The sequence below is a fragment of the Pristiophorus japonicus genome, chromosome 8 (assembly GCF_044704955.1).
Source record: "Pristiophorus japonicus isolate sPriJap1 chromosome 8, sPriJap1.hap1, whole genome shotgun sequence".
Taxonomy (NCBI): Eukaryota; Metazoa; Chordata; class Chondrichthyes; family Pristiophoridae; genus Pristiophorus; species Pristiophorus japonicus.
In genome coordinates, this window is record NC_091984.1 from 64,562,400 (window position 1) to 64,780,887 (window position 218,488).

The following is a 218,488-nucleotide window of genomic DNA, read 5'->3' on the forward strand; positions in this document are numbered from 1 at the left end:
ATATACTTGCTTTGGAGGCAGTTCAGAGAAGATTCACTAGGTTGATTCCGGGAATGAGGAGGTTGACTTATGAGGAAAGGTTGAGTAGGTTGGGCCTCTACTCATTGGAGTTCGGAAGAATGAGAGGTGATCTTATTGAAAAGTATAAGATGATGAGGGGGCTTGACAAGGTGGATGCAGAGAGGATGCTTCCATTGATAGGGGAGACTAGAGCTAGAGGGCATGATCTTAGAATAAGGGGCCGCCCATTTAAAACAGAGGTGAGGAGGAATTTCTTCTCTCAGAGGGCTGTAAATCTGTGGAATTTGCTGCCTCGGAGAGCTGTGGAAGCTGGGACATTGAATAAATTTAAGACAGAAATGGACAGTTTCTTGAGTGATAAGGGGATAAGGGGTTATGGGGAGCGGGCGGGGAAGTTCATGATCAGATCAGCCATGATCTTATTGAATGGCAGAGGAGACTCGAGGGACCATATGGCCTATTCCTGTTCCTATCTCTTATGTTCTTATTGTTACATCTCAAATAAAGCAATGTGACTGAGTACTGTAAACTTGAGTAAGTGTGACTTTAGTCTCTTTATTCTGACTCGAGAATGCTGGCACAGCACGGGAAGCCTGCTTATATGCAGTGCTCCCAAGGGATGCTGGGATTGCTTGGGACTCCAACAGGTGCACCCTCTGGTGGCAGTAAAATGCTGGTTACAAGGGGTTGCATACATAACATCACCCCCCCGCCAAAGTCAATAGTAGACTTACTTACAGGGTGAGACGATCTGGAGCTTTCCGCTTCCTAGTCGATCGTCTCGGTACTAACACAGGTGCAGGTGAGTTGATTGGGCCTTCGCTGGCCTGCTGCGCAGCTGGTCTTGCTGGGCTGCTGGGGATGATGAGTTCGACTTCGTGATCAGGTCAACCGTGATGTCGGTTGCTACCTGTGTGTGTATCAGAGGGTCGAAGTTGGTGGTGTCCTCTTCAGGTTGCTCGTGGCTGTCTGTGAATCGCTGTTTGGTTTGGTCCAAATGCTTTCTGCAAGTTAGTCCATTTTCAAGTTTGACCTCAAATCCCCTACTCCCTTCTTTGGCTACGACAGTGCCAGCAAGCCATTTGGGACCGTATCCATAATGGAGTACAAATACAGGGTCATTGACTTCAATATCGCGTGACAAATTTGCGCGATCATGGTACATGCTTTGTTCATGCCTCCTGCCCTTGACGTGATCACGGAGATCAAGGTGGACAAGAGAGAGCCTTGTTTTGAGCGCCCTTTTCATGAGCAGCTCGGCTGGGGGAACCCCGGTGAGCGAGTGGGGTCTTGTTTGGTAGCTGAGCAGGACTTGGGACAGGTGGGTCTGCAGGGAGCCTTCCGACACATGTTTCAAGCTTTGCTTGATGGTTTGGACTGCCCGTTCTGCCTGACCTTTAGATGCGGGCTTGAACGGGGCAGATGTGATGTGCTTGATCCCATTGCAGATCATGAATTCATTGAATTCAATGCTGGTGAAACACAGCCCATTGTCGCTGACAAGGACATCAGGCAGGCCGTGCGTAGCAAACATGGCTCGTAGGCTTTCGATGGTGGCAGTGGACATGCTTACAGACATTATTACACACTCAATCCATTTTGAATAAGCATCCTCAACAACCAAAAACATTTTGCCTAGAAACGGGCCAGCGAAGTCAACGTGGATCCTAGACCACGGTTTGGAGGGCCATGACCACAAACTTAGCGCTGCCTCCCTGGGTGCGTTGCTCAGTTGAGAGCAAGTGTTGCATTGGCGCACGCAGGACTCCAAATCTGAGTCGATGCCGGGCCACCACACATGGGATCTGGCTATAGCTTTCATCATTACTATGGGTACTGTGTAGGTCGCGTATGAATCTCTTAGACAAAACCACGCGATTATCCCACAAAAGACAGTCCACCTGTATGGACATTTCGTCTTTGCGCCGCTGGAACAGTTTGATCTCTTCATGCATCTCTGCTGGGACGCTGGACCAGCTCCCATGGAGGACACAGTTTTTTTTATAAGGGATAGTACAGGATCCTGGCTGGTCCAAGTCCTGATCTGGCAGGCCATAACAGGTGACTTTCCGTTTTCAAATGCATTTATCACCAAGAGCAAGTCTGCAGGCCGTGCCATTTTCACCCCGGTGGTGGGCAATGGTAGCTGACTGAGAACATCAGCGGTGTTCTCTGTGCCTGGCCTGTGGAGAATTACATAGTTATATGCAGACAGCGTGAGTGCCCATCTTTGGATGCGAGCAGAGGCATTGGTATTAATACCTTTGCTCTCTGAGAATAGCGATATGAGCGGCTTATGGTCAGTTTCTAACTCGAATTTAAGCCCAAACAGATACTGGTGCATTTTGTTCACCCCGTAAATGCATGCCAGAGCTTCTCTTTCAATCAGGCTGTAGGCCCTTTCGGCCTTGGACAAACTCCTGGGCGCATAAGCAACCGGTTGCAATGTTCCCAATTTGTTTGCTTCTTGTAACACACACCCGACCCCGTACGAAGACGCATCGCAAGCTAGCACGAAATGTTTCCATGGTTCATACAGAACAAGCAGTTTGTTGGAACATAACAGATTTCTGGCCTTGTCAAAAGCAGTCTGTTGTGATTTCCCCCATATCCAGTCATCTCCCTTGCGTAACAACACATGTAGAGGTTCTAGCAAGGTGCTTAACCCGGGTAAGAAATTACTAAAATAATTGAGGAGTCCCAGGAATGACCGCAGCTCTGTCACGTTCTGTGGTCTCGGCGTGTTCTTGATGGCTTCCGTTTTGGCGTAGGTGGGTCTGATACCATCTGCCGCGATTCTTCTCCCTAAGAACTCGACCTCTAGTGCCAGGAAAACACACTTTGAGCGTTTCAACCAGAGTCCCACACAATCTAGCCAACTTAGAACCTCTTCCAGGTTCTGCAAGTGTTCGATGGTGTCCCACCTGTGATCAATATGTCATCCTGGAAAACCATGGTGCGTGGAACCGACTTTAGTAGACTTTCCATGTTCCTTTGAAAAATATACGTGGCTGATTGAATCCCAAACGGGCGTCTATTGTAGACGAACAGACCTTTGTGCATGTTGATGCAGGTGAGGCCTTTTGAAGATTCTGCCAGCTCCTGCGCCATGTAGGCCGAGGTCAGGTCCAACTTGGTGAATGTCTTCCCTCCTGCCAGTGTCGCAAATAGGTCGTCTGCCTTGGGTAGCGGGTACTGGTACTGCAGCGAAAAGCAGTTAATCGTTACTTTATAGTCCCCACAAATTCTGACCGTGCCATCGCCCTTGAGAACCGGAACAATCGGACTGGCCCACTCACTCATTGAACTCAACCGGCGTGATGATGCCCTCGTTGCAGCCTGTCCAGCTCGATCTCCACTTTCTCTCGCATCATGTATAGCACCGCACGTGCCTTGTGGTGGATGGGTCATGTACCAGGAACCAACTGGATCCGCACCTTCGCCTCAGAGAAATTTCCGATGCCTGGCTCAAACAAAGACGGAAACTTGCTCAAAAGCTGGGCACATGAGTCGTCATCGACGGATGAAAGCGCTCGGATGTCGTCCCAGTTCCAGCAGATTTTTCCCAGCCAGCTTCTGCCGAACAGTGTGGGGCCATCTCCTGTTACAATCCATAGTGGTAGTTCATGCACCGCTCCATCATAGGAAACTTTTACTGCTGCACTGCCAATTACAGGGATCAGCTCTTTAGTGTAAGTTCTCAGCTTGGTATGAATAGGGCTCAGCTTGGGCCTTTGTACCTTGTTGCACCACAGCCTCTCAAATGCCTTTTTGCTCATGATAGACTGACTCACACCCGTATCCAATTCCATGGATACTGGAATTCTGTTCAGTTCAACTTTTAACATGATTGGTGGTGAAGGTGTGTACCCGGTTTACTTCTGCGTCCTCTGTTTGAGTCTCTAGTTCAGTTTGATCCGCCATGGATCGGGGTTCCTCTGCAACGTGGTGGTTTGCAGGGTTTGCAGCTCGTCTGCACATTCACTGGAGGTGTCCCATTGTTCCACAGCCTTTGCACTCATAGTGTTTGAAGCAGCATTGACGGGCTCGATGATCACCTCCGCAGCACCAACAAGGTGTTAATTGCCTCGCATTCACACTTGATGGTGGACTCTGAGTCATCTGAGGTCATGCAGCTGCAGGCGTGTACGTTCTGCCATATGCATTCCTGCCTGAAAACGACGTTACTTTGTGTACAGTACTTACCGATGCATCTTTATGCTGCAAAATTTGTTTGGTGTTATCGCTGGTGGATATAAATGCCTGGGCGATCGTTATGGCTTTTCTCAGGTTCAGTGTTTCAACAGTCAATAGTTTGCGAAGGATAACCTCATGGCCAACGCCAAGCACACTAAAGTCTCTTAGCATTTGCTCCAGGAATCCACCGAATTTGCAATGTCCTGCAAGGCGCCTTAGTTCGGCGATGTAGTTTGCCACTTCCTGGCCTTCAGTCCGTTGACATGTATAAAATCAATACCTTGTCATCAGAACGCTCTCCTTCAGATTTAGGTGCTCCCGGACCAGCATACACAGTTCTTCATATGATTTGGTTGTTGGTTTCACCAGAACAAGAAGATTCTTCATGAGACCATAGGTTGTTGCCCCGCAGACCGTGAGGAGGATCGCCCTTCATTTGGCAGCGTTCTCATTCCCTTCCAGCTCGTTGGCCACGAAGTATTGGTCGAGTCGCTCCACGAAGGATTCGCAATCGTCACCTTCTGAGAATTTTTCCAGGATACCAACAGTTCTCTGCATTTTTGTGTGATGGTTTGTTATCTATTACTCATCGCCAGTTGTTACATCTCAAATAAAGCAATGTGACTGAGTACTGTAGACTTGAGTAAGTGTGACCTTAGTCTCTTTGTTCTGACTCCAGAGTGCTGGCACAGCATGGGAGGCCTGCTTATATGCAGTGCTCCCAAGGGATGCTGGGATCCCTTGGGACTCCAACAGATGCGCCCTCTGGTGGCGGTAGAATGCTGGTGACAAGGTGTTGCATACATAACACTTATGTTTACAAGAATTTTAGCAAGGCTTTTGACACGGTCCCACATGGCAGACTGGTCAGAAAAGTAATGGAAAGTGACAAGTTGGATCCAAAATTGGCTCAGTGACAGGAAGCAAAGGGTAATGGTTGACGGGTGTTTTTGTAACTGGAAGGCTGTTTCCAGTGGGGTTCCGTAGGGCTCAGTACTAGGTCCCTTGTTTTTGTGGTATATATCAATGATTTAGACCTCAGGGGGCATGATTAAGAAGTTTGCAGATTAAACAAAAATTGGTTGTGTGGTTTATAGTAAGGAAGAAAGCTGTAGACTACAGGAAGATAGCAATGGACTGGTCAAGTGGGTAGAAAAATGTCAAATGTAATTCTATCTAGAAAAGTGTGAGGTAATGCATTTGCAGAGGGCGAACAAGACAAGGGAATATACAATAAATGATAGGATACTGAGAAATGTAGAAGAACAGAGGGATCTTGAAGTGCATGTCCACAGATTCCTGAAGGTAGCAGGACAAGTAGTTAAGATGGTTAAGAAGGCATACAGAACACTTTCTTTTATTAGCCGTGGCATAGAATATAAGAGCAGGGAAATTATGCTTGAACTGTATAAAATACTAGTTAGGCCACGGCTAGAGTATTGCGTGCAGTTCTGGTCATCACATTACAGGAAAGATGTGATTGCACTGGAGCGGAAACAAAGGAGATTTACAAGGATATTGCCAGGACTATGAGGAAAGATTGGATAGGCTGGGGTTGTATTCTTTAGAACAGAGGAGGCTGAGGGGGACTTAATAGAGGTGTTTAAAATAAGGAGCAGCCTGGAGAGAGTGGATAGGAAGGACCTATTTCCCTTAGCAGAGTGGTCAGTAACCAGGGGGCATAGATTTAAAGTAATTGGTAGAAGAATTAGAGGGAAGTTGAGGAGAACTTTTTTCACCCAGAGGGTGGTGGAGATCTGGAACTCACTGCCTGAAAGGGTGGTAGAGGCAGAAACCCTCATCACACATACGCACTTGAAGTGCCATAACCAAGAACTAGAAAGTGGCTGGATAGTTCCTTTCAGCTGGTACAAACACGATGGGCCGAATGGTCTCCTTCTGTGCCGTGGTTTTCTATGATTCTATGAAAACCCCAGTTACATCTAATCCAACAAGGTCTAACTTTTATTTGGGTATTTGATAGTGATATTACTGCAGAAAAGCCAAAGTTTTCATCAATTTCATTGATTACATTGATTGTGGGGCCACAACGCAGTCTGCGCAGACCCCGGCCTGCGAGCACCATCGGAGCAGGCCGGGAGCGGAAGGAACAACGTGGCAGCATACTACTCCAGTGAGCAGCACGTGCTGGAGCAGGAGAGCAACGGCAGTGAAAAGGGGTGCCACAAGGTCCAGGTTGGTGATTGGAGCGTGTGCAGGTACTGCAGGAGCAGTGAGGTCGGGGCGAAGGAGCGGCGAGAAATCATAGGGGGACTTGATCGGAGCCCAGAAGAGGCGTGAGATTGGGGCCCAGAAGAGGTGAGGGCCCAGGGGCAGCACGGGCCAGCCCAACTGCGATATGTGTGCACACTAGGTCTGTGCAGCAGAGCTGGTCTCCAGTTGTCTTGGTTAATCCTTGCTACTGGACCAAGACCTAGCTCTGTCAAGCCCATGTGGTGGCTGGTGTGCAATGCTCACTGCACGTTAAAAAAATCTAAGCACAGGCATTGTCCACCCTTCAAGATTTAGTTCGGACGTGGAATTTTAGGTCCATCATTGAAACACCTGTGGACTTTTTGACGTGGAAGCAAGTCATCCTCGATTCGAGGGACTACCTATGAGATGAGCTGAGTGTCGTAGCAGTGAATGACTGACTGCAACTTCAGGATTTCCGATTTAGGATGCGCATGTGCTAAATCCTGAAGTTGCGATCAATTTCAAAGGGGTAATAACAACGAATGCTGTTCGTTTGCTTTTATTACCCACCGCAAATTCTGGGCCAATCATTATATGGTTCTTTAAACACAATCAGGAACCAATTGTGACTCATAACATCTGCTTTTATTTTACTATTTTAAAAATGTATACAAAAACATTCCAAAGTAAATTATTTCTGACTTAAAATTTTGAATCACAGTCCAATTCAAAATGCACCAAATAGTGTAAAAAAAATCTAAATTTTGGGGGTGGAGGGTGTAGACCATTCTCCCCAAGGAATTAGATTTTGCACTATCAAACCTCACTTTTTTCTCCAAAAATTGTACTCTTGTGTACTTTTTTTGGTTTTCTCTTGCAATACAACTAGCTAGGTATAGCTGTAATTTAAATCATTGTCAGCTCATCCCCGGTTATACTACTCCCTTTCAGATTTCACACATGTAGCCAATGGGTTTCAATTTTCACACAATAAAACAAACTGAGTTGCAGAATGTGATCTCAAAACATGAATAAAAATCTTGTTATCCATTGTAATAAAAAAATAATTTCACTTATTTAAGTTAACTTATTTAACTTAACTCATCTTGAAGCAGTTGCCTTGGTCATAGGACTTTATTCATGTTTTAACGACCTGAAACATTAACTCTGTTTCTCTCTCCACAGATGCCGCCTGACCTGCTGAGTATTTCCAGCATTTTCTGTTTTATTTCACATTTCCAGCATAAGCAGTATTTTGCTTTTAGCTGTTATTCATGGCTGTTTTTCAAGTTACAAGTTGTTTATAAATTGTCAGCTTATTTGCTGTGTTAGCTATTTTGAGTTTGGTAGGTTGGCATTTATATTCAGGATAGGAAAGAAAGAACTAGGATTTATATAGCACCTTCCACATCCTCAGGACGTCACAAAGGGTCTCACTGCTTTTGACGTTTAATTTCTGTTGATATGCAGACAAATGTGGCAGCAAGGTCCCATAAACAGCCGAGATAAATAACTAGTTAACCTCGTTTAGTGGTATTGGGTGAGAGGCTACCAGATGAACTTGCCTGTGTGGTATATTTACAGAGCACAAGCACACATATCTTCCAACTTGGCAGGCAGCTCTCTCTCGGAAGCCTCCGGAATCTGCCTGGTTCTGTTTATTATTAACTCTGCAGTTGCAGTGCACAATATGTCCACATCCACAGAGTGAAGCGACAAACATTGCAAGCTTACAGACATTACACTTCTCCCTCCTTAATGAAGAAATTATTATAACATCATACATAACTTTCATGTTTATACATAACACAGGATATAAACTTATTTTTTTCCATATTTACCAATTTAATTTTACCACTCGTTTTCTGTTTCGAAGAGGATACCTTTGCTCTCGAACAGAACCTTCCAAACATGGTGTTGAATCTAAACTCATTCGAGGTTCATCCTGAGGAACGTTTTCCTCCATGGAATTTCCTTGATTTTCATTTGAACTCACTCTAACTTCAGGCTTTTTGTTTTCCTGACTCGGACTCAGACTTTCATTCTGATTCTCTCCTGGATTTGTTTCCAGTACATTGGATTTAGGATTTGCTACAGGTGTATCAAAACTATCTGATGAGTCAGAAATAATTGAATCATTCCCACCTTCAACTCCTTCCATGTCTGTAGGTAAAATATGATCAATATGAACAAACCTAACCTGTCCATTATCAAACATCTTTACCAAATATGTGCGAGGACCACATATCTTTACCACTCTTCCGAGTAACCACTTTAACCATTTATGGTGATGGCTCTTCACTCTCACCTTCTGGTTTAATTTCACACTTCTCTCTTTTACTCTAACCCTATCATGATTCTCTTTCTGTCTTAATTGTGTCTCTTCTATGGACTGCCAAATTTGGTTTTAACAACGAAAATCTGGTTCATGGCTGTCATTTGAGAAACAACTCTGCTGGTGTTCTACCTGTAGTTGTAGGAGGAGTATTTCAATATGTAATCAGAAAATTAGCCAATTTGTGATTCAATGACATCTGTCGTTTCCTTGGATTTGGATCTAACATTTGTTTTATGAGGGCATGTTTTACAATTTGTACAGTGCGCTCTGCTGCACCATTCGAAGAAGGATGGCATGGTGGAACCTTGGTATGTTTCACACCATTTTTGCTCGTGAATTGTGCAAATTCTTCTGAACAAAATTGTGGTCCATTATCCGAAACAATCTCTTCAGGGAGGTCAAATGAAGAAAATAATTTTCGCAAAATGTCCAATGTTTTACTTGTTGTTATTTTCCACATTGGAAACACCTCAACCCACTTCGAATGGCTATCAATCACAATGAACAATTGTTGTCCTTCTAACTCAGCAAAATCAATATGTAGCCTTTGCCACACCCTGGGAGGCCATTTCCATGGTGGTGGTTGCTTGCTTACCGATTGACATGTCGTACACTGACTCACGATGTACTCTATATCTTTATCAAGACCTGGCCACCATAAATAACTGCGTGCAAAACTCTTGGTCAAGCACATTCCCAGGTGCTGGTCATGGAGGTCTCCTAATAAATTGGACCTGAATTTATTTGGTATAACCACTCTTGCACCCCACATGATACAATCTTTATCGACTGATAATTCATTCCTATGAATGAAGAATGGATGTGTATTTTTTCTGTTATATGGTTTGGCCATCCATTTGCAATATACTCATACACCTTTGACATCACTGGGTCATGTTTGGTTGCTCTCTTCAGCTGTGACTGGTAAATCATCAGTGTATGAAAAATAAAACACCTCTTCCCTATTGGGTGTAACTTCTAATGGGGAAGGCAATCTAGACATTGCACCAGCATTACTGTGATCAGCTGATCATTTGTATTCAATATCATATGTATATGCTGACAAAAACAAAGCCCATCTCTGCATTCGAGCTGCAGCTTATGTTGGAACTGGGGACTTTGGATGGAGGATTGCTGTTAAGGGCTTATGGTCCGTAATGATGGTAAACTTACGACCATACAAGTATTTGTGAAACTTCTTGACCCCAAAAATTAATGCCAAAGCTTCCCTTTCAATTTGCGCATAATTACTCTCACTGGCACTGAGAGTGCGAGAAGCAAAAGCAATTGGTCTCTCCTCCCCACTACGTGATACATGAGAGATCACTGCCCCAACTCTATATGGCAAGGCATCACATGCTAGCTTAATCTCCTTAGATATGTCATAGTGAACTAACATGGTGCTCTCTACCAATTTGCTTTTACACTCCTGGAATGCTGTATCGCATTATTTTGACCACTTCCAATGGACCTGTTTTTTCAATAGTTCATTCAGTGGATATAATATTGTAGCCAAATTTGGTAGGTACTTCCCATAATAGTTCAAAAGACCCAAGAATGAATGAAGGTCCTGGGAGTGGGTGCATTTCTGATTGCATCCAATTTTTCCATGGTTGGATGTAAACCATCTTTGTCTACTCTGTACCCTAAGTACTCTACTGAGTTTTTAAATAACTCACACTTAGAAGCAGACACTCGTACTCTGTGCTTCTCTAGCCGTTTGAGGACTTCATTCAATATGTTATTATGAATTTGCCTATTTGGTGCTGAAATTAGTAGGTCATCCAAATTATATACTACCCCTTCAATACCTTGCAAAATCTGGTTCATCACCCCTTGGAACATGACAGGGGCGGAAGACACTCCAAACGGTAGCCTATTAAATTGATATAGGCCTAGATGAGTATTTATAGTCAAACATGACTTGGACTCTCATCTAGTTCAAGCTGTAAGTAGGCATTTGTAAGATCCAGTTTTGAGAAGATCTGACCACCTGTCAGCGTTGTGAACAAATCTTCTATATTCGGCAATGTATTGGGGACATTATCCTCTAGAACCTGGTTTACGGTTACTTTATAATCACCACACAAGCTTACCTTACCATCGGACGTAGGTACAACAACAATGGGTGTAGCCCAATTACATCGATCTATCTTACAAATAATGTTCTCAGTCTCTAGTCTTTTGAGTTCTTGCTCAACTTTCTCCTTGAGTGCATATAGTACAGAACGTGGCTTGTAGTAAACCGATCTAGCGTCCTTCTGTATCCTGGCACTCGCCTTGAAGCCTTGGATCGGACTGCCCATTTTGCAGAACACCTTCGGATACTTCTTGATAACCTCATCCGTTGATGAAAATTTCGCTTCCACACAGAAAATCTCACTCCAATCCAGCTTCAGTGAGTTCAACCAATTTCTTCCTAGTAAGGCAGACTTGTCTCCTTTCCCTACTATTAGAGGCAAGTTCTGAAATTGATCTTTATATTTCACCGGTACAGTGATACGACCTATCACAGAAATTTTCTCTCCCGAGTAGCCTCGCAGCTCTATCTTGGATTTCTCCAGTTGGAAATCACGCAATTTGTCGAGGTACAGCGACTCCGGTACTACACTCACGGATGCACCCGTGTCAATTTCCATTGATATCTTGAATCCCACAACATCTATGTGGATTTTGATGCTTTCCGAATCGCTGTCCGTTAACCTTGTGCTCCTGATGACATGTAACTCTAACACATCTCCTCGTCCTGTTGTTGTTCTTCCATGCTATGTAGTCTCTTGGGATTTCTACTCATAGCTTTGGACGCTGGACTCATAGCTTTAAAAACTGGTTTGCCCTTCAGTCGGCATGCCTTCGCAAGATGCCCAGTCTTTCTGCAGAAGAAACACTCTGCCTTCACGTATGGACAACTTTGAGCAATGTGTTGTCCCAGGCATCTATAGCACGACTTCAACGCTCTGTTAAAATTTCCAGTTTCTGAGACTTTGGGCCCCCACCGTCTTTTACTTTGAACCTTCAGGTGATTTACCTTGGTTGACTGATGATGACCGTAATTATTATTTAATTGTTGGGAATATTGTTTGGCCATGTCCATCGACCTCGCTGTCTGACAAGCAATCTCAAAAGTCAAGTCATCCGTTGTCAATAACTTCCTTCTGATTGCATCATTTTTCACTCCACAAACAAAACGATCCTGTAATGCTCGGTTTTGAAAGTTTCCAAAATTACAGTGCATCAAAGCTTTTTTAATGCTACGATGTAATCACTGATATTTTAATCAGCCTTTTGATTCCGAATCCCAAAACGATAGCTTTCAGCAATTTCTAATGGTTTGGGGTTATAGTGCTGCTCCAGCTTCGTTAAAATCTCTTTAAGTGTTGTGTCCTTTGGCTCGTCAGGCACAAGCAGATTTACAAGGGTTTTGTAAAATGCCTGACCCGCCTCCGATAAGAAGATCGCTTTCTTCCGTTCCAACACAGCCCGGTTCTGGACTGCATTGTCTGGAACTTCGATTATGTTATTTGCAGTGAAATACATTTCTAGTCGATCCACATACGCTTTAAAACGTTCCCAGTCGTGTCTATATTCCCCCAAATGTCCGATTACACTTGCCATTTTAATCTCTAGTTGTTCACACCATGTGCTGTATTTTACCTCGAATTTTGTAGCTTTTTTCCAAAGACAGAAACTTCCAAAGTCTCTCTGTCAGCTGGCTGAATCCTTCCCCAACAAAACTTAAGCTTTAATTTATCCGAAAAATCCTATCTCGCCACCAAATGTGATATCTTCACAGAACATAGCACACACAGCTTCCAACATGGCAGGTAGCTCTCTCTCGGAAGCCTCCGGAATCTGCCTGGTTCTGTTTATTATTAACTCTGCAGTTGCAGTACACAATACGTCCATAGCCACAGAGTGGAGCTACAAACATTACAAGCTTACAGACATTACACCTGCTCTTCTTCAAGTACTGACATGGGCTTTCTTACATCTGCCTGAACAAGCTGATGGAGCTTTGGTGCAACAACTCACCCAGAAGCCGGCACCTCCAACAAAGTAGCACACCCTCAGTACTGCACTGAAGTGTCAACCTAGATATCATCAAATTCTGGAGTGGGACTTGAACCGACAATCTTCTGACTCAGAGACCAGAGTGCTGCCATAATCAAGCTGGCACAGAAGAAAACAGGAGCAGGAGAAATAAAACCGCTTTTCTACAAGCAGTTGTCAGCAAATTGCACTGGGATAAACTCCTACAGGAAGTTAATTCTATCTGGAAAGCCAGTGCCAGGTTTTATTTGTGATCCTAAAGTTCACGAACTTTTTTCAGTGCATGATGGGCTAAAGTGAAGGAAACAGCATGGCGGGGCAGTATACACTCACTCAGGTAAAAGCAGGGCGTTCTCACTTCAATTATTAGGGCTGTTGCAGCGTTTCGGACGATTTGTTTATGAAAAAATAAACGGGCGCTGAAGAAATGCGGCTCCGGCCTTGGAGAGGGATTGCATTTTAGTCTGTAAAATTGGCATTGCATTGGGCCTGTGCGGCAGCAACAGCCGGAGAAAAGGAAACCAACCTGTGGGCGTAGTTAGTGGGAAGTTTGGGGACTTTGTTGCGGTTTTAGCCTGGGTATTGCCGAGCCTACACACCGCGGCCTCCTGGGCTCCAGCGCTCGGCCCTCTGCAGAGGCAGGGCCACAGCTGCGGACGGGCTTGGAGAGGAGGTTACTTCATTGCAACCGACGGCGAAGCGAGCAGGATTTAAATTGTATCAGGAACATGTTACACTGATGCAACTTCTTGTGACACTTTAACTTGTAAATAAATCTCCCCAATTTAGCTAGAACGGCATGTGTTCGCATATAATTTAATCCCTTTTAAGTTTACTACTTCTGACCCGGGTGATTCTGAATAAATCTGATCTCCAATTACCGTGATTTTTTTCTCGCTGTTTTCTCATTAGAGTTTCCTGCCCACCCTTATTTCCACACAAGTAGTACATTACATAGTGTAATGCTTCTGACCTTATTTTAAGTGTTTTATGGTGAACAGTGCTTTGGGAACAGATTACCTGAAATGTTATCCTCGTCAGATGATGCTTTACACAGGAGCATTATATCATGTAATGTATCGTAGAAATATACAGCATGGAAGAAGGCCATTTCAGCTCATCGTGTCTGTGCCAGCCAACCAAGAGCTATCCAGCCTAATCCCACTTTCCAGCGCTTAGTCCTTGGCCTTGTAGGTTACGGTCCTTTAAGTGCACATCCAAGTATTTTCTAAATGTGGTGAGGATTTCTGCCTCTTACCACCCTTTCAGGCAGTGAGTTCCAGACCCCCACTACTCTCTGGGTGAAGAAATTCCCCTCATATCTCCTCCAAAACTCCCCCCAATTACTTTAAATCTATGTCCCCTGGTTGTTGAACCCTTTGCCAAGAGAAACAGGTCCTTCCTATCTACTCTTTCCAGGCCCCTCATAATTTTATACACCTCAATTGGGTCTCCCCTCAGCCTTCTCCGTTCCAAAGAAAACAGACCCAGCATCTCCAATCTTTCCTCATAGCCAAAATTCTCCAGTCCAGGCAACATTCTTGTAAATCTCCTCTGCACTGGAAGGGGTGCAATCACATCTTTCCTGTAATGTGGTGACCAGAACTGCACACACTACTCCAGCTGTGGCCTAACTGATGTTTTATACAGTTTAAGCATAACCTCCTTGCTCTTGTATTCCATATGCTGCCTTAACCAGCTTTTCTGCCTGGCCTGCTACCTTCAGGGATCTGTAGATATGCACTCCAAGGTCCCTTTGTTCCTCTACACTTTTCAGTGTCATACCATTTAATGCCTTGTTAGACCTCCCCAAATGCATTACCTCACACTTATACGGATTGAATTCCATTTGCCACTGTCTGCCACCTGATTAGTACATTGATATCTTCCTGCAATCCACATTTTTTTTTCTTCATTATCAACCACATAGCCTATTTTAGTGTCATCTGCAAACTTCTTAATCATATCCCAAACATTCAAGTCCATGTCCTTGAGATATATATACCACAAAAAGCACTGAGCCCTGCGGAACCCCACTGGATACAGCCTTCTAGTCATCAATCATTACCCTTTGCTTTCTGCCTCTGAGCCAATTTTGGATCCAACTTGTCACTTTGCCCTGGATCTCATTCGCTTTTACTTTCGTAACCAGTCTGCCATGTGGGACCTTATCAAAAGCTTTGCTAAAATCCATATACACGCACTGCCCTCATCAACCCTCCTGGCTACCTCCTCAAAAAATTCAATCAAGTTATTCAGACACGACCTTCCCTTAACAAATCCATGCTGACTATCCTTGATTAATCCATGTCTTTCCAAATGAAGATTTATCATGTCCCTCAGGATTTTTTCCAATCATTTTCCCACCACTGAGGTTAGGGTGACTGTCCTGTAATTACTTGGTCTATCCCTTTTTAAACAAAAGTGCAACATTGGTATGCTGTTGTAAAAACAGAAAATGCTGGAAATCTCAGTGGGTCAGATAGTATCTGTGGAGAGGAGCATTAACATTTCAGGTCTGTAACCCTTCATCAGAACTGGAAAAGTTTGAAATGTAACAGATTCTTAAGGAAGTGCAGGGGCACTGAAAGGGGGAGGGGAGGAAAGAACAAAAGGGAAGGTCTGTGATAGGGTGGAAGGCAGGAGAGATTTGAGAGTCAAAAGGGATGATGGACCAAATTGAGCTGGTAATGGCACAAGCTGAGAAACAAAAGATGAGTCTAGATGGGGTGTGAATGGCAGAATAATTGTCAGCTGCCATGGGACACAGAGAAAAAAATAAAAAGGGAGGGGGGTATGTAACAAAAAAAGGGAGGAAAGGGAACAAAATATGGGCTGAAATTGTTGAACTAGATGTTGAGTCCAGAAGGCTGTAAAGTGCCTAAACGAAAGATGAGTTGCTGTTCCTCAAGCTTGCGTTGAACTTCATTGGAACAGTGTAGGAGGCTGAGGATGGAGAAGTCAAAGTGGGAGTGAAGCAGAGAATTAAAGTGACAGACGACTGGAAGCTCGGGGTCATGCTTACAGACTGAACGAAGGTGTTCTGCAAATCTGTGTTTGGTCTCCCCAATGTAAAGGAGACAACATCGGGATACAGTATACTAAGTTGAAAGAAGTACAAATAAATTGCTGTTTCACCTGGAAGGAGTGTTTGGGGCCCTGGACAATAGGAAGGGAGGAGGTAAAAGGGCAGGTGTTGCATCTCCTGCACTTGCACGGGAAGGTGCCGTGGGAAGGATAGAGGGTGCTCGAGGTGATTGTGGAATGGACCTGGGTGTCGTGGAGGGAACGGTCCCTTCGGAATGCTGAGAGGGGAAGATGTGATTGGTGGTGGGGTCACGCTGGAGGTGGCGGAAATGGCAGAGGATGATCTGTTGAACGTGGACGCTGGTGGGGTGAAAGCTGAGGACAAGGGGAACCCTGTCGTGGTTCTGAGAGGGAGGAGAAGGGGTGAGAGCAGAAGTGCGGGAAATATAACGGACACGGTCGAGGGCCATGTTAACCATGGCGGAGGGGAAGCCTTGGTTGAGGAAAAAGGAAGACATATCAGAGAAAAAAAGAAAGACTTGGATTTATATAGCACCTGTCACGACCATCGGACATCTCAAAGTGCTTCACAGCTAATGAAGTACTTTGGAGTGTAGTCACTGTTGTAACTAGTCACTAGTGTAGGCATTAGTGCCGAAGGTGGCATCGTCCGTGCAGATGCGACGGAGAAACTGGGAGAATGGAATGGAGTCCTTACAGGATGTGGGGTGGGAGGAAGTGTAGTCCAGGTAGCTGTGGGAGTCAGTGGGCTTGTAGTGAATGTTTGTCAATAGTCTAGCCCCAGAAATGGAGACACAGAAGTCGAGGAAGGGAAAGGAAGAGTCAACCATGTGAAGGTGAGGGAAGGGTGGAAATTGGATGCAAAGTAAATGAGAGCAGGAAACGTCATCAATACAGTCATCAATGTACCGGAAAAAGAGGTGAGGGAGGGTACCCGAGTAGGACAAGAACAAAGAATGTTCCACACATCCCATGAAAAGGCAGGCATAGCTTGGACCCATGCGGGTTCCCATAGCAACACCTTTAATTTGGAGGAAGTGAGTGGAGTTAAAGGAGAAGTTGTTCAATGTGAGAACAGGTCCAGCCAAGCGGAGGAGGGTGGTGGTGGATGGGGACTGGTTGGGCCTCTGCTCGAGGAAGAAGCGGAGCACCTTTGGGCCATCCTGGTGAGGGATGGATGTGTTGAGGGATTGGATGTCGATAGTGAAAAGGAGATGGTTGGAGCCTGGAAACTTTTAAGTGGCGGAGGGCATTGGACAAGGGGAGAAAAAATATGTTGAGATAGGAAGAAATAAGTTCCGTGGGGCAAGAACAGGCTGAAACGATGGGTCTACCAGGGCAGTCCTGTTTGTGGATCTTGGAAAGGAGGTAAAAGTGGGCTGTGTGGGGTTGGGGAACTATGAGGTTGGTGGCTGCAGAGGGAAGATATCCAGAGGAGATGAGGTTAGTGATGATCTGGGAAATGATGGCTTGATGTTCGGTAGTGGTTCATGGTCTAGGGGGAGGTGTCAATGTTGGCGATCAGCCTCTGCAAGGCAGAGATCGGTTCGGCAAACAACAATAGCGCCATCCTTGTCGGCAGGTTTAATAACAATGTTGCAGTTGGATCTGTTGTGTTCCTTTAGGGTCACCAAAGTTTAAATGCTGTTAAGTGAACATAGGGTGAAGTCATAATGTAATACCTGTTCAGGCTGCTGGTCAGAACCTTGGCTTTCTTTTTGTTTAAAAAATGGTAAAGACATTCAGGAATTGCAAATATTCTGGTTCCGGTGTCTTTTAATGTATTTTCTTTTTTTAGTCATATAAAATTACTGTCTTTTTTTCTTTGCACTTGTTATAACGTATTGATTCTGGGAGACCAGACCAGCTCCTGAATCCTGCATATGCCACACAAGCGTTCTGGGTGTGAGTTTGCAAGATTGTAAATTATGTGAGAAGTTAAGAGGATTTTGTGAAAATTGAAACAGTTTACGCAGTCATGAAATAGAGTTTGTTACAGCCTCAATTGGTCAAGCAGTTACTGTTGTATTTTGTTCTGTCCACATTTTTGGGCTTTTTACTGTTTAGTTTGTATCTTCTGTCACTATCACCACCATTGACACTTTTTCCCCTTTTGAGTCTGCATTCTGCTTATTCCAGTGTTTTGCTACATTAGAGCAAGTAGTGGTCCTAATGTTACAGGAAGAGCATCATTATGTTTTCTAGACTGATCCACCGCTTTTAAAACTCAACCGTTATTATTAAATATCACATTATACTAACAAAATTCACCTGAGACCATTACGTCTGATTGTAAGTACCCATCTGCTGTCAGTACTTAGTGTTAGGTACAAAATTATAAAATTGTGATGTAGTAGGATTGTAATGTGAAAGAGTAGGCAAGCTGTGTTCTATTATATAATGTGCTTTTGCTGTTTTTTGTGATTTTGCTCATCTAAACCTCTATAATGTGCATCTGTTGAGTTTACACCAACAATTCATTCTTATAGGCAACATTTGCTGTCCAGATCCTTGCTGTATAGTTTGTTGTTATGTAACCTTGACTCAACTTTCAGCAAACTGCAATCTACTGCCTTAAATGCAGATTGACTGCCGGTATCAGTAAGCAAGGCGACTGAGACAGCGTCACAAAAGCGAGACGTGTTTCCCTATAGTCATTATTGTAAAATCATCTGTTAACTCATCCCTCAATATTTTATCCACAGGTATTAAGAAATGAGTTAATCCTAACTGATTTAGTGATTCTCAACAGAAAATAGCCAAATATTGTGGAATGATTCTATTACAGATGGTCATAGATTCCACTAGTTGATCTTGTGATTTTGTGCGTGGGATAAATATTTCTATCTCTATCTCTGCTTTCCCACTCTTATTGACACAATGATGTGCAGAAGTGTCATCATCTTGAGCACGCACTGTAATGTCAGAAAACAATGCAGATTTACATGAAAGTGGTTCGGTCCCTTGGCCCCACCTTCCAGCCTCCACATTCAGCAGACCATCTGCCATTTCGACCACCTCCAACACGATCTCAATCTCATCTCCCTGCCACTCTCGGCAATCTGAAGGGATAGATCTCACTGTGACACCATGCTTCACTCTTCCACCTGTTCTTCTGGTCTGGCACCTTCCTATGCAAGCACAGAAGATGCTGGCAAGGTGATCTGAACTCTTTGCATCAACCTATCTTTTTCTTCGATCAGACTCTTGGGCTGCTGTTGCTTGCTCCACTTTGTCAGTTTTTCAGACTTCACATTCTACTCAACCTATCCCCCTTTAGCTCGCGGCACACACTGTTTTATGTATGTCTTTTATTTCTTTGATTTTTCTCATTGTCTCTCCTATGTGCATCACTTTTGCCCTTTAATCATTTCCCGATCCCCACTTTAGCACTTTACAGCTCATTCTATGGCTTCTTCTGTGTGTGTGGTTGGGTGTTTATTTTTGCTCCTCCCCCCCCCACCCCCTTTCATGGTTTGCTGTTCCTTTTTAAATGTAATTCATCTAATGTCTTTTAGTTCTAAGGAAGGGTTTATATCTGAAACGTCAACTAATATGTGGTCTCTTGACATATGCTACCAGATCTGCTAAGTCTCTCTGGCGTTTTCTGTTTTTGTTTCTAAGTTAATTGGGCCTTGTCCATATATAAAAATGACCTGTTTAATTTAACTTTGTAGCAGCTCCTGAGAATTTTCATACACAGATAAAGGTTTGCAATCAGCCATTTCGAAATGGGAATAAACACCATAAAAAGTATGAAACAAATTTACCATCAGCGAGGAATTCTTAGATCATCCGTGTTGTACGTTCTATGTAATTGACACAGTATGGGTTTATATTCACGTTAACTTTTCAATCTGGAGCTGAAGTACAAAAGTAGAAGATGGTTGTCACTTTGGTTAAATTGTAATAAATACAGATATATTTGGATAAGGTTACAGAGATAGGGAGCGGCGAGGTCATGGAAGGATGAGAATTTTAAAATTGAGGCATTGGTGGATCAGGAGCCAGTGTTGGTCAGCGAGCACAGGGGTGATGGATGAATGGGCCGAGACAGGTTAGGAAGCAGGCAGTGAGTTTTGGATGAGCTCAAGTTTATAGAGGATGGAAGATTAGGGGCCGGCCAGGAGAGCATTGGAATTGTAGATTTTGGAGGCAAAAAAGCAGGGTTTAGGCTTTCAGCAGCAGATAAGGTGAGCCAAGAACGGAATCGGCAATGCTACAGAGGTGGAAATTGGTGGCTTTTGTAATGGAGAGGATATGGGGTCAGAAGATCAGCTCAGGGTCAAATAGGCCATTGAGGTTGCAAACAGTCTGGCTCAGCCTGAGACAGTGGCCAGGGAGGGGGATGGAATCAGTGACTGAGCAATGGCATTTGTGTTGGGGACCGAAGGCAATGGCTTCAGTCTTTCAAATGTTTAATTTGAGGAAATTGCAGTTCATCCAGAACTGGATGTAGGACAAACAGTCTGATAACACAAGGCTGTGCAGGAGTCAAAAGAGATGGTGGTGAGGTAGAGCTTGGGTGTTGTCAGCATGCATGTGGAACCTGTTACATCTTTGGATACTGTTGCCAAGTCACAGCAGGTAGTTGAGAAATAGGAGCGGCCAAGGATAGATCGTTGGAAGGTAATGGTGTGGGAGCGGAAAGAGAAGCCATTGCAGAAGAGTCTCTGGTTAGGACTAAATAGGGAAGAGTGGGACAAGGTGCAAGCAGTTCCACTTAGCTGGACAATGGAGGAGAGGCGTTGGAGGAGGATGATGTGTTCAAAGGCTACAGACAGTTCGAAGAGGGATAGTGTACCATGGTCACAATCACATAGGTTGTCATTTTGAGTGCTGTGGCAGGGGAAGATACCTGATTGGAGAGGTTCCAATTTCAAACATGTAGTTAGGAAAGATGGGCATGAATTTGGGAGGTGATAACATTGGACTTTGTAGAGGAAAGGGGGGTAGTTTGCAAGGACAGAGTGGTCAAGAGTGGGTTTTTTGAGGAGCGGGGTGATGATAGGGAGGGGGACAGTAGCAGAGGAGAGGGAACCATTAACAATATTTTCTAACATGGGTGCTAGGTAGGGAAGTTGTGTGGTCAGCAGTTTAGTGGAAATTGGGTTGGGGGAGCAGGAGGTAGGTCTCATGGACAAAATGAGCTCTGAGAGGACATGAGGGGTGAGAAATTGAAAATGCACGTTCAGGGCTTGAGAAGGGCATAAATACAAGTTGATATTGTTGAATAAGGTTGATTGACCTCATCATATTTATTCTTCAAAAAGGAGGCCACTCAGCCCATTGTGTCCGTGTTGGCTGAAAAAGAGCCATCCAGCCTAATCCCACAAGTAGTTGAGGCGACTAGCATAGATTCATGGGACTTGAAGAGTCAATAAGAAGCAGTTCCAACAGAGTGATGGGCAAGCAGTGTTCTGGGTGGAGAGCAGGGATGGATCTGGCCCATCTCATCGTGCGAATCAGTAGTCTCAGCAATCAGTGTGAAGTCAGAGTATTACTTGCAACTGCTGGATGAAAACCCAGTAACTGCCTAAGATGTGCTGCGTCTGATAAATTCATGCCAAAATTCCAAACATTGGTGAAAGAGAAAGTCTGCAAAGTTTTGCATTGAATGATGGCAGATGTTTAAGTAAATATGCACGTGAAGTACATTTACCTGTATTGTATGTAAAGCATTTTCCACTAAAATTAGTTTATGTAGCTAAAACAGTGTCACTGCAACCATGCCTTTGGCTAGTCAACGTTTTTCTATTTTCAGCACTGCTGTAAGCGGTACAGTTAACAGTCATAAACCTTTCAGTTGCACATATCTATTCACTTTACCCTTTCATCTGTTTCATAATGCCTCTACTGCACCTTTCATATGTCTATAAAAAAAATAAAGTTGTATAACATAGCAAATGCAGTCTAATCCTTCTCTTAATTCAAAGTTGTTTAATTCAAAAATCTGATGATTCGCTTTTGTTCGTACTGTACCTGTACTAAATTTTTACTTTCCTGTTATTTATGCTGTTTAGTTCAAATTGCTGGATAATTAATTTTTTAACACACATATCTTTGAATTATCAGGCGTAGACTGTAACTGGTTGTCAACCTTCAGGAGAAATTCAGTTCTGGTGATTGCACTATTATTTAAACTGTTCAAACTATTAAGAAGTGTACTGTCAGCATGTGTTATCCTGTGTGGAATTGATCCAGTATGCTTTCAGTGCATTGGACTTTAAAACGCTGCAATGTTTCCTGAATAGTGTTCAGGAATTTCCCAACATTAAATATTTTGAGGTCAGAGATTTTCTGGTTTTATTTAAAGATTCAGAAAGAATTGACTACAGTTTAGCTATGATTGGGATACTTTTCAGTTAATAGATCTGGTGCTGCGCTGTTTCTGAGCAATTCAAATGATGTGTGGAGTTCAGTGAAGGAAATGCATGCCTAACATTGTCTGAAGGAGGCTAAGATTCTTGAATTAAAAATTGAATTTATGTTGGCTGAATTTGTGCTTGCATTAAACCACAATTTTCCATGCTGCTGTTTTTCTGCTATTGTTTGGCCAGCCTCATTCTTGAGACAGAGAATGAGTGAAGGAGCTGAAGTGGGGCAGAGAGGGGCATGGACAGAGAGAGGTGGGGGGGTGGCGGGGGGGTGGTGGTGAAGGTGGGGAGAGAAGAATATAAAAGCCAAGAGTTAATGATGAGCTTGTGTAAAATCTTAATTGGATCTCAGAAAACTGCAGCTTTGGGCTCCACATTATAGGAAGGTTATTGAGACTTCAGGGTGTTACAACACAGATTTATTAGGATGTTGAAATAAAAACAGGAAATGCTGGAAATACTCCATGTCAGGCAGCATCTATGGGGAGAGAAACCGAGTTAATGTTTCAGGTCGATGACCTTTTGTCAGAACAGTTCTGACGAAAGGTCGTTGACTTGGAAGGTTAATTCTGTTTCTCTTTCTACAGAAGCTGCCTGACCTGCTGAGTATTTCTAGCATTTCCTCTTTTTATTTCAAATTTCCAGCATCCACAGTATTGCTTTAAAAAAAATTAGGATCCTGCCTGATATGTGAGAATATAAGCACAGAGAAAGACTTGAACAATTGAGGCATTTCGTTAAAACAACGCAGATCATGACATAATGAGAAAAGTATTTAAAGTTATGAAGAGATGGGACAGAGTTGTGGTTGAGGCAGAAATTATGTCAACATTCAAGATTTGATTGGATAGGTGGATGAAGGAAAAGGAGTTGAAGGGATATGGGAACAGGGTGGGTAAATGTGATTAGGACTATTTGTTCGCATGGAATGTAAACCTCTCCACTTTTATCCTTTATTGAGGATGACATCATGGATACAGTTCCACGGGCCACCCCAGCACCATGTCCAAGTGGCTGTTCTTCTTCTGAGAGCTCCAACAATGAAGTGTTGACAGGCTATTAAATGGGTGTCACAGCTCAGACTGATACCACAATATGTTTATCCATTGAGTGTCGAAGACATAAGAAAAAAGAAGGCCCATGTATGGGCTCAGTTAGCTGCTCTCAGCCAGGGTGTTTGGTAGATGAAATACAATTAGCTTCAATACCTCTGGGTTAGGGAAGGGGGAAATTGGCTAGGGTGCCCTGCTCCTGATCAGTAATGATCCCAAGTTGAAACTGTGTGGAGGACTTCACTGTGATGGTCTCTAGAGTTGTGTTTGCAGGCACTCACGGTCAAGACTTGCATATAAATAATGACCACGAATGGAGAGTACCTGGTCCCTGCAAAACCTTATCCCGAAAGGCGGAGAAGACTGGCTAGAAAAGGGAAAGAAAAGAATGTGCCTCTTGCTTTTGTCTGCCTTTCTTTATAATGATGATGTGGCTTGTGAGCAACTCATTAAAATACCATAATCAAAATGAGTACCATGTGTCTTTTGAGCGTGTGCTTGATAATTTGAGTGGATATAAAAGCACATTCAAACTTAGCTTTTGCTTCAAAATAAATCAGCCAGACTGCAGTGATAGCTTTTCAGAGAGGTCAATCTAGTGCAAGGTAAATTAAAGCTAAATACAAGAGGGTATTAAAAGGAGTTCTGTAATAACATTTCTTTAAAATTGGCATGTAGAACAATGGCCCTGAAATTGCGGTCGGCCGCGTAGCTAAAGAGTACACCACCAACATCCAAATAAAATCCGCACTTGGCTCCTGTGAAGCCCCGAGTGCAAAATTGCTTTCAAAAGCTGCAGAGTTGGATGCAGCACAGTGGCCTATGGATCCCAGGAGCGCACTGTTGTGCATATGTGAACCTGGGACCACGTGGGGCAGTGCGCTATTTTCACCTCCTGACTCATAGCCAATCAGGAAACAGAGGAGATTGCTGAGTTGCCCACAACTCATTTTAAATAATTTAGCAGCCAGAAATGCTATTTTATTAAGTTACGATCATTGCAATAGTATTTAATACACAAACCAAGATTTCAACATTAATATAATTCGATCAAACACTGAAAAGTCTTGAGATACTTTTTACTAAAGGTGTCCATAAAACCATAAAACTCGATTTTAGGATGCTTTTTTATGAGCTGCAGCATAAACCTAACTCATTAATACAATGTTCTCATTTCTTTCCCCCCCCCAACGCTGTACAACAGGCTCCTGCGCCCGTTTGCACTAGCTGTATACATTTTCAGGGTAATTAATGTGCAGTAGGTAGGCAATTAGCCAACTTTTCGCTAACACATTGATTTGAATGGGTAAGTGAAACGTGCAGCCAAGCCGATGCAGAGTCGGAACTTGACAGTTTGCAAGTTCAGGACTTAGCTCACGCGCAAGCGGCAATCCCAAACTTACGGCCAATTTCAAAGGCAGAGGAACTTAACACAATCATAATCACTGAGGAGGTGGTACTCAGTAAGATAATGGGACTAAAGGCAGATAAATCCCCTGGACCTGATGGTTTGCATCCTAGGGTCTTGAGAAATAGCAACAGGGATAGTGGATACACTGGTTGTAATTTACCAAAATTCCCTGAATTCTGGAGAGTTCCCAGCAGATTGGAAAACAGCAAATGTAATGCCCCTATTTAAAAAAAGGAGGCAGACAAAAAGCAGGAAACTATAGACCAGTTAGTCTAACATGTGCGGTTGGGAAAATGTTGAAGTCCATTATTAAAGAAGCAATAGCAGGACATTTGGAAAAGCATAATTCGGTTAGGCAGAGTCAGTCAGCATGGATTTATGAAGGGGAGTCAAATTTGCTGAAATTCTTTGAGGATGTAACGAAGAGGGTGGATAAAGGGGAACGAGTGGATGTATGTATTTGGACTTCCAGAAGGCATTTGACAAGGTGCCACATAAAAAGTGACTGCACAAAATAAAAGTTCACGGGGTTGGGGGTAATATATTAGCATGAATAGAGGATTGGCTCACGAACAGAAAACAGAGTCGGGATAAATGTTTCATTCTCGGGTTTGCAATCGGTAACTAGTGGGGTGCCGCAGGGATCAGTGCTGGGATCCCAACTATTTCCAATCTATATTAACGACTTGGAATAAGTTTGCTGACGATACAATGTGTGAGGACAGAAAACATCTACAAAAGGACACATACAGGCTAAGTAAATGGGCAAAAATTTGGCAGATGGAATATAATGTTGGAAAGTGTGAGGTCATGCACTTTGGCAGAAAAAAAATCAAGGAGCAAGTTATTATTTAAATGGAGAAAGATTGCAAAGTGCTGCAGTACAGCGGGACCTGGGGGTACTTGTGCATGAAATACAAAAGGTTAGTATGCAGGTACAGCAAGTGATCAGGAAGGCCAATGGAATCTTGGCCTTTATTGCAAAGGGGATGGAGTATAAAAGCAGGGAAGTCTTGCTACAGTTATACACGGTGTTGGTGAGGCCACACCTGGAATACTGTGTGCAGTTTTGGTTTCCATATTTACGAAATGATATACTTGCTTTGGAGGCAGTTCAGAGAAGGTTCACTAGGTTGATTCCAGAGATGAGGGGGTTGACTTATGAGGAAAGATTGAGTAGGTTGGGCCTCTACTCATTGGACTTCAGAAGAATGAGAAGTGATCTTATCGAAATGTATAAGGTTATGAGGGGGCTTGACAAGATGGATGAAGAGAGAATGTTTCCACTGATGGGGGAGACTAGAACTAGGGGCATAATCTTAGAATAAGGGGCCGCCCATTTAAAACTGAGATGAGAAATTTATTTTCTCAGAGGGTTGTAAATCTGTGGAATTCACTGCCTCAGAGAGTTGTGGAAGCTGGGACATTGAATAAATTTAAGACAGAAATAGACAGTTTCTTAAACGATAAAGGAATAAGGGGCTATTGGGAGCGGGCAGGAAAGTGGACCCGAGCCCATGATCGGATCAGCCAAGGTCGTATTAAATGGTGGAGCAGGCTCGACGGGCCGTATGGCCTACTTCTCCTCCAATTTCTTATGTTCTTATGTACTCTGAGAGTGCGCCCTCATACCGAGCGCGAATTCAGGGCCGTTATATTTTAAAACTTGTAATCTTTAGTATGTAATTAGTGGAAGAATTAAGTATGGTAATTATGTTACAGAAGCCAGGTGTTAATTTTTCCTATCCCCATCCCTGAACAGCCTGATTGTGAGGTTACAACTCCTGAAAGCATTCTTTTGCTGGATTGCCACTTTATGCAGCCTGAATTTTGGTGCTAGTTTATTATGGGAATATTTCCACTTCTGCCCCTCAAATGGCCTGAATGTCCGGTTTCAGCTCCTGAAATTATTCCCTTTCACTGTCCTGTAAGCAGCCTGGTCGGTTGTTTTATTCATCAACCAGTGACTGTGTATGTATGTGTGTGCGGTGGTGGGGGGTAGTTATATTACTTTGCAGTTGAGTTGATTCCAAGGTGACATACCTGGCAGTGGAAGATTGGTAATTAATCAATCTGCCTTGGTAGTCTTAGTAATCTGATAACTTGAGTCAGAGAAGTCTGCAGTACCCTTAAGGTCCTGTTTATGATTGGACAGCCAGATTCATAGTGCAGGTCACCAACAAGGTTGAAAAGGAAATACAGTCTGAAGTTGCTTGTAGTTTGAAATCATCAAAAGTAGAAAGGTTGGATATGTTTGAAGGAACATATTGTGAGAGACAGCAAAGTTGTTATGTTTTTGCGGTCTGCGATGCAACATTGCTCTATAAACCATTGTTTCCTGTCCGGTTTTATGCAAATCTTCATATTTAGACAAAAATATTCTTGTACAGTTATTTGAGAAGCATTTTTCCATCTTTCTTCACTCCACTAATGTTACCTCTCACCAACTCATCAGGAAAAGGGTACATTGTTTTTGACTTCCATGTGGAGGTTGTTGAGCTGAGGAGGGTGTAGAATGCAATGCTACTTTGTTCAGTGTTAAAAACCAAGTCAAATGCAGACCTGGTTCGATCTCTGGCTCACCCCTTTCTGTAGGGACAGTGAATGAAGAAGAGTGATGCTATTAGAGAAGAGGAAAAATTTAAACGGACTAAAATAATGGGCATTAATTTGCGGTCAGCAGCAAAGCAAAGGTGTTCGCTGCTGGCCTCCAATAAGTTTCCCACTAAGATCTTGCGATCTCCGTGACAAGAAAGTCAGCGTTTCCGACGCGTAACTGAAATCAACGCAAGTTAATGGGGAATCCCTAACGCACGCTGCTATGACATCAACCAGCTGTAAGCAGCCAATCACAGTGCAGAATTCTCACAGACAGAGAACCAGGAAGTGAGTAAGCTCCTTTGATTCTAACTTTTTTTTAAATGTTAGAGAGAGCAAAACAAAGATTGGGGCTCACATATGGAGTAAAGGTAAACCTGAAATAAAGATGAACAAACTTCTAAAAATATTTTAATTTCTATATAAATTTAACACTGCACAAAATTAAGATCAGTTTTTCAGGGTCATAACCGTTGTTTAGTAGTCTATACGCTATTAAAACCCCAGTCACACCTAATCCAGAAGGGTCTAACTTTTAATGGGGAATTTAACAGCGGTATTACCGAGGGAGAGCCGAAGGCTTTTAGTTTCCATGATTTGACAGATATCACTGATTGCCGGGGGGGTGCACAGCGCAGCAAGTGTCAGAGCAGCGAATGACTGACCGCAACTTCAGGATTTCCGCGATAGGATGCACACGCGCTACATCCTGAAGTTACGGTCAGTTTCAAAGTGGTAATAACAGCAAATGCTATTGGTAAGCTGTTATTACCACTGCAAATTCCGGGCCAATAAATCTGCCCCTATTCGTCAAATTTGTACAGGGTGTGCACTTTTCATGGTGTTTTGAATTTCTTTGTTGATGGAAGAGATTGCAGAAATAACTACAATGTGTGGGGGAGATTTTTGGAAGCTTTGCTCTCAAGTTTTTATTTATAAAGTTGAGGCTCTATTGACCAGAAAATCTGGCAACTTGGAATGGAATTTGCAACCCAGTGGATCAGGACTAAATGTACTGAGAATGCAGTGTTTTGAAATTAGAAACTGTATTAACTACTGTAACTTTAAAATATTTGGAATGTTTTTCTTCTCATCTCTTTTAGGTTCTGTCTTGTCTTCCCCCCCGCCACCCCCCTCCATAATAGCGCAAAAAAGACTTGTGTTTATATAGCACCTTTCACAACCTCTGAATCTCACAGATGCTTTACAACCAGTGAGGTATTTTTTGAAGTGTAGAAACGCAGCAGCCAGTTTGTTATCAGCAAGCTCCCACAAACAGTAGTGTGATAAATAACCAGGTCATCTGTTTTTAGGTGTTGGTTGAGGAATACATGTTAGCCAGGACACTGGAAGAACTCCTTTGCTCTTCTTTGAATAGTGCCCTGGGATCTGTTACATCCATCTACCAGATGGGTCCTTGGTGTAACTTCTCATTGAAATGCAGCATTTCCAACAGTGCAACACTCCCTCAATACTGCACTCGAGTGTCAATCTGGATTTTGGCTCAAGTCTCTGGAGCGGGGCTTGAACCCAGAACCTTCTAACTTGAAGCAAGAGTGCTACCACTGAGCCACAGCTGACAAGTTGCCCTGGGGCAGGTCGAGCCTATTTTCTTCTTTATGTTTAATCATTTCCGACAGGGAACCTCCTTGTTTTCATTTGACATCTCCTCCTGTTGCTCCTACTTGTTGGTCCCCATGATGAGTTCATAGAAATCAGGGGATAGCTTGATGGAGTCTGTATCAGAAATCAGTTATACTGCCAAATGATTAATGGAAAAGGTTTGGATAATTCACTGCAATAATTGTAACAACTCCCAAGTACAATGCACATTGTTCAGAACAATTCACAAACCTAAATCTATTTAAAAAAAGTTGTGAATGGATGTATTCCTTTTTATTCTCGATGTTGCTGTACTTGTTAACCTGAGCATCTGAGTGTAGTATTGATAAATGATGTATTGTATTAACAGTACCAGCAGACACTAAATCAAAAAATGCTGGAAATACTCAGCAGGTCAGGTAGCATCTGTGGAAAGAGAAACAGAATTAGCGCTTCAAATCGGCAACCTTTTGTCAGTTAGAGAAATAACAAGTTTTAAGCAAGTGGGGGAGAGGAGTAAAGAACAAAAGGGAAGGTAGGAGAGATTAAAAGACAAATGGGGTGATGGTGCAAAGCAAAAGGAGATAGTAATGGGACAAGTAAAGGAACAAAAGATGGATCTGGGGAGAGGGGGAGGTGGGGGAAATGGGAATAGCAGAATCACCAACTGCTGACATCCGAAAAAATGGGGGCAGAGGTTATGATCTGAAATTGTTGAACTCAATGTTGAGTCCGGAAGGCTGTAAAGTGCCTAATTGAAAGATGAGGTGCTGTTCCTCGAACTTATTTTGAGTTTCATTGAAATAGTGTAAGACAGAGCGAGAGTGGAGTGGAGAATTAAAGTGACAGGTGACCGGAAGCTTGGGGTCACGCTTGTGGACTGAACGGAGATGTTCTGCACAGCGGCCACCCAATCTGCGTTTGGTCTCCCCAATGTAGAGGAGACCGTATCATGAGCAGTGAATACAGTATACTAAATTGCAAGAAGTACAAACAAATCACTGTTTCACCTGGAAGGAATATTTGGGGCTCTGGACAATGGGAAGGAGGGAACTAAAAGGAGAGGTGTTACATCTCCTGCGCTTGCACGGGAAGGTGCCGTGGGAAGGGGAGGGTGTGTTGGGGGTGATTGAGGAATGAACCAGGGTGTCGCGGAGGGAATGGTCCCTTCGGAATACTGAAATGGGATGGGAGGAAAAGATGCTTTAGGTGGTGGGATTACGTTGAAGGTGGTGGAAATCGCAGAGGATAATCTGTTGAATGTGGAGGCTGGTGAATGAAAGGTGAGGACAAGGGGAACACTATTTTGGTTCTGGGAGGAAGGGGTGAGAACAGAAGTGCAGGAAAGGGAACAGACACAGTCGAGGACCCTGTCAACCACGGTGGAGGGGAAATCTTGGTTGAGGAAATAGGAAGACATATCGGAAGCACTGGTGTGGAAGGTGGCATCGTCAGAACAAATGTGGCGGAGAAATTGGGAGAATGGAATACAGTCCTTGCAGGAAGCAGGGTGGGAGGAAGTGTAGTCAAGGTAGCTGTGGGAGTCAGTGAGCTTATCATAGAATCATAGAAATTTACGGCACAGAAGGAGGCCATTCGACCCACTGTGCCTGTGACAGCTGAAAGATGTCACAGTTTTCGTCTCCTTAATTTAGGAAGGATATACTTGCATTGGAGGCAGTTCAGAGAACATTCACTAGGTTGATTCCTGAGATACACGGGTTGTCTTATGAAGAAAGGTTGAGCAGATTGGCCCTATACTCATGGGCGTTTAGAAGAATGAGAGGTGTTCTTATTGAAATGTATAAGATTATGAGGGGGCTTGATAGGGTAGATGCAAAGAGGATGTTTCCCCTTGTGAGGCAATCTAGAACTAGAGGGCATTGTTTCAAAATAAGGGGTCATCCATTTAAAACAGAGATGAGAAGGATTTTTTTTCTCTGAGGTAGTGACTCTTTGGAATATAAACAAAACAGGAAAAGAGAGTATAGGAAAAAATAAAGTAAGGGAGGACATTGTTGGCAAGGGAATAAATAGTTATAGAACAGGAGTCTAAAAAGATGATTAAACATAAAGCGAGAGGAAATCCTTTTAAAAATGAGTTAAACTATCTATACAGCAATGTACACAGTGTCCATAATAAAACAGGGAACTGGAGACAATCATGTGTTGCGAGGAATCAGAAATAGTAGGGATTATTGAGACATGGCTAAAGAAAAATCAGGACTTGGAATTAAACATTGCAGGGTATAACATTTAGAAAAGATAGAGAGGGAAAAAGGGGAGGTCGAGTAGCTATACTTATTAGGGATAACATAATGGCAGTAGAAAAAAGTGACGTAGCTATCAGCAAGACAAAAATAGAATTCATAGGGATAGAGATAAAAGATAATAAAGGATTAATCATCAGGTGTAGTCTGCAGAAGGGAGGTGGAGGAAGAAATATGTAGACATATTAGGGAAATGAGTAAAAAAACATAAAATAATAATCATGGAGGATTTCAAGTACCCTGATATTAATTGGACAGAAGAGGTAGGTAAAGGGAATAAGGGAATTGAGTTCCTACAATGTGTACAGGATTCCTTTCTAAACCAATATGTAAAAAGCCCAACAAGGGAGGATTCGCTATTGGATCTAGTAATGAGGAATGAACCAGAGCAGATAAGAGAAGTAAAAGTAAGAACATCTAGACAATAGTGACCAAAATATAATACGCTTTAAGATGATAATTGAGAAAGACATAAGTATGACGAAAACAAGGGTAATAGATTGGAGCAAAGCTGATTTTGGGCTGTGAATAGAACTTGGGAATAAAATGGGCAACAATATTGGCAAAAAAAATGTAGAATGGGAAACATTTAGAACATTGTTTGACACAGTGCAGGAACAATATATTCCGCAAAAAGGAAAGAACAAACTAAACACTAATGAGACTTCATGGCTGAATAAAGCCATAAGGGAACAATTGAGGTAAGGAAAGAGGCATACATTAAGTACATAGACAGCAGGGGAGTGCATGATAAGGGAGAATACGAAAAGATTAGGAGAGAAGTAAAAAAAACAATTGTGAAGGAAAAAAGGAACGACAAAATTAAAATATCAAGGAAGATAAAACAAAATAGTAAAATATTTTACAGGCACATCAATAAAAAAAGGAAGGTTGGGATGGGAATAGGACCATTAAGGGATAGACAGGATAATACCACAGGTAAGGATAGAGAGGTGGCAGAAATATTATTAAATCATTTTGCTTCAGCACTTACCAGGTAGATAGAACAGGTGGACATAACATTGGATGATGAGATTAGTAATGAGATAAGTACATTAAAAATAAAGAGGGGATGTATTAAATACACAAGTAATACTTAGAGGTTAAAACTCCTCGTCCGAATGGATTGCATCTACATATTTTAAAAGAATCTAGGGAAAAGATAGCAGAGGCTTTACTATACATATTTAATAATTCGTTAGAAAAAGGTGTAGTGCCAGAGGACTGGCGGATAGCTAATGTAATGCATATATTTAAGAAGGGGGATAGAACATGTCCAGAGAATTATAGACCAGTCAGCTTAACATCGGTGGTAGGAATAATAATGGAATCCCTACTAAAGGAGAAAATGGAAGAACATCTAGAAGCCAAAAATATAATAATGAATAACCAGCATGGATTTCAAAAGGGAAAGTCATGCTTAACCAACCTCATTGAATTTTTAAAAGCAGTAACAGAGAAAGTAGACAATGGTAATACAGTAGATGTAATTTATTTAGTTTTTCAAAAGGCCTTCGATAAGGTACCCCATAATAGACTGATGAACAAGGTCAGAGAATGTGGAGTCAGGGGACAAGTAGCAGAATGGATAGCTAGCTGGCTTCAAGACAAAGCAGAGAGTAGGGGTAACAGGTAGCTATTCACAGTGGCAGAAGGTGGGATAGTGGTGTTCCACAAGAATCAGTGCTGGGACCACTGTTGTTCACAATTTATATTAACAATTTAGACACTGGAATCAAAAACACAATTTCTAAATTTGCGGATAACACCAAATTGGTCGATAGTCAATACTGAGGAGGACTGGAGGACATTAATAAACTTGCAGAACGGGCATGTAATTTGCAAGTGAAGTTCAACACAGATAAATGTGAGGTATTACATTTTGGAAGAAGAATAGGGAGGTCACTTATTACTTGGAAGGTGCGAGTCTAGGTGGGGTAGAGGAACAAAGGGATCTTGGAGTACAAATACACTAATCACCATCAGTTGCGACACAGGTTAGCAAGGCCATAAAAAAGCAAACCAAGCACTCTGGTTTATTTCTAGAGGTATAGAATTGAAAAGTAGGGAAGTTATGCTTAACCTGTATCAAACCCTGGTTAGACCACACTTAAGAGTACTGCATACAGTTCTAGCCACCATATTAGAAAAAGGATATAGAAGCACTGGAGAGAGTGCAGAGAAGATTTACAAGGATGATACCAGAAATGCGAGGGTATACATATCAGGAAAGGATGAACAGGCTGGGTCTCTTTCCTCTTGAAAAAAAGAAGGTTGAGGGGTGACCTAATAGGGGCCTTTAAAATTATGAAAGGTTTTGATAGAGAGGATACAGAGAGAATGTTTCCACTTGTGGGGAAGAGCATAACTAGAGGCCATCAATGTAAGATAGTCACCAAGAAATCCAATAGGGAATTCAGAAGAAACTTCTTTACCCAAAGAGTGGTGAGAATGTGGAACTCGCTACCACAAGGAGTGGTTGAAGTGAATAGTATAGATGCATTTAAGGGGAGGCTAGACAAGCATATGAGGGAGAAGGAAATAGAGGGTTATGCTGATAGATTTAGATGAGGAAAGACGAGTGGAGGCTCGTGGAGCATAAACGCCGGCATGGACTGGTTGGACCAAATGGTCTGTTTCTGTGTCACATATCCTATGTAAACTGTGACCCTATGTTCTAGATTCCCCAGCCAGGGAAACATCTTCTCAGCATTAACCCTGTCAAGCCCCTATAAAATGTATATGTTTCAATTAGATCACCTCTCATTCTTCTAAATTGTAAGGAATATAGGCCTAATCTACTCAATCTCTCCTCATAGGGCATTCCCCTCATCCCAGGAACCAGTCTAATGAACCTTTGTTGCACTCCCTCTAAGGCTAGTATTTCTTGCTTTAGGTAAGGAGACCAGAACTGTACACAATACCCCAGGTGTGGCCTCACCAATGTCCTGTATATTTTCAGAAAGACGACTTTACTCTTATACTCTAATCCCTTTGTAACAAAAGCTAATTTACCATTTGCGTTGTTAATTGCTTGCTGTACAGGCCCTGCATGTTAACTTTCTGTGATTCATGAACAAGGACACCCAGGTCCCTCTAAATGCAAATATTTCCCAGTCTCTCGCCATTCAAAAAATACTCAGCTTTTTTGTTTTTTGTAGCGTAGCCACTGTTGTAATGTAGGAAATTCTGCAGCCAATTTGCACAAAGCAAGATCCCACAAACAATGAAATAAATGAACAGATTATTTGTTTTAGATGTTGGCCGAGGGATAAATATTGACCAAGACACCGAGAACTCCCCTGTTCTTTGAATAGTGCCATGAGATCTTTTACGATACCGGAGAGTAAAATGTCTCATCTAAAAGACAGCACTTCCAACAGTGCAGCACTCCCTCAGTACTTCCCTGAAGTGCCAATCTAGATTATGTGCTTAAATTTTGATTGGGGCTTGAATAGATGGCTGTCTGACTCAAAGGCAAGAGTGCTACCTCTGAGCCAAAGCTGACACCTGAAATGGGGAAAAGTACACAGATGACTTGATGAGGCAAAGGAATGCCAATGTGAACGGGGTTTGGAGAGGAGAGTGTCTCTATGAAAAAGTTGGGTGGAGTGCATTGTCACTTGAACTGTGTTTAAAACGGTTAGAATGCCTTTGTGAACTGGGACAGTGGGGTGGGGTTGGATATGAGAGAATGACTCTTGAGGTAACTTTTAGTAAGTGACAGTCTGGTTGGCTTGTTGAAAAGCCAAATGTCACTGTTTTGCCTTTGAATTTAAAACCTATTAATTGCAAAGCATATTAATGTTTAAAATTAACCAGAATGTATGTAAAACATTTTTTTCCCCCAGGAGAGCATGCCCTTGGACTTCCTAAAAATTTACCAATTTTGTACCTTCAACTTTTAAATTTCTCCTTCAGGCTTTCATGCTCTCGTGCTTAGCATTCCTCCAGTATAAGCGTGGAATATTCTGTGAACCGACCAATTTAAGCTACAGCATCTCTGAAACTACTTGTTTTTCACATGTTGGGGCCTTTCTTGATGTCAGTTGTTTGGGTTCCGTGCCAGGTGTTTCTCAGCTTTTGTTAGTTTTCTAGGTTGGCATGTACCCTGTATGACACATTAAAGTCATTAAATGATGTATAAATTGAACAGTTATATAATCCTCTGCTGTTTTCCAAAACTGAAAAGAAAAAAAAAAATCCACAGAGACAATCAAAGCTGCATCCTGTGTAAGTGACTTCACTTCCAAAGGGGCAGGCATTCCCATGACAAAACCAGTTTCAAAAATGCTTGAAATTCTGTGACCTCAAAAATTTCAAATTGAAATGTTTATTGATTGCATGCAGAACTCTTAATCAAGTCCATGGGGAAACAGCGGGGGAGTAAGACTAATTGGATTGCTCTTTCAAAGAACTGGCACGATGGACCAAATGACCTCCTTTTGTGCTATATGATTTTATGATTGAGAGTAGTTTGAGTTAGCACAGGATTCGCACCTAGTAATGACTAACTTAAGGCTAAATATTGCAGATGCTGGCAATCAGAAATAAAAGCATAAAATGCTGGGATCACTCAGCAGGTCAGGCAGCATCTGTGGAGAGAGGGTTAACACTTCACTTCTTGTGACCTTTAGTCAGAACCATTTCTGACTCAAGGGTTCCATTTCTGGCCTGGGGAATCTTGGCTGGACAGATGGTTTTACCGTACATTTGGCCTTGGCACCCCTACATCAGAGTTACAGGTTCCGATGCGTATTCATTGGCCTCTGCTTGAAGTTTGTACATGCACCCACTGTTGTCCATTTATAAGAGCTTTGATGGATCTCTGTTGGTTGAAAAACCTGCTAACACTAGGGCACTTGAGCAAATGGCACTAATCTAGCATTAGTTGCCACTTTCAGGATGGGAGGGATAGAAACATAGAAACATAGAAAATAGGTGCAGAAGTAGGCCATTCAGCACTTTGAGCCTACACCACCATTCAATAAGATCATGGCTGATCATTCACCTCAGTACCCCGTTCCTGCTTTCTCTCCATACCCCTTGATCCCTTTAGCCGTCAGGGCCATATCTAATGCCCTCTTGAATATATCTAACGAACTTGCATCAACAACTCTCTGCGGTAAAGAATTCCAGAGGTTAACAACTCTCTGAGTGAAGAAGTTTCTCCTCATCTTGGTCCTAAATGGCTTACCCTTTATCCTTAGACTGTGACCCCTGGTTCTAGACTTCCCCAACATCGGGAACATTCTTCCTGCATCTAACCTGTCCAGTCCCGTCCTGTCAGAATTTGATATGTTTCTATGAGATCCCCTTTCATTCTTCTGAACTCCAGTGAATACAGGCCTAGTCGATCTAGTCTCCTCATATGTCAGTCCTGCCATTCCAGGAATCAGTCTGGTGAACCTTCGCTGCACTCCCTCAATAGCAAGAACGTCCTTCCTCAGATTAGGAGACCAAAACTGAACACAATATTCCAGGTGAGGCCTCACCAAGGCCCTGTACAACTGCATTAAGACCTCCCTGCTCCTATACTCAAATCCCCTAGCTATGAAGGCCAACATACCATTTGCCTTCTTCACCTGCTGTACCTGCATGCCAACTTTCAATGACTGATGTACCATGACACCCAGGTCTGTTGCACCTTCCCTTTTCCTAATCTGCCGCCATTCAGATAATATTCTGCCTTCCTGTTTTTGCCACCAAAGTGGATAACCTCACATTTATCTACATTATACATGCATTTGCCCATGAGGCGGGAACAATTGGACTGGAGGTTTCAACGAAAAGGCAAATCTGTTGAATTCTTTGTCTTTTGGTATTAAGTTTGTGCTATTGATATACGTAAGGTTAGGTAAGTTCAGTGGTTTCCCCCTACCGATTGGCATGTCTCAATTATGTTCATAGAGTGCATAAGGGACGGGTTCCTGAGCAGTATGTAACGGAGCCAACCGGGGGCAGGCTATCTTAGATCTGGTCCTGTGTAATGAGACAGGATTAATAAACAATCTCCTAGTAAAGGATGCCTTTGGAATGAGTGATCATAGCATGGTTGAATTTCAAATTCAGATGGAGGGCGAGAAAGTTGGATCTCAAACCAGCGTACTAAGCTTAAATAAAGGAGATTACAAAGGTATGAGGGGCAGAGTTGGCTAAAGTGGACTGGGAAAATAGTAGGACGGTTGATGAACAGTGGCGTACATTTAAGGAGATATTTCATAACTTTCACGAAAAATATATTCCAGTGAGGAGGAAAGGGTGTAAAAGAAAAGATAGCCATCCGTGACTAACTAAAGAAATAAAGGATGGTATCCAATTTAAAAACAAGGGCATACAAAGTGACCAAAACTACTGGGAGGACAGAAGACTGGGAAACTTTTAAAAGAATGACTAAAAAAATGATCAAGAAAGGGAAGAGAGACTATGAAAGTAAACTAGCACGGAATATAAAAACAGATAGCAAGAGTTTCTATAGGTATATAAAAAGGAAAAGAATAGCTAAAGTAAATGTTGGTCCCTTAGAGGACGAAACCGGGGAATTAGTGATGGCAGAAACTCTGAACAAATATTTTTTATCGGTCTTTACGGTAGACAACACTAACAATATCCCAACAGTGGATAGTCAAGGGGCTATGGGGGGGGAGGAACTTAACACAATCATAATCACTAAGGAGGTGATACTCAGTAAGATAATAGGACTAAAGGCAGATAAATCCCCTGGACCTGATGGCTTGCATCCTAGGGTCTTAAGAGCAGTAGCGGCAGGGATATTGGATGCATTGGTTGTAATTTACCAAAATTTCCTGGATTCTGGGGAGGTCCCAGCAGATTGGAAAACTGCAAATGTAACGCCCCTATTTAAAAAAGGAGGTAGACAAAAAGCAGGAATTTATAGACCAGTTATCCTAACATCTGTGGTTGGGAAAATGTTGGAGTCCATTATTAAAGAAGCAGTAGCAGGACATTTGGAAAAGCATAATTCAGTCAGGCAGAGTCAGCATGGATTTATGAAGGGGAAGTCATGTTTGACAAATTTGCTGGAATTCGTTGAGGATGTAACAAACAGGGTGGATAAAGGGGAACCAGTGGATGTGGTGTATTTGGACTTCCAGAAGGCATTTGACAAGGTGCCACATAAAAGGTTACTGCACAAGATAAAAGTTCACGGGTTGGGGGTAATATATTAGCATGGATAGAGGATTGGCTAACTAACAGAAAGCAGAGAGTAGGGATAAATGGTTCATTCTCGGGTTGGCAATCTGTATCTAGTGGGGTGCCACAGGGATCAATGCTGGGACCCCCAACTATTTACAATCTATATTAACGACTTGGAAGAAGGGACCGAGTGTAATGTAGCCAAGTTTGCTGACGATACAAAGATGGGAGGAAAAGCAATGTGTGAGGAGGAGACAAAAAAACCTGCAAAAGGACATAGACAGGCTAAGTGAGTGGGCATAAATTTGGCAGATGGAGTATAATGTTGGAAAGTGTGAGGTTATGCACTTTGGCAGAAAAAAATCGAAGAGCAAGTTATTATTTAAATGGAGAAAAATTGCAAAGTGCTGCAGTACGGGGGACCTGGGGGTCCTGGTGCATGAAACACAAAAGGTTAGTATGTAGGTACAGCAAGTGATCAGGAAGGCCAATGGAATCTTGGCCTTTATTGCAAAGGGGATGGAATATAAAAGCATGGAAGTCTTGCTACAGTTATACAGGGTGTTGGTGAGGCCACACTTGGAATACTGCGTATAGGTTTGTTTTCCATATTTAAGAAAGGATATACTTGCATTGGAGGCTGTTCAGAGAAGGTTCACTAGGTTGATTCTGGAGACGAGGGGGTTGACTTATGAGGAAAGGTTGAGTAGGTTGGGCCGCTACTCATTGGAATTCAGAAGAATGAGAGGTGATCTTATCGAAACGTATAAGATTATGAGGGGCCTTGACAAGGTGGATGCAGAGAGGATGTTTCCACTGATAGGGGAGACTAGAACTGGGGGGCATAATCTTAGCATAAGGGTCTGCCCATTTAAAACTGAGATGAGAAGGAATTTCTTTTCTCAGAGGATTGTAAATCCTCTGAGGAATTCACTGCCTCAGAGAGCTGTGGAAGCTGGGTCATTGAATAAATTTAAGACAGAGATAGACAGTTTCTTAACCGATAAGGGAATAAGGGGTTATGGGAGCGGGCAGGGAAGTGGACCTGAGTCCATGATCGGATTAGCCATGATCGTATTAAATGGTGGAGCAGGCTCGACAGGCCGTATGGCCTACTCTTGCTCCTATTTCTTATGTTATGTTTAATTATGGAAGATCAGATCTTTCAGGACTCAAGAATGTTAACCTTTGGCAGTAACAGCCTCCAGTATTTCTGAAAATGTTAGCGTCGATTATCATATGCTCTGTTTTTATCGTTTGTAACAAGATCGGAATACTTATTGCTTTTTTTTCTTTACAGCTTTCAAGTGGAAACCCTTTATATGAAAAATATTACCGCCAGGTAAATTGAGCTTTACTTTGGGTTCTGTGCATGTGCCAATAACCCTTTCAGATCTTTGAACAAATTCAACTGCATCGCCTTTTTTAACAAATAATGTTACAATAAACTTTTGAAAACTTTAAGATGAAAAAAATCTTTGACTCTAATGTGTAAATTGAACCATAAATTTAGTAATGGGTTTCAAACTTATTGTCGCATTGTTTGCTTAATGTAATATTGTTTGCTTAAAAACTACATTCTGCATAGTTAGATTGGTTCGGAGATCTACAGTCTTGCCCTTTTTATGTTTATTTTTCTCTCAATTTTCTCTTCTTATCTGAAGGTACTAATTCAAACTGTAGTACATTTTCACAGTTGCTGTTTCTTTTGGTACCTTGCCCAAATGGCTATAATCATACACGAGTCTAGACCATGAATAGCAGCAGACTCTTCAACCATGGAGAACATCACAGCGGCGCCTAGCCCTGTTCTCGCTACATATCCACGCATGTGCACTTTCTAGCAGAGATCAATGGATCGAAGTCATGAGTGGAAAATCTGGCTGACTACCTTTTACCTTCTGCTAAGGAATACTAAGGTCAATTGAAGTGCCTGTGCTGCACAGCATAGATTCACCAGGTGATGGCAGTGATTGGGAACTAGTTATGAGGGGAGAGACATGAAATACTGAGAACTTTTTCATTGGAGTAGAGAAGGCTAAGAGGAGATTTAAGAATGATTTTTAAAATTATGAATGGATGTGATCGAGTGAAACGGGAAAGACTGCTTCGTCTGGTTGGAGAGTTGGTAAGGAGAGGGCCATCGAACTGGAAACTGTCAGTTTTTATTGCCCATCCCTAATTGCCCTTGAGAAGATGATGGTGAGCTGCCTTCTTGAACCGCTGCAGTCCTTGTGGTGAAGGTAACTCGCTCAGTGCTGTTAGGGAGGGAGTTCCAGGATTTTGACCCAGCGACAATGAAGGAATGGTGATATACTTCCAGGCCAGGATGCAGGATGGCATGTGACTTGGAGGGGAAGTTGGAAGTGGTGGTGGTGTTCCCATGCATCTCTGCCCTTGTCCATCTAGGTGGTAGAGGTCGCAGTTTTGGGAGGTGCTGCCGAAGAAGCCGTGGCGAGTTGCTGCAGTGCATCTTGTAGATGGTACACACTGCAGCCGCGGTACACCGATGATGGAGGGAGTGAATGTTTAAGGTTGTGGATCAGGTGCCAATTCCCATTGACTTCAGTTTTACTAGGGCTCTGGGATGCCATACTTGGTCAAATGCTGCCTTGATGTCAAGGGCAGTCACTCTCACTTCAACTCTAGAATTCAGCTCTTTTGTCCATGTTTGGACCAAGACTGTAATAAGGTCTGGAGCCGAGTGGTCCTGGCGGAACCAAAACTGAGCATCGGTGAGCAGGGTATTGGTCAGTAAGTGCCGCTTGATAGCACTGTTAACGACACCTTCCATCACTTTGCTGACAATTGAGAGCAGGCTGATGGGGCAGTTGTAGCTGTACTGGAACAGCTTGGCTAGCGAGTTCTGGAGCACAAGTCTTCAGCACGACAGCCGGGATGTTGTCAGGGCCCATAGCCTTTGCTGTATCCAGTGTGCTCAGCCGTTTCTTGATATCACGTGACTCAAATTGGCTGAAGACTTGGATCTGTGATGGTGGGGACCTCAGGAGGAGGCCAATATGGATCATCCACATGGCACGTCTGGCTGAAGATAGTTACAAACGATTCAGCCTTGTCTTTTGCACTCACGTGCTGGGCTCCGCCATCATTGAGAATGGGGATATTCATGGAGCCGCCTCCTCCTCCTCCTCCTGTTAGTTGTTTAATGGTCCACCACCATTCACGATTGGATGTGGCAAGACTACAGAGCTTTAATCTGATCCGTTGATTGTGGGGATCACTAACCCTTGTCTTTAGCATGCTGCGTCTGCTTTTTAGCATGCATTTAGTCCTGTGTTGCAGCTTCACCAGGTTGGCACCTAATTTTTAGGTATGCCTGTTGCTGCTCTAGGCATGCTCTTCTACACTCCTCATTGAACCAGGGTTGGTCCCCTGGCTTGGTGGTAATGGTAGAATGAAGGATATGCTGGGTCATCAGGGTACAGATTGTGGTGGAATACAAATCTGCTGCTGCTGATGGCCCACAGCACCTCATGGATGGCCAGTTTTAAGCTGCTAGATCTGTTGTGAATCTATCCCATTTAGCACAGTGATAGTGCCACACAACACGATGGAGAGTGGCCTCAGTGTGAAGACGGGACTTCGTCTCCACAATGACTGTGTGGTGGTCAATGCTGTCATGGACAGATGCATCTGTGACTGGTAGATTGGTGAGGACGAGGTCAAGTAGGTTTTTCCTTTATGTTGGTTCTCTCAGCACCTGCCGCGGTCCCAGACTGGCAGCTGTGTCCTACAGGACTTGGCCAGCTCAATCTGTAGTGGTGCAACGAGCCACACTTGGTGATGAACATTGAAGTCCCTCACCCAGAGTACATTCTGTGCCCTTGCTACTCTCAGAGTTTCTTCCAAGTGGTGTTCAGTATGGAGGAGTACTGATTCATCAGCTGATGTAGGGCAGTAGGTGGTAATCAGCAGGAGGTTTCCTTGCCTATGCTTGACCTGAAGCCATGAGACTTCATGGGGTCCAGAGTCAATGTTGAAGACTCCCAGAGCCACTCCCTCCCTCCCATATGGGACAGGACATACTTAGGGATGATGATAATAGAGGAGTCTGGGACATTGGTTGAAATGTATGATTCTGTGAGTATGACTATGTCAGGCTTTTGCTTAACTAATCTGTGGGACAGCTCTCCCAATTTTGGCATAAGTCCCCAGATGTTGGTGAGGAGGACTTTGCAAGGTTGACTGGGCTCGGTGTGCTGTTGTTGTGTCCGTAACTGGTGTCGAGATCAATGCCAGGTGTTCCAGCTGTTTTTTTTAATTATTTCTCGTAGCGATTTTTCTTACAACTGAGTGGCTTGGTCATCATCATAATAGGCAATCCCTTGAAATCGAGGAAGACTTGCTTCCACTCTAAAAGTTCTCAGGTGACTGCACAGTCCAATACCGGAATTACAGTCTCTGTCACAGGTGGGACAGACAGTGGTTGAAGGAAAGGTGGGGGTGGGGAGTCTGGTTTGCCGCTCGCTCCCTCTGCTCTCTGCATTTTGTTTCTGCATGCTCTCGACGATGAGACTCGAGATGCTCAATGCCCTCCCAGATGCTCCTCCTCCATTTAGGGCTGTCTTGGGTCAGGGATTCCCAGGTGCCGGTGGGGATGTTGCACTTTATCAAGGAGGCTTTGAGGGTGTCCTTGAAACGTTTCCTCTGCCCACCTGGAGCTTGCTTGCTGTGTAGGAGTTCCAAGCAGAGCATTTGCTTTGGGGGTGTCGGGCATGTGGACGATGTGACCCGCTCAGCGGAGCTGGTCGAGTGTGGTCAGTGCTTCGATGCTGGGGATGTTGGTCTGATCGAGAACACTGATGTTGGTGCGCCTATCCTCCCAGTGGATTTGCAGGATCTTGCGGAGGCAGCGCTGGTGGTACTTCTCCAGCGCTGTGAGGTGTCTACTGTATATGGTCCACGTCTCTGAGCCATTATAGGAGGGCGGGTATCACTACTACCCTGTAGACCATAAGCTGAGTGCCAGATTGGAGGGCCTGGTCTTCAAACACACTTTTCCTCAAGCGACCGAAGGCTGCGCTGGCACACTGGAGGCGGTGTTGGACCTCATCGTCAATGTCTGCCCTTGCTCATAATCGGCTCCCGAGGCATGGAAAATGGTCCACGTTGTCCAAAGCCGCGCTGTGGATTTTGCTGACTTGGGGGGTGGGGCGGGGGGCAGAGCTGTGAGGTGGGGGTCAGGTTGGTGGTGGCTTGCTAGGCCATTTCAGAGGTCTGGAGTCACATATGAAATGCTTTGAGAGTAGTTGAGGCTAATTCGTATATCAGGTGCTCCTTTTATTGAATAGCCCATGGTGAAACTCTGCTATCCATTTTTGATGAATGATCTATCTCTCTGAGCTGAAAAGCTAGATCCACTTTGTCCTATGTGTTCTTCGCAATGGAAACTCCCCACAAGAAGGTTATATTGATTTGAGAAATGATCAATCTTAAATGCCTGTAATTGAGACATGGGAGGGAGAACAAGAGATAAAAAGTAATCAGGTAAGCAACTTCAAGGTAAAGCTCCTTTTTAAAAAAAAAACCTTCCAGATTTTTAATATGCTGGTGATTACAATTGTACATCCCTTTCTGGCATAAAAATAAAAAAGGGAAGGTGGCTCAACCGTGGCTATCAAGGGAAATCAAGGATAGTATTAAAGCCAAGGAAGTGGCACACAAATTGGCCAGGAATAGCAGCGAACCCGGGGACTGTGAGAAATTTAGAACTCAGCAGAGGAGGACAAAGGTTTTGATTAGGGCAGGGAAAGTAGAGTACGAGAGGAAGTTTGCAGGGAACATTAAAATGAACTGCAAAAGCTTCTATAGATATGTAAAGAGAAAAAGGTTAGTAAAGACAAATGTAGGTCCCCTGCAGTCAGAATCAGGGGAAGTCATAACTGGGAACAAAGAAATGGCAGACCAATTGAACAAGTACTTTGGTTTGGTATTCACTAAGGAGGACACAAACAACCGTCCGGATATAAAAGGGGTCAGAGGGTCTGGTAAGAAGGAGGAACTGAGGGAAATCCTTATTAGTCGGGAAATTGTGTTGGGGAAATTGATGGGATTGAAGGCCGATAAATCCCCAGGGCCTGATGGTCTGCATCCCAGAATACTTAAGGAGGTGGCCTTGGAAATAGCAGATGCATTGACAGTCATTTTCCAACATTCCATAGACTCTGGATAAGTTCCTATGGAGTGGAGGGTAGCCAATGTAACCTCACTTTTTAAGAAAGGAGGGAGAGAGAAAGCAGGGAATTTTCGACCGGTCAGCCTGACCTCAGTAGTGGGTAAAATGATGGAATCAATTATTAAGGATGTCATTGCAGCGCATTTGGAAAGAGGTGACATGATAGGTCCAAGTCAGCATGGATTTGTGAAAGGGAAATCATGCTGGACAAATCTTCTGGAATTTTTTGAGGATGTTTCCAGTAGAGTGGACAAGGGAGAACCAGTTGATGTGGTATATTTGGACTTTCAGAAGGCTTTCGACAAGGTCCCACACAAGAAATTAATGTGCAAAGTTAAAGCACATGGGATTGGGGGTAGTGTGCTGACGTGGATTGAGAACTGGTTGTCAGACAGGAAGCAAAGAGTAGGAGTAAATGGGTACTTTTCAGAATGGCAGGCAGTGATTATTGGGGTACCGCAAGGTTCTGTGCTGGGGCTCCAGCTGTTTACATTGTACATTAATGATTAGACGAGGGGATTAAATGTAGTATCTCCAAATTTGCGGATGACACTAAGTTGAGTGGCCGTGTGAGCTGCGAAGAGGATGCTATGAGGCTGCAGAGTGACTTGGATAGGTGAGTGGGCAAATGCATGGCAGATGAAGTACAATGTGGATAAATGTGAGATTATCCACTTTGGTGGTAAAAACAGAGAGACAGACTATTATCTGAATGGTGACGGATTAGGAAAAGGGGAGGCGCAATGAGACCTGGGTATCATGGTACATCAGTCATTGAGGGTTGGCATGCAGGTACAGCAGGCAGTTAAGAAAGCAAATGGCATGTTGGCCTTCATAGCGAGGGGATTTGAGTACAGGGGCAGGGAGGTGTTGCTACAGTTGTACAGGGCCTTGGTGAGGCCACACCTGGAGTATTGTGTACAGTTTTGGTCTCCTAACTTGAGGAAGGACATTCTTGCTATTGAGGGAGTGCAGCGAAGGTTCACCAGACTGATTCCCGGGACTGACGTATCAAGAAAGACTGGATCAACTGGGCTTGTATTCACTGGAGTTCAAAAGAATGCGAGGGGATCTCATAGAAACGTTTAAAATTCTGACGGGGTTAGACAGGTTAGATGCAGGAAGAATGTTCCCAATGTTGGGGAAGTCCAGAACCAGAGATCACAGTCTAAGGATAAGGGGTAAGCCATTTAGGACCGAGATGCGGAGGAACTTCTTCACCCAGAGAGTGGTGAACCTGTGGAATTCTCTACCACAGAAAGTTGTTGAGGCCAATTCACTAAATATATTCAAAAAGGAGTTAGATGAGGTCCTTACTACTAGGGGGATCAAGGGGTATGGCAAGAAAGCAGGAATGGGGTACTGAAGTTGAATGTTCAGCCATGAACTCATTGAATGGCGGTGCAGGCTAGAAGGGCCGAATGGCCTACTCCACCTATTTTCTATGTTTCTATGTTATGTATTTGAGATCCTTGATCATTATTCTGGTGACCTGCCTATTGCTAGTTGTGAATTTGACATTCTCTTAATTAAGTAACCATACTTCTGAACTTGCAATATGTATTTGATTATCTGCTGCACTCTGAATTTGAAGACTCCTTTCCTTCTGAATGGATAGATAGACACATTGAAGGAAAACACAGTCACCTTTGAACTTGTTTGCTTTACCCTTACCGTCTGTTGTTTTGACTGTTCATGTCACTTGATATCCAGGCTTGATGCCCTTCATATCTAATTTTAACCATACAGAAATTGCACACTTGAATTCTCCCATGCTTACTCAACCTCCACATGCAAATTAGTAAGTTATCTTCAGATTTTTATTTGGGGGGGGAGGTGGAGGGAGGAGCTGTTAGATATTGTTCTTTGATGAATTGTTAGAACATATTTCTGTCGTATATCACCACACTTTCCCTCTGCTATTTCCACCATTATTGTAGAACTAATGGTAATTTCGCCATTGATTTCTTCTTTTGCAATTGAATACTTGGATTGTATCTGAAGAAATTGGAGTATGTAGGGACTTTACACAGTTTTTAATTTAGTTTTATTAATTTGTCATCTCTAGAATATGTTGATTCTTTGCTGGGAAATGGTTCCATTATTCTTGTGTGAGCCTTGATGCTGAGTATCAACAGGCTATTTGACTGCAGGGTGCTTGATCTTGTCATCACGCAAAGCTCCCATGCACACTTCAGCAGTGTTCAGCAACCAGAATACTGAACAATTTTCTGCTCCTTATCCTAGGGGCACTGAGGCTAATTGTAGCAACCTTCGTATTGCTCTGGCTGATAAATACCAGAGCTGAGATATGGCCCAGTTTCTCATCAGATAAGTTTTAAATCTAGTTAAAATACAAAGGTAGACAATGTGGAGTAAAACTCTTCTGTTCTGTTTGTACAGCTTTACCAATTAGGTTTCACTTCTCATTTGTGCGCTAAAGTTTGGGGTTACGTCCCACCTAACCAGGATTCCTGTGCACTCTTAAGACTTTGTTTATATTACATACGTAAGTGATCAGATATTTAGGGTTTGTGTTTTTTTAGGTTAACCTGATAACACCCGTTTGTAAATCATTTGAAAAAAAATGAAATCAGCAACTAAATTTCTGCATGCAAGTATTGATTATGATATTCTTATCATAAACTTTAAATTTTGTTGTGAAGTATGTTTTAAAGAGTGTCTTGAAGAAGGCAGAGAGGTTTAGGCAGAGAGTTCCCGAGCTTGGGGCCTAAGCAACAGAAGGCGTGACCACCAATGGTTGAGCGATTATAATCAGCGATGCTCAGGAGGCCAGAATTAGAGGAGCGCAGACATCTCGGCGGGGTGTGGGGGAGGAGGGGGGTGGTTTGGAGGAGATTACAGAGATAGGGAGGGGTGAGCGAGGCCATGGAGAGGTTTGAAAATAAGGATGAGAATTTTGAAATCGAGGCGTTGCTTAACTGGAAGCCAGTGTAAAGAAAGTCAAAGCGCTTTACAGCCAATAAAGTACTTTTGGAGTATAGTCACTGTTGTAATGTGGGAAACGCAGCAGCCAACTTGCGCACAGCAAGCTTTCACAAATAGCAATGTGATAAGGACCAGATAATCTGTTTTTTTGTTATGTTGATTGAGGGATAACTCCCCTGCTCTTCTTTGAAATAGTGCCATGGGATCTTTTACATCCACTTGAGAGAGCAGATGGGGCCTTGGTTTAATGTCTCATCTGAAAGACGGCACATCTGACCGTGCAACACTCCCTCAGTACTGCACTGGAGTGTCAGCCTAGATTTTTTTTGTACTCCAGTCCCTGGAGTAGGACTTGAACTCACAACCTTCTGACTCGGAGGCGAGAGTGTTACCCACTGAGCTGACACTGGAGAAAGGAAGAGAAAGCGGGGGAGCAGGAAAAAAGCGAGAGAGAGAAAAAAAACGAATCCGTCTGAACAGAAAATTAAAACCCCAAACTAAGTCTGGTATGGGGATGGTGAGGAATCTGTGGATTGGATTATACATTCCGTGATCTACTCCCTCCACTATACAGAACCTTAGAACACAGGCCCAGGCCAAACAATGTCTCAAGTACTTCTTCATCCTGTAACATATACTCGATCAATGGGTCTAACCATTATATAGTTTGATGAGGATTTCAAACCTGTAGATTATATTTATGTTTCAAATGCTCCCCTTTGCCTCACTCTGCGAACCCTCTGGCCTACCCTCGGCTAAAAATTAAATTTCAAACCAGTTAGTCTCCCGAGCCACAGTCAGCAGAGCTGTAAAGTAGGGTACAGAGCAAACCAGACACTTAGTGACCGGCATCGCTAGAAATACAGAGAATGGGAGAGCAGTGTGGCTTACTCAACGAGACAGCGATCAGCAGAGCTTGTAGAATAGGTCTAATAAATAAATGTAGGTCAGCGAGCACAGGGGTGATGGGTGATGTTGATGATGGGTGAGCAGGACTTTGTATGAGTTAAGCCACAGGCAGCAGAGTTTTGGATCACTTCTAGTTTATGTAGGGTAGAATTTGGGAGGCCAGCCAGTAGTACGTTGAAATAGTCAAGTCTAGAGGTATCAAAGGCATGGATGAGGGTTTCAGCAGCAGATGAGCTGAGGCAAGGGCGGACACGGTCGATGTTACGGAGGTGGAAATAGGCAGTCTTAGTTATGCTGCGGATATGTGGCCGAAAGCTCATTTGACACCAAGGTTGCGAACAGTCTGGTTCAGCCTCACACAGGAGTTGGGGAGAGGGATGGAGTCAGTGGCTAGGGAACGTAGTTTGTGGCGTGGACCAAAAACAATGGCTTTAGTCTTCCCAATATTCAAATGGAGAAATTTTCTGCTCATCCAGTACTGGATGTCGGACAAGCAGTCTAACAATTTAGAGACCGCAGAGGAGCCGAGAGAAGTGGCAGTGAGATAGAGCTGGGTATCATCATCATTCATGTGGAAAATGACGTTGTGTTTCTGGATGATATTGCCAAGGGGCAACGTGTAGATGAGAAATAGGGGGCCAAGGATCGATCCTTGGGGAACACCAGGGGTAATGATGTGGGGGTGGGAAGAGAAGCTGTTGCAGGTGATTCTCTGGCTACGATTAGATAGATAAGAATGGAACCAGGTGAGTGCAGTCCCACCCAGCTGGATGACAGTGGAGAAGGATAGAGTGGTCAACCATGTCAAAGGCTATAGACAAGTCAAGAATGACGAGGAGGGAATAGTTTGCCTTTGTTACAAACACAAAGGATGTAATTTGTGACTTTAATGAGAGCCGTTTCGGTATTGTGGCAGGCGCGGAAATCGGATAAGAGGAATTCAAACATGGATTTGCGGGAAAGATGCGCAGGGATTTGGGAGGCGACAACACATTCAAGGACTTTGGAGAGGAAAGGGAGGTTAGACTTGGGGCGGTAGTTTGCAAGGACGGAGGGATCGAGGATTGGTTTTTTGAGAGGGGTGATGACAGCAGATTTGAGGGAGGGGGGGACAATACCTGAGGAGAGCGAACTGTTAACAATGTCAGCTAACATGGGAGCCAGAAAAGGAAGTTAGATGGTCAGCAGTTTGGTGGGAATAGGGTCAAGGGAGCAAGTCTCATGGACAGGATGAGCTCGGAAAGGTCATGAGGGGAGATCGAAGAGAAACTCGAGAAAGATGTGAGGTCAGAGTTAGGGCAGCGGGCTTCTTTAGAGGAAGTTTGGTCCGTTGGGCTAGGGGAAGGAAGGGATGAGGCAGAGGTAGCTGCACGGATGGTCTGAATCTTAGAGACATGGAAGTCCATGAACTCCTCACACGTATTGTCGGAGGTGAGGTTGGAGACTGGGGAGAAGGGTTTAAAAAGACGGTTAGCAGTGACAAATAGAAGCTGGGGTTTATTTTTACATTCCAGAAACGGGTCAACAGTTTCTTTTTTTATTTTACCTGTACTGTAATCCTCCAATTATTATAAAGAAAATAATTAATCTTTTGGAACTACTTGTCACACTGAGCACTGACATTTTAATTTTAACTGGATCTTGTTCGTCCTTCTCAAATTCTTGGTTCTTTTTGAAGACTCTGGATCAGTTCCTATGGAGTGGAGGGTAGCCAATGTAACCCCACTTTTTTTAAAAAAAGGAGGGAGAGAGAAAACACGGAATTATCGACCGGTCAGCCTGACGTCGGTAGTGGGTAAAATGATTGAATCAATTATTAAGGATGTCATAGCAGCGCATTTGGAAAGAGGTGACATGATAGTTCCAAGTCAGCATGGATTTGTGAAAGGGAAATCATGCTTGACAAATCTTCTGGAATTTTTTGAGGATGTTTCCAGTAGAGTGGACAAGAGAGAACCAGTTGATGTGGTGTATTTGGACTTTCAGAAGGCTTCCGACAAGGTCCCACACATGGGATTGGGGGTAGTGTGCTGACGTGGATTGAGAACTGGTTGGTAGACAGGAAGCAAAGAGTAGGAGTAAATGGGTACTTTTCAGAATGGCAGGCAGTGACTAGTGGGGTACCGCAAGGTTCTGTGCTGGGGCTCCAGCTGTTTACATTGTACATTAATGATTTAGACGAGGAGATTAAATGTAGCATCTCCAAATTTGCGGAAGACACTAAGTTGGGTGGCAGTGTGAGCTGCAAGGAGGATGCTATGAGGCTGCAGAGTGACTTGGATAGGTTAGGTGAGTGGGCAAATGCATGGCAGATGAAGTATAATGTGGATAAATGTGAGGTTATCCACTTTGGTGGTAAAAACAGAGAGACAGACTATTATCTGAATGGTGACAGATTAGGAAAAGGGGAGGCGCAACGAGACCTGGGTGTCATGGTACATCAGTCATTGAGGGTTGGCATGCAGGTACAGCAGGCGGTTAAGAAAGCAAATGGCATGTTGGCCTTCATAGCGAGGGGATTTGAGTACAGGGGCAGGGAGGTGTTACTACAGTTGTACAGGGCCTTGGTGAGGCCACACCTGGAGTATTGTGTACAGTTTTGGTCTCCTAACTTGAGGAAGGACATTCTTGCTATTGAGGGAGTGCAGCGAAGGTTCACCAGACTGATTCCCGGGTGGCGGGACTGACATATCAAAAAAGACTTGATCAACTGGGCTTGTATTCACTGGAGTTCAGAAGAATGAGAGGGGATCTCATAGAAACGTTTAAAATTCTGATGGGTTTAGACAGGTTAGATGCAGGAAGAATGTTTCCAATGTTGGGGAAGTCCAGAACCAGGGCACACAGTCTAAGGATAAGGGGTAAGCCATTTAGGACCGAGATGAGGAGAAACTTCTTCACCCAGAGAGTGGTGAACCTGTGGAATTCTCTACCACAGAAAGTTGTTGAGGCCAATTCACTAAATATATTCAAAAAGGAGTTAGATGTAGCCCTTACTACTCGGGGGATCAAGGGGTATGGCGAGAAAGCAGGAATGGGGTACTGAAGTTGCATGTTCAGCCATGAACTCATTGAATGGCGGTGCATGCTCGAAGGGCCGAATGGCCTACTCCTGCACCTATTTTCTATGTTTGTAGAACAAGGTCATGCTTGTAATCGCCCAGTGACCATTTGTCAACTGTCAGGAAAGAATTGTTTCTTGTACATAAAAATGTTTTCGATTGCCACCAAATTTAAATGATTGTCTTTCAATTTCATTCTAAAGTTAGCTACTTGGAAATGGATGGTGCATTCAACTGTGCACTTGTAAGCCTTCTGTATATGAACAACAACTTCTTGACTCTTGGTTCACTTATTTGGCTAATAAAGGCTCCTTGTTGGCTCACCAACCTTGTATTGTTACTCAGTCATTCAGACCCAGAGAATCCAGGTTAAGTTACTGGCCTGTTCTGAGATAATGGATGTCAGTCAGAACACCTGGATGAACACCACAATGGGCCTGACCTAGGGAGAGGAAACAAATTCAGTTAAGGTTCCCAATCTTAATCACTGTCAATGACTTCTCTTGGAAAGTGTATGTACATACAGACATTGGGGGAGTGCAGAGGATTAGGCTTGGATGTGAGAACTCTCCAGTCAAATATCCTTGGAATATACACACTCTAGGTTTGCTAATAAAGAATGGCTGCTTGGGTGTAATATTGGAGTGCTGATGCATTGAACTGTACCATTTATCTGGCATCAAAATAATTTAAAATAGTATTTGCAAGCACTAAAATGATGCAGACTAATTTCTGCAGCCCCCGCCCAAGAAAAATGCTTAAAGCATATTTATGATGGAGCCATAATTTGATAATGTTTGTTTTTAGTTTACACTGACCTCTAATTCTTGACACTATTTTGATTGTTTATTGGATGATCTCCACAATACTTTCTCCCTTTTCTGCTCCGGTTTCGAGTTGCTACTTTGCATTGAGCTTTTTTTGTGTTTCTGTTCTAACATCTCATTTAAATTTCATTCAATTTGGTGAGAGATTAGTTAGGAGTCTCCATTATGGACTCAAAACTGCACAGACAGACAAGGACTTTGTCATAAATCCTCACAGACCTTCCTAAACATGGGTAACCTCTGGGTAAGAAGTTGACACTTATCTGTACACATTGTAGTTTAGGTAGTCTCAAATGTTCAGAAACAAGAAAGTCCTTTTTGTTATCTCTCGTTTTTCTTTTAAATTCATTTTGAATGATGTGTTTCAGTTGGCATTTATTTTACAGGCGCAGCTGGCTAATAGTAGCGTTCGTTATTAGTAAACTGTTGGCTTCCTATGATGGTGCAGTCTCTTTCGCTAAAATTTGCAGATAAATGAGTCCATATATAATTTGGTATGATCAAAAGGCCCTTTTTCTTTCCCTTCCCTTCTAGTTTTTATGTTCTCCTTCCCTTCTTAGCCTCTAGCACCGCTATATGGGTCAATAGATAACTTACTCCAAGGCCTTAGCCAATGCTATTCTGTCACGTGGATGAGAGTGGGCTGGGGTGACTCACCTTTATGAATTTTATTTTTCAGTACTTTTTATCTTTCAGTTTATTGACTGGAGACGAGTGCCCAAACTTATTGTGGTACTTCTCCCCAAAGCCCTGGCCAAGGTGATTAGTTAGTACACCAATGTGCCCTGCCACCAGATGGTCTCCACGGGAAATTTTGTTTTAAAAATACTTGTGGAATAGATCAGATCAATTCCATACTCAAGACTTCCAATAACGTCTTGTTTTTCATTTATACAGATTGATGCAGCGAATGGTGGCAGAGTTGGAGCAGCTGAAGCTGCCTCATTTTTAAAAAGATCTGGCCTGTCTGACCTCGTGCTTGGAAAGGTACTGCTTTCTTTTCGTTATCATGTGTGTACTTTCTGCTTCCTGTGCTGAACTTATCTCATTGATGCATGAATTTCATAGTCTATATGTTATGTCCTATAATATAGACATATAGACTATGTCTATATTAAATTATTCATTATGGTAAATAGTTGTACTTCAGGTTGAACCTCCCTTATCCGGCACCCTCGGGACCTGGCATATTCTGAATGAGGGATTTTGCCGGATGAGGGGAGGTCACATGTTGGGTGGACTGCGCCTTTAAACGCTGTTGCTGGGCTGGGGTGCTGCTGCGGTCAATGTGTGTGTGCGCCGATTGGCTGGAATGACAGTCAGTCAGCCAGTCAATGTGCAGGGGCCCCGAAGAGCCGGCGGTCCCCGAAGTCTCGGCCCGACCCTCCGGAGGGAGCGCTGAGGGGAGGAGCGGCTGGCCCAAGGACTGTGGCTGCAGGAGTTCCAGCAGGGCGACTAGGAAGATTGAGGAGAAGGATTATATTGGTGAGTAGGATTTTGACCGGCCGCGTTCTGCGAATGCGCCACCTGGCGGCCGGGAATGGTTCCAGACGAGGGGTGGTGCCGGATAAGGGAGTCCCGGATAAGAGAGGTTCAACCTGTACTGCAATATTAACACTTTAAAAAATTCTGTTTGCCCCTTTCTCCTCCAAATCTCTCTCTTGTTCCCTCTTTGTCACTGCCCTATTTTAAATCAGACTAATTTTATTCTCTTCTACCTGCTGTACCTCCATTCAACCTATTGTAACCGCTTTTGAGTAATCTTTAAAGTTGACAATTTGTTTTTCTTGTTGTTTTCCACTTAACGTGTTGCTTTTAATATGTTGTGAACTTGAACACTAAACCCCACTGCTCTTTCACAGCTTTACCCCATTCAAAGTATAATTATTGCCTCAGATCTTCCTCTATTCTCTCCAGTTTTACAGTTTGATGCTGTACCTTTCAAAAGAATAAAAATTTGGGTTTGACTCGCTAAGTGGACTGCATAAATATTGTATGGAACCACGGACATTCATGTGAATTTTCCTTTCAAATTGCACTACCGATCCATTATACATTTTTAATCTGCCAATGTAACTGTCCTTTCATAATCCTCTGCTGGGTCATGTGTGGAGCAACCTGAAGGTATCCCCACCCTTTCGCTGTATTATTCTGGTTGTAGATTTATATGGATGACTAATGTAGATCTTGGCGTCAAATTCTTATCTCATAATACTCCTGTGAGGACGTTCCACTATGTTAAAGGCGCTATATAAATACAAGTTGTTGTTGTTGTAAAGGCAATAAGAATAGCATGGTCCAGAGTCTGTATAGATTTAGGACACTTCTGATAATATGTCTTGGTAAAATTCAGTGACTGAACTTTGCCTTATTTTTCTGAACTTTGCTGTAGTTTTCCAAAGGTTGCAGAATGCTGTTATAGTACTACTTCTGAATACTAATCAGTACACTGTCATAACAGTTAAAAGATCCGAATAAGATGCTCAATGTTTTTAATTTGTCAAATGCGCTTATTTCAGATATGGGATTTAGCTGATGCGGATGCAAAGGGCTTTTTAAACAAACAGGTATTTTTTTTAAAATGTTAAATTCAGAAAAATTGTAACAGCTGCTGGATTTACTTACTATTTTGTATTTTTAGAACTGTTATAAATTCATTGCTGTTCATTTTCATTTTACTTTAGGAATTTTTTGTTGCCTTGAGGCTTGTAGGGTGTGCACAAAATGGACTTGAGGTCTCTCTGAACAGTTTAAACCTTGCAGCCCCAGCACCAAAATTCGTAAGTAAATTAGCTTCTTATTCTTTACAATTTATAATGGCTAAATTTTGCCATTTTGGCTCCTGTTCAGTAATTCAGTCCGGAATTTACATGTTTTCAGTAAATCCTCTGAATGGGGGAGTCTAATATAGTAGATATGAGTCCTTCATTTAAACTCAGCCCAGACTAATGTAATGAAAATGTTCTTTTTTTTTGTGTGTGTGTGTGTCTCTCTCTCTCTCTCCCTCCCCCCCACTTCTTTCTCTCTCGTTCTCTTTCTCCCATCCCACTCTCCTCACCTCTCTCTATCTCAAATCTCTCTTTCCTCATCGATCTCTCTCTTTCCATCTTTCTCAACTCTCTTCCTCATCTCTCCGTCCGTTCGTCTCTCTCACCCTGCTGTCATTGGGTGCCCTTTCCCCACCATCTCTCTTGCTCTCCCTCTCTTCCCCGTCCTCACCCTCCACCCCCCCCACCTCCCACCCCCCCCCCGTCATGTCTCTCTTGCCCTACTGTCATTGGGTGCCCTCTCCCCCACCATCTCTCTCGCTCTCCCTCTCTCTCTTTTCCCCCATCTCTTTCACTCCCTCCTGTGCCCCAAACAAGGTGTCATAACCAAAACTTCAGAAAAATCGCAGTTTCAAAACATAATCAAAAGTGTTTCTCGTAACTTATTTTTGAAATGTAGATAACAGTGCCATGCAATTTTGCTTTTGGTTATGGCACCACCTCTCCTTGCGCAACTTATTTATTTCCATCTTCCTGCACTCCCACTCTCTCCCTTCTCTTTCTTTTCCATTTGTTGCTCTCTTTTTTTTTTTGCCCTCTTTCCTTTCCTACATAAAATTTGTTTTGTCTGTGTCAATCCTGTTCCCAGTGGAAGAAGGTCCACAGCAAAAAAAATTGGCCACTATTCGTCACAAAATATTCCTGAATCAATAAGAGGCATTATGGATGACTGGGATGTGGAAGTGAAAGTGTCTGTTGCGTTTTGTATACTAATGTCCAAACATCTTTTTGGCACTGTAGCAAGAACTTAAATCTGCATTTAGCTTACAATTGCTCAATGTTAGCATTTGGTGCCAAGAGGGAAAAAATCTGTCATTCCGTAGGCACTGATATCTCTAATCCAATCAAAAGTGCACAAATGGGAATGATACGGAAATTGTAGGAAATCCCTCAAGACCATTTCCTTGGGAGATTTAATTTTCCCTTCCTCCTCCCGTTTCAAGCATATGCCAAGTATTGTTTAATACTCAGCAGATACTTTCAGGATTGGAGCTGAAACTGCTGTGACCAATCTTTGCATTGTGACAAGGGAGATCCCAGTCTGTACAGTGGCTGTCACCATCCTAGCACAGAATCGTCAAAATTAATGTTGAGAGTTCATGGAAGAGGCATGTAAAAGATTATGATGATTAAGCCAAAAAATATTCAGAACTGGGAGGCGCTCTGTGGTTAAGCATTTTTCATCATACTGATGTGCATCGCTGGCTGCTGCATTACCAGGTTTCTTTGTAGCAACACTCTAGATGATTCCAATATTTTTATTAGATGGCTTCTTTTTAATTTGGTACTAGTCTCTGAGGGTGAATGTCAGACATATGAAAACACTTTTGTTTGTTTATTTTTGAATTATATATATTTTTTTCATTTGAAATACATGCTCTTTTTTCAAACCATGATGATTTTTGCTCCCTCTCCAAACTTTTAAACTAAGTGTGCATTAAGGAACTAAAGCTAGAGAGTCGTGGGATTAGTTTATTTTTGTAGAACGAAATAAGGAAATCAATTATTTGACTCTTGTTCTACTAAGATCACTGCAATTCTTATTTATGAATCTTGTCACTTTTCTTCTTAGAATGATAGAAACAGTCCATTGCTGGCTGGTGGAGCAGCACCTGTTGATGTTCCCTGGGCTGTGAAGGTACAGCATTTTAAATGTTGAGTTACAACTTGGGCTCCTTTTGAGATTTTAAACTACCCAATAAAAGATCTGTGATTGAAAGTGGGGTTTGGTTTGACAAATGATCTTTTAATAAACATTTTTTAATGTAAACGCTGTATGCATTAAGTATATATTACTTAAAAGACGACTCATTGATTAGGTTTTTAAATTATTTTTTCAGGAAGTCCATCAAAATTCCATTCTTAATAGCTAGAAACTTGTAAACCAGCCAGTAAACTTTTGAACATTTTCCAGTTAAATTGTTTTCTTTTAAAGGCCTTCAATCATAACATTGGAAATAATTTTAGTTGAAAATCTATACATGTGTAAATTAACATTTGCAAGAAGAATTCCTGGTTTAAAGTCATTGACACATCTGTTTTAATATATGAATTGCAGTTGGAAGAAAAGGCGAAGTATGATATAATTTTTGACAGCCTTCACCCTGTGAATGGTTTTCTGTCTGGTGATAAAGTGAAACCCGTGCTTCTCAACTCTAAGCTACCTGTGGATGTCCTGGGAAGGGTAAGAATAAAATTATACTGAAAAATGTACACTATATTATACTCAAAAGGGAATTCAGAATGTATGCTATTTGTCTGCTATGATATTCGGCCTACTGAGTCTGCGCCGGCCCATTCAAAGAGCAATCCAATTAGTCCTTCCCCGCTCTTCCCTCATATCCCTGTAATTTGTTTCTCCAAGTATTTATTCAATTCCCTTTTGCAGGCTACTATTGAATCTGTATCCACCACCCGATTGTGCAGTGCATTGTGTAAAAATGTTTTTCCTCATGTTGCCTCTGGTTCTTTTGCCAATCGCCTTAAATCTATGTCCTCTGGTTATCGACCTTTCGGCCATTGGAAACAGTTTCTCTTTATTTACTCTACGTAAATTCATGATTTTAAATGCCTCACTCAAATCGCCTCTTAACCTTCCCTGCTCTAAGGAGAGCAACCCCAGCTTCTCTAGTTTATCCAACAAAATTGTAAGCCCTCATCATTGGAATCATTCTAGTAAACCTCTTCTGTGCCCTCTCCAAAGCCTTCACATCCTTCCTAAAATGTGGTGCCCAGAATTGGAAAAAATACTCCAACTGTGGCTGAACTTAGTGTATTATATAGGTTTAGCATTACCATCAAGCCAGGGGACCAACCCTGGTTCAACGAAGAGTGTAGAAGAGCATGCCAGGAGCAGCACCAGGTGTACCTAAAAATGAGGTGCCAACCTGGGGAAGCTGCAACACAGGACTACATGCATGCTAAAAAGCAGAAGCTGCATGCTATAGACAAGGCTAAGCATTCCCACAATCAATGGATCAGATTAAAGCTCGGTAGGCCTGCTACATCCAGTCGTGAATGGTGGTGGACCATTAACCAACTAACGGAAGGTGGAGGCTCCATGAACATCCCCATCCTCAGTGATGGCAGAACTCAGCATGTGAGTGCAAAAGACAAGGCTGAAGCATTTACAGTCATCTTCATACCAGAAGTGCCGAATGGATGATCCATATCGGCCTCCTCCTGAGGTCCCACCTTCACAGAAGCCAGTCTTCAGCCAATTTGATTCATGTGATATCAAGAAACGGCTGAGTGCACCGGATACAGCAAAGGCTATGGGTCCCGACAACATCCCAGCTGTTGTACTGAAGATGTGCTCCGGAACTAGCCGCACCTCTTACCAAGCTGTTCCAGTACTGCTACAACATTGGCATCTATCCGACAATGTGGAAAACTGCCCAGGTATGTCCTCTCCACAAAAAGCAGGACAAATCCAATACCACCATACCAGGCCACACCACCCCATCAGTCTACTCTTAATCATCAGCAAAGTGATGGAAGGTGTCGTCAACAGTGCTATCAAGCGGCACTTACCAATAACCTGTTCACTGATGCCCAGTTTGGGTTCCATCAGGGCCTCTCGGCACCAGACCTCATTACAGCCTTGGTCCAAACATGGACAAAGGGACTGCATTCCAGAGGTGAGGTGAGAATGACTGCCCTTGACGTCGAGGCAGCATTTGACCAAGTGTGACATCAAGGAGCCCTAGTAAAACTGAAGTCAATGGGAATCGGGAAAACTCTCCACTGGCTGGAGTCATACCTAACACAAAGGAAGATGGTTGTGGTTATTGAAGGTCAATCATCACAGCTGCAGGAGTTCCTCAGGGCAGTGTCCTAGTTCCAACCATCTTCAGCTGCTTCATCAAAGATGTTCCCTCAATCATAAGGTCAGAAGTGGGGATGTTCACTGATGACTGCACAGAGTTCAGTGCCATTCGCAACTGCTTAGATAACGGAGCAGTCCGTGCCCACATGCAGCAATACCTGGACAACATTTAGGCTTGGGCTGATAAGTGACAAGTAATATTCGCGCCGGAATAGTTTCTCACTCTCAATTCTGTCCAGACCCCTCATGATTTTGAACACCCCTATCAAATCACCTCTCAACCTTCTCGGCTCTAAGGAGAACAACCCCAGCTTCTGCAGTCTACACTCATAACTGAAGTCCCTCATCCCTGAAACCATTCTTGTAAGTCTTTTCTGCACCCTCTCGAAGGCCTTCACATCCTTCCTAAAGTGTGGTGCCCAGAATTGGACACTATGCTCCAGTTGAGGCAGAACCAGTGTTTTATAAAATGCTTTCAACCTGCCCTGCCTCCTTCAACGATTTGTGCACATATACCCCCAGGCCTCTCTTTAGAATTGTACGATTTCTCTCCTTATTCTTCCTACCAAAATGGATCACTTCACATTTTTCTGCATTAAATTTCACCTGCCATGTGTCCGCCCATTCCACCAGCCTGTCTATGTCTTTGTGAAGTCGATCACTATCCTCCTCACTGTTCACTATACTTCCAAGTTTTGTGTCATCTGCAAGTTTTGAAATTGTGACCTGTACACCCAAGTCTAAGTCATTAATATATATCAAGAAAAGCAGTGGTCCTAGTACCGATGCCTGGGGAACATCACTGTGTACCTTTCTCCAGTTTGAAAAACAACCGTGCACCACTACTGTTTCCTGTCACTTAACCAATTTCATATTCATGCTGCCACTGTCCCTTTTATTCCATGGGCTTCAACTTTGCTGGCAAGCCTATTATATGGCACTTTATCAAATGCCTTTTAGAAGTCCATGTACACCACGTCAACCGTATTGCCCTCATCAACCCTCTCTGTTATCTCAATAAAAAAACTCAGTCAAGTTAGTTAAATACGATTTGCCTCTAACAAATCTGTGCTGGCTTTCCTTAATTAATCTACACTTTGTCCAAGTGACTGCTAATTTTGTCCCTATTATCGTTTCCAAAAATTTACCCGCTACAGAGGTTAAATTGCAGTTGCTGGGTTTATCCTTGTACCCTTTTTTGAACAAGGGTGTAACATTGGCAATTCTCCAGTCCTCTGGCACCAGCCCTGTATCCAAGGAGGATTGGAAGATTATGACCAGTACCTCTGCCATTTCCACCTTTATTTCCCTCAGCAGCCTAGGATGCATCCCATTAGTCCTGGTAACTTATCTACTTTAAATACAGCCAGTCTTTTTAGTACCTCCTCCTTATCCATTTTTATCCCATCCAGTATCTAAACTACCTCCTCTTTCACTATGACTTTGTCAGCATCATCTTCCTTGATAAAGACAGATGCAAAGTACTCATTTAGTACCTCAGCCGTGCCCTCTGCCTCCATGCGTAGGTCTCCATTCTGGTTCCTAATCTGCCCCATCCTTCCTCTTACTACCCGTTTCCTATTTATATCCCGATAGAAGACTTTTGGATTCCCTTTTATGTTAGCTGCCCATCTGTACTTGTGCTCTCTCTTTGACCCGCTTACTTCCTTTTTCTCTTCCACTCTGAATTTTTTATATTCAACCTGGTTCTCACTTGTATTCTCAACCTGACATCTGTCTTACTTTTTCTGCTTCATCTTACTCTCTCTCTCGTCATCCAGGGATCTCTGGCTTTGATTGCCCGACCTTTCCCCTTCGTGGGAATGTATCTCGACTGTACCCGAACCATCTTCTCTTTAAAGGCAGCCCATTGTTCAATTACAGTTTTGCCTGCCAATCTTTGATTCCAATTTAAAAACAGAGAATGCTGGAAATCTCAGCAAGTCAGGCATAGAAACATAGAAATATAGAAAATAGGTGCAGGAGTAGGCCATTCAGCCCTTCGAGCCTGCACTGCCATTCAATGAGTTCATGGCTGATCATGCAACCTCAGTACCCCATTCCTGCTTTCTCGCCATATCCCTTGATCCCCCTAGTAGTAAGGACTATATCTAACTCCTTTTTGAATATATTTAGTGAATTGGCCTCAACAACTTTCTGTGGTAGAGAATTCCACAGGTTCACCACTCTCTGGGTGAAGAAGTTTCTCCTCATCTCAGTCCTAAATGGCTTACCCCTTATCCTTAGACTGTGACCCCTGGTTCTGGACCTCCCCAACATTGGGAACATTCTTCCTGCATCTAATCTGTCTTAAACCCATCAGAATTTTAAACGTTTCTATGAGATCCCCTCTCATTCTTCTGAACTCCAGTGAATACAAGCCCAGTTGATCCAGTCTTTCTTGATATGTCAGTCCCGCCATCCCGGGAATCAATCTGGTGAACCTTTGCTGCACTCCCTCAATAGCAAGAATGTCCTTCCTCAAGTTAGGAGACCAAAATTGTACACAATACTCCAGGTGTGGCCTCACCAAGGCCCTGTACAACTGTAGCAATACCTCCCTGCCACTGTACTCGAATCCCCTCGCTATGAAGGCCAACATGCCTTTTGCTTTCTTAACCGCCTGCTGTACCTGCATGCCAACCTTCAATGACTGATGTACCATGACACCCAGGTCTCGTTGCACCTCCCCTTTTCCTAATCTGTCACCATTCAGATAATAGTCTGTCTCTCTGTTTTTACCACCAAAGTGGATAACCTCACATTTATCCACATTATACTTCATCTGCCATGCATTTGCCCACTCACCTAACCTATCCAAGTCACTCTGCAGCCTCAAAGCATCCTCCTTGCAGCTCACACTGCCACCCAACTTAGTGTCATCTGCAAATTTGGAGATGCTACATTTAATCCCCTCTTCCAAATCATTAATGTACAATGTAAACAGCTGGGGCCCCAGCACAGAACCTTGCGGTACCCCACTAGTCACTGCCTGCCATTCTGAAAAGTACCCATTTACTCCTACTCTTTGCTTCCTGTCTGACAACCAGTTCTCAATCCATGTCACCACACTACCCCCAATCCCATGTGCTTTAACTTTGCACATTAATCTCTTGTGTGGGACCTTGTCGAAAGCCTTCTGAAAGTCCAAATATACCACATCAACTGGTTCTCCCTTGTCCACTCTACTGGAAACATCCTCAAAAAATTCCAGAAGATTTATCAAGCATGATTTCCCTTTCACAAATCCATGCTGACTTGGACCTGTCATGTCACCTCTTTCCAAATGCACTGCTATGACATCCTTAATAATTGATTCTATCATTTTACCCACTACTGATGTCAGGCTGACCGGTCTATAATTCACTGTTTTCTCTCCCTCCTTTTTTAAAAAGTGAGGCCACCCTCCACTCGATAGAAACTGATCCAGAGTCTATGGAATGTTGGAAAATGACTCAATGCATCCGCTATTTCCAAGGCCACCTCCTTAAGTACTCTGGGATGCAGTCCATCAGGCCCTGGGGATTTATCGGCCTTCAATCCCATCAATTTCCCCAACACAATTTCCCGACTAATAAGGATTTCCCTCAGTTCCTCCTTCTTACTAGACCCTCTGACCCCTTTTATATCCGGAAGGTTGTTTGTGTCCTCCTTAGTGAATACCGAACCAAAATACTTGTTCAATTGGTCTGCCATTTCTTTGTTCCCCATTATGACTTCCCCTGATTCTGACTGCAGGAGACCTACGTTTGTCTTTACTAATCTTTTTCTCTTTACATATCTATAGAAACTTTTGCAGTCCATCTTAATGTTCCCTGCAAGCTTCCTCTCGTACTCTATTTTCCCTGCCCTAATCAAACCCTTTGTCCTCCTCTGCTGAGTTCTAAATTTCTCCCAGTCCCCAGGTTCACTGCTATTTCTGGCCAATTTGTATGCCACTTCCTTGGCTTTAATACTATCCCTGATTTCCCTTGATAGCCACGGTTGAGCCATCTTCCCTTTTTTATTTTTACACCAGACAGGGATGTACAATTGTTGTAGTTCATCCATGCGGTCTCTAAATGTCTGCCATTGTCCATCCACTGTCAACCCCTTAAGTATCATTCGCCAATCTATCCTAGCCAATTCACGCCTCATACCTTCAAAGTTACCCTTCTTTAAGTTCTGGACCATGGTCTCTGAATTAACTGTTTCATTCTCCATCCTAATGTAGAATTCCACCATATTATGGTCACTCTGCCCCAAGAGGCCTCGCACAATGAGATTACTAATTAATCCTCTCTCATTACACAGCACCCAGTCTAAGATGGCCTCCCCCCTAGTTGGTTCCTCGACATATTGGTCGAGAAAACCATCCCTTATGCACTCCAGGAAATTCTCCTCCACCGTATTGCTTCTAGTTTGGTTAGCCCAATCTATATGCATATTAAAGTCACCCATGATAACTGCTACACCTTTATTGCATGCACCCCTAATTTCCTGTTTGATGCCATCCCCAACATCACTGCTACTGTTTGGAGGTCTGTACACAACTCCCACTAACGTTTTTTGCCCTTTTGTGTTCTGCAGCTCTACCCATATAGATTCGACATCATCCAAGCTAATGTCCTTCCTAACTATTGCATTAATCTCCTCTTTAACCAGCAATGCTACCCCACCTGCTTTTCCTTTTATTCTATCCTTCCTGAATGTTGAATACCCCTGGATGTTGAGTTCCCAGCCCTGATCATCCTGGAACCACGTCTCCGTAATCCCAATCACATCATATCCGTTAACATCTATTTGCACAGTTAATTCATCCACCTTATTACGGATACTCCTTGCATTAAGACACAAAGCCTTCAGGCTTGTTTTTTTAACACCCTTTGTCCTTTTAGAATTATGTGGAGCATAATTCAGGCAGCATCTGTGGAGAGGAAAACAGAGTTAACGTTTCGGGTCGATGACCCTTCATCAGAACTGCCGAATGTTCGAAAAGAGCACATTCTTAAGCACTGAAAGGGAGAGGGGAAGAAAGAACAAACGGGAAGGTCTCTCATAGGGTGGAAGGCAGGAGAGATTAGCGAGACAAAAGGCATGATGGGCTGAATTAAAATGGTAATGATAGACGTTAGAAAAAAGTTAATCTGGCTAGGGTGTGAATGGCGTAGTAATGACCAGCTGCCATTATAGACGAAGAGAAGAAAGAAGGAAAAAAAACCATAAGATGGGGGGAGGGAAAGGGAGCTAAAGATGGCCAGAGGTTATGCTCTGAAATTGTTGAACTCGATGTTTAGTCCAAAAAGATGAGATGCTGTTTCTCGAGCTTGCCTTAAGCTTCATTGGAACAGTGGAGGAGTCCAGGATGGAGATTTTAGAGTGGGAGTGGAGTGGAGTGGAGAATTAAAATGACAGGCGACTGGAAGTTCAGGGTCACACTTACGTACTCAATGGAGTTGTTCAGCAAAGCGGTCACCCAATCTACGCTTGGTCTCCCCAATGTAGAGGAGACCACATCGTAAGCAGCGAATACAGTATACTAAATTGAAAGAAGTACAAGTAAATTGCTGTTCCACCTAGAAGGTGTATTTGGGGCCCTGGACGGTGGAAAGGGAGGAGGTAAAAGCGCAGGTGTTGCATCTCCTGCGCTTGCACGGGAAGGGGAGAGGGTGCTGGGGGTGACTGCGGAATGGACCAGGGTGTCGCGGAGGGAGTGGTCCTTTCAGAACTCTGAGAGGGGAGGGGAGGGGAGGGGAGGGATAGATATGATTGGTAGTGGGATCACGTTGGAGGTGGCGGAAATTGCGGGGGATGATCCGTTGAACATGGAGGCTGGTGGGGTAAAAGGTGAGGACAAGGAGAAGCCTGTCATGGTTCTGAGAGGGAGGAGAAGGGGTGAGAGTAGAGGTGCGGGAAATAGAATGGACACGGTCGAGGGCCATGTTAACCAGAGCAGAGAGGAATCCTCGGTTGAGGAAAAAGGAAGACGTGTCAGAGGCACTAGTGTGGAAGGTGGCATCGTCAGAGTAGATGCGACAGAGATGGAGAAACTGGGAGAGTGGAATGGAACCCTTTATAGAATGCGGGGTGGGAGGAAGTATAGTCCAGGTAGCTGTGGGAGTCAGTGGGTTTATAGTGGCTACTGGTCCTCCCCAGTCTATCCCCAGAAATGGAGACCGAGAAGTCAAGGAAAGGAAGGGAACAGGTGGCGATGGACCATGTGAAGGTGAAGGAAGGGTGGAAATTGGATACAAAGTGAATGAAATTTTCAAGTTCAGGGCAAGAGCAGGAAACGGCACCGATACAGTCATCAATGTACCAGAAAAAGAGGTGGAGGAGGGGACCCGAGTAGTACTGGAACAAAGAATGTTTCACATATCCCATGAAAAGGCAGGCATAGCTAGGACCCATGCGGGTTCCCATAGCAACACCTTTAATTTGGAGAAAGTGAGTGGAATTAAAGGAGAAGTTGTTCAATGTGAGAACAAGTTCAGCCAGGCAGAGGGGAGTGGTGGTGGATGGGGACTGGTTGGGCCTCTGCTCGAGCAAGAAGCGGAGCGCCCTCAGGCCATCCTGCTGAGGGATGGACCATGAACCCACTACCGAACATCAAGCCATCATTTCCCAGATCGTCACTGACCTCATCTCCTCTGGAGATCTACCCTCCACAGCTACCAACCTCACAGTTCCCCAACCCCGCAGAGCCTTCTTTTACCTCCTTCCCAAGATCCACAAACAGCCTGTTCTTGCCCCACAGAACTTATTTCTTCCTATCTCAACTCCATTTTTTCTCCCCTTGCCCACTCTCTTCCCACCTACATCCGTGACTCCTCCGACTCCCTCCATCACTTTAACAGTTTCCAGTTTCCTGGCCCCAACCATCTCCTTTTTACCATGGACGTCCAATCCCTCTACAGCGATCAGCCTCTGCAAGGTAGAGGTCGGTTCGCTAAACAACAATAGCGCCACTCTTGTCAGCAGGTTTAATGACAAGGTTGGGGTTGGATCTGAGCGAGTGGAGTGCTGCAAGTTCAGAGGGAGGTAGGCTGGAGTGAGTGAGGGGAGCAGAGAATTTGAGACGGCAGTTTGCAATGAAAAGATCGAGAAAGGGCAAGAGGTCAGAGGGAGGGGTCCAGATAGAGCGAGAATTCTGAAAGCGTGAGAAAAGGTCAGCTGTGCGGGGGGGAAGACTCCTGGCTGAAGAAGTGGGCACGGAGACGAAGGTCATTACTATGCCATTCACACCCTATCCAGATTAACCTTTTTCTAACCTCTATCATTACCATTTCAAATCGGCCCATCATCCCTTTTGTTTCTCTAATCTCTCCTGCTTTCCACCCCATGAGAGACCTTCCCTTTTGTTCTTTCTTCCCCTCCCCCTTTCAGTGCTTAAGAATGTGCTTTTTTTGAACATTCGGCAGTTCTGACGAAGTTTCATCGACCCGAAACATTAACTCTCTTTTTCTTTCCACAGATGCTGCCTGACCCGCTGAGATTTCCAGCATTCTCTGTTTTTATTTCAGATTCCAGCATCCGCAGTATTTTACTTTTGATCCCAATTTACCCAGGCCAGATCCGTTTTCAACCAATTGAAATTGTCTTCCTCCAATTAAGTATTTTTAACCTAGATTGCTCCCTGTTCTTTTCCATAGCTACTCTAAATCTTATGATACTGTGATCACTATTCCCTATTGACACTTGATCTACTTGACCCACCTCATTCCCCAGAACCAGATCCAGCAATGCCTGCTTTCTTGTTGGGTCGGAAACCTACTGATCAAGAAAGTTTTCCTGAACACACTTCAGAAATTCTTCCTCTCTCTGCCCTTTACACTATTACTATCCCAGTCTATATTAGGATCATTGAAGTCACCCATTATTAACCTTTATAGTTCTTGAACCTCTGTAACTTCCCTGCAAGATTGCTCCTCTATATCCTTTCTACTAGTTCGCGACCAATAGAATACACCTAGTAGTGTAATGGCGCCTCCATTGTTTCTCAACTCTAACCAAATAGTTCTGTCCTTGATCCCTCCAGGGCATCCTCTCTCTCTCTCTCTCTCTCTCTCTCTCTCTCTCTCTCTCTCCAGCACTGTAACATTCTCCTTAATCAAACTGCCACCCCACCTTCTTTCTTTCCTTTCCTATCTTTCCTGTACACCTTATATCCAGGAATATTTAGTACCCAATCCTTCCCTTTTTTGAGCCAGGTCTCCGTTATCGGCATGACATCATATCCCCATGTGTCTATTTGCGCCTGCAGCTCACCAACCTTATTTACCACACTTTGTGCTTTCACACACATGCACTGTAAACTTGTCTTAGACCTTCATGTATTCTCTTAGTCTGACCCCACGTAATACTGTATTATTTCTTACTCTAGTACTTTCTGTCTCTCCCAATCCTTTGTGCACCTTGTTTTTTTTTTCTAATATTACATCCTGGTGTGCCCATCCCCCTGCCAAATTAGTTTAAACCTTCCCCAACAGCACTAGCAAACTTCCTCCCACCCCTGTGAGGGCATTGGTCCCAGCTCTGGTGAGATGCAACCTGTCCAGTCTATACAGGTCCCACCTCCCCCAGAACTGGTCTCAATGTTCCAGGAATCTAGAGCCCTCCATCCTGCACCATCTCTCCAACGATGCTTTCATCTGCTCAATCCTCCTATTTCTATACTTACTAGCTCATGGCACCGAGAGTAATCCGGAGATTACTACCTTTTTGAGGTCTTGCTTTTTAATCTCTTTCCTAGCTCCCTAAAATCTAACTGCAGGACCTCATCCCTCTTTCTACCTATGCCGTTGACGCAGATATGGATCACGACCTCCCCCCTCAGAATATTCTGCAGCCGCTCAGTGACATCCTATGCCCTGGCACCAGGGAAGCAACATACCATCCTAGAATCACGTCTGCGGCCGCAGAAACACCTGTCTGTTACCCTAACTATCGAAGCTCCTATCATTATTGCTTTCCCGATCTTCCTCCCCACCCCACCCCCATCCCACCCCTGGTACAGCTAAGCCACTTGTGGTGCCATGGACTTGGCTTTGGCTGTACTCCCCAGAGGAACCATCAGTACTAAATACGAATTGGAGAGAGAGATGCACTTTGGGGACTCCTGCACTACCTGCCTGGTCTTCCTTGTCTGTCTGACGGTCACCCATTCTCTCTTTGGCTGCACACTGTTATGCTGCGGGGTGACCACCTCCTGAAATGTGCCATCCACGTAGCTCTCAACCTCATGGATGCACCGCAGTGACACCAGCTGCTGCTCAAGCTCCGAAACCTGGAGCTTGAGCTCCTCCAGCTGACGACAGTTCCTACACGTGTGGTTGTCCAGGACACGGAAAGCGTCCTGGAGTTCGCGCATGACACAAGATGTGCATTCAACGGAACCGAGGTGCCTGCCACTTAATAGACTATTAAGTAACCTGACATAAGTAAACTTAAGACTTAAAAAAAACTATCAACTACCTTGTGCTGACGTCACTTACCTCCCTCCAGGCTCTTGGGCCTACCTTTATCTATGGCTGCTCCTCCCTCTCTCCCGCAGTTCCGCTCTCGTGTCTGTTAACTTAGAGACCTTTGGTTCTGTGGCTCCACTTCTCCTTTTCAGTCAGATGTCTCATATGCCTTGCTCCTCTCCACTGAATTCTTACGCTCACAAAATTCCACCACTCTGTTTGCATTCTCCAAGCTCTGTGCTCAAGCTCATTCAGTAATACTTGCAAGCATTAGGGGCCAGATTTTGCTGTACGAGTAACGGTGAGGCTAACAAGACTCTATTAAAGAGTAAATCGGACAGCAACTTCCGGCGACTGCACATGCACAGTAAACACGGAAATCAGGAAGTTGAAGTCTGATTTGCCCTGCCCTTCCAGTCTGATTTGCCCTGCACTATAACAGGGTCTCACGAGGGACTCGGCATTGAAATACATGGAACAGCTGTACTTGCGTGATATATACCCACTAAACTTGCCAGAAACAGTGACGGCTTGTCCAGTGTAAGTACATTTTTAATGGTGTCATAAGTTTTAATTATTGCCAAACAGCCTCTCTAGCACTGAAAATTACTTTAACAAGTGTGGAGTCTCATTCCTTCAGATTTTAATTATTGTTGGAGATTTTAAAAAAGATATAAACAAAATGTAATTTACTTTTTTAACTTTTTCTTTGTTTCTTTAATCTCTTTATCCTTTCTTTATTTTGCTTTCTGTACCTGATTTGGTATAACCACAACTTGTATTTATATAGCAGCTTTAACGTAGTAAAACGTCACATGGTGCTTCACAGGAGCATTATAAAACAACATTTAACACCAAGCCATATAAGGAGATATTGGGGCAGAATTAGACACTGAATTACTTATTCTAACTGACACTTCCTGGTTCAGACTCTGCGCTGCTTAGTAATAATTTTTCAATCTGATTGGTTAAGGAGACACACAGTTGCTTTCCCTGTTCACACAGGTCCCAGATCCCCTGTAGGGGGCACTGTGCTGAAATGGCTTTCTAATTACAGCAAGTTCCAGTATAAATTCCCACATAAAGTCTGTGGGCAAGTGTAATAAACGACTGGCACCATTTGTTTCCCGCTGAGAGCAAATTCTAGCCCGAGATGATTTGAGTTAGAAAGAATGTTCAGTATTGAACAGGTTAAATCCTTAACTTTACTTTTATTAACTTTTAGGTCTGGGACCTCAGTGATACTGATCGTGATGGATTATTAGACCGTGATGAATTTGCTGTTGTAAGTTGCAAATTAATTGTACAGATATCTCTCTTGATGCTAAAGGCTGCCTGATGATTTTTTTACATTTCCTACATGCATGTATAATATGTGATACGCAAGCTGGATTGTACAACAAGGCAGTAGTGAGTTTTAAAATGTCCTCTGATATCTTGTTGAAATAGCCAATATTCTTGGATCAGCCTTCATATGCAGTGCGGTCAAGGATATTTTACTGCAGGAAGCGTCAAAGCCAAGGCCAATTGTACCCCCCTGAACCATACCTCAGCTGAGACTAGCTAATGCAGCACAAAGCGGAATTGTACCTGGACCACCGTAGTCTGTATGACTCAGTTATTCGCTGTTTTGAATCACTAAATCATGTGAGAAATTAGGAATTCTAATATCAAACAGCGAGTGTGACACTTGCCAATTTATAGTGCTCCTTGATCCTGAGTTGTATTACATCCTTGAAGTTTAATCCAGCGTATGTGTTTTATGGCTAAAATTTATGGTCTGGTTCTGACGTGTTTTAAATTTTATTTCTAGTGTCGGGTCATTGTGCACAGGAGGTGACAGCTCCTCGCAAGTGAACCACATAATTTGAAATGCAGTGTTACCAAGTTTTAGTTGACGAATGTTACAGGGGACTAGGAAACTTGATTACAGTTTTAGAATGAGGTTTGAAGACACCTGCATATATTATAATTAATCACATTACTCCTAGGTTGGAACACGTTAAATGCAGAAGCATGTCTTAAGGGTTCAGATGCCTGAAATTATGACCGTGAAACTTGGAACAGTACATCAGTATCGCCTGAGAACCTCAAGGTGTTTTAGTGCGTGAAAACTCAGCAGCCCCGATTTTGCGGTCAGCGCCGTTCATTAAACTTACAATTGCCCAGAGACTTTCTGTTGGCTTTTGCACTGGAACTTGCAGTTATTAGAAAGCAAAAACAGCATAGCGCTCCCCTACAGGGGATCTGGGACTGTGTGAACAGGGCAAGCAACGATGTGTCTCCCTAACTAATTACATTGAAGATTCCTTACTGAGACAAACAGTCTAAACCACAAAGTGTAAGTCAGAATATTTAATGCAATGCCAAATCATGTACAGAAAACACAATCGAGAGGGAAAGAGAGATGGGATTAAGAGAGAGCTAAAAGGGACAGAAAGAAAATCTCCAACAATAATTAAAATCGAAAGGAATGAGCCTCCATAATTTTCAGTGCCAGAGAGGATGTTTGGCAGTAATTAAGACTTACCATGCCATTAAAAATTCACTTACACTTGAATGGACAAGCTCTAACTTTTTCTGGCGTGTTTAGTGGGTATCTAGTGGGTAAGTACTGCAACGTCGTACCCTTCACGTATGTGAATGCTGAGTCTCTTGGCGAGATGCTGTTTTCGGGAAGCTTCTGGAGGAGCAGGGCAACTCGGACAGCAACTTCCTGGTTTCCGTGTTTAACTGCACATGTGCGGTCGCTGGAAGTTGCTGTCTGATATACCGCTTAATAACTGAGCGTTGATAGCCTCACCATTATTTCTACCGCAAAATCTGGGCCAACATTAATTTGCGTTCATTATTATAGAGAAAATAATGCATTCCCATTGCTTACCATTTTAACAAAATGAACATAACATAAGATTTGGAGCAGGAGTAGGCCATATGGCCCCTCGAGCCTGCTCCGCCATTCAATAAGATCATGGCTGATTACCGATAAATAGAAATAAATAAATGAAATAAATATAAATAGAGCTGGAGCGCGGACCCTGGAACATTGTAGGCCGCCCTGACCTGTGTGAGAACACCACCGCAGGTCGGGGCTATAAATAGAGCTGGAGCGCCAGGCCCTGGAACATTGTAGGCCGCCCTGACCTGTGTGAGAACACCACCGCAGGTTGGGGCTATAAATAGAGCTGGAGCGTCAGGCCCTGGAACATTGTAGGCCGCCCTGACCTGTGTGTGAACACCACCGCAGGTTGGGGCTATAAATAGAGCTGGAGCGTCAGGCCCTGGAACATTGTAGGCCGCCCTGACCTGTGTGAGAACACCACCGCAGGTCGGGGCTATAAATAAAGTTGGAGCGCCGGACCCTGGAACATTGTGGCGGAGGTGCGGCGAATGAGAGTGTGGGGCCCAGAAGAACCGAGGGTCCAGGGCAGTACGGACTTGCCCACACTGTGATATGTGTGCGCACTAGGTCTGTGCAGCAGAGCTGGTCTCCAGACATCCTGGTTAATCCTTGCCACTGGATAAAGGCCTAGAATGTACAGTGGTCACCACACATTTTTTTAAAAAAAATCCACGCACAGGCATCTTCCACCCCCTCAACTGGAGTTCAGGACTGGAACATCGGGTCCTTCATTGAAACATCTGTGAACTCTTTTGGAAGCAAGTCATCCTTGTTCGAGGGGACAGCCTATGATGATGATGATGATGGCTGATTATCGACCTCAACTCCAGTTTCCCGCCCGATCTCCATAGCCCTTGATTTCTCTAGAATCCAAAAATCTATCTATCTCAGCTTTGAATATTCTCAACGACTCCGCATCCACAGCCCTTTGGGGTAGAGATCCCAACGATTCACAACCAGTCAGAGTGAAGAAATTCCTCCTCATCTCAGTTTTAAATGGCTGACCCCTTATCCTAAGACTGCCCCCTAGTTCTAGACTCTCCAGCCAGGGGAAACAACCTCTTAGCATCTACCCTGTCAATCCCCCTCAGTATCTTATATGTTTCAATGAGATCATCTCCCATTCTTCTGAACTCCAAAGAGTATAGACTCAATCTCTCCTCTCATCCCAGAAATCAATCTAGTGAACCATTGTTGCAATGCTTCTAAGGCAAGTATATCCTTCTTTAGATAGGAGACCAAAACTGCGCAGTGCTCAAGATGTGGTCTCACCAAAGTCCTGTACAATTGTTGCAAGACTTCCTTACCCCAACCCCCTTGCAATAAAGGCCAACATGCCATTTACCTTCCTAATTGGTTGCTGTAGCTGTGTGCTAACTCTCTGTCTTTCCTGTACAAGGACACCTAAATCTCTCTCAACACCAACATTTCATAGATTCTCAACATTTAGAAAATCTTCTGTTCTTCTGTGCATTCTACTAAAGTGAATAACCTCACATTTCCCCACATTATACTCCCATCTGCCACCTTATTGGCCACTCACTTAACCTGTCTTTATCCCTTTGCAGGCTCTGTGTCCTCCTCACAGCTTACTTTCCCACCTAGATTTGTATCATCAGCAAACTTGGATACATTACACTCGATCCCTTCATCTAAGCCATTAATATAGATTGTAAGTAGCTGAGGCCCAAGCACTAATCCTTGCGGCACCCCACTAGTTACAGCCTGCCAATCTGAGAATAACCCGTTTATCACTACTATCTTTTCTATCCATTAACCAAACCTCTATCCATACTAATAGATTACCCCCAACCCCATGAGCCCTTATCTTGCATAACAACCTTTTATGTAGCCCCTTGTCAAATTCCTTTTGGAAATCCAAATGTACAGCCACCTCTTTTAGAACCCGAAGATGCATGACATCAGGTGCAGGAGATTTGTCGGCTTTTAATCCCATTAGTTTCTCAAGTACTTTTTCTCTACTGATCTTGATTACTTTAAGTTCCTCAATCACATTAGCCCCTTGGTTCCCTATTGTTTGGTATGCTTTTCGTCTCTTCTGGTTTGAAGACATAAAATATTTGTTTAAAATTTCTGCCATTTCTTTATTTCCCATTCTAATTTGTCCTGTCTCAGCCCCTCAGGGACCAATGCTTACTTTTGCTGCTGCTCTTCCTTTTTACATACTTATAGAAGCTCTTCCAATTTGTTTTTTTATTTCTTACTAGTTTACTCTCATAATCTATTTTCTCCCTTGTGATCAATTTTTGGTCATCCTTTGCTGGTTTCTAAGCTCTCCCAATCCTCAGGCTTACTGCTATTCTTCGCAACATTATAAGCGTTTAATCTAATACTAACCTTAACTTCTTTAGTTAACCACGGATGGATCACTTTTCTTGTGAAGTTTTTATTTTTCAATGGATTGTATATTCGTTGAGAATTTTGGAATGCTTCTTTAAATGTTTGCCAGTGCTTTTCTACTGTCATACCTTTCAATCCAATTTCTGAATCTACCTTGGCCAATTCGCCCCTCATACCGTTGTAATTGACTACTTAAGTTTTAAGATTCTAGTTTCGGATTTAAGTCTGTCACTCTTAGAATTTCACATTGCATTTATCATATTATGATCACTCTTCCCCAGAGGATCCATTACTATGAAATTCCCAATCATTGTTGGAAAAATAGCCTTGGTCAGAATTGGCAACAACATTCCATGTGACTGACTGGAAATGCATTATCCTTTTTCTTCATTCATGCGATGTGGGCGATGAAGGAATGGTGATATATTACCATGTCAGGTTGGTGTGTGATTTTGGAGGGAAACTTGCAGGGGTTGGTGTTCCTACACGCCTGCTACCCTTGACTTTCTAGGTGGTAGAGGTTGTGGGTTTGGGAGGTGCTGTTGAAGAAACCTTGGCAAGTTGCTTGTAACTTGTAGATGGTACACACTGCAGCCACTGTGTGCCGAGTTGCGAATAGAACTGAACACACTGCAATCGCTTGTGACCTTATCATGGAAGGAAGGTCATTCATGAAGCAGCTGAAGATGGTTGGGCCTAGGACACTTTACCTGATAAACTCCTGCAGCGACGTCCTGGGGCTAAGATGATTGACCTCCAACAACCACAACCATCTTCATTTGTGCTAGGTATGACTCCAGCCAGTGGAGAGTTTTTCCCCTGATTCCCATTTAGTTCAATTTTGCTAGGGCTCCTTGATGTCACACTCGGTCAAATGCTGCCTTGATTTCAAGGGCAGTCACACTCACCTCACCTCTGGAATTCAGTTATTTTGTCCTAATGAGGTCTGGAGCTGAGTGGTCCTAGCGAAACCCACACTAAGCATTGGTGAGTAAGTGCCGTTTGATAGCACTGTCGACGACACCTGATGATTGCTGTAGGCTGTATGTATGATGCTGGCTGATGGCTGGATTGGATTTATCCTGCTTCTTTGTGGGCAAGCCATATCTGGGCAATTTTCCACTTTGTCGGGTAGATACCGGTGTTGTAGCTTAACTGGAACAGCTTGGCTAGAGGTGCATTTAGTTCTGGAGCACAAGTCTTCAGCATAACAGCTGGGATGTTGACGGGGCCCACAGTCTTTACTGTATCCAGTGTGCTCAGCCGTTTCCTGATATCACGTGGAGTGCATTGAATTAGATGAATACTGGCTTCTGTGGTGGAGGGGACCTCAGGAGGAGGCCGAGATGGATCATCCACTTGGTACTTCTGGCTGAAGATGGTTGCAAACGGTTCAGTCTTGTCTTTTGCACTTGTGTGCTAGGCTTTGCCCTCATTGATGATCGGGATGTTCATGGTCACTCCACACCAATGCTGTCATGGACTGATGGATCTGCAACAGGTCGAGTAGTGAGGACGAAGTCAAGTTGGTTTTTCCCTCGTGTTGATTCTCTTACCACCTGCTGCAGGCCCAATCTGGCAGCGATGTCCTTCAGCACGCGGCCAGCTCGGCCAGTAGTGGTGCTACCGAGCTACTCAGCTACTCGTGGTGATGGACATTGAACATAAGAACATAAGAATTAGGAACAGGAGTAGGCTATCTAGCCCCTCGAGTCTGCTCCACCATTCAACAAGATTATGGCTGATCTGGCCGTGGACTCAGCTCTACTTACCCGCCCGCTCCCCGTAACCCTTAATTCCCTTATTGGTTAAAAATCTATCTATCTATCAATGAGCTAGCCTCAACTGCTTCCTTGGGCAGAGAATTCCACAGATTCACAACCCTCTGGGAGAAGAAATTCCTTCTCAACTCGGTTTTAAATTGGCTCCCCCATATTTTGAGGCTGTGCCCCCTAGTTCTAGTCTCCCCGACCAGTGGAAACAACCTCTCTGCCTCTATCTTGTCTATCCCTTTCATTATTTTAAATGTTTCTATAAGATCACCCTCATCCTTCTGAACTCCAACGAGTAAAAACCCAGTCTACTCAATCTACTCCCAGACTCCCACCCTGAGTACATTCTGTGCCCTTGCTACCCTCAGTGCCTCTTCTAAGTGGTGTTCAACATGGAGGAGTACTGATTCATCAGCTGATGGAGGACCGGAGATGGGTAATCATAGAATCATACAATGATTACAGCACAGAAGGAGGCCATTTGGCCCCTCGAGCCTGTAATGGCTCTATACAAGAGCACCCCCCACCCTTTTCTCTGTAGCCCTACAATTTTATTTCCTTCAGGTACTTATCCAATTTGCTTTTGAAAGCCATGAGTGAGTCTGCCTCCACCACCCTTTCAGGCAGCGCATTCCAGATCCTAACCACTCGCTGTGTAAAAAAAGTTTTTTTTTGTGTCGCCTTTGGTTCTTTTGCCAATCACCTTAAATCTGTGACCTCTGGTTCTCGACCCTTCTGCCAATGGGAATATTTCTCTCTATCTACTCTGTCGAGACCCATCATGATTTGGTACACTTTTATCAAATCTCCTTTCAACCTTCTCTGCTCCAAGGAGAACAACCCCAGCTTCTCCAGTCTATCCACGTAACTGAAGTCCCTCATCCCTGGAGCCATTCTCATAAATCTTTTCTGCATCCTCTCTAAGGCTTCACATCCTTCCTAAAGTGCGGTGCCCAGAATTAGACACAATACTCCAGTTAAGGCCGTACCAGTGTTTTATAAAGATTCATATAACTTCCTTGCTTTTGTACTTTATACAGGGTTGGATTTTTGGTTTTTTTCGGCGAAAACGGTAGTGATACATAAAAATTACTATTTTCACTGCACTACTGATTTTAGGCCCAACTTTTGACCTTCGGGGTATGCACCATGCATCGCAAAGGGAGGTGTTGCACAATTATTCACGCCATAAAACACGAGTTTCGCCAACTTTAATGCGAGGTCGTTTGCGCTGCGAGAGAGACCGTGGGAAGGGGGGTAAAACTAAATTCACAAAAAATTATAATAAACATTACCAAGACCCTTAACTAACTAAACGCTGCAAAAAAATTAAAATTTTAACTTATCTTTTTTGCAGGTAGAGCTGCACCGACAGGTTTTAACTTGTCGCTGTTCTGGGCACGGTGTACGGGTCGGGAGAGTGCCGAAACTCGGACGGTAATGCAATCCATGTCATTTCACGTCTGGTGCAACTCTCCCCGGCAGTACGTCCCATCGCCGTCACAAACAAGGAGCTGAAGATCTTGCCCGGGCTTTGCCACCGGATTTTCGCCACGGAGGGTCAAAACGCAGCGAAAACCCGGTCGCAAACCCCTCGAAAATCTAGTGCCATGCCTCTATTTATTAAGCCCAGGATCCCGTATGCTTTTTTAACCGCTTTCTCAACCTGCCCTACCACCTTTAATGATTTATGCACATATACCCCCAGGTTTGTCTGTTCATGCACCCCATTTAGAATTGTACCCTTTAGTTTATATTGCCTCTCCTCGTTCTTTCTACCAAAATGTAATAGTTCGCACTTTTCCGTGTTAAATTTCATCTGCCATGCGTCCGCCCATTCCACCAGCCTGTCTATGTTTTCTTGAAGTCTATCACTATCCTCCTCACTGTTCACTATACTTCCAAGTTTTGTGTCATCTGCAAATTTTGAAATTGTGCCCTGTACAGCCAAGTCCAAGTCATTAATGTATATCAAGAAAAGCATTGATCCTAGTACCGACCCCTGGGGAACACCACTGTACAGCACCTTCCAGTCTGAAAAACAACCACTACACTCTGTTTCCTATCATTTAGCCATTTTCAAATCCATGCTGCCACTGTCCCTTTTATTCCATGGGCTTCAACTGTGCTGGCACTTTATCAAATGCCTTTTGGAAGTCCATGTACACCATGTCAACTGCATTGCCTTCATCAACCCTCTCTGTTACCTCATTAAAAAACTCAGTCAAATTAGTTAAAACACGATTTGCCTTTAACACATCCATGCTGGCTTTCCTTAATTAATCCACACTTGTCCAAGTGATAATTTTGTCCCTATTATTGTTTCTAAAAGCTTCCCCACGACTGAGGTTAAACTGACTGGCCTTTAGATGCTGGGTTTATCCTTACACCCTTTTTTGAACAAGGGTGTAACATTTGCAAATTCTCCAGTCCTCTGGCACCACTCCTATATCTAAAGAGGATTGGAAGATTATGGCCATTACCTCCGTGATTCCACCTTTACTTCTTTCAGCATCGTCGAATGCATCCCTTATCTACTTTAAGTACAGCCAACCTTTCTAGTACCTCCTCTTTATCAATTTTTATCCCATCCAGTACCTTCACTACCTCCTCTTTTGCTATGACTTTGGCAGCATCTTCTTCCTTGATGAAGGCAGATGCAAAGTACTCATTTAGTACCTCAGCCATGCCCTCTGCCTCCATGCATAGATCTTTTTGGTCCCTAATCAACCCCACCCCTCCTCTCACTGCCATTTACTATTTATATGCCTACAGAAGACTTTTGAAATTCCTTTTTATGTTAGCTGGCAATTTACTCTCATATTCTCTCTTTGCCCCTCATTTTATTTTTCACTTCCCCTCTGAACTTTCTATATTCTTAGCCTGATTCTCACTTGTATTCTCAATGTGACATCTGTCATACACACTCTTTTTCTGCTTCATCTTACTCTCTATCTGGTTCGTCATCCAGGGAGCTCTGAATTTGGGTGCCCTACCTTTCCCCCTCATGGGAATGTACCTCGACTGGATCTGAACCATCTCCTCTTTAAAGGCAGCCCATTTTTCTATTACAGCTTTGCCTGCCAATCTTTGATTCCAGTTTACCCACGCCAGATCTGTTCTCATTCCACTGAAATAGGCCTTCCACCAATTAAGTATTTTTACTCTGGATTGCTCCCCATCCTTTTCCATAGCTAATCTAAATGTCATGATACTATGATCTACCCGCATTCTGATCCACAGTAAGTTTCACACTCTTAACTCATTACCACATCCTTACTGACGAACATTGGTTTCCAGTCCCTCAACCGATCAAATTTAAAGTCCTCATTTTCAAGTTCCTCTAAAGCCTTGCTCACCCAAACTTTGAAAGCCCCTGCAGCCTTGTATCTGTTCCAGCATCGCTGGTCTTTGTGTATCCCCTCCCATTGTTGGCAGAAATTTCAGATTTCTCAAACCTGGAACTTTCCCTAAACTCACCATATCTTGTCTCTCTACCTTTCAAAAAAAACCTTCTCAAAATTCATCTGTTTCATTAATATTTTGGTCGCCTTCAATACTTTAGCTTCCATTTCCTATCACTTCCTATTTTCTATGAAGCACCCTGTGAACTTCTATAAAAAAGCTGCAAAATAAATGTATGTTGCAATTGTTTCATAAGTGCATCGACCTATTTTACTGTATTAACATGCTGTACTTTAATCATAAAGACAGTTCCTAATATTGTAGCTGATTTGTAGATGACTGAAAAAGAAAGGCTTGCATTTATATTGCACATTTCACAACCTCTGGCCGTTTCAAAGCACTTTACAACCAATGAAGTACTTGTGAAGTGTAGTCACTGTTGCAATGTAGAAAATGCAACAGCCACTGAGCCAAGATATATATATAGAATTACATTTTGCGACTGTTGAGCTTTAACATTTTATTGTGCAGAGAAAATGGCCTTAGACACAAACCACAATCAACAATCTGAGCAACATACCCTGAGATAACTCCTGCATTATCATGGAGGCCATAACTGCCATTACTACAATTAAAAATACATTGGAATTGTACGGCAGCCTGAAAATTTGTATTCAGCACATGAATTCTGGACCCAAACTGCAAGTGTTCCATTTCCCCGCTTGAAGCTCAGAATTAACCTTACCATCTCCGAACTTTGCACAGCTAATGATCTGCTCAAAATCAAGACACTGAGCTGTTTTCCCACAGTTCTGCCTCCTGCTGTAAATAAAGGCGCAAAGGGCATCGCTGCCAATCAGTGATGAGAGGTGGTGCTAGGCAGAGGCCAGTGTCGGCTAGAATTTTTGGTGGACCCTTGAAAGCTTCTTGCAGACCCCTAGAAGGCCACGAACCCCCGATTGAGAACCCCTAAAATAAACCACATTACTTGATGGCCACAATTTCACTTTCTACTAAGAACTACGAAATAAGTGTGCGCCATGATTACTGCTGTAATCTGCAAAATGTGTGGTGTCTAATTAATATTTTATAGGGAAGCTGGCTGATAGTGCAACAATTTCTTTGGGGTTGTTAAATAACGGGTGTTCATGACTACCATTGCAACATATTTGTTGCCATTTCTGTCCCGTATGTACTGATGAGACATAATTGTATAAATATGGGCAGTTGGTACACTTGAATCTTGATTACACCTGTAACTAGGTTGCTTCAATAGTCTGTGTTTCACTTAGGATTTTTGTGAACTGGAATATAATTGTTTTAATATAATGATTTTTCTTTTATAAGGCCATGTACTTGGTTTACCGTGCTCTTGAGAAGGAGGCTGTGCCATTTTCCTTGCCACCTGCCTTAGTACCACCTTCAAAGAGGAAAAAAACTCGCATTCCAGCTTCGGTGCCACTCATTCCATCTCCACCTTCTGTCAAGGAAAGTCGACAGTCCTTACCTCCTGTGGGAATTCTACCTACTAAAACACCAGCAATCCAGGTAGAACATTTAACAATGGTGTTTTCTCTTCAACACAACCTTTCCTTTCTTGATTTTAACATAACGATCTGGAATTTGCCGGCCTGATGATGGCAAACTGGCAGCATTTGCTGTCATTTTGCCTTTGAAATTGACCACAACTTCACGAATTAGCACATGTGCAACCTAATGCGGAAATCCTGAAGTTGCAGTCTGTCATTCACAGCTCCTCCACAGGCTGTGCTGTGCCCTGCCCACATAACCGGCAATCCGTGTAATCTGTCAAATCATGGAAAATTATGAAAATGTCAGCGTTTCAGTGGTAACCCATTAAAAGTTAGACCTTTTTGGATTATGTGTAACTGGGGTATTAAAATATCATTGACTGGTAAACAAAGGCTATGGTCCTGAAAAACTAATTTTAATTTTGTGCTGTGTCAAATTTATCCATTTTAATATTTTTTCCCATGTGAAAGCTCCAATCTTTGTTTTGCTCTTTAACATTTTTTAAAAGTTAGAATTTTAAGAACTTGCCTATGTCCTGGTTTGCGGTCTGTGAGAATTCTGCGTTTTGATTGGCTGCTTAGACAACTTGTTTACATCACAGCATCTGTTCGCTGGGAAGCCTCATTAACATCCGTTAATTTGAAGTATCGGTTTAAAAAAAAAATTCTCGATACAGAGATAACGAGATCTTTGTGCAAAGCTTACTTCACAACCAACGGTGAACACCTTTGCTTTGCCGCTGACCGCAAATTCCAAGCCAATACATTATTTGTGCAGTTTCACCAGAGTTTCTGACAGGTCTCGTCTAACCGGGTTAAAATTGTTGGGCATATTTTTGATGTACTCGTATATATTCACACCATGCTTTAAAGAAGCTGATATAGAGACGTTCGGGATGCAAATTCATTCTGACAGACTTTGATTTTCAGTGACTGCTAATGTGATACTTCAAAATTAGAGACCGTATCACTTCTGTTTTGTTTTATTGACAAACTTGGAGTGGTTTGTTAATCTAGCCCGTGTTAACACCTTACTTTTATTTGGACTACTTTTGTCACCTGATTTACTATCCTCATCTCCCACTGTTTGCAAAAAAATACACAATTGAGAATGGTGAGTACAAAAGACCAATTGAGAAGGCAGGCTGAACTTTGACAATGTTTGTAAGACTCTGGCTATGTGTGATCTTAAATTCTTGGCGTTTAAGAGGAATTGGGTTTAGCATATAAGGTTAATGAACTTCTTGCATTCTCTGCTAAAGTCACAAATTTGTGCTGGAGTGTGGTTCCACAGATCCCTGTAGTCCTCTAGTACCTTGCACAAGCATTCATTCATCCTGAGTGGCCCTTGGCAGTTAGTGTCAACAGCCTATTCAAATTTGAAGGATATCATATATCCTGTTGGGACCAAGTAGAATTCCCTTATTGCTGCCATGGCTGGGATCAGCTAACTCAGCATAGACTGCAAAATCACCCCGAGACCTGGGATGTACGGCTTGGTACTGCATTGGTTGGTGTCTTTGATGACTTAGGGCCCAAATTTGGCCCTCTGGTTTTTTCTGCGCACCTCCGAGCCCCCCGCCGACATTTTACCTCAGAAGCAGCGCCGAAAAAAACTCCCTGCGATCATGGCCGATTCTCGGGTCATCTGTGGAGCTGGAGTGGCATACAATGAAGAGAGGGGGTGGAGCTAAGTCCCGGCGCTGAAAACAGTGCTGGGCCCTCTGCACATGCACGCTAGAGTCTGGCGCATGTGCAGTAGCTCCTGACAGGCCGTTTCGGCAAACGCATGCTGCAGGCTGTGTGGGAGGGGCCGAAGCACACTGTCCCTAGCCCTGGCTGAATGGGCTCCCTCATCGGCGGCCCGCTGCGTTCCCTAAGGTAGGAGTTTTATTTTTTTATTTGTTATTTACTGATTGATTTTGGTACTTTAGGTGCAGGGTTCCTTCTATTTTTTTTTTATGTGTTATTTATTGATTGCTTATTATTTTAGTCTTGGTGTTTTAGGTGCAGGGTTCCTTCTATTTTTTTATTTTTTATTTATTGATTGCTTATTACTTTGGTCTTGGTGCTTTAGGGTGCAGGGTTCCTTCTATTTTATTTGTTAATTAATTGCTTAGTACTTTTTGTGCTTTATTTGGTGCTCGGTGTAGTTACTTGCACCGATTCCTTAACTCTAAGTAAGGTCTTTCTGTGCGGACAAAAGTGGACACAAATACTGCCCTAAGTTAGTTTAGTACAACTTTTTTCTGGCCAAATTGGCATAAATGGTTTAAGTGGCTGGGAACGCCCCCTTTTGGGGAAAAAAAAACTGACCTAACAAAAAACCTAACTAACTCACTTACATTGGCGCAAATTAAATAGCCATATTTGCAACTTAAAAGATACACCAGAAAAATCAAGTTACACCAAAAAAAAACGGTGCAACTCATGGGGAAATATGGGCCCTTAGTCTCTGGGGAAGTTGAAATCAATAAACTTGGTGTTAGTGTTTGATTCAGCTTATCTTATTTATCAAGCGATCAGTGCAGTTAAAGAACAGTGTGCTGTTTTTGTCTTGTATTTTTATTTTTGTCTCAAATTGTAAAATGCAAGGATTTCTCACCTCTGCATATGTTGTGGATTCCTGAGTCAGTTTGACTTGGTCTGTATTTCTCCTCAATTTAAGTTGCTATATTTTTGTAAGAAACACAATCCCAACCCATGTGTTGCTAGTGGTCCACTTTCAGCAATGGTGCAATATATAGGGCCCAAGTTTCCACAGGATAAAAAACAGGCGCCCCTCCGAGCTGGGCGCCCGTTTTTTGCGCCTAAAACGGCGCCTAAAAAAAACCTCGCAATTCTGGAGCGTTCTGCAGCTCCTTGTCTGCCTGGCGCGGCGCCCAGGGGGGGCGGAGCCTACACTCGCGCCAATTTTGTAAGTGGAAGGGGGCGGGTACTATTTAAATTAGTTTTTTTTCCTGCCGGCAACGCTGCGCATGTGCGTTGGAGCGTTCGCGCATGCTCAGTGTGAAAAAAACATTGGCACTCGGCCATTTTTGTAGTTCTTTGTAGCTGTTTAATTTTTGAATTTTTTTTTAATAAAAGCACATTAGCACTTGCAGCCTTCTCACTGTCTCCTTCCCCCCTTCCCCGCGGGAACGAAGCGGCTGTTCCCTTCCCTTCCCCCTCCCTCCCCTCCACGGGAACGAACGGCTGCACACAGGTAGGAAGATGGTTTATTTAATCTTTTCTTTGCTTATAAATGTTTATTCAGGTTGGATTTATTTGTATAATATTTGTAGAAGTATAAATAAGGATTTATTGTAGAATTTAATGAGTTCCCTCCCCCCCCCCCCCCCCCCACCTCGTTCTGGACGCCTAATTTGTAACCTGCGCCTGATTTTTTAATGTGTAGAACAGGTTTTTTCAGTTCTACAAAAATCTTCACTTGCTCCATTCTAGTTTAGTTTGGAGTACGTTTTCACTGTGGAAACTTTCAAATCAGGCGTCAGTGGCCGGACACGCCCCCTTTTGAAGAGAAAATTCTGTTCCAAAGTAGAACTGGTCTATCTGACTAGAACTGCAGAAAAAAAAAATGTGGAGAATTGCGATTTCTAAGATAGTCCGTTCTCCACCAGTTGCTCCTAAAAATCAGGCGCAAATCATGTGGAAACTTGGGCCCATAGAGTGGTTTGTCATCCGAGCCTGGAACTGAGATTATTTTCATTGTAATCATCTCCAATCCAATATCATTTTTTATCATGTACATATCACTGAGTTTTAATAATTCAAAATAAGATTAATATGTTTGCAATTGTCATGACCAGTATTGAGAATTAAAATGGCTCATTCAGTTGACCGATCATGGCATCTTGCTAAACGGTTACATTTTGTGATCACAGCGAGATAATAACCATCTGTGATGGATTACTGGAGGATAAATTGTTCCAGTATACATTATTAAAAATATATACAATCAACTTCTCTGTAAATGAGTTCCTGTATGGTGGAGACATACCAAACTTATATAAAGTATATCTTGTGATTTCTGAACATCGGAAATTATGGTGCAGTTGTTCATTTTAGCAATGTTTTCTGTTCTTTTCCAGTCTGCTAAATGGGTTGTAACACCAGCTGACAAAACAAAATATGATGAAATCTTTGCAAAAACTGACAAAGACCAGGATGGGTTTGTCTCTGGGGTAGAGGTCAAAGATATCTTTCTCACCACGGGTTTGCCTCCAACGACACTGGCTCATATCTGGTAAGTGTTCAGTATTTATTTAGTAGTAATCTACTAATTAGAACAAGACCTCAATGTCCCAATGAGTTGCTACAGTTTCAATTTATTTTTAAGTAGGTATTTCAATCTATTATTTTTAGTGTTACAAGTAACCTGGTCATTCTTGAGCTAAGGAGGGCAAAAAAAATCATTTGTTCCTGATTGCTATTCAGCAAAGTTGCACATCACATTCAACTCTTACAATCTCAACTTTCCAGATTGTCAACTCGATTGTCTTCCTAGTATTGAGCAAGGTGTTTCTTAAATGAGCTCATTGTCATGAACATTAGGTGAAGTCAAAATTCAGCTCAGCTGCAATGTCCCCTACAGTGGAATAGTTTTGCCAGCGTGCTCTATCTGGCTCACACATGAACAGTGAAAACAAACTCAAGATCTATGTGAAGATAAATGGGAGATTCATTGAGTGTATCTCACTCAGCAAAGAAAATGAGGGTGCAGTTCCAGGCATTTCTGAAAGAACTGTGGTGCTCATTTTTGTAGATGATAACAGACATACCTGGGAATTTTGATGGATACCAATTTTAGCTTGGATGCAGTTCTTCAGAATTCTGCCGGGGAAAGAAAGAACTTGCATTTATATAGTACCTTTCATGTCCACAAGATGTCCCAAAGTGCTTCACAACATGTGGATACATTTTTAAGTGCAGTTTGAAATGTTACATAGGAAAATGTAGCAGCCAGTTTGCACACTGCAGGGTCCCTTGAACAGCAAATGAATGACCAGATAATCAGTTTTGCTGATTGAGGGAGGAATGTTGGAGAACTCCCTGCTCTTTCTCGAATAATGCCATGGGATCTTTATGTCCACCTGAGGTGGCAGATGACCTCGATTTAACCTGTCATCAGACAATGCATCCATGACGGGGGTAAACGGCACTATGGTCTAGCCTTTTCAACGACAGTGAAATGAGCTTTTGGCTTCGTCTTAGCATTCCCATCTCTGTGTGGGAACCGTGCTCCAGACAGTCCTGGCGAGTCGAGGCCAACTCTGAAGTCTGGGTTGACATCCAGCAGGATACTCGCATCCAGTGAGTGATGGTGGCCCTCCCATCATCATATCGGTTGTGGGACTCCATAAAACCCTCCGGCCATATAGAACTAATCACCTAATCGACTGGTATAAAGATGGTTCTGGCCATGGGAACCGTGTTTACGTCACGGCCAGTCAGACTATTAATAAGCCTGCGAATCCTTCCACTGCTTCATACTATTCTCCAAGGGAAGAGTGTGAAGATATAAGAACATAAGAAATAGGAGCAGGTGTAGGTCTTTGAGCCTGCTCCGCCACTCAATAAGATCATGACTGATCTTCTGTCTCAACCCCACATTCCCGCACTATCCCCATAGCCCTTGATTCCCATAATATTTAAAAATCTATTGATCTCTGTCTTGAATATATTAATCGACTGAGAATCCGCAGCCCTCTGGGATAGAGAATTCCAAAGATTCACAACCCTTTGAGTGAAGAAGTTTCTCCTCATCTCAGTCCCAAATGCCCGACCCCTTATTCTGAGACTGTGACCCCTAGTTCTAGACTCCATAACCAGGGGAAACAACCTCCCAGCATCTACCCTGTCAAGCCATGTAAGAATTTTATATGTTTCAATGAGATCACCTCTCATTCATCTGAATTCTAGGGAATATAGGCCTAATCTTCTCAGTCTCACCTCATAGGACAATCTCCCCATCCCAATAATCAGTCTCGTATGAAAACAACAAGAGCAAAGTCTCAATGCAGCTGAAGGGGATAATAATTCTGTCCAAACAGTTTTTCTTCATGGTTCAGAGTCCTACACTATGGAATAGCTTCCTTTGGCCCATGAATTAAGCGCCAAACTATGGTGTGAGGGGAAAGGGAAATGTTTGTCGGGAGTTAGGTAGTTTCTGCTGAAGCTCTGCATCAACTGGTGAACAAGTGTTTGGGATATGGTGTGTGTTCTCTTGAAGTCAAGTTGCTTCCTGTCTGCTTAGCGAGAGCTCAAAACCACGCTTGTCAGTTTTATGGTGACTAATTATTGAATATCCTTGCGTGGAGAGGGAAGGAGCAAAGAGAAAGTAAATGATATCCCTTTGGGGTAGAGGTGCCTCTAAGATTATACTCCTGTCAGGAAATTGCAACAGAGAAAGTCATCTCTAAGACTTGGTCATCCAATATTTGAGCCATGCAGGTCTGTATGGTGGTGTTGATTGACCCACTAGTCTAGCTGATTGAGAGGACTGAGAGAATAGACCTGTTACTGATGGCTGGCATTCTTCCTACTCAGCCTTGCAAGCCAGTATCTTAACTGATCAGCTGGTCCTAGCTGGATGAGCAGTGGGAAGCTAACCAATGAGGAACTCTAGTTACAAGATTTCACAGTAGTTTGATTTGGAGACTCTTAATCATGGTGATGGCAAGTTTGGAATGACAGAATCAATAATTGTAGTGCTGGGTATTTTGCCACAGTTCAAGTGGATTGGTGTAAAATTTTCACAGGTCCATGATTAGTGACGGCACAGAAGGGGTTAAAATGGGAAGAACTATATAAAATAATTCATCTTTTGAAAACTGCAGTTACATTATGCTTATTTTTGTTGCTGCAAGCTTAGTTTAAATGTGCAAAATAACATGACAAAAGATTATAATTTCAATCTTGGGAAACTGACTCAAATCTAAGTTCTTAAATGCTACCTGCTCAGTACTAAGCGTAGCTGTTGAGCTGCCTTAATTTTCTGCCTTTACAGGGCACTCTGTGATACAAATGATTGTGGAAAGCTTTCAAAGGAGCAGTTTGCCTTGGCACTACATTTAATAAACCAGAAGTTAACTAAAGGCATTGATCCACCTCAGGTTCTCACTGCAGAGATGATGCCTCCTTCTGACAGTGCACAAAAGGTAATGATCTTTTTGTTCGCATGGCTTTAGCACTCTAGTGATGTGACCAGCTTTGAACAGTTCTTAGGAGGATGACGTGGGCTAAACTATTCGTCCTAACAGTGGTCCTTAGTTTTATTTCTCCTGAAAATGAAGTTATCTGTGCTGATTTGAGTAATAATTCAGACTTGGGTATGTCTATAACAATTCAAATAAAATTATTATTGAATCCTTATCATTATAATCATGAAATCGAGTGGTATTTCTGTTGATTTAGAAATGTGTGTGATAGCATGACTGGTATAAGGGATAGTGAATGTATTAGTGAACAGCATCTGTTACTTTCACTAAAAGTGTCCCGTCCTGTCATATGATGGTTTCACACATTCTTCTTGTAAATCCTCTGTCCTTATCATTTCCTTCCTGCCATCTGATGTAAGGCTAAAGATGGAAACTCAGCAGCCATAATAGAAAATGGGCTTTTCTGTGGAAATGGAAGATACAAGCCTCATTCAAAAATGCATCAATGGAAATATGAAATTGTAGCATGATGTGTGCTGCAAAACTGATTCCAACAATAAATGGTAAAATTCTCAATGAATAAGAATTTCAAAGCTATGTAATGAGCTGTTGCACATTTTCTAGATTCTGATGACCCGAAGAAGCAGTTCAAGGTGTTTTGTTCATAGTCCCAACCATCCTGCTTCTAATTTTCTGTACGTATTTTGATTTGGTGGTTATTAAAAAAAGCTAACTGCGCTTGATTCTTTTAGTACTCTTGTGAATCATACAGCATTTTTGTTGGGTACAAATGGTAGAAAAGCTAAGTTTATTATGACACGAAAAAGAAATAGAAAATGTTGGGTGCACACAAGCAAGTCAGCATCTGTAGAGCGAACAAGAGAAAGGGGAAGGAAGAAAAACTCAAGAACATGACACTGTGGACTCGAAGGAGAAGTTAATAAAAGCAGGACACTTTCAGACAAGAATTAGATGTTAACAAATACAATGAAAGACACCAATGTAGTGAATGCTCCACTGTTCAAAAAGGCAAGAAGTGGTGGATTAAAAAAAAAGGGAAGCCCGTAAAGACAAGTTTGAAATTATAATGGAAATGCTGGGATTCAGAGGATACAGCTAAGTTGTGAAGTTAATAAAGTCAGTGTTAAGTATCAGAGTGCCCAGTAGAAATATCAGATCCTGTTCCTGAAGCTTGTGTTAAACTTGGCCAGAACAGAGTACATTTTTCCTGCGCTTGCACTCAAAACAACAACAACAACTTGTATTTATATAGCTTCTTTAACGTAGTGAAACGTCCCAAGGCGCTTCTTGGGAATATCATGAGATAAAAAATTTGGCACCGAGTCGCATAAGTAGAAATTAGCGCAGGTGACCTAAAGCTTGGTCAAAGAGGTTTGTTTTAAGGAGCATCTTGAAGGAGGGAAGAGAGATTTAGGCAGGGAATTTGAGCTTGGAACCTAGGCAACAGAAGGCACGGCCACCAATGGTTGAACGATTATAATCAGGGATGCTCTTACCGTGTCCTTTCACAACAGGTTGCTCTTCACTTAGACTTCTCATTCCTGCTCTGACCTTTCTTTGGCCTTGTATGTTGTTCTGGCCATTCATATTTAATTCCAGACCTGCATTTGAATATTGTTTTTTTTTTCAAATTTTCATTTCTCGTGTTTTCCAAGGTTGGGTCTCTCATTGCCTTAATGCGTTGCAATGTTCTGTTGTGTTTTAACATCTATCTATTGCGTATTTAGGAATATCCCTTGTATTATGTAACAATCTCCTGCTTTTATTAATTTCTCCATTTGTGATAGTGGTTTTATTTGTTTGTATTTTCCTTTCATTCCCTTTCTCACTCCTTTTTCTCTGATTCTTAAAGTTTTGTACATCTCTTCATCTTCTGAAGGACACTGTCCAAAACATGAATGTTAATCTGTCTTTTTATCCCTTCAGGTGTTAATTGCTGTGTCTTTCCATCATTTTCTGTTTTTATTTTTTATTTTTGACAGTTGCATTTAAAAAAAATGTATTTATTTGGAAATAATTTTTCTATTTTGATGGTCTGTAAATCAAGAACATTGCAGCATAGTAATTCTGTTGTTCTGGCTGGTGGTACAGCATTTTTCTCCAGTCATTGCACATTGGTGTGGTAAGATAGAGGTTTAATCCTCTTTCCCCTTGCATGTGCTATGAGAGTAGGACCCAAGTGAGGGAAGAAAATAATCGGGGGTGGGGAAGAATAATTTTAACTTTCTGTGATGAACTGAAAACTTCCACCACAATTTCTTCTAAAGGAGAAAAGTGTGTTGCTGACAGTGTAATGCTTCTTTTGTCTATTTTTTTTCCTTCCTGAATTCCAGGTCAGTATGGATATTAATGTATCTTACTCAATAATATGATTGCGACTGGAAATTGTGCATTTTCTGAGTATGCTATTAATTCTTTTGAATAACTGTTTTTTGAGTATTCTGTGTTCTGGAAACACTGATTTTTATTTTGTTCAGATGCTGCCTGATCCATAGCAAATATTCACTAAGAATGTGGTTCTCAGAAGTTTGATTTTCCAAAATTAATCCAATTCTGTTTTGTAGCTTTACTAATTCTCGCTAAACCTTTCTTTCTTGCATTCTACTTGCCTCTGCTTTGCTACAGGCCCTATGCCTTTCTCACTGTGCCAGCCATCCTTGCTGCACTGCTTTGATGTCCATAATATGTGAATAACGTTGGAAGCCTAACGTAACACTTCTTCGTTAAAAACGCAAGGTTAGCATTATTATTTACTGTTTAATCTATCTCCTTCTGTTCACCCTCTTTTGCGCATGATAAGCACACGTTTCGTTTTCAGATTGCCTTTTTTTATTCACTTAGGATTTTTATAAAGCACAATTTTGAAAAAAAGTTATATAGTCTACCAAGAAAAGAATTCAAATTTCACAATCATCCATTGGAGTTGAATACTAAACTAAATAATCTGTTCTTAACAAATTAACTAACACAAGATTAAAGCAATGTGGAGGGGGTGGGGGGGGGGGTGGTGGGGGGACTGGCAGAGGACAGCATTAATCAACTGTTGTTCATATGTATATTTTGCCCAGTTTTTCTGTTCTTCCAGTTAGCATTAGGGTCAGGGTGTGGGACATCTAACTTTGTTCGAATTGTCTCCGTTCAGTTTTGTTTAGTTGTGTTTCAATAATATGTTGACGCAGCAGAATGTTTGATGAGCATGTTCAGGTCCAGAATTATGCTTCAGAAAGTTGACTTCACACATGTTCTGTTTAAACTACCAAATGATATTTAAGCCACAAAATAGAGTAAGCCGGTGTACTTTAAACTGATTTTGAATTCACATGATTTTAAGTGTTGGATGTTTAAATAACATCAGTCATGCTTTCCACAGAATGGAGCAACCCTGAACACTACAGCTGATTTTTCAGCCATCAAAGAACTTGATTCTATACACAATGAAATTGCTGATCTTCACAGGTAAGCAAAATGTTTGTCACTGTATACGGCTCTGCTCTGTGCAAAAATACCTCCAACTGGGTAAAGCTATGTCAAACCATGTGATAATTTAACATTGTATTTGTTTGCCGTACCATAAAATAATTCTAAAAGTGATGCCAATGATTCCATTGAATAACTAGGCTTCATATTACAATTATTGGTAATTACATACATGTGCACATTATTCTGCTTTTAGAAATACTCACCTTGTTTTAATTGTGTGACTGAAGCAAAATGTTGCTAAGAGGTGACTGGATCAGTACAAAACATCTTTGTAGGCCTACAAAGCACCACATTCACGCTTTGCCTTCCTTGCCCCACTCTTTCCAAAAAAAATTAAGACATATTGAGGAGGCCAGGGCATTTTAATGAAGGATCTGTTGTCTGACAGTTTTTGACACTGGAGCATTTTTAAGATCAGGTTTTATGCGCACAATTTCAGAATAAGTCTTGTATTGTAAAGCACATTTTTCTTTTAAAGTTGTGTTGAAGTAATTATACATTTTTTAATAATTTATCTCCTTCCCTGACCCTATTTGTAGTTATTTTCTTTCTTGCTAGATCCCAACTCGCCACAACTGAGACAAGGGAAATGAATAATCTGTTCACATGGCTGTGACAGTAAGATTCTTTATCAGTCACCAGGGGAACAGGAGAGTAGTACAAGTCATTTTAGCTACCAGTATATATTTATTCACACTTTCCACTTGATACTGATGACTTTTTCCTCCCCAATGGCTCAGCTGAGATTAAAAGAGTGTGTGGGATTGTAGGCATAGACCAGTGTCCAACTATTGTGTTTTCCGGCCCCTGCAGGTGTTTAGTATCTTCTGTGTTCTGATGGTGCAAATTTAATTTGTTTTATGTTAAAGTACCAGTATACAGAAGAAATCATATAATGCTAAATTCTCAATTTTTGCACAAACATAGAGAGATATATTACTTTGGACTATCCATATATTTCCAGCCACCTGGAATATAATTTGTTTGTAAATCCAATCTGTTCAATGTATTAAAACCATGTCTGGGGATGTGCTAGATAATCCATACATATGTTTTTAAAAGAAGAAAGGAAGAACGTACATTTTTATAGAGCCTTTCATGTCCATGGGATGTCCCAAAGCAATTCACTTTTGAAGCATAGGCATTGTTTTGTCGGCAAACATGGCAGCCAATTTATGCACAGCAAGGTCCTTCAAACAACAATGAGATAAATAACTAATCAACCTTTTTTGGTGCTGTTGGTTAAGGGATAAATGTTAGCCACAACACTGGGAAAACATGCAGCTCTTCAAAAAAGTTTTGTGGGACCATTTGAACAGGCAGATAGGGTCTCAATTTAACATCTCATCTGAAAGATTGCACCTCTGAAAATCAGCATTAACTCTGGAGCATAGCTTATGTCATCATCATAGGCAGTCCCTCGGGATCGAGGAAGACATGCTTCCACTCTTACCATGAGTTCTTAGGTGGCTGTACAGTCCAATACGAGAACCACAGTTTCTGTCACAGATGGGACAGATAGTCGTTGAGGGAAAGGGTGGGCAGGGAGCCTGGTTTGTCGCACGCTCTTTCCGCTGCCTGCGCTTGATTTCTGCATGCTCTCGGCGACGATATGCACTTCCTCCACTTTGTGCAGTCTATGGCCAAGGACTCCCAGGTGTCAGTGGGGATGTCACACTTTATCAGGGAGGCTTTGAGGGTGTCCTTGTAACGTTTCCTCTGCCCGCTTTTGGCTCGTTTGCCGTGGACGAGTTCCGAGTAGAGCACTTGCTTTGGGAGTCTCGTGTCTGGCATGCAAACTATGTGGCCTGCCCAGCGGAGCTGATCAAGTATGGTCAGTGCTTCAATGCTGGGGATGTTGGCCTGGACGCAAATGTTTGTGCGTCTGTCCTCCCAGGGGATTTGCAGGATCTTGCAGAGACATCGTTGGTGGTATTTCTCCAGCGACTTGAGGTGTCTACTATACATGGTCCATGTGTCTGAGCCATACAGGAGGGCGGGTATTACTACGGCCCTGTAGACCATGAGCTTGGTGACAGTTTTGAGGGACTGATCTTCAAACACACTTTTCCTCAGGTGGCCGAGGACTGCACTGGCGCACTGGAGGCGGTGTTGGATCTCATCATCGATGCCTGCTCTTGTTGATAGGAGGCTCCCGAGATAGTCCACGTTGTCCAGGGCCATGCCGTGGATCTTGATGTTTGGGGGGCAGTGCTGTGCGGTGAGGACAGGCTGGTGTAGGACCTTTGTCTTACTAATGTTGAGCGTAAGGCCCATGCTTTCATACACCTCAGTAAATACGTTGTCTATGTCCTGGAGTTCAGCCTCTGTGTGTGTGTGCAGACGCAGGCATCGTCTGCGTACTGTAACTCGGTGACAGAGGTTAGGGTGGTCTTGGACCTGGCCTGGAGACGGCGAAGGTTGAACAGCTTTCCCACTGGTTCTGTAGTTTAGCTCCACTCCAGCGGGGAGCTTGTTGACTGTGAGGTGGAGCATGGCAACGAGGAAGATTGAGAAGAGGGTTGGGGCGATGACGCAGCCCTGCTTGACCCCGGTCCGGACATGAATTGGGTCTGTGATGGATCTGTTGATAAGGATCACGGCTTGCATGTCGTGGAGCAGACGGAGTATGGTGACGTACTTTTGGGGGCATCCGAAACGGAGGAGGACGCTCCATAAACCCTCGCGGTTGACGGTGTCAAAGGCCTTTGTAAGGTCGAAGAAGGCCATGTCTAAGGGCTGGCGCTGTTCCCTGCATTTTTCCTGTAGCTGTCGTGTTGCAAAAATCATGTTCGTTGTGCCCCGTAGAGGACGAAATCCGCACTGCGACTCCGGGAGGAGCGCCTTGGCCACGGGGAGAAGACGATTGAGGAGGACTCTAGCGACTGAGGCTCTGGGTTGGAGCTTGAACCTAGAACCTCTGATTCAGAGGCACAAGAACATAGGAGCAGAAGTAGGCCATTTGAGCCCTCGAGCCTGCTCCGCCATTTAATATCATGGCTGATCTGATCATGGACTTGGCTCCACTTCCCTGCCCGCTCCCCATAACCCTTTATTCCCTTATCGCTCAAAAATCTGTCTATCTCCGCCTTAAATATATTCAATGACCCAGCCTCCACAGCTCTCTGGGGCAGAGAATTCCACAGATGTACAATCCTCTGAGAGAAGAAATTCCTCCTCATTTCAGTTTTAAATGGGCGGCCCCTATTCTGAGACTATGCCCCCTAGTTTTAGTTTCCCCAATGTGGAAATGTGGGGCCCAAGTTTCCGCCCTCTGTAAAAACGGCGCACCTCCACAAGGGTGCGTCGACTTTCTTGAATAAAAAGGGCACCGAAAACTTACCTTGTGATTCTCCGAGCTCCTCAGGACGTCTTCGGGCTCGGTGTGGCACAGCACAAGGAGTCAGTAGCAGAGCCAGGTCCCGGCGCTGAAAACAGTGCCAGGACCTCTGCACATGCGCGCTAGAGTGCGCGCGCATGTGCAGTAGGTCCTCGCAGCCTGAATCTGTGCAGACTGTGTGGGAGGGGCCCGAAGATCGCCGTCCCTAGCCCTGGCCGAATGGGCTCCCCAGGCATTGAAGATCGGGACTCTGGCTTCCCTCCTTCCTATTCAGCCTCCCTCCCTCCCTCCTATTCAGCCTCCCGTTCAGCTCTTCACCCTCCTTCCCTCCCGTTCAGTTCCCCACCCTCCTGTTCAGCCCCCCCTTTTCAGCTCCCCCCTTCCCTCCCCCGTTCATCCTCCCCCGTTCCCTCCCCATTCATCCCCCCCCCCCCCCCAGTTCAGCCTCCCTCCCCCTCCCGTTCAGCCTCCCTCCTCCCTCCCCTCCTTCCTCCCCCCACCCCTCGCTGTCAGAAACACAGAGAGACACTGACAGAGAGAGAGACACTGGGGGGGGGAGCGGGGGCCGTCCCAGCACGCCGTTGGAGGCCTCCCGGTGCTGGTAGTAGGTGAGTAGAAACTTGATTTTTTAATTAATTTTTTAGTTTTTAATTTTTTTTGGATTGATTTATTGGTTGATTTATTGATTTATTTATCATTTATTATTGATGATGGCTCTTTATCTCTCGTTCCCTACGCCTGATTTATAATTGTTGGCAAGGTTTTCCTGAGCGTACAAAAATCTACACTACACTTACTCTATTCTAAGTTAGTTTTGAGTAAGTTTTCGCTGCCTAAACTTGCAAAACAGGCGTAAGTGGCTGGTAACGCCCCCTTTTGGAAAAAAAACTGTTCTAAAACGAAACTATTCTAACTCACTAGAATTGAAGCAAACTAAATGCCAAGAATTGCAATTTCTATGATACTCCATTCTAAACTAGTTGCTCCAAAAAAATAGGAGCAACTCGAGCCAGAACTTGAGCCCATCCTCTCAGCAACCACCTTGTCGAGCCCCCTCATTATCTTATATGTTTCGATAAGATCACACCTCATTTTTCTGAACACCAATTTGTAAAGGCCCAACCTATTCAACCTATCTTCATAAGTCAACCCCCTCGTCTCCGGAATCAACCTAGCAAACCTTCTCTGAATAGCCTCTAATGCAAGTATATTCTTCCTTAAATACGGCGACCAAAACTGTACGCAGTACTCTAGGTGTGGCCTCATCAATACCCTGTACATTTGTAGCAGGACTTCTCAGCTTTTATACTCTATTCCCCTTGCAATAAAGGCCAACATTCCATTTGCCTTCCTGATTACTTGCTGTACCTGCATACTAACGTTTTGTGTTTCATGCACTGTACTGTAGCACTTTGCAATTGTTCTCCATTTAAATTATAATTTGCTTTTCTACTTTTTCTGCTAAAGTGAATAACCTCACACTTTCCCACATTATACACCATCTGCCAAATTTTTGCCCACTCACTTAGCCTGTCTATATCCCTTTGCAGATTATTTTGTGTCCTCCTCACAATTTGCTTTCCCACCCATTTTTGTATCATCAGCAAACTTGGCTACATTACACTCAGTCCCTTCATCCAAGTCATTAATATAGATTGTAAATAGTTGAGGCCCCAACACCGATCCCTGCAGCACCCCACTAGTTACTGTTTGCCAATCGGAATATGACCCGTTTATCCCGACTCTCTGTTTTCTGTTAGTTAGCCAATCCTCTATCCATGCTAATATATTACCCCCAACCCCGTGAACTTTTATCTTGTGCAGTAACCTTTTATGTGGCACTTTATCGAATGCCTTCTAGAAATCCCAATACAGCACATCCACTGGTACCTCCTTACCAACCTGCTCGTTACATCCTTAAAGAATTCCAGCAAATTTGTCAAACATGATTTCCCTTTCATAAAACCACGCTGACTCCGCTTGATTGAATTATGCTTTTCCAAATGTCCTGCTACTGCTTCCTTAATAATGGACTCCAACATTTCCCTAACAACAGATGTTAAGCTCACCGGTCTATAGTTTCCTTCTTTCTGTCTGCCTCCTTTTTTTTTTAAATCGGGGCGTTACATTTGCGGTTTTCCAATCCGCTGGGATCTCCCCAGAATCCAGGGAATTTTGGTAGATTACAACCAATGCATTCACTATCTCAGCAGCCACTTCTTTTAGGACCCTAGGATGCAATCCTTCAGATCCAGGGGGCTTCTCCGCCTTTAGTCCCTTATTTTACAAAGTGCTACTTTAGTGATGGTGATTGTATTAAGTTCCTCCCTCCCTATAACCCCTTGATTATCCACTATTGGGATGTTTTTAGTGTCTTCTACCGTGAAGACCGATACAAAATATTTGTTCAAAAGTCTCTGCCTTTTCCCTGTTCCCCATTATTAATTCCCCAGCCTCATCCTCTAGCGGACCAACATTTACTTTAGCCACTCTTTTCCTTTTTATGTACCTGTAGAAACTCTTTACTATCTGTTTTTATATTTCATGCTAATTTACTCTCATAATTTATCTTCCCCCTCTTTTTATTATGTTTTTTAGTCGTTCTTTGCTGGCTTTTAAAGGTTTCCCAATCCTCTGGCCTCCCACTAGTCTTGGCCACCTTGTATGTCCTTGTTTTCAATTTGATACCATAACTTATTTCCTTAGTTAGCCACAGATGGTTTTCCCTTCTCTTACAGTCTTTCCTTCTCATTGGGATATATTTTGTTGCGAGTTATGAAATATCTCCTTAAATGTCTGCCACTGCTCATCAACCGTCCACACTTTAATCTATTTTCCCTGTCCATTTTAGCCAACTCTGCCTCCATACCTGACTCAGGAAGATTGTCAAATGTGAAACTAGGATTTTATCATCTCTGCAGTACTTGGTTGCCTCGGTGAACTTTCTTGAAAAAGACTGATAGTATCAGCTGGTTAATCATGTCTTACACTACAGTAATTTGTAATTTATTATTGATACCATAATCAACCTGAAGATTAATTTTCCAGTGCAGTGAACAGTTTTTGCTGTGGTGGATAGGTGTCTATCAGCATGAAATTTCATTAGCAGCAACAGTAGTTTTCATAGAGTGCTGTTCTGGCACAGGTGCTTAGCTTCATCAAGAGCACTACAATGACACAACATCTGGTTGGCACTTGTCAAGTCTTGTCCATCACTGTCTCATTAGCCCTCAAATACCTTGAACTTTTTATTGCTCTCTAAGGAATTGGCATGTTTCTCAGAGCACTTGGATCCATTTTTTTGGTAGCTACTTGCTGAAAACAGTGCTGGGACCTCTGCACATGCGCGCTAGCGTGTGCGCACATGTGCAGTAGCTCCAGGCGCCCGAGGCAGTGTGGGAGGGGCCCAAAGCACGCCGCCCCTAGACCTGGCCGAATGGGCTCACTGGGGTAGCGAAGATAGGACCGGACCTCGCTCCTCTTCAGCTCTTGCTCTGGCTCCCACCCCCCAGCCCCCATTCAGCTCCCGCTCCCTCTGGCTCTCTTTCTCTCTCTCCACCCCCCCCAGCTCCCGGTCCAGCTCTCCCGCTCTCAGTCCGGCTCTCTTTACCCCCACTCAGGTCCGTTCCGCGCCTCCCCCCCCCCCCCCCCCATGTCTTCGGCGGGGCCCACCCGCCTGGCATCTTGCTGGGGACGGGTCCCGCCCGCAGTCGTCGGCCGGGCCCGTTCAGCCTCCCCTCTCTCCCTCCCCTCCCTTCCCTCTGCTCCCCTCCCCTCCCTCTCCCCCCTCCCCTCCCTCTCCCCCCCCTCCCCTCCCTCTCCTCCCCTCCCTCCCTCTCCTCTCCTCTCCTCTCCTCTCCCCTCCCTCCCTCCCTCCCTCCCTCTCCTCCTCTCCCTCCCTCCCTCTCCTCCTCCCCTCCCTCCCCTCTCCTCTCCTCCCCTCCCTCTCCTCCCCTCCCTCCCTCCCTCTCCTCCCCTCCCTCCCTCCCTCCCCTCTCCTCCCCTCCCCTCTCCTCCCCTCCCCTCCCCTCTCCTCCCCTCCCCTCTCTCCCCTCCCTCCCTCTCCTCTCCCTCCCTCCCTCCCTCTCCTCCTCTCCCTCCCTCCCTCTCCTCTCCTCCTCCCCTCCCTCTCCTCTCCTCCACTTCCTCCCCCCTTCCTCCCTTCCTCCCCCCATTCCTCGGTGTCAGAAACACAGAGACAGAGAGAGAGACACACACTGAGGGGGAGGGGAGGGGGAGTGGGGCGTCCCAGCACGCTGTTGGAGGGGTCCCGGTGCTGCAGTCGGTGAGTAGAAACTTAATTTTTTATATATTGATTTTAAAAAATTTTTAATTTTTAATTTTTTTGATTTTATTGGTTGATTTATTTAGCATTTATTATTGATGATGGCTCTTTATTTGTAAAAGTGATATGTTTCATGTTTGTAAACTACCCCCCCCCAATCTCACGTCCCCTACGCCTAATTTATAAGTGTAGGCAAGTTTTTTCTGAGCGTACAAAAATCTACACTTACTCCTTTCTAAGTTAGTTTGGAGTAAGTTTTCGCTGCCTAAACTTGCAAAACAGGCATAAGTGGCTGGACCCTATGGCCCCAAGTTTCCACATGATTTGCTCCTGATTTTTAGGAGCAACTGGTGTAGAACGGAGTATCTTAGAAATCGGAATTCTCGCCATTTAATTTGCTCCAGTTCTAGTCAGTTAGAACAGTTTCACTTTGGAACAGAATTTTTTTTTCAAAAGGGGGCGTGTCTGGCCACTTACGCCTGATTTCAAAGTTTCGTGAGTGAAAACTTACTCCAAACTAACTTAGAATGGAGTAAGTGAAGATTTTTGTACGCTCGAAAAAACCTTGTCTACACTTTAGAAAATCAGGCGTAGGTTACAAATTAGGTGTAGGGAACGAGGTCGTGGGGGAGGGAAGTCATTAAATTCTACAATCAATCCTTAGTTATACTTATACAAATATTATACAAATAAATCAAACCTGAACAAAAATTTATAAGCAAAGAAAAGATTAAATAAACCATGTTCCTACCTGTGTGAAAGTGCTTCAGGCAGGCCTTTCATGTTGGAGACAGGCAGCGGTGTGGCATCAGTGTCTCGACGGCAGCGGCAGCAAGCTTCGAGCTGAGCTGCAGTGCTTGAGGCAGGCCTTCATTCTCTTCGTGGCTGGCCGCGAAGAAGCAGCACCGGACGGACCTGAGGCCATTCAGCCATGAGATATCAGCGGCGTCAGTGGCTGGCCGGCAGCCAAAGAATCAGCAGCGGATGGACGTGAGGCCATTCGGCCATAGGATATCAGCGGTGTCAGTGGCTGGCCGGCAGCCAAAGAATCAGCAGCGGATGGACGTGAGGCCATTCGGCCATAGGATATCAGCGGTGTCAGTGGCTGGCCGGCAGCCGAAGATACAGCAGCAGCCTTCGAGCTGTGAGGGGGACTGAGGCCATTTGGACAGGGAGAGGCAGCCACATCGACAGTTTTATATTTAAATTTGCAGAATGGGTGCTGCATTGTCAACACCACGTATTATTGCAAAGTTGAATTGGCACTCTTATTTCTCCAAACACACAGTCCTTAATTTACATGCACCAATGCAGCACCGGTTCTGCAAGTTTAGCAGTGAAAAACTGAACTCACTGATTTCAGCAGGTGATTTATTCAGCAGTGCTGCTAAAAGCACTCCCTCACACACAGAAATATCAAAAAAAATTAAATTACAAGCCTTTGCAGGGGTCCAAGAAACAAATCTTCACTTTTTCTGCAGTATTTTTAAAAATGGCCGAGTGCCAATGTTTGTGTGAGACTGCACGTGCAGGGTTGCCGGCACCACGCAGGCTAATTTAAATTGTACCCACCCCCTGCTACTTAGAAAATTGGCGTGCCAAGCAGACATCGAGCTCCAGAATATCGAACTTTTTTTTAGGCGCAGTTTTTGGCGCAAAAAACAGGCGCACAGCTCGGAGGCACGCCGTTTTCGCTGCGGCACGAAACTTGGGGCCATAGTGTGCATAAGTGAACAAATCGAATGTGTCTGGGGATCCTGGTTTATAAAAATATGATTTAGTGGTAATGAATTAATAAGAACTGGCCTATGTCTACACAGAGTTTATTAATGAGTTTCTTTTGAGAATGATTTGTGTGTTTTTGGTGAAAATTAGTATGATTTCCTTCTGGTCAGATGCCTACTTGAATCTGTGAAAAACAAGACAACGTCTTGTAAACATTAAATGACAAATGTCTATTTTACCCAGTGATTAATTCATTATTTTGGTTATCTAGGTGTCTGACACAAACAGAAAACAATCACCATGCTTGAGTCTCCAAACCAAGCTACTGAACAATTTGTACAAGTCGAGTTTCTGTTTGAATGATATAGAGTCTGCAAGGACACGCCCCAATTACCCAAGTCCAGCAAGCTTAGGTACAAATTAGCAAAACCAAGACTTAGGATCCCCAAAATGTAGGCAAGAATACTGTTGGGAGTTTAACTAGCTAAAAGCTTGCTACTTGTCCAGCTGTAACCTTTTGGACGTAAACTTTCAGGTTTATGTGGAACCAAGTGAAAAGAATCCTTTCCCCCAGTGACATTTAACCCTCTAGATCCTATTACTAAGCCAGGCTAGCTGGTTAGACATCACGAATTTGAGCACTCGCTAAGTGAACTGCAGCCACCAGAAGTAACATGATATGTAGTGCAAGTGATCATTTAAATGTGAGTGCGTGCAGCCATCCTCCTGACCACTACCTAAACACACACAAACATGGCCCATATAGCTAATGAGTGAACTGAGTCTTGACACAACAGCTACTGGAAAGCATTTCCTAAAGGCTGGACAAGAGACCATATATCCACAGTTCAATGCCAACCATTAGTGGAAAACAGAGAGGTCACCAAAGTTTCACTATAATGTTTGTAAATGGAACTAGTTGGAAAGTGGCTTATAATACTGTTTTGATGATCTGTAAATAGAAGAATAGAGGTTCAAATCTCCATTGGCACTATTTGGGAGAATTTCTACCTTGTTTCACAGTAAGGCCATAAAAGAAAGACACGTTGTGGTAGTGGATGCTCCACCTGGGGCAGGCTGGAATAGGTGTAACCTGCACAGCTGAACTCTGGTCCATTGACTACAGAGCAATGATTGTGACAGAGATGATCCAGTGGTCTTGCACTCCTGGCAGAAAAGCAGCATGTGCAGATTAGTGGCAGTAGTTCATATCTGTTGGGTATTGTCATGTTTTGGGGTTTTTACACTACATATTTTCTTAGGTTCAGCATCACCTACCATTCTTATAAGTGGACCTACGTTGCCTTCAAACCAGAACATGTCTTAACGTGCCTAATATACCTTACTTTGCACACTGCCTACGGGAAGGTTTCACGTATTAAAATTCAACACAGACAGAAATGTATGTTATTTTGTCACTGGTATCAAGGATTCTTGATTGACATTAGTTTGACCCACAAGTGAAATATTTGTAATTATTTATTGTAATTTGTAATATCCACATTTATGATGGGTTTTGGAAACTATCACCCACTAATTAAGGTTGCTGGATGACATTTCCCCAATTATCACTAGAATTGCTTTCTGAAAATGGTTCATCTGAAAATTTTTGATTTGCCACTTTTTATCTGTTACTGAAATTCCCATTGTCCAAAATAAGTGTATTAACAACATTTTTTAAAAATTGCATATTTCACTATCTAATTTATTAATTGAATTGTTTTTTGTGTCATTAAACTTTTTACTTGAAGGCAACAGCTTATCTAATATGAATGGGCTTGGAATTTATATTTTTGCCCAGGGCTGTGATGCTAGGAGCTGAATTTGGATTGTGCAGTGTACCTAATTTCCCAGTACCATTCAGTACCATTCAGTCAGCTGTACTTTCCTTTAGCTTCTAACAATTTTGGCTCAGTTGTTTTTCAAACTTATTTGAAGCAAAACTAGATGGCAAATTGCAAAAGCTTTATTCGGCCAACATTTATAGCAATGTTTTTTTTTAAAGAACAATCATGTGTATGAGAGAGAAACAGTGAGAGGGAAAAAATTGACAATTTACTGGTCACGCGTTGTAGCTTTTGTTTATTCTATAAACTTCAGAAAATGTATTATGTTGTTTCAGTGACTGGGGTTAGCAAGAGAGAGGGAGAGAGAGTCTTCATTAACAGTAATAGTTCAACTAATTTTGAAACCAACTAATTATCTCACCTGTGTTATGTTGATGGTTAGTAAAGGTAAACACAAATTGCTTATGAGCCATATTCTAATGACTGACTTATGTGTAAGAGAGAGAGAGATGGTCTTTGCTGATTCTTTGTTGATTGCAATAATCAAACAAGTCAAATTTTGAAATTAAAAGAAGCCTCTTTGAAGGAAATAGGAAGGAAGTGGAGGAGGAAAATGCATTGAGCTGAAGGGGGATCTGAACTCTTGCCACCTGCTCTTGGAAGAAGCAGTGGAAATGAGAGGACATGGATAGTGTTTAAGGGTGTGGTAAGTGAAAGCAAAGCAAGAGAGAGGGGAGAAAACAGATTAGATGGATAGTATGAAGGAGAAAGTAAAGAGTAATGTGTTGAATGGGTAGTCGGAAAGGATAATGAGGAGGTGAAGGGGCATGGTAGCAAGCAGGTGGGGAAGGATGAATGTCTTTGGAGGGGTAGGTAGGGAGACTCTGAGGGCCATATTTTCCCCATCCCAAATTTAGCCTGGTGGCTTCTTTCCCTGTCACAGTATGCCATGTCACCCACCATCACCCACCTGAAAGAAATGAAGACAAAGGAAGAGTTGGGGAAATAGAAGAGAAAGATTTACGGCACCACAAAAGAGAAAGAAAGAGCTACACAAAGACATCAGACACAGTTAAGAGAGAGACCATATTCTCTGGCTTACCATATACAACTCCACAGGAGATCGACTTTAACCTTATTAAAAATCTTGGTTAAGAGTTTCTGCTGCGGGTGCAGTTGGTGGTCTGTGCGCAAATTGTGCTAGTTCGAAGAAGTCTTTTTGCTCAAGTTTCTGCTCAAACTAATTTGCATATCAGCAGACAGAAACTCTTCCGTGAACCAGTGTAATCGGGCAGCGTTTTAGAATGTACTTTTTTTTAAAGTGGATTAAAAAGCATTCTTATATATTTAAGAGTGGTAAACTGCTGCAGTTTTATTAATATAGCTAAAAATGGATTTATCACAAAAAGAAGCATTCTTAATCAGTGTCTAGTTTACCATCTGTGAGGAACCCGTTTTCAAATAACTGAAAATGCATTTAAAGAAAACTTTACAGAACCGTTTACTAATTACATTGGTGTACAATAGTCAGTTTCTTAGTAAATTTAAAAATGTTTTAAAGTTTTAAAAATGTGCCTGTTAGTGTCCTTGTGCCTTTAAAAAAAAAGCTTCATTTTAAGAGCCTCCAGAAACTTGCTATGATTAATGTGATCTGGGGGCGTGGCAAGTTCTGTGGGGTGGGGTCGACTTCTACTACCATGTTTTTAAATTCCTCGATCTTTTGCGCTGTTTTGCCGATTTCAGGCATATTATGCCGAAGAAACAAGCGCAGCTTAGCAGAAACTCCGGGCTCTTGTGTTCACACACACCTCGGACTAGAAATTCGCTGGGATACCGTCCCTCATAATGGTCGGAACAGGGGCGCTAAAGGGTTGGCAGCCATGAGCGCCGGCATTCGTGCCATTCGGCAATTTCAGTGTGCCGATATCGGCGGCGCAGAGGAGTACCGCCTGGGAGCATCGCGTGCAGTGTACAACGCCCCGGTATCAACCCACTTTGGAAATTTGTTTTGCGCTGAACCTGTAGCGCCCCGTAGTGACACCGCCAGCGAAAGCTGGCGTGCAGAGCTGTCCTGAGGGAAGGAATGACTGCATAAGGTAAGTAATTTTTTTTTTCTTTTTGTGATTTAACTTCATTTGGGGTGATTAATAAAAAGGGAATGTTTTTTGTTCCAGTTTTTTTTGTTGCATAGAGGCCTACTTAGGGCGCTACGAAGCCGGCTCTTTAGCTCGAGATACTCAGTTGCTCAGCCGGCCTAGCGCCCTAAGATAAGTGTGGAACACTTCCCTTAGCGCTCCACTCCACTGTCAGGGCGCAGCTGCTGAATTTTTTCACTGCCGATGCAAACCATTTCCCAGCTCTAAATTTATCCACCGCATGACGTTTATGCCTCAAAAAACCGTCAACCTAATTTCCAGACCCTCCTGTCTACAAAATCTGACACCTCATTTGTATTTGTTTTATTTCTTTATAAATTCTTATGTCCTTATGTACCTGATTAAATGTATCCATTAATTTGTCTTTTGTGTTTTTTTAATGCCTTTTCAAATTTTACTTGCAGGCCTCTGCCTTTCCCAAAAGCTTGGACTTGTTACCTTGTTGAGCTGAATTTAGATTGCGCAGTTTTTTTTCACTTCTTCAACACTTAGCCAGCTCCATCCCAGATAAATTCCAACTTGTCTGCACACATACTATTTTATACTAAGACCTACTCACCTGTGGCCCTCACCAATCTTCATTGGCTCTCCGTTCTCCAAAGCTTTCATTTCAGAATCTTATCCTTATTTACAAATTCCTCTGTGGTGTTGCTGCACCCTACCTCTGCAATTCACTCCAGCCTTCAATCCTACTTCAATTCTGCTCCTCTGACTCTAGTCTGTTGTGAATTCACATTCCTCCTGCACCACCACCAGTGGCAGAGCCTTCAGTTTTCATGTATCTGCACTTTGGAACTCTTCCCCCAAACCTCTCTAGCTTGCTATATGTCACCCTACCTTCAAAAAGGTCTCAACTACGTTGTCAGCTACCTCCCTAACTCTTGCTTTGTTCTGTTCCTGTTATAAATTGTGTTTGGGATGTTTTGCTATGTTAAAGGCGTTATATAAGGTATAAGTTATTGTTTCTTTATCAATATGTGACTGCTTGACTTCCATAAGGAAGGAGAATTTTCTTTGAGGTATTTTGATATGCCTTGGGCACGAGCTCAGCGCATCATTATCCAGAGTCTAAACAGCTGATCCACCTGCCTGTTGTCTTGACTGCAGGTTATGTGTGGCTGAGAGAATAGAGAGAGGGAATTAGACTTGACCCTGAAAAGAATTGTGTAAAGTAACTAAGTAAACCTTTGTGAGCCCTCCCTATAGTATTTGTTTCACAGAGCAATATTAGATGCTTTGCTGCAACAGTGAATAGTTGAGCTTTACTCACAAGGTCGGCACTGGGTTCAATCTACAGTCTCTGCTGAAGTAGCTGATCTGCAAGGGTGATGTAATTTGTTTTCAGCTCTCATCAATTAGGGAGTGAAAAATCAATTATGTTTCCAGTTTTTGATCATCGTCCATTGCTCCCTTGTTGAAGTATTTGCGCGGATGCTTAGTGACAACACTATTGGGTTTGATTATAATGCCTTCTGTAGTCAAATAGCCTGGTAATGCTCACTGTCGATGCTCACACAATAAAAATGACTTCCGGGACTATGTGCCAGAGGGCACTGTACCTCAGTAAGAAGTTGGAGAACCTTCAGGAATGAAGCGGGACCAGTTTTTAAAAAATCAGAATGAAAAATTTAATTTTGTATGCTATTCTTCAGCTTCACTAATATTTCTAAATTTAGCTTCATCATTTTCTCCATGCAAGCAGAGAGTGCTGTATCAACTGTAGTCTGATAATGAGTGTTTTTTCTAACCTTGATCTGATTTGCTCCAGAAATGCCTATCTAATTTTTACGTGGTAAAAGTTATGAACCTGCCAGGATAGTCACTGCCTTGATATTTATTACAGAACTGACTAGAAATTATTTAAAAAAAGTAATCTTGCCTCTTCAAAAAGTTAACCGTTAATGATTTAATCATTGTACAATATTGAAGAGTTAGGCTGCAATGCCCTTTTAAGAAAGGCACACATGATGACATGTTATCAATGTAATGATGTAAATTCCTTGGGGACTTGGAGAGGGAATTGTAAATAAAGGTCTCTAGCTGAAGCAAGAGTATGATGCTAACCTATCTGACACGTAGTCCTAGCAGCATTTATCTGTTTTGTTGAATTGATTCCTGTAAATTCGAGTAAAATTTTCCTGTTGCATATTGTGACTTATGACTTACCTAAAATATTTAAGTTGGTGTTAAGTTCTTTTATTACATTATTTTTTTAAATAAATTGAAATGTACTGTTCTTAACATCTGACTGAAGGTTCATCTAACGTCAACTCTGTAGGTCCTGGTTATTTTATTGAATCACTAATAAATTGCATTAAATTGTGAGGCACCTACATAATAAATATCCTCATCATTTTGATTTGACAACTCATGGGTAAATTGTCCATTAAAAGCTTCGATTACAATAGTCAATAATGCTTGGAACATTAATTGAAGCTTAACCCATCAGATCATGTTTACAACTTGGAGAAATTCCAAAGAGCTTTATCGAATGCGTATCAGAGGTTAGAAACTGAAGATCAGTGGCTGCCTGAAGCCTTGTGGCAGCCTGCAAACCAGAGGCTTTAAGATAGTCATAACTATAATTTACAAAATTGAGTGAATGCAAATGTGTTGATTTAATGGTGCTTAAAAATGAGCCTGTGACTTTAATTTAATACCTGTACTTTCATTTCACTTCCTGTTCTTAATAAACAGCCTTTAATTCATTCTTATTGACCGATAGCCTCCTTCAGTTGACCTGTTTGTTTCATCACTCTTCTACTGCTGCCTCGGCCAGTGTAAGTCACCCTCATGCACTGTCACACAGCTTGGTTGCGTCCTGCTATTTATATATTCAGTTTCCTCGGCAAGCAGCAGTCGTAGTGTAATTAAACAGGGATTCACACCAGAGAATAGTCGATTTAAATTTAAAAGCCCATTCAGGCATTTTGTGGTTAGATCAAGGAAACCATCCCCCAAAATCGTCTCCTGCACCCCCACCCCATCAAAAGGAAAGATTAAATCCAGTGTGGAGAGTCTCTCGGGCTGGGGTGTTTGCCACGTGACCGCTATTTCCTGGTACCTGAACTGATTCTGTAGAATCTGAAGCCCTTGTCTGCGTATACGGTGAGAGCGGACAGGCTTGCAGTTGTTGGAGAACGTCAGCCTTTGCTGATTATATCATGCAGGTCTGCAGTCGTACAATTCACTCTCGACACTCGGTTGATCTGCATTTGATTTTGAACCCCACACTTGCTCAGTGACAAATTAGAATGAAGCAGAATGTGCTGCAAAGATGATGCGAGTGGTAAGAGATTGTTTAAAATCTCCACGGCACCGCTCTCCACCTAACGAACGGTGAGTCTGAAAATTATCCAGGAGGGGGGCGGGGGTTGAGAAAGAGAGGGAAAATACGTTGCGGGTAGAAAAGATAATTGACAGGTCAATAAATAATTCTTCAGCAATGTCTGCTCTGCCAGATGCTTTTTAATGGGGATTTATTTCTAGATGGAATCATGCAAGCATATGTTCCTGTTTGCTATTGATGTGATATTGTGAAATTCTCACATAATGCACATAGGTGGAGGAATTAATATGCAGTGTAAGAAAGCCACAGTGCTAATAATTCATGTATGTTGTATAGTTTAATAGTATACCAACATTAAAGGGCTTTTTGGTGCAGTCAAAATTCATTTTTAAAAAGAAAACATACAGGAATTATTCATATTATTGTCAGATTCTGGTCATTGTTGCGTTTTTTGAAACAGGTTTATTGTAAAAAAGCAATTGTAAAATTTATCAGTTTATTGGCATCAGCAAAAGTGTGTGTGTAATGATAGTTTAAAATGTAGTGTTTTAACACTGAATAATGTTGTTTAATGGTGGGATGATCTTTTTAGCTCCTCCTCTTCCTCTAAACTCTAGTTTCGATTAGCTGACAGCTCCATAGCAACAGTGACATTTGTGGTGAGAAAACGACTCATTGATTTTCGCCTCTCTATTTCACAAAAGCCACTTCTGAGATCAGACATTTTCACTCCTCACTGAAATTGGTCTTTTCATTCGTAGTTTAAAAACATATCCATACCAGGTATACAGAGATCCAACCCGGGCCCCATCTCAAGTACTAGATCACTGCCTGAAGATGCATTTGAAGGGCGAGTCAGGGTTTGGTAGCTGGTTGGCTGTTCCTGTTGTCGCTGATGTCCTTAAATATACCTGCCTTGTCTGCTGGTCTTCCAGGGAGAAAAGCAGTGTGGAAGTGGAAATCAAAGAAAAAGAGGATGCCATCAAGCAGCGAACAAGTGAGGTCCAGGTAAGTGTTAATTGCATCAGTTTTATTTTTAAATTAAACGATCACCATCTGCAAAGTCATGTTGCCCTTGCTGTATTTTTCTGGCTATTTTTCAGGAGCTGAGATTTTGCCAATTTTACTAACAGTGACAGATTTTAGTTACGGTATTGGTGCATGATGCAGAATTTTACCGAAGGCACGCAGTAGCTATTTTCATGATGAGAAAATTGTACTACTGTTAGATAAAATACACTTGTCATGATTTTTCTCGTACATTTATTGATAGACACATTAAAAATATATTAAGCAGTGTTTGAAAAATTGTGGATGAAAATAGGATACTATTTTTAGCACATACAAATGTTCTAATTGTTCGTGTGCAATGACTTTTTAGCTTGCACACATAAGTCCGAAGTAAAAAAAAAAGCTTTTTATCAGTTTAACATTATGTTGTACATATTTTTGTTTGAGACATTGATCTACAGATTTGATATTTAGTTTATTGTCCAACACTGCTAATCAGATTCTCTGCGATTTAGTTGCTGATTTTTCTCTAGTCCCACGGTGCTCGTAGCAGTGACTATAAATAGATCAGTAAAGAATTAACATGGCAGTTACTTCAAATTGCAAGTTTTATTTGCCCCTGTTGCTATGGCGGCCTTGGTGGAGGAATTAGCTTGGCTGGATAGGGGACGGTAAGAGGGTAAACTGTCGACTTTTTTTTGCTCGCTATTAATAATGTAACCTTAGCAAATATTCATAACCATCATGAATAGCTCCAATGTTTTGCTGTGAAATTCAGTCCCTAAATAATACTGACAGAAAATTAAAATATGAGCATCATCCAAGATTACAATTGCATGACACAGCATCATGGGTAGCTCAAAAAATGATATCAGTATTCCTATTGTTCTGTGAGATTTCATTCAAAATAAATTGGTACCTTCTACCTGTAATAGCATTTTAGGAGGTCAGTAAGAAAATATTATTTTTCTTTTTGCAGCATACTAATCTTTTGAGGTTTACAGCATAGCATTTTCAGCTACAGAAATTAGTACAGATTTTAATTAGCCATCCCCCTCTTTTCTGTGTTTCACTTTATCTTGAGTTACAATTTTTGGGGCTGTTTTACCACACCAGCATTGATATGCCTGTCTTTTATTTTTTAATATAGTTAATTATTATTATGCAGATATGTAGAAATAATATTTGATTATAATTTTAATATTTTATTTCTTGCTTTTTTTTAAACAAAGAACATAAGTGCTAACAGGGTAAGCTGTAGAAAATAACACGACATACCAGTGCTACAAAGACAACATTTTTCTTCAGTGGCTACTGTAGGTAATAGAGATACCAGGTGACACGGATAATTATTAAATTTGATCGATGTTGGAATAATGTTAAGTCACTTGAGCTTCCGACTGTTCTGTTAAATCAGGTGCCAAGGTGATTTGATTGTATGTAACACTTCTCTTTTGGTCACATTATAATGGAAAGTTGTCAAACTGAGACCAGATATTTTCACACAATGTGAGAAAGAAAATTGCCCCCAGGTTACATGTGTGCATCTTCGTGTGCCTGGTTTCAAAATGCATTTGGAAGAGATCTGGAAATAGGTTGATTACCCATCCTCTGAGTGGGGGAAGTGCATAGAGCAGGAAGATATGAGGAAGGGGAGAAATATATCCTTGTGTGTACTTGTGGGTAGTCCACAGCGTTTCTCATGAGTAGTTTGGAGTCCAGAGCATGGTGCTCAATTTTCCCGGGTCATTTCTGCCGTTTTTTGGTACGCGCCATTTTTTTGGCGTAATATTTAAATCAAAGTTTCCCCAGGAATCTGCGCCGGCATAACTGAGTTAGTTACGATTTTTTAATGTTAGGTTTTTTTGACGTCATGTCTGCTCCAATTTTGATGATTTTTCAGTTTGACCAACAACATTTTCTGCTAGGTCGGCGTATCTGGACACGCCCGAAAAACTTCTGGTGAGTTAACAGAAAGCAGCGCACATTAAGGAATTGTCGCTGAAAGACACCACTTTTTTGTCAAAGTTTTTGGAGGGAGTCAAGAACTCTTTAAATATCCATAATTAAGATGACTTTTTTTTTTTAACCTTTCAACGGAGTACATGGAAGTTTCATGGAATTCTGAAGTTGTCACTTTTTTTACTCACATGCCCGGACATGGGCTCAGGGCTCAGCTGCAAAACAAGCCCGGGGTGGGGAGAGGTGGCGATCGGAAGACTGCACTCGGCAGCAAATGAGCCCAGAAGGAAAAAGTCACAAGACTGCAATGAACCCGGGGGGGTGGGGGAGAGAGAGAGAGAGAGAGAGGTCACGAGACTGTTGAGACCTGGGTGTGGTCCCTATAAACTTTGGGGAGAGACAACAAAGAACCTGTGCTGCCTGCCTTCCTACCATTTTGAGCTTCTTGCAAAGGTAAAATTTAACCATGGGGGCAATACTGACAATGTCATACCTTGTCCGAGCCTTCTGCATCAAGGTGCTACAGAGGAGACAAATGATTCAACGTCATCACATGAGGAATCTCAGAACCCGTACGCTGCTCGGCAGGAGGCCTTACCCACCTTGGGTATATCGAGATAGGCGTTCGTACCTGCACCTGAGTGATGCAGACTGTGTCAGAAGGCTGCGTTTCCGCAAAGAAATTGTAACTGAGATCTGTGAGTTGGTGAAAGCAGACCTGCAACCTAGAAGCGTCAGGAGGACTGTTTTGTCAGTTGAAGTGAAGGTTACAGCTGCACTTTCATTCTATGCCTCCGGATCGTTTTAAACTACAACTGGGGATGTGTGCACCATTTCTCAACATGCAACACATATCTGCATTCAGCAGGTGACAACTGCACTACATGCCCAGAGGAATGACTACATAAAGTTTCCCCATGACCGCCCAGGCAATGCGTGACAGGGCTGTGAGCTTCTCCAGGATTGCTGACTTCCAAAAGGTACAGGGCTGCATTGATTGTACCCACATCATCTTGCGAGCACCTTTGAAGGATTCCGAGATGCAAGCAACAGAAAAGGCTTCCACTCCATTAATGTACTGCTTGTGAGCGATGACATGCATCGCATTCATGTCAGTCGATGCAAGATACCCTGGGAGCACCCATGATGCGTTCATCCTATGCGAGAGCGTTATATCAGCCATGTTTCAGCAGCAGCCAGAAGGGCAGAGCTGGCTACTGGGGGACAAAGGGTACGGCCTCGCCACCTGGCTCATGACGCCCCTGCACGTAACCCGGACGTAAGCTGACCAGGAATACAACATGTCACACATTGCGACGCGCAGCATCATAGAAAGGACCATTGGCATATTGAGACAGCGTTTCAAATGCCTGGACCATTCCGGAGGCTACTTGCTGTACTCCCCTGAGATTGTCGGTCAGTTCACTGTTGTGTGCTACATACTGCATAACTTAGCCATCTTGAGGCAGCAGCAGCTGGTAGGAGAAGACCCACCTGCGGTGAGAGTGGCTGATGATAATGATGAGGAAGATGCAGATGACGAGCAGGAGGACGAGGAAGCCATGCCAGTATCTGGAGCACGACGGCGGAGGAAGGAGGGCCATCGTGCCCCTTTAACGATTGCTCGAGCCTTGCACCAGCAGCTCATCCGTGAACGCTTTGCTGCCTGAAAGCTCAGCGACAACTATTCCACATGGACCATGTTTACTGTTTGGACCTGTTCCAGAATGTTGTGTTATGTTAATGGAACAAATGATGGAAATTATTCTTCTTTACTTCAAAAGTTGTGTTAATAATCGAACAAATGATGGAAATAATTCTTCTTGAGTTCCAAAAGTTGTTAATAATGGAACAAATAATATAAATGATTCAGTTTTAATGTAAAATATATTTTATTCAAAAGTTTAATAAACAGTTCTTTGTACTTGACTTACCTTTAATAAAATTATTCTTGTATCAAACTTTAAAGTTTTCAGTTGCGATCACTTATAAACTTTAAGATCACTTATAAACTTTAAGATCACTTATAAACTTTAAGATCACTTAAAAACTTTAAGATCACTTAGTAACTTTTAAACATGTAAATTTACATAACTTACAAAAAACTTTTAATTTGAGAACAACAGTTACAACAGTAACAATAGTAATAACAACAGCAGCAGCAGCAAAGAAAGGCTGCACCCATCTCCTCCACCTTATTCGAAGACCGTCCGCCGCGCTTGTTCTTGGTGACTCCACCACCCCTGCCCGCAGGCGGTAGGGCAGTGTTTCTGGGGTTGGTACCAAGCTTATTCTTTCTAAGATCTCGGGTACTGCGCACCTGTTGTGTGGGGGGTGGTAGGGGGAAGGGGGGGCAGGAAGCAATGTGGAGGGTTCTTCAGATGCTGGTGTGGGGATTGGAGTGGGAGTGGTAGTTGATTCTGTCAATGGGCGTGGGGTCTGGGCGTGTTCCCTTATTGCAGCAGCTAACTCCAAAATGCTGTTCCTCATGTGCCTGTCTCAACGACCTGCAACATTCCCTCCCTCATGTTCACTAAGTGTTTGCACCATCTCTGACTTTCCCTCCCTGATGTTCACTGACAGCACATCAGCTATCTGTGACATTCCCTCCCTCATGGTCACTGACATGGTTTCAGCTGACTGAGATATTCCCTCACTCATGATCCCGGATATCGTTCCCATTTCTCGTGTCATTGCTGTTACCTCTCCCGACAGTCCCGCTAACCCATCACCCACCTCACTGATGGTGTCCAGGAATGATCGGGCAAGGTCAATGCTCTCCTCACTCATTGCCATCATCTGAAGCACATCTGTTAGATCCTGCACCCTCAGGAGAGCGGGGTCGAGCTCTCCTTCCCCTTCTGCCCACGGGTGTGGCTCGCACCCCACCACTGGGACCCACAGCCTCGGAAGGTGGGGCCCTGGGTGTGCAATTCCATTGAATAAATTAAAATATTACTTACACTAACTACTTGACCAAGGTCCTACCACTTCTTTTTACACTGGCCTCCAGATCTCGTGGTGGTCACCATTGCACAGTAATCTTTTGCAACTTGGTTCCAGCGTTTCTTCATTTCTTTGGGTGGAACTTTTATGTGACCTCTGCTGGTGTCCAGCTCCTGCCATCTGGCTTCAATCACAGTAACTAGTGCCTCCACTTCATCCTGGATGAAATTCTTGGTCCTTGCACCGTGTTGCATCCTGTATTGGCAGCTCCGATTTTTCAAATGCTCTCACACAGCACTCAACGTTCTCACGCACACAAAAGGCTCTTCAAAAATGGTCGATTGCAGACCTGGAGCTGTACTGTGCATGTGCGCCCATTGAGATCACCTCAAATATGTCCCTTTTTTTTCCCCGCACATGCGCAGAAGGTGTGGCATAATTTTTTTGCCGCAGACAGCAGGCTTCACCCTATGAGGCGACTGGACAGGTTGCGTGGTGCCAAATTTGAAAAATACAGCGGAGAAACTTTGGACAAATATTTTTGGTGCATTTCTGGTCTAGAAAAATGGGCATAGCTCTGGCAATACGCCAAAAAATGGGCTTGGGCAAAATTGATCCCATGGTTGTAATGTTCAGCTGCTAACAATTTATTACCTTTTAAGGTAACTGCTTACGTATTCCTTGTGGGAATCCAGTTACTTGCAGCTGTCTGTAATTGTAGCTGAGATCAATTACAGGTTAGTAAATTGTTCGTACATTTTAAACTCCAGGTCAATGGCTTTTTTTTCCAAAAGGTTGTTTTGCATCTGAACTTTGAAGTGTGGTCTTGAGTGTAATGCATGTCAACTACATAAATATAAATATACAAGAGGGGAGATGCTTTGCATAGTTGACAACTGTCTACTTCTGGTGCAGACATCATTGCCCCCATTCATGTGGTGATGTAGAAAGCAGCATTTTGTGCAAACAGGAGCTGCAGATGATTGGCTTATAGAAACATAGAAACATAGAAAATAGGTGCAGGAGTAGGCCATTCGGCCCTTCTAGCCTGCACCGCCATTCAATGAGTTCATGGCTGAACATTCAACTTCAGTACCCCATTCCTGCTTTCTTGCCATACCCCTTGATCCCCCTAGTAGTAAGGACCTCATCTAACTCCTTTTTGAATATATTTAGTGAATTGGCCTCAACAACTTTCTGTGGTAGAGAATTCCACAGGTTCACCACTCTCTGGGTGAAGAAGTTCCTCCGCATCTCGGTCCTAAATGGCTTACCCCTTATCCTTAGACTGTGATCTCTGGTTCTGGACTTCCCCAACATTGGGAACATTCTTCCTGCATCTAACCTGTCTAACCCCATCAGAATTTTAAATGTTTCTATGAGGTCCCCTCTCATTCTTCTGAACTCCAGTGAATACAAGCCCAGTTGATCCAGTCTTTCTTGATAGGTCAGTCCCGCCATCCCGGGAATCAGTCTGGTGAACCTTCGCTGCACTCCCTCAATAGCAAGAATGTCCTTCCTCAGGTTAGGAGACCAAAACTGTACACAATACTCCAGGTGTGGCCTCACCAATGCCCTGTACAACTGTAGCAACACCTCCCTGCCCCTGTACTCAAATCCCCTTGCTATGAAGGCCAACATGCCATTTGCTTTCTTAACCGCCTGCTGCACCTGCATGCCAACCTTCAATGACTGATGTACCATGACACCCAGGTCTCTTTGCACCTCCCCGTTTCCTAATCTGTCACCATTCAGATAATAGTCTGTCTCTCTGTTTTTACCACCAAAGTGGATAACCTCACATTTATCCACATTATACTTCATCTGCCATGCATTTGCCCACTCACCTAACCTATCCAAGTCGCTCTGCAGCCTCACAGCATCCTCCTCGCAGCTCACACTGCCACCCAACTTAGTGTCATCCGCAAATTTGGAGATGCTACATTTAATCCCCTCATCTAAATCATTAATGTGCTGTTGCTGCTGCGCCCATTGGAACTTCCAATCCTGAGGCCTCTCGTGACTCCGTAAGTCCGGAACTCCTATTACTATGAATGAGAACCCCCTCCAAACACCCAAAACACAATAAAAAATAGAAAATAAAAATAGAAAATATTTAACATTCATTTAAATTAAAGTTGTTATTAAAAAAAAATATTTTCCAACTTTTTAAAAGTTTTTTAAATTATGCCTTAAAATAAACTTACCGTAGTGGGTAGGGTTTTTAACAATAAAATGTGTTTTTATAACTTTTTATTTAAAAATGTTTTTGTGTATTTTTAAACACTTGTGCCTGTAAAAGTAGGCTATACGCCTGCTTTTTCAGGCGCAAGATTTTAAAGGACATTTGCAGGGCAAGATATTTGTAAATATCGGAAATCTTGCCCTGCAAGTGTCCTCGCTCCCAAGATACGGAGGATCTGTCAAGCCAGAAACTGTACAGACCGGAAAAGCCGGTTTTCAGCGCGTGCGCACTGAAAACTGGCTTTTCCGATGTGTTCCCGCGTCCGTAGAAACTTCGTACGGACCCGGGACATCGGAATTTCAAGGCCATTATCTCCAGTTTGTATGTCTTACATGAAGCCTTTGGGTTTAAATTTTTCCAAAAAAACAAACAGAATTGCATACAGAATGTGATCCTAAAACATGAATAAAAATGCGAAAATCCAATACACCAAAAAGTGGAATTTAACTTATTTAATGAATCTTTATTCAGGGCTGTTTTTCAATTGCGATTTTGTTTTTGAGTTGTCAGATTTTTGGGATTGTGCACTCTCTATTTCAAGGGATGTTGATTCCATTTGCTACAATATAATTACAGATGTAAATGGTAATTTGCTCCATTTTAGTTCATCATTCTGTTTTCAACTTTTATTACTGTAAATGAAAAGAAAATGTATTCAGCAACATAACCATTGCAGCCATTGTTTAAAAATACTATCCCCTTATCCTCTCTAGTTTTCTCGTATCATGCATTTTCCCTAGCCAAGAAAACAGGCAGATGATTTGTCCCCGGATTAGTAAGTGGTGCATGAAAACAACCCAAGCTGACTCAGTTTTGAATTTTCCCTTGCACTCTGAAGAAGCACTTAACAGCTCAGCATCTTCATGCATGATGCACACCTGACCGAGTTTGATATCTTTTGTCATGTAGGGAATCATAGGTGTGAATCCATATCTTACATTCTAAGGTGTAGCACATTGGAGTGCTAGGAAGTTGTGCCAACATGTGTTTAAATATACATTTTCTGGTCGATTTATCACCATTGAGAAAAAAATTGCTTTATTCCTGTGTCAACCGGAGGAAGGTAACTTTTTGGCTTTCACAAGGTTGCCATTGAAAACATTGGAAATCTCTACGAGGGTGTACAGTTGAGAAATTTGTAATGGTTTTACATTCCAATAAATATTGCAACAGTTTTTTGGGATGTGCATGCATCTGAACACTTGAAAAATTCATCAGGAGTTCAAGCTGTGAAACATTTTATCGAAAATAGATTCTGATGCCCAACAAAATTTTTCTTTGATATAAATAGAAGGATCAAAAGTTCGGTTTGTTTATTGGAATCATTATCAATTATTAACCCTTTTGGCTTCTTGGATACCTAATTAGCTTAGGAGTGCGAAACACAGAAGCAGTTATCTATTTGGTCTACATCTGAAGGAAATTGCTGAACCTTGCACTCCAACCAAATCTGAGTTTGTCTGATAAGATTATTTTGTAGCTGATTCTTTCCCAGTAACTCTGATCGTTGACCTTAGGAATCAGCCTCAGAACTTGGCACAGTACTTACGTTTGATAGGAGCATTGTATAGTTTCCACGGTTTTAGCTCTGTCATTCAACATTAAATCAACTTTGTTGATTGTTGCTCTACATTTGTTAAACTAGTTGAGTGTCAAGTCTAGTAAGAGAATTAAAAAGTGAAATGGAGAGAGATTCCCTACAAGAGGCAGTCTCTGTGTCAACTTTAACTCCAGATTTACACCAGAATTAACATTAGTGCTGTGAAACAGCTCTGCACAAACACTACAATTGTAATATAAGTCCAAATGTTCAATTGGACTTTTTTTCCGTTTTGCATTTGAAAAATTGTTTATAAATTGACAGATTGTGGCAATTGAAAGGAGTGGCATTGATACCATTTCTCTGATAACCACATTGTCGAGCCACAAACTGTATGTTGGTGGATGAATATGGATGCTGGAATCCAGTTTCTTTGTACTGCAACACAAATCCATCTTTTACTGAAGATCGTGGGAGAAAGCTGCAGGGTTTATTGATACTCACACTCGTCATGCTGTCATGACAATTTGGGGCGGTGGCTGATTAGGAAGGTGACTGCACATTCTGAACTTAATTTTAGATAGTGTGCTTTTGTAATTATGTTAATATGCTCATTAAATAATGGTTCATTCACTGGTTACTGTACCTGTGGAAACCATTTCATGAATTCAGAGGCTTTCAGTTTATTTCCTTAAAAAGGATAACCAGCTTTGGATCACAGTTAATTAAGAAGTTAGTCCCGTTGCAAGCAAAATGTCAGACATATTGAATGTATTTGTTATATTTTTCTTTGCCCATGGTACTGACTTTGCTGCTGTAGCCTTTTGTTCATGCAAGGCGCGATGTTTAAGGTTGCAATTTTCTGCAGCTTCTATAAGTGTGTAGTTGAACTGGTAACACTGCTGCATTTTTTTTTGCTCTAGGGGAGATAGCTTTCTTTTGTTGGTTCCCCTTTCTTATGTGAACTGATCAGACTTGACAAGTGATGGCTTGGTGGTGAAAGTGAGTCAGTTTGGGTTGGGACTTGCACTTCCTGTTAAGTGATTGTATTACTGGACCAGTAATCCAAAGATGTGAGTTCAAATTCCACCACGGCAGCAGTGAAATTTAAATTAGTTAATTAAATAAATCTGGAATAAAAACTAGTGTCAGTAATGGTGACCATGAAACTACCTGATTGTCGTAAAACCCATCTGGTTCACAAATATCCTATAGGGAAGGAAATCTGCCATCCTTACCTGGCCTGGCTTATATGTTACTCCAGACCATAGCAATGTGATTGATTCTTAATTGCCCTCTGAAATAGCTTAGCAAACCACTCAGTTGTAACAAACAGCTAGAAGAAACAATAATAAGAATAAAACCAGACAGACCAACTGGCATCGACCTCGGCACCGGCTTCAGACACGGCAATCGCACACTCAGCCCAATTGACCCTGCGAAGTCCTCCTCACTAACATCTGGGGACTTGTGCCAAAATTAGGAGAGCGGTCCCACAGACTGGCCAAGCAACAGCCTGATATAGTCATACTCACAGAATCATACCTTTCAGCCAATGTCCCATACTCCTCCATCACTATTGCTGGGTATGTCCTGTCCCAGTGGCAGGAGAGACCCACCAGTGCTGGCAGCACAGTAGTATACAGTTGGAAGGGAGTGGCTCTGGGCATCCTCAACGTTGACTCTGGACGCCATGAAGTCTCATGGCATTTGGTCAAACATGTGCAAGGAAATCTCCTGCTGATCACTACCTACCGGCCTCCCTCAGCTGATGAATCAGTAATCCTCCATGTTGAACATCACTTGGAAGAAACACAGAGTAGCAAGGGCACAGAATGTACTCTGGGTGGGGGATTTCAATGTCCATCACTAAGAGTGGCTCAGTAGCACCACTACTGACCGAGTCCTGAATGATATAGCTGCCAGACTGGGCCTGCAGCAGGTGGTGAGAGAACTAACACAAGGGAAAAACCTTCTTGACCTCATCCTCACCAATCTACCTATCGCAGATGCATCTGTCCATGATAGTATTGGTACAGTGGCCACCGCACAGTCCTTGGGGAGACGAAGTCCCGTCTTCACAGTGAGGACACCCTCCATCATGCTAAATTAGATAGATTCAGAACAGATCTAGCAGCTCAAAACTTGGCATCCATGAGGCGCTGTGGACTATCAGCAGCAGCAGAATTGTAGTATTCCACCACAATCTGTAACCTCATGGCCCGGTATATCCCTTACTCTACCATGATCATCAAGGCGGGGGACCAACCGTGGTTCAATGAGAAGTGCAGAAGAGCATGCTTGGAGAAGCACCAGGTGTACCTAAAAATGAGGTGCCAACCTGGCGAAGCTGCAACACAGGACCACATGCATGCTAAACAGACAGGGCTAAGCAATCCCAGAATCAACACATCAGATCAAAGCTCTGCAGTCCTACCGCATCCAGTCATAAATGGCGGTGGGCTATTAAACAACTGACGTGAGGAGGAGGCTCCATGAATCTCCCCATCCTTAATGATGGCAGAGCCCAGCATGTGAGTGCAAAAGACAAGGCTGACACGTTTGCAACCATTTTTAGCCAGAAATGCCAAGTGGATGATTCATATTGGCCTCCTACTGAGGTCCCCACCATTACAGAGGGCAGGCTTCATCCAATTTGATTCACTCAACATGATATCAAGAAACAGCTGAGCATACTGGATACAGCTCAGGCTACAGGCCCCGACAATATCCCGGCTATCGTGCTGAAGATGTGCTCCAGAACTAACCGCACCTCTAGCCAAGCAGTTCCAGTACAGCTACATCACTGGCATCTACCCGACAATGTGGAAAACTGCCCAGGTATGTCCTGTCCACAAAAAGTATGACAAATCCAATCTAGCCAATTACCACCCCATCAGTCTAATCTCAATCATCAGCAAAGTGATGGAAGGTTTTGCCGACAGTGCTATCAGGCGACACTTACTCACCAATAACCTGCTCAACGATGCTCAGTTTGGGTACTGCCAGGACCACTCAGCTCCCGACCTCATTAAAGCCTTGGTCCAAACATGGACAAAAGAACTGAATTCCAGAGGTGAGGTGAGTGACTGCCCTTGACATCAAGAGAGCATTTGACCGAGTATGGCATCAAGGAGCCCTGGTAAAATTGAAGTCAATGGGAATCGGAGGGTAAACTCTCCACTGGCTGGAGTCATACCTAGCACAAAGGAAGATGGCTGTGATTGTTGCAGGCTAATCATCTCAGCCCCAGGATATCGCTGCAGGAGTTCCTCAGGGCAGTGTCCTAGGCCCAACCATCTTCAGCTGCTTCATCACTGACCTTTTTTCCATCATAAGGTCAAAAGTGGAGATGTTCGCTGATGATTACACAGTGTTCAGTTCCATTTGCAGATAATGAAGCCATCCATGCCCGCTTGCAGCAAGGCTTGGGCTGATAAGTGGCAAGTAACGTTCGTGCCACACATGCCAGGCAATGACTATCTCCAACAAGAGAGAGTCTAACCACCTTCCCTTCATATTCAATGGGATTAGCATCGCCTAATCCCCACCATCAACATCCTGGGGGGGTCACCATTGACCAGAAACTTAACTGGACCAGCCACGTAAATACTGTGGCATCAAGAGCAGGTCAGAGGCTGGGTATTCTGACTCCCCAAAGTCTTTCCACCATCTACAAGGCACAAGTCAGGAGTGTGATGGAATACTCTCCATCTACCTGGATGAGTGCAGCTCCAACAACAATTAAGAAGCTCGACACCATCCAGGACAAAGCAGCCCACTCGATTGGCACCCCATCCACCACTATTCACTCCTTCCACCACCGGCGCATCGTGGTTGCAGTGTGTACCATCTACAAGATGCATTGCAACAACCCGCCAAGGCTTTTTCGACAGCACCTCCCAAACTGATGGCCTCTACCACCTTGAAGGACAAGGGCAGCAGGAGCATGGGAACACCACCACCTCCAAGTTCCGCTCCAAGTCACACACCATCCTGACTTGGAAATATATCGACATTCTTTCATAGTCGCTGGGTCAAAATCCTGGAACTCCCTAACAGCACTGTGGGAGTACCTTCACAACATTGCAGTGGTTCAAGAAGGCGGCTCACCACCACATTCTCAAGGGCAATTAGGAATGGGAAATAAATGCCGGCATTGCCAGCGACACCCACATCCCAGGAACGAACAATAAAAAATAACTCTTGCTATTATTTTTTTCCAGTCTTGCTTCTTAATATTGTTAGATTTATTATGATTAGACCCAAATTTATTCCAATGTGGGCAAATATCTTTTTTATCTCTGGCTGAGTGTCGCAGACAACCCTCATCCTCCCTGCTCCTGACACTGGTCCTGTCTCCCTGTCTCCCTGTCCTGGTCACCTTGACCTTTACCATTGGGCCTCTCGCCTGTGGTGTTACTGAACCCCCTGTGTCCAGGCCTCTGCTCATTCTCCCAGCTCCTTTCCATCTATCTATCCCATCAGGTCTCACACCTAAACTGATTACTGCCTCTTAATTGAATCCCTCACCCGCCATAACATCATCTCTTCCGCTGATTGTCTAGTGCTGTTAACACATGTTTATTATATTTGCCAGCATACAGTACTGTGCATTAATCAACTAACAGCTTGTTTCCAACTGGTTTACAGCTCATTGCTGGGAAAAAAGCTTTTAATATTTTTATCTTCATCACAGGAGGAAGCACAACTCCAGCCTCCACTCAACTATGGCTCCCTCCCCCTAAATCCTACCACCGCTCTCTTTCTCCCTTTTATGTTATCAGATTCCAGGCAATCCCAATAATGCCAGACCCATGCAATCCCGCTGTGCTGCAATTCTCTTCACCACACCCCATGACACATAGTCTAATGACCCTCATAATTCTTCGAGAGCCTAGAACCTCCGTCGCAGTATTCCTGCATCCATTGACTGCTTATCATGATTCTCCCACATCAAAATCATTCCCTGACTGCCAAGCGTCATGATGCTATCACTACTCCCCATTACCACTACATGTCTCCTGTTTACATGGAATCGCATCTTTACCATCTTGCTGTGCATCTTCGGCTTCAAAAAGAAGATATAGGTTTAGATAGTATAAACTGTATCATCGAACTTGCCGTGAGCAACACTACAGAGGATAAACTCGTAATCTATTTAAAAACCTTACATCGCACTGCAGATGCCACACATTGTCTCATGTCCATTTCTGTACAGGTGCAGCGTCGAGAATTCGGGACTGAGGCCGTTACGGATTACGGGCTTTTCCGCACTTTCGATCGTCTTTCTGACGTCACGAATCCGGAAACACCCGAGCCCAAAGGTGGGGATAGGAGATGGGGTGGGGTCCCCCGCCGAGGAGGAGCTGTTCGGGCAGGGCCCTGCTGTGGAAGAGCTGTTCGGGTGGGGCCCTGCCATGGAAGAGCTATTCAGGCGGGTCCCCGCCATGGAAGAGCTATTCAGGCGGGGCCCTGCCATGGAGGAGCTGTTCGGGTAGGGCCCTGCCATGGAGGAGCTGTTCGGGTAGGGCCCTGCCATGGAAGAGCTATTCAGGCGGGTCCCTGCCATGGAGGAGCTGTTCGGGTAGGGCCCTGCCATGGAAGAGCTATTCAGGCGGGTCCCCACCATGGAAGAGCTATTCAGGTGGGGACCTGCCATGGAAGAGCTATTCGGGCGGGGCCCTGCCATGGAAGAGCTATTCAGGCGGGTCCCCGCCATGGAAGAGCTGTTCGGGTAGGGCCCTGCCATGGAAGAGCTATTCAGGCGGGTCCCCGCCATGGAAGAGCTGTTCGGGTAGGGCCCTGCCATGGAAGAGCTATTCAGGCGGGTCCCCGCCATGGAAGAGCTGTTCGGGTAGGGCCCCGCCATGGAAGAGCTGTTCGGGTAGGGCCCTGCCATGGAAGAGCTATTCAGGCGGGTCCCCGCCATGGAGGAGCTGTTCGGGTAGGGCCCTGCCATGGAAGAGCAATTCGGGCGGGGCCCTGCCAATGGAGGAGCCGTTCAGGCGGGTCCCCGCCGAGAAACTGTTTGGGCCAATCGGCCCCATCGCGGAGGAGGTGTTTGGGCGGGCCGGCGGCGAGGCCCCGAGGTAAGGGCAGCGGCAGCGAGGCCTGAGGGGCAGTGGTGGAGCTCCGAGTTCGGCAGGGTCGGTGGGTCTGGATTCCGGAACATTTTATGGATTCTGGACGACCCTGCCACCGATCGATCTGGAGTTTGGATTCCGGAACATTCTGGAGTCCGGAACTCCGGATTTTTGACATGCACCTGTATCACATATAATGGGCCTGAAGTTGAGGTTGGAGGCTTCCTTAGTACGAAGGCCTCCGACCCAAAAAAAATCTACGAAAGTACCTGGTGTTCTCGGAAATGCCTTTCAGGTACGTTGGTGCAAGCTGGAGTCATGTGGGCCTGGACAACCAATCACGATGCAGTATTCTCATTGATAAAAATGGGAACTCCGTTTGTACGAGTTCCCATTACTATCAATGAGAAACTCCCCCATAAACACCCGAACACAGCATAATAAATAAAACACCCCATATATTTTAAATTAATTGAAATTAAATGTAAGTAAATATATTTTGGGGAATTTTTTTAAATTTGTTTTAATAGTGTTAAAAATAAACTTGCCTTCATGGATTGGGTTTTTAACTATAAAAATGTGTATTTAATTTAATTTTTATATGCTTTCAAACTCTTACACTGGTAAAAGTAGGCTATGTGCCTGCTTTCACCATGCATTAAAGTTTGAAGGACATTCACTGGGCACGAGTTGACAGATTGGAAAAGCTGGTTTCTGGCACATGTGCATCGCTTCCCGAAAACCGACTTTTGCGAGGCCTTGCTGGGTCCGTGCGCACTTCGTGCAGACCCGGTGAGGCCGGAATTTTAGGCCCAATATCAGAGCCAGCAACCATTTGTTTCAAGAATGCAAAGGAATTGATATGTGAACTTGCAGGAGCACACACCCAGACTTTATGAGCAAGATAGCACATTGTGTTACATTTAGTTTGTATAATGTTATTGTTCTAAGAGAGTACAACCTCTGACTTGCTGTGAGCAGCGTCACAGGTGTTCCTTTATGAAGCATATTATTTGATCTCTTGTAGCAGGGATGGGCAATAAATGCAGGCCTTGCCAGTGGCGCCCACATCCTAGGAACAATTTTTTAAAAAGGCAGGGAGTCATGACAAGTGCAGAATTCAGTTCAAGCACAGTTAGAGGATGAGTGGAATAACTGGATTGTAGGGGTGGGTGAATGGGGAGAGAGGGGGAAAGGAATAAGAGGAAGAGAAAAAAGTAAAGGGTGGAGGGAGGGGAGCATGCCGGGAGATCTCAGAGATGCAGTGATTGTGACCATTTTTAAAAAGGGGACAAGTCCGACTGCGGCAATTACAGGGGAATCTCTCTGCTATCAGCCACTGGGAAAGTTGTCGCTAGAGTTCTCCTCAACCATCTTCTCCCTGTGGCCAAGGAACTCCTCCCGGAATCACAGTTCGAGCCTTTATATATTATATTTGATTGTCCATGTTCTTTGTAAATGTACACAGTGAGTAAAAGTAGATTACTAAATATTTAAAATTTTCCTCCTGTAGTGGGTTGAATTAAAAGGCATTGCATTTATTGCACTAAACCATATAAATAATGTAAATATTTTGATAACTAAATTACAGTGTCACAGTCCTGCTTACTCTGGGTGGCATGAAAAGCATTAGAACCTCTATTTTAAAATAAATTATTTGCATAGATCAACAGACTCATTAAATTCCTGGGATGGCAGGACTAACATATGAGGAGATACTGGATCAACTGGGCCTTTATACATTGGAGTTTAGAAGGATGAGAGGGGATCTCATAGAAACATAAAAGATTCTAACGGGACGGGACAGGTTAGATGTGGGTAGAATGTTCCTGATGTTGGGGAAGTCCAGAACCAGGGGACACACTTAGGATAAGGGGTAGGCCATTTAGGACTGAGATGAGGAGAAACTTCTTCACTCAGAGAGTTGTTAACCTGTGGAATTCCCTGCCGCAGAGAGTTGTTGATGCCAGTTCATTGGATATATTCAAAAGGGAGTTAGATATGGCCCTTATGGCTAAGGGGATCAAGGGGTATGGAGAGAAAGCAGGAAAGGGGTACTGAGGTGAATGATCAGCCATGATCTTATTGAATGGTGGTGCAGGCTCAAAGGGCCGAATGGCCTACTCCTGCACCTATTTTCTATGTTTCTATGTAACATGGGCGGATGTTTTTACATAATTTGGAGTATATGGAATGATTTATTAAATGTTTTTTGTTTTCAGAAAAAATTTATTTAATTTCATTTTTTTTATAGCTGTATCAGAAAAACACACTTCAGTCTGAAATTCAGGAACATTAGTGATTCCATTCTAACTGGATTAGAACTGATGATTTGAAAGAAAAAGTGGGATTTAGAGCTGAATTGTAATCTATATTGACAATTTTTCAAACTCCTCTTGCAGTTGAATTTTTTACCCTGTTCTCTCATGCCGATAAAACAATCCGCTATTGAGCTGCATTTGGAAAGGCTATTTAAAGTCTGATTTCTAACAATTTGGGCAGTATTGCATATTAAATTTTGATTAAAAAAAAAAAAATCTGCTGTCTTTCATACACTGCTTGCAACTGTAGTTTATCTTAAAATATCCATCTTCTTTGAGCATTCACTTACCAACCTCTGTAATTCAAAAATTGAAATATTTGAATTAGGAGCAGGAGTAGGCCATTCACTAAGACCAGGGCTGATCTTCAACCACAGCTCCACTTTTCCACCTGATCCCCATATCCCATGATTCCACTAGAGTTCAAAATCTGTCTCTCAGGACTAGACTTTCCCTAGAGCCCCTCAACATCCGATTCCCCGCCCAGAAAAACCGCTAACGTTTTTCAACAACGCTGGTGAGAATTTCCATAATTAAGTTAAAAATAATCGCCTGGCGAGAAAATGGATCTTGCACCAATATTCTCGGCGGTTTCTCGGTTAAAGACAAAACTAGGTGAAACGGGCAGTTCTTAAAATTAAAAAAAAATTATTCCAAGGCTGCGGTTGGGCCTAGGGAGGGGGGGAAAACTGGAGAAAAAAAAATTCACTTTAAAAAAAAAAGTTTTAAAGCTAATCGCCGCTTTACAATTAAAAAAAAATAAAGAACCTTCAACTTACCTTTCTTTGCAGAGTACTCACCTACCCGCCCTGTTTAAGCAGCTTTCACAGGGCGGTTCCCTCGACGATCTGGACGGGCTTTTGTTGAGGTCAAACTTGCACCCTGGCGATTTTCTTGGCAGTGCATGTCGACGGTTTGCTCCCGGCGGGCGTTTTGAGATTTGGGCGGTACCATTCAAAAAGTAATGGGGGAACTTTCGCCGGGCGGTTTCTCTCTCAAAAACAGTTGTCCCACTGAGAAAACCGCCGAAATTGAAGGTGAAATCTCCCCCTCAGTCTTGAATATACTCAATGATTCAGCATTCACAGTTCTTTGGGGTCGAGAATTCCAAAGATTCACAACCCTCTAAGTGATGAAATTCCTCCTCATCTCAGTCTTAAATGGACGACCCTTATCTTGAAACTGCCCACTAGTTCTTGACATTCAAGCCAGGGAAACAACTTCTCAGCATCTACTCTGTCGATCCCTCTCAGTACCATGCTTGTTTCAATGAGATCACCTCTCATTCTTTTAAACTTGAAAGTATTGGCTCCTTAGGCTGGATTTTCGGGTGGTTTGTGACTGGGTTTTTGCCGCGTTTTGACCCTCCACGGCGAAAGCCCGGTCACGATCCTTGGTTCCTTTCTTGTGGCGGCGCTTGGAAGCACCACCGCGGAGATCTGCAGCGGTGGTGGAACGACTCGGATTGCGTTACCGTCCGAGTTTTAGCACTCACCCAACCCGTACGCCGCGCCCTGAAGACCGCCAGGTAAACCTGCCGGCAGCGGTAAGTTGGAAAACCTGAAGAAAAGGTAAGTTAAAGTTTTTATTTTTTTCCGGCAATTTGTTTGGTAATGTTTTTTGAATGTTTTTTAAAAAAAAAATTTCTCCCCGTCCCAAGGCCTCTCTCACAGCACTCCCGGCCCCGCACTAAAGTTGACGAGGGCCGTATTTTTGCACCCTGAATAATAGTGCAACGTCATCCGTTGTGCTGCGCCTGGCGCAGACCCCAAGTGCCGAAGGTTAGGTCTTAAATCGGTCACAGAGCAAAAATGTTAATTTTCACGTATCAATTACGTTTTTGCCCAAAAACAGAGAAAGCCGAAAATCCAGCCTAACGTCTCCTCATAGGACAATTCTCTTATCTCGGGGATCAATCTAGTGAACCTTCGTTGCACCGCCTCGAAGGCAAGTATGTCCTTCCTCAGATAAGGAGACCAAAACTGTGCACAGTACTCCAGGTGTGGTCTCACCAAAGCTCTGTACAATTGTCGTAAGACTGCCTTGCTCTTGTACTTCAACCCCCTTGCAATAAAGGCCAACATGCCATTTGTCTTCCTAATTGCTTGCTGTACCTACATGTGTTTCCTGTACGAGGGCACCTAAATCTCTGAACACCAACATTTAATATTTTCTCAACTTATTAAAAAATATTATCTTTCTATTCTTCCTACCAAATTGAAAAGCCTCACATTTCTCCACATTATACCCCATTTGACACCTTGTTGCCCACTCAGTTAACCTGTCTATATCACTTTACAGACTCTGTGTCGTCATCCTCAGCTTACGTACCCACCTACCTTTGTGAGGTCATCCACCTTGGGGGGAAAAAAAAAACAGTAAAAGGGAATATTATTTGAATGGGGAGAAATTACAACATGCTGCGGTGCAGAGGGACCTGGGGGTCCTTGTGCATGAATCCCAAAAAGTTAGTTTGCAGGTGCAGCAGGTAATCAGGAAGGCGAATGGAATGTTGGCCTTCATTGCGAGAGGGATGGAGTACAAAAGCAGGGAGGTCCTGCTGCAACTGTATAGGGTATTGGTGAGGCCGCACCTGGAGTACTGCGTGCAATTTTGGTCACCTTACTTAAGGAAGGATATACTTGCTTTGGAGGGGGTACAGAGACGATTCACTAGGCTGATTCCGGAGATGAGGGGGTTACCTTATGATGATAGATTGAGTAGACTGGGTCTTTACTCGTTGGAGTTCAGAAGGATGAGGGGTGATCTTATTAGAAACATTTAAAATAATGAAAGGGATAGGCAAGATAGAGGCAGAGAGGTTGTTTTCCACTGGTCGGGGAGACTAGAACTAGGGGGCACAGCCTCAAAATACGGGGGAGCCAATTTAAAACCGAGTTGAGATGGAATTTCTTCTCCCAGAGGGTTGTGAATCTGTGGAATTCTCTGCCCAGGGAAGCAGTTGAGGCTAGCTCATTGAATATATTCAAATCACAGATAGATAGATTTTTAACCAATAAGGGAATTAAGGGTTATGGGGAGCGGGCGGGTAAGTGGAGCTGAGTCCACGGCCAGATCAGCCATGATCTTGTTGAATGGCGGAGCAGGCTCAAGGGGCTAGCTGGCCTATTCCTGTTCCTAATTCTTATGTTCTTATGTTCTTATATGTTCTTTGTATCATCAGCAAACTTGGATACATTGCACATGGTCCCTTCATCATCTAAGACTTCAATATAAATTGTAAATAGCTGACCAATCCTCTATCTATACTAATATATTACCCTCAACCTCATGAGCCCTTATCTTGCGTAACAACCTTTTATATGGCACCTTATCGAATGCCTTTTGGAAATCCAATTATACTACATCCACTGGTTCCACTTTATCTACCCTGCTAGTTACATCCTCAAAAAAAACTCTAATACATTTGTTAAACACGATTTCCCTTTCATAAAACCATGTTGACTCTGCCTAATCATATTATGATTTTCTAAGCGCCCTGTTACCACTTACTTAATAATGGATTCTCCCTGTGGCTGAGGAGCGCCTCTCGGAGTCACGATGGATTTCGTCCCCTACGGGGCACAACGGACATGATTTTTACAGCGCGGCAGCTGCAAGAGAAATGCAGGGAACAGCACCAACCCTTATCCACGTCCGGACCGGGGTCAAACAGGGCTGCGTCATCGCCCCAACCCTCTTCTCAATCTTCCTCGCTGCCATGCTCCACCTCGCAGTCAACAAGCTACCCACTGGAGTGGAACTAAACTATAGAACCAGTGGGAACCTGTTCAACCGTTGTCGTCTCCAGGCCAGGTCCAAGACCACCTCAACCTCTGTCGTCAAGCTACAGTACGCGGACGACGCCTGCGTCAGCGCACATACAGAGGCTGAACTCCAAGTCGTAGTCAACGTATTTACTGAGACGTACGAAAGCATGGGCCTTATACTGAACATCCTAAGACAAAGGTCTTCCACCAACCTGTCCCCGCCACACAGCACTGCCCCACAGTCATCAAGATTCACGGCGCGGCCCTGGACAACGTGGACCATTCCCCATACCACAGGAGCCTCTTATCAACAAGAGCAGACATTGACGACGAGATTCAATACCGCCACCAATGCAGCCTTCGGCCGCCTGAGGAAAAGAGTGTTTGAAGACCAGACCCTCAATCCTGCCACCAAGCTCATAGTCTACAGGGCTGTAGTAATTCCCGCCCTCCTGTATGGCTCAGAGACATGGACCATGTACAGTCGACACCTCCAGTCATTGGAGAAATACCACCAACGATCTCTCTAAGATCCTGCAAATCCCCTGGGAGGACAGACGCACCAACTCGACCAGGCCAACATCCCCAGCATTGAAGCACTGACCACACTTGAATCAGCGCCACTGAGCAGGCCACATTGTCTGCATGCCAGACACGAGACTCCCAAAGCAAAGCACTCGACTTGGAACTTCTTCACGGCAAACGAGCCAAAGGTGAGCAGAGGAAATGTTGCAAGGACACCCTCAAAGCCTCCCTGAAAAAGTGCAACATCCCCACTGACACCTGGGTGTTCCTGGCCAAAGATCACCCTAAATGGAGGAAGTGCATTTGGGAGGGCGCTGAGCACCTTGGGTCTCATAGCCGAGAGCATGCAGAAATCAAGGGCAGGCAGCGGAAAGAGCATGCGGCAAATCAGTCCCACGCCCCCTTTTCCTCAACGACTATCTGTCCCACCTGTGACAGGGACTGTGATTCTCGTATTGGACTGTTCAGCCAGCTAAGGACTCATTTTTAGAGTGGGAACATAGAAAATAGGTGCAGGAGTAGACCATTCGGCCCTTCGAGCCTGCACCACCATTCAATATGATTTTGGCTGATCATGCAACTTCAGTACCCCATTCCTGCTTTCTCTCCATACCCCTTGATCCCTTTAACCGTAAGGGCCACATCTAACTCCCTTTTGAATATATCTAACAAACTGGCCTCAACAACTTTCTGTGGTAGAGAATTCCACAGGTTCACAATTCTCTGAGTGAAGAAGTTTCTCCTCATCTCGGTCCTAAATGGTTTACCCCTTATCCTTAGACTGTGACCCCTGGTTTTGGACTTCCCCAACATCGGGAACATTCTTCCTGCATCTAACCTGTCCAATCCCATCAGAATTTTATATGTTTCTATGAGATCTCCTCTAATTCTTCTAAATTCCAGTGAATATAAGCCAGTCGATCCAGTCTTTCTTCATATGTCAGTCCTGCCATCCCGGGAATCAGTCTTGTGAACCTTCGCTGTACTCCCTCAATTGCAAGAATGTCCTTCCTCAGATTAGGAAACCAAAACTGCACATAATACTCAAGGTGTAGTCTCACCAAGGCCCTGTACAACTGCAGTAAGACTTCACTGCTCCTAATCTCAAATCCCCTAGCTATGAAGGCCAGCAAGCCATTTGCTTTCTTTACTGCCTGCTGTACCTACATGCCTACCTTCAATGACTGATGTACCATGACACCCAGGTCTCATTGCACTTCCCCTTTTCCTAATCTATCACCATTCAGATAATCTGCCTTCCTGTTTTTGCCACCAAAGTGGATAACCTCACACTTATCCACATTATACTGCATCTGCCATGCATTTGCCCATTCACCTAACCTGTCCATGTCCCCCGAGAGCTTCCTAGCATCCTCCTCACAGCTCGCACTGCCATCCAGCTTAGTGTCATCTGCAAACTTGGAGATATTACATTCAATTCCTTCGTCCAAATCATTAATGTATATTGTAAATAGCTGGGGTCCCAGCACTGAACCTTGCAGCACCCCACTAGTCACTGTCTGGCAATCTGAAAAGGACCCGTTTATTCCCACTCTTTGCTTCCTGTCTGCCAACTAGTTCTCTATCCGTGTCAGTACATTACCCCCAATACCATGTGCCTTAATTTTGCACACTAATCTCCTGTGTGGGACCTTGTCAATAGCCTTTTGAAAGTCTAAATACACCACATCCACTTGTTTCTCCCTTATCCACTCTACTAGTTACATCCTCAAAAAACTAGAAGATTTGTCAAGCATGATTTCCCTTTCATAAATCCATACTGACTTGGACCGATCCTGTCACTGCTTTCCAAATGCGCTGCTATTTCATCTTTAATAATTGATTCCAGCATTTTCCCCACTACCAATGTCAGGCTAACCGGTCTATAATTCCCTGTTTTCTCTCCCTCCTTTTTTAAAAAGTGGGGTTACATTAGCTACCCTCCAATCCATAGGAACTGAACCAGAGTCCATGGAATGTTGGAAAATGACCACCAATGCATCTACTATTTCTAGGGCCACTTCTTTAAGTACTCTGGAATGCAGACTATCAGGCCCTGGGGATTTATCAGCCTTCAGTTTCCCTAACACCATTTCCTGACGAATAAGTTGGTTCCTCGACATATTGGTCTCGAAAACCGTCCCTTATACACTCTCGGAAATCGTCCTCCACAGTATTGCTACCAGTTTTATTTCGCCCAATCAATATGTAGATTAAAGTCACCCATGATAACTGCTGTACCCTTATTGCACGCGTCCCTAATTTCCTGTTTGATGCCATCCCCAACCTCCCTCCTACTGTTTGGTGGTCTGTACACAACTCCCATAACCTTTTCTGCCCTTTGGTGTTTTGCAGCTCAACCCATATGGATTCCACATCATCCACGCTAATGTCCATCCTTATTATTGCGTTAATCTCCTCTTTAACCAGTAACGCTACCTCACCTCCTTTTCATTCCTGTCTGTCCTTCCTGAATATTGAATACCCCTGGATGTTGAGTTCCCAACCATGGTCACCTTGGAGCCATGTCTCCGTAATCCCAATTACATCGTTTCCGTTAACAGCTATCTGTGCAGCCAATTCATCCACCTTATTACGAATGCTCCTCGCATTGAGACTCAGAACCTTCAGGCTTGTTTTTTTTAACACTCATTGTCCTTTTAGAATTGTGTTGTAATGTGACCCTTTTTGATTTTTGCCCTTGATTTCTCTGCCCTCCACTCTTGCTTTTCTCCTTTCTACCTTTTGCTTCTGCCCCCTTTTTACTTCCCTCTGCCTCCCTGCATAGATTCCCATCCCACTGCCATTTTAGTTTAAACCCTCCCTAGCAGCACTAGCAAATCTTCCTCATTTCCGAAGGACTGCCTATGATGATGATGAATGGATTCCAGCATTTTCCCGACGACTGATGTTGGGGTAACTGGCCTGTAGTTCCCTGTTTTCTCTCTCCTTTCTTGAATAGTGGGATTATTTTTGCTACCTTCCATTCCACTGGGACCATTCTTGAATCTAGGGAATTTTGGAACCAATGCATCCGCTATCTCTTGCAGCCACCTCTTTTAGAACCCTAGGATATAGACCATCAGGTCCCAGGGATTTGTCTGCTTTTAATCTCATTCGTTTCTTGAGTACTTTTTCATACTGATAATTACTTTAAGTTCCTCACTTTTAGCCCCTTGGTTCCCCACTATTTTTGCTATGCTTTTTGTGTCTTCTACTCCGAAGACAGAGTAAAATCTCTGCCATTTCTTTGTTCCCCAATATAATTTCTTCTGTCTCAGCCTCTAAGGGACCAATGTTTATTTTTGCTACTCTCTTCCTTTTTACATACCCAAGTCCAAGTCATTAATATATATCAAGAAAAGCAGCGGTCTTAGTACCGACCCCTAGCGAACACCACTGTATACCTTCCTCCAGTCCGAAAAACAACCGTTTACCACTACTCTCTGTTTCCTGTCACTTAGCCAATTTTGTATCCATGTTGCTACTGTCCTTTTATTCCATGGGCTTCAACTTTGCTGGCAAGCCTATTATGTCGCACTTCATCAAATGCCTTTTGGAAGTCCATGTACACCACATTGCCCTCATCACTAGAGGACTGCTAACGTACCATTATTTCAAAAGGAAGAAAGGGATAAACCGAGTTATTACAGGCCAGTCAGTCTAAACTAGGTGCTGGGCAAATTATTGGAAAAAGAACAAAGGCACGGATTAATCAAGAACAGTCAGCATAGATTTGATCAGGGAAGGTCGTGCCTGACTAACTTGATTGAATTTTTTGAATAGGTAACCAGGAGGGTCGATGAGGGTAGCGTGTTTGATATAGTCAATGTGGATTTTAGCAAGGCTTTTGCCAAGGTCCCACATGGCAGACTAGTCAGAAAAGTAAAAGTCCATGGGACCCAATGGAAAGTGGCAAATTGGATCCAAAATTGGCTCAGTAGCAGGAAGTATAGGGTAATGGTGCTTTTATGACTGCAAGGCTGTTTCCAGTGGGGTTCCGCAGGGTTCAGTACTAGGTCCGTTGTTTTTCATGGTATATATGAATAATTTAGACTGCATTGTAGGTGGCATGATTAAGAAGTTTGTAGATGATACAAAAATTGGGCGCATGGTTGATGGTAAGGAACAAAGCTGTAGACTGCAAGAAGATATCAATGGACTGGTCAGGTGGGTAGAAAAGTGGCAAATGGAATTCAATCTGAGACGTGGGAGGTAATGCATTTGGGGCGGGCCAACAAGGCAAAGGAAATGGTTAGACACAGAGACGTGTAGAGAAACACAGGGACCTTGGAGTGCATGTCCACAGATCCCTGAAGGTAGCAGGACAAGTTGACAAGGTGGTTAAGAATACTTTCCTTTATTAGCCGAGGCATAGACTATAAAAAAAGGGAGGTTATGCTTGAACTGTATAAAACACTTGTTTGGCCACAGCTAGAGAACTGCGTACAGTTCTGGAAAGATGTGATTGCACTAGAGAGGGTACAGAGGAGATTTACAAAGATGTTGCCAGGACTGGAGAATTTTAGCTATGAGGAAAGATTGGATAGACTGGGGATGTATCCTTTGGAATAGAGGAGGCTGAGGGGAGACTTAGTTGAGGTGTATAAAATTACGAGGGACCTAGATATGGTGGAAAGAAAGCACCTATTTCCCTTAGCAGAGAGGTCAATAACCAGGGGGCACAGATTTAAAGTAATTGGTAGGATTAGAAAGGAGTTGAGGAGAACTTTGTTTCCACCCAAAGGTGGTGGGGATCTCAAACTCACTGCCTGAAAGGGTGGTAGAGACAGAAATGCTCATCACATTTAAAAATGACTTGTATATGCATTTGAAGTGCCGTAACCTACAGGGCTACGGAAGAAGAGCTGGAAAGTGCCATTTTACAGCCTGCACAGACATGATGGGCCGAATGGCCTTCTTTTGTGTCATAAAATTCTACGATTTAATGTAATATCAAGTATAATTTATTTCTTTTGAAATGTTGAATTTCTGGCTTTTGCCGTGTGACGATGTAGTTGTGTATAACACAAGCTGAAAATCGTTTAATAAAATTGTAGTATGCTAGAAGAATAAATGAGGAGGGCAGCCTGGAGTCATTGGGCTCGAGATTGGCCAGGAATTGCTCCGTTTTTTTTGGAGCAACTTGATTTTTCTGGAGTATCTTAAAAATCCCCATTTTGCACATTCAATTTGCGCCAGTGTAAGTGAGTTAGTTAGGATTTTTTTAGTTTCGTTTTTTTTCAGAAGCGGGTGTTAGCAGCCACCTACGCCCACTTTGGCCATTTAGGCCACTTTGGACAGCTAATAGTTACTCCAAACTAATGCCGGCCAGCGTAAGTAGCCACTTGTGGCCGCACAGAAAACCCTTGCAGAGAGTTAAGAAATCAGCGGAGGTAGGTACGTCGGAGACCATTCGGTCAGAGATAAGGGCGGGAAGGGAAGCGGAGAGGTCCTTGCAAAGCACTAAACATAGCACAACAAGTAGCAAGCATTCAATAACAAATAAATCTAAGTAAGTCCTACCATCATCTCAAAACACAAGACTCCAGTTCACCTACACTCACCAATTCCTGGTATTGTATTATTGATGTACAAAATTTTAAATAAATGATAATGCCCTCTGAACATAGAAATATAGAAAATAGGTCCAGGAGTAGGCCATTTGACCCTTCGAGCCTGCACCACCATTCAATAAGATCATGGCTGATCCTTCACCTCAGTACCCCTTCCCTGCTTTCTCTCCAAATCCCTTGATCCCTTTAGCCGTAAGGGCCATATCTAACTCCCTCTTGAATATATCTTAACGAACTGGTATCAACAACTCTCTGCGGCAGAGAATTCCACAGGTTCACAGCGAAGAGGTTTCTCCTCATCTCGGTCCTAAATGGCTTACCCCTTATCCTTAGATTGTGACCCCTGGTTCTGGACTTCCCCAACATCAGGAACATTTTTCCTGCATCTAACCTGTCCAGTCCTGTGAGAATTTTATATGTTTCTGTGAGATCCCCTCTCATTCTTCTAAACTCCAGTGAATACAGGCCCAGTCGATCCAGTCTCTCCTCATATGTCAGTCCTGCCATCCCAGGAATCAGTCTGGAGAACCTTCGCTGCACTCCCTCAATAGCAAGAACGTCCTTCCTCAGATTTGGAGACCAAAACTGAGCACACTATTTCAGGTGAGGCCTCACCAAGGCCCTGTATAACTGCATTAAGACCTCCCTGCTCCTATACTCAAATCCCCTAGCTATGAAGGCCAACATGCCATTTGCTGCCTTCACCGCCTGTTGTACTGCATGCCAACTTTCAATTTCTGATGCACTTACTTACAATTCTTCACATTTAAAATGCATTCCACTGTGGGTCCAGCCGGTGCGGGAGATAACTCAGCCAGGGATAGGGGTGGCGAGCATCGGGTCCCTACTGCACAAGCTGCAGGACGCGCTGGGGGATGGAGCTAACGCGCACGTGCGCACACTCTAACGCGCATGTGCAGACATCCCGGCACTGTTTTCAGCGCCGGGACAGTAGCTCCGCCCCCAATCCACTGGCCAGGTTGCTCCAAGCCCCGTGAGAGGCAACACAGCGGCCAGAATCAGAGGCCATTTTTTCGGCGCCATTTTCAGCGTACAAAAGCGGTGCAACTCCAGTGAGTGCGCCAAAAATCTGCAGGGGCCAATTTTGAGCCCATAATGTGGTTGGCATATTAATATGCGGTGCCAGGATTGGTAGTCTGTGGTTTTGGAACAGTGATTCCACATACAGTGAGTTCCAAGCTTCTGCCACATCACCGGGGAAGATTTAAGCAGAAACTAGACTACTGTACAAGCTGGGAAAGAACAATGAAAAATTACTGTTCACCTACCAGTCGAAGTTTGGGAGCAGATTGCCTTCCTTCTTAATCAGGGATTGGTATGTGATGGAATTTGGGGCAATAGACGAAACCCACTTGGACTGCCCAGGTGAAGTCTTTATTTTCTCCAAGGTGGCTTACATAGGATTTCTCTCCAAGCCAGTTACCACTCCTTCTACTTAAGCAGTAATTTGTTCCTCGTGCTTTATAATATTTTATTACCAGGAATTAATAAAGGAATCGATTTTATCTTTATGGAGATTCTGCAGTAACATGTTTTAGTATCGCAATAAATGTGCCAGGATATTGCAGACTTTTCTTTTTGTAATGATACTGGGAGTTTTCATTCATTTGGATGCTACATTGGACCATTATATGCATTATGAATTATTAATACTTGACTGAAGTGTATTGGTTTATCAAATTCTGAAACACTGCTTCAAAATTATACTGTGACTTTTGTGTAAATTTATTATTTATAAACCAAAATGAATTTCGTTGTCTATAAAATATAGAAGATTGGATGATAGAGGCAGCTCCCATTTTAGAGAATATTTACTTGGAAAAATATTTACCAAACTGCAAGAATATTGTTCTTTTAGTAGCTATAACAAATGAGACTTGCTTATTTATTTGTGTGTTCTATTATAGTAATTCAAAGCTATTGAGGATTATTCATGACAGGCAAACTTCAAGTAATATCCAAATGCTACTGCCTTTCGTGTAAATTATGTTGTTCCTAGTCCTTCACACTGATTCTTTAAGCTTATTCTAATGTGTATGTATGAAAAGATTATACTTGTCAGTAATAGCAATCCAATTTTCCCTCAAAGCTTTGTTCATAAAAATACTTTTTAAATGAACTTTTAAGAGGTAGAGGTAAAAGACCTGGGGGTACTTGTGCATGAAACACAAAAGGATAGTATGCAGATACAGCAAGTGATCAGGCAGGCCAATGAAATCTTGGCCTTTATTGCAAAGGGGATGGAGTATAAAAGCAGGGAAGTCTTGCTACAGTTGTACAGGGTATTGGTGAGGCCACACCTGGAATAATGCGTACAGTTTTGATTTCCATATTTAAGAAAGGATATACTTGCTTTGGAGACCGTTCAGAGAAGGTTCACTAGGTTGATTCCGGAGATGAGTGGGTTGACTTATGAAGAAAGGTTGGGCCTCTACTCATTGGAATTCAGAAGAATGAGAGTTATTGAAACCTATAAGATTATGAGGGGACTTGACAAGATGGATGCAGAGAGGATGTTTCCACTGATAGGGGAGACGAGAACTAGGAGGCACGATCTTAAAGTAAGGGGCCGCCCATTTAAAACTGAGATGAAGAGAAATTTCTTCTCTGAGGGTTGTAAATCTGTGGAATTCGCTGCCTCATAGAGCTGTGGAAGTGGGTCATTGAATAAATTTAAGACAGAGATGGACAGTTTCTTAAACGATAAGGGGTTATGGGGAGCAGGCAGGGAAGTGGAACTGAGTCCATGATCGGATCAGCCATGATTGTATTAAATGGCAGCGCAGGCTCGAGGGGCCGTATAGCCTACTTCTGCTCCTATTTCTTATGGTTAACTGAACTAATAGATTATATAGGGACAAATGTGGAATATTCTTGTATCCTTCTTTACGAATAATTGGATTATTGACCCTGAAATGAGCTTCTGACCACACATCCGCGCCATAACTAAGACCGCATATTTCCACCTCCAAAACATTGCCCAACTCAGCCCCTGCCTCAGCTCATCTGCTGCTGAAACCCTCATCTATGCCTTTGTTAGGTCTAGACCTGACTATTCTAGCGCACTCCTGGCTGGTCTCCCACGTTCTACCCTACGTAAAACTTGAGGTCATCCAAAACTCTGCTGTCCGTGTCCTAACCTGCACCAAGTCCCGTTCACCCATCAACCCTGTGCTCGCTGACCTACATTAGCTCCCGGTTACGCAACACCTCGATTTTAAAATTCTCACCCTTGTTTTCAAATCCCTCCATGGCCTCACCCCTCCCTATCTCTGTAATCTCCTCCAGCCCCATAACCACCACCACCCCACCCCCTACCCCCCTCCCCCCAAAGATATTTGCACTCATCAAATTCTGGCCTTTTGAGCATCCCTGATTTTAATCGCTCAACCTTTGTTGGCTGTGCCTTCAGCTGCCAAGGCCCTAAGCTCTGAAATTCCCTCCCTAAACCTCTCTACCTTTCTTTCCTCCTTTAAGATGCTCCTTAAAACCTACTTCTTTGACCGAGCTTTTGGTCATCTTCCCTAATTTCTCCTTATGTGGCTCGGTGTCAAATTTTGTTTTATAACGCTCCTGTGAAGCGCCTTGGGACATTGTACTACGATAAAGCCGCAATATAAATAAAGGTGGCTGGCTGTTCTTGTCGAACCTATTGATCTGGTGTGCTGTCCATCTAACGCCTATGCTGACTGGTTTCAATATCACATGTTACTTTGATGTGATCTGAAGAAAAGCACCTAAAGTCACGCTATTCTTGTTTGCGATGTGAAGTGTGACAATGATTGATATCTCAAATTTCAATTGGATTTTTTAAATGTTTCTGAAACTATACACTATAAATTATACAAATTATTTTCTATGAGGTAGCATTTACGAGCCCCTTACTATATGTATCGACCTGACTTTGGAACTCAATTGTACTGCAGGGTATTCGTATCTTTTATGTGAAAGCGATTTTCTGAAGGTTGAAGGTGTATTACAACTTGTCACAAAAACATCAGTAAAATTTTTTTCCTAAATACTTGTTGGCATTTTAGAAGTAAGATTAAAATAAGTAATTAGTGTAGTTATGAAAAATAGCTGTTGTGTGCCTTTGGGGAGATGAATGAGAGAAACAGACTTGTAATTACAATACTGGTAAAATAGAGAAGAACAAACTGCAATAGCACAATTATCCAAAATAAATGGGGTTTCAGTTTGCTTAGAAACAAATAATTGAGGCTCACTACTGGGCAACGAAAGCAGAATACTGAGGGTGCTGGAAATCTGAACTGAAAACAGAAAATTCTGGAAATACTCAGCAGATCAGGCACCGTCTGGAGAGAGAAACCGAGTTAACATAGGTCATTTACCTTTCGCCAGAACTAACAAAATTTAGAGGAGACCGGTTTTTGACAAGTAATCATCATCATCATCATCATAGGCAATCCCTCGGAATCGAGGGAGACTTGCTTCCACTCTTAGCATGAGTTCTTATGTGGCTGTACAGTCCAATACAAGAACCACAGTTTCTGTCACAGGTGGGACAGACAGTGGTTGAGGGAAAGGGTGGGCAGGGAGCCTGGTTTGCTGCACGCTCCTTCTGCTGCCTGCGCTTGATTTCTGCATGCTCTCGGCGACGATACTCGAAGAGCTCAGCGCCCTCCCGGATGCACTTCCTCCACTTAGGGCAGTCTATGGCCAGGGACTCCCAGGTGTCAGTGGGGATGTCGCACTTGATCAGGGAGGCTTTGAGGGTGTCCTTGTAACGTTTCCGCTGCCCACCTATGGCTCGTTTTGCCGTGGATGAATTCCGAGTAGAGTGCTTGCTTTGGGAGTCTCGTGTCTGGCATGCGAACTATGTGGCCTGCCCAGCGGAGCTGATCAAGTGTGGTCAGTGCTTCAATGCTGGGGATATTGGCCTGGACGAGGACGCTAATATTTGTGCGTCTGTCCTCCCAGGGGATATACAGGATCTTGCGGAGACATCGCTGGTGGTATTTCTCCAGTGACTTGAGGTGTCTGCTGTACATGGTCCATGTCTCTGAACCATACAGGAGGGCGGGTATTTTGCACGGCCCTATAGACCATGAGCTTGGTGATAGTTTTGAGGGACTAGTCTTCATATACTCTTTTCCTCAGGCGGCTGAAGGTTGCACTGGAGGCGGTGTTGGATCTCGTCGTCAATGCCTGCTCTTGTTGATAGGAGGCTCCCGAGATAGGGGAAGTGGGTTGGCAAGTAGAGGCAGGGAAAGGAGGGAGGAGAGGAAAGAGCAAAAGGGAAGGTCTGCGATATGGTGGAGGTTGGGAGTGATTAAATGACAAAAGGGATGATGGTGTAAGGCATAAGAGAGTGGTAATGGAACAAGTAAAGAAACACAAAAGATGGATCTAAAGGAGCTGTAAATGGCAACAGTAGAATCATTACCTGCGTCTGGTGTCCGAAAAAATGGGAGCACTGGTTAAGATCTGAAATGTTGAACTCAATGTTGAGTCTAGAAGGTTGTAAAGTGCCTAATTGAGCTTCAGTAGAATAGTGCAGGAGACCGAGGACAGAGGTCAGGGGGATGAAGAATTAAAGTGACAGGCAACTGGAAGCTCAGGGTCACGCTTGTGGACTGAACGGAGGTGTTCAGTAAAGTGATCTGCGTTTGGTCTCCCCGTGAGCAGCGAATACAGAATACTAAATTGAAAGAAGAATAAGTAAATTGCTGTTTCTCATGGAAGAAATGTTTGGGGCCCTGCATGGTTGGAAGGGAGGAAGTGAAAGGGAATGTGTTGCATCTCCTGCGCTTGCACAAGAAGGTGCCGTGGGAAGGGGAGTGGATGTTATCGAATCATAGAATGGCTACAGCATGGAAGAAGGCCATTCGACCCGTCGAGCCTGTGCTGACTCTCAGCTAGTCCCATTCCCCCTGTCCTTTCCCCGTAGCCCTTCAATTTTTTTCCTTCAGATACTTATCCAATTCCCTTTTGAAAGATAAAATTGAGTCTGCCTCCAGGCAGCACATTCCAGATCTTAACCACTCGCTGTGTAAAAAAGTTTTTTCTTGCGTCGCCTTTAATTCTTTTGCCATTCACCTTCAATCTGTGTCCTCTGGTTCTCGACCCTTCTGCCCTTGGGAACAGTTTCTCTCAATCTACCCTGTCTAGACCCCTCATGATTTTGAACACCTCTATCAAATCTCCCCTCAACCTTCTCTGCACCAAGGAGAACAACCCCAGCTTCTCTAGTCCATCAATGTAACTGAAGGCCCTCAGTCCTGTAAATCTTTTTTGCACCATCCTTTCTAAAGTGTGGTGCCCAGAATTGGACACAGTACTCCAGTTGGGGCCGAACCAGTGTTTTATTTGTTGCGGGTGATTGAAGAGTGGAGCAGGGTGTCATGGAGGGAACGGTCCCTTCAGAATGCTTAAGGGGGAGGGGAAGCTGTGTTAGGTGGTGGCATCGCGCTGGAAGTGGCAATTTCAGCGTGAATATTCCGTAGAATTTGATACTGCAACAGATTTAAAATATGATAGACCTGTGAGCAGAATAACAGACAATTCAATTAACTCAGATTAATAGGCAGTAAATGAAAATGAAATAACATGCTCTTTATTAATTTAAATATGACTAGATTTATGTATAATAATTATAAATATGCTGGCAGCAGTTCACAGGATTCAATCGGATACTGAAGCCTGCTGGAAAAATGTTGGGCTCAATTTTCCCCAATTATCTGCACCGTTTTTTGGAGTAAATTAAAATCTCCATGTTTCCCCAACGTTTCTGCACCAGCGTAATTCACCTAGGTACGAGTTTTTTAGGTAACGATTTTTTTGCGTCGTAGGGGACGTAACCTGATGTCTGCGCCAGTTTTTCACATTTAAGCAAATTTGGCCAACTTACATTTTTCCCAGGATGGACTATGTGACCACTCCCAAAAACCTTCTGGGCACTTAAAAAAAAAAAGCAGCGCACGTTACAAAATCGGCGCAGAAAGACGCCATTGTTTTTAGCCAAAGTTTTGGAGGGAGTCAAGAAGGCAGAGACTATGCATCATGTACCGAGCGATTCTACCGACCACTGATCCGACCCTCGAGCCCGGTGAGGAGACGTTCGGTGGTGGGGTGATACTTTGGGGACAAAAATCAAAATTGAAGAATTGCATTAGATTTCATTGCCCCAAATGTCTTCATTGAATGCCTAGCTTCCTGCTCTAAGCAAGCCTATTGTGCATGCGCAGACCAGGGTGTGGTCCATACTAGGATGTCCACCTTGGGGAGAGAGAGAAAAGAAGGTGTGAGTGCTTTGTCCTGCTGTTTTGAACAACTTGCAAAGCTATAATGGGGGCAAAGATAGAAACATAGAAAATAGGCGCAGGAGTAAGATCTCCCTGCTCCTATACTCAAATCTCCTCGCTATGAAGGCCAGCACGCCATTTGCTTTCTTTACTGCCTGCTGTACCTACATGCCTACCTTCAATGACTGATGTACCATGACACCCAGGTCTCGTTGCACCTCCCCTTTTCCTAATCTGTCACCATTCAGATGATAATCTGCCTTCCTGTTTTTGCCACCAAAGTGGATAACCTCACACTTATCCACATTATACTTCATCTGCCATGCATTTGCCCATTCACCTAACCTGTCCAAGTCCCCCTGCAGCCTCTTAACATCCTCCTCACAGCTCACACTGCCATCCAGCTTAGTGTCATCTGCAAACTTGGGGATATTACATTTAATTCCTTTGTCTAAATCATTAATGTATATTGTAAATAGCTGGGGTCCCCAGCACTGAACCCTGCGGCACCCCACTAGTCACTGTCTGCCATTCTGAAAAGGACCCGTTTATTCCCACTCTTTGCTTCCTGTCTACCAACCAGTTCTCTATCCATGTCAATACATTACCCCTAATACCATGTGCCTTAATTTTGCACACTAATTGCTTGTGTGGGACCTTGTCGAAAGCCCAAATACACCACACCCACTGGTTCTCCTTTATCCACTCTACTAGTTACATCCTCAAAAAACTCTGGAAGATTTGTCAAGCATGATTTCTCTTTCATAAATTCATGCTGACTTGGATCGATCCTGTCACTGCTTTCCAAATGCACTACTATTACATCTTTAATAATTGATTCCAGCATTTTCCCCACCATCGATGTCAAGCTAACCGGTCTATAATTCCCTGTTTTCTTTCTTCCCTTCTTTTTTAAAAAGTGGGGTTACATTAGCTACCCTCCAATCCATAGGAACTGAACCAAAGTCTATAGAATGTTGGAAAATGACCACCAATGCATCTACTATTTCTAGGGCCACTTCCTTAAGTACTCTGGGATGCAGACTATCAGGCCCTGGGGATTTATTGGCCTTCAGTCCCTTCAATTTCCCTAACACCATTTCCTGACGAATAAGGATTTACCTCAGTTCCCCCTTCTCGCTAAACCCTTGGTTCCCTAGTATTTTCGGGAGGTTATTTGTGCCTTCCTTAGTGAAGACAGAACCAAAGTATTTGTTCCCCATTATGAATTCACCTGATTCTGACTGCAAGGGACCTATATTACTCTTCACTAATCTTTTTATAGAAGCTTTTGCAATCAGTTTTTATGTTCCCTGCAAGCTTACTCTCATAGTCTGTTTTCCCCCTCCTAATTAAACCCTTAGTCCTCCTCTGCTGAATTCTAAATTTTTCCCACTCCTCAGGTTTGATGCTTTTTCTGGCCAATTTATTTGCATCTTCCTTGGATTTAACACTTTCCCTAATTTCCCTTGATAGCCACAGTTGAGCCACCTTCCCTTTTTTAATCTTACGCCACACAGGGATGTACAATTGTTGTTGTTCATCCATGTGATATTTAAATGTCTGCCATTGCCTATCCACCATCAATCCTTTAAGTATCATTCTCCAGTCTATCCAAGCCAATTCACATCTCATACCGTCGAAGTTTCCTTTCTTTAAATTCAGGACCCTAGTCTCTGAATTAACTGTGTCACTGTCCATCTTAATGAAGAATTCTACCATATTATGGTCACTCTTCCCCAAGGGGCCCCGCACGACCAGATTGCTAATTAATCCTCTCGCGTTACACAAGACCCAGTCTAGGATGGCCTGCTCGCTAGTTGGTTCCTCAACATATTGGTCTAGAAAACCATCCCTTATACATTCCAGGAAATCGTCCTCCACAGTATTGCTACCAGTTTGGTTAGCCCAATCAATACGTAGATTAAAGTCACCCATGATAACCGCTGTACCCTTATTGCAAGCGTCCCTAATTTCCTGTTTGATGCCATCCCCAACCTCCCTACTACTGTTTGGTGGTCTGTACACAACTCTAACGTTTTCTGCCCTTGGTGTTTCGTAGCTCTACCCATATAGGGCCCAAGTTTTGAGCCGCGCCTAGAACGGCGCAGTCCTGACCTGGACGCCCGTTTTTCGCGCCACAAAGTGCACCTAAAAAAACCCTCCATATTCTCCACCTCCCTGCAGGTCCTCTGGCCCTCGGCGCAGCGCAGCAGGAGCTGTAGGGGGCGGAGCCAGGTCCCTGCGCCGAAAACAGTGCCGGGACCTCTGCACATGCGCGCTACAGTGCAAGTGCAGTAGCTCCAGGTACCCGAAACTGTGTGGGAGGGGCCCGAAGCACGCAGCCCCTAGCCCTGGTCGAATGGCCTCATTGGGGCTGCGTGAATAAGGCTGCTCCCACGGCCAGCTCCTGCTTCCTGCCAACCCGACTCGACTCCCGCTTCCCGCCCCCGGACCGGACCCGACACCGACTCCCGCTTTCCCCCGCCTCCGGACTGGATCCGACCTGACCTCCCTCCCCCTGACCTGACCTCGCTCTCCCTCCCTCCCCTCGACCCAAACCGAACCGACCTCCCTCCCACCACGCCCCCGACCTGATCCAACGCCACCTACCTGTAAATCCGGTGCTGAGAAAGGGCCCTGCCCGAAGTCTCGGGCCCGACCCGTTCAGCCTCCCTCCCCCTTCTCCTTTCCCCCCCCACCCCCAATCTCCTTCCCCCCCCCCAATCTCCTCCCCCCCCCAATCTCTTCCCCCCCAATCTCTTCCCCCCCCAATCTCCTTCCCCTCCCCAATCTCCTTCCCCTCCCCAATCTCCTTCCCCTCCCCAATCTCCTTCCCTCCCCAATCTCCTTCCCCTCCCCAATCTCCTTCCCCTCCCCAATCTCCTTCCCCTCCCCAATCTCCTTCCCCTCCCCAATCTCCTTCCCCTCCCCAATCTCCTTCCCCTCCCCAATCTCCTTCCCCTCCCCAATCTCCTTCCCCTCCCCAATCTCCTTCCCCTCCCCAATCTCCTTCCCCTCCCCAATCTCCTTCCCCTCCCCAATCTCCTTCCCCTCCCCAATCTCCTTCCCCTCCCCAATCTCCTTCCCCTCCCCAATCTCCTTCCCCTCCCCAATCTCCTTCCCCTCCCCAATCTCCTTCCCCTCCCCAATCTCCTTCCCCTCCCCAATCTCCTTCCCCTCCCCAATCTCCTTCCCCTCCCCAATCTCCTTCCCCTCCCCAATCTCCTTCCCCCCCCAATCTCCTTCCCCCCCCATCTCCTTCCCCCACCCATCTCCTTCCCCCACCCATCTCCTTCCCCCACCCATCTCCTTCCCCCACCCATCTCCTTCCCCCACCCATCTCCTTCCCCCACCCATCTCCTTCCCCCACCCATCTCCTTCCCCCACCCATCTCCTTCCCCCACCCATCTCCTTCCCCCACCCATCTCCTTCCCCCACCCATCTCCTTCCCCCACCCATCTCCTTCCCCCACCCATCTCCTTCCCCCACCCATCTCCTTCCCCCACCCATCTCCTTCCCCCACCCATCTCCTTCCCCCACCCATCTCCTTCCCCCACCCATCTCCTTTATCCCCTTCTCTCCCCCCTTCCCTCCCCCCTTCCCTCCCCCCTTCCCTCCCCCCTTCTCCCCCTTCCCTCCCTCTGCTCCTCCCCTCTCTCCCTCTAACCCCCTCCTTCCCCTCCCCTCGCTGTCAGAAACACAGACACTGACAGACAGAGATAGAGACACTGACAGAGACACACTGGGGCGGGGGGGTGGGGGCATCCCAGCACGCTGTTGGAGGGCTCCCGGTGCTGCAGTCGGTAAGTAGAAAATGTTTTATTTATTGATTTTTAAAAAAAAATTATTTCTTATTAATTTTTTTTGATTTATTGGTTGATTTATTGATGTATTTATCATTTATTATTGATGATGGCTCTTTATTTGTAAAACTGAAGTGTTTAATGTTTGTAAACTTCCCTTTAAACCCCCCCCCCCCCCCCCCCACCATTCCCTACGCCTGATTTGTAACCTACGCCTGATTTTCTAAAGTGTAGACAAGGTTTTTTCAAGCGTACAAAAATCTTCATTTACTCCATTCTAAGTTAGTTTAGAGTAAGTTTTCACTGACGAAACTTTGAAAACAGGCGTAAGTGGCCGGACACGCCCCCTTTTGGAAAAAAAATTCTGTTCCAAAGTGAAACTGTTCTAACTGACTAGAACTGGAGCAAACTAAATGGCGAGAATTCCGATTTCTAAGATACTCCGTTCTACACCAGTTGCTCCTAAAAATCAGGAGCAAATCATGTGGAAACTTGGGGCCAGTGAGTCCACATTATCCACGCTAATGTCCTTCCTTACTATTGCGTTAATCTCCTCTTTAACCAGTAACTCTACCCCACCTCCTTTGCCTTCCTGTCTGTCCTTCCTGAATATTGAATATCCCTGGATGTTGAGTTCCCAGCCTTGGTAACCTTGGAGCCATGTCTCCATAATCCCAATTACATCATATCTGTTAACAGCTATCTGCACAGTCAATTCATCCACCTTATTACGAATGCTCCTCACATTGAGACTCAGAACCTTCAGGCTTATTTTTTTAACACTCATTTTTACAATTATGTTGTAATGTGACCCTTTTTGATTTTTGCCTTAGGTTTCTCTGCCCCTCCACTCTTGCTTTTCTGCTTCCTACCTTTTGCTTCTGCCCCCTTTTTACTTCCCTCTATCTCCATGCATAGATTCCCATCCCCCTGCCATTTTAGTTTAAAACCTCCCCAACAGCACTAGCAAACACTCCCCCTTGGACATCGGTTCCGGTCCTGCCCTGCTGCAGACTGTCCGGTTTGTACTGGTCCCATCTCCCCCCAGAACCGGTTCCAGTGTCCCAGGAATTTGAATTCCTCCGCCTTGCACCATTCCTCAAGCCACATTCATCTGAGCTATCCTGCAATTCCTACTCTGACTAGCACGTGGCACTGGTAGCAATCCTGAGATTACTACCTTTGAGGTCCTACTTTTTAATTTAACTCCTTGCTCCCTAAATTCAGCTTGTAGGACCTTATCCCGTTTTTTGCCTATATCTTTGGTACCTATATGTACCACGATAGCTGGCTGTTGACCCTCCCCCTCCAGAAAGCGCTGCAGCCGCTCCGAGACATCCTTGACCCTTGCACCAGGGAGGCAACATACCATCCTGGAGTCTCGTTTGCAGCCGCAGAAACGCCTATCTATTGCCCTTACAATAGAATCCCCTATCACTATAGCTCTCCCACTCTTTTTCCTGTCCTCCTGTGCAGCAGAGCCACCTTTAGTGCCATGGACTTGGCTGCTGCTGCCTTCCCCTGATGAGCCATCTCCCCCAACAGTACCCAAGGTGGTGTATCTGTTTTGGAAGGAGATGACCACAGGGGATCCCTGAACTACCTTCCTCCCACTGCTCTGCCTAATCCCTATCTGGCTGTGTAACCTTTACCTGCTGTGCTATTCACAACATCCTCAGCATCGCGGATGCTCCACAGTGAATCCATCCGCAGCATCAGTGCTGCAATGCGGTCTGCAAGGAGTTGCAGCTGGATACACACATGTAGTTGTCAGGGAAACTGGAACCGTCCCTGACTTCCCACATAGCACAGGAAGAGCATGACATGGGTCTGGGCTCTCCTGCCATGACTTAGCTCTCAAAGTAACCTAATTGGTAACAACGTCTACGGTTTCTTACTGATAGGAAAAGAAAAACATTAAATACTCACCAATCCACCAGCCAATCATTTACCCGCTTGGCTGTGACATCACACTTCAATTTCTTTTTGCTTCTTTGTTTATCTTCTGCCCCTGCACCAGCTGGCTTCTCCCACCTTCTGGGCCCCTTTTATGGGCTCCCGACCGGCTCCGCTGCCATTACCTCGTGCAAGCCTTCTGCATGATGGTGCTGCGGAGGAGAAGATTGATTAGGCATCATCACCTGAGGAACCTCAGCACGTAGGATGATGGACAGGAGACCTTTTCCACCTCTGGTATATCGAGACAGGCATTCATACCTGCACCCGAGTGATGCAGACTGTGTGAGAAGGCTGCGTTTCCGCAAAGAAGTTGTAACCGAGATTTGTTGAAGGACCGCGATGAATGATAGCACATTGCATCAACCGAAGCGTAGCTGACCGAGACATCCCCATGTACCGAAGCATGGCTAGCCCACGCAGTACTTAACTTTTAGCAAAGCCAGATTGTGGAATTTGCAGGACTTGCCCTATCCCTCGAATGTTGGCCCAGCTTGTGCAGTGGTGGTTGTTTTAATCCAGACTGGACCCATCAAAGCAGCGACCCTCTCTTCCACGGGTGTCAGTGAATGCAGATTTGCCGGGCCTCCTCCTGTTCAAGTTCTCTTCTGTTGTGTGCCACCTTCCTCTGCAAAGATGAAAATATAACTTTTTAGAGAGGGTGTCTTTCTGCTGGGTGGGACATACAGATGGTCACATTTACAATTGCAATTCCACTGAATAAATGAAAATATTACTTACACCAGCTACTTGACCAAGGTCCTACCACTTCTTTTTGCACTGGCCTCTGGAACTCGGGGTGGTCACCATTTCACAGTAATCTTGTGAAAGTTGGTTCCAGCGATTCTTCTTTTCTATTGGTGAAACTTTTATTTGACCGCTGCTGGTGTCCAGCTCGTGCCATCTGGCCTCAATTGCAGTAACCAGTGCCCCCATTTTGTCTTGAGAAATTCTTGGTCCTTGAGCCTCATTACATATTGCAGCTCTGATTTTTTTTCCACTGAGAATTCAAGTTCTCACACACCACTAAAAGTTCTCTCACACAACTGGTTTTTTAAAAATGGCTGAATGCAGACCGGGAGGTGTACTGGGCATGTGCGCTCATAGCAGTCATTTTTTTCCCCGCACATGTGCAGAAGCGGGAGGCATCCTTTTTTCGGCACAGATATTAGGCTCCATCCCCCGAAGCTAAAGGACAGGCTGCGCGGTGCCAATTTCAACAATTAGAACAGGGAAACTTTCAAGTTATTTTTTTGGCGTAGACGGGCATCAAAAAAACATCTAACTCTTGAAATATGCCAAAAAACGGCATTGTGGAAAATTGAGCCCGTTATTTCTAAAGTTGTATCATAGAATCATATAGCACAAAAGGAGGCCATTCAGCTCAAAGTTGTATCATATCTTACAGGTTTTCACAAGACTGCTTGAGGTAGTGAAATTCAGTCTCTGTTGGGGAGATTTACAATAGTTGTTTACATTAAACATGTATATTTTAAAAACTTTTTTGTTGAAAAAATTTATTTTTATACTAAGTGAATGTTTTATCTCCAGGATCTCCAGGATGAAGTTGATAAAGAGAACACGAATCTCCAGAAGTTGCAAGAGCAGAGGCAAGAGATACAGGAAGTGCTCAGTGGCTTGGATCAACAGAAGAACAAACTGGAGGAGCAGCTTAATGACATAAGGCAGAAATGTACTGAAGAGACACAGTTGGTAGGTCCGGGTTGCTTGTGAACATAATTATGTGAGTGATTGATCAGTACACTGATGTGTTGCCATTGCTTGTTATGGAGTTCATTCAACTTCAACTTCAGGTTTTAGGGCTACTTAAAGTCACAGCACCACATAATTGTCACAATTACTTTCTAGCTGCTGAGCAAAAGCTGAAAAATCTTGACATTTACAATTTGGATCCAGGCAGTGCAGCCTAATTTTCACTTCTAGACATTGTCACAAGGAAGTGCTGACTGGAAGTGAGGCTCTTCAATCAAAGGGAGGGTAAATGTGATGGCAAGTGACTGCAATAAAACCCTAAATCAAGAGTGTAGTTGGCAAATCTTTGGGAGAGCGGCCAGTGTTGTATGGCTCATCAGGGAACCTAAAGACAAGAGCAAAAACATTTATTTTGAAAGGGAACAATTTAAATTTAAACGATCTTCTTCGTGTCATCCATGAAAAGCATACTCAAATTGTGATAAGCATATGAATTTTAGAAAGGCACAGATTTTGTGCTGTTATTGTCGATCTCTTGATTTTTGACCCCCGTGGGTACAGATTGTTTTAGGAGCTCAGAGGCAAAGAGCAGAGGTCAGCTATTTGAATACAGGTGCAGCGTCCTAAATCCAGAGTACCGGAATCCGGAATCCGGACTCCAGACCGATTGGTGGCATGGTCGTCCGGAATCTGTAAAATATTCCGGAATTCGGTCCAGCCGACCCTGTCAGCCTCGGGGCCCCGCCGCTGCCAAACCTCGGGCCTCACCCCACTCGCACCGCTGCCCTTGCCTCGGGGCCCCGCCGCTGCTCAACCTCGAGCCTCACCTTGCCGCCGCTGACCTTACCTCGGGGCCTCCTCACCAGCCCGCCTGAACACCTCCTTGGCAGCGGGGCCTACCGGACAGCTCCTCCTCGACAGGCCCCGCCCAAACAGCTCCTCCTCTGCGGAGCCCCATCCAAACACCTCCACGGTGGCTAGGCCCTGCCCGACGACCTCCTGGATGGAGCCGGCGACCCTAACAGCTCTTCGGAGAGCAACCCCCCCACCTTTCTGATGTTCTGAAATCTAGAAATATCCGAACCTGGGCTCAGGTCTTTCAGGATTCGTGACATCAGAAAGATGTTCCAAAGTCCGGAAAAACGCAAAAATCCGGAATGGCCTCGGTCCTGAGGGTTCCGGATTTGGGACGCTGCACCTGTACTTACACTATATCAGGCTGAATTTGTTTTGTCAGTTCGCTGTGTTTGTGAAAAAATATAATTCTGCAAAGCGTTTAGGGCTCTGCAACGTTAACCGTACTTTAAGTGATAACGCAGTAGCTGATAGGCTCTTCGCAGTAACAATAAAAATTGTGCAAAATAGTTCAAGTCAACTTCTTCATACAAAGGGTAGTGTAAATCCGGAACTCTATCCCCTAAAAAGCTGTTGAGGCTAGGTCAATTGAAAATTTCAAAACTGAAATTGCTAGATTTTTGTTAGGCAAGGGTATTAAAGGTTACAGAACCAAGGTGGGTAAATGGAGTTGAGATACAGATCAGCCACGATCAAATTGAATGGCAGAACACGCTTGAGGGTCTGAATGGCCTACTCCTGTTCCTATGCTCTTATGGATTTAACATAAGAACATACGAAATAGGAGCAGGAGTAAGCCATTTGGCCCCTAGAGCCTTCTCCGCCATTCAATAAAATCATGGCTGATCTGATCTTGGCCTCAACTCCACTTCCCTGCCCACTCCCCATAATCCTTGACTCCCTTATCGTTCAAAAATTTGTCTACACTTTAAATATATTCAATGACCCAGCCTCCACAGCTCAGTGGGGTAGAGAATTCCAAAGATTCACGACCCTCTGAGAGAAGAAATTCCTCCTCATCTCCGTTTTATTCTGAAACTATGCCCCCTAATTCTAGATTCCCCCATGAGTGGAAACATCCTCTCTGCATTTAGCTTGTCAAGCCACCTCAGAATCTTATACATTTCATTAAGATCACCACTCATTCTTCTAAACTCCAATGAGTATAGGCCCAACCTGATCAACCTTTCTTCATATGACAACCCCTTCATCTCAGGAATCAACTTTGTGAACCTTCTCTGAACTGCCTCCAACACAAGTATATCCTTCCTTAGTACCCCAGGTGTAGTCTCACCAACAGTTGTAGCAAGACTTCCCTACTTTTATGCTGCATCCCCCTTGCAATAAAGGCCAACATTCCATCCCTAATTACATGCTATACCTGATGCTAACTTTTTGTGTTTCATATACAAGGACCCCCAGATCCCTCTGTTCCACAGCATTTTATAGTCCCTCTCCATTTAACTAATAATTTGCTTTTTTATTTTTCCTACCAAAGTGGATAACCTCACTTTTTCCCACATTATACTCCATCTGCCAAACTTTTGACCATTCATTTAACCTGTCTATATCCCTTTGCAGATTCTTTGTGTCCTCCTCACAACTCGCTTTCCCTCTTATCTTTGTATCATCAGCAAATTTGGCTTCATTACACTCGGTCCCTTCATCCAAGTCGTTAATATAGTTTGTAAATAAGAAATAGGAGCAGGAGTAGGCCATTTTGCCCTTCGAGCCTGCTCCGCCATTCAATAAGATCATGGCTGATCTGATCATGGACGCCACTCCACTTCCCTGCCTGCTCCCCATAACCCTTTACTCCCTTATTGCTCAAAAATCTGTCTAACTCCGCCTTAAATATATTCAATGACCCAGCTTCCACAGCTCTCTGGGGCCGAGAATTCCATAAATTTGCAACCCTCTGGAGAGAAGAAATTTCTCCTCATCTCAGTTTTAAATGGGCGGCCCCTTATTCTAAGACTAGGTCCCCTAGTTTTAGTTTTCCCCATGAGTGGAAATATCCTCTCTGCATCCATCCACCTTGTCGAGCTTCCTCATTATCTTATATGATTCAATAAGATCACACCTCATTCTTCTGAACTCCAATGTGTATAGGCTCAACCTATCCTCATAAGTCAACCCCCTCATCTCAGGAATTAACATAGTAAACCTTCTCTGAACAGCCTCCAATGCAAGTATATCCTTCCTTAAATACGGAGACCAAAACTGTACGCAATACTCCAGGTGTGACCTCACCAATACTCTGTACAGTTGTAGCAGGACTTCTGCGCTTTTATACTCTATCCCCCTTGCAATAAAGGCCAACATTCCATTTGCCGTCCTGATTACTTGCTGTACCTGCATACTAAATAATTGAGACCCCAGCACTGATCCCTGTGGTACCTCACTAGTTACAGAGTGCCAACCTGAAAATGACTCATTTATCCCGACTTTTTGTTTTCTGTTAGTTAGCCAATCCTCTATCCATGATAAAATATTACCTCCAATTCAGTGAGCTCGTATCGTGTTCAGTAACCTTTTATGTGGCACCTTAACGAATGCCTTCTGGAAATCCAAATACACTACCTCTACTGGTTCCCCTTTATCCACCCTGCTCGTTACATCTAGCAAATTTGTCAAACATGACTTCCCTTTCATAAAACTGACTCTGCTTGTTTGTATTATGATTTTCTTAAATGTCTTGCTACTACTTCTTTAATAATGATCTGCAGCATTTTCCCAATGACAGATGTTAGGCTAACTAGTCTTTGGTTTCTTGCTTTCTATCTCTTTCCTTCCTTGAATAGGGACGTTACATTTGCAGTTTTCCAATCGGCTGGGACCGCTGCAGAATCCAGGGAATTTTGGTAGATTACAACCAATGCATCCACTATCTCAGCAGCCATTTTTTTTAAGACCCTAGGATCCAGGCCATCTGGTCTAGGGAACTTGTCCACCTTAGTCCCGTTAGTTTCTCTAGTTATAGTGATTGTTTTAAGTCCCCCCACCACCCCCCTCCCTCTAGCCCCTTGATTATTATTATTGGGATGCTTTTAGTATCTTCTTTAGAAGACCGATACAAAATATTTGTTCAAAGTCTCTGCCATTTCCCTGTTTCCCATTATTAATTCCTCAGTCCTTAGCTACTCCCTTCCTTTTTATATAACTGTAGAAGCTCTTACTGTCTGTTTTTATAATTCTTGCTAGTTTACGCTCATAATCTATCTTCTCTCTTTTTTAGTCAACCTTTGCTGGTTTCTAAAAAATTGCCAATCCTCTGGCCTATCACTAATCTTAGCAACATTGTATGCCTTTGTTTTCAATTTGATACCATCCTTAACTTCCTTAATTAGTCACGGATGCTTCATCCTTCTCTTAGAGTCTTTCTTTTTCATTGAAATATCTCCTTAAATATCTGCCACTGCTTATCTGCCGTCTTATCCTTCAATCTATTTTCCCAGTCCACTTTAGCCAACTCTGTCTTCATACCTTTGTAATTGCCTTTATTTAAATTCAGGACATTAGTTTGAGACCCAAGTTTCACACCCTCAACCTGAATTTGAAATTCTACCATGCTATGATCACTCTTCCCTAGAGGAACCTTTACTATGAGATCATTAATTAATCCTATCTGATTACACATTACCAGATCTGAAATAGCCTGCTCCCTGGTTGTTTTCACAACCTTATTGTTCTAAGAAACCATCCTGAATACACTCTGTTGCCTTCTCCTTTCTCTTTGACTTTTTACATTTCCCCTTGCCTGAACCCGCCGCCCCACCACCACCATTTAGTTTAAAGTCCTATCCACAACCCTAGTTGTTCACTTCGACAGGACACTGGTCCCACCCCAGTTCAAGTGAAGCCTGTCCCAATAGAATAGCTCCCACTTTCCCCAGTACTGGTGCCAGAGCCCCATGAATCGAAACCCATTTCTCCCACACCAATCTTTCAGCCACGCATTCATCGCTCTGATTTTATTTATCCTATGCCAATTTGCTCGTGGCTCAGGTGGTAATCCAGAGATTATTACCTTTTGTGGTTCTCCTTTTTAATTTAGTCCCTCGCTGCTCATACTCCCTCAGCAGAGCCTCTTTCCTTATCCTACCTATGTAGTTTAAATCTAAATCCCGGAAATGAAAAGAATGGACTTAACGAACATCACTATGCTACAAATCCATGTGCCTTTAATCTTGTATTTGTAAGCCATAACAATATGCTACCATAACAACATCCTGCAAAGTTCTCTATTCATATGTATGTCTACTTCATGCTGGGTTCAGTTGAGGTGGTAACAATTGATACCAATTCAACATATGTGGACAAGATCAGGCCTCTGATACCCTCAAAAGCTGCCTGTTGGAGCAGACATGCAAATAATGGCCACTTGGGTGAGGTGTGGGAGGACACATGGCACTATATTCCAGCAAGCAGTCGAAGAGGGTTAGAAAATTGGTGAGAATACAAAACACAATTATTTTCAAGTCTTTTATGTCTGTGCTAGTGAACATAAAATGACCAAACCAGCTGTGTGTCTGTAGTATTGGCTAGACTGTATATTCTTATTTATTGTTTACTTGGTTTCAGATCTCGTCACTAACGACTGAGATATCAAATCAGGAAACCCAGATAGTGTCTTGTGAGGAGGAGCTCATCAAAGCACAGGAGGAACTGATTCGACTGCACCAGGAGACAGCAGAGCTGGAAGAGCGCATGGAGGCCAGCCAAGGCCAGTTGGAGCCTATGCAGCAATCTCTTCAGGCATCCCACCAGGAGATTAGTCAGGTAAATGGGCCACTGCTTACACACATTTTATCATTTTATCGGATCAGTGAGGTAAGAGATTTTCAATTATATTGAAGTTCTTTTCAATCTGCTACAATATCAGCTATGCTGGCATAAAGAATATACAATTAGAATTTCATAAAACACCTCATTTTATACAATAAGTTTACCCTTTATTGCTATATTTATGTCACCTTTGGAACTAACATTAAGTGATCTTTGAAGATGCATAGTCCCCTTATCATAATTCACATCTAAATCATTGATTATCATTCGATAGTCATTACAAGTAGGTTTCTTTATCGCTCTTTATTTTCCCCATTATAACTTTTAATCTATTATGTTCTTGCAACAAATTGAATGTCAGACTTTTGGGTTTTTATGCTAGATATTTTCACTAGTTCAATATCATTGATCATCCCTGTCAGGAGACTTTGTATCTCCTATGATCTGGAGTGCACCATTTTTGCCCAATTTCTAGGTAAACAATGGCAAGATGCAGGAGCATTTAAAAAAAAAATTCATGTTCCAGATATGGGCGTTCATCATCCACTTTGCTACTTTTGATGTATAACAAAATGAAGATGACACGCTCACTCTCTTTACATAAACTTTAAAACAAGTGCTTCTTTATTATGCCGTGAAACATGATGCAGTTTCAAAATTGATGCAGTTTCAAAATTGACCTAGTTTCTCTGCTGGTTGGTAAAATCCTAAACACACAACTTTTCTACAGGCTGGAAAACTAAACAGACTTTACTGGCATATCCTTTGACGATGTAGAGAAATAAAAGGGCAATAGATAACTGTATATCCTAATTAAATTAGATCAACAGATATTCAAGGGCTTCTAATTACTTGAAATGTTTCTCAATCCAAATATAATTGTCATTTTCAGTATAATGTAGAGACATCTCTGAGCCTACCCAAAGGATCAGGCTGGGTAAATTGAATAGAATGGCACCCAAGCAACAGGATTGTCATGGAATACTGATTAGGAACAATGCATCTTGATGTAAATAGCTAGCCATATTCTAAAACTATTTTAGTTAAAAGCAAAAGCTATTATAGGATTACATATATGCCTCTGAGCCATCCTTGTTCATCATTTCTTTGTATACTTGTGAATAATATGGAATCTGTACATTGGCAACAGTTTGGTAGCACACTCCTCTTGAGCCAGAAGATTCAATGCTCGGTCAGAACTTGAGTACATAATTTAGACTGATAATTCAGTCCAATACTAAGGGGTGCATTGTCAATGGGTGTTGTCTTTCAGATTAGACACTAAGCCAAGGCTCACCTACCTGTTTTGGTGGACAGAAAATATCCCATGGCTTTTTTTTTTTGAAGAGTGAGGACTTCTCTTGGTGTCCTGGCCACCATCCAATTCTCAACCAAAACTACTGAAAGAGATTAATTGATCATTCATCTCGTTGCTGTTTGTGGGACCTTGCTGTGCATAATTTGAATGTTGCATTTCCTACAAAACAACAGCCTCAACACTTCAAAAAGTAATACATTGGCTGTAACTGCTTTGTAATGCTTTGGCACGTCGTAAGGATATGAACAGTGCTATAGAAATGCAAGTTCTTTTGTTCTTTAGATAAAAAGGTTGACCAACAGCATTTAGTGAATTGACTCTGAATCTTTGCATAGGTCATTGATTAGTGTTATACCGTGTTTACATATAGTAAAGATTGTTCTTTTCTGTTTCTGTTGCTGTAGACTAATATAAATAAAGACAGTTTTGTATTGTGATGTTTGAATCATTGGAAATGAATAATATATTGAGCAAAGTTGCAATGTTGCTTTCTAGTTACGCTAGCTTTGTTGTTTTAACATGCTAGCTGTTGTCCAAAACATTTCCATACTCTAGTAATGATCAAAGCAGTTTTATTGTTATTTCAGTTATTTACATGGCAGCTACATGTTGAATAGTTTCAGTTCTGAATGCTGTATATAAAAAAATATATTTTTTAATAACATTAATGGAATTAAACTTGTACTAAAGCTGTCAGATCAGGCAATTGAAAGCCCCAATCTTAGTGTCTCAAAAATGCACACTTTGTAGTTGGGTTTGGGCTAACAAATGTTTGGAATGCTCTCTTTTTGTCACATCCTTGATACAGCTTTGAAGTGTTTCTAGTCAGAAAGGAATCTCTCTTTGAGCACTATTAAAATTCAAAGTGAATTGAGATCAATCAGTTTCAAATCCGTATGATTGAATAGCATTAATGGAATTGGCATACAATCTTAAAAGGTTACTGTGTAGTTTGGATGATTGATTCACTCGATTTTGGGGCTGTTCAAGTTATCTTCTGTTTTCAAGACATCGAGTGACTATTATTACTCAATTCTGCTTAGGTTGCAGTCTGATTAATTTTCTAGATGGTGCATTGTATACAAGTAGCCATGCCATACCTGACCCAAGACCTGATCTGTCACTAGATGGAAAAGTCGTGGACAGAACAGTCATCTGTGATGTTGACAAACCCCTATGATAAATAGTACTATACAGATGCATGCAGTTCTAACCTGGGTCATCATCTCTTTCTTTGGATAAGCTCAACACTGACACCTTGAGTACTATTGTGTGTCCCTTCATAAAGGCCAATTCATTGTGGGTGAGTTACATAGTTTATTTTTGTGCTGCTGCTGATGCTAAAATTACAAAAACAGGCCCAATTTATATGGAGGAGATGAATACAATATTTAATTCCTGCATTTCATATTCAGTAAATGATAACCCATTCTTCAAAATCCTCAGTCTGGTATGTACACTTTGCAGTAACAGTGCTACAGAAGCAGCTGACATGAATTTGAATGACCTTTTATTACCATTGAAATTCCAATTCCAATTTAGCTGCTATTTAAAACCATGTTGTTTCTGGCTTTGCAGTTTCGAAAACCATCTGTTTGTATGAAAGCCTGTTTCCATTTTCTGGTGATTCGACTATGTACAACAATCTGTGCAGCTAAATGGAAAGAAAGTTTATATTTAAAGCTCCCCACAAAAGGATTGCAACTTAAATTATTTAATGGACTTGTGTATACTTATCTGCTTTATTCTGTGTAAAGGCTGCTTGCTGATCAGAAAATGGACACTTTTATTTCATAAACACACCATTTAATTTTTTTGGTGACTCTTGTTCAAAAACAGTTGGGAATGGTATTCAGATTTTTCTGTAAATTGTAAAGATCTCGATAACTCGCTTGAAGAGGTATACAATTTCCATTATGATTAAATAATATTGGTATTTCCTAATAAAATATGTCTCTATTCTGTACAGTAAAAGATGCTTAACTCATGCCCTTGGCTCCGTTTTGTCCATGCTGCATTTTAGATACTTTTCAAGTTCAAATTGGTTTGTCCTGGCAACTTTTTGACCCTTTTTTGAGCGCCTCCGATTGTCTGGCATCTAGGTGTCTTAAACATGTCACGTAATTACTTGAGTTTTCTATTCAAAGGTGAAATCCAAGCTGTCTGAGCTGCAGGAATCTGAGGAAAACCTCAACAATCAACTGAGTTGGCGGAGTCACCTGCAACCTGCCCTTGTCAATGGTAGTGCTGAGCACTGTGAGCTCAACAACAGTGTCAGTGAATCTACTGACCATAAGGAAAATACGGAGAGGCAAAGCCCGTTGGAGAAGGAGGAGATCATCACTGAAGCTGTGGTAAGACATTGCAAGTACTACTGATTTCAAATTCAAATATTTCAATTAATTTTTGATCATGGATGTAAAATTTGTGCTTGTCATTTTTGCATCTGCTCTAAAGGTTACCATAGTATATTCTTGTCCCACCTTTCCATCTCCCATGGAGCACTATCACCTTTACTCTCAATCAGCCTGCCATGGCAACTGGGGGTGGAGAGATTGACATTTATTTACATCCATAGCCCAAGCATCCAATCCATTGTAGCAATACACTGACTCGCTCTGATAGATAAGTGCTGTGTCCAATCACGATTTGGTGATCCTCGTATCTTCAACGTTCCAGAGGATCAATTAGAGGAGAGGAAGGACAGAAGAGGGAACTGCGGAGAGACTTTGAGGGACATGGGCCCTGGTATGGGTTTGCAGGATCTGTGTCGAAGGCTGAACCTGATCGGATATGTCCACGTATTTGACCAGTCTTCAATGGTAGCAAAATGGATCCAAATGCTTATATTTATTCATAAAACAAGATGGTAGTTATAATACTGGAATTCTGAATCTGCTATCCTGATCTAGACATTGAAACCAGCCCCAGTTCCTACCATGAATGAAAATATGCAACCAAAACATTGAGTGAACATCTGAGATAACAGTAGAGTCTGAGTGCTTTAACCCATCCACTGAGAGCCCCAATTATAAAATCACCAGTCCTAACAATCATTGGACTGTCCGTGTAAAAGCGAATTTATATCTACAACAAGACCCTCCTTTTCCATGACATACAAATTTTATTAATATCTATCTCTTTTGTTCCTACTTTTGAAACCTTTGCAATTGTTCAATGTCATTTACTCTCGTACTTACTTCTCATTTTGTCAACTATTTGTTTAATACCTATTGCAACTTGCCTTCTCATGATCATACATGTGCGGAAATTGCCACCAGATTGTAGAAGGTATTTAATATCATTGTCTAGTAGGGGCCCCAGACCGTACCCTTTTACAGGACCTGTGCAAGACAAACGCCGCTCTTGAACCACTTTGGAGTCCTAATTCTTCCTTTATTTGTTATTTGCTATGTAACAGGAAGACTATCAATTTTGGGGGGAGGGGAGAAGGAAGAAAATCAAGATGTTCCTGTAAGATGTTTTCATGTTACCAATGTTATCTTCAACATTTCCAAGTTTACGATGAATATGTCGCCATCCTTGGGATACTCTCTTGGTTTCTCTTGCTGTCATGTGCAAGGAAGATTTTTTTGGGCAGCCATGCTTAAAAGTCTCTAAACAAAGCATTTATGCATGATATGAAGTGCACAAACTTTCCAAGTAGGGAACAGTCATTTGTCCAAATGCAGCGAGCTTAGCAGCACATTGGCAAGAACCAAGGCTCAGGAGCCTCCAAGCGTACATATAGGTACTGTTGGAGTTCATTAGCACAGAGCACTTCTTGCTGCTAGGATCATCCTACCCATTAGGTTATTGGCTTGCAGAATTATGTATAATCAATTGGGAAGAATCCCAACTCCAAATAACCAGCATACCCCTCCAGGTCCCATTAATGAACGGGGCTGGCTGGTTAATCGCCAGCAATGCCCTGGAGTACTGTAGACATGCGTAGCTCGGGTATCAATTTACCAAGTATGCTATAGAGCATTAACTGGGTTTCAACTTTCCATCATTGAATTTGTCATTTTGGAGCTAAGTCAATCTCCAAAAGTTTCTTCAGCTATATGCTGTATATTCCCCTTCTGCATTATGCAAGGATCGATGCAGGGCAGATTGGTATCTGCCAGGCATCTTGATCTAGACCTGCATACCAGGTTTAATTGTCAGCAAGTGCTTAATCCAGGTTGTCTGGTTTTTGAAAAGTGTTTGCACCCACTGTGAGGATGACTTCCCCTATTAGGGTGCTCAGCAATAGAATAGTTTCGGCTGAGGCACTACCCTTTTAGCCACACATCTGCTTCACAGATTGGTTTTGGATTTCACACATGGAGCAATAAAGCCATTCCATTGCATACTTACGAGCTCTTAACCATGAAAGAGACTGTTTGGCTGCATCTTGAACAAACTTAACCTGCATTGAGACTTTGCTGTCATTGAAGAAAGATGAAGAAGACCAGCATCCCATTTGCCCTTCCCAACAGAGGTATTAAAATGAATCAACAATTGGAACTGATTTCCCTTGTATTTGAGATCCCCTCTTGAGTTGTGCAAAGCAAAATACCACAGATGGGATCGCTCAGCACCATATTTCACTGCTAAGCCATTATTTAAGATGATGAGTAGAGCGCACTAAATTCCCAGATGAGTTGGCCAACAGTAAAGTATCCTTTCTAAAGTGAGTGCTGCAATTCTTCGAACGCTGCCTAGAATAGACAGTCTGTTATGATGTATCTAAAATGTTGATGACAACATTGAATGGATGACAGAGGATAACCTTGACTTAATCTTTCAAGTGTTCTCCATGCCATTGGTTCCAACTATTCATTTATCTCTTCTCACAAGGGAGGGAGGCAACGTACCATTCACAACTGCAAATTGGCTCTCTCTCCCTGCCGATAAGATCTTCCGTTACTACCGCTCTTCTCTTATTATAGTCTATTTGCATCTCACCATCCCCCCCCCCACCCCCACCCACACCCCCAGGTTGTCCCTTTCATCATGGTGCAACACGATTGTTCAGGACCACTCTCCCATAAGTCACTTATACCTTTTCAACATTCCTATGGATTGGAGGGTAGCTAATGTAACCCCACTTTTTAAAAAAGGAGGGAGAGAGAAAACAGGGAATTATAGACCTGTTAGCCTGACATCAGTAGAGGGGAAAATGTTGGAATCAATTATTAAAGATGTAATAGCAGCGCATTTGGAAAGCAGGGACAGGATCCAAGTCAGCATGGATTTATGAAAGGGAAATCATGCTTGACAAATCTTCTAGAATTTAGAGTGGACAAGGGAGAACCAGTGGACGTGGTGTATTTGGACTTTCAAAAGGCTTTTGACACGGTCCCAGACAAGAGATTAGTGTGCAAAATTAAAACACATGGTATTGGGGGTAATGTATTGTCGTGGATTGAGAACTGGTTGGCAGACAGGAAGCAAAGAGTAGGAATAAACGGTTCCTTTTCAGAATGGCAGGCAGTGACTAGTGGGGTACCCCGGCTATTTACAATATACATTAATGATTTAGACGAAGGAATTGAATGTAATATCTCCAAGTTTGCAGATGACACTAAGCTGGGTGGCAGTGAGAGCTATGAGGAGGATGCTAAGAGGCTGCAGGGTGACTTGGATAGGTTAGGTGAGTGGGCAAATGCATGGCAGATGCAGTATAATGTGGATAAATGTGAGGTTATCCACTTTGGTGGGAAAAACAGGAATACAGAATATTATCTGAATGGTGACAGATTAGGAAAAGGAGAGATGCAACGAGACCTGGGTGTCATGGTACATCAGTCATTGAAAGTTGTCATGCAGGTACAGCAGGTGGTGAAGAAGGCAAATGACATGTTGGCCTTCATAGCGAGAGGATTTGAGTAGAGGAGCAGGGGGGTCTTGGTGAGGCCACACCTTGAACATTGTGTACAGTTTTGGTCTCCTAATCTGAGGAAGGACGTTCTTGCTATTGAGGGAGTGCAGCGAAGGTTCACCAGACTGATTCCCGGGATGGTGGGACTGACATATGAAGAAAGACTAGATCGACTCGGCTTATATTCACTGGAATTTAGAAGAATCAGAGGGGATCTCATAGAAACATATAAAATTCTGATGGGTTTGGACAGGTTAGATGCAGGAAAAATGTTCCCAATGTTGGGGAAGTCCAGAACCAGGGGTCACAGTCTAAGGATAAGGGATAAGCCATTTAGGACCTAGATGAGGAGAAACTTCTTCACTCAGAGAATTGTGAACCTGTGGAATTCTCTACCACAGAAAGTTGTTGTGGCCAGTTCATTAGATATATTCAAAAGGGAGTTAGATGTGGCCCTTACAGCTAAAGGGATCAAGGGTTATGGAGAGAAAGCAAGAATGGGGTACTGAAGTTGCATGTTCAGCCATGATCATATTGAATGGTGGTGCAGGGCCGAATGGCCTACTCCTGCACCTATTTTCTATGTTACTTATTGGGCAATTCCAGTAACTCGGAGGAGAGGGTGGTTCTCTGCATCTGAGTTTTATCTCCCTCTTCTGCCTCTACATTTGGTCACCCTCTTCCCTCTTAAGTGTCAGCCATGTTTCCATGCAATATCGTCCAGTTCTGGTACCACAATGCATTGGAACATCAGTGCATGACACAAAGTGTTTGGACATTTGCTGGATGTTCCCCAGATCATTGAGCAGTAATAAACGGAATGTGGGCACTTCCTGAGGAAACTTGGTGGAACAATTGCACCCAGGGTGGTCTTGTGTACTTTCTAAATAGATATCTAGAAATGCTATTGTCAGAAGCTTGAGAGCAAACCGCAGTAGGTGCATGGCATAGAATGACCATAGAATGAGGACAAAAGAATACGTTTCTTCCCTTTGCTCTCTTAATTTCTATCTATCACTGCTGCACAGATTAATTACTCTAGTGATATTAGTTGTTTTCCAATGAAACAATGCCATACACCTGGCCTAACATAGCCCATTTCAGCACCTTGTCAGCTAATTTGCACTACTCTACTGTTTGTCAGCAAATTAGTACAATAATCACCTTTCTAGGTGTTTAAATATCCTATTTTAAGTAATTTTCAGATTAAGCAAATTATAGGTCAACAGAAATGATGCTTAAAATGTATGAAACCCAAATCTAGTTTTAAAATAATAGCAAATAACATCTCAAAATACATTTGTCATTCTGAAACAAGGTTTTTGAAATAAAGTAAGTGAAGATTTGTAAACTGCAGCATTTAGTAAATTATTTAATTTAAATCAATTATTTTTCCATTTTCAATGTAAAACTAAATTTGGAAAAACTTTTAATTACATAGAATTTACAGCACAAAAACAAGCCATTCGCCCTAACTGGTCTATTCCGGTGTTTATGCTCCACACGAGCCTCCTCACACCTGACTTCATCTCGCCCTATCAACTTATCTTTCTATTCCTTTTTTTCTCATGTACTTGTATAGTTTCCCCTTAAAGGCATCCATGCTATTTGCCTCAACTGCTCCCTGTAGTAGCGCATTTCACATTCTAAATACTCTCTAGGTAAAGACGTTTCTCCTGAAGTCTTTCCTGATAATTATAACCTCTCAGTTCTGGTATCATACTTGTAAATTTTGCATCCTTTCCAGTGTCCCTATAATTTTTTTGTAGTATCGAGACCAGAACTGTGAACTCTAAGTTGTGGTCTAACCAAAGTTCTCTAAGTTTAACATAACTTCTCTGCTTTTCAATTCTGTTCCTCTAAAAATTAATCCCAGTGCTTTGTTTACATTTTCCACGGCCTTATTAACTTGCGTTGCTACTTTTAATTTAAAATTAATTTAGAATATGAAATTTGTTCCTGCCAAAGTACAGAAAATGTTACTAAATAGTGATATTCACCTACACTGCACCTACAATGCACCATCAACTACACTTCAAACAATTGATTGTATGTGAAGCACTTTGCGGCATTTCTGAGTGACGTCATATAGCACCATATAAATACAAGGTCGTTGTTTCTTTTTTCCTGTTAAATCTATGATTCAGGAAACCAGGGCTGTGATATGTTTTCATTCTGATTTTTACAATGAGTTGTTTGTGTTTTGTCCATTTTATATATTTTTATTATTCCCATTCTTTCTCCTCCTGGGTAATAGTAAGCTAGAAATTATTGTTGGTGATGAGCGTTTAACGTGTTCTCTATTTTAATGGGAATTTATTTTCATTGATGAACTATTTCAGTTTTCAACAATATATTTGTGTAAAATATTGTTCCTAGGTTGACAATACCATTGATGAAACCATTCCAAACATTGTACTGACTGTGAAGACAGAACAGCCTGAAATTCAGCAACCAAGTCTTACAGAAAAGGTTGGTTTGATTATTTGCATTTTTCTTGGTAGAGCTGTCCTGTTGTTTAAATTTGTCTTTCAGCTGCTTGGGGTGGAGCTGGACATTACCAGGCTCACTTGTTGCATTGAAAAGAGAATTAACTTTTGAACAGCAGTATTGGTATTATCCGTATTTTGCTCCTTTCTTCCCCCACAGACCCACATGTGCATTTCAAATATTCTGTTGCTGCAAAGTGCTCCATCTGTGGCTATACTAAAATTAACAATAGCTTGTTGAATGAGACTGGTTCAATTTGAAAGGGATTGAAAGTTGAGATTCAAACCGACATCTTGTTTGTCAGTCTTATGCTGCAATGCACTGCATAGGTTTTTAATTGAACAGCAAATGCATTGAAAAGTGATTGTCCTTTATATTTATCTATAATAATAGTCAGTTTTTGTCTCCTGAAATCTGCACATGCGCACTACCATCGAGGTCCAGTTGCGCACGCGCAGTACCCCACAGTTGCAGCTGCCATACAGCGCGAACCAGGCTTTCCTCTGCTCCGTGGGAGAAGGCCCTAGAGAAGATTGGATCGACGGGAGATAGATCGGAAAGAGAGGAGAGGGGGGGAGAGAGATCGAGGGGGATCGAAGGGACAGAGAGGGGGAATGAGAGGAGGGTAGGAGGTCAGGAGCATGGTGGGGGTATAGAGTACGAAGAGCACAGTGGGGATGGTAGAAGAACGTGATTGAGGTCTTAATGGTGGGGGTGGCAGGGGGGCGGATGGGGTGAGTTGAGAGTGAGAACATGATCCAGATGGTAAGACTGGACAAAATCTGGAAGTCACGACAATCTCACTAGTCACTTGATAACCCAATAAACCTGTTAACAATCTGTGACCCACACACAATGCCCCATCTATGTCGGTGGGGGGGCGGGGGGTGGTAGGTCAGGAAGTTGATGTGGGGGGTGGGAATAGATCAGGAACTTGGGCTGGGGGCTTGGGAGGCAGGGGAGTAGGTCAAGAACTTGGGTTGGCGGGTGAGTAGGTCAGGAACTTGGGCGGGGGGGGTCAAACTTTGTATCAATATTCCTAGGCCTATTTTTACACATGGGCAGCTTTATGTAGCTTTTTCCAGAGTGAGAAGTTTGGATTCTGTTAAAGTCTTTGGTGAAAGAATAACTAGAAATCCTGTATTTAAAGAAGTACTGTTGCAATAAAGAAACTAATTTGACTGCAAATGTTTTGTCGGTATGTGTTGATATGAAATATTACAAACTGGTGGAGGCATGTTATTAAGCTGAAATAGTGCTGGGAATTTTTTTTTTGTTTATTCACAGAATGTGGGCATTGCTGGCAAGGCCAGCATTTATTGCCACGCCCGAATTGCCCTTGAGAAAGTGGTGGTGAGCCACTGCCTTAAACTGCTGCAGTCCGTGTGGTGAAGGTACACCCACGGTGCTGTTAGGTATGGAGTTCCAGGATTTTGAGCTAGCAGCGTTATATTTCCAAGTCAGGATGGTGTGTGACTTGGAGGGGAAACTCGCAGGTGGTGGTTTTCCCATGATGGTAGGTGGTGGAGGTTGCGAATTTGGGAGGTGCTGTTGAAGAAGCCTTGGCGAGTTGCTGCAGTGCATCTTGTAGATGGTACACACTGCAGCCACGGTGCACTGGTGGTGGAGGGAGTGAATTTTAGTTTAAGGTGCTGGATGGGGTGCCAATCAAGTGGGATACTTGTCCTGGATGGTTTCGAGCTTCGTAAATGCTGTTGGAGCTTCACTCATCCAGGCAAGTAGAGAGTATTCCATCACACTCCTGACTTGTGCCTTGTAAACGTAAATACTTTGGGGAGTCAGAAGTTGAGTCACTTGCGGCAAAATACACAGCCTCTGACATGCTCTTGTGGCCACAGTATTTATGTGGTTGGTCAATGGTGGCCCCCAGGATGTTGATGGTGGGGGATTTGATGTTGCTAATGCCATTGAATGTTAAGGGGAGGTGGTTAGACTTTCTCTTGTTGGAGATAGTCATTGCCTGGCACTTGTGTGGCGTGAGTGTTCCTTGCCACTTATCAGCCCAAGCCTGAATGTTGTCCAGGTCTTGCTGCATGCGGGCACGGACTGCTTCATTTTCTGAGGAGTTGTGAATGGAACTGAACACTGTGCAATCATCAGCGAATATCCCCATTTCTGACCTTATAATGGAAGGAAAGTCGTTGATGAAGCAGCTGAAGATGGTTGGGCCCAGGACACTATTCTGAGGAACTCCTGCAGCGATGTCCTGGGGCTGAAGTGATTGGCCTCCAACAACCATAACCGTCTTCCTTTGTGCTAGGTATGACTCCAGCCAGTGGAGAGTTTTCCCTCTGATTCCCTTTGACTTCAATTTTACTAGGGCTCCTTAATGCTACACTCGGCCAAATGCTGCCTCGATGTCAAGGGCAGTCACTCTCACCTCACCTCTAGAATTCAGCTCCTTTGTCCATGTTTGGATCAAGGCTGTCTTGAGGTCTGGAGCCGAGTAGTCCTGGTGGAACCCCATCTGAGTATTGGTCAGTGCCACTTGATAACACTGTCAACGACACATTCTATCACTTTGCTGATGATTGAGAGTAGACTGATGGGGCGGTAATTGGTCGATTTGATTTGTTCTGCTTTTTGTGGAGAGGACATACCTGGGCAATTTTCCGCTTTGTCGGTGAGATGCCAGTGTTGTAGATGTTGGAGCAACTTGGCTAGAGGTCAGGCTAGTATTGGAGCACAAATCTTCAGCACCACAGCCGGAATCATGTCGGAGCACGTAGCGTGGAGTGAATTGAATTGGCTTCTATGATAATGGGGACCTCAGGAGGAGGCCAAAATGGATCATCCACTTGGCACTTTTGGCTGAAGATGGTTGCAACTGCTTCAGCCTTGTCTTTTGCATTCAAGTGCTGGGCTCCGCCATCATTGAGGATGGGGATGTTTATGGAGCTGTCTCCTCCCGTGAGTTGTTTAATTTCCACCACCATTCACGCCTGGATGTGGCAGGACTGCAGAGCTTTGATCTGATTCGTTGGTTGTGGGATCACTTAGCTCTGTTGACAGCATGCTGCTTCTGTTGTTTAGCATGCATGTAGTCCTGTGTTGGAGATTCACCAGGTTGACACATCATTTTTAGGTACACCTGGTGCTGCTCCTGGCATGCTCTTCTACACTCCTCATTGAACCAGGATTGGTCCCCTCACTTGATGGTAATGGTAAAATGAGGAGTATACCAGGCCATGAGGCTACAGATTGTGGAGAAATACAGTTCTGCTGCTGATGGCCCACATCGCCTCATGGATGCCCAGGTTTGAGCTGCTAGATCTGTTCTGAATCAATCCCATTCAGCACGGTGATAGTGGCACACAACACGCTGTAGGGTGTACTCAGTGTGAAGATTGGAATTCATCTCCACAAGGACTGTGCGATGGTCACTGCTATGAGGGCTGTCATGGGCAGATGCATCTGCGACAGGTAGATTGGTGACGAAGAGTTCAAGTAGGTTTTTCCCACGTGTTGTTTCTCTTACCATCTGCCACAGGCCCAATCCGGCAGCTATGTCCTTCAGGACTCGGCCAGCTCAGTCAGTGTTGGTGCTACTGAGCCACTGTTGGTGATGGACATTGACGTTCCCCAACCGGAGTATATCCTGTGCCCTTGCTACCCTCAGTGCGTCCTCCAAGAGGTGTTCATGGAGGAGTACTGATTCATCAGCTGAGGAAGGGCGGTAGTCGGTAATCAGCAAAAGATTTCCTTGCCCATTTTTGACCTGATGGCATGAGCCTTCATGGGGTTCGTTGAGTACTCACGGGCCCACTCCCTCCCTCCCATATACCACTTTACGGCCATCTCTGCTGGGTCTGCCCTGCTGGTGGGACAGGACAATACTCAGGGATGGTGATGGAGATGTCTGGGACATTAGCTGAAAGGTATGATTCTGTGAGTATGACTATATCAGGCTGTTGCTTGACTAGTTTGTGGGACAGCTCTCCCAATTTTGGCACAATCCGCAGAAGTTAGTGAGGAGGACTTTGCAGGTTCGGCTGGGTGTGCCTTTAACGTGTCAAAATCCAGTGCTGAGGTCGATGCCGTGTGGTCCGTCCGGTTGTATTCTTATTGTTTTTTTGAAGCAGTTTGATACAACTGAGTGATTTGCTAGGCCATTTCAGAGGGCAGTTAAGAGTCAACCACGTTGCTGAGAGGCTGGAGTCACATATAGGCCAGACCAGGTAAGGGCGGCATAATATAGTTATTTTTCTACGAAATTGAGCATTTCTCAGCAATAACATATTTAATACATTTTAGGTTTGAAATAACTTTGAAGAATTTTCGTTAATCCAAAAAGACTTTTTGCTTCTTAAAATACAATTTGATTGTAATCATTTTGTTCTGGATATTGAACATAGCTGGGACTTTTGATGATTGTAATACATGTTGAACGGAAGTAAGTTTTCTAATATTAATTAGTATCTATGTGTATTTATGCATAAATATCTTTACTTCTTGCAGGAAGATCCTTTTGATGTAAAAGCTACTGAATATTCTCACACTATTCCAGACCCAAACCTGGACTTCTTTCAGACAGATCCCTTCACTGGAAGTAAGTTCAAGTTTTTATTTTGTTCTTTTTTTGAGTTTTGAAACTTAGTCTTCTTCACAAGGTTTTAAAAAAGTTACATGAAGATATAGAGATTCAATAATTTTAGATTAGATTTACCAAAGTAGCAATCCTGGTGTTTGAGCTTTCATAAGCGTGGGCCAAATTAGACCTTGTAAGGAAAGAGAAGGGAAAGTAAAATTTCACCTGCTGCAACACACTGACCGAGTAACCACAAAAGAAACCGGTGATGTAGCTGAAGTTGCCAAGTTTTTATTAAACAGATTGACTTTAAAATGCTCACATTCCAAAATAATTGAAGTTTAAGATGGGGAATAACCCTGGGGTTTTTATTGGCTTGGGTTGCAGTTATATTACAGTACCTCGTTGGCTGTAATGTACTTTGGGGCATCCTAAGGTCATGAAGCGCATTATATAAATCCAAGTTCGTTCTTTCTATTACTGGTCTGAGACCAGTAGCTCTCGAGTGTGAAGTACAGGATACATCTTACACTTTGCCAGGAGAGAGGTTACAGACATATGAAGAGCTCTGCTTCCCCAGTAGCTATTAATGTTATCAGAGGCTGTTTACTTTATCATAACATGAGAAGACTTGATACTAAATTTATAAATTAGCCAGTTATACTCAGTTCATTGGGATGCTCAAACAAAAATGGTAAGGCCTCCTTACTTCTTGGCTTTAATACACTCAGGAATTGGATCTCAACATATATTGCTGCTGTCATGTTGATGCACGGCCTGAAAGTGGCAGTAGAACTGTAGCCTTTATATTGCCACATACTAGTTATTTAGCGTTCATTATAGAATGTTTGAGCTAATATCCAAGGAAAATATCCATACAATTAAAAGTCTTATATACATCAAATCCATTACGCTTTAAATGATTTTCATATTATTTTGATGCTATGAAAAAGAAGGTTTTAAAAACTTGTGTACTCGAGCATGATGATTTGCTCACATTTCAGATCGAAAGAACTATCACCATCTAATTAAACACATACTGGAAAAAATATTGTCTCTGCTTTGAGCAATCATCCTGATTCCCAGCACAGACACGATGGGTCAAATGGCCTCCTTCTGTGGCGTAAATTTCTAGGATTCTAAACATTTCTATAAAACCTACTTATAAAATTTACAACATCAATAATTTGAGAAAAGAACTTGTATTTTACACATGTGCTGGAAATCTCCAAGAAGTTCCCTTGCTCCTCTCAGAGGCCTGGGACCTGTTTTTTTTCCCCCCACATATTCAAGCTTGTGCTGTGTCCCTGGGCATTGCCTGAATGAAGAGACTCAAATCAAGTAACAGACTATAACTCCGTCAGTGTGCAGCCCACTCTGGTGGATTTCACTTTCAACAATGCATTGTTACAATTTGGGCTTTTCCTTGTGAGTGCCATTTCTGAGATAGCTATGAGACACATCAAGATATTGAGAGCACAGAACTTAACAATAATAAAGATAGAGTAGGTTAACAAAGAGTTTAAACTAATGTATTTCTTGTACAGTGTGATAAGTAGCATAATTTTTGAATGAAGCAATTTTTCATGGATGTTCATGATTCACTGTTGTATGTAGATAACATGAATTCGCAATACACCCACAGTTCAGATCTCCAGCGAGAACTAAAGTCTAAGGGTATGTTCCCAAGACGTAAAGAGTCATACTTGTCAATCGCCCCAATTAATGACGCATGATAAGGGAACATTGTATATACCCTGTACCATATTGATGAGCAAGTGCCCAGCTATCAACCAGGTCTCTCAACACTGCTAATGCTTTCACCATGTATACTTCAATTAACACATATAGCAAAGCTCCTATAACCTTACTAGTTTCCAAATCAATCACCTTGGTCCCATTAACCAGGGAGGAACAATCTTTTGGAACTGAGGTTAAATGCACGTGGTAAAATCTGAGAAACCCAGGCCCAAGAAAAGTACACAACTTTGGATGCACAAGATAAAAATTCACTGGGTTGGGGGTAATATATTAGCATGGATAAAGGATTGGTTAACTAACAGAAAACAGAGAGTCGGGAAATGGGTAATTTTTCGGTTGGCAAACAGTAACTAGTGAGGTGCCGCAGGGATCGGTGCTGGGGCCTCAACTATTTACAATCTATATTAATGACTTGGATGAAGGGACTGAGTGTAATGTAGCCAAGTTTGCTGATGATACAAAGATGGGTGGGAAAGCAAATTGTGAGGAGGGCACACAAAATCTGCAAAGGGCTATAGACAGGCTAAGTGAGTGGGGAAAAATTTGGCAGATGGAGTATAATGTGGGAAAATGTGAGGTTATTCACTGGCAGAAAAAAATAGAAAAGCAAATTACTATTTAAATGGAGAAAAATTGCAAAGTGCTGCAGTACAGAGGGATCTGGCGGGGGTACTTGTGCATGAAACACAAAAAGTTAATATGAAGGTACAGCAAGTAATCAGGAAGGCAAATGGAATGTTGGCCTTTATTGCAAGGGGGATGGAGTATAAAAGCAGAGAAGTCCTACTACAACTGTACAGGGTATTGGTGAGGCCACACCTAGAGTATTGTGTTCAGTTTTGTTTCCGTATTTAAGGAAAGATATACTTGCATTGGAGGCAGTTCAGAGAAGGTTTGCTAGGTTGATTCCGAAGATGAGGGGATTGACTTATGAAGATAGGTTAGGCCTATGCTCATTGGAGTTTAGAAGGATGAGAGGTGATCTTATCGAAACATATAAGATAATGAGGGGTCTCGACAAGGTGGATGCAGAGAGGATATTTCCACTCATAGGGGAAGCTAGAACTAGGGGGCATAGTCTCAGAATAAGGGGCCGCTCATTTAAAACTGAGATGAGGAGGAATTTCTTCTCTGAGTTGTAAATCTGTGGAATTCTCTGCCCCATAGAGATGTGGAGGCTGGGTCATTGAATATATTTAAGGCGGAGATGGACAGATTTTTGAGCGATAAGGGAATAAAGGGTTCTGGGGAGTGGGCAGGGAAGTGGAGCTGAGTCCATGATCAGATCAGCCATGATCTTATTAAATGACGGAGCAGGTGCAAGGGGCCAAATGGCGGCCGCCTCCTATTTCTTATGTTATGTTCTTAGATACAAAATTCAAACTCATGACCTTCCTTGCTATTCCCCCATGCTTCCACTTCCTTCCCCCACCCATGCACTCCCTCCTCATCCCCCTCTTCCCCCCCCTCCCCTCAATAATCTCTCTTTCCCCATCCCTCTTCCCTTTTCCCCCATCTTCCCAACCATATCTTCCTTCCATGATACTTTTACTTTCCCCTTCTCCTTCCCTTTACCCTCCACCGGCATGTTCTACCTTCACCTGCACTACAGTCAACAATATGTCAGAGTCAGGTCCATTTATCATTCCCTGCTAATGTAAAAAAATAATAATTTCAGTTGAATACTCAAGATGATATTATTGTAGGGCCTTAGCTAGAGTATTACTTTTTGGCTGAGGAAATGTTTTGCAAAACAAACCCCACTTTAACTCATAATTTCTGTTAGTCCCTCACTGATGAATGTGAATGTTTGTTTATTTTTAATATACTTTTATTCATTTATTTTTGAAGATGATCCCTTCAAAGATGATCCATTTGGAAAAGTTGATATTACAGGTAAGAAAAGCACTCAGTGGTACACTTCAATCTGAAGCACTTTCGGCAAGCTCTGCCTGCATTAATACAAAGCTGATTCTACCGCTCAACCTTTAGTAGTAGCCAGAGGCAGACATATGGAAATGGCAGTTCAGGAAAAAATATAGCAGGAAGCAGAGCCTTCAGCTGTGGAGTCAGGCTTGGAGCATCAAGCATATCCGGTGATGAGTCATGTTACCTATAGCGGGGCAGCCTTGGTCATGCTTAATGTACCTAGTGACATTGGGCTGTTTATCCACTCTTCAGTTGGCAGCAGTTCAGATATGTATAATAATATTTAGATTTGATATGTCAGCAGTGCAAATTCTAATTTTAAGTTGCTCTATTCCTTTTTGCTTCCCCAGCCCCATTCAACAACAACTTGCATTTATATAGCGCCTTTAATGTAGCAAAGCGTTCTAAGGCACTTAACAAGAACATTATCAATAACAATTCTGACACAGAGGCACAGAAGGAGAAATCAGGACAGATGATCAAAAGCTTGGTCAAAGAGGTGGATTTTAAGGAACATCTTAAAGGAGGAAATGGGAGAAGAGGTTTAGGGAGGGAATGCTAGAGCTTAGGGCCAAGGCAGCTGAAAACATGACTGCAAATGGTGGAGCGATTAAAATCAGGGATGTGCAAGATGCCAGAATTGAAGGCTTGTTGGAGCTGGACGAGGTTCTAGAGATGGGGAGGGATTTGCAAACCAGGATGAGGATTTTAAAATTGAGTTTTCGTTGGACCGGAGTCAGTGTAGGTCAGCTAGCACAGGGACTCCCTAAGCAAATGCTTTATGCGGAGTTCTTTCATGGTAAATGAGCCAAAGGACTACAACAGAAACGTTATAAGGACACCCTCAAAGCCTCGTTGGTAAAGTGCGAAATTACCACTGACACCTGGAAGACCCTGGCCGCAGACTACCCGAGGTGGAGAAAGTCCATCCGGGAGGGCGTTGAGCTCTTCGAGTCTCAATGCAAAGAGCATGAAGAGGCCATGCGCAGGCAGCGGAAGGAGCGCGCGGCAAACCAGCCCCACCGACCCCCTTCCCCCGACGAATGTCTGTCCCACCTGTAACAGGATCTGTGGCTCTCGTATTGGACTGTTCAGCCATCATAGAACTCATTTTGGGAGTGGAAGCAAGTCCTCCTCGATTCTGAGGGACTGCCTATAATGATGATGATGGGTGAATGGGACTTGCTGCGAGTTAGAATACGGGTAGCAGAGTTTTGGATAAGCACAGGTTTATGTAGGGTGGAAGATGGGAGGCTGGCCAGGAGAACATTGTATAGGAATAATGTAAATACTGTCCAATATCTCACACCATTCCACAGTCATGGGGGTGGGCATTAAACTTACTCCTCACTCTTAAATAATTCTACATTTGATGTAGCAGGTCAAATACCTGCTGTGTCTTATGGACACGTTCTTGACATTCGCTAGGCTCCTGGATCTGACTGAACAACCAAGACCAGGAGTTCAGTGCGTACAGAATCATCAAATCAACCTTCATCCTTTCACGTGATGGCATAGGGGAAGTTGTAGTAAACATTTCACTATAAATAGAAAACAGTTCAAATTTCTTGCTCTGCCTCCATTGTTTTCAAGTTAGCATTGGAAACTTGTTTCTGAAGTGTCAATAGCTACAAGTCATATAAATATTTCTATCCAGATGGTGTACATGGATCCAGTGTATTCTCTGTATGTCTCATTTGCACCATCTACAAGGTGCAAATCAGGAATATGATGGAATGCTCTCCACTTGCCTGGATGAGTGCAGCTCCAACAACACTCAAGAAGCTTGACACCAATCAGGACAAAGCGGCCTGCTTGCTTGGCACCCCATCTACCACCTTCAACATTCACTCTCTCCACCATCGGCACACAGTGGCTGCAGTGTTTACCATCTACAAGGTGCACTGCAACACGACCTCTACCACCTAGAAGGACACGGGCAGCAGGTGCATGGGAACACCGTTACCTCCATGCTCCCCTCCAAGTTGCACTCCATCCTGACTTGGAAAAATATCGCTATTCCTTCATCATTGCTGGGTCTAAATCCTGGAACTCCCTTCCTAACAGCACTGTGGGAGTTCCTTCACCACAAGGACTGCAGCGGTACAAGAAGATGACTCACCACCACCTTCTCAAGGGTAATTAGGGATGGGCAGTAAATGCTGGCCTTGCCAGCGATGCCCACATCGTGGAACGAATAAATTTTAAAATATTTGCACTCCTGTCAGTGCACTACATGTGCTGCAAGGAGTCTGTTCTAGAATTGTATATGTCCTGAGCAGAGAAGTGACAATTATTATTACAGCTTTTATTAAGGCATGTTTTGATCTCAGCTGAGGAGAGAGATTGGGGAGGGAATCATGACAGCTGTTAAACAGCATGCCAGCTTAAAAGGGGCTAGGTTATCTGTAGTGGTATGTTTCTGGATAAAATTGGCTCTGGGAACATTTTGTGCAGAGGAATTTCAGGCAGTCCTCTGGAAATTATCCGCTCGATCAGATTCTCGAAGGAGAAAATGAGCTGTTCAAAATTAACCTTTTAATAACTATTTATTGAACTTTTACTGTCCTTCACTAATTGTGTTATGTTCATATGATGATGATGATGGATATGTTCATAGATGCAACTTTATTCATTCTGCATTGGATTCTTTGGTGTCATGAAGTCTGTGAATCATCAATTAATTCTTCACAGATATTCCTGGCAGGATTCTATTCATAACTCACCCAAGTGAAGTGATAATTACTGCTATATGGTGCCAATTGCTACTGCTTAATCAGAACACAGCAGGCTGAAAACTCAATTTTGCAATATCGAGTTTTTAAAAAAAGTTTTTTTAATTATGTATTTTTACTGTAATATTTTCAAATCTCTCCATTCCAGATCAAGCGCTGAAAGCCATTCTTTTACTCTAACTGTTGACTGTTCCTTCCCTCCATACGGGAAAGCATCTGGCTTCTGCTTAGCAACCATTCAAAACCGGTTGATAAAACAAACATATGGGGAATTGGAGCAGACTGGCATCCTATCATCCCATGGTCCAGCATGTTGCACCAAAATGTTGTACAGTTGGGAGATCTTCAGCTTGTTACAGATTTAAATAATTGAAAATGTTGATGGTTTTTCCATCTCTCTTTTTTTTAAAAAAACAATTTCTTTTTCTCTTTTTCTAAACAAGAGGGGCAATAAAACTATAAATAGCATGTTTTCAAACATTAGAATATAGACCTTTATTGCAAATCGTTTTGCCTTTCCTGAAGATGCTAGTGCCAATAACCTACTTAAACCCTATTAAAGTGATCATCTTCATGTGTGTGATTGTCAGTAGGCTATTTCTCTTTTTGGAAGGGGTGAAAGTGTCAGGAGGACAGTTTCAGCCAAGTCACATTATATGTGTCTGATGTCCTCAAGCAAATATTTTTCAGAAGGGTATGGGTGTCACTGGATTAGGAACAGGAACCAAAGCTGATTTTTCTTTTCTCACTTCTTAGCCTGAGAACGCTGAGGTCAGTTGTAGTGTTCCTCTTGCTATGCTACTCAGCTAACATCAACACAGACCAGGGATAAAATCTCAAACTTTCCTCATTTGTATAGCTCAATACATCATCACATTTATATTTGTTTGAAGTGCATAAAGTTAACATTTTAAATCTGCTACCAGTTTACCGCTTTCTTTACTCCTGTGGATACAATCTGATGATCGGGCACTAATGGCTCCCATTTTCGGTGGGCTTTCTCAGTTATGTTCTGAAGCAGATAGTCTCAATTATGTGCAGCTTATATTCAGAGTAATTTTGTGCTTTATTTCTGATCTTTGTAAATATTTCTAGTCAACGGAACAACTTAACTGAGGTTTATTGAAGTCATCAGCTCTGCCATAACAGTTTTTTGATTTTATAATATTTTCTATAAATCATTTGTACGATATATTTGCAGATCCTTTTGGCGGTGATCCATTTAAAGGCACAGATCCTTTTGCAGATGCTTCTGATAACTTCTTTCAACATTCTTCAGGTGACCCATTTACACCCACTGAGTCTGATCCCTTCAGTGCTACGATAACCAACCATAATGTGGAATCAGTAAGTACGGAATGAAGTTATGTACACAATAGAGACATGTGTTGCATTGCTAAATATAAAGTATCCAATCTGAAAATTATTCTGTAGGTAGCCCAGTGATTTTTCAGGGAAGTATGCATGGAGTGAAAGGGCACTGGTTAATACCTGTAACCTTCTTGCACAGTAAGTTCCTGACCTTGGCCATGTCATCGAGAAAGTCGTAGGGCAGTAGCTCCTCCACGGAGAAGGAACTAAATCTTAGAAAAGGTCACCTCATGTCACTTATATGCCTGCTAGTGGTTGGTTACAATAGCATGGGCAAAGGACTAGGAATTATTCTCAAATGATTGAAAATTATTTCTTAAATCCCTCCCTTTATCCCAGTATGAAGCACTGCACCCCTATGAGAAGGTAGGTAGTAAAGCTTCCTGGATTTTTTTTTACTTTGTGCCATTGAATTAATTTTTACAAAACCATAAATATTTTGCTGAGTGACAATAATATTCATCAGTGCAAACAGTGATAAACTATGAGGAAGAGGACAGTTTGAATGAGTTCATGCAGCACAATGTCTTCTAATAAAAAACTTACTACTCAAGAGTCAAAATTCATATTAGCCTTTAACCAGCCAAAATTAGGAGGTTACTGAACATAGGCCAAAACCGTATTAGATACCTGGCTTTCCATGGTAAGGTAATTAATGGAACTATCTCCTCTTATCCTTGATTAAATATTTAGTCCTCTGCAATTTTTATCTTCAATATTAAGGGTACACATTGACTGTTACCGGAGGGGAAATTATAAAGAAAGAACTTGGATTTATATATTGCCTTTCATATTCTCAGGACATCCCAAAGCTCTTCACTTTTGAAGTGTAGCCGCGGTTATATTGTAATCTGTGCACAGCAAGGCCCCACAATTAGCAATGAGATAAATGACCAGATAATATGTTTTTCTTAGTGATGTTGTTTGAGGGCTATATATTAACCAGGATACCGGGAGAACTCCTCAGCTTTTTGAATAGTGCCATGGGATCTTTTGCGTCCACCTGAGAAGTCGGACAGGCCTTGGTTAAGGTCTAATCTGAAAGACGCTTTGATTCAAATATAGAGTTACAGCAAGTTAAAGTTTGTAAACATAGCTGCTCATTATCTTTCTATCTTGGCTTATAAGGTTGGCTATCAATCATAGACTACATACTGTAATGAATTCAATACTCTATGTAGTGTACACTCATATGGATGAAGTGCTTGTCACCCTAACGTGTGCTCGTGATGTCTAAAGGTGGGGAAACCATATTCAACTGATCTATAAACAAAAGTGAAGTAGCATTTTTATTACAGTGGAACATTGTTTGTGGGGCGAGATTGGGGAATTGATGTGGTTGGAACATCCTGGATAATTCCCACAAATTTCTACACTTAACAGATGCGACCTAAATACTGCAAACATCTTTGAGGCATTGAAAATGCGAGTAACTGATTTAGAAACTGATCCAGTCATTAGATGTTATCGCTCATATCAGAATTCTAATGCTAAGCAGGAAATTAATAAATGACTGTGTAAGCCCAGTGGTTTCACTGCAGGTCCAGTGAGGTGGTGAGGCTGTCTTGAGGAAGTGTGTTGACATGTCCTTAAAGAATTTCTACACACAAACATAATTCATTATGCTTCAAAATGGATAATTTGATGTATACGGTGCTAAGATTCAGTCTTAATCTGCACTGAATTGCATCCTGGGTGTTAGAAGAAGTGTTGGGATTGGTCTTAAAGCCCCTGGTATCAAAATTTGTCACAGTTCCTGCCCCTGATAATTATCCAGTGAGTCATGCTAGTAAAGGCAAGTGTGTGGACAGGAACAGGTTTAGTTGTAATATCTCCCATGATGAAATAAACTACCAACAAATCACTGAAGAATAATCGTTCATGTAAGGTGTTAAGAGGGTTCCTGTTACCTGAGGAACTATACCCAACATGTCTTCAGATCCTCTACATCGTACATTTATTCCAACTCAAAGGGTGGGAAGATAACCCGATGTTAGTAACCACCCATTGGAGGTGCACAGTTGGTGTGACTTGGAGCTCACCACTTCCCCATGTAGGGCGGTTTCTGGTCTTCACTAGATGCCTCTTCAGATGCTTTAAATGATAATAGAAATTTGCCTTCCAGGAAGTTTTAGGCATGAGCCCATGTTTATCTACTTTGGGGTACATCTATGTCACCTAGCCACAAATGCAAGATTTCCAAGTAAAGTCAATTCTTTTCGGGGGTTAATTATTTAAGAGAATACTTCTAATATAAAAAATACAGATTGGTGCATTATGTAGTGTTATACTGTTAAAACTGACAAAAGCAGTTCTGCTTTTATGTTAATTATTTTTGGAAATTGAATTCTGATCTCATGAAATTCTGTTATGTCTGAAAAATCAGGACAGACCAAAAATATTGTTTTGAGCGAGATTCTACTGTCTGTGTCCCAAACAAATTGGAATTAACTATTACTTGTATCTGGTAATGGTGCACATATATATGAGATGGCGTTTTGTTTCTGAATTTGCAGACATATGTGTATAAAACCAAACTATTCAGAATGATCATATTTATAATATGTTTGATTTCAGACTGAAGCATTGAAAACCAATGATCCATTTGCTCCTGGTGGTGGTACAGTCTCATCCACTGCTGAAACAGGTGAGAAATTTAATTCTAGTAATGCACATAGTAGTATCTAACCTATATTATTAACAGTTATAAATAGACATACACACTCATGCATATATACACACTGATAGATCTCTATACTGTTGTTTACAGGGAATCTGCTAATCTGCCGTTTGTGTCATTTTAATGGTGTCATCATGAGCCTGCTCATGCGTGCTTGCTCTTGCTCTCACTCTCGCACTCTCTGTCTCTTCAGTGTCTCTCAGATTCTATCCTTCCAGTGTTTCTCTCTCTGGCTCTCCAATCTCTCTCTGGTATTCCAGATGTGGCTAATTGCATTTTTGATCAGTAAATTAAAAAAATTGAGTGTTGGGCTTGTGATCTCAATACTTGTAGTCACACAGCACATGCGTGTGTACTTTAACCTTTATGTGCATTTATTGGCAAAATGGTAAGATGAAAATCAGGGTGTGCAAGCATTTTTTGATTGATGTGTGTGCTTTACTTGCTTGGTTACTGCTTATTGGTTATCTGCTAAAATGGTGTGCAACACTGGAGAAAACGCTGGACTTCAGCACCATGGAAATATCAGCAGCATTGTATGGATTTGGGGAGCTGTCATTGTGGTCAACTCGACCAATCAGAATAACTACTCCAGCCCAGCAGAAGAAAGCAACCTCAACCAATAACGAGCAGTTGAAGGGTTCATGACCAGTGCTGTGAAGCCAGAGCCAAAGTAAACAGAGTTCTAGGTTGTATTCACAGGACAATCCACTACAAAATAAAACATACTATTTTGTCATACTACAAGAACTTTGTTCAGCCTCATAGAATTCTGTGTCCTGTTTTAATCTCCTCACGTGGTGAGAATGTTGAGGCCTTGGAAAGGGTGCAGAGGAGGACCACAAGATTATTTCTCAGTCTAAAACACCTTCATTACCCAGATAGGCTCAAAGAACTGGGTCTTTATACTTTAGAACAGTGTAGACTAGAGCAATTTGTTTGAGCTTTCTAAAATAATGAAAGGATTCGATTGTGTACACATGGATCAATTATTTCACTGGAAAGGTTACAAGTTACACAAGGGCAGAACTAGGTTAGATGTTAGGCGGTTCATCGTTTCCCAGAGGTTGCTGGACCTGTGGAACAGGTTGCCAGCTCATGCGGTAAATGCTGATTCACTCAATTACTTCAAGTGAGAGCTGGACTGGTTTCTGGCTGGGGCAGAGATCACCTCATACAAGAGGTAGGTAAGTCAGGGTCAATGTAATATCCTGAATTAGTTTTGATTGCCTGATTGGGTCCGGGATGAATTTTCCAGATTTCCCCCCAAATTGGCCTGTTTTTTAAACCATTTTTTTGCCTCTCCCAAGAAATTACATAGATGCAGTGGGGAGGGAGTGTCTGTATCGGGATGCAAAAGACATCACAACTGTATAGGACAGGCTAGATGGACCATTGGGTCTTTTCCTTTCCGACATTTTCTTATGTTCCAGACTTTCATGAAAGGGAGAGAGAGGGGGAGAAATTTGCGTAGTTTGTGCCTCCCGTTAGTGCCCTCGATGGGGCGCAAACAATTTCTCGCATGGGGCCATTACTGTCGCCCGCGAAATTCTGTGGGAGTTAGCGGAGGCGCAAACTGGCAGTGCCCCACTCCTGCTGGTAGCGCCCCGGGCCACTGTGTTGCCATCGCCGTGCGCAGCGACCCGTTTTCACCCCGGAGCAAAACCTGTGAGGCCACAACGGTCATTGCCCGCGCCAGCTTCGTGGATCACGAATCAGTTTGCACCCCGCTCGCGCGGTGAAAATTAAATGGGAGGTGCGGCGAACAATTTCCGTGATGTGATGTTGCAGCCCGGCACTCCGCTTCTGTGCCGGGCTGTTGTAATGTACTAAATGTGGCAGCCAACTTGTGCTCAGTAACGCCCCACGAACAACAATGTGATCTGTTTGTGATGTTGGTGGAGGGAACAGTACACCTAAATTATTCTCATAAATTATCTATCTACTGTACATTTTCATAAAATAAATGTGAATATACACCTAAATGTATAATGGTGTGATAAAATATGCATTTAAATGTACAATGGCTTACAAAATGTGTGAATATACTTACCCATATATTAAATATAAAAAACATCAGGTTTGAAAACTTTTAATTCTACCTTTTTCAATATAGTTCGTATTTAATAGTGATCACCAATATTTTGCAATTTTTACCAGTTTTCTTTTAGCAAATCTGAAGTTGCAATCATAAACCATTTGGAGAAAGATCTCCACAGTCTTCTCGACCTTATTTGTCCGACAGTAGAAATTACTTCCAGTTAAATATTGGGCAGACCAAAGCCATTGTCTTCGGTCCCTACCACGAACTCCGTTCCCTAGCCACCAATTCCATCCCTCTCCCCGGCAATTGTGAGGTTGAACCAGACTGTTTGCAAACTTGATGTCATATTTGACGACAACAACAACAACAGGAACTTGTATTTATATAGCATTTTTAACGTAGTGAAACGTCCCGATTATTATGAGATTAAAATTTGACACCGAGCCGCATAAGTAGAAATTAGCACAGGTGACCGAAAGCTTGGTCAAAGAGGTAAGTTTTAAGGAGTGTCATGAAGGAGGAAAGAGAGGTAGAGAGGTGGAGAGGTTAAGGCAGGGAGTTCCAGAGCTTGGGGCCTAGGCAATAGAAGGGCATCAATGGTTGAGCGATTTATAATCAGGGATGCTCAAGAGGGCAGAATTAGAGGAGCAGACATCTCGGGGGTAGGGGGTGTGGTGGGGGGTTTGTGGGGCTGGAGGAGATTACAGAGATAAGGAGGGGCAAGGCCATGGAGGGATTTGAAAACAAGGATGAGAATTTTGAAATCGAGGCGTTGCTTAACCAGAAGCCAATGTAGGTCAGCGAGCACAGGGGTGATGGGTGAGCAGGACTTGGTGCGAGTTAGGACATGAGTAGCTGAGTTTTGGATCACCTCTAGTTTACGTAGGGTAGAATGTGAGAGGCCAGCCAGGAGTGCATTGGAATAGTCAAGTCTAGAGGTAACAGGCATGGATGAGCACTTCAGCAGCGGATGAGCTGAGGCAAGGGCAGTGACGGGCGATGTTAGAGGTGGAAATAGGCGGTCTTCGTTATGCTGCGGATATGTGGCCCATTTCAGGGTCAAATATGACACCAAGGTTGCAAACAGTGTAGTTCAGCCTCAGACAGAAGTTGGGGCAAGGGATGGCGTCAGTGGCTAGGGAATGGAGTTTGTGGCGGGGACCGATTTGGTCTTCCCAATATTCAATTGGAGAAAATTTCTGCTCATCCAGAACTGGATGTCAGACAAGCACGTGGAAGGGTTGAAAGAACTGATAGTGAGGTAGAGCTGGGTGTCATCAGCGTACATATGCAAATTGACTTTGTGTTTCTGGTTGACCCCGAAATGAGCTTCCGACCACATCTGCGCCATCGCTAAAACTGCCTGTTTCCACCTCCAGAACATCACCCCCAACTCTGCCCTGTCTCAGCTCATCTGCTGCTGAAACTCTCATTGTTACCTCTAGACTTGGCTATTCCAATGCAGTCCTGGCCGGCCTCTCACGTCCCATTCACCCATCACTCCTGTGCTTGATGACATTGGCTCCCAGTTAAGCAATGCCTTAAGAACATCAAAATTAGTAGCAGAACTACGCCATGCATCCAAGCCCATTCAATAAAGATCATGGCTGATCTTCGACCTCAACTCCACTTTTCCGCCCAGTCCCCATAACACTTGATTCACCTGGAATCCAAATATCAATCTATCTCAGCCTTGAATATACTCATCCACTGCCCTTTGGGTAAAGAATGCCAAAGATTGACAACCCTCGGTGAGTGAAGAAATTCCTCCTCATCTCAGTCTTAAATGGCCGACCCCTTATCCTGAGACTATGCCCTCTAGTGCTAGACTCTCCAGCCAGGGGAAACAACCTCTAAGCATCTACCCGGTCAATCCCCCTCAAGTATCTTGTATGTTTCAATGAGATCACCTCTCATTCTTCTAAACTCCAGAGTATAGACCCAATATACTCAATCTCTCCTCATAGCACAACCAACCCTTTTATCCCAGGGAGCCATCTGGTGAACCTTCATTGCATTGCCTCTAAGGCAAGTATGTCCTTTCTCAGATAAGGTGACCAAAATTGTGCATAGTACTCCAGGTGCAGTCTCACCAAAGCCCTGTACAATTGTAGTAAGACTTCCTTATTGTATTCCCACCCTTGCAATAAAGACCAAAATGCCATTTGCTTTCCTAATTGCTTGCTGTTCCTGCATGCTAAATTTCTGTGTTTCCTGTATGAGGACACCTAAATCTCTGTGAACACCAACATTTAATAATTTTTCACCATCTTAAAAAAATATATTCTGTTTTACTATGCTTCCTACCAAAGTGAATATCCTCACATTATATTCCATCTGCCACCCTACGGCCCACTCACTTAACCATTGCAAGCCCTTTATGTCCTCCTCACAGCTTACTTTCCCGCCTAGCTTTGTATCATCAGAAAACTTGGATATATTGCACACGGTCCCTTCATCTAAGTCATTAATATAGATTGTAAATAGCTGAGGCTCAAGCACTGATCCTCGCAGCACCCCACTAGTTGCAGCTTGCCAACTGGAAAATGACCCTTCTCTCTTTTCTATCCATTAACCAATCCTCTATCTATGCTTAATATATTACAGCCAACCCCATGAGCCCTTATCTTACATAATAATCTTTTATCTGGCACCTTATCAAATGCCTTTTGGAAATCCAAATATACTACATCCACTGATTCTCCTTTATCTACCCTGCTAGTTACATCCTCAAAAAACTGTCATGAATTTATTAAAAACGATTACCCTTTCATAAAACCGTGTTGATTCTGCCTAATCATATTATGATTTTCTAAATGCCCCATTATCACTTCCTTAATAATGGATTCCAGCATTTTCCCGACAACTGATGTCAGGCTAACTGGCCTGTAGTTTTCTCTCTCCCTCCTTTCTTGAATAGCAGGGTTACATTTGTTACCTCCCAATCCGCTGGGACCGTTCTTCCAAATTTCCCCAGATTCTAGAACACAACCAATGCATCCACTATCTCTGTAGCCACCTCTTTTAGAACTCTAGGCTGTAGACTATCGGGTCCAGGGGATTTGTTGACTTTTAATCCCATTAGTTTCTTAAGTACTTTTTCTCTGTTGACATTAATTACTTTAAGGTCCTCACTCTTATTAGCCCCTTGACTCCCCACTATTTTTGATATGCTTTTTGTGTCTTCTACTCTTAAGATAGATGTAATGAACCGGGTGGATAAAGGGGAACCAGTGGCTATGGTGTATTTGGACTTCCAGAAGGCATTTGACAAGGTGCCACATAAAAGGTTACTGCACAAGATAAAAGTGCACGGGGTTGGGGGTAATATATTAACTTCGATAGAGGATTGGCTAACTAACAGAAAACAGAGAGTCAGGATGAATGGTTCATTCTCTGGTTGGCAACCAGTAACTAGTGGGGTGCTGCAGGGATCAGTGCTGGGACCCCAACTATTTACAATCTATATTAACGACTTGGAAGAAGGGACTGAGTGTAACGTAGTCAAGTTTGCTGACGATACAAAGATGGGAGGAAAAGCAATGTGTGAGGAGGACACAAAAAATCTGCAAAAGAACATAGGCTAAGTGAGTGGGCAAAAATTTGGCAGATGGAGTATAATGTTGGAAAGTGTGAGGTCATGCACTTTGGCAGAAAAAAATCAAAGAGTAAGTTATTATTTAAATGGAAAAAGATTGCAAAGTGCCGCAGTACAGTGGGACCTGGGGGTACTTGTGCATGAAACACAAAAGGATAATATGCAGGTACAACAAGTGATCAGGAAGGCCAATGGTATCTTGGCCTTTATTGCCAAGATGGAGTACAAAAGCAGAGAAGTCTTGCTACAGCTATATAAGGTATTGGTGAGGCCACACCTGGAATACTGAGGACAGTTTTGATTTCCATATTTACAAAAGGATATACTTGCTTTGGAGGCAGTTCAGAGAAGGTTCACTAGGTTGATTCTGGGGATGAGGGGGTTGTCTTATGAGGAAAGGTTGAGTGGGTTGGGCCTCTACTCATTGGAATTCAGAAGAATGAGAGGTGATCTCATAATCTTATACGTTTCAATAAGGGGGCTTGACAAGGTGGATGCAGAGAGGATGTTTCCACTGATGGGGGAGACTAGAACTAGAGGACATGATCTTAGAATAAGGGGCCGCCCATTTAAAACAGAAATGAAGAGAAATTTCTTCTCTTTGAGGGTTGTAAATCTGTGGAATTCGCTGCCTCAGAGAGCTGTGGAAGCTGGGACATTGAATAAATTTAAGACAGAAAAAGACAGTTTCTTAAACGATAACGGGTTATGGGGAGCGAGCGGGGAAGTAGAGCTGAATCTATGATCAGATCAGCCATGATCTAATGAATGGCGGAGCAGGCTCGAGGGGCCGTATGGCCTATTCCTGTTCCTATTTCTTATGTTTATAGTCTCTGCCATTTCCTTATTCCCTGTTATAATTTTGCGTGTCTCAGCCTCGAAAGGACCAATACCTACCTTTGCTACTCTCTTTTTACATACGTGCAAAAGAACTTACAATCTGTTTTTATATTTCTTGCTAGTTTACTCTCATTCTATTTTCTCCCTTTTTATCAATTTTTTGGTCTTTGCTGGTTTCTAAAGCTCTCCCGATCCTCAGGCTTACTACTATTCTTCGCAACATTATAAGCTGCTTCTTTTAATCTAATATTATCTTTAACTTCTTTAGTTAGCCACAGATGGTTCATTTTTCCTGTGGAGTTTTTATTTCTCAATGGCATGTTTATTCGTTGAGAATTTTGGAATATTTCTTTAAATGTTTGCCACTGATTATCTACCTTTTAATCTACCTTAGTTAACTCGCCCCTCATACCTATGTAATTGGCTTTATTTAAGTTTAAGACTCTCGTTTCCGACTGAAGCCTTGATTTTAAAATTCTCATCCTTGTTTTCAAATCCCTCCATGGCCTCGCCCCTCCCTTTCTCGGTAATCTCCTCCAGTCACACAACCCTCTGAGATATATGCACTCCTTTAATTCGGGCCTCTTGTGTATCCCGATTTTTAGCACTCCACGATTGGTGGCTGTGCCTTCAGCTGCCAAGGCCCTCTGGAATTCCATCGTTAAACTTCTCTACCCCTAAACATCTCCACCCCTCTACCTCTCTTTCCTCCTTTTAAAAAGCTCCTTAAAACCTCCCTCTTTGATCAAGCTGATGATCATCTTCCCTAATTTCTCCTTATGTGGCTCAGTGTCAGATTTTGTTTTCTATGTTAAAGGCACTATATAAATACAAGTTGTTGTTTCTATGCATTGCATTTCAGTGTTGTTGATGTGGCTGACACTTTAAATGAAGCCAATATGGGGAAAAAAATTATTTAGTTTGTTGTAATTTAACTTTACATTTTTGACAATGACATCACTATCTTTCTGTGTTTCAGTAACTGACCCTTTTGTCTCAATGTTTGGAAATGATTCGTTTGGCAGTGGGTTTGCTGATTTTAATACATTATCGCAGGTAATTCTAAATGTATAAAGAATATATAATTAGAACATTTTCTTGTTATTTTTAATCCTTTTTACAAATCCCCATGTCTCACAGTTGCTACTGTCCCTTTGTTATTAAGCTTTAGAAAATGGGCTTGATGGAATGTTGGGCTGGTTTCACTGTTGGGAATAGTGAAAGCCTCAAACATCAGTTGTCCCCCTATTTTTCAATGTTTAAATTTAGAATTTTTTTCTTTACTAAGAAAGAGATTGCTGGGGACATATATGATTTAAGAATAATTGTATTGGCAACAATGAGATGATGATGCATTATAATTAGAAGAAAGCCTTGAAGAAAAATGGGATATAAAAGCTAAAAGTACTGGAACCCTCTTTCGAACACGGCATTCTGAAGAAGCGCTGACCGTATTTTGCACTGTTATTTGTCAGGGACTTGAGTGCATCCATCTTGTGTAATTTGTAAAAGTAACTGTTGGCACTGAGGATGGCACAGCTGATTAGGACAAAACAAGCCAGTGGAACCTAAATTTAAGATAGATTTCTTTCTCTTGATCGCTCTCATTTACCATTCTGTAAGCGCATTCTCCTGCCTCTTAAGTACATCTCACACCTTGCAAATTTCTCTGACTGAAAAATGTGGGCAGCAAATCTGTTGGCAAGCCTTTTGCTATGCCACCCTTAAGCAAGTTGTCAGGAGGTATAAGTGCAATGCAGGTTCAGTTTTTCTTTTCCAGACAAAGTGAGATTCTCAAACTCCCAATGGAAAGAGCTATGTCCTAGCATTCACTCTCTGTCATAGAACATCAGTATACCAGCACATACTGCTGCTGTAAGAAATGCTTCCATTAAGATAGCACCTTATCATGTGTCTCAGAAATGTTTAAAAGAGTTTTCTATAAATATATTTGACTGAAGCTATTCTGCACGCTGCAAGATCCTGTCAGGGCAGCATTCGACTGAGTGTGGCACCAAGGAGCTTCAGTAAAACTGAATTCAATGAGGATCAGGGAGAAAACACTCCACTGGCTGGAGTTAGACCTAGCACAAAGGAAGTTGGTTGTGGTTGTAGGAGTCAAATCATCTCAGCCGCAGGACATCGCTGCAGGAGTTCCTCAGGGCAGCATCCTAGTCCCAACCATCTTCAGCTGCTTCATCAATGACATTCCCTCCATCATATGATCAGAAGTGGGGATATTTGCTGATAATTGCGCAGTGTCCAGCCACAGCTCCTCAGATAATGAAGCAGTTCATGCCCACATGCAACAAAACCTGGACAACTTCCAGGCTTGGGCTGATAAATAGCAGATAACATTCACACCACACAAGTATCAGGCAATGACCATCTGCAACAGGAGAGAGTCCAACCACCTCCCCTTAACACTCAATCGCAGCACCATCACCAAATCCTCCATTATCAACATCCTAGAACTCAACTGGACTAGCCACATAAATGCCGTGGCTGCTAGAGCAGATCAGAAGCTAGGTATTCTGCGGTATATGGTTCACCACCTGACTCCCAAAAGCCTCTCCACCATCTGCTGGGCACAAGTCAGGAGTGTGATGGAATACTCTCCACTTGTCTGGATGAGTGCAGCTACAACAACACTTAAGTTGCTCAACACCATCCAGGACAAAGCAATCCATCCACCACCTTAACCATCCATTGCCTCCATCACCGGCACATTGTGGCTGCAGTATGCACTTTCCACAAGATGTACTGCAGCAACATGACAGCATCTCCCCAACCCACAACCTCCACCACCTAGAAGGACAAGTTCAGCAGGCACATGGGAACACCATCACCTCCAACTTCCCCTCCAAGTTCCGCACCATCCCGACTTGGACGTATATCGCCGTTCTTTTATTGTCGCTGGGCCAAAAGCTTGGAACTCCCTACCTAACAGCACTGTGTGGGAGTACCTTCACCACACGGACTGTAACGGTTGAAGAAGGCGACTCACCTCCACCTTCTCAAAGGCAACTAGGGATGGGCAACAAAGCCCATATCCAGAGAATTATTTTTTTTAAAGACTCATCCTAAGGAGCAAAGTGAAAAAGGAAGTGCACCCTCAGTATCTAGGCTTTGAAGTTTCTCCAAAGAATATAAAGAAGATGCAATTATTTTTCATTCTAATCAATAAACCCCTTACACTCACTATATTTGGAGTTCTCTGGTTCGGGCACTCAACAGGGTTTGCCTGGCAGAAGCTTTCCTCCAGTTGTGAACACGGTGATAAAAAAAACGGACATGCAGTCAGTCAGGTTTTTGAAAACGGAAAGCTGCAAGAGCAGTTCTATCCAGCAATGGCTGTGAGACCATTAGAATGCAAGAGAGTAATTTGTTTAAGTCAAGCTAGTTGACCTACTGATAGACAAGTTGTAATTATTGAATTCTTTGAACATTTATGAGTTCTCTGTTGCTGTGTACACCCACCGCATGTACGTCTTTCACAGCCATAGGCTTTCCATCACTGGTAATGTTCTTCATTCTGTTTTCTCTCTGGATTGGGTTCAGTCCAACCATGCAGACCCCTTCAGTTCTGCTGCAGGAGCTGACCCTGGTAATGATGCCTTTGGAAAAAATGGATTCACAGATGAACCTGCAAAAACTGAAGAGGTGCCTCCGGCATTACCACCAAAAGTTGGCACTCCAACAAGACCCCCTCCCCCACCGCCTGGTAAGTGAATAGGAGGACTTTAAAAGTGGTATCGTTTGATTTCAAACACTAATTCTATTTCTTTTGATTAGTCAGACAAAGTTAATCAAGCATCCTTTGTTCACTGTGGGGTATTTCCTTTGTCACCCAATTTACAATGTCATTCACTTTCCCGCTCATCAAATTTCAACTGATTTGAAACTGAACCATTTCAGCTCTTTTCACCTTAAGGAATGTTGTTTTAATGGCAACGATGTTTAATAATTTTGTGTTTTTCTTTTAAATGTAGGCAAAAGGCCTTCCCTTGTAAAGTCAGAATCATCCGACTCCTTCAAGCTAAATGATCCTTTCCATCCGTATAATTCAGGGGATTCATTCCATAAAGAAAATCAGCTCGATCCATTTGCTCCTACTTCTCCAAGTAAAGGTGTTGGAGACAACACAAATTTTGCAAACTTCAATGCTGTAAGTTTGTTTGTTTGTTTGTGTGTGTTGATAATTTGCAGAGGCCTGGGAGCAAGGTTTCTGCCTGTCCTTGAGACTGGGGATGTCTCTTGGCCTGCGGAAACTTTGGGGGAGGCTGACAGTAAATTAGAAAAAAGGGGAAAGTGAACAGATTGTGCATTTTAATGTACAACTGCGTAACATAACTTGTTATAAATCTGGCAGCAGGAAAAAAAAGTAAACCATTTTGTAAAGTCCTGTCCCCTCAGTACAGATTCACACGAGGCATGTAGTGAACTCTGGATCTGCACCTTTATTTCACAGCTCTGGAATGCTGCACTTGCCTGAGACCTGTTCTTATATACCTGTCTCTTGCAAGTGCACCCCTGGTGGTAAGGTATGCTGGTGGTTGCAGGTCATACCTTATTACAGTCATGTATAGCATGTTAGGATACAGTTATATATAATAATGTAAGATGCATGACATCACCCTCCCCCAAGGTCTTATTGTCTTTATAGGTTCAGTCTCTCAGGTGGTCTACGCTCTCGCGTGGAGCGTCTGAGTTGTGGTTCAGTTGTTTGCCTTGGTGTCTGTTTTTCTTTGGGTGTGGTTGCTGGTATCTCGCCTGGGCTGTCTGTTTCGATTGGTGTGATTGTTGTTGACTCGCCTGGGCTGTCTGTTGGGATTGCCCTTTCCTCAGGTTGTTCCCTCTGTCTGTCCACCAGGTGTGGTGCGAGTTCCACATTGTAGTCTGCCTCTGGTTCTGCAATGTTGGTAAATCTGGTTTTGACTTGGTCTCCATGCCTCCGGCAGGTTTTGCCATTGTCCATTTGAACTACTAGTAGCCTGTTTCCTTCCTTGCCCGTTACTGTCCCTGCAAGCCATTTGGGACCCCTGCCATAGTTTAGTACAAACACTTTGTCCCCTATCTCATTCCATCTCCCCCTCGAATTTCTGTCATGGTACTCAGTCAGCTTACGACGCTTTGCCTCAACGATTTCGTGCATGTCTGGGAGGATTAACGAGAGCCTTGTTTTTAAAGTCCTTTTCATCAACAGTTGCGCAGGGGGGGGGATCCCAGTCAGTGAGTGCGGACGAGATCTGTATGCCAGCAGCAGTCGCGACAGGCGACCCTGCAGCGTGGGACCTTGGATTTTAAGCATGCCTTGTTTAATGATTTGCACTGCTCTCTCTGTCTGGCCGTTGGAGGCCGGCTTGAACGGTGCCGTCTTGACATGATTTATGCCGTGGTCAATTATAAAGTCTTGGAATTCTGCGCTGATGAAGCACGGACCATTGTCACTGACCAATGTGTCAGGGATTCCGTGCGTTGCAAACATGGTTGCGAGGCTCTCCACAGTGGTGGAGGTTGTGCTCGAGTTTAAAATGGTGCATTCGATCCACTTTGAAAATGCATCTACAACTACGAGGAACATTTTGCCCATGAATGGGCCCACATAGTCTACGTGCACCCGCGACCACGGTTTGGTGGGCCAGGGGCTCAGTGGAGCCTCCCTGGGGGCATTGCTGAGTTGGGCACAAATGGTGCACCTTCGGACGCAGAGCTCCAAGTCCGCGTCAATACCAGGCCACCAGACGTGGGATCTGGCTACGGCCTTCGTGAGAACGATCCCCGGGTGCTCGCGGTGGAGCTCCCGGACAAATGCCTCTCTGCCTCGCAGAGGTATGACTACTCGGCTGCCCCACATCAGGCAGTCTGCTTGTAGTAATAGCTCATGCATGCGCCTGTGAAAGGGTTTTAATTCCTCGGGGCAGGCATCACGAGCCTCTGCCCAGTCACCGGTTAGGACACATCTTTTTACTAAGGATAACGTGGGGTTGCTGGCCGTCCAGGCTCTGATTTAGCGAGCTGTCATGGGCAAACCTGTGGACTCAGAGGCATTGATTGCCATGACTATCTCACAGTCCTGTTCGTCAGACCCTTCCGTGGTCGCCAGGGGTAGCCTGCTGAGCGCGTTGGCACAGTTGTCTGTGCCTGGTCTGTGCCTTATTGTGTAGTCGTAGGACGCCAGCATGAGTGCCCACCATTGAATTCGCGCCGAGGCGTTGGCGTTTATTGCCTTGCTCTCGGATAGGAGGGACGTGAGGGGCTTGTGGTCGGTTTCTAACGCGAACTTGGCCCCGAAAAGGTATTGGTGCATCTGTCTGACACCGTATATGCACGCAAGCGCCTCCTTCTCTACCATTCCGTACCTGCGCTCCGCCCGCGAAAGTGACCTGGAGGCATAAGCTATGGGTTGTAATTTGCCCGCGCTATTGACATGTTGCAAAACGCACCCGATCCTATACGCTGACGCATCGCATGTGAGAACTAGCTTTTTACGTGGGTCAAAGAAAGTCAAAACACTGTTGGAACACAGAAGGTTGCGTACCTTATTGAAGGCGCGTTCCTGGGCGTCCCCCCAAAACCAATCGCACCCCTTCCTGAGTAGCTCGTAGAGAGGCTGCAGCAGCGTGCTTAAGTTCTGCATAAAGTTCCCAAAGTAATTGAGTAGCCCGAGAAAGGCGCGCAGTTCTGAGACATTCCAGGGCCTGGGTGCCAGGCGAATTGCTTCTGTTTTGAACTCTTGGGCGGATTCCATCAGCGGCAATCCTTCTGCCCAAAAATTCAACCTCGGGTGCGAGAAACAAGCACTTGGATTTCTTGACCCGTAGGCCTACCTGATCCAACCGCTTTAGTACTTCCTCCAAATTACGGAGATGGGAGTCGGTGTCCCTGCCCGTGATAAGTATGTCGTCTTGAAATACAACCGTCCCCGGGATGGACTTGAGCAAACTCTCCATGTTGCGCTGGAATATGGCAGCTGCCGACCTGATGCCGAATGGGCATCGATTGTACATGAAAAGGCCTCGATGTGTGTTGATGGTGGTGAGTAGCTTGGATTCCTCGGTCAATTCTTGCGTCATATACGCAGATGTGAGGTCTAATTTTGAGAAAAGTTTACCTCCAGTCAATGTGGCAAATAAGTCCTCCGCTCTGGGCAGCGGGTACTGGTCCTGTAGGGAGACTCTGTTTATGGTAGATTTGTAGTCCCCACAGATTCGTACGGATCCATCAGGCTTCATGACTGGGATGATGGGACTTGCCCAGTCGCTAAATTCCACAGGTGATATAATGCCTTCCCGTAGAAACCTGTCGAGTTCATGTTCAATCTTTTCCTTCATCACATAGGGTACAGCTCTGGCCTTGTGATGGACTGGTCTAGCATCCTGTGTGATGTAGATTTTGACTTTGGCCCCTTTGAAAGTGTCCACACCTGGCTGAAAGAGATGTTCAAATCGCTTTATAACTGTTGAGCAGGAGGTCCCTTTCTCTAATGACATGGCATGGACATCATCCCATTTCCAGTTTAGCTTTGCCAGCCAGCTTCTCCCCAGGAGTGCTGGGGGGAGTCTCCGGGGACAGTCCACAGGGGAAGTCGGTTCACTGTCCCTTTGTGTGTGACTGAGAGCATGGCGCTGCCGAGGACTGATACGATTTCTTTGGTATAGGTCCTTAGTGTGGTGTCGACCCTTGTGAGTTTTGGTCTGTCTCTTTTATGCGGCCACAGTTGTTCAAATTGTTGAGCGCCTATGAGAGATTGACTTGCTCCCGTATCCAGCTCCATGTTGACAGATATCCCGTTGAGTAGGACCCTCATCATTATAGGAAGCGTCCTGTTATGGAGCAGCAGCCATTGATCGTGTTGACCCGCTGTACACCGGTGTCCCGGGTACTGTCCCCACCATCTTCTGGTCCGCTTACCGACCAATCCGATTCGTATACCAGCCGAGCTGCCGTTTTTTTGCACATGCGGGCCAAATGCCCTGTATATTCACAATTTCTGCAAACAGCCTGCTGAAATCGACATCCCCTTGACGCGTGCCCACCCCCACACATCCAGCACAGACCTGTTCCATTGTTCAAAGAATGAGCTGCGTCTGGCTGATCTCTCTTGAGCTTCTCTCAGTTTGTAGTTGATTGCTCGCATTGTGGGTTGATGAGGTGTGAACGGCCGTTCCTGTGGCACTTGATGGCTTCTGCCTGCTGTCGAGAGCCTGTTCTCCCGGTTTTGTCTATGTGTGGGGGTAGCAGCTTGTTTAGTGCTGTGAACTTGTTCTTCCGATATTTCGTTAGTTGTCGTACCTGCATTGTAAATCAACCTCGTTTCTTCTTCCCCTACCAAGAATGTCTGTGTAACCATGCTGCTGCCTCTAAGGTCAGGTTCTTGGTCTCTGAGCTTTCGGAATATGCCTGCGTGGCCTATTCCTTCAATGAAAAAGTCTCTCAGCATTTCTCTCCTCAGTTCATCGGAGAACTCACATAAACTAGCCAGCCTCCGAAGTTCCGCCACGAAGTCGGGTATGCTCTGGCCCACATAGCGTCTGTAGTTGTAGAACCTGTGTTTGGCCATGTGTAGGCTGCTCGCTGGCTTCAGGTGGTCTCTTACCAGTGTGCTCAATTCTTCAAACGACTTGCTTGCTGGTTTCTCGGGTGCCAGCAGATCCTTCATTAAAGCGTATATTTTCGAGCCACAGCTGGTCAAGAGATGGGCTCTTCTCTTGTCTGCCTTATCGTCGCCTAACCAGTCTTTGGTTACAAAGCTTTGCTGGAGCCTTTCTATAAAGTCCTCCCAATTGTCTCCCGCATTGTAATTTTCATCTGATCCGTTGTTCGCCATTCTGTGGATTCTGTAATCCCGTAACCCGTCGCCACTGTAAAGTCCTGTCCGCTCAGTACAGATTCACACGAGGCATGTAGTGAAGTCAAGGTCACTCTGGACCTGCACCTTTATTTCACACTCTGGAATGCTGCACTTGCCTGAGACCTGTCCTTATATACCTGTCTCTTGCAAGTGCACCCCTGGTGGTAAGGTATGCTGGTGCTTACAGGTCATATCTTATTACAGTCATGTATAGCATGTTAGGATACAGTTATATATAATAATGTAAGAAACATGACAAATTTGACCTCAGAGGGCAACTCAACTCAAACAAGTACTTTTTGTTCTGTATTTTCCCGTTCATAGAGAAAAATACCAATGAAAATATTGATGCTTTGGAAAAGCTGGTCAATTTTCTGAACCACATGGAGACTCTAGTTAAGTCTCCTTCCCCATAACGTTGCTGTGTGTATCGCTGTGCACCTCAAACTGACTGCATCAGAAACAACTGCGTCTATAACTTTGGAGTGGCATAAATTCGATCTGGAGCCATTCAACCCTGAGCAACTGTTGATTCGCAATGCAGAATTGCCAGTTTTGTAGCCAATGCTGTTGGGCTAGGTTATAAACTGGTGCCAGCAGAGGCAGCACTTGTATTTGTTGCCAACTCACTGAAATCTATATAGGTGTAAAGGTAAACTGACTTTAATTTTGAACACCTTTGGAGACAGCAGCATTACCTTATTAATATATCAGTACTGCCACTGTTTTTAATGCAAAATACATTGACAATTCATTGTATTCGATCTGTCTGTAAGAAATAATCTGTAGTTTTCCTGCTCAGTCCTGTTTTGAATGTTTCAGTACCCCAGTGAGGAAGACCAGATAGAGTGGGCCAAAAGGGAAAGCGAACGAGCAGAGAAGGAGCGACTAGCGAGACTAAACCAGCAAGAACAAGAGGATTTGGAACTGGCTATAGCACTCAGTAAATCTGAAATATCTGAAGCATGAATAACTCTGATGTGGTCCTCCGTGTTACTGGTCGCCATGACTCACCTAACCAACCCTATTCTTACTAATGACAATTTACGTAGAAGCTACCTAAAGTAACTTTGACAATACTGGAAACTCTTACATGAAATTATTAGTTTGTTACTGAAGAGTCTTGTACCGGACTTGGACCAATGTGGTGAAACCTATTAATTCAGAACCATTAAATAACCTTTATCCTGTATATGTAAAAAGAAAGCAATGTACAAGCTAAATACTGATGCAAACCTGTATTAAATGCCATCAATTCAGTTCTAATTTTACTACTTTGCATTGTTGGGTAATGGAGCATACCATCTCAGCAGCTTCCTGTTCAAATAATATTGTCCAATAGGATACACAAGCCATTGAACAGCTGTATATATTTACACCTACTTAGTTACAAAGATTTTTAAAATCATAAACTTTTCAAGTGTAGCACATTAACTGTTTCTGTAACCATCAGTTGCTGACAATATATAACTGTATAGAGCATCCGTTTCAGGATACTTGCTGAAACTGCTGCTGTAAGTTAAACGTGTGCACTGCTAAACTTTTTACTGGCTTTATTTTTTTAACTTGTCAGTTTATAAATTTTAAGTGACATTCCTTTTATGTTCATGTGAAATTGCTGACTGTCTGGATAAATAAATAAACATAAATAAAATAAGCTTATGTAAAGATATTCTGTTGAATCCACTGGAATGCAGTATCCTGGATCCAGCCAACTGCATCTGCCCTGTTCAGTAAAGGTCTACGAATTCACAGTTGGTTTTCCCAGTTTATATTTGTTTGACTGAAGTCTCCCATCAAAATAGCTTTCAGGATCTAGTATACCCATGCTATCTCATCATAAGTGCAATCTGTCTTCTCCTAATGCTGACCTAGTGATCTGTAGCAGTCTCCTGGTGCTAACCTGCATTTTTTTTTTGCATTGGAGGTGTCTAACTAGAGTAGTTAATTTTGTAGCTTTCTACCTCCCACAGAATCAACTTCGTTTACCTTCCATGCTACACACTCTCCTTTTTCTGTCCACTCTGTCTTTGCTAAAAACTTTTCTATTGCTGCCTCAATGTTCCTCAAGTTTTTGTCCTTATTTGGTTTATGTGTAGCCTAGCTATTGTGAAAGGGTTCCCAGTTTTGAAGGTAGCATTTTCTCTCACCTGCTGCCAGTCACTTGTTTACCTCTCCACTTTTTTGGTGAACTCCAAAATATAATTTCCCAAATACTGGAAGTATACCAGAGAACATTACTTTGCATCCTCTATCTTTGAGACTTCAGCCAATTATATGTGGCTTTTACAGCTTATAAATTATTTTACCCATATGTTATTTACCCCTATGTGGACCTGCAGCTCTGGAACCTTGCTTGTTCCTTTTAGTATCATAGAAACATAGAAAATAGATGCAGGATTAGGCCATTCAGTCCTTCGAGCCTGCACCGCCATTCAATGAGTTCATGGTTGAACATGCAACTTCAGTACCCCATTCCTGCTTTCTCGCCATACCCCTTGATCCCCCTAGTAGTAAGGACTACATCTAACTCCTTTTTGAATATATTTAGTGAATTGACCTCAACAACTTTCTGTGGTAGAGAATTCCACAGGTTAACCACACTCTGGGTGAAGAAGTTTCTCCTCATCTCGGTCCTAAATGGCTTACCCCTTATCCTTAGACTGTGACCTCTGGTTCTGGACTTCCCCAACATTGGGAACATTCTTCCTGCATCTAACCTGTCTAAACCCGTCAGAATTTTAAACGTTTCTATGAGATCCCCTCTCATTCAACTCCAGTGAATACAAGCCCAGTTGATCCAGTCTTTCTTGATATGTCAGTCCCGCCATCCCGGGAATCAGTCTGGTGAACCTTCGCTGCACTCCCTCAATAGCAAGAATGTCCTTCCTCAAGTTAGGAGACCAAAACTGTACACAATACTCCAGGTGTGGCCTCACCAAGGCCTTGTACAACTGTAGTAACACCTCCCTGCCCCTGTACTCAAATCCCCTCGCTATGAAGGCCAACATGCCATTTGCTTTCTTAACCGCCTGCTGTACCTGCATGCCAACCTTCAATGACTGATGTACCATGACAACCAGGTCTCGTTGCACCTCCCCTTTTCCTAATCTGTCACCATTCAGATAATAGTCTGTCTCTCTGTTTTTACCACCAAAGTGGATAACCTCACATTTATCCACATTATACTTCATCTGCCATGCATTTGCCCACTCACCTCACCTATCCAAGTCACTCTGCAGCCTCATAGCATCCTCCTCGCAGCTCACACTGCCACCCAACTGACTTTTCTTCAATATCTATTGCACTAGCTCCAGTAGACAACTCACTATCATGTAGGTTTGGTCCTTATGACGTATGTGGCTATTCACTTTCCTGAGTGAAGAATCATCTACGATTACAGTCTTACTCTGCCCTGCAAGCTGCATCTTTGCCCAAGCTGTCCTCTCTAGTTTTCTAACTACCTTTCCTTCTACGATCTTAATACATTCAGTAATGATGCACAATGCTTTGTATCTGTTTGCTAATATAGCTTCACAGGCTTTTCGAACTTGCTTCATTTACACATCTTAATTCACCTATTTCTTTAGCGTCCTTCATCACTTGTAGCACTGTCTTGACAATGCTGTTCCTGACTATGCTGGTCTCTAACTTCAATCCTTAAAAATTCACTATCAAAGTCTAATGCTAGTCTGGATATATCACTTCCCTGATATGACTTGCTGAATCTATTACAATCCATTCACAATCCCCTTTTCTCTCTGCCCGTGCAAGTTCCTGGAACTTGCTGTCTAAACATAACTTTTTTTTAACTTTACTGATAGAACAATTTCTACACCTCTTCTCCATCTATTGTTATCTTGGTGTCCTGTTTGTGAACATCCCACATGAAACCCATAACATTTTTCTCAGCTATTTCCCTTTTGTGTCATATTTCTCCCAATGTGCCCTTTTAGTATTATTTTTACTCCAGGTGTTTCCTTTTGATTTTATTTTGTCCATACCCCTTTTAAATTACTCCCCTTGGGTATTTTCTTTTACTTTTAACTCTGCCTTTCTGAAAATTCAGTGCTTTCTTTATTGAACTTCATACTGCCTTTTTTTAAGATTTTTTTTTTACTGTAGCAGTCCTGTTTTCGTGCTTTCACTCCCTTTGTTTTCATTGCTTTCTCAGAAACTGTGCCATGCTGTTCCTGAGGCTGATGCTAGTAGCCTCCGAGTGTACCTTCCACCTTAAACTTTTGATGTAAACTTTAACCATTTTGGTGTCTCTCCGCCTCGATGTATTAGGATTTGTGATTTTAGATCATTGGAGCTTTCCAAGGTTGTAATCATGCCAGTGACCAGGAGCAGTCACTATCTTAATCTTCACAATGGTGAATAGCTGACAGTTTCAAACTTGCCATGTGCTGATGATCAATCAAACAAACCAGATGTGATTATCAGTAGAGTAGGTTACAGAAATTGATGAGTATACTTGGTAGAGATTAATCGAATTGTTTTACTCTCATAACTCATTGGTTTCATATTTGAACTAAAATGGATCATTTGAAACTTCAAGAGGGTGGCAGTCTCTACGAGTGGCTCCTGATAGGAAAGCCGAATTAGCTTAAACAGAGCTGTAGGCACCCCTTGAGATAACTGTCAGAACAAAAAAAGCATAGTGCGAATGAATGCCCAAAGACTATCTAAATGTACTCATTTGGGTAATGTACTGTGTTAATGTCAATTGTTTTGTAAATTTGATTGTAATTTCAGAAAAATCAGGTATCTGTGATTAAACCAATATCTGCTATTGACATCTATTGCAAAATAGCTGACTTGTGTGATATTAGTACTTCAGCTGTTTATACATTGGGGGTGATGGCCTTCGTCAACAGACTACCTAAGGTTCATTCCGCTTGTTTGGTTGGACATTATACAGATAAACTGTATACAAGGATGTTAAAGTTACACAAAGATCAGACAACTATCTTTGCAAATGCAGCTGTACCAGTGGTGGAGGCCCATTATTGTCTGGATATGTTCCAAAAAAACTGTTGCCAGCAGATTCTGGAAAAGGATTTGGGTGTTCATATCCAATCATCAGTAAAATCTAGTGCACAAGAACAAAAAGTAATCACAAAGGCTAATGGAATGTTGGCCTTAATTGCAAGGGAGTTGAAATTTAAAAGTAAGGAAGTGATGTTTCAGTTGTACAGAGCCTTGGTCAGACTCCTGGAGTACTGCGTTCAGTTTTGGACAGCAAATCTCAGGAACTATATTGGCCTTGGAGTGGGTGCAGTGAAGATTCACCAGAATGATACCAGGGCTTAAAGGGTTAAATTATGAGGACAAGTTGAATAAACTTGGCTGCATTCCCTTGGGTTTAGAAGGTTGAGGGGTGATCTAATCGAGGTGTATAAAACGACAAAGGGATTCGATACTGTAAATACAGGGTAACTAGTTCCTCTGGTGGGGGAATGAAAACATGGGAATAATCTCAAAATTAGAGCTTAGGCTATTTAGGAGTGAAATCAAGAAGCACTTTTTTACCCCAAAAGGGTAATGGAAATCTGGACTTGGTTCCCCAAAAGGCTGTGGATACTGGGTCAGTTGAATTTTCCAGACCGAGATTGATAGATGTTTGTTAGGTAGGGGTATTCAAGGGGTGTGGTGCAAAGGGGTAAATGGAGTTGATGTACAGATCAACCACGATCTAATAGAATGGTGGAACAAGGTTTGAGGGGTTGAATGGCCTACTATTCTTGTGTTCCTAACAGCTGTCTTGAAGTCTTTCACACAAAATGGAGTCTTTCACATAAAAATTGATTATTTAATATAATCTAGTGCTAACTTTTATGAAGTATGGGAACATGAGAACTACATATAATACACAATTCACAGAGCTACTATGAATTTGTACATGTGTGACTCAGTTATATACAAGCACAAGTACAAGATATTTTTGAATTATCACTATCCTGGAAGAATAGTGCAATAAGTGATGCTACTGCTATACAGCACTTGAAGAAACTGGTGGACTTCCAATTAGAACCACATTCAAACCTTATTTTTGCTGGAGATTTGTACTCTGGTTCCTCTGGAGGGTGAGATTTGCTGCCCACATAGTTTATCTGGGGAGAAGGAGAGGAAACTGACTTTGGAACGATCCCATTTCTGTTTGTCTATCACTGCCAAAGAGTGATAGTTCCACAGTAAATGTTTGATCAAGATGCACGATATTTTGTGAGCTGAAAAATTTGATAAGATACAGAGGTTCAAAATTATACTTGTATACAATTGCTATGTAATTTCTGCGAGCGGGTGTTGCTTATTTTAACTATTGCTCAGCATCCGTGTTCTATAATTAAATATTATACATTTCCAACATAGTTCAAAAGCAACCAACAAATTAGAATTTTGACTTGGCCCATACGCAGTATTGATTTGGAAAGGACTGATCGTGACACCGCTTTGAGGTTGCCTTGAAACCTTGTGGAAGGAAATTAACATTTTATATTCTACAATAGCATGTGTTATCAGGTCACATTGGCATCTTGTGATCTTGATGTCGCATGACCCCTATTTATAACTTTGAGAAACAGATAACCTTTTCATCATTCTTATGGTTAGCTTATTTTGTTTACTTTTTTAAAATGTTGCATCTTTCTTACTGAAGCAATTTTTTCAGAAATTGGTCTTTTTTCCACAAATGTTTCAGAATTATTTAAAGTCGATAGTACAGCCCTTAAGATGTATTTTTTTTTAAATATAAAATATAGTATTCTTGCCTCCATGCAGGTAACTTTTTAGACCAGATCAATGTTGCAGTTTATTAATTCAAGATCACAATATAAATATTGATGAAGTAGCCCATTCAGCCCATCTTAATTGATTCCATCCTAAAGATCCAACAATCTCCCCATTTGTGGCATCCAGTTACTTATTTAATAAGTCAGGATATTACTTCATCCTTAAGTCCATTCCAATTTTGATCATTCTTTGTGAAGAATTTCCTGACGTTAGTTCCAAATTTTCTGTTTACCAGTTTGAACTTGTCACATTGTCCTAACCTTGTAATTTAGTTTGAAGTAATTTTCCAGATCTACCTTTTCTATATCGTGCACTATATTAACGCTGTACACGGTCACCTCTTAGTTATCTTCTATGAATGCTGAAAAGTCCGAGTTTCTGCAGTATTTTGTCATTATCACTGACACTAGTTCTTCTCTGCATTGCCTGCAGAGTTTGAATGTTGCCCTAGTCTTAGTAACCAGAATTGGACATAGAACTCAAGTTGTGATCTGACCAGAACATGACTTCTTCTGACTTGTTTAGTATTCTATTGATGATTGCTGCTCTGCAGTGGTTGGACATGTTGAGCATTGAGTCTACCAGGGCCCTTGGAACCCTTTCAACTTCAATATCATTGATGGAGTAAAAGTAATGTCCAATTTTTCTTCCGATGTGCAGTACTTTATACTTGTCATTATTAAATCTCATCTGCCATTGCTCCCTCTGCTTACATATTTTGCCAGACTTATTTTGTATTTCTTGAGTTGTCACCTCAGAATCAAATGTCCTTCCTAAATTGGTGGTATTTGCAGCTTTGCCCAATTTGCTTTGAGCTTCTGAATCTAATGCATTGATGCAAATTAAAACCGTAATTATTACAGCACCAATTCCTGGGGTTAGCCCACTCAACTCCACCCCCACCTAATGCCTGATTTGTATCTGCTGTTTTTATCTATTCCTAATGTTTTCGCTGAATTCCCACCACTGAGCTTGCCTAATATTTTGTTTTTAATTTTGTCAAATATTTTTTGATAGTCTAGGTGTGCCGGGTTATAGGGCTTCCCATAGTCCATTTGAGAATGTTACCACCTCGAAAAAGTCAATGAAATTGATCGGGCAGAACCTTTCTCTTGAACAAAAGCAAAAAGTAGATAAATCGCCAGGCTTGGATGAAATGTATCCATGGCTGTTCAGAGAAGCAAGACAGGAAATAGCGGAGGCTCCAACCATCATTTTCCAATCCTCTCCGGCTACAGGCATGGTGCTGGAGAATGAGAGGACTGCTAACGTTGTAATGTTGTTTAAAAAGGGAGACAGGTATACACCAAGTAATTACAGGCCAGTCAGTCTAACCTCCGTGATGAGCAAATGATTGCAAAAAATTCTGACAGTATTAATTGTCATTTTAAAAGGCACGGATTAATCAAGGACAGTCAGCATGGATTTGTTAAGGGAAGGTAGTGTCTGACTAGATTGACATTTTTTGAGAAGGTAATGAGGGTTGATGAGGGTAGTGCATTTGATGTAGTGTATATGGATTTTAGCAAGGCTTTTGATAAGGTCCCACATGGCAGACCGATCATGAAAGTTAAAGCCCATGGGATCCAAGGCAAAGTGGCAAGTTGGCCAACAAAGAGCTATCCAGCCTAATCCCACTTTCCAGCTCTTGGTCCGTAGCCTTGTAGATTACAGCACTTCAAGTGCATCCAAGTATTTTTTAAATGTGGTGAGTGTTTCTGCCTCTACCACCCTTTCAGGCAGTGAGTTCCAGACCCTCACCACCCTCTGGGTGAAAAAATGTCCCCTCAAAACCCCTCTAAACTTCCTACTAATTACTTTAAATCTATGCCCCCTGGTTGTTGACCCCTTTGTTAATCCACTTCCTATCCACTCTAGGCTTCCCATAATTTTATACACCTCAATAAGGTTTCCCCTCAGTGATGGGTAGGTACTCAAATCTGTAACTTTCTAAATGAAGATTTATCCTGTCCCTCAGAATTTTTTCCAATAATTTTCCCACCACCGAGGTTAGGCTGACTGGCCTGTAATTACATGGTCTATCCCTTTCTCCCCTTTTAAACAATCGTACGACGTTAGCAGTCCTCCCGCACCTCACCTGTAGCCAGAGAGATTTGGAAAATGTTGGTCACAGAATCTACTATTTCCTCTTTTGCTTCTCTTAACAGCCTGGGATACATTTCATCCGGGCCTGGGGATTTATCCGTTTTAAAAGCTGTTAAACCATTTAATACTTCCTCGCTCTCTATCTTTCCACTCACTTTCTCCAAATTAAAGACTTTGCTATGGAAACCCACATGGGTCCTAGCTATGCCTGCCTTTTCGTGGGATATGTGGAACATGCTTTGTTCCAGTCCTACTCGGGTCCCCTCCCTCACTTTTTCCGGTACATTGATGACTGTATTGATGCCGTTTCCTGCTCTCGCCCTGAACTAGAAAATTTAATTCACTTTGCATCCAATTTTCACCCTTCCCTCACCTTCACATGGTCCATCTCCGACTCTTCTCTTCCCTTCCTCGACTTCTCTCTCCATTTCTGGGGATAGGCTATCAACAGTGTCCACTATAAGCCCACTGACTCCCACAGCTACCTGGACTACACTTCCTCCCACCCTGCATCCTGTAAGGACTCCATTCCATTCTCCCAGTTTCTCCATCACATCTGTTCTGACGATGCCACCTTTCATACTAGTGCCTCTGATATGTCTTCCTTTTTCCTCAACCGAGGATTCCCCTCTGCCGTGGTTAACATGGCCCTCGACCATGTTCGCTCTATTTCCCGCACCTCTGCTCTCACCCCTTCCCCTCCCTCTCAACCATGACCGGGTTCCCCTTGTCTTCACCTTTCACCCCACCAGCCTCCACGTTCAACGGATCATCCTCCGCCATTTCCACCACCTCCAGCTTGATTCCACCGCAAATCACATCGTCCCCTCCCCTCCCCTCAGCATTCTGCAACACCCTGGTCCATTCCGCAGTCACCCCCAGCATCCCCTCCCATTCCCACTGCACCTTCCTGTGCAAGCACAGGAGATGCAACACCTGCCCTTTTACCTCCTTCCTTCCCACTATCCAGGGCCCCAAATACTCCTTCCAGGTGAAACATTGATTTACTTGTACTTTCAATTTAGTAAACTGTATTCGCTGCTCACGATGTGGTGGTTTCTACATTGGTGAGACCAAACGCAGATTGGGTGACTGTTTTACGGAGCACCTCCGTTCAGTCCGTAAGCATGACCCTGAGCTTCTGGTCACCTGCCACTTGAACTCCCCACTCCACTTCCACTCCGACATCACTGTCCTCAACCTCCTACACTGTTCCAATGAAGCTCAATGCAAGCTTGAGGAACAGCACCTCATCTTTCGTTTAGGCACTTTACAGCCTTTTGGACTCAACATGGAGTTCAACAATTTCAAATAACCTCTGCCCATTTTTGGCTCCCTTACAACACCGCCCCCCCCCCCAATCTTATGTTTTTTTTCTCTTTGTCTCCAATGGCAACTGGTCATTTTCCACCATTCACTTCTGCCATTACCATTTCAATTTGGTCCATCATCCTTTTTGTCTCTCTAATCTCTCCTGCCTTCCACCCTATCACAGACCTTCTCTTTTGTTCTTTCTTCCCCTCCCCCTTTCAGTGCTCCTTAAGAAGCTGTTCTTTTCAAACACTCGCCAGTTCTGACCTGAAATGTTAATTCTGTTTTTCTCTCCACAGATGCTGCCTGACCCGCTGAGATTTCCAGCATTTTCTGTTTTTATTTCAGGTTCCGCATCCGCAGTATTTTGTTTTTGTCCTCTCTCACTATGTTTATTTCACACTCCTCCTCCCTCATTGCAATGTCTGCATCGCCCTTCTCTTTTGTGAAAATAGACACAAGGTATTCATTAAAAACCATACCCACGTCTACCACCTCCACACACACATTAACTTTATGGTCTCTAATAGGCCCTACTTTACTTCAGTTATCCTCTTGCAAAATCCATTTGCCGCAGTTTTGCCCAGTCACTTAATCTGTCGATATACCTTTGTAATGTTATTCTTTCATCTACAATGCCGCCTATCTTTGTGTCATCGGCAAATTTGGATATATGACTTTCTATGCCATTATCCAAGTCATTAATACTGTGAATATTTGAGGCCCCAATATTCCCTGTGGTACACCACTAGACATATCCTGCCAATTTGAGTACCTATCCATTATCCCTACTGCCTGTCAACCTACATTACCTGGTGTCTGAGAGAAAATGGGAGCTGTGGTTAAGGTTTAAAGTTGTTAAACTCAATATTAAGCTGGAAGCTGTAAAGTGCCTAGTTGAAAGATGAAGTGTTGTTCCTCGGGTTTATGTTGAGCTTCATTGGAACAGTGTATGAGGCAGAAGTTAGAGTGGGACGGAGAATTAAAATGGCATGTGACTTGAAGCTCAGGGTCACACTTGCGAACTGAGCGGAGGTGTTCAGCAAAGTGATCACCCAATCTGTGTTTGGTGGTCTCAACATAGAGATCACACAGTGAGCAGTGAATACAGTATACAATATACTACAGTTTATTTCCTCTTAATCCATCTTGACTGCTGTTTACCGGGTTATTATAATGCAGATAATCCTCAATTTTACTCCTGATAATTGATTCCATTATTTTACAGGATATTTAATTAAGACCTGTGTCTGCCTTATCAGCATTTTTGAAAATGGACACCAAGTTAGCCTGCTTTCCAATTTACTGGTGCCTCCGCAGTGTTAACATCTCTCTCATGACTGCCAATGCACAAACCTCACTCCTGACTCCCTTGGTATTTGGCAATAAATACCATTCATTCCTGACGGTCTATTTGCTTTCAGCCATTTTAACTTCTACGTCAAAGTCCAGGGGGGTTATGTTGTTAAAATTCTCCCAGTGAATACTTGAAGGAAGTAATCATTAGGAATGCTAATTATCTTGTGCTCATCTTCGGTTTCAGCCTCATCTCCATTTTTTATGGTTCTTGCCTCTTCTCTGACTGTCCTCTTCCTGTTGAAACACTGGAAAACAATTCTTCGTTATGTTTTGTGTACTTAATCCATGCTTTCTCCAGCTCTCCCTTGACCAGCTTTTTATTGTTTCTGCATGTTGCTATATAAAAAAAAATAGATTATCTGGTCATTATCACATTTCTGTTTGTGGGAGCTTGCTTGTGTGCAAATTGGCTGCCCCGTTTCCTACATTACAACAGTGACTACACTCCAAAAGTACTTCATTGATTGTAAAACACATTGAGACATCCAGTAGTCGTGAAAGGTGCTATATAAATCCAAGTTTAAAAAAATTCATTCCAGTGAATCCTTTCACATTTCTTGCTGCAAGATTTGTACAGGTCATTTTACCTCTGTATTTCATACAATTAATTTGTTAATTCATTTAGAGTCATGCTTGTTTAGTTTATACTTGCTGATGCTAGCATGTGTTTATCCTGCATGCACACCATGATGCCTTTAAAGGTGTTCATTCCATGTGCTGAAATGAACACACTTGTCCATTTTTGTTGTCTTCCCCAAAAGTCTGTTGAAGATACTTTCATGGGCATGGGGAGTTTGGATTCACCTATGAGAGTGATCTAAATTCAGAAGCTAAAACATCTTGAATAAGAGTAGAAAAGACCCAAAAACAAAACAGTATTATTAAACTCAACAGAATTGTCTGAAGCCCAGAGCAAGAATCACAAGATTCATCAATTGCAACGTTTTAGGAATCTGCTCGGTCACCAATGTTGCAGTGTAATTACAAGAAGGCAGATTCTTGTTCCCATCCTCACAGTGGATTCCCATTTATCTGGATGATTGCATAAATGAGATATATGGGAAACTGTATGTCGACTGGCAAGGTGGGTTCACCTCGGATTCTAAATCCCAGTTTGTTGCAGTTACATCAAGTTCATTTGGGATTAAATATCACCAATAAAGCTCAAACACTTTAATCCAGTTACATCAGCTCCAAACTGTATGATGTATCCTACAAATGGTCTGAATTCTTGAGGTTAGTAACTATTCATTGGTTAAGTGTTCCTGGAAGTTGTGAGGTAAAAATGTCATCTGGACATTAAATAAATTGAAGAAATAAAAGGTGTTTTGATGGATAGTGAATATTTGGACACTCCAGAACCTTGTGTGTTTTTGTCATTATGCCTTAATCTTTACCCAATGCCAGCATGTTGCGACATAATACTCTAGATTGCACAATAATTTAGTTTTGTTTAGCATTGCTCCCTATTGTGGAATAGTTGTCTGAGGTTAGTTACTGTATGGAATAGTCAGCATCTTTTCCTGCTAGCATAGTAAATTTGATTAATCCTACTTCTATGCAATAGAAATGTTTCCTTGGAGACATAAACCTTTTATCTGTTTCAAGATCTGTTTTATACTGTATTATATTTGCTGTAATGTGCTTAGTTCCCCAGCATGTTTATTTTGCTTATACACAATTCTAAATTAATTAAAAGCAACTTGTGTTGTAATCTTTTCTGTGCATGGCAGTCTTAATTTAAAGTGTTTACTTTCAAAAATCAATCATTAATGAAGTGATTTGCTAAAACAAATATGGTTTATTACAAATGTACAGCAAAGTCAAATAATTTGCAGCTTGATGGTTACTGTTACCAAAACATGGTAACCTTTTGAAATCAGTTTTGTTTCTGGAGGCAAGGTGAAAGAGTCCATGCAATGAGATGAGAGAAATGATCATTTATGCATGGCTCATGCCATATAGCTATCTGTACACATTTACTAAAACTCATCGCACATACAGCACCATAAAGTGGAAGGGCATTAATTTGTGTATCCACTGCAATCGCCTCCTCCCCCTCACTAACTAATAACTTTTTATTCATTCCTGGGATGTGGGCATTGCTGGCAAGGCCAACAATTTTTTCTCATCCCAAGAATCTTAGAAAAATTATGACACCGAAGGAGACTATTCGACCTATCGTGTCCATGCCTAATCCCACCTTCCAGCACTAGGTCCGTCGCCCTGTACGTCCCGGCTATTTAAGTGCACATCCAAGTACTTTTTAAATGTGATGAGGGTTGCTGCCTCTACCACCCTTTCAGGCAGTGAGTTCCAGACTCTCCCCACCCTTGTTTCCTCATCTCCCCTCTAATCCTTCTACCAATTACTTTAAATCTATACCCTCTGGTTATTGACCTCTCTGCTAAGGGAAATAGGTCTTTCCTATCCACTCTGTCTAGGTGTAAAGTCCTGTCCCCTCAGTACAGATTCACACGAGGCATATAGTGAAGTCAAGGTCACTCTGGACCTGCACCTTTATTTCACAGCTCTGGAATGCTGCACTTGCCTGAGACCTGTCCTTATATACCTGTCTCTTGCAAGTGCACCCCCGGTGGTAAGGTATGCTGGTGGTTACAGGTCATATCTTATTACAGTCATGTATAGCATGTTAGGATACAGTTATATATAATAATGTAAGATACATGACACTAGGCCCCTCATAATTTTATACACCTCAATTAAATCTCCCCTCCGCCGCCTCTTTCCAAGGAGAACAACCCCAGTGTATCCAATCTTTCCCCATAGCTAAAGTTTTCCAGTCCTGGCAACATCCTCGTAAATCTCCTCTGCACCCATTCTAGTGCAATCACATCCTTCCTGTAATGTGGTGACCAGAACTGCACGCAGTACTCGTGCTGTGATCCAACTAATGTGGTATACAGTTCTAGCATAACTTCTCTGCTCTTGTATTCTATGCTTCGACTAATTAAGGAAAGCATTCTGAATGCCTTTTAAACTACCTTATCAACCGGTCCTGCTACCTTTAAGGATCTGTGGACATATACTCCAAGGTCCCTCTGTTCCTCCACACTTTTCAGTAGCCTCCCATTTATTGTGTATTCCCTTGCCTTGCCCCTCCCCAAATGCATTACCTCACATTTTTCCGGATTGAATTCCATTTGCCACTTTTCTGCCCAACTGACCAGTTCATCGATATCTTCCTGTAGTCTAGAGCTTTTCTCCTCATTGTCAACCACACGGCCAATTTTTGTACCATCTATAAATTTCTTGACCATGCCCACTACATTTAAGTCTAAATCATTAATATATACTACAAAAAGTAAGGGACTGAGTACTGAGCTCTGTGGAACCCCACTGGAAACAGTCACTGGAGTCACAAAAACATCCCTCAACAATTACCTTTTGCTTCCTGCCACTGAGTCAATTTTGGATCCAATTTGCCACTTTCCCTTGGGTCCCATGGACTTGTAACTATTTGATCAGCCTACCTTGTGAGACCTTCTCAAAAGCCATGCTAAAATCCATGTAAACTACATCAAACGCACTGCCCTCGTCGACCCTCCTTGTTACCACCTCAAAGAACTCAAGTTAGTCAGACATGACCTTCCCTGAACAAATCCATGCTGACTGTCCTTGATTAATCTGTGTCTTTCTAAATGAAAGTTTATACTGTCCCTCAGAATTGATTCCAGTAATTTTCCCACCACCAAGGTTAAACTAACTGGCCTGTAATTGCTTGGTTTATCCTTTCCTCCCTTTTTAAACAATGGTACAACGTTAGCAGTTCTCCAATCCTCTGCACAACTCCTGTAGCCAGGAAGGATCAAAAAATGATGGTTAGAGCCGCTGCAATTTCCTCCTTTGCTTCTTTTTGTAGCCTCGGATATATTTCATCCAGTCCTGCCGATTTATCTACTTTCAATGAGGCTAAACTCCTTAATACTTCCTCTATTACTATGTTTATCCCGTTCAATGTTTCACTCTCTTCCTCCTGAACTTCAATCTTTTGTGAAGATAGCTGCAAAGTATTCATTTAGTACCTTACCCACATTCTCCGCCTCCACGGATAGATCACCATTTTGGTCCCTAATAGGCCCTACTCTTTCCTTAGTTATCCTTTTACTCTTTATGTAATTGTAAAACATCTTTGGGTTTTCTTTGATTCTACTTGCCATTATATTTTCATGCCCTCTTTGCTTTCCTGATTTCCTCCTTAATTTCACCCCTGCACTTTCTATACTCTTCTAGGTTCTCTGCAGTATTGAACTCACAATATCTGATATAAGGTTCCCTTTTATGCCTCATTTTACCCTGTATGCACCTTGCCATCCAGGGGGTTCTAAATTTGGCAGTTCCACCCTTTTTCTTTGTGGGAACATGTTTTCCCTGAACTCCATGTACCTCCCTCTTGAATGCCTCCCACTGCCCTGGCACTGATTTACCTTCAAGTAACTGTTTCCAGTCCACTTTTGCTAAATCACTTTTCAGCCTAGTAAAATTGGCCGTCTCCCAATTTAGAACCATTACTCCTGTTTTCTCTTTATCCTTATCCATAATTATGCTAAAATGAACTAAATTATCACTACCACAAAAATGCTCTCCCATTGCTACACCTTCCACCTGCCCAGCCTAATTTCCTAACACTAAATCCAGAACTTGGAGGTAGTGGAGTTCCCATGCGCCTGCTGCCCTTGTCCTTCTAGGTGGTAGAAGTCATGGATTTGGGAGGTACTGCCTTGGCAAGTTGCTGCAGAGCATCTTGTGGATGTAACACTGCAGCCACGATGTCCGGTGGTGGAGGGAGTGAAGGTTTAAGATGCTGAATGGTATGCCGATCAAGCAGGCTGCTTTGTCCTGGATAGTGTTGAGCTTCTGAGTGTTGTCAGAGCTGCACCGAGCCAGGCAAGTATTCTATCACACTCCTGGCTTGTGCCTTGTAGGTAGTGGAAAGCCTTTGGTGTGTCAGGAGTTGAGTTGCTCACAGCAGAATGAGCTGTTCTTTTAGCCACAGTGTTTATGTGGTAGGTCCAGTTATGTTTCTGGTCAATGGTGACCTCAGGATGTTGATAGTGGGGGATTCAATGACGGTAATCCCATTGGCAGGTGGGTTAAACTCTCTCGTTGCCTGGCACTTCTGTGGCATGAATGTTACTTGCCACTTATACTATCCAATGATATTGTCTGGGTACTGATTCATGAGCTGTGATCGGTGGTAAGCAGCAGGAGGATGTTTGACCGGATGCCATGAGACTTCATGGAGTCCAGAGTAATGTTGAGGACCCCCAGGGCCACTCTCTCCCAACTGTATACCACTGTGCCACCACCTCTGGTGGGTCTGTCCTGCCGGTGGAGTAGTCTGAAATGTTGGAATGATTCTGTGAGTATGACTGTCAGGCTGTTGCTCCCAATTTTTGCACAGTCCCCAGATGTCCACTGGGCTGGGTGTGCTTTTGTCATGTCCGAATTCAATGTCCCGGTTGATGCCGGGTGGTTCATCTGGTTTTATTCTTAGTGATTTGATACCGCTGAGTGGCTTGCTAGGCCATTTCAGAGGACAGCTAAGAGTCAACCACATTGCTGGGGTTCTGGAGTCACATATGGGCAAGATTGGGTAAGGATGGCAGATTTCCTTCCCATGCGTGAACTAGACAATACGGTAGTTTCATGGTAAGCATTTTTTATTCCACATTTATTTAATTACCTGAATTTAAATTTGGGATTTGAACTTGTGGCTCTGACCATCAGTTCTGGCCTCTGGATTACTAGTCCAGTATTCCACTGTTCCCCTTGCTGTACCATCATGGGATTGAGGGGAACAGAAAATTAGCAGGTGGGTCACACTTGCATATCACCTAATGGTTAGTTAAAAAGCAACACTGGCCAAAACTTGGGCGGAGATTGGCTAGTGAGCTGCGTGATGCAAACAAGAAAACGTTAAAGTATGCCTTAAAGAAATGTTATCACATCATTGTATGGATTATTTTTAAAGGGTGACAATTTGTTGATAGAGTAAGAGGATCCTCAGGGTCACACGCGTTTGTCAGGACACAGGAGCTGAGAGGGTCAGTGTCAGCAGCGTTACCCTCAGGACCTGGTTTCAGTGTAGGAAGAGGTTGAATGACCTCATAAGAGCAGCATGGGTGAGTACAGGTCGTCATCTCTCTAGTTCTATCAAAGAAGTTTTGTTTATTTTTGAAAGTACAAAACTGGTTAGACCACTTTGCTCGGCAGGAAGAGAAACCTACCCTGCTGAACAGTGGCACATGCCTGCACGGCAATAGCTGGGGTTGCAGTGCAAGTGGCGTATGATGAAATAAATGCAGCTTTAACAAGTCATCCAGAAATATTGTTTGATTATGTAGAAGAGATTAAAGATTCATAAATAGAGGTATAGAGTACAAAAGTATAGAAAATATGATCAACAATGTTATATATATGCAGACTATAGATATACTCTCTGTAGTCACTGTATAGTTGCATAAGTAGGAGACATGTTACCTGATGTACTTTCAATAAGGTTTACACTGTGTATATACTATGCTGCACTACTAGAGAGTGCAACTGGTGGAGACTGGGGTTTCCTGCCCCTGTAGCAGAGGCTGTCCACCAGAGGGCACTGCTGTGGGAGACCTGAGGGTCACCTGCATAGGTGTGCAGGGCCGAGTATAAAAGGCTGCTCACCATGCTTGTGCTTCACTCTGGAATTACGAATAAAGGACCAAGGTAACTACAGTTTGAGTACAACACATTGCCTCATGGAGTCATTCATAAGTGCATTACAGACATCATAACTGGCGACGAGAATACGGACTTTCACGCGATTATGGCTACCTTTGGCACACTAAAAGACTTCGCAGAGGGTGATGATTGGGATGCCTTCACGGAAAGGCTCAAGCAATATTTCGTGGCAAACAACCTGGCAGGGGTGACGGACACATCGGCGGAGAAGCACAAGGCTATACTGCTGACCAGTTGTCGGCCCGAGGTCTACCGCCTCGTCAGGGACTTGCTGGCACCCACGAAGGCCAAGGATAAGACATATGATGAGCTGACTGAACTAATTCGCGACCAACTAAAACCAAAACAGAGTATCCATGGCCAGGCACAGATTCTCACCGCAGACCTGAGGGCCAGGAGATTGTAAAATATGCTGCCGACCTCAGGAGACTTGCGGCACTGTGTGATTTCGGCACCCACCTCAACGAAGCATTGCGAGACATCTTCGATATGGGAATTGGCCACGAGGGCCTCATTCACAAGCTATTATCTGCCGACACCACAGTCAGCCTGCAGAAGGCCATCAGCATCAGCCAAGCATTCATGACCTCGACCTGCAACACCAAGCAAATTATTCATCCTGTGGACTCAAACCTTAGAGAGGGTGCAGAATAGATTTAAGAAAATGATTCCAGAAATGAGGGACTTCAGTTATGTTGATAGACTGTAGAAGCTGGGGTTGTTCTTGGAGCAGAGAAGACTGAGATGAGATTTGATAGAGGTGTTCAAAATCATGAAGGGTCTGGACAGAGTAGATAAAGAGAAACAGTTCCCATTGGCAGAACGGCCGAAAAGCAGAGGAAATCCTTATTAGTCAGGAAATTGATGGGATTGAAGGCCGATAAATCCCCAGCGCCTGATAGGCTGCATCCCAGAGTACTTAAGGAAGTGGGCCCCAGTGGATGCATTGGTGATCATTTTCCAACAGTCTATCGACTCTGGATCAGTTCCTATGGACTGGAGGGTAGCTAATGTAACACCACTTTTTAAAAAAGGAGGGAGAGAGAAAACGGGGAATAATAGATGGGTTAGCCTGATATCAGTAGTGGGGAAAATGTTGGAATCAATTATCAAAGATGAAATAGCAGCGCATTTGGAAAGCAGTGACAGGATCGGTTCAAGTCAGCATAGATTTATGAAAGGGAAATAATGTTTGACAAATCTTTTAGAATTTTTTGAGGATGTAACTAGTAGAATGGACAAAGGGAGAACCAGTGGATATGGTGTATTTGGACTTTCAAAAGGCTTTTGACAAGGTCCCACACAAGAGATTGGTGTGAAAAATTAAAGCACATGGTTTTGGCGGTAATGTATTGACGTGGATAGAGAATTGGTTGGCAGACAGGAAGCAGAGAGTCGGGATAAATGGGTCCTTTTCAGAATGGCAGGCAGTGACTAGTGGGGTGCCGCATGGCTCAGTGCTGGGACCCCTGCTATTTACAATATACATCAATGATTTAGATGAAGGAATTGAGAGTAATATCTCCAAGTTTGCAGATGACAGTAAGCTGGGTGGCGTTGTGAGCATGAGGAGGATGCTAAGAGGCTTGGACAAGTTAGGTGAGTGGGCAAATGCATGGCAGATGCAGTATAATGTGGATAAATGTGAGGTTATCCACTTTGGGGGCAAAAACACGAAGGCAGAATATTATCTGAATGGCAGCAGATTAGGAAAAGGGGAGGTGCAACAAGACCTGGGTGTCATGGTACATCAGTCATTGAAGGTTGGCATGCAGGTGCAGCAAATGGCATGTTGGCCTTCATAGCTGGTGGATTTGAGTATATGAGCAGGGAGGTCCTACTGCAACTGTACAGGGCCTTGGTGAGGCCTCACCTGGAATATTGTATTCAGTTTTGGTCTCCTAATCTGAGGAAGGACATTCTTGCTATTGAGGGAGTGCAGCGAAGGTTCACCAGACTGATTCCCGGGATGGTAGGACTGACATATGAGGAGAGATTGGATCGACTGGGCCTGTATTCACTGGAGTTTAGAAGAATGAGAGGGGATCTCATAGAAACATATAAAATTCTGACGGGACTGGACAGGTTAGATGCAGGAAGAATGTTCCCGATGTTGGGGGAGTCCAGAACCAGGGGTCACAGTCTAAGGATAAAGGGTAAGTCATTTAGGACCGAGATGAGGAGAAACTTCTTCATTCAGAGTTGTTAACCTGTGGAATTCTCTACCGCTGAGAGTTGTTGATGCCAGTTCGTTAGATATATTCAAGAGGGAGTTAGATATGGCCCTTACGGCTAAAGAGATCAAGGGGTATGGAGAGAAAGCAGGAAAGGGGTACTGAGGTGAATGATCAGCCATGATCTTATTGAATGGTGGTGCAGGCTCGAAGGGCCGAATGCCCTACTCTGATTTAAGGTGATTGGCAAAAGAACAAAAGGCGATGTAAGAAAAAACTTTTTTACACAGCGAGTAGTTGGGTTCTGGAATGCACTGTATGAAAGGGTAGTGGAGGCAGACTCAATCTTATCTTTCAAAAGGGAATTGGATAAGTATCTGAAGGAAAAGCATTTGCAGTGCTACGGGGAAAGGGCAGGGAAGTGGGACTAGCTGAGAGCTGGCACGGGCTCAACGGGCCAAATGGCTTTCTGTGCTGTAACCATTCTATGATACTATATGACCTAGCCAGCAGTGAGATAAGATCAGTATCTCCAGAGGTTAGGTTAACTCATCACCAGCTTCGTCATAAATGAATGAGCTTACATTTATATAGCGCCTTTCATAGCCTCAGGACGCCCCAAAGTGTTTTACAGCCAATGCAGTACTTTCTTGAAGTGTAGTCACGATTGTATTGTAGAAAACGAGTTCTGTTCAGCCCGATGAATGAAGATATTTCATTTATCTCAGGTTGATAATGGCCCAGAAATCCCGGTCGGCTGCTTCCTGTGGGCAATTGGGTAAAAAACTTAAAAAAGAAGCGCACTTACCTGAAGCTGCTGCGCCCATGTGAGTTCCTGGTCTTGAGGCCTCCACTGACTGCACGTCGCAGCGCGTGCATGTCAGGACGCGCGCAGGGCTAGAGCTGCAGTCACATGACTCTGGGCAGCCAATCAGGTAAAGTATGTTCTCATTCATAATAATGGGAACTCTAAGTTGGAGTTCCCATTATTATGAATGAGACCCCCCCAACACACAAAACACTAATAGAAAATAGAAAAAATACACCATATTTTTATTAATTTAAATTCGTTATTTATGTATTATAAAAATATATACATTTTTCCCATTTTTTAAAAAAGTTTTTAAAATTATGGTTTAAAATAAACTTACCGTAGTTGGGAGGGTTTTTTAACAATAAAATGTGTTTTATAATTTTATTTTAAAATGTTTTTGTGTATTTTAAAACTCTTACGCCTATAAAAGTAGGCTATGCGCCTCCTTTTATCAGGCGCAAGAGTTTTCAGGACATTTGCTGGGCAAGATATGGGTAAATATTGCAATCTTGCCCTTGCAAATGTCCTCGTTCCCGTGATGCGGAGGATCTGTCAAACTCCAGCTTGACGGATCGGAAAAGCCGGTTTTCAGCGCATGCACATTGTGCACTAAAAAACGGCTTTTGCGATGCCTTCCCGCATCCGTACACACTCCGTACAGACCCAGGGAGGCTGGAACTTCTGCCCCAATATTTAGCATGTAACAATTCAAATAAATACAGCCCATCTTTCTTGATAATTAATACTGTGTGGCCCTATGATGGCTCAGCGCAATGATTTTCAACATTTTGCAAAACTTTTGAGCATTTATATTCCTGGATATCCTGCCCTAACCTCTGAAAGATGATGCACTTATCTTATAGCTTGCTTTTAATGGTTACAGCAACGGAGCTCGTGAGTCCACAACACAGCAAAGGAACTTAATAGGTCTGGTCATTGATGGATAGATATTACTTAGAATGTACA

The 218,488-nt window shown here is 43.1% G+C and overlaps 1 protein-coding gene across 3 annotated transcripts; it reads left to right on the top strand.

Moving 5' to 3' along the window:
- The first annotated feature begins 12,726 nt into the window (after positions 1-12,726).
- eps15 (epidermal growth factor receptor pathway substrate 15) lies at positions 12,727-200,989 on the top strand. Of its 3 annotated transcripts, XM_070886882.1 has the most exons (25): positions 12,731-13,139; positions 39,619-39,660; positions 53,159-53,248; positions 54,781-54,828; positions 54,946-55,041; positions 56,882-56,947; positions 57,368-57,493; positions 69,806-69,865; positions 80,368-80,568; positions 84,644-84,798; positions 87,562-87,712; positions 91,104-91,189; positions 108,731-108,803; positions 150,377-150,538; positions 155,978-156,175; positions 159,647-159,853; positions 165,748-165,840; positions 170,338-170,428; positions 174,020-174,064; positions 178,034-178,179; positions 180,781-180,850; positions 188,345-188,421; positions 190,927-191,089; positions 191,358-191,533; positions 197,042-200,989. In XM_070886882.1, exons 1-25 carry the CDS (start codon positions 13,113-13,115, stop codon positions 197,186-197,188), a joined length of 2,796 nt encoding a protein of 931 aa, XP_070742983.1. In that variant the 5' UTR covers positions 12,731-13,112; the 3' UTR covers positions 197,189-200,989. The 3 variants fall into 3 exon arrangements, with proteins under 3 accessions (XP_070742985.1, XP_070742983.1, XP_070742984.1); XM_070886884.1 differs by lacking the exon at positions 191,358-191,533 and having other exon boundaries at positions 12,727-13,139; positions 197,042-197,133; XM_070886883.1 differs by lacking the exon at positions 54,781-54,828.
- Positions 200,990-218,488: the final 17,499 nt, after the last annotated feature.

Excerpts from the sequence above, each read along its gene's own strand:
- eps15 (XM_070886882.1), top strand. The coding sequence starts at position 13,113 with ATGGCGGGGCAGTATACACTCACTCAG. Across the intron at positions 87,713-91,103 it reads CTTCTGACAGTGCACAAAAG|AATGGAGCAACCCTGAACAC; the intron begins GTAATGATCTTT and ends TGCTTTCCACAG. Across the intron at positions 174,065-178,033 it reads TGGAAAAGTTGATATTACAG|ATCCTTTTGGCGGTGATCCA; the intron begins GTAAGAAAAGCA and ends ATATATTTGCAG.